The 288,358-nt window shown below is 40.1% G+C and overlaps 3 protein-coding genes and 1 long non-coding RNA gene across 13 annotated transcripts; 2 read left to right on the top strand and 2 right to left on the bottom strand.

Moving 5' to 3' along the window:
• The first annotated feature begins 26,126 nt into the window (after positions 1-26,126).
• tns1a (tensin 1a) lies at positions 26,127-209,694 on the top strand. Of its 10 annotated transcripts, none has more exons than XM_055008583.1 (36): positions 26,127-26,953; positions 56,138-56,252; positions 60,833-60,870; positions 112,992-113,033; positions 113,183-113,224; positions 116,546-116,587; positions 127,933-127,982; positions 129,504-129,675; positions 129,939-129,989; positions 130,109-130,231; positions 131,734-131,798; positions 132,352-132,435; positions 144,083-144,195; positions 144,292-144,352; positions 144,471-144,546; positions 144,872-145,001; positions 145,699-145,764; positions 146,036-146,161; positions 186,935-188,596; positions 189,650-189,730; positions 190,280-190,443; positions 190,719-190,863; positions 199,853-199,927; positions 200,419-200,445; positions 200,720-200,801; positions 202,068-202,624; positions 202,714-202,800; positions 203,032-203,160; positions 203,253-203,348; positions 203,450-203,527; positions 204,043-204,114; positions 204,911-204,937; positions 205,307-205,475; positions 206,116-206,184; positions 206,273-206,302; positions 206,509-209,694. In XM_055008583.1, the coding sequence occupies exons 1-36, from the start codon at positions 26,858-26,860 to the stop codon at positions 206,636-206,638; spliced, it is 5,172 nt and encodes a 1,723-aa protein (XP_054864558.1). In that variant the 5' UTR covers positions 26,127-26,857; the 3' UTR covers positions 206,639-209,694. The 10 variants fall into 10 exon arrangements, with proteins under 10 accessions (XP_054864558.1, XP_054864561.1, XP_054864559.1 ...); XM_055008586.1 differs by having other exon boundaries at positions 190,719-190,800; XM_055008584.1 differs by lacking the exon at positions 200,419-200,445.
• On the bottom strand, positions 46,104-79,301 carry LOC129348325 (uncharacterized). Its single transcript, XR_008600849.1, has 3 exons — positions 79,178-79,301; positions 78,254-79,102; positions 46,104-47,028 (listed from the first exon to the last, which is right to left on the bottom strand). It is a non-coding gene; the product is annotated as an uncharacterized LOC129348325 (long non-coding RNA).
• A 44,856-nt stretch (positions 209,695-254,550) lies between the features above and the next one.
• Positions 254,551-262,437, top strand: LOC111574289 (insulin-like growth factor-binding protein 5). Its single transcript, XM_023278805.3, has 4 exons — positions 254,551-255,350; positions 259,307-259,509; positions 259,870-259,989; positions 260,135-262,437. Exons 1-4 carry the CDS (start codon positions 255,017-255,019, stop codon positions 260,270-260,272), a joined length of 795 nt encoding a protein of 264 aa, XP_023134573.1. The 5' UTR covers positions 254,551-255,016; the 3' UTR covers positions 260,273-262,437.
• A 5,607-nt stretch (positions 262,438-268,044) lies between these two features.
• On the bottom strand, positions 268,045-286,248 carry igfbp2a (insulin-like growth factor binding protein 2a). Its single transcript, XM_023278791.3, has 4 exons — positions 285,754-286,248; positions 270,899-271,080; positions 269,148-269,288; positions 268,045-268,753 (listed from the first exon to the last, which is right to left on the bottom strand). The coding sequence occupies exons 1-4, from the start codon at positions 286,151-286,153 to the stop codon at positions 268,595-268,597; spliced, it is 882 nt and encodes a 293-aa protein (XP_023134559.1). The 5' UTR covers positions 286,154-286,248; the 3' UTR covers positions 268,045-268,594.
• Positions 286,249-288,358: the final 2,110 nt, after the last annotated feature.

The raw sequence follows: 288,358 nt of genomic DNA on the forward strand, positions 1-288,358 counted from the left end.
GTTCTCTGCAGTACTACCTCCTGCTTGACCTTGCCTGGCTTCAGATCCAGCCTAGGGTTATGAGCCAGATTCTGTTGCACTAAACAACTGATGAACTTTGCTGTCAGCCTAACCCTGTAAGTTTCCAACTGGTTTCAGGTAAACTGTATCCCTGTATATTAATATCTGGCTCCTGAATTTAGCCTCACTTGCTCTCAGCTAATGCCAACTCATGAACTCACTTTTTGATTACCAATTCTGGCCCTGTTGATTAATCAGAACGCTAAACTTCTTAACTCTGTTATCATTTTCTGAATTTGGAAAAGTTTGTCTGTGCCTTGTTAACTCTGAGCTCTTCTAGAGTTTGGTGTTGTCCTTGTATCCTCAAGCTACTGGCTCCAACCTTCTCCATGCAACCAGTTTTACCTTTGCTTCGTGTTTGCACTCAGGGTTTCAAAGTAGCAGTGACACTTTTCACTTCTATAGTGACACTCATAACTAATAAAACCTTCATGCATCAGTGCAGCTTTTTTTGCCATCAGGAACCCACGGACTATAAGCGACTACTCTTGACATCTGCACAACTTTAGCACAACCAAACACATGTCCAACAATTTGCAATTACTAGTCACCCTTTGTAGTACAATACTTAACTGGCACAGTTAGTATGGTTAAATCAACAACTATGGTGTAAATGAGCATGTGTGGAATGGTCCACACATGGTCTTGCATTTGTGGTAAATACATTTTGTGGTTAATGTGACTGCAAAAGTGTTATTTTTGACCATATGGTTATCAAGTGCCCTATTCTAGTAGGTTTTCACACTTGTAATTATGTTAAGTGGTCTTTAACAAAACTCATTCAGACATACGCACATACATGTAAACACAATGGTAAAATGATCCAGTCAGTTGGTATGTTTAATAAAGTGATAAGTGCTCAAACAGACTGTAAAAAATTGTGTAGATATTATTATTGGTAAATTTTTTGTACATTCGGTGTGCACCCGAGTTTGAGACCAACTTTATTCTGTTGCCATTTTGGCACATCTTGAAGTTAGATATGACCTAATTGAATAGTTCCCGATAAACCCTTTTATGCTTTTGTTTCTTTGTTTTTTGTAAACACTCTTTGTATTGGTTAATTGAATAAAGTACATTTCAGCTCTGTTAATGAAGCCATAGGCATGTTGTAACTGTAATGTTTAAAATATACAAAATACAAAAGGTGCATCTCTTACATCTCTATTTTATCTGGTGAATGTGACATATATGTTAGAATGATACGGTCTTCATCTTTCTTTAGAGAGGATAAAATGTAAATGTATTGAAATGATGGAATTTTTTTTAACTTGCAAGTTTTTCTTTCTGAAAGTTCCCAAATCTCCACAAACATAAGATGGAACTGAACCTATTAGATCTGATTCTAGAAAACTGTAGACTTAAATATAATTCAGTAGATACTCATTCCTGTCAGTTTTGTCAGATGTATGGGGTTCTGTTCTACAGTGGCACCTGTCAGAGGGTTACGTCCCCCTAAACATTCCATGACCTGCACATACTTACATTTTATTTGATTTTTGGCTACTTTAATCATCAAAAACACTATACTGGAAGACACCTGAGAATAATCGTAGGCAGCAAGTATACAGTCAGTTCTTGAATTGAATGTGTTGAAAACAGGGGAAAAAAGGCAGCGTAAGAGTCTTAGCACCTTTGATGAGGGCCACATTGTGATGGCTGGATGACTGTCAGAGCATCTCCAAAACTACAGGTTTCATGGGGTGTTCCCAGTATACAGTGGTTTGTATAACCAAAAGTTGTCCAAAGAAGGACAACCGGTGAGAGAAGTGACAAGAACTCTGAGAACTGGCAATACGGTCACGGGGGTCCCAGGGCTCACTGATGTGTGAGGGATGTGAAATTTGGTCCATTTGGTCTGATCCCACTGAATAACTATTGAAGAACTGCAACTGTTGAAAACTTTAATGCTGGCTATTATAGAAAGGCATCATGCACCAAAGAAGGAGATTATAGCAAGATGAACTATGAGAAGAAGACAAGCCAGTGGAGGCAGGGTGATGACCTGAGCAAAGTTCTGGTGGGAAACCTTGGTCATGTAGATGCTACTTTAATATATATTTGAATGTTGAAAACCACGCATGCCCCTTCATGGCTACATGATTCCCTGATGGCAGTTATCTGTCTCAGTATGATCACACTCCCTGCTGCACTGCAAACATTGTTCAGGAATGGTTTGAAAAACTGATCGAACATCTGTAGAATATGCTGGGGAAGGAAGGTCTTATTCATGGAGGCCCAACCTTGAAATTTACAAAACTTAAAAGATCTGTTGATAACATCTTGGTGCCCGATACCATAGTGACCTACGGGGACCTATAAAGTAAGAGAGGTAAGTGGTTTTAATCTTGTAGCTGATTGGCATTTATCACACAAGATTTTTTGTTGATTTTAATAGAACTAGACTAGAATAGTTTTTTGAAATTTGAATAAAAGCACACCAAAGCAAATGGGCACTCCCCAAGTTGTATTGCACTTAAATTATTACAATACCACTTCATATAAACCCCACTGTTCACTGTAGGTGATGTTAAACACGCATATGATGCTGCTCAACAAGTGCTCTTCTTGCAGTCACTGGCCAAATATTCTGTCTTCGTGCCCTTTATCGTAATAGCTGAGAGTTAGTTGGTTGCAAAATTGTAGTGCCCAGCTGTGACCACAAAGGGGCAGTGTTGCAGTGTGTAAAACAGCTGACCTGACTGCAGGTGTGAGATTAGTCCATGTGTTAATGCGACATTCTCCTGACTCTCTCTGAGCTTTGGTGCAGCTTGCTTATGTCATTGCCAGAGTCAGGAATAGAGAAAGACACAACCAGGCCTTTTTCAATTGAAAGATGAGGACCTGAAGATGAGCATTTGCTAAGTGTTATCGATGATGTCATTCTGAAATCCTATTAATGACCAATCGACAGCATGCCATTGAAAAGCCATGTTAGATATTTGTAAAACAAATATCCTACTTGAAGGTAAAATTTGGAAAAACTATGGAACTGTCTGATGAAATTAATTAGATAAGTCTATTGAAATCTGTTAATGGCCCTTATTTTGCACAACATCCTCAGAGGTGGCTTGTTTATAAGAACATTTAGTGTCTTAATGCATCCTCAATGCAATAAATATTCACATCCTGTTAAGTTCACATTAGTGTGGGTACATAAAAACTGTCATAATCTGAAATGAATAGTGTGTGTGCATGTGTGCCTGTGACTGTGTGTGTCCTGTAGGGATCACAGTGCCAGTGCAGCTTCATTAATCTCTCAGCATCATGGGACTTGTCTGAACTCTAAAAGAAGGCTAGAGAGAACAAGCTGCGCCCCCTCCGGGAGTCACTCCGTTTACCCTCCACATGTTCAGGTCACTCCTCATATCATACACGATTCAACTGTACAATGTCAAACTTCTGCTGCTGAGCTGCACTGAGTGTTTCCATATTTGTGTTCGTCCATGTATTAGGAGAGATGGCAGTCGAGTTTTCGGCCATATGTGGGTCATACTGAATATATTGCATTAATTCTTCAAATAGTAAAATTCAAAACTGACTGAATCATAAATATTCATTTCCACTAAAGCATAGGAAACATATATACTGATTAGATTACAAAACACACAACTTTAAATATCTTAACATTCACAAATTGACTACAGCTGTGATGGAGTGAAAGATAAGGCTAGACCAAAGGAATATCAGGAAAAAGTGTATGTTTTCCAATGTAATCCTGCTCAGCAACAAGGAAGGACAATGCGATTTTCTTCAACAGCTTTGAAAATGGCATCAGTAGTGGTACTAATCAATCAAATATAATAAAATTACCTGTTATACTTAATTTTTAAAGTATTGCACTCTGCACAAATTGTCCGTAGGTGTGAATGTAAGGGTGCTTGATTGTTTGTCTCTATGTGTAGTCCTGTGATAGACTGGTGACCTGTCCACGGTGTCCCCTGCCTTCATCCTAAATAAGCTGGGATGGGCTCCAGCCCCCCGCGACCCCATGGAGGATAGAGTGGTGTATGGATAATGGATGGATAATGGATGGAAGCATGATTGGCTATTACTATACACATGTAGCAGAAGGTGTAGAAATGGTAGAAACTACAGTTTATGATTAAACTTGCACTCGTTTATTTAGGGGCACCATCCTCAGCTTGCCTGAGGAAATTATCAATTTAAGCTAAGTCTCAAAGAGACTTTGATGAAAATGAAGTTGATCAGTCCATCCATCCATCCATCCATTATCTATACACCGCTTAATCCTGACTAGGGTCGCGGGAGGGGCTGGAGTCTATCCCAGCTGACTCGAGCGAAGGCAGGGGACACCCTAGACAGGTCGCCAGTCTGTCGCAGGGCTACATAAAAAGACAAACAAGCACTCTCACATTCACACCTACAGGAAATTTAGAATAATCAATTAACCTCAGCATATTTTTGGACTGTGGGAGGAAGCCGGAGTACCCGGAGAAAACCCACGCATGCACAGGGAGAACATGCAAACTCAATGCAGAAAGATCCCGGGAAAGCCGGGACGCAAACCAGGGATCTTCTCGCTGCAAGGCGAAAGTGCTAACCACTACGCCACTGTGCAGCCCAAGTTGATCAGTCTCATTATGAAAGTCGTAAACTCAGATTTCATTGACCTCCAGTTCCTAAAACAAAGAAATATACAGTAGAACCACTTATAATTATACACAACTAATACTACAAACAAACAATAAACAACAATGACATGACAATAACAGACAGTGAATAAATGGATGACTAAATGCAGATAAACTAATGAACTGTGATCGTCACTGGAAGCAGTTGGTAGAAAAGGTGATGAATTTAGAATTTGGAATTGGAAAACAAATTATAATTTGTAAATTCACCCGTTTAGCAGATGGAAAGTGATACTTGCGTAGCCTTTGTAGTAGTGAGAGGGAGGCTGCTGCAGGATGTGAAGCTGTGATGATCTGCAGGATGAGTTGATTCAGGAACGCAGAGACAAGATGGAACTTTGGCAGGTTTGCATTGCAAAAGTGTGCCGAAGTAAAAACACTAAGAGTCAAAGCTCATAGTTACCAAGAAAATATTTGCGCTGTTGTAGTTCTTTAGTAATTCTAAAGTCCAATTGCATTCTTCTAAGAGTTGCATTTTCCTAAGATCCTTGTTCTAGAAGCCCATTCTTACAAGCCCAGTTACAAACCTGAGTTGAATTTTTCTAAAAGCCAGTTACATTCTGAAGGCCAAAAACAAAAACTCAAGAAAATCCAAAAGAAAAGCTAAAACAAAGCTAAACTCAAAAACTTAACTTAAAAACTTAACTCAAAAACTAAAAACTAAGTAGCAGTCCAGTTACTTTCCTCTATAAAGAAAGCTTTGGAGCCAAATGCAAATCAGCATCTAACCAATCATGGATGTGTTGAGCTTCACTGTCCAGGAGAGGTCAGAGGCCAAATACCTTTAAAACTTACTCTTAGTCCATTTCTTACATGTAGAATTCCAATTGTTCAATATTTATGGTGATCACAGATCTGAAATAACACCGAATAAATGATTAAAATGACACAAAACACAATATGTTTATCTCATATAGTTCCTGAGATAATAATAAAAGGTGTAAATATAAGAATAAACTAAATTGTAAATTGTAGACTTTAGGCTACATGAAGATAAACTAATAACATGGTTAAACACAAAAGCATATACATTCACTAATAATAAGAAAAAGAAGATATAGGGAGAATATATGCTTAGAGTGAAAAGTTTTCTGTGTCTTTTATGGCTGTGGTCTGTGACAGAAAGAGAGAGGAGGGGGTGTTTGTGTCTCGTGTGTGTGCATCTTCCACAAACACTTCAAATTCCATGTGTTCTTCTTCCATACTAGTCCTGATCAACCTGGTATGAGAGACTGAGTCCAGATCGTCATTCTGATGATGGTGCATTTCCTTAATGTTCTGATTTGTTCTATTCATTCCTGTGTAGAAAGATCTGTGTGTTAGGTTGGGAGATCAGAAGGTCAGAATGCCAATCCTCTAGAGGTGTGGTTTTGCTCACAGTTGACACTTTATGACCCTTATCAGATTCTAGTGGAGGTAGGAGGCATCCTGTTGTCTCCAAAAGTGCTGTGAGTGGTCCTTCAGTAGTAAACATCACATCAGCAGATGTTCCATTTGGAGGTGAATTTTGGGTTAGCTGTCTCTTGAAATGGTGTCTTACCAAATTTACAGCTTTGGGAGAGGGCTTTCGGATCTTTGTGTGTTGCTCTGGAATATTCTGCTCCTTAGTACGCTACATGTAGAATTGTCTTAGTAAGATGGATATTTTTGCAAACAAGTACTTCAGCAAAAATGATTCAAAATATTTTTTTTGTCAAGAAAGGAGAAACAATGAGAAGAGACAAGGCAGAAGCCATCAAAAGCTGAGCAAGACCTAACCTCCTCTCATTTCCTACTGTGGAGTTCAGTGCTGTCACTAAAATTATTTTTTTTCTGGACAATCCTAACCATTATGGACCACAAACCCCCACCTGATCTTTTACTTTCACTGCCGTAATAAAAATAAAACCTTTAAATATATATATATTTTAGATGATTATCCTTCAATAATAGGAGCATTATTTTGTACACACACACAGCATCCCACCATCTTCTGTCAGAAAGGAATGGCAAGGGAGAAGTTTAAGCCAAATCATCCTGAAAAAAAAGCAGTGTGTATAAACGAGTCATACAAAAGAGGATTAGACAGACATGAAAGAGAAGAGAGTGGGAGAGGAATAGAACAAAATAGAAATGGAGGAGCACATGCAAAGGCAGACATGAACAATGAGACGTCATATATGTGTAGCCTATATGCCTCGCTGAACAGAATGGACTGGAAACATATGCATCGCTGTCTCCTGGTCTCCTCCTCCTATTCTCTCGACTCTCTTTTGCTCCATTAGCTTTATTGCAGTCTCTTGGCTGAGGAATCAAGCTAGTGTACAGTTACTTGATCATGAAGGTCAACAAATAATCTATTTTGGCTTTGATACTGTTCAGCAGGGAGTGTTAGCGTTTTCCCAAGGCCATCGGTGCCCCTACGATGAATTAACACGACTTTTTATATAGTGCAATAAATGCATTATACATTATTAGTCAGTTATTCTACCACTGTAGGCTAGAATGGAAATAACTCTGCAAATATTTGAAAGTGTCTTACAGATACCCTGGTATGAAGAAAATGAAGCTTGCTGACTTTTCATGCACTTATGCACGCACAAAATAAAGCACATGTATGAAAACTCATACTCCATGATATCATTTAAAACAACTACCCATATGTAGTGTCCACATCTGTCCATTGGGAGTACAATCACAGATTTAGCCATCTTAAAATATGTTTTTTAATAATGGAAAAAGATCAAGTAGGATAAGAGAAATTCACCTGTTTCTAATGCAAATAAAGTCAAGATTTTCCCTGACACTCACGAGTGACTCTACCTCTTTCAAGAAGTATAAAACTAGACCCCATCATAGCTACACAAATTTGTGATTAAAGTAAAAGAAATTTTTAAAAAAACTAAACTAAATGAATACTATTTTTTTTTTTGCTCGCTGGGAATTCATGAAATTGTAGTTTTATTTTTCTCAAAAATGTAATGTTGTAAGGTTTTGACCTCAATATGTTAAGTGCCCTGAGATTACTTATGTTGTGAATTGATTGCGCATAAATGAAATAAAATTTGTATTAGCAGATATAGACATTTTCTCTTTCTGATTTCTCTCTAAAGTATCTGCACCTCCCCTCTGTTCTGAGCCAGCAATGCGCAGCAGCAGAGCCTCCAGCCCATTAAACAGTTTTGTTCTACTGAGCGAGTCATCATCACTGTAATGCATCTGCTGATCACAGCATGCAGCGTCTCCCCTGTGCACAGCCCAAACCTTTGAATCCTCCTCCCTTTTTATCTCCCTGTTCACACCTCCTGTCCAGCTGGACTTCATCTGATGCTGGAACATGAATAAAGCAAGAATTCCTGAAGGCGTTCAGATGTCAGTTATCAGTCCTAAGATCATAGATAAACATGACCATTGCTTGGCATCATACTCCATATTCCAAGAAGCAAACTTTTGCTAAAGGCTAGGTCACAATCTGTATTCAACTTTGCTTTTAATTGTAAAAGAACATATGTGAATATCAGCAGAAATTTACCTTTAGTATGGCCAGGCTTAATGTTACATAATTGACTATAATGGCCATTTAAAAATAAATAAATAAATAAATTCTTTGTCTGAACTTTTGTTTCGTATTGTCCATTGAAGTAATGTTAAAACATGCAAAGACTAAAATCTGAGTATGACCTTGGCAACAGTCAATTTACAGATATTCCTGTTCTGTTCTGCACTGCTGCTATTCAAAAAAATATTTGTTCTTTGAATTAGAAATAGTCCTTTGACTGATGGATTGGCAGTAAAAAGCATTTTGTATATAATGTAATGCTCAAACAGATGAGCGGGGCTAGAGAATGCTGCATGAATACATTTTGTGTGCTTTGCACCATAAAAAGCAAAACTGGGCACAAATTACAACTGGGCACCCTTCATTTTGCAAGGAAAAGAAATACCCCTGGTCCAGCACAGGCAGCATTTTCTCATTTGCCGTGTAAATGGAAACATGTATATAGATAAGTGGTTTTGTGTGGATGAGAGCTATTGTAGAAAGAACTGTTGAGTATTACCAGCTAGCACAGCACAGCAGCTCAAACATGTAAAACATTCTTAGTCATTTAAGTCCATCTAACCCTAACCAAATATACATACAAAGATTCACTCTCTGTCCTTCTCCCACTATGTAAATGTTGAAGCCTGCAGAGTAGTTTAGGAGGTTAAAAGAGAAATTATTATGCAAAAGTGCATTTTACCCTTTTTTGGACCTGGCTGTTGGCATCTGTCGAATGTCTGGTTTAAGAGTGACAGACTAGCTGTCCTGGTACTTTTTTTTACCTGATGCCAGGAACCAGGGGTGCAGGACAAGATTTAAATTGTACACCTAGCTCATTAGAGTAGAGACAAACCAGCAGCAGCCGACCACCATTTTTGTGCCAGCTCAGTGGCAGCAACAGTGGGGTGGTGAAGTTGAGATGGAAGCTGTGCCATGAGACAGTAGGAGTCTGGATCAGAGACCGAGGCATGGACATGCAGAAAACAAAAAAAAATGAGGATGGATGACACCAACACCAGCAGCAGCATGATGTGCATCTAATTGAAAAGTTATTATTTAAAAGGGTGGAAATATGTTTACAGCATTGTACAAAAAAATAGTTTCCTCTCTATTGCTAATTTCCCAGTTCATGAAAACTAATGGGGATTAAATTTTCATATGAAACTCACTCATTTAAATTATACTAAAGCATAAAGTTATGCAGGATTAAGGTCCTGGTCACTTTGAGAGACAGCTCTGAATTAGGAGGAGTCAGGCACTGCCCAGATGGTAATGGCAAGAACATTTGCTGCATATAAACCCATAGGTTTATTTTTACCTTATATTTATTCTTAACTTTTTATAGTACTACCTTTATTTCTGCACTGTGAATGGACGTGAGAACCGTCATTTCATTTAACTGTGTACTACGTACATTGCTGAATGACAATAAAGCTGAAGTTGAAGTTTCCTGAACAAACCTGAAGCTCAGTGTGGCGGCTTTAGCTGTTGCCATCTTTGCAGTGCCTAGGTCCTCCTAAGTCTGAGCTAATAAAAATGAAAAGGAAAAATGAGCAATGAATTGGAGCATGTGTGTGTAGCGTACAAAGGAGCAGAACACCCCCTCCTCTCTCTTTCTGTCACAGACCACAGCCATAAAAGACACAGAAGACGTTTCACTCCAAGCATATATTCTCCCTATATCTTCTTTTTTAATTATTAGTGAATGTATATGCTTTTGTGTTTAATCATGTTAAAAAGTTTACCTTCATGTAGCCTAAAGTCTATAATTTATAAGTTTATTCTTATATTTACACCTTTTATTATTATCTCAGAAACTATATGAGATAAACATATTGTGTTTTGTGTCATTTTAATCATTTATTCGGTGTTATTTCAGATCTGTGATCACCATAAATATTGAACAATTGGAATTCTACATGTAAGAAATGGACTAAGAGTAAGTTTTAAAGGTATTTGGCCTCTGACCTCTCCTGGACAGTGAAGCTCAACACATCCATGATTGGGATACTATACTATACTAGATGCTGATTTGCATTTGGCTCCAAAGCTTTCTTTATAGAGGAAAGTAACTGGAATGCTACTTAGTTTTTAGTTTTTGAGTTAAGTTCTTAAGTTAAGTTTTTGAGTTTAGCTTTGTTTTAGCTTTTCTTTTGGACTTTCTTGAGTTTTTGTTTTTGGCCTTCAGAATGTAACTTGGGCTTTTAGAAAATTCAACTCAGGTTTGTAACTGGGCTTGTAAGAATGGGCTTCTAGAACAAGGATCTTAGGAAAATGCAACTCTTAGAAGAATGCAGTTGGACTTTAGAATTACTAAAGAACTACAACAGTGCAAATATTTTCTTGGTAACTATGAGCTTTGACTCTTAGTGTTTTTACTTCGGCACACTTTTGCAATGCAAACCTGCCAAAGTTCCATCTTGTCTCTGTGTTCCTGAATCAACTCATCCTGCAGATCATCACAGCTTCACATCCTGCAGCAGCCTCCCTCTCACTACTACAAAGGCTACGCAAGTATCACTTTCCATCTGCTAAACGGGTGAATTTACAAATTATAATTTGTTTTCCAATTCCAAATTCTAAATTCATCACCTTTTCTACCAACTGCTTCCAGTGACGATCACAGTTCATTAGTTTATCTGCATTTATTCATCTATTTATTCACTGTCTGTTATTGTCATGTCATTGTTGTTTATTGTTTGTTTGTAGTATTAGTTGTGTATAATTATAAGTGGTTCTACTGTGTATTTCTTTGTTTTAGGAATTGGAGGTCAATGAAATCAGAGTTTACAACTTTCATAATGAGACTGATCAACTTCATTTTCATCAAAGTCTCTTTGAGACTTAGCTTAAATTGATATTTTCCTCAGGCAAGCTGAGGATGGTGCCCCTAAATAAACAAGTGCAATTTTAATCATAAAGTGTAGTTTCTACCATTTCTACACCTTCTGCTACATACAAGAGCTGGTCACAGTGTAATATATACTTATTAATTTTTTTCACATAAGACACAAACAAGCTGCTTAAAGATATAGTTTACAATGCTTCAAATTAAACTAGACCTAAATTTGATTTTGACCAACATTTGCCTATACACTTTGTTTGAAATTATATACCTAGAGGTGTATGCACTCACTGTCTCTCCCATTTCTTTGCTTTTGGTGTTCCAGTTTCCCGAAAATGATCTCGTCCTATTTTCCCTTTTCACTTGTTTCAAGAAAAAAAATGAAAGGACTTCAGATAGACATTTTTTGCAGTGCAGCATTGCTGAACAGTTCTGCTGCTCAGCAGCCGCAGTAACAGTTAACAGGATTAGGTATGGCTTACATAAACATCTCCCATGGCAACAGTACACCAGCACCAAGCAAAGGCAGGGAGAAGGGCTATCACCGGAAAACATCATCGTCAGTCTGGTCAGCTGTGTGTCAGCTGACTTTGAGGCATAGTGTTTACAGCCATGTGTTAATTTTACCTCATCCTTTAATCAGTGGATTAATGACAGCGTCTTGTTAATATTCTACAAACTGAGTCATTCATATTTGATATTATTTGTGCAATTTTGCAGAATTTGTATGTTTTATCAAAGAAAAAAAGGCTTGTGCTGAAACACTCTTTATGTGTTTTTATTGCTTCTGTGAAATCTATTTGTGTTTGTGTACATCAATGTTGTGTGGCCTACCAGTGTTGTGACAGTCTGACAGTGATGCCTGAAGTTGTGTCCCACTGGATATACTAGACCTTTAGAATGGTTCATTTCCCATAATTCCCTCAGGAGAGACACATTGCTCACTGTCTCTCATGGCTTCTACTCTGAAGGAGAGTAAAGGTCTCTTGCTGTTTTCCTAGGAATGTCGCTGGTAATATCTGGTCAAGTTTCTGTCCGAAAAAAGGGATCAGGTTTGCCAGAGTTTTTGAACAGTTGATGAAAATTTAGCATTTCGATTTTTGTCTCATCATTATAATTATGTGCAAAATGTAGACCCAGTGTAATGCTATGATCGACTGTTCAGAAATTGGATAGGAACTCATAACAGATATTATAATTAGTTTATGACTACAAATTGCAACCTTTTCTCATATAATTATAATGTAGTTTCTAAATGCACCTTCAGTATGTGATTAATATAACTAACTAATAATTAAGAAAGAACTAATGCTTAAACACACAATCATGCATTCATTCACACACATTTACCCTTGTAGCCACACAAATGCACACAAACTTAAGGGAAAGTTGATTTGCTATCCCAAGCCAGGTCAGAACCCTAGTGAATAATTAACACATTGTCACCCAAGAATGATACAGTTCCTGTCACCTTGTTTTGTAGTGAATTGCAACCCTCTTGGTCCTGCAGTCTAATTTTGAAAATGTCTACTTAAAAAGGATTTCAAATTATACCACTGCAAAGTCATCTATCAGGGAGAAGGTGGAAGTGGATAGATGTGACTTTGAACCAACAGATTTCCATTAGCATTCCATGGTTTTGTATAAGCGTGATCACAATTTTTTTTATTATTCTTATCCAAGCAATTTTGTACTTGAAATAGTGCTAATAGATACTGGATTTTTGGAATTGATGCCCATTCACATATCAATACAGGAACTGATCAAAAAGTTTCAAGACTGTGCACATTGCAAGTCTACTTTACAAAACTGGATAAGGTAAGTCAGGTCTGAAATGCACCAGGACCATGCTCATTGTTTTCTTCAACAATCATATGGTTGTGCTGCAGGAATTAGCCTTACGGGGTTGGACTGTCAAGGCAAAGTAACATAGTAAAAAAACGCTTGGCCCAAGCAACCTAAACTGGTGCAATGATATGTGAGTGCCCCAATGTGCTGTGCACCTGGTCACAGCACAGTCACTATGCTTGGGTATTTTGGGCCACAACAAAACATATATTATTACTTCCCATCTGTGCTGTGCATCACATTTGGCTCCCTGTGTTTTGTCCCTCCTCCCTAAAATGAAGTTAAGGTTAAAGGTTTGTCATTTTGACATAGTTTAAGAGATTCAGTGCTCATTACATATGGTGCTTGACATGTGATGTTGCAAATGTGTGTTGCACAAGTCCTGCTGTTAATAGAGCAATGTTACATGACATGCTGACTTATCACAACATGAGTCAGCACGTTACTGCTTGCACATGTTGTATGGGCACACCATGCAAAAGAATTCAAAATAATGATATTGCATATCACACATCATGATATCTTTAGAATAATATGGATTCCGAGGGCAATTTTTAAATAATTCCTTTAACTGATAGTCACTAGTGTTGGCATTTGATAGTTGATTTATTGCTCATGTGAATGAGCAATGAATCATTCCCATATAGTACAGTCGACATTCCACATCCTGTTAGAGCTTTTATAAAACTACAAACATTACAACAAAATTGAATTGAATTGAATTACAACGACATTTAGAAGACATTTTTATCCAAAGCGACGTACATCTGAGAGGAGATATACAAGGTAGCTAGGCAGGGCAGCATGAAGAACCTTGCCTAAGGGTCTTCACTGAACAACTGCGCCCTGGGATTTGAACCATTGATCTCCTGTGCCAAATTCAGTGCTGTTAGTCACTGAGCTGTGATTTTTACTATGAAAATGGGTTTGGTTACAACAACCATCTTTGCATATTCTGGCTTGTTTTGAGATCATAAGCTCTGACTGAAAGCTACTGATCGCCATCAAAGTCTGTGTCATGATGATCTGTTGCTAGCAAAATCCCCACAATGCTCTCTGCTTGTCAACACTGAACTGCCTGTAGTCCGAGGCAGGGGCCTCCTCAGTACACTACAGTGTTAAACATAACAAATGAATGTCAGTTAATCACTTAACATCCATATTATGGATATATCAAAATTATACACACAAAGAACTGCTATTTGCCTCACATTTACTACCAGCAGTCAGTGTTGCGTTCTTTTAAGTGTCCCCCATTTTTAGCCTAATTAATTTTAATTGCCTAATCCAGATCAAACATGCAGTCATGAATTATAATCTGTAGTGTAACAGTAGGGACAAAACAAGGCAACTATCTGAAAAAAGATCTTTTTCAGTTTCACGGGACATTTTACATCTTAACTTCTTCACTGTGACTACTTTAACAATCCTCTTTCCATGAAATGGCCTCACTTCATCCACCGTCAGTGTCTGCTGCACCTCTTGTTTCCTCTCTCTATATGTTTCTGTTGTTGTTTTGTGTGCTTTGCCCTGTCCTTTCCTGATAGTCCATTTTCTTTTCTTCTCTCTACCTCTCAGCTGAGATAGGGAGACATAGAAGGAAAGGAATTGCTCCAGTGCATGATAAGTTGGAATTGTTTTGTCTCTTTTTTTTCATCCTTTTTCCCGCATGTTCACTTTTGATGAAAAAGCAGGTCCGTCAGGTTTAATGTCCGTCATTGTGACAGGTTAGTCTAGGCCATATCTTGTCTATTATGCACCTATTGTGCTCTTTCTCAATCATGTATACATGATGCTGAAACAAATTCTAAATCAAATAAATGCTTCACTTGAGGTCTGTCCAAGCTGTATCATGTATGGGGGAGAAAAAAGAAAATCATGCAAAAAGCTATTTTCATTTATCACAAAGCATCTATTTTCCTGTCATTAGTCCAAATTTTTCATTCACATTTCTTTATGCCACAAGTGTTCCAAATTAAACAATAAAATACATAATTTCTTCAAGTACATTATGACATATATAAGGGTTTTTATTCTGTCAGCACAGTTTTAAGCATAAAAAGCTAGTATAATCAAGGCTTTTACATTGTAGGTACAAAAATGTACTTGGCTAGCTTTAGGAACAGCTGATAAGGGCTAAAATGCTGTTACAATCTTGATCTGTATGAGAGCATCTTTATTTTTTCCAGTTCATTTTCACTTTCGGGACATTACAAGGTAAGAGCATGTATGCACAAATTTGTCAGTATCCATAACTTGCATAATCGGACTTGCTTTGTGTTCATGACATCATTTGGGGCTCTTAGACAAGAATCTGTTCTTGTTATGGTTTAGTTCAAAGTGACAAGGTATTTCGTATGAACATGAACAGACCTGTCCAGGGTGTCCCTTGCCTTTGCCCGAAGTCAGCTGGGATATGCTCAAGCCCACTTTCATACATTACACTCTATCTCTTTTACTCATTTCCATAAAACACATATTATGTATATATGAGATAAGCCTCCAAGGATGAAAAGTACTAATGCATTAGTGACTTAAACCTGCATTCTTTCTAATGGCCAGCAGAGGGCAAAAAAAATAAAATAAAAATCAGATTGCATAGAATGAGAAAATGACCCTACTTCTCAATTTGTTACCACTGTAAACACTTTCCTGATGAGTTAATGGTCTCTATTACAAGTTTTAGATCTACTTCAATACAGTATGATGTCCATTTAGTAAATTATGGTCCCATGTAGCGTTAAATAGATGATAAAGCAGGGTATGTCAGATTCACCTTTCATTTGTCATGTCTGGTTTCAAAAGATGAAAATTGCAATGGCCAATTTCAAAACGAGAGGCTAAAACCTTTGATTCACAAATCAATAGGTGATGTCATGGTGGCGACATCCATATTTAATATGTAGTGCACGCCTTCCTAGTACTACTAAAACTCAATATCTACTCATGACTGCAATGTGATGTGCTTCTATGTTGTCCTGGTTGGCTTTATTTATGTAAATATTAATGAACTATTGTCTCGATCTGTACAGCAAAGACATTAAGGGCATGTCAAAGCAACATATTACAGATTGGATTTGTGAAATCTGCTTACTATACAGGTGTGACTTTGGAATTGAGGTCTTTCTTAATCCTTTGGGAATGGAGCATATATGGGTAAATTAATCAAACTATCCTACATTGCACAAATCTCTGCAGGCAACATTCCAATATAATAAGGTTAATTTCTTTTTAACAATGTTTATTTTCTGTAGTAAATTAGGAACTAATTTTAAAAGCCAGTCACTGAATTTTTGTGACTGCGTAATTCCCATACTATTAATGAATTTTAACCACAGTTTTCAGTTTGGTAAAATCCAGTCTCGATTTAAGAAAAATATAAGTAGTTTTAATTTTTTTTGCATTTATAAATAAACTAAATAAACAAAGAGTAAAAATGAAAGTTTTTACTTTTTGTAAAAGTAATATACATGTAAATAAAGCAATGTGAACAGCAGCATTAAAGGCCTTTATACAATCTAAAATACATGTTTTATGTTTATCCAGAAGACTGTCGTTCTCTACTCAATGTTCTCTCTCTAGTTTTATGGTTATTTTGTCTCATTTTTATCCTTAGCACTCAAATTGCCACTATCCTGATATCTCTTTGTTGAGTGTTTCTTTATAGATTAACTGGATTGCGCTGAACTGTCACTTTGCCTTGCTACAGTACCACAGAGACTCTGCAGTCAGTATTCAAATCCAAGGCTGTGATCGGTGATAAATGTGTATAATTAGACTGAGTAAAGGCCCATAGTCTTCCTATCGATTTCTTTGCTCATTTAAGGAATTAATGGGACTGCAAATTCCTAAGCACAGCAGACAGGAAAAGGGGATTGAATGCAGAAGGTCCTGCCTTTCAGAGAGCAAAACTTGCCTTCTTAGATGTGTTTACAGTTACTTCTAGAAATTCTTGTGGGTAAGGTGTGATCAAAGGGTGCAGGATCAAATGTATTTCAGGTATTTTATCATAGATAAAAAAAATGATATCTAAAGGGCAAAACCCAACATACCATATGTCATACCTAAATGTTTTCTTTGACGTGTGCTGCCCAGAATAAATCAGTCACAAAATTTGTTTGTTTGACAATGTTTTTTCTGTTCTATTTATTGTTACCACCACCTTGGAAGGGAGAGTGTGCACTCTGAACACTGTGTGCACCTTGAGATGTCTCTCCTGTCACTAGTGTATTTGTCAACCACAAGGGTGTATTTAACCTACATAGGTAGCTACATTAGTAGTGCTAAAAGCATGCCTCAAACCCTACTGGAAAACAGCCAAGTCAGCAGCAGGGCATGAGCTATGAGTTGGATGTTTGTACATAAGGGGGAAGGGGGGGATGTATAGCTTTCTTGATGCTTTTTGTGAGCTTGTTCAAAGTGAAAATAGCCACAATACAGTGTCCTGCAGTCCTTTTGCAGGAAAACATCATGTGATGGCCAGAAAATGGTCATCACATGGTGGTTAATTTATCAACACAAATTTACATACATTTTCACATTGCGCATTTACATTCATTTTATTGCTGCTTTCTAGCTTTGCTTGGGGGTAGTGCCATAACCATGGTTAGCTTTGTTGTTCAGGTCATGGTAATTTCCTTCATATACTGCATTGCTTCACATGCTGATTTTTCAACTCTATGTCAATGTAAAATGTGACAGAAATCCTGATAACAATGTTCCCTTTCCTTCATTAACAATTTAACACCATTGTGCTGACAGTATTTGAGTTTTTGTCTGTTCCAAAAAACACCCAACAAGAATCAATCTTCTCCTACTTGCTTAAGGCCTCTGAAGGTGAAAGCTGAATCGTGTGGATGATTTAAAGGAATGGAGTGGAGAGTTGGGAGTCGATTTTAATTTGGCCTCAGACTGCAGCTGATTGCAATGATAAAGGTGGTGTTGAGCTGCATTACACTACTGTCGTCTGACTGATACCAGATTGCAACTTATCTGGGACATTTACATCACTGATTAGTTTTTAGCTGCAATGGCTTGAAATGAAATTAGTTGTCATTGTCCAGACTGCTGGAGAGTGAAACTGACAGAAGTCCCTATAAAATACAGTCCCTATATATGGTTTTGTCCCAGATCACTCAAGGTAACTCCCAAAACTACTAAAATACCCTTGACGTTGTAATTCATTGGGATTGCCCTTTAATGACTCTACACCTGCAATCTGCTTTGCAAATGAAACTAATGTATAGTGCCATCATTACCTCTTCTGTCCAATCTTTCCGTCTCCCTTGGGTCAGAAGAGAGGTTGGAAGTCATCGTGTGTGTATTGGGGGAGGGGAGAAAACGTTTCTAGATAACTAAGTTTCACTTGGCAGCAGGCCGTGGATGTGTCACTGCTCATAGACCTCCAGTCTAAGCATATCCAAGTGCTTCCCTGTCCCTGCACATGATTTGCTCCCACTAAAGACAACCCTGTCACCTGGAGGTTTTTCCAAGCAGAAGTGGACTCCATATTCCACGTGAATGTAGAATCTTCACATTTTCTCTGAGCAGTTTTCCTGAGTGCCACATTTTTCCGAAATAATGATTAAAACATAATGTTAAATAAGATCAAATTTAAATAACTGAAATACAATGATCCAGTGTCACTGAGAATTACTGATCAAAGCACGTTCACTTAATAGACTGAATCATTGATCACAGGATATAAGGGTCACCTCTGTCTCTGTGTTGCTTTCTCTTGGATTAGATGTGATGAACATTTACAAAACAATGGGGTGTCATCATTATTATACATTATTATGTATTATGTATGGCAACCTGCACCCAGAAGTCGGGGCTGGCATACCTACAGTGCAAAGGCAAGGGAGGCTTTATTCTGTGGGCCCATATTCCATACATGTGTTCGAAGTTTGAGATTTGTTTATTCACAAAAGCACCATTTAAAAGTAACAATTAAACTCAATTTGGATCCATTTTGAACTGGTTTTGCAAAAATTAGGCAAGAAAGGGGCACAAAAATTGCACCTTTTTAATAAAGCTCAGAACAAAAGAAATTTAGAAAATTGGGAGAGAACACAAATGGAGAAGAGGTAAAAGTGAAAATAGAGAATCTAGGGTCAAGTAGGAAAGAAATGAAAGAAAGATGAGATTCTATGTTTGTGAATGATGAGGTGTGTGATGGGACCTAATCTACTGTCTGCTCAATACAGTTAACACTGTCTGCACTGAATGTGAATGGGATGCTGGTGCAGAAAACTAAACTATGCATCTCCCACTATCTCTTGTTTATCTTGCCACTTCCCAGCCATCACTCATAACCATGTCCAGCCAGTCACTTTTGCAGGACTGTTTTATATCACTGCAAGCCTGTTTAATGTGGAGGTGATGTGCTTTTATTAATTATTTTTGAAATGTATTTTCATAAGACAAACTTTCACAACATTTTACATTCAATCCCTGTATTGTGAAAGTCTTCTTGAGAGTGCCTCATTCTGTGATCTGTTTGTATATCATCCCTAATAATCAGGTTTCATGTATGAAAATGAAAGAACGCCTGTCTATAGTTTTGCTGAAACTGTGTTTTAATTATTTAGCAACATTTTGCATCATCTCTCACAATGCTGCCTTGCTCAATGAGGTCTTAACAGAAAAGTTTGACCAACTTTTTGCACATTCATTTTGGGTTGAGAATACATTTTTGCTGGGTGTTGGGCTCTGCCAGGGTTATCAGGGCTGGCATACCTACAGTCCTGTTTGTGATGTTCATGGACAAGATCTCAGGGTTGAGGAGGCTGTCCGGGTTGGGAGCATGAGATTTGTGTCTCTGTTTTTGCAGATGATGTGGTTCTATTTGCTTGAACAACACGTGACCTTAAACACCCAGTGGGATGGTTTGCAACATGTGTGAAGAGTGAAGGGGCAAGGACAAGAGTCAATACCTTTAAGTTTGATTCCTAAAGTCGGAGAAGCTGACTCTCTGCCTGAAGCTAGTGGATTGTTCCCTCTGGGTTGGTGGTGAGTTCCTGCCCTGAGTTTAAATATCTTTTGATTATGTTCATGAGTGACAGGAAAATGGATGAGATGGATAAATGAACTGGTTCTGCATCAGCCTCAATGTGGGCATTTTCCCAGGAATTGTGGTGAACAGAGAGCTGAGTTGCACCAGTCACTCTATATGCCAAATCTCACCTGCGACCCTGAGAGCTCAAAAGAGACTGAAAGAATGAGGTCAAGGATACAAGTGGCCGACATAAGTTTCCTCTGTACAGTGGCTGGGTTCAACCTTAGATATAGGATGAGAAGTCATCCAGCGGGATCTCAGAATAGAGTTGCTGCATTTTTGCATTAAAAGGAACCAGCTGAGATGGTTCGGGCTGAGTAGAATACCTCCTGGGTGCCTTCCTTTAGAGATTTTCTAGGCAAGTCCAACAGGGAGAAGAGCCCAGGATTTCCAGCGCATCTACCGCTCATGATTTAATACATTTTTTCTAATTTGTTTCATCAGGAGAAGGTGAGGTGTAAAAACATCAATTTGTTGTTTTAGATAGGGTTACCTCCCAAACCTCTTTCTGGCTGTAACCAGTAACTTTATGGAGACCCTGGCAACTAACTGTGATCAGGAAATATTTACTCTGGGGTACATGACCTGAGGGGCTGCACAGTGGCGTAGTGGTTAGCACTTTTGCCTTGCAGCAAGAAGGTCCCTGGTTCGCGTCCCGGCTTTCCCGGGATCTTTCTGCATGGAGTTTGCATGTTCTCCCTGTGCATGCGTGGGTTCTCTCCGGGTACTCCGGCTTCCTCCCACAGTCCAAAAATATGCTGAGGTTAATTGATTATTCTAAATTGCCCGTAGGTGTGAATGTGAGAGTGCTTGTTCGTCTTTGTATGTAGCCCTGCGACAGACTGGCGACCTGTCTAGGGTGTCCCCTGCCTTCGCCCGAGTCAGCTGGGATAGGCTCCAGCCCCCCCCCCCGCGACCCTAGTGAGGATTAAGCGGTGTATAGATAATGGATGGATGGGTACATGACCTGAATGAAATCTATAATAACACAAAAACCATACGAACTCACATCTCTGTGTTCTGTGAAAAACAGATGACAGACAAACATGTGGTATAGCTGGAGACTATATCAGATAGTCAGACCAAACAGAATTTCCCATCTCTAATCTCATCAAACTGGTAACAAATTTTTGATCCCTACTTAGAAACAACAAGGGATACAATCACCTGTAGTTATAAAACATTCATGTTTTGGACAGAATTAGCTCAAATTCAATTTACTCAGGTTTTAGTTGCATGTAATGAAAAATGTACTTTGTTTGGTGTAAATGACAACACAGAAGATACGGGTGAGCAGACGAAGCTATAAAACATATGACAGGTTTATATCATGTTCTGCTAAAACAAAATTAACAACATTAAGCAACATGAAGGCAAAGAACTAAATTTATGAATATGGTAACTAACATTTGAATGACTGCATAAGCATATTTGGATTGAAATCAAACAGTCAGAATTTAAATAGTGATGACAGAACATATTACTGAAAAATCTGTCAGAGCCCTGATGAGAGGATGCGGAGCAGCTGCAGGACCTGCACAGCTGCAGCTCGTCACTCATCCTCCCGCTTTAAAAATCTGCGCCATGTGCAGTGCAGCGCCGCATCATTCCTCTACCTGTCGCTGTGGTCTCCACTGCGGAGACACGGTTGGAGACTTAGCAGACTGCGTTTCCCCCAGCCGCCAGCCGTCCACCAGATAGCGCACTGCTGAGAAGGACCCAATGTCGTTCCTGGCAGCCGCGCTCCCCCAGGTGCAGAGTGCCGGTGCCCCACTGCCCCTCCACTGCCGCTCCCCGGGGGCCCACCTTTCCCCCCTCCCTCTCCGTTTGTGAGTTTCTGGTCATAGTTAATAGTAATAGTTAATTTTTTGTGAATAAAGGCTGTTTAATTGTCGCTCTGCCTGCCATATGCTCTGTGCAACTCTCATTTGGGTTCACATTTTCCCTAAACCATTTTGTGCACTTGGTGAAAAATGATAGATTCTGATCTCACTGCAGATGACAGGACAAAGTCACAGAGGGAGAAGTTGATTTTTGGCTGCCCTCACTTTTTCACAGGGTTTCCATTCAAATGGATAGGTAGTGTCACAGGCCAGTCAATAGAAGTCAGCAGTGATTATGCAAGTGGCTTATGCCTAATGAGAATGGTCAGCACATTGCCAAGAGAGTGGGACCCATTCCCAGTCTCACACTGAGATATACAGTACACAGTGCTATAGAATACTGCGGTACACAAAATACATTTATTTCTCCTGTGGAAAGTAAAATCTGCTCTTTAAATAGGAAATGAATATGACTGAATACGTTCTCCCCAAAGCACCAATATAAACACACACACACATATAGATAGACATATATATACATATATATATATATATATATATATATATATATATATATATATATATATATATATATATATATATATATATATATATATATATATATATATATCAGGGCTGGCAAAATTAGCGCATTAATGTGGATTAATCCAGCACCATAATTAATGAGATTAAAACTTTTAACACAATTAACGCATCTGCAGCGCAGAATGACTCAAAATCCCTGAAACGTCTCTGGCAACGCATTTCGGGTATTTTAGATTTGATGAGTCGCTTCTATTTCACCGGCGTGTTTACGGCGTGAGTTTATCAGCTCGGGAAACACACAGACCAATTAGGTTTGAGTTCAGCCATCTCATGTGACGCTACTCAGCCAATGAATGGGTCTCTGCATTCTAGCTGCTGAACATCACAGCTGAGTTCAGAAAACAGGTGAGGGACAGACAAGAGGAGGACGGACAAAAAGATGAACAAGAAAAGCACTCAGAGTGCAGAGTGCTCTGCCAAGACTGTTCATGCCTCAATTTGTGTATTCAGAAATCACGGCAACATAGAATTTGGCCATTTAATATAGATGGACCCACAAACTAACTAAACAAATACAAAATTGCCTTGTGTGAGCACAGGTACATGTTGTGCATGCATACGTTATGTAGTACAGATACCGAATTGCCTGACCGAAATATGTAGCGGGTCGAGTGAATTGTTGCAGATGTTACTGACCCCAAAACGTGGTTGGGCAGCCTCGGGTAGCGCTAGCCCGCTTAGCTCAGCGCAGCTCGTTAATGGTAACAGCCAATATAAGTCCAGACAAACTTTGCAGGGGGAGAATGAGGCACTTTATTGAACCGGCAGCAACTGTCCACACTTACAGTTAATCCAGGGTACACTGGCTTCTCACACTTGCCCTCTATGACTGGCTATATCATCAAGGTGCATCTCACTATGCCTCCGCTTAACTGCGTAACTGACACAGCGTTCACTTGTTGTCATGGTTACGGTGACGCAGTCCAAGCCGCTATATCTCGCAATGGAAAATCCTTAACAAATCTGTGGATCCAGACTATGAGCTGCATCACTGCCAAAATCTAATGAGGTGGTCCTTTTGTCATTTCTGACCTTCCCTGAAAATTTCATACAAATCCGTTTGTCTGTTTTAGAGTAATGTTGCAGGCGGACAGATTCACAGACAAACGTACGCCGATCGTCACATAACTCCTCTGTTCCTTGGTGGAGTAATAAACAAATCGACACCAAGAGGAGAGTCATCCTGCACATGTTGACTATATTTGGCTCAACACTTTATTTCACTTTATTTTCAGATGTACAGTTATATTAAAAGTTATTTATTATTAAATGTTGTCAAAATGTTTCTGAACCATACTGAATTTATTTGATTTGATGATCAGTTATTGATTACATGTAGACACTAATAAAACTACTAGGTTACATCAACATATATCACACTAATTCAAGTTAGACATTATGATTTTCTGGACCTTTGCTTTAATACATTTTCTCTGACTGGACCTCTTTGAATTTTAGTTGAATACCCCAGAATGTTGGCCCTCCTTTTGAATACAAAAAAACCCCAAAGATGGAACAGTCCATCAGCTTACAGTAATAGGCACACTCTGCAGGAAAGAGTTTTTTTCATCAAAGCACAGGTGTTTAATAAACATGTTAAATGCATATATATTCCCTTCTTTCTTGAATCTGTTTCCTCATGCAAAATGAAACGTGATTAATATAGATTAAAAATGAAAGATATTTAATCGTCGTGAATCGAAATTAATTCACAGCAACCCTGTGATTAATCTGATTAAACATTTTAATCGTTTGACAGCACTTTTTTATATATATATATATATATATATATATATATATATATATATATATATATATATATATATATGAGACAATCCAGTGAATTGTGTGTCCTGGGTTATGCTTCCTGGTCAAAAAACCTCATAAAGAAGGCACCCAGTAGGCATTCTAATTTAATGTTCAAAACACCACAGCTGCCTCATTTCTTTGGAACTCTACCCGGAGCTCTCATATCGATGACCAAGCTTCTCACGTTGCATCTAAGGCTAAGCCCAGCAAAAACTACAGAGGAAACATATTTTGGCCACTTTTGTGCACAATCTCATTCTTTTGGCCATTAACCAGAGTTCCTGACCATAGTTGATGGTCAGAACATAATGCAATGGGTAAACTGAAAGCTTTACCTTCCAGCTCAGCTTTACCAGTTTCAGTCTTCAACAGATGGGTTTTGGCACAGACTCACATTACTGGATGTCCATCTCATGCCCCAACTTTCATGAACAAGATCTTGAGATGCTTAAACTTTGCTTGGGCTGGAACTCATCCCTGACCTGGAGGGAGCAATCCACTGTCCTTTTATTTATTCATTCCAGCTGAGCAATAAACAATGCATAGCATAGGCTACAAGGGCACTTGGAGAATGTAGACTTCTGTCAAGGCCAACAGTTCCCCCTTCTATGACACCAAAACCAAAAGGAGTTCTTCTTTTCGCAGTGTTTGCAGATCTCAACCACGTTTCATAAAAATTGTCATGGTAGCCTTTGCGTTTTCCTGATGGCAGAAAGAGAGACAGGCAAATGATGATGAAAACATATCATGTACCCTGTGTATATATTGTGGATAGCTAAAAAAGCATTATTTGCTTCATGTTTTGAAAGCAGTTGCAGAGATTTGTTTTTTTGTTTTTTTGCCAGCGCATTTCCATATAGCCAAACAATTTGCCGAAACACCCCCACCCTAACACTAGCCGCCACCCCTCAGGCAAAGCTGGCTTTGGTTGACAGAACAGCATCCTCTCTACACTTTATCTCCCTCTCTCATTGCTTTGATGTGTTGTGATCGCGTTGGTGTGGTGGTGGTGTGCCGGTTGGGAGGGGTTGGGGATTGAATCAGGGTGGGGGGGCAGCAGAGAAAAGCGTTCTGCAGTGAGAATGTGCTTCCACTGAAGCGTAGAGAGACTGCAGCAGAGTGAACAAGCCCGTGCACCACCTGCAGTCGAGTGTGCGTGTGTGTGTGTGTGTGTGTGTGTGTGTGTGTGTGTGTGTGTGTGTGTGTGTGTGAGAGAGAGAGAGAGAGAGAGAGAGAGCGAGAGAGAGAGTGCGTGAGAGAGATAAAGAGAAATAATCACACAAGACACAATGATTCAACACCCTGCTCCTCTCCTCTTCTGTCATCCTCCATCCTTTTCTTTCATCCCTCCTTCGCTCCCTTAGACCCAATTCTGCACACACACTACAATCATCACCCTGTGCCTGCCTTGTATCAGCCTTGCACTGTGACGGCTGCTACACGTCTGTTTCTGTGTATGTGTGTAATGCGCATGCTGGCATGTGTTCACCACTAGTCTCTGCTCAAAATTCTAAAACACATTCTCCTGCCTCTCTCTCTCTCTTTTTTTGTTGCTGTTTTCCATTTTGTCTCTTGATGTCTTTAGTCCATCCATTTTGACTCCTCCATTCACTCTTGCAGTCCATTCTGTCATTCCTCCACCTCTTACCTATCACCTTATTGTCCTCAGTGACTCCAACTCTGAAATACAAGGACTGAATGAATACACTCTTAACTATAGAAACCCCTTCTGTTATCCATCCCTTTATTTCTGTCGCTTCCAACCATTCTGCTCCCAGTCTTTTCTCCCTTTCTCCCCCCTCCTCACTCATTTGCTCCCCTCCTCCCGCTCTGACTGAGTAAGTGCTGCAGCATCAGTGCATGTGTGTATGTGTGAGAGCAGCATAGAGCGAAAGAGAGAGAGATGGACAAGTGTGTGTAAGCAGAGTGTGTGAGTGCGATGCACCGGGGATCCTGAGTCTGGAGGAGAGCCGTGCGATGAGAGGGGGCTCTTCTGCCTGTGGATGTATGTGCCTGGACAGCGTTATTTGCAGGCGAGTGTATGTGCGTGTGTGTGAGACACAGTGAGTGCGGGCATGCCAGCGTGCATGTGTGCATGTGTAACAGTGTCGTCGATCAGCAACGGGCTCTTCGCATTATACAGCCAACGGTGCTCATCACACTTTGAGGACTGACTCATCTAGACCAGACTGTGGAGACAGAGGAACGAAAGAAGGGGGGGAAAGACAAATGGATAGAAAGACAGGAGGACAGTTTTAGACTCTTGATTCATTGGGTCCCTCTTGACCATCCAAGGGTCTAGTCCATTTGTGGAATGCCAGTAGCCCCCCTTTGTCTCCCTACAATTTGGAATTGCAGACACAGCCAGACAGGTATCTAAGATTACCAAAAAAAAAAAAAAAAAACCTGAAAGGAAAATAAATCCCCAACCGTCGTGTGACTTGAAGGAAGATTTTCACTTCACATCAGCTCCACGGACTAGGACAAAAGGGTCTCCTGTCTGCGTGTTCTTATTTGCTTGACATCGTTCTTTTTGGGGGGGAGGTGGGGTTGTTGCAGGATCCTATCCCAAAGCCAGGGGGGTGGGGTGAGACATAAGAGGCTGGCAGTCAAGACGGGACAGACGCAGGCATGGCTCGCCTCAACTGGTGCCTGGCTGCCGTCATCAGCTGGGGCAAGTTCCTCTTCGCCTGCTTCTTTCCTCTGAAGGGGGCCAAACGAGACAAGGTAAGACTTTGTGGAGGGGGGATAAGGGATGGTGTGGATGGATGGGAAACTGAGATGGGATTCACTGGACTTAGAGGACGAGTTCTGCACATGTTGTCTCTCTTGTCTCACATCAACGTATGTAGGTGTCTTTCTTCTGCAATGATTGCCTGAGAATATATCATTCTGCATGCGATATACATCAGGATAGGCCTCGGTCTAAAGTACACCACTCAACCGTGACATGCATACAGCTGGCTTTACCTCAAGCACCAAATGACGTCGATGTGAAAAAGAGCTTGGCCACTGGTCATGGACCAGTGGCCAAGCTGGTCTGGAGGACTGGTTGGTGTTCCTCTAAGTACTGATTCAAGGTCAGTGTTACATCTCCAAGCAGTCTCCAGGCAGCTGCTCCAGATAGAGATGGAGGGGAACCATGGAGATCAGAATTCATTCATGCCACTACGACCTGGTACTTGCATCATCTACCTGGAGCAAATCAGAGTTCCTAATGATACATAGGGTCACCTTGCTTTCACAACTGCAGAATTGTAATGCACCATTATGGGGGGGGGGGGGGGGGGGGGGGGCAATCCAAAGAAAGAGCCCTTGCTTTTCCTTAATCAGTTCCTGTCATTGCATGCCATTCTATATTTGCTTGTTATCTCTATGACATATTCCGATGGTCTTTTGGCAAATGTGTAAGGCCAAGCAGAGTTCACTGAATGGTATCAGCCAAATGCAAACTCTGTGTCTTTGCCTGTCTTCTTAGAGTCAGTCATATTAACTGGAACTGCACTGCACTGACAGCTTTTGTGCTTTCCTTTAGCAGATAATCAATCATGTGTAACAACTCTTGTATGCCTAAATGGCACAGTTTCCTCTTATGCACTATAACATGCTCACTTGCACACATACAAGGACATCAGAAGGAATGCCTGAGGTGATCTTTGAATGAATAGCGATGAGTGGGATCTTTTTTGGAGGTAATTTTTTCCCCCTGCCTTTTTTCTTTTTTAGTAGGCTGTAAACAGTGACCAAAATCAGTGCAATGCACTGCAGCAGTTTTTAAAAATAATCTGTCCCCTACTGAAAATTTTATCGTAAGTTTTATGTGCCCTCTTATCCTTCATTTTAATCCCTATGTATGGCAAAATTTTGTACCATGAAAACCTTCGATCCTGGACGTAAATATCAGTTGTAAGATCTTGAGTGTTGGAGTACTGTAGCTCTCCCTCGACTGTGAGCGAACCATTTGGTCAGCAGTGGTTATAAAGTCTGGTGATGACGGGATATTTTTTTTTGCTACTGGTGACGCCGTAGCATGCAGTGCTGCAACCACCCGTCTCTTCAAGCCCCAACACTCTCCCACCAGCGCTAACACCAGCAGCTAATCCCCCCACCCCATTGCCGCAGCTCCTTATCTCTACACCCGCGCTCAATCCCACTACGCTCCCACTGTCGCACTCCTTTTCTATGTGTGTGCAAATGTGCATGGAGCTCGTTAGTGTCTTTGCAGACACACACTCATTATATGCAATATACAATGAATTCCTAACCCATTATGTTTATTCAGTCACAGCTTTTGTTCAGTCTGTCCTATCAGCATTGGCCTTTTTTTCCAAAGAATTTTCTTTTGTTTGAATTTTTCTTTCTCCCAGAAATACTTGGATATATAAATTATCGATAATTCAATTGTGAATGACATTTTTTGGACCATTTTTTTAACTGACCCCTGCTTGGTCATTACAGTGAGACACAGTTCAGCCACATCTCCAATTCTTTTACCTTGTATATTGTAAAATGGGCCAAATGATTGTCACCAGGGATGTACCCTGTGCCCAGGAATGGTTAAGGCATGGATATTCTACCCCCAGGAAAGGTCCACATTTGTACTATTGTTACCTCTGCAAGAACATTTGTGTAGGCAGCATGATAAAATCTTTATTTGATCACTGCAAAAATTAAATTTTTAGCTAAAATTGTGTCTTTAAATTCTTATTTCTGTAGATATGTCAACATCTCCTAGTGTAACTCACCTTGTTTCAAGTATTTTTTGAATTTAATGTAATCCTTTATTAATTCTGGGCCAGCCACCTGTGTAATTGTTGTATGGTGTAGATTCACATTTCTTGAAAATATCCTCATTTATTGGGATAGTTGTGGCAGATTGCTTTCATTTATTCGAAGAAAGTAGGGTTGTAGCATTCATTTGAACAAGAAGTATAGTTTTGACACAAATTATGGGTTACCCTGACTAACATTATGACAATACTGGCTATTTATTTGGAAATGCAATTTATAATTTTAAGGAGAATAAACTGCATGATATGTACCTTGTCAGTGCTATGTGGTTGTCAAAACTTGAGTAAGAGGCCATCATCTTTGACATTTTTGCTTTTTTTTTTTAACACTAACAAAAGCAAAATAGGTCGATCTATTAAAGTTCTTGGCTCATCAGTAGTATATATAAGTGACCAGCAAAGCTGCCCCAGAACCACTGTGAGAGCTCTTCAGTGCCCCCATGTTGTTTGATCGGACACATAAATCTATTTTCCCTTCAAACAGCATTTTTGTTCCATCTTTTGCAGTGTACAAGACAAACATTCAGTCTGTTGTTGCTCTGTTGCTCCAGCTGCAGCACTCAAGCCGGTCACATGACCAATTGGGAGGTGAAAGTGGAGAGGTAAGGCTCTGTGTCTTCCCTCCAAGGACCGCTGTGAGGTGTTCAGTTTCCATGGCAACGTGGCTCACACAGTCCCCACATGATAGGGCTCGGTTACTACAGGAGATGGGGATGGGAATAGCTGCTGTTGGTCTGTATGTTTTATTGCGAATGTATGGTAGTTTTGTGATGAAGAGATAGGAACGCATAGAGGAAGGTGGATTGATGCTGTGGAAAGGTTTTCTTCATATGTGTTACTACGGTGACTCTATTGTGGTACTATGGAACGGTAACCTTCTTCTCGCTTCAGTCTCTTTTTATTTGACTGGAGGATCTTTTCCTTCCCTCCTCTTTTTTATGCTCTTCTTTTACTTCACTGACTTTCTTTTTTGTTCTCTTTCCTTGTTCTTGTCCCCTTTGTTCTTCTGTTATCTTCTTATGTCTCCTGCTTTTCTCTTGTCTCTTACTTTCTTCCCCTCTTCCTCCTGTATCTCTTTTCTCTCTTCTCCCTTCTTTCTATTTTCCCACTGTGTTTTTCTTCATTTTCATCTCTTCTCACCTTTCACCTTGTGATCATTTCTTTCTATTTCATCTAGTTTTCTTGTCCCCTCTCCTCACCTTGTCTTTCCTCTCCTGTCTCATTCCTGTTGCTTGTATTTTCTTATATGATTTCCTCTCATCTCCTTTTATCTTTTGCCTCTCCTCCCTTCAGATGTTCTCTTTGCCTCTGTTTAAATTATATTTCCATGTCCTCGTCTCCCCTTCTCACTATTCATTTCATCCCTTCTCTTTGTCTCCTATGCATTTTGTGTTTACTTGCCTTCATTTTCATTTAACTAATCCCCCCCCCGGCAGTAAATTAACTCTAGACAGTCCTTCAGTCAGCCAAAAGAGATGAGGGTGAAAAGAAACCTGTCTACTGAATGGCTCCTTATATTCTTTGCCTGCAAGACTGCCACTCCAGCATATGAATGAAAACCATTGCTTGTTGTATTTATCATATACTCCCAACTTATCTTCCATGCTGAGAAATGGCAGCCAGCGATGTGCAGGTACTGCACCCAGAAGATTCTGCCCTGAATGGCTCACTGTATTCTAGGCCGGCGTTCAGCATGATGGATGCTTTGTTATTCTAGCATTAAAGCTTTAATGTGATGGATTCTCTAATGAGAGGAGGGGACTCCAGAGTCGATGTGGAATACATATCTTCAACTTTTGTCTCTTCTTCTATCTCTTTTTTGTTTAAGCGACATATCTACTGAAAAATTGTTATCCAGGGTGCTAAAGATCAAATATCACTTTCTCTGTGCATTTGTTAGTGTATACACATGTAAATCAGAGTTCCTCCCACCTTTAAATGGGTACAGCAAACTGCTAATATCATTAATCTGGGATTTAATGATAAGTTTTACTCTGCAGTGGTCCTAAATTCACTTTTTCATGGGTGCAATTTTGTGGGAAACAAAGCTAATGTGTAAGTGTGTGTGCATGTGTCTGTCTGTGTGCCTGTTTTCAGTGTGCTCCAGTATGTTGCACAGGGAATAAGGGAATAAGAACCTGGCCTCACTGTGCAAAAATGTTGTAGTGGGAAACTACAGTGCTCTGAACTGCAGACCTGAAATCAGTGTGTTTTGCAGGTAGTCAAGTATCGCTGAAATGGCTTTTCTGGCTGCATCCAGAGAGGAAAAATAACATGCATGAGCTATATATGTAGACATAATCAAGTTTTCTGGTACCCAGACTGTCTGAGGGTTATTCGGAGGCCACTAGAGGCTGCTAGCAACCCAGTTTAGATCAGGTGGCTGTAGAGAAATAGTTGCTGTCACGTCCTAAACACAGGCACAACAATCCAGTTCAGAATCTCCCACAGCACATCCAGCAGCATTTCTCCAGTGTGTCTTTATTTGCTGACATTATGTTAATAAAATACGCAAACACACACATAAAAACACACACAGATTATGTGTCAGGTTAGCCTATGGATTGAGGTAACTGTTACAGTGGAAGTGATGGAGAGCAGCGGGGATCAATAGAGGGTGTTTTCTCAAAATGAATTGGCTCTTAGCCCTTTATAGATCTGACTGTGGAGTGATGTAATGTGCCTGCACCGCTGATATAATGTTGATTCAGTGCTGTACTTTATATACATGTACACATGCATAGAGCAATCCCTCACCTTGTGCTCAGAAATACTTGCAGGTTAAAAAAAATGCAGTATGTGCACATGTTGTTAACCCAAGAAGATGAAAACCACACATACAGAGATATATGCAGGGAGGTTAAACCCCACATCATCAGACAGCAGTTTTATTTCCGTATGCTGAATTCACCTAGTAACCTCCATCCATCCATCCATTATCTATACACCGCTTAATCCTCACTGGGGGGGGGGGCTGGAGCCTATCCCAGCGAAGGCAGGGGACACCCTAGACAGGTCGCCAGTCTGTCGCGGGGCTACATATAGAGACAAACAATCACTCTCACATTCACACCTACGGGCAATTTAGAATGATCAATTAACCTCAGCATATTTTTGGACTGTGGGAGGAAGCCGGAGTACCCGGAGAAAACCCACGCATGCACAGGGAAAGCCGGGATGCGAACCAGAGATCTTCTCGCTGCAAGGCGAAAGTGCTAACCACTACACCACTGTGCAGCCCACCTAGTAACCTATTTCTTAAAATATATATTTATATATTTTAAAATACATAATTTGTGCTGTTACAAAGGGAAAATTCAGGTGATATCAAGCAAGAAAATGTACACATCTTATGTCAAAAACTTGTTTGTTTTTTGGTGTTGACAACTGATCTGTAGGCAGTCTCAAAAGCTGCATTGTGGTGGTGGATTACTTTACCAGCAGCATTTTGCTCTGTAAAGGGAGTTTAAACCATTCGGGTTCTGTCACAGCCAGCCTGCTCTTGCTTTAATACACACATAATACAAGTAGAAAGACATTTTTACATGATTTAATGCAATGACTGGAAAAAAGCCTTAATTGGACGACTTAGATCATAACACAATTACACTGAAATTAAAGTAGATCTTTCAAAAAATCCTCACATGAAACAACCTTATGGTGAAGTAACCTTTAAAATGCAGCACAGTACACTTAGGGGCAGTACTGTGTCTTGAGGATGTTGTTTTCAATAGGAAAACTTTCTTGAAAATAAGAAGACATGGTGATTTACCAGACATGGAGGTTAGCTTGTATGAGTTAAGGGAAGTGTAAAGTCTTGATTTCATACCTGTTGCATACTTTCCATCACAAACATTTGCTTGGGTGAAACTGGCTAGCCTACACCTCAGCAGTGAAAAGTTATCCATGTTTAATATCTTTTAGTTTACACATAATCTAGTTCAAAGATCAAATGTGTAGCTTTTTCAGAAATCAGATTGCGGAGTGCATTTGTACGATTCAAGTTCGTTGGAGGTTGAAATGATAAGCTGCTATTCGATTTTTGTTGTGGTTAATGGAACCATGTTTGGTGACATCAGTGACTGTGTCAATCAACAGTTTCCTTTCCTCCCTTTGATACTTTCCTCAATTGAGTCACCTCAAAGTTGAGATGAACTTAACTCAGCACTCACCCACGTACAGTTATTTTTCCCATCATGGCTACATGTTCCCAAATTTAATTGACACTTTGTGTCCTCTGGTTACTATATTGGTGCTGGTCTCATTCAGATCTTGTTACAGGCTGGGCTTAGCCCCGCCCCCCTTTTTGGCCGCCCGTTCCCCTGCCGGTGTGTCGCCAGTCTGTGGGGCTCTCTGCAGCTGCTGATCAGTGCCGCGCTAGCCAAGTAAGGGCGTGGACCTTTCCCCCCTACCCAGACTGCCCCGACCAGCCGACGAGGGCCTCCTGGACTGCCAGTCCCTGGAACTTGACCCTGTTCCCTCCATTCTGCGAGTGAGTGCTGGCGATTGTAAAAAGATTCTGTTCAACAAATTCTGTTGATCTGCTTTCCGAGTCATTCTGTGTGATCTCTCTGGAGTTCCCAAATTCAATTACACCATGACAGAACAATCCACCCAGTTGAACCCCGAGATTGCCCAGAGCGGGCCAGAACCTGTGCCAGCCCCCCGACAACTCCACCAGGCTGTAGCCAGCCAGGGGTGCTTCTTGGTCACCATGTCAATCTCCTTAAACAATTAAACGAATTGAACCACAACATGCTGGTACAGGGGGGCAGACTTTCAGATAGAGTGTTCGAGCGGTCGGTGTTGTTTACACGACAGTCTCCGTGGCCGAGTATGAGCAACACCTCTCCGGTTGTTTGTGATTTTGGTTCCGCAGGGGCTGGTCGGGGCCCCCCGGTAGCGTGTGAACCATTCGTGCCCGTTCCAGAACATTATGCTGGTGACATGGGGGCCTGCAACGCATTCCTGATGCAGGTCTCATTAGTTTTTGAATTACAGCCCCTCACTTACCAATCAGACCGCTCCCGAATCGTCTACCTCCTCAGCCTGTTGACGGGGTCGGCCCGCGATTGAGGATCGGCAGTGTGGGAGTCCCAGTCGGCGGCGTGCTATTCCTACGCTGACTTTGTCCAGGAGATGCACAAGGTCTTCGACCATCCCGTCTGAGGCAGGGTTGCAGGACGCCGTCTCCTTTCGCTTTGCCAGGGTTCCCAGAGTGCGGCGGAGTTTGCCGTGGAGTTTCGCACACTGGCGGCAGAGAACGGTTGGGATGAGGAGGCCCTACAAGGAGTCTTCCTGAGAGGTCTAAGCAAGACTGTCAAGGACGAGTTGGCTTCCCGGGAGGAGGCCGCCACTCTCGACCAGCATATCGCACTATCCATCCGAGTGTTTTGGACTTGTGAACCTGGCCTGCCTGAAGGCGAGACTGAGTTTTCTTGGTTTTGTTGAACTAGTGAGGGTGCATGAAGCCGCCCCCCCTGCCCCTGTGAGGGACACATTTAGTTAGTTTTCGGCTTGGACCCACCTGCAGACCCCCGCCCTGATGGATCCCTTGGTGCGCCAGGAGGCACACTTTGGAGAGGGGGTACTGTTACAGGCTGGGCTTAGCCCCGCCCCCCCTTTCGGCCACCCGTTCCCCTACCGCTGTGTCACCAGTTTGTGGGGCTCTCTGTGGCTGCTGATCAGTGGATTGGTCTCAGCTGAGAGAGCCTCACACCTGTAGTGTATTTCCATCTGCTGCTATAAAGACCGGCTTCACACGGCAGGGGACGGTGGATCGCACTGCCTCAGTTTGTGGATAGACATGAGACGGACGAGTACTGGGAAGCCCAACAGCCACCAGAGCAGCCTGCGTTCCTCCCCTGCCATCCTCGAGTGAAGGACGTGGACCCCTGCTGCCCTAGCCAAATAAGGGGCGTGGACCTTTCCCCCCTCCCTGGACTGCCCCAACCGACCGACGAGGGCTGCTGCTTCCTGGAGCCTGACCCCATCCCCTCCATTCTGCGAGTGAGTGCTGGCGATTGTAAAAAGATTCTGTTCAATAAATATTGGTGATCTGCTTTCCGAGTCATTCTGTGTGATCTCTCTGGGGTTCCCAAACTCAATTACACCGTGACAGATCTGGTGTTTTTCTGGAGGTTGACTCATTTTATCAAAGTGTGGACATCTCTGCCTGAGCTGCATCAAGTATGGCCATTTCTGATTTTGTTTCTTTCACAAGTCTCACAGCTTTCTGGGAGTGCAACACTAAATTTCCTGAGTAGTACTTTTGAAATGAAAGCAGGTAGAATGAAAAAAAAAGAATAAATGCAATTGTAGCAGGAATTTGCTTTTGTACGATTTTAACAACATCAATGGTGTCCTTTCTTTCACTGCAAGAAGAACAATGCACATTTTCCCCGGTGTTCATTTTTGTGTTCATACGTGCACATGACCTTGCAATTGCAGATACAGTGCCTGAATATTGTAAGGATGTGTTATGTGTTTTGTAATGATCACACCACCTTCTGCAGCAAGGACCTGTTCATTCTGAGCAGATTGTCTCACTCATCTCCTGTCTTCACAGCCACTGGAAAATCCTGCCGATATTTTTTGAGGGAAGAGAGGAGGGGATTGCCAATGAAAATTTGAAGTGACATTAGCACAGACATGAGCAGCATATTTGCAGAAGAGATTTAGTGGGAGAGAGAGGTGAGATATGTAAGGAGGCTAAGGTGGAGGAGGGTAGTAATGAGAGACAGAGAAAGAGAGAGAAAGAAAGAGAAAGAGAGAGAAGGGGCAAACAAGGATCATTTGAGGAGACAGGACTTTTGGAAGGGGGAAAAAAAGATCCAAGACTTACATCCCCTATTTTGCTCCATGGAATAAAGTTACCACACTTCAAGGGGGACAGAGAGGAAGGCCTTCTGCCTGAGTGAGAAAACGAGAGACAGCTAGATGGAGTGGAGGAGGTAGAGCAAGAGGGTAGAGCAAGGGGGGGAGCTCACATGAAGGGAGACTGACTAAGGCCATCATTGAGAAAACGAGAGCAGCATTCTCTTCCCCACCCTCTGTGCAACTCGCACATTTGGCATGGATTTATGTCGCTGGGGCCTGTGTGGAACTACCAAGAATTTCTGGGAATACCGTGCATTTTTGCCGTGAGCCTGGAGACTCCTTGAGTGGCACTATTTTCAGGATGCCCTCCGTGTCTCTGTCGCTGCCCTCTGCTCTGGCAGGGAGGGCCAGGACATGGATTTGCCTCTCGTGCATGTTTTGGGTAAGAAATTGCAGACTAGGGTGTGTGCAGGTCTCAGTGCCCATCATCGATAAAGATCGAGATCTTGAGAGAGGCAAAAAAAGGGCAACATTTTTGATGCAGTCTATATAAGCAGAATATTTTTCAATTCAAAAGAAGCTTGAGATTATAAAAGTGTATCATAGCCTACATTAGTCCCATTTATGAATGATCTGATGGCTCTTTTTGCTCACAGGTTTTCTCACAGGTGCTGGAAATGTCTTTCCAGGATGTTGTCAAGTGTTATGTTTAAGTGTAAAGCATAAAGAGGTGAATAGTTCATGCTTTAGAAATTGCAGTACAGCAGCATTACTGTTTCCTCTGACTCTTGCATGTGTTCAGTGTGAAAGATTTAGCTGAAAGTTGGAGAATGATTTTTTAAGAACATCCAGTTGAAAATTTATAAAGGGCACTCAAGGCATATGAGATCCCTCCACTAACATCCTAAATCTTTGGTCACTACAGGTCAAATGTGCATGATTCCTTTCTCATCCATCCCACCTTGCGTAGATTTGCTGCATGGCAGGCAAATCTACAGTAGTCGGCTCAATTCTGTCATCCAGGCAGGACTAATCTAGTTGACTGCTCTGTGGCGACTTGCATCGGCGTGTTCTTGCGTCGAGTCCATGCGGCCTTGGCACTGGAGCTATTTCTGGGTTCTCCTGTATAATTTAATCTGCTGCTGCTCACTTCTCCTTCTATCTGGGACTGACTGAGTGTGTCAGGAACCGGGGGCTTTCCATGCAGCATCTTGTTTAAAAGGAAAAAAAAGTAGAAAGATAAAGTGAGGCACCCTGGACACCCATAATTTGTTTGGGCTTGAAAACAGTATTGATTGAAAAAGTTCTTGTCTTGTGTCATTGCACGAAGTCAGATCTTCTTATACATCAGCATTTTTATGCACCTAGGTCTGGCATTACACCATTGTTATTAGAAAAGAAGGTGGATTTATTGCTTTTTTGTTGTATAACATATACAGTGTGTAATGATTGCACCCCAATGTTAAATGAGGCATCTGCCCTACTTTTCTGTAGCTTGCAATGGAGGAGAGAACCATTTGGATGCAAGGGGAAAAAGCAGAGTGGAGGAAAAGCTCTCACACACTCTAAATGCAAAATAAAGCATTGAGTTGTCCAGATGCAAGGTTTCCAAGCCAACATTTTCACCCCTCTTATTGCCAGCAAAAAGAGATGAACACTGAGGAGGGAAGAGAGGGAAATGCAGATGAATGCTTGGAGCTGTGACATCAGCAGAGGGAGGAAGAGGAGTAACAAGCTGAGGCTGAGTGACGTGCGAGAAGCAGGTTCTAAGAAAGCTCCTCAAATACATGCTATTAATAATTAATCTGCCCCACGCACAGAGAGAGAATTTTAGATTTGACATGCTGACAGAAACAGCCACAGATGCAGGCTAGTTCCTACAGCAATGGCCAAGTACTTCAGTGAGCTCAGTACTGCTCTACAGTATGCTAAGGAGCTCTGCTGTGAATAAAACAACTGTTATTTGACACAGCACTGGCGATATGATTTTTTACATATTCGCTGAGGAATTTCTTTCCTGTGTCCATTCAGTCCATTGATTATGTTCATGTGTCATACTTTTGACTTCAGACTTCAAATGTTGTCTGACGGCAACCACTTTGCACTCCACTGCATCTTTCCTGTCTTTCCTTAGTGTAAAATATTTAGGCAGGTGTGAAATATTGCAGATATTTGTACAAATTTTATATCTTTAACAAATTGTACATTTGTGCATTGCTTTTACCTAGTTTTTTATAACTCTAGAGTATTAGCATGTTAAAGGTCCCACTTGTCACTTTTGCCATTTAAATGACAAAAACATTTTTTCATAATAGAGAGAAAATGAAACATATTTATTGGCCTTCTTCACATGCTATTGATGCATACAAACCTTTAACAGAAGCAAAACAGAAATGTCTGCTATTGAAATAAATCAACTAAATTTCATTTCAGTGATTTTGTTCTGTGATGTAGTCCAGTACAAGACAGCTGAAACACTGTAAGGCAAAGATGTATGGTAGATCCATCATGTCCTCAGTTGTCTAACAGAGTCCCTTATTGACTGACCAGAATCCCACGAGAGCTCTGAAAATCAATCAGGCTTTGATTGGGCTGTTACTGTCTGCCACGCCTCTGCGCGTGTCACCTCTCTCTGTGATTGTGCCATGTATGTGTGTGTGTGTAGCCTGGCATGTATGAGAAATGCCATTTCCCTCTGGTAATAAGAATGTATCTGCTAGCCCTGCTCAGTGATTAGCTTGTGTTGAATGAGGAAATTCTTGAGTAATGAATCTGTCTTGACTTCTCTATGTACAGCCTCAGGCATCCAATTCCCTGCAGCATCATAGTAGCAGCATCATCTTTATCCTTTTGCACTGGAAGGGCAATTGTTTGGTCTTCATGGTGAAATTATTGTTTAACGCAAGGTCATTTGAATTTGACTCCAGAGATTGGAAGCAAATTGATTTATTCTGGAAAGTTGTTGTTTTGTTGGACAAAGTTCTGTTTAAATTAGCTTTTATTTGCTGCCATTTATGTACATAACTCAAAAAGAAGCAGCAAGGCAAATTTCTATCACAGTAAGTCCTATTCAATGGACTGTTTTAAATATAAAGGGTCATATAGTCTCATGTGGCCTCATCAGCTCCTGCTGTTTTTGAGTTTGTGACCTGCACCAACCTTTGTCCAAACTCTGTCTTATGTTGTCCAGTTAACAGTTGATGTGGTTTGGGAATGAAGATAAGAAAAAAGTTCATTTTTTCTAGCATGTAATAATAATGGCTGATGATATTTGTGGTTTTGATGCCGATGTCCACCTCCAAATGACATGAAACTGCACTCAGACCTAGTTTTGGTTAACAGTCTCCAAAGGGACCTCATGTCCTGTTCATCTGCCACACAGGCAGACTGTCCACAGCCAGAGATCTGTCCAACCCTTACTGGAGTTTTCTCCATGCTCTCTTTTTCAGCCAGTGCATTTGTGTGTATGTAGGAATGCATGGCGTGTGGTACTGTTTCTTGAAGACTCGGGCCTGTCCTCAGAGAGTGTAGCTATCCCTTTGGCTAAACAAGGCTCTGTGTAGCTGTGACCAGGTGATTTATATCCGATGTGACCGGACGCCTCCCACCAAGCCCCTGGGCCACCACTAGCTGGCCCTTGAACCAGCTTCAGCACTCTTCCCTTGAGCGCTGTGCACTACTCTGCCCCATCTCTCAGACCTGAGTCTGGATCTCTGCCGACAGTTTAGTAGATGCTGTCTGGGACGTTGTCTATCTGCCTGTAGATCATCAATCATCAAAAAGGGTTCTCCTAAGTTCGAGAAATACAGATACGGAAGCAGCAGACAAAATCCTTGAAGCAAACCGGATAAATCTTTAGGGCTGAAACTAATTAATATCTTCAATCTTGACTTGTGTAATGTAACTGCAAAAAAAAAATCACAATTTTGCTGACATTTACATACTGTTTGTTTTGCTGGAGGGTAAAAATTGGTCTCAGTTATATACACAGAGCAAAAAAAGCTAATCCACACATTTGAGAAAGTGGAACCTGGATTTATTTATTTTTATTTGTTTCCTATTTGTGTTTGAGATAAAATGTTGATGATTTTCCTGCTTCATCTGTTAATCAGATAATCTAGTGGCTCTAATCTGTAGGCTGAAATACCAAAATAATCACGGGACAACATTTATCACAAATGTTTTTCTTGGTTGTCTTCCAATTGTCATTTTTTGGTGCTGATATTCTTTAATCTTTTACTGTTTCATTGTCAAAGACAAAATACTTTACCTGCTCAGGTAGCCAATGTGCAGTTTATGAGATCATTACAAGAAAGAAAATCACTACACACCACTTATTCTGTATGTTCACTGTCTAAAATGCTCCTCTACTAAATACATTTCTTTAGTGTGGTCAAGAGCAAGAAAGGTTGGGAACTGCTACAATGACCCCAGATAAGGTGGTATAGATGTGGGTTGCAACTATATTTATATGATTGTTACAGATAATGTGCTTGTTTGACAACTGATCAATTCGTCTAAAAAATATCAGCAAATATCAAACAAAGATACTAATTTTACTATCATAAATCCTATTGACATGGGATTGACTCCCGGTCATTTTAAGATGATCCTGCTTTGTCTGTTTTTTGTGGGGAGCATTCACACACAATAAGAGTTGTCTGCGTTTTAGTAATAATAATTGTAGAGTCTGTTGAAAAGGAGCAAAATGTTCCTCATTTCATGCTGTAATACATTTTGTCCATCTTATCATTGTTTGAAATCTCAAATAAATTTGAGCTTGATCTTTCTGTGAATGGGACACGGGTCACCAAAACTCAAAACATCTATCATTCATCTATGATTATCAAGCAGCATCCATAATTCTTGAGCATGAAAAAGGTTATTAGCCTCACCAACCTCGAAAGAGTTTTTTCTCTTAGGCATTGTTTGTCTGATTTCTATCTATACCCTCATCCCAATTGGTCAAGGAAATGACTGCCTTTCTTGGTTCTGCTGGATATTTTTTCCTGATAAAGGGATGGTTTCTCTTCCCATTGCTTCTTGTCCAAGAGCAGCTCAGAGGGAATGTTTGGATTTGTTGGATGTCTCTCTCTATTATAATATTGCAGTCCCTCACCCTACTACATGAAGTGCTTTGGGATAACTTATGTTGTAAATTAACCTGAAAGATGCAAAAGAAGAAAAACACTAATTAGAAGACTAGGCGAGGAGAGAGCAATAAACTTGCAAAAAGTCTATCCAAATCACAGAGATTTGAATTTCGATGGGACTACTATTGTCCTCTACTCCTACTATTGTACTATAGTCCTCTTCCAGACCTGGACTCAATATACGCAGGCCAGGTCCAGAGGAAGGCCCGACGTATTGCTGCCGACCCCACCCACCCGGGAAATGGACTGTTTGTTCCGCTTCCCTCGGGCAAACGGTACAGGAGAGTAACAGCTCTGACTTCCAGATTGAAAAACAATTTTTATCCAAGAGCTGTCCAGTCCATTTTGGACCTACACACACAACAGACTCAGTATGTGCAATATAGAACTGAGTCTTGCACTGGACTGCACTTTATACTCATCCTACTGTTCATGTGCACTAACTCTGTTTACATATTTATATCTTTTCAGTATTTTTTTTTTGTATATAGTGCCTTTTTCTATTTTTTATCTATAGCTGGGAGTCACCAATCATAATATCACTGTGTGGAAACACAATGACAAAGATTCTTGATTGATTCTTGATTCTATTGCCACCAGACTTCTGTGTTTGGCATCAAATGCTTCATATGAAAACACATTGCAGATAATCTCTGGAATTGTTAGAAATTACGACAAGTCTACAGGTAATACTAGTATTGTGCAGACAAAGAAAAATAAGGAATATTCACATTCAGTAAGTTGAAACTAGATATAACACAGCAATGCTGAATTCACATTAAAGTAAATAAGCAATTGAAAAGTCATAGGCAGTTTAAATCTCTGTACTAAAGTATCTTCTGATGTTCAAATAAAAGTGCAGCTTGGTATGTAAATGAATCAAGTATGGCATATGAACATATTGCACAGTAGAGAGTTCCCTCTCACTGTACAAGTTGTCAGGCTACGTTCAACACTTTAGAAAAGAAGCTGTTTTTCAGTCTTGCGGTATATACATGCATTACCATGTACTGTCTGCCAAAAGGGAACAGTTTGAGCTGTTTGTGAAGGGTGTTTTGGGATAATAGTGGAGGCTCAAATTTGCCATTGGCCTGGTTGGTGCCCTGGTGTGTGTGCTGCGTGTGTGCATGCGTGTGTGTGTGTGTGTGTGTGTGTGTGTGTGTGTGTGTGTGTGTGTGTGTGTGTGTGTGTGTGTGTGTGTGTGTGTGCGTGTGTGTGTGTGTGAGAGAGAGAGAGAGAGAGAGAGAGGAGAGCTCATTAGCAAACATAACATTCTAACTTCATTAGCAGCTGACTAATGATCATAAGCGGCCTAGACTTCATGATCACAGCTCATTGATCTCTGTGTGTCTGTCTCCACCTGGTATTGATTATATTGCACACTCGCGTAAACAGTATAACAGCTGCACCCTTGTGTTCTCACACACAAATGTTTATGGGTTGATTTGAAGTGTCCATATAACATCACACACACACACACATAAGCACGTTGGGTATAGATACACACCCAGTGTTTTTTGCTGGTGCTCAGAGGAGGAATCTACTACAATCTGGCAACTGGCCCACATTGTCAGTCCACTGGGATCTTCTGTATTCAGCAGCATAAATAAAACATCCTGAATTCATCTCTTTATTCTGCACATTGATCCATGCTCTCATGATGAAGGGATAAAGATATGTTGTTAAAATGGTTAAAATTCCAACTGATGTGCCAAATAACCATATGTGTCAATTTCCACCAAGAAACACTTTGGATTGGAGTCAGTTAAATGTATTGCCCGGTATGGTTTTGCACCACTTTTGTTCTTATATTTTTCATCATTTTAAAGTTAAGCAAACTTTTCCTGTGTATCGTAACAGCCTGCTTGACTATATTATGATCATGGGTACTTCTGAGATGGCAATCACTGATGTAGCCATAATCACCGTGAAGAAGGCCCCCTTGGGGTTTATGACCAGAATAATGACTATCCTGATAAGAGACTTCATACTCCTCTCTGTTATTTTCCTGTCTACTGTTAAAAAATAGAACAAAAGAAAGAACAAAATAATGATCATAAATGGAGGGGCATGTAGCAACACCTCAATCAAATTAGGATTCCTAATTTTTAATTTAATGACCCTGATGTGAAGAATTTTCGGACACCCTGGTTATTATGCTGAGTAAAGTAAATTTGTCTATGCAGTTTCATCTAAAATTGACCTTGCGCTAATTTCTGCTGTTTGATATGCCCTCTGTGTCTCTTAAATCACAGATACAACCATTGGCAGCAGAGGCTGCCAACGAGAGCAGGGTTTACAGAAAGGTCTGAGATATGGACGAAGTCTGATGGCACAAAGATATTCTTAACCTAGATTCATCCACAATGCAAAGAATTAATCATAACAGTTGCAGTATTTTCTGAGAAAATGACCCCGGTTTGATTTGGATTTCCACAGTTTTCCACCGTTTTATAACAAACTGGAGGAACCAATCCTGCCAAATTGCATGGTGGGGCATCTGTATTCTTCTTCTTTTTCTTCTTCCTCTTCTCCTTCTTCTTCTTCTTCTTCAGAATCACTTTCTGGTACAAGTGTGGATTACTCCAATATTGCAACTTGCCATTGTGTAGCCTTACAGTGTTGAAGTCCAGTCATAGGTGAGCTGGTGTGATAATTGTGGGAATTCTGGCTCCCTGTTCATTTCAGGATTGGTTTTAATATTTTACTGATCACCTTTGAAGTGTATTCAGGTCTGGCCCCAAGCTACATAACATAAATGTTGACCCCATATGATCCTGCTCCCACCCTCAGATCCTTGGCCCTTGTTTATTGTCTGTTCTGTGTAAGCACAGCCTGCATTTCATCCAAATAATTGTTGAATGTTTGTCACATGACTGTCAATCACAATTGAGTGACTAATGTCTTCACAATTGCACTGAGGAGCATAAAATATATAGATTTTTACAGAATCTGGCTAGCAGAAAGAATTTTCTTTTGTCAAAATTTTAAAAATAAATATCTAGAATCAAGTAATTTTATTGAAAAACGATGATTTTAAGTTTTGATTTGGTAAATTTTCCAACTAGAATGACATGTCATAGATGATTAGTTCAAACACTGTCAGAAAGAAAAGTGGAGATTTTCTTTTAAGACAACCTGCCTTTTAAACCTGCTGACAAGTTTTGCGGTTGAAAGGGTGAAATCACTTCTAAAATCCCATTTGTATATCTTACTTTTATGTGTTGTCATATTTTTATTGGTTTTATAATTTTATTTGTATTGTAAGTTATTAATATAAAGGTATTGATATAAACTGCTGGAGGGCTTCTTGTCTTTGTTTATTTACATGTTATTTTGTATTTTCTTTATAGAGCTATATACATGAAAACCTATACAGCAAAAAAGCATTAGGCAAACAAGCAAAATGAATAACTGAGTTGAGATTTGAAGGAAATGATTCATTTATTTATGGGAGCATTACTAGGGGTAGTACTGGATAGTGTCTGGAGTGTATTGCAAATAATTCTTTGCTACAGTTTTTCATTTGCGATCATGTGTTGCTAAAAAGTTCATGATGTTGCCATAGTTTTCATCTGTGCATTAAAAATGCTTTGTATAATAGAAGAGCGTATAAAACATGTAACTGTTGGAACCAAATTTCTAATAACATTAACACAGTGGTTCTCATGTCTTTTTAAGTTTCTTGTTTTTCTCCCGCTCTCTATCTCACAAAGGTGCCCATTGTTCCTGACGGAATGTCACTTTGGTGGAAACTGAGAGCAGGTGTAGCTCTGGTTTTTCATCTTGGGGGCGGGGTGGGTGGGGGTGCAGGACTTTTCTCTTTCTGTGGATTTATTCTTCATGCATGGTTCATGGAGTCATGTCATCTAGCATTGTGGCTGGTTTTAGCACTATTTGCATTTCTTTTTTGAGGGGTGACTCATATGCTCTGTCTGTCACTCATTCAGAAAATCATTCACTTCTGTTTCTGACTCACTTTCGCACATAATACCTTCTTAAAAGCAGATTTCTTTGTGTGTTTTAAAGGAAAAAGCATAGATGACTGTTCCCAAGAGAAGAACATGTAACTCCTCAACTGGATTTTATGCAGGGAAGCCCCAAAATGTCTTCAGCTTCAAACTCTAATCTTCAAACAGCTGTACTTATTCCACCATTGTTCCTTGGAGACAGTTATTGCACATTAAGGGACACTCACTGACCTATTAATGGGCTACATGGTTTCTGTCAAATTACATCATTATGCAAAATTATACTATACATCTTTTTTCCAACATGCCCCATTCTGTGTTTTTAAACCATTCCTATAATTGATGTGGGATGCTATAGCTGGAACCATATGTGCATCAGAGGAGGCTTGTCATGTAAGAATGAAGCTGGACATAGTGAAGGTTGTGTTTGTGTATGTGAGAGAAAGAGAGTGTGACTGTGGTTTTGAGCATCAGGGGTGTAGCAGTTCCAGCTGTAGCAGCTCAAAAGCTACCTGCTATAAACATGGGGCCTGACTACAAACATTATATTGAGACTTTCCCCTCTTCACAGAAGTGCACATTTTCTGTACATGTGCCTTTAAATGAGTCCTTGAGTTTGGTCTGATATTTAGAGTATTTGAGGGAGCCATGATCTGCATAAAAGGTTGCTTTGAGGCATGAAGTAAATAATTGTGCTATAAAACAACAACTCCCATGATGTTATTTACATTTGCAATGATGAAATACAGTCAATAAGAGCCTCACATAAACAACAATTTCATAATTTTTTAATTAGCTATTGGTTAAATTAGCAAAGTTACTGACTAGATAGCTCCTATCTAGATACTTATATTAAATTACAAAAAAATGCTAAACTGTTGACTTTAACAGATTTTTTTAGAGATATCTTGACAACAAAAACAAGATGTAAACCCAGGCGTATTATCAACCTGACCTGGTAAACTGGTTTGTAAATCTCTCTCTCTCTCTCTCTCTCTATATATATATATATATATATATATATATATATATATATATATATATATATATATACACATACATATATATATACATACATATATATATATGTACATATATACATACATATATATACACACACACACACACATATATATATATATATATATACATATACACACACACACACACACACACACACACACACACACGTGCGTGCGCACAGACACACACACACACCAAAGCAGTGCTGTTTTTTAATGTCTTACTTTGAAGAGTATAAAATGATACAAGTGTTACATGCACTTTTTACACCACCAAAGGCGTAGAAAGTTTTTTTTTGTTCCAGGGCCAATACCAAATATTGGTTATCAAGGACACCCTTAATCAACATATGGAACTGATGTACATTTGCAGAAAACATGAAAACCGTGGTGGTAAAATTTGCAACAAACTGTATCATGGAGCAGATCAGAGACTCAAGTGCAGGACAATGGAGACATGGCAGACCAGTGTACAGAAAGATGAAATGCATTTGCAATAAATATTTATACAATCTACACAGGAAGCAATAGAGCTACAGGGAACTGATGTGATCAGGAAAACAGAGTTAGCTTTCCCAAGGGAGACATCTACTGGACTGGTGGCTAAATTACACAAGCAAAGACAAGGACCAAATTTCAAACCCTGGCAGATTTCATCTTACGAAAGCAGATATTATTGAAGGCAGGAACTTACCAGGTCTTGGTAACCCCAAGCTAGGTAAGTGAACAAGACTAGATTAGACACACAACCTCTGATAGGAACAATATGAACTGTAAACGCAACACAGCAAACAAACAGCACGAAAAAATATACAAACTCAAAGTATGACCCAGAGAGAGAGAGCGGAGCAAATTAACTGACAGCCTGACCAGGGAGAGAGGGTGAAGGAATGCGGGCAGAGGAGGCATGTCGCATGGTTGGAATGGCATCTTGGCAGGTGCAGGGGCCAGGTGGGGGTTGTTCAGAATGGAATCCAGAGAAGACCAGGTTGGCTGTGGATGATGAACTGAAGGTTCAGACAGAATTCAGGCAAAGCTGGTCGAGAACTGAGGCACAAGAGACAACAGGACAACATATAGGAATAAACACATGAAGCAAGAGCAGAACAAAGGCCTGAGTTAAATTAACTGGAGTTGTTCAACGGTGCAGCACCTAACAGTGGTCTGAATCAGGCTTTTATGGGAGAGGTAGATGAGTTGCTGGTGGACCGCGCCCCGCCGCAGGTGTGCTCATGATGATTATCTAATAGTCTGTACCTACCCGCTTTCAATGCTCATACCACTGTGGAAAAAGGAAAAGAGTGAAGGGAGGGAGAAGGGAGAGGCTGCCACTCAGCAGAGTTGAAGGGCGTGACGAACTACAACATACAATTTTGTTGAATTAATGCTATTAATGATATTAATGCTTTATATATGTTCTATCAAAAGAGAAGTTTCTAACATTCCTTCTTTGTTGATTGGCCATTACCTGTGGCATTAAATCAATCAGATCATGGTGTGGATGGGACATTGCTCTAGATCAGTGGTTCCCAACCTGTTTGGCCCCCCTATAAGCTGCATCCCAGCACCCCCCCCCACCCCCCCCCCCACCCCCATTGTATTACTAATAGAAAATTCCCTAAAATTATAAAAAAGTAATATTTTATATCAAACCAAGAGTTGTACTATGAGGAGGAGGAGAGAGTTTTGGCTGCAATAAATTTGGTGACACTACAGTGCATAAGAGTTAAGTTATTGTTTTTTTTAATGAAAAAAAATCCTAAAAATTATGAAAAAAAAATTAATATCAAACCAAGAGTTGTAGTATGACCAGCAGGAGTCAGTTACTGGCTGCAGTAAATTTGTTGAATATTTGTGTCTCTTCGCTGTTTGCAGCGGTTTTGCATTTTGCAGACGGTCCCTGTTCACTCGTCGCACAGCCAGCTGCTCATAGACACCAATGTTATTTCTGCGGCTTGAAAGACAGATACTTTTGATAAAACTGGGCTTGTAGCACATTGTCTACCTTACAACGATGGAAAAGAGGCATTGTTTATGTTTAGACAACATATATTTAATGAGTTATTGATGCCGGAAGTCCGAATTTGTGAATATCTTACCGACTTTACCGAACTGTGTTTTATTTCCTGACGTCGCTGTAATTCGCTGGCTTCATGCTGTCATTTGCGAGCATTTCACCACAATTAACATAATTCTGTCTTGTCCTTTAATAAAACCAAATTTAAGGTAACTCTGGAGGTATAGCTGGAGTTTTTAGGTACTGATGAATCTTCACCCGTTTTGCGTTTTTCAGACACCGTTTCTGTCAGTAATTTTCTAACTGCACACAAACTAATGAATTGAGATGAACTAGCGAGCCGACCTGAAGAAAGCGTGGACAGAAGTTGAAAGGTCAAGGAGGTGTGGCCATCGAAGTAGCAAAGGATTTTTGAAGAAAGACCAAATAAATGTGTTTTAAAAATGTTTTATAGGTAGACTTGTGATGACACAGTGAATCTGTTACTCTGATTTTATCCAGAATGTAAAAATCTATTTTTTATAACATCACAGCCTCGGAGCAGACAAAGCTTCGCACCCCCCCTCAGATCTCTGGCGCCCCCCCTGGGGGAGCGCGGACCCCAAGTTGGGAACCACTGCTCTAGATCACTGAATGGCAACAGCAAATAGAGCATAGCAACTACATTACTGCCAAAGTATTACATTTTTTAATGAGTTTTGGGAGTCAGTTAAAAATAATACCAAAAAAGCTGAATTTCTTATCCAATAATTGTCCACCCCCTCTAGTTTGAACTCCCCTCAACAACTGACCAGAATTCCCATTCTTCTGTTGAGGTCAGACTACCTGAATAATTAAAGATAGGTTGAAATCTTTACTTCAATTCAATGGCAATTGTACTCTTTTTGTCTGTTTACAATCAACATGAGTACAGAATTTGTTTAGCTGTATGCATTCATCATGCATGCTCTGTGTTTGACTTGATGTATCTTTTATGATTGATTGCATGTGCCAGGAAAAATTTGTGTTCATGCTTCATCTTTGAGCAGAAGGACAGAAAGGGTGCCTGAGCGAGTCATCCCCACTCCCTCCTCCTTCCCCGCTTCTCTTCCTTTCACTTTCCCTCCTCCTCCCACATCTTGGCTCTAAGTGGGGTCACAATCGAGGTAGTGTAGTGATGCTTTTCATTAGCTAAGTGCAACTGGGAGAGAAGAGCAGAAAGCTTTGATTTACTTGGTCTCCTGTCTATATGCCAGGACACACATATACACTCACAGAAACACCTACTCTCCTCTTCCTCTATCCCCAGCTCTTGGACTGTTTACTCTATCACTTTATCCCCTGCTTTTTTCCTCTATCCACATTCCATTTTCTCTCTCTGGCCTCTCCTGGGAGTCTCTCTCTAATACAACAGACACACAGAGGGCAGGCCTTGTAATTTTTCATTTGTCTCTCATGGCCTTGTGTTTTGGAGTGCTTTCAGCTGCGCACAGTGCATCATTTGCACAAGAGTCATGAATGCATCACCAAAAGTAAGTCCAAGACCCCATAACTGCAAAAAAAAAAAAAAAAGCCGTTACTTTGGCGTAGTATCTGTACGTTTGAACTGATTGCATCTTTTTGTATTTCCTCTATATCAGAAGAAGCTGGATTGACTCATAAGTCTTAGCATAAAGATGCTGGTCACTCATCCATTTTTTAATGGGTGTAAATGCTTTCAGGAACCTTGTTATTTTGTTACTACTTGTGTGGAAATAGGTTACAACATGAGAAAAAAGTAGTAAAAAAAAAACATTTTGTCCTGATGTTCTTTTCTTTGCCAAACTTTAGTTCACCAGGGGGCAAGCCATTACAGACCACATGATAAAGGCTGTCATACATGATTGAGTAACTGATAGCATTCATTAGTGAATTAGCTTTCTGATTACATGCCTAATTCTCAGCTCAAGTAATACATTTACTTGCTGAAAACAGTAAAAAAGCCAAGAAAAGCACTCAGAGAGCATAGTACTCCACCAAGGCTGCCCAGTCGTATCATTTCCGATGGATAAGTCCCGATAAGTTTGCAGCGGTTGATTTGCAGTAGGTTTACAATTGTGATTGTTAGCATGCAGTTGATGTAGTGTTCACATTTGGACATAGTTACAGTGATGCCGTGCCACTATCTTGCAATGGTACAGAAATGTTTAACAAATCCGTGGATCCAGACTATAAGCCGTATTACTGCCAAAGTCTAATCAGTTGGTCGTTGTGTCATTTCTGACCTTCCCTGAAAATTTCCTCAAAATCCATTCGTCTGTTTTTGAGTAATGTTGCGAACAGACAGACAAACAGATAGTCAAACATACCTCGATTGTCACATAATAAATCATGAAAATGTTTTTCTCTTTTTTGATTATCTGCCATTTAAGCTGCTGAGGCCCTTTCTCTCTTTCTTTGAAAAAAAAAGGTTGAATCCCAGATGCTGCGCGTGCACGTTTGTGTGTGTGTGTGTGTGTGTGTGTGTGTGTGTGTGTGTGTGTGTGTGTGTGTGTGTGTGTGTGTGTGTGTGTGTGTGTGTGTTTTTTTGTGTGTTATGTGTTTTTTATCCTACCTCATTCATCATTGTTTGACGGAACACATTGACCCCAGTTGCTGTGGCAGCCAGGCAACCATGGCACCTGACTGTGACACAGCTGGCTTCATCTGATTGGTTTAGCTACCAGCTTTCTGCCAGGTCATCTTTAACACCAGGACTGTAGAATGGCACCCAGATGCTTTAAATGCTTATAAATACTGTCAATGCACTTTCAGTTTGTTTTGATGGAAACTGCAACAACTCTAATTTTTCTCCAAAAAGACAAAAAAAATAAAAAATTCAAGTAATTTAACATATATCACTCACCTAAACATTGTTACAGACCAAGCACACCATACCTTAATAAAAATGCATTCACTGGTAAACATTACGCACCCGAACAGGACAATGTGCCTGGCTGTAGTGCAAAAATTGCTCAGAAACTGAAGGTGTTGAACCACCTCCACACTTCGCAGGTTTTAACTCAACTAAGCATCTGTGAGATATGACAGGAAAAGCCTGATCCATGGACATGCCTTTACACCATCCTGCAACCCATAGGACCCAGAGCATCCACTGCCTACATCGCAGGATATCGCCAAAGGTTCTGTGTCCATGGCTCAATGTGTCACAGCAATTTGGCAGCACAAGAGGAACCTACATAATATTCGGCAAATGGCTTAATGTTGTGGTATACTCTCCTTGGAAACAAGTGACACATTGTTCCAACTTGTTTAAAGGACTTTTATTAATCTCCAAAGGGATTAATAAATGTTAATTAATAATTAATTAATAATATTTGGGTATTTTCTACGGATTTTCTGACTTTGTTTTCCATCTGCACTTTTCTTTTTTAATTTGTAAATCTAAGCAACCCTCCAGTAATCACAATGAATCAGTGGGCTCAGATTACATTTCTTCACTTTAATGAAAGCGGAAGAAATATCTATGGCCTGTCTGTGTTTAGAATGTAATCCGCTGTTCAGTGCATCAAAAAACTCATGAAAGAAAAAGGTCATTCATGCATAGCAGAGCAGTTGGATGGCAGAGCAATTGCTAATTGAGTTTTTATATGATCTATCAGCATGCCATATTGTTTGTTTGAAGTTTCCTGTTCTAATATGCTGCATCTGGTTCTGTGCAGCCAAGGTCAGTGATGATGCCTCTCCGGAGCTTATGGCGAGCACAACACAGTATGACAAAAACCATTAAGATGTAGGAAGATAGACTGAAAATGCTGAGAAATACACTTTAATAAAAGCTTTGAGCCAAATTGACTGCAGCACATGGAGGGAAAAAAAAGGCTGCAGAAAGCCGCCAGAAAGTGAGCTCAAAGATGATGAAATAAAGGATTATATGACTTAGTCGAGCTTTCATCAGTCCGCCTCTTCACACCTAGAGTCCTTTGAAGTTGTAGTTGTTCTAGTTGTAGTAGTAGTGATTAATATTTGTTGCGGTAGTACAGAAGTGGTTGTAACTATAGTAACAGATACAATGACGTTTTATTAGTTATGAAAGTTAGAGAAGCACTTTCAAGCAGTATTAGTAATAGGCTGTGGCTCAGCAGGTAGCAGAGTGTGCTGCCTAGTAAATTCATTGCCTTTGCTGCAATCCTTAATGGACTTTTTGTGATTGTTTCAGCCAAAAACGACAGAATTTCTTTAAAAGTTTGAGTGCAGGTTCATGTTTGTGGAAACAAGATCGTTGCTTGTAATTGGTCTTGCAGCATTGCAGAAAGGGTGGTGTGCATATAATCCAAAGCATTATATGATAGTATGTTGATTAGTCTGATTAGTTCATTTGAATTTGTTCAGATATATGTAGACCAATTGTAACCTACTATGTTACAGTTAGCTGGAATGAAAAATAGGTGGGCAGGTTGGACAGTATGTAAGCCAAAGGTTAGATTTGTAGATCAATGACCAGGAGATTGCTAGTTTGAGGTCAGATACTGACATCTCTTCCTTTGAGATTACTGTTTATATTATTCCTGAGCTTAACAAGTGTGACAAAAAAAAACTTAAATTTAAGAAAGAATAATAAAATAGAAATAAAACTGAATAAAATGCATTATACAAAGTATGGTGAAAATCAAAAAAACAATATAAAATTAAATAAAGCTTGCTCATTGTGAATCCTGGGATTTCTTGGGATTTCTTGGGTTTTCATATATTTATTTGCCGAGTCACAACTTTTCCACATATCTCAGGTTAATCTCCATAACTGTTAAGACTGTGGGGTCTTTGCCTAAATATTTATATAGTTTGGTTAAGCACCATAATTTGCAGTACTAAAGGTTCTTTACCTTAAATATGTAAAGGTAAAGTAGTATATTATATAGTTTTTGTAGGATTCTAATCTCTGATGTGTAAATTACTGTTACATTCATGCAAGAAATACCATGATGAAGTCTTAGCCCCTAAATTTAAACTTGATAGGTTAAATTTCCTTGTATATATTTTTCTTTTTGTAAATGATGACAAAAGACAACATTTACAATATTCTTTTTTTCAAAAACATACAAAAGTTACAGCAGGTTTTGCATTCAATTGTGTGCAAAAGAACAAAAGAATCGTATTTGTTCCATTCTATTTTTGTTTTTTTTGCAAGCATACAGACCGACTTTTCTATGCTATTTTCCCATCAGCTAAATGAAAAACTTTTTTTTGTAAATTTTGGCTGTGTGGTTTTGAGTGGTTTGACCCCTGATGTTTGCTATCGCCGGCTATCCAGTCTATCTGGACATATCCAGATAGACTGGAACAACTTTAACAGGCATTCTTCTGATTTGTTGAAAAAAAATGTTGCAGGAATGTAGCAAAGTTGTGTTAATTAACCCTTGAGGGACTTATTCACTCTTCCTTTCAAGGTGATTGCTGGAATAAGGCATCTATAAAATAGTGTTTTCAATAAAGAGCACTCAGATTTACAGACCAGCCCAGCTGCACAAATACACAAAGGAAATGACATCATTATTGTGAGTCACAGGAGGTTGTTCAGGCAGAGGGATGTTGGGAAAAGTGAGCTTGGGACAGTGGAGAGGTGTAGAAGGCAATCCAGAGCCCACTGCTCTTTACCCTGCTGACCCACAATTATGTACCAACCTATAACACCAACCAAATCATCAAGTTTCCGGATGACACAATTGTGGTGGTCTTCATCATCAACACCCACCAAGCTATCAGAATCACCAGTGACACCTCCCACCTCTCACACTCCCTTTTCAGCCTCCTGCCTTCAGGAAAAAGGTACCCCAGCCTCATCCACCAGGCTGTCAGGATACTGAACTCTGCCCACTACCTCCCCCACTGCCCACTACCTCCCCCCCTGCCCACTACCGTTTTTTTATATATTCTATTTTATTTTATTTATACTGTATTTTGATCCTTTGTTATGTATGGTACTAATACGAAGAGGAGAAATGTCTTTTTGGTTCTTCTGAAAGTCCTGGATATATTGAGAAATTGACAATAAAAATCTTCTCTTCTATTCTAAGAAGTTTGTTTGCACTCCTTTTTATGACTGAGTTATGTGAAACAGAAAAAATAAAGCACGTGCAATTTGCTGCCTGTCCTTGTTGCTAGTAACAAGCTAACACAGATAGAGTTGTACAATAGAATAAAACTTAAAATTATAGACTAAGTTCTGTTTTTTGTTGTTTTTGTCCTTTGCATGAAAGAGCAAAGATTTTTTGTTGTTTTTTTTTTTTTTTTTACAAAATGTGGTTAGTACAAAAGCTTTATTTTGGGGATTTTTTTTTTTTAAATATAAATTTAGGTATGTAGAGTTGTTTTATTGAAATATCCTGATTTTAAATTCAGAATTGGTTAATTTGATTCCAACGGAGCTGCACATCACACAATATTAGTTCATGTTCTGAAATTTGAACATGAACATTTAAAAAAACATTTGATCTTGGGCATTTTTAAACATGCATTTCACACTCGGGTCTTGGTGTTCAGAGGGTTAAATCACATTTTATAAGGGTAAGAATAATAAGAAAAATACAGACAAAATATTCAGAAAATTAAATTAAATCTTTAAACCTGAAACTGCGACATACTTAGTCATTTTTTCAACAATGTTGTGACACTGTCAATCATTTATTGTCAGATTTAGCTTCTTTAGAGTTTGCTTGAAAGGAAAATTAGTGATCCAGTTCCAGTATATTTGGCTGCATTTAACACTCTCCTGGTCAAACAAATCAAAATCTGCACTGGCTGATGTGCAGCTGTTTGGATAGAAAATCTTACTGCAGCACAGTGATTCTGTGAATATGTTGGAAATGTCACTGCATGTCAGGAATAAATTAGACAAGCCATGGAATTAATTTTGCAAAGGTCTTTGTGGATCCTGTCTGTTGTTACCCTGTCAATAAGCAACATGCACAAAACAACTGCAGCCTACCTTCTTCATCATCATCATTATCGTCGTCATCATCATCTGTATTTCAATATCTTTAGTTTAGGGAGACAAAATTCTGCATGCTGTGTTTCTTCGCTATTGCTCTGCTCAGGATTTGGTGCAGTTTTTCTAGAGCTGTTGTGTCCTCAGGCTGCTCCAAAGTGAAGTGTCCCGAACACACACATGCATACAGTACAGCATGTACACACACAGACGCTCGTACACAAATGGATGCAGACACAAGCACACATTATTCCTTCAGTTTTTTAGGTTTTTGGCTTCTGTGAGGCACATTTTCCCCTGCTCTTCATCAGTAATTAATCATTTAACTAGAAAATTTCAAAGTGAAAGCATCTTCTGCTGGTGGGCGGAATATGGTAGTGTGTGTCATTGTGTGTGCTTGTGTTTGCAAGCTGCTTTCTGACACAAAATAATGTAAATAATGTTATGAAAGTGTGTTATCATGTTGTTAGAAGCATTTTTTTTGATCGAATAAACAAAACCATATTTTATGGTAGAAAAATCTAATGCTTTGGTATTGTCAGACTTTTATTTTGTTGCCATGTTGAGACTTGGGGGGGGGGGGGGGGGGGGGGGGGGGCAGAGTTCACCGCCTAGCCTCCTGGAGGTGTTGTAGGACTAAATAGGCAAAACACTGTTGAAGGGAGGTTTCCATCTGATGACCCCCAGAGATGTGTTAGGAATCACTGCTCACTGGTGTGTATAGTGATGGGTCAGGGATCCTAGGTCCTTCATTGAGTGCACATCTTCTTTGTTTGGAGCACAAGTGTCTTGTGTTTAAACTAACTTTGTTTTAAGCTTGAATGCAGCAGATAATTATCCCATCATTGAAAGTCACTTTTTATGTAACTCTGAAACTACTTCATAACCTAAAGTACTAAATGAATTTGCCCTGTATTTTTAGCTTTTTAAAGAACAAATGTACTCGTTTACTGGTTCTTGAAGACATAAATCATCTCTGCCAAAGGGAAAAAAAGGAGAAAAACATTCAGTCTAACAAAGACACAAGTGAACCAAATGCCATCAAAGGCTGAGATCAAACTCTAATGTGCAACCTCAGACAAATTTATCATTGCTGAATACCAAATGTGTTTTCTTTGGCTGTGTACCTGCTGACATCTTTTCAACTGATGCTCTCTTGATCTTCCTTCCTTCCTCCCTCTTGTCTTCCCCCACAGCCTGATGAGCTGGAGGGCGTCCACACACACACCTTCAAGTTGAAGCCATTCAAGAAGGCCAAGAGTTGTGATATATGCAAGCAAGCCATCACCAAGGAGGGCCTCATCTGCAAAGGTGAGTGTTTGGGATGTTCAATGTGAGTAGACCGGACATTAGAAGGAGTGATTTGTGAGCAGACAGTGGCCAGGTTAAATTCCTGGCATGGGTGACAAAATGTTTCTCTGATTCCTGTTCAGGAGTGACTGGCAGGTCGAGGTTTATCCCAGCATGCTGTGGAGTAAAAGTCAATGAAAGACAGTCAAAGTAACATTCTTAGCCATACTGATCCATCCAGCAAGCATTAGATATACCTTCTTTATCCTGCAGAGGGTCGAGGGGAGCTGGAACTGCTCCTGAAGTGAGTAAGTGGCTGGAGACTCAAAGACAACCATGCACTCTCACACTTACACACCTACAGCCCATTCAGAATATCCTACTACAAGTGCAAATTCGAGCACCAGCAGAAACCCCTGCAAGCACACTGACAACATATAAACTCCACACAGAAAAGTATAAAACCTTTCAGAGTCCTGCATCAACATTCTGCACCCATGCAGACCCACTACGGTTAATCAATTCCGTTTCCATTCCAAAAACAAAACAAACAAACAAACAAACAAACAAAAAACAGATCTGGAAAGACTCTTACAAACTATTTAAAAAGCATTAGATTGTGAATTCAAGACCTGAATTGCTTTTCAATGTGAGATCAACATAATTTCATTTGTATTTTACATTTTTATATAAAATTCTAAAGCGTTTGTACCTCTTTATGTAAAAACTTAATTTTAAGGGGCAATATTTTGGTTATATAACATTACGCTGCACACAGACTGAAAATAAGATCATTTATTGCTCTGGTATGTGTGCAATATTTCCAGACGAGGTCTGGAAATGAAAAGATTGTTTGATTTTTAGTGTAGTGTATAGTATAAAATGTTATAGGAAATAGAAATCACATTTCTCATAACATAAAGCTAGGTCTTCAATTGCAAATAGTGCAGTAAAGTAAAAGACAATCAGTTTACAATCATATAAAATATCTGAAATATAACAAGACATGTAGGCTAAAACATTGTAGTAATCTACAATCTAGTAATCTATTCTCAATCTATCGAGAATAGATTATCGCATCTGTCTGAAGCACGACCTGAATTTACGTTTTTCAATTTCAGATTTTATATGTATTTTCCATCTTTATTTTTGTCTAAGTCTGTTTAACAGGCTGTGCACCCATCTCCCGTGTGTCTGTGGTTGAAGCTTCAGTTTCTTTCCCTCTTGCCTTTCAGCCCCTGCCTTCTCTCCACTATTCAGTCACATGATTCTCATTCTAATTTTAGAAGAACGAAATGTTTTATTGTCACTCCAAGAAAAGTCCAGGGGAAATTTATGTTAGAGGAGTCCCGGGCAGTCTCACATTTTGTTTTCTTTCTTTCATTTCTTCCAGTCTCTCTCCATCTCTCTTTGCACACTCTCCCTTTCTCACTTTTTTTGAACTGCAGTACAAACACAGCGTCTTTAGCAGAGGCTGAGATGACAAACACAGAGAAGCCCAGCAGTAGGAGAACTGGTTTGTAAAGGGCTTTGGCTGAGGATTTGGTGTTAAAATTAGCATCCCTGCTGCTGCTGCATTAGCCTAGATAAGAGGGAAAAGAGGGAAAGAGGGATGAGGCGTGGAGTGGGAGTAGAGCCAAGCAGAAGACAGAAAAATTGGGGTATGGAGGGGACTGGGAGACATGGAAAAACAAAGGGAAGAAGGAGGAATGGAGAGCACAGGAGAATAGCTTTCCCTTTCATCCTCCTTTTGTTTATTAAACTTCTATGTTAAAATACAGTAGAGAACAACTTCAAATCGATCCAAAGTTATTACATAGACTCAGCAGAAATGTCCTTATTTTCTTGCCTTTGGTTTTCATATGTTCATGAGCAAAACACCTAGATGCATATCTAAGCATCCTTGCTTAGTGACTAGGAAGTGTTGCTAAGGACCTCATGAAAAGGCTACATTGTTAGAGGGCCCTGTGGCCAAGAGATAAGATGTGACAGTAAGGCTGTGTGCTCCTAAAGATGTCAAACTTTATTTGTGTCACACCTCTTCATGCAGGTTAGCAAAGCTGTAATTGCAAAGTGCTTATATATATATATATATATATATATATATATATATATATATATATATATATATATATATATATATATATATATATATATATTTATATTTATATATATATTTATATATATATATACGTATATATGTATATATATGTATATGTATATATGTGTATATATGTATATATGTATATATATATATATATATATATATATATATATATATATATATATATATATATATATTTTTTTTTTTTTTTTTTTTTTGAACAAAGGTTCTAAAAATCAATAATGTACATTTAACTCTTTTGAATTCTTTTTTTTTTAACTAGACTTACAGTATGTACATTAATTCATTAACACATTGCATGTCCTTCAACTCCTGTTTTAAATTATATTGAATGCTTTGCAATTAAGATGAGGTCAATCAACCTGATGCTGACATTTTCGGCTTGGAATAAGAAAAAAAAACATCTCATAGATTTAAGGGTCAACCAGATGTATTACTGTTGTTCTCACCCTGAATCATGGCTTATGCTCCTCATACAACATGATTTGTAATGTAACACAGATAGAGTAACTGCTGTAGCCATGGGGTGAAGGAAACACTCATGTAGTGGGACAGAAGAAACACCAAATTGATGTGATTCGCTTTCATACTGAACACTCTGACATGGCAAACTTCAGAATGTGTTAAAGCATTAAATTATGATCATGACTGTGACATATGAAACAATAAACACAACTTGTCATTCCAATTTGTAATTTTTCAAATTACAACTTGTGTGAATTTATTTACCGTGTTTTTTAAAAAGTGCTTTTCAGGCAAAATTCAGCAAAATTATGACATATCCATGCAGTTTTTCTCATTTGTGCAAAGTGTTCAGTGCTATATTGTTGACACAGTTACATATAGCAGATTTTTATGGGCTTACTGTATATGTCCCTCTCCAGTGATTGATTTATCTATCCACAATTCTGTGTATCAAATATGATTTAAATGAAAAAAGCTTCTGAATATTTACATATTTAGAAGCTTTTTTCATTTAAATAATATTCTTCCTACCTTAAAAATGGTTCAGATGCAGCTATACCATTGCTTCCTCTAGAATTTAGGATCTTGTCCCTGCTCAAACATTGTAAAACTACTCTATGCTACACAGTGGAGAGTTGAGCTGTTAGAGGAATACAGCCATACATTTTCAAACCAGAAATCATTTCTGATGAAAAATAATGATACAAAAAACACCACCCTGCAAGTTGGGAGGATTGGATCCTTTGGTTTTGTTTTGGAAGCCTGAATCCACATTTCTGAGATGGTCATCAGTACAGCAGTTTTAAGGTGGAAAGAACACCACAAAGTGGGGGTTTTTTGCAAGGTAAAAAAACAAACAACCAAAATCTTGAACTTTAACAAAATAATCTTAAATCAGAGTTTAGTTTTTGTTCACTTTTCATTCCCTGACCTAACTATGGAACCTCAGTCATGCGATAAAACTTTGCAACTCCTGTCTCTGCAAAGATCATCTTACAGGATGTGGTGACCAGTCAAGAAAGTCCATCCACTGATGTAAAGTGTTTGAAAGCTAGCAATTGGACCTTGAGTGAAGATTACAACTACTTACAAAGTCAAGAAAGAACTTTGAAGCTCAAATAACATGTGTCTCTGAGGCCTAACCTGTGGGAGTTACAAATACTTAACATTATTTCAGCCCTCAAATAGGCTTTACCAATCATTAGTTGTCATTAATGGAAGGGGATGAGATTTTTTTTTTAAATTTCCAGGTCTGCACAGCTATGACGAAATCTATCCATACCAGTTATTTGAACACTTTTACAATAGTTTCACAGCTACCACATTCATTGGTCAAATAAATATTCACTTTAACACTTACCATCTCCAAATAATTACCAGTCAGCACTTTACACACACAATTACCTAGTAATCCTCTTGTCACTATTGCACAGGCTTACCTTACTAAAAGAATGCTTTTTCAATTAGTCTGCTTCTCCTGAAGCCAACTCTGCCTCTTTATAGCTGCTTCTTTCCTCACTGCTTTATTGTTCACTTGTTCTGCTCACACATCCAAAGCACATCTGCACACCACCTGGGGACACCAGCGATACAGCAGGTGTGGAGAATCAAAGGCCATATCTGCTCAGACATCAAAACAGCAGTTTCATAGCTGCAGGTTAACATAGTCTCCCTCTTTGTGTCTTTCTCATAAAGGCAGAAATATATAACTCATCAAGTTCATACTTAAACCGCTTTTAGAAAGCATCTGGTCAAAGTTTTGGCTTGTTTTGCTAGCTCATTATTGTTATTATGTAAAGGTTTTTCAGTTTTAACAACTCTATGGGAAGGTTTTAAATAGGTTTAAGTGTGTGCTGAAATACATTACATACAAATTATGAATGAATATTTTCTTTATGTGGCCACTTGGGGGAACCACCACAGCACTGCAGCTGACCTTATTGCAGTTTCCTTTTCAGTGCATTCAGCAAATGAACCAATACAACTGGTAATGTTTCTTCTTTTATTTCAGTGTGTCGGTTGTCCTGCCATAAGAAATGTGAAGTAAAGGTAAGGAACATCTTCTAATGCATGCAAAACCTATTTAAAGTTACAACCATATTCATGCATGCAGAAACATACTATACAGTGCAGATTTATCCATACTCATTTTTGCTTATTCTACATTTATACACAGCACAGGATTTTTATTTTATTTTTTATTGTTATCAGAATGAAATGAGGCAGCAATACCAATGGCAAGAGTTAGTTTATTGCAATTAATTTTTTTTCTCAAGAAAAATTAATATATGATGTACACACATGGACAAAATTGTTGGTACCCCTCAGTTGATGAAAGAAAAACCCACAATGGTCACACAAATAATTTGAATCTGACAAAAGTAATAATAAATAAAAATTCTATGAAAATTAACCAATGAAAATCAGACATTGCTTTTGAACTGTGGTTTAACAGAATTATTTTAAAAAATAAACTCATGAAACAGACCTGGACAAAAATGATGGTACCCTTACCTTAATATTTTGTTGCACAACCTTTTGAGGCAATCACTGCAATCAGACGACTTCTGCAAATCTCAGCAGGTATTTTGGTCCACTCCTCATGAGCAGACTGCTCCAGTTGTCTCAGGTTTGAAGGGTGTCTTCTCCAGACGGCATGTTTCAGCTCCTTCCACAGATGTTCAATGGGATTTAGACCAAGCCTCATAGAAGACCACTTCAGAATAGTCCAATGTTTTCCTCTTAGCCATTCTTAGCTGTTTTTAGCTGTGGTGTTTTGGGTCATTATCCTGTTGCAAGATCCACGACCTGCGACTGAGACCAAGCTTTCTGACACTGGGCAGCACATTTCTCTCTAGAATACCTTGATGGTCATGAGATGTCATTGTACCCTGCATAGATTCAAGACACCCTGTGCCAGATGCAGCCCCAGAACATAACACAGCCTCCTCCATGTGTCACAGTAGGGACAGTGTTCTTTTCTTGATATGCTTCATTTTTGCATCTGTGAACATAGAGCTGATGTGCCTTACCAAAAAGTTCTAGTTTTGTCTCATTTGTCCATAGGACATTCTTCCAGAAGCTTTGTGGCTTGTCAACATGCAATTTGGCAAATTCCAGTCTGGCTTTTTTATGATTTGTTTTCAACAATGGTGTCCTCCTTGGTCGTCTCCCATCAAGTCCACTTTGGCTCAAACAATGACGGATGGTGTGATCTGACACTGATGTACCTTGACCTTGGAGTTCACCTTTAATTTTTTTAGAGGTTGTTCTGGGCTCTTTTGTTACCATTCCTATTACTCGTCTCTTCCATTTTTCATCAGTTTTCCTCCTGCAGCCATGTCCAGGGAGGTTGGCTACAGTCCCATGGATCTTAAATTTCTGAATAATATGTGCAACTGTAGTCACAGGAACATCAAACTGCTTGGAGATGGTCTTATAGCCTTTACCTTTAACATGCTTGTCTATAATTTTCTTTCTAATCTCCTGAGACAACTCTCTCCTTCGCTTCCTCTGGTCCATGTTTAGTGTGGTACACACCATGCCGCCAAATAGCACAGTGACTACTGTAACCCTATAAATAGACCGACTGACTGATTACAAGTTTGTAGACACCTGTGATGCTAATTAGAGGACACTCCTTGATTGAACATGTCCCTATGGTCACAATATTTTCAGTCTTTTCTAGGGGTACCATCATTTTTGTCCAGGCCTGTTTAATGAGTTTTTTTTTTTTTTTTTAAATAATTCTGTTGAACCATGGTTCAAAAGCAATGTCTGATTATCAGTGGTCAATTTGCATAGAATTTTTATTTATTACTTTTGTCAGATTCAAATTATTTGTGTGACCATTGTGGGTTTTTCTTTCATTAACTGAGGGGTATCAACAATTTTGTAAACATGTGTACAAATGATGAGGAGTGGCCTTACATGTGGACAATGACTTGAAATATAAAGTAGAAAAAAATATGACAGCTGTTATTGACAACTTATTGTAATGTATAACAATTGAAATCTGTTGAGAAAAAAAATGTACTAATAAGCTTGATATATAGAGCACCAGACTCAAGTATTAAAGCATTTAAGGACTGGGCGGAAGAAAGCAAATCAAAAGGTTATTTTCCTATGTGGCGATTATAACATTGATATGCTGAATCCAAACAAGCATAAAATAACTGACAAATTTGTTAATGCAATGTACAGTATGAGCTTATATCTAAAAATTTCCAGACCTAGCAGAATCACATCTCACAGTGCCACATTCATTGACAACATAGTCACCAATGACATTGAAAACAATACAGTGAGCGGACTATTACGGTTTTTCTCAGTTGCTTTAGTGCATTTCTCGAATCATTCTTGACATTTGCAAAATAGTAAGTGCATTACTCAAAATAATTTGTACAAATAGCAAAACACCATGGATTACTTGCAAAAGCCAGTCTCTTGCTCAAAATCCTTAGTTCATCTCTCAAAAGTAAAGATCTGTGTCAATGTCAGTGCCATCACAATGACAAGTCCTTGTGTCATTGTGTACGGATAAGACAGTCAAATTGCTTTGTCATATTGTCATTATAGGTGCATACTCTGGAGGGATGTTCTGATGTATACTGTGGCTAAAGTTTTGAGGACAATTATTGTTTGATTTATGTCATTGTAAATTGACATTGGACAGATTTCATAGATTGGACATCTGATGATTGGACAAAAATAAAATTCTGACATGTCATGCCTAATAAATACTGAGAAAAAAAAACACTGATCATTACAATTTTTCTCAGTTGCTTTGGTGCATTTCTTAGGTCAGAATTGAAATTCTCAAAACTTCAATCTTCACATCATTGTGTCACGTGCACATCAAAAAAAGCAGTTTCTCATTTCTTTGAACAAGTTGCAAATGTTTTGGTACATCCATGCAAATGATTATGTACAATTCTCTGTTTCCTACATTATCAATTGCATATGTGATGTTGATTAAAATGTATTGTAATGGGTCTCTGTTGAATAGTCTCACCCCCCACAACATTTAGGCATTAGTTCATCGCATAAGTCTTTACATGCAAAATGATTAAACAAGTTGTCACGTCGAGGATGTTTCTATACATTTCCATTAGACTTTCTTTTTTTAAAAAAAAGTGTCCTGAATTGGTAAATTGCTCCCAGGGGAATCTTGACTTTCTCTAACAAAAGGGAAATGTATGAAGGGTTAGAGTTTTCTGAAATCAGCCAAAGACGCAGGAGAAGATATTTGTGATGTGGACGAGAATTTGTGGCCCAACAGACAGGAACGTCAGGAGGTGTAGGAAGACTGCACTGCAATTCCTACAGCACTGCATGTACAGTTTTCCCTAAGGAGATTGTCCTATGTTCACATTTCTACTTTTGTTTTTTTCTTTGTGCTATGCAGCGCTGCTTTCCGTTCTGTATCGCAAGAACGTGGTCTGTCAACAAATTACAGTACAAACACTGAAAGCATAAATGTGAATCTTGTCCAGTCGCTTGCAATCAATCTCTCAGATACACTAAGGTGTAACTTACAATTTACAATAGCTGTTATGACAACATGACTAAGCAATTTGACTGTCTTATCCATACACAATGACACAAGGACTTGTCATTGTGATGGCACTGACATGTTCATTGACACAGATATTAACTTTTGAGAGTTGACTAATGATTTTCAGCAAGAGATTGGCGTAATCCATGGTGTTTTGCTATTTGCACAAATTGTTTTGAGAATGTTACGGGGGGATCGGAAAACCCAGGTGCACACACAGATGGAGACAAACGGATGGTTTTAGGAAATTTATTCTATCGCAAAAAAAACGACTAAACTCAAGGAGGAAACAGGAAACAAAGCTGGAGGGGAGAAACTAAACCAGACCTAATACAAAATATGCAAGACAACAAAACTCAAATAAAACTAACTACACTCAACACAGGAACACTAGGAAAACGCAAGCAGAAAAACTAAACTAAGTTAACAGACAGTGTACTCACAAACCCAGAGAGGAAACAGAACTAAGGGGCAAGGTAGGCTGAAACGGGGAATCCGGAAGCTGACGGGGGGACAAGACTAGCAGACAGAAGGCTGGAGACAGAGGGAAACGGCGGTTATCCAGGGATGGGTGAAGATCAGAGTCCATTGGGGCTGAAGCTCTCAAGAGAGATGCAGAGCTCAGTGGGGAAAACAGAGTCCATGTGGGTACTGAGACTGGAGGAAAGCAGGGAGGTGACAATCTATGGTCTGACAGGGAGTGACTGAATGAACAGGGTTTAAACAGCTGGAGGTGAGGTAGTGGCAAGTGTCCTGAGTGAGCTGATTACTGCAGGTGACACTCATTGCAGTAATCAGCAGGGAGCAGAGGGCAGACAGGTGAAGCAGGGAGAGCCAGAGGGCGAGTGAACAGGGAAAGAGAGACAGGAGGGAGAGATGACAGACAGAGGGAGCCAAAGAGACAGACAGGTCAAAACAGATAAACAGATGAGGAACAATATGAGAAAGAAGTAAAAAGAAGGAAGAGGAAGGGAAGGAGCTGGAGCAGGGATCATAACAGATAAATGCACTTAATGTTTCGCAAATGTCGAGGATGATTCGAGAAAAATACCAACGCGACTGAGAAAAACTGTAAACAGTCTTATCAAAAATGATTCTCAATGACAAAGTTACCCTCAATACTTCATTGATAATAATATCAAAAAGGACAGTATGGAAGAAGTTGTTAATAGTTTTAACAACTTTCTTGTGAATGTTGGATCAAAAGTGGCAGAGGAAATCCCTGATCCAAGGTCATCTGAGGATTGGAGTGATAATATCATAGATAGGAATCCCAGCTCAATGTTCCTTACAGCAGTGGAGTAAAAAGAAACAATAGATATTGTAAAGAAATTTAAACACAACTGTCTGCTGACTGTAATGAAATACACATGAAAATTGTTAAAATGGTCATTGAGGGGACTTCAGAGCCACTAACATACATCTGTAATTTATCATTCCAAACCAATAAATTTCCAAATAAAATGATAATAGCCAAAGTTGTACCACTATAAAACTGGGGATAGACACCACTTCACAAATTACAGGCCTGTTTCTGTGCTTCCACAATTTTCCAAAATTATAGAAAAACTATTCATTAACAGATTACACAAATTCATAGATAAACATAAACTTCTCTCTGACAGTCAATATGGATACAGGTCAAACAGCTCAACATCACTGGCATTAATACAATCAGTTGAGGAAATTACAAATGCAACAGATCACAAACAGTATGCAGTAGGAGTATTTACCGATCTCAAAAAAGTTTTTGACACCACAAACCATGACATATTAATCACTAAGTTAGAACGGTATGGGATCAGGGGGATGGTATTGCACTGGGTGAAGAGTTACTTAATGGACAGGTAACAATTTGTGAAGTTGGGACAGTATTTGTCATCATGCTTGGACATTGCTTGTGGTGTCCCCCAGGGGTCAGTATTGGGGCCAAAACTGTTTTTGTTATATATAAATGACATTTACAAAATATCAAGTAACAAAATTAGTTGTCTTCGCAGATGACACAAATATTTCTTGTTCAGGGGGTGATTTACAGAAGTTACTGGGAACTATCTGTGGTGAAATGTGCAAACTGAAGAAATGGTTTAACCTAAATAAATTATCATGAAACTTAAGTAAAACTGAAATCATGTCATTTGGCTTTGGTAAATAACATGGTAAAAGGAATACATATGCACAGATACAGGTAGACGGTGTGGAAACTGATAGAGTTTATGAAACTAAGTTTCTTGGAGTTGTAATTGATGATAAAATAAACTGGAAATCTCACATAAAACATGTTCAAACTAAATATCAAGAAACATTTCAGTACTCAATAAATTAAAGCACATCCTGGACCACAAATCACTCCACATTCTATACTGTTCACTGGTTTTGCCATATCTAAATTACTGTGCAGAGGTTTGGGCAATACATATAAATACACATAAATGTTCACTTCAGTCATTATCAATATGGCAAAAAAGAACAATAAGGATAAAACTGGTTATAGACAGCATACAAATTCACTCTTCTTTAAATCAAAAATACTAAAATTCACTGACCTGGTTCATTGTCAAACAGCACAGATAATGTACAAAGCAAAAGACAACCAAATTCCTGTAAATATTCAGAACTTGTTTTTTAACAGAGCTGGGGGTTATTACAGGAGGGGGGATTTAAAATTCAAACATGGAAGATTTCGTACAACACTAAAGTCCTTTTGTCTCTCAGTATGTGGAGTGAGGTTGTGGAACGGATTGGAGGTGGAGCTCAAGCAATGTCCAAGCATGACCCAGTTTAAAAAGCAGTAGGAACATATGGTTTTCGTGAGGTACAGGGAGGAGGAGGGGCTTTAACATGGGTATATAACTGGTTATTTAATATAAGTTTATTTATGTTATTTATTTTCTATTTTGTTTGTAAATATGTACACAAATAACTATGGGAGTGGGGCACTGAGTGGCTGATGGTCAAGATGGAGAAGGGGGAGGAGTGCATAAGCTTATGCTTTGTCCTACTCCTTTTCGGGTATGTTGAGTTATTTTTTGTTTACTTTGTTTTGTTTGTTTGTTTTCTTGATGTTTTGTTGATTTGTTTTTGTGGCTTTTTATTTTTCTCACATCTGAAATAAAAACATTCATTCATTCATTCATTCATTCATTCATTCATTCATTCATTCGATGTTTAACTGTGCTTAGATTTTAGCGTTGTGAGAAAAAAATGCAGCATGTCACAAAGAACCACAGATTTTTTCAGCAAAAATGTCGAATACTGACTCAACTTTTGCAGCACTGCAGTGCAATGTCACCCAGAGCACTTCACTGGCCAATAAAATTCATGCAAGCACACATAATGCTAAACTTTTGAGAGTTGTAAAATCCTTTCAAAAATATTTGTGACCCTCTGAGTAGCAGTATCTTTTGAAATACATCATAGCCTCACCAGTACCTGAAACAACGTTTTGATTTGCTGTTTTGCTTTTTGTAAGTCTGTTTTCAATGTAGATACCTACCAAGTCCATTTCATGGGTTCATTTAAAGTAGAACTGGTTTGACCTCTTCATTAAAAGTGCAATATGCAAGATTTTGAACATAAATATATCATTACTATAGCAGCAAACAACTATCTGCTATATAAAAACGTAGTGGAGCAACTGCATCCTCAGCAGAGTGTGAAGTCGCTCTCTGTGTTGTAATCCGAGCATCTTTGTTCTATATTTTGGCAGCCAATCCAGCTGCCCATGCATGTTAGTGCACGTTAATGCATGCAAGTTCTTCCTTGTGAAACTGTTGACCCTCTACCTGTTTATAAGCAGACTGAGAGTAACGCCCCACATCACATTGGAAGAGCAAAGGTGCAGTCTAGTCATCAACTAATGCCCTATAAAGCCAAAGTGTAGCTTTTGCACTGGATATGTTTCTTTGTAGAGATTTTTATCTCTGTTGTTACACAGCAAATTTTTTGAAATGTATGTGAATTCTCTGGAGTGGTCAAAAAGTGTATTGCGCTTAGGGAACAGCATGCGGTGTTCACATGATCAATTAGGGGAAATTGTATACTGCCAGGAGCTACTGATGATTGCCAGACACAGTAAAAGGATGCTTGTCAGTGAAAATATTAAGAGGACATTGGAGGACAGTAACAACTCTTAACTTCCTGGTCAGGAGGGGCACACGGTATGTGGGTAATTTTTTATTTTGTTTAGGTTCATGTTTTTATTTTGTGCTGACAAAATGTTTGTGTGGATCACATTTACTTTTTATTAGTTTACAGACAAAATGCTTGTGTCTGTATCATTTGCTTTATAATAGTTTTTCATGGTATTTGCTGGTGAAAAGATGATTTTGCTGTGGCAAAGGAGAACTAGAAAAGCACTCAGAGCACAGTACTCCGCCAAGGCTGCTCAGCTGACATATCATTTCTGACGGATGAAATCTTTAACAAAAAATTACCTTGCGCTGAGCACAGGCATGTGTTATGCATGTGCATGTTATCTATTTATACCGAATTGCATGTAAATTACTCTTATAAAGGTCTGTTGATCAGTTCATCACTTTTGGCAAGTCTTTGTTTTGCTAGTGTTAAAATAACCGTCCCCTCCATGCTTTTATTTTGAAGACGTATTTTTAATGTTACGGGCTTTTATTTTGTCACCATTCCAGCGGCACAGGAAGTGTTTATCTAAGAAGCAGTTTCTTGACATGATGAAGACCCTGCCGAAAAATCCGAAAAATTCACTTACAGATGAAAAAAAAACGGTTCCATGCTGTTGCTGTCTAGCAAAGGATGTGTATAAACTTAGAAGCACCTAGCTGGACTGGGGACAAGCTCTTGCGGTGTTTCCTGAAGAAAGGAGTGAAGGACAGAAAGTTGAATTTGAGTTCAAAATAAAGCTGATGGCTGAACGTAAATAAAGGCTTTGTGAAACATCAGGAGCTTCACCTTTTTCTGGCTGGGATTTGCTATATTGCGTGACCTAAATATGTAGCGGGCAGCAGGAATTGATGGGACTCAGAAACACCCCACAGTTTAATCATTTGTTCCTTGTATGATTTCCAACTGATAAATCATGGTCATCTTGTAGTAGGATCGCAATCGTGATCGTCAGCAGGTAACTGACAAAATGTTCACATCATGGTTACAATGGGAAATCCTTAACAAATTCGTGGATCCAGATTATAAGCTGCATCAATGCCAAAATTTAGTCAGTTGGTCCTTGAGTCATTTCTGACTTTCCCTGAAAATTTCATTCAAATCTGTTGTTCCGTTTTTGAGTAATGTTGCACATGGACAGACAGATTCACAGACAAACGTACGATCGTCACATAACTCCGCCGTTCCTTGGCAAATAAATACTGGTCAAACATCAGTTGGAGTGTGGCTTATCTGTATCAGAAGAAAACCTTGAGAGCAGTTATACAAAGAATTAAGTATTTTTTTGTCATCTAAATGTGCTTGTCTCATTTTAGTTTAATGGGGGTTTCTACTGCTGTTTAGAGATTCTTCTCTGCTATTCCTTCTCCGCTTGTGTCTGTTCTCCTTGAGTCTTTATGTGTTCATTTCCAAATGTAAGACTGCTCTTGTCATCTACGACAGGTCCTGGTGCCTTCACTGGTCTGCTATAGTATAACAAACTGCGGAAACAGATACACATGGAGCGGAACAGAGTGACGATAACGTCACACGATTTGACAATGAAATGAAAGAGAATAAAGTGGGAATTTTGGCTGCCATGCCTGTTTGTATTGGTCTGGATTTCAGGTGCTTCACCGACATCCAGCGTTTCTGAAAGGTTGCACACAGAAGTAAGGATGTCTGATACTGGCTTTTTTGCCAATAGGGGCTGCACAGTGGCGTAGTGGTTAGCACTTTCGCCTTGCAGCAAGAAGGTCCCTGGTTCGCGTCCCGGCTTTCCCGGGATCTTTCTGCATGGAGTTTGCATGTTCTCCCTGTGCATGCGTGGGTTCTCTCCGGGTACTCCGGCTTCCTCCCACAGTCCAAAAATATGCTGAGGTTAATTGATTATTCTAAATTGCCCGTAGGTGTGAATGTGAGAGTGCTTGTTTGTCTTTGTATGTGGCCCTGCGACAGACTGGCGACCTGTCTAGGGTGTCCCCTGCCTTCGCCCGAGTCAGCTGGGATAGGCTCCAGCACCCCCCGCGACCCTAGTGAGGATTAAGCGGTGTATAGATAATGGATGGATGGATATGCCAATATTGTCCAACTCTCAATTTCCGATTCCGATGTTAACCAGTACCAATACGATATATGTGGGATTGGAAATATTTCCAAACCACAGACATATTGTTTGTCAGGAACAGCAGCTTGTTGCTGCAGCCACACTTGCAGGGCTTAAAGTGAAAAATAATCCTAAGACTGAACTTTTTTGCTTTTGGGTGGGGGCTCCATATCTCCTCTGTAGTATCATACATCAGTTTTTGCATGGATAATGTAACATCAAGAAAACAGGTGAGAACATTTCCCAACCAAAAACCCTGGTTTCTCACCAATATCCTTCGATGTCGGCTCTTCCTATCATTGTGAAGCAGAATTCACCAAGTGTTGGATTGTTCACCCACTAATAGGGAATGTGAGCTTGGTTTAGACCATTGTGAGACAGGTTAGTTTTACCGTACTGGTGATGTGTTGTTGCAATAGTAATTGCTACAACACATCTTGACCGTAATGCTGAATCCAAGCCAGAGATTCGGACAGGGAAGCCTACAGGAAGGCTAGAGCAGATCTGAACAGAGACATCAAGGCTAGTGGAACAAAGTACAGAGAGCAGATAGAGGCCAACTTCAGGGAGAACAACCCCCACTCCATGTGAAAAGGCATATAGAATGTTACTGACTACAAAAAAATGCCACCAACACCCCCCCTCCCACCGACACTTCTCTCCCAGACCAATTTAACACCTTTTTCTCCCACTTTGAAGAAGACAACAGTCAGGCAGAGGACACACAGCTGACATCATCAGAGCATGACCAGCCCCCCACCATCCAACAACATTAGGTACTGCGAGTCCTGCATGGCATCGACACCAAGAAAGCACTAGGACCGGATGGAGTACCAGGGAAGATACTGAAATCATGCGCTCATCAGCTTGCTGCAGTATTCACTAACAATCTTTAACCAATCACTGCAGCAAGCCACAATGCCCACCTGCCTGAAAACTGCCACCATAATCCCTGTGCTCAAATCCTCTGCAGGGTTGAACGATTACCGGCCTATGGCCCTGACACGGGTGATCATAAAATGTATGGAGAGACTGGCATTACAGCATGTCAAGGCCCACATCTCACTTGGCTTTGATCAACATCAGTTTGCCTAGAGGTCCAACAGATCCACAAATGATGCCATCTTCATCGCCCTCCACACCACTCTCAGCCACACTGAAAACCCCAGCACGTATATCAGGATGCTGTTTGTTGACTTCAGCTCGGCATTTAACTCTATCGGCCCCAGCAGACTCCTCAACAAACTGCAGACACTATAACCTGGGACCTCCCTCTGTCTGCGCAACAAGAACTTCCTGACAAACAGACTCCAGCATGTCAGAATGGTCACCTCCACATCCTCCACCATTGTCCTCAACACTGGTGTTCCTCAGGGCTGTGTGCTGAGTCCAGTCTTGTACACACTGTACACGTATAACTGTGTCGCTAGTCATGGCTCCAACACCCTAATCAAATTTACGGATGATACAACCGTTGTGGGGCTCATCAACAACGGTTATGAGACACCATACAGGGAGGAGAGCCAAGCACTGGTGACCTGGTGCTGTGACAACCAACTCAACCTCAACACCAAGAAGACAAAAGAAGTAGTGGTGGGACGCGATTTTAAAAAAAATTAATCTAATTAATTACAGGCATTGTAAATCATTAATTGCAATTAATTGCAGTTTTGTCAAATAGCAATATTTGACGCAATAAGTGAAATTTTTCAATTTGAATAAAATTGTGGTTGACAGTTGAATAAATGAATAGATATATACATGTTTAGAATTTAAAATTTATTTTAAAAAAGGAAATGGGACATATAGAAAAAAGTGATTTTGATGACAAAGCCTGAATTTAGTTGTTTTTTCCACTGTTTGGCACATAAAATCAGCATAAGTAGTTCAAGGAGCTTCAGAAAGTTGAAAATCCAGAGATTCATTCTGTTTTCATCTTTTCTGGGTCTGATAAATGGTGGAATTTTGATGGTTCTTTTTATAGGAATATCAATTTTTATTTATGTAATTTTTTTATAAACCAAAATTTTATAATTAAGTTATTAAAAGAGATATTTTTGTTGTTTAGGTTATTCCTCCTCCAAGGAGGCAGAGCCTCGACTGAGTAAAAACTTAAACCACAAAAATGTTTCATTTCTATTTATCTGCATTTTTCATCTGTCTGCTACATTCACAGATTAGTGCAAATCTAAGGGGGATTATAGCGATTTTATTCAACATTTTAAGACTTTCTGTAAACTCAAGTGGTCTATTATGGGATAGCTACACCATTAGCCGTTAGCATGACTCGTCGCTAATGTTAGCGCTGGTGCTAACAGCAACATGTTTTACATTGAGGTGATACGGCTTGAAGTGACGCAGTGATCAGAAAACTTTTTGTTGTACAATTTGCACACAACCAGGCTTCTATCCAAGCTACCATCGGGAAGATTTTTTAAAAGAAAATTTTCTGCCCAACAAGCTCAATATCGTTTTCCTTCACTGTTCACCAGAGCCTGACTTCACTCAGTGCTTCCTGTGCTTCTTCTTCATGGCTAGAAACAGACTTTAGGTTCATTACCGCCACCTACTGGGCTGGAGTGTTCATCAGAGTTTCCGGTGTGCCAGAAATGAGGGAACTGAGGAGGGTGCAATTAATTGCGTTATTATTTTGAACGTGTTATTTTGGCTATAATTAATTAATCGAAATTAATGCATTGAAGTCCCAGCCCTAAAAAGAAGTCATTATTGACTTCCGGAAGTCGAGGACTACACCGCACTCAGACCTGAGCATCAATGGGGAGGAAGTGGAACGAGTCACCAGCTTTAAGTTTCTTGGCTTGCACATCTCAGAGGACCTTGGCTGGACTGTGAACACCACCCACATCATCAAAAAGGCCTAGCAGCGTCTCTTCTTTCTCAGAACACTGAGAAGGAACAAACTCCCTCCACCTCTGCTGAAAAACTTCTACCAGTGCACAATAGAATGTCCTCACCAATGGCTGTACGGTGTGGTACACCAGCTGCACTGCATCTGAAAAGAAACAACTGCAGCAGGTAATCAAGACAGGCAAGTGGGTCATCGGCTCCCCACTTCCATGCCTATTGGAGAGCTATTCCAGCCGTCTCCTCCGACAGGCCACAAAGATCTGGAATGACCCTGAACACCCAGGACACTGTCTATTTCTCTATTCACCGGATTTCCCTCTGGCAGATGAGAGCCTGCACCAACAGACTGAGACACAGCTTCTTCCCCATAGCTGTGAAGAGACTGCTTCAAGAACCAGGATTTCCTTTCATTAGCTGAGATTGAGTGAGATTGTAACATAGTTATTCCTAAAATGTAAATTTGCACCGCAACGATGTTCTCTCGTTTACTCAGTTCCACAGGTTATCGCTGTTACTTTGACTGAGATATTGTTCTGCTTACATGGAAATTAAAGTGTATAAATAAGTAAGTTTGCACATGACAGCAACAATGTTCACTTATAAATTACATGGAGATTATTTTCACCGACGTATTCTGCTGTCATCATATAGTAAATTGTTATATGTAAAATCATATCATGGTTGCCAGGCTGTTCTGTTCCCTCTTGCTGTTGTTTATCCCATATTTATATATGCCTATTAGTACGTGCGTCGTGTGGGCACGTTTTGTTAGGTTTCAGTCACTTTCGAGGATAGTGTGGGTCGGCAGGTTCAGGAACCATTATTTTGGGGGTCGCGGGTTGAAAAGTTTGGGAACCCCTGCTTTAAGCCATGCACTTGTTTACACGCTTCACAACGCAGTTTGATGATGTGATCATTTGCGCGCCGGTAAATGCCGATGAAATCCAGGCATTATTTTATCGGTTTTCTTGATAGGCAAAAAAAAAAAATTATATCGACCGATTTTTTTAAATTTTATTTTTATTTTTATGTCAATATCGGGCCGATAATATCGGTGGGCCGATATTATTGGATATCCCTACACAGAACCTTTAAGGAATTGCACAAGCTTACAACATTTGATCTGACTCAGCAATGAGTTGAATGGTTTTATCTTCTGAACCAAGTTTGTGCTGGAAAATGTTATTCATTACATACCATCTGAAATATGCATTCACATAATTCATTCACAGAAAATAGAATATTGTAGACCTACATGAGAAGAAATAAAGTCGCGTGGTGTATCGATTGTGCCTCCCCTTTTCTTTAAACAAATTCCTAATTTTTACCTCTTCACAGTGACCACATTTGATCCCTATCTGCAGTGGAAAGGAGAGGAATGCATGGAGAGAGCAAATGAAAGGAAGGAGGAATGAATGACAGAGAGCAGAAAGAGAAATGGGTGGAGAGGAAGAACATGATAAGGCTATTCTTAGTGGTTTTAGTTTTGACTGGTGAGGAAACATGTTGAAACCTCTCTCTCCTTTCTTGTCCTCTTCAGTTGGCCCTGATTCCTACTTCCTCTCCCTTCCCCCAAAAAACATCCCCAAAACCATCAATCTACCCAAATATTACTATAGGAACAAGAGCTGTGTGTTTCCAAAACATCCAAGGAGAAATCTGCCAAATACCTCCAAAGCCAGACAAAGTCATTTGTGGTGGCAATTTGGAGAATAATCAGAATAGCATCGTGAGTCATCCATTCTAATGGTGGCAGACATTGGACAGGAAATATTTTAAAAGAGGAGTAGTAAGAGCTGTATATCTGTAAATCACTGGAGATAGTAATTTTGAAAGTGACAGGGGGAAACTATAATTCCGGTTGAAAATTTGGAGCTTTGGCATGACATTCCTAATTTTTATTCTCTAATGTGTTATTCCCAAGACTGGTTTTCCTTGGAAGCAAACATTTTACTGGCTTTACTAAGTGAAATGGCCCTTGAATAAAAATAAATGACACAGTATGACAGTGTCGTACTCATTGTTTTAGGCCTGTGAAAATGTGAAAAAATAATGTCAGATACTGTTGTGGCTTTAAGCGATGGCATAGCTTTCTTCTGCAGCCGCTGCGCTGACCTTGAACAGGAAATTTGTCATGAAGCACAATGAGGTTGTTGCCGGCAGTTTTGCAGTTCACCAGACATGAAGATAACTGCTGTGCTACAGTGATTTCATTTTATATGTTTATTATTTTAAGTTGCTGCAAGTTCCTTTGTTTTATGCCATACAGTAAGCGGGACATTAAAGACGATTGAATGTTTTACGGTTACTCTGTTAAGCAGCATCTCCATTTTAATGGCATTTTAATGTCACTGATTTTAATGATGCTGTGATAAAGATAAATGTTTTAAACATATGCTGTGAGACCGTTTATTTAAATGTCTGCACCATACCCACCATAACTTCATAAATTTACTGTACATATAATTTATTTGATGGGAGTCCATGATGGAGTAAAGTAATGGAAAGCGGTTATTGGTGTTATAAGTGTGATGTGATGATTAGATAATAATTTGGATCATTCATAGCTGGAAAAATATTGCAATAATCATACATAATTTTAGGTGACCATTGTCAATCAGGGCCATAGCCTTGACTGAACACACTGAACTCATGCCTCTAACAGGAGAGATTAAACAACCTCAGTACATGTTTATGCCTTGAGGCTTTAAAATGAGTCCACACACCATTTTATGATGTTATAGTGGATACATCCATCTTTTATGTACAGTCCAAAATATAATACAGCTAGTTTTTCATTTTCTGTATTACTTTGCAGAAAAAGAAATGTTTTGTGACAGATTTCTTTAATTGCAGCAGGTGGAAAGTGTGCATCTGAAATTTACAATATGATGTCTTCACTTGGGCAGTAAAACAATTTGACTTATTGCACTTTTAATATTCAAAAAATATTCCTGCAATCTTCTTGTCAGTGGAACAAATCTGCTCAACTTTAAATATCTGTAACCTGATGCGGTTCAATCATTAACCTTCAAAGTTTCTGAAAATGTCAGCGCAAACATCAAAAAGACAGATGTCCAGTAATGATGAAGAGCAATTAATAGTTCCTGGCTCCCCTTCATTTAGTATTTTTCTTTCTGTTCAGTCACAATCATTTCTATGTGGAATCCTGTATTGAGCATTGAGAACACTCTATATGGGCAATGGATGCATTCTTGTCCCACAGCATATAGAAGGTGACCTTTGTTAACATCAGTCTGCTTGTTGTGTGTGTCTGTATTGAAGTGGAGGCTTGTCGGGACAGTGGCTGGATTACTGGCCAAAGTCTAGCTGGACACCGAAGTAGGGTGTTGGAGACAGAGACTCTGTTAGACAGGAGTCTCTTGTGTTTGGTTTCTTATACCTGACTCTCAAGCTGCGGTTTCTCTGTGGCGTTTTCATTTAGATTGGGAAATTTTAAAAGCAGTAATAAATTAGAAGAACTACATTTTATAATTTAAATTAGGGTGTGTTTCTGGCTACCTAATAAATGTGTGGTCAGAATGTGTGCTCCTTTTTAGTCTGCATAAGAAAACTTACTGTACACAACCAGTATATTTTCCAACATGTTGGTCACATAGACTTTCCATAACATCTTTTGCTTTGCCATGATCTGATGAGGAAATTTTAAAAATGCATAAAGTTGATGTGCAAATGCTTTCACTTTGATTCATACTTTTTTTTTTTTTTTTTGTATTTTGCACTTTCTAACTATCTGCTGAGAAAGACATATGGCTGGGTAGTCACAAACTTTGGTGTATCATGCACTGGGTTTATTGAGGCTTTCTTGTTGACAATAGCTGATCATTGAGGTTGAAAATATTATTAGAGAATAGGATGTAAAAATTCTAAACAATGTCCTGAAAAAGGTTTTTAAAAAATTAATTAATTTTAAAAAAAAAAAAAAAAAAAAAAAAAAAAGCTCCGTGAAGCTGCGGGTAACTACAGAGTAAGATACTTAAATAAGTCCTTTTTTGGCTTTCTGCAAAAATAAATTAAAAATTAAGCTACTTATGACTGGATGATCTGACATTTTTTTGTCACTTCTTTTGTAGGAGTTTTTCAGAAACAAAGAAGACATAAGATTTAGACACTCAAAGAGTCTTATGTCTTTTCATGTCTATTTTAGGAAAATCACATTACATTTGTTTATGACATATTAAAAATATGTATTTAATCAACATCTATGCCTTTTATTGTATTGCTTTCTCATTGGTGCTCCTGTTTAGTCAACTACTCATATGCAGAGGTGGGTAGTAACGAGATACATTTACTCCGTTACATTTACTAAAGTAACTTTTCGAAAAAAAATATACCTCTAAGAGTAGTTTTACTCTGACATACTTTTTACTTGAGTAGATCTGAAGAAGAAACGCTACTCTTACTCCGTTACACTGGGCTACACTCGACTCGTTACTTTTTTATTTACCTCGTTAGATATGCTTTATTTTGCTGGAGAGACGTCCCAGTGGATCTACCACATGACTGTGTTTCACCAGTCTGACAATTCAACGATAATCACATGACTCTGTTTCACCAGATGTCGCCTTGCGGTCACATTACAACGTACAAACTGTGGCGGCAGAGCGGCACAAATTCTACACACGTAGCAGACAAGGAATGAAAGAAACATTTTCGAGAAGTTTGATCTTGCTTCGGAGTCTGACAACATTAGCATAGGATTAGCATGGATATCTCCGTCTTCGGCTTTTGTTAGAACACAAAAGTCGAAGACCGCTACTCACATGGGCGAAGTGAAGCATGACATCAGGCTTGGTAGGTCCGCGTGATACAGCAGGGGGCAGGGGCACAACCCCCGAATATTCGGTTCCAGCTGTTAGGCTTTTCTCTGAGGCTCAGATGCAGGAAAGAGAGGAAGTCAGGCAGTTGCGGCAATAAATCATTTCCAACAAGAAAAGCTTATAGAACTACAAATCCCGATTGAACTCAAAACCGGACATAACCAGAATGACAAGACAACAACTACAACTAAAACTCTGCAATGCCTCTAGTGGCTGGCAGATTAAACAAGACTAGAATTAAGCTATAGCTGACCCACAGCAGGTAATACCTGGGCAGGAGAACAAAACTGAGAAACAAGAATAACTCAAGACTCAGAGGAGCTACACTAAGATCGAAGAAGTACAAAAAACAACTATGAAGCAAAAGAGCTTTAAAGCTCACACAACAAACCTGATTCTCAAATACGACAATAGATATTTTAAACAAGCTAGAAACTCCGTAAACAACGGCTACAATGACTACAACTACAAGCAAGAACTCCACAACAAAAGACTACAATAATTATTACTCTATCAGAACTATAAACAAGAAAACTCAAACCGAGCCTGCTCGGACTGGTTCCCAGCTGGCCGCTAGGAAACGGGGTGACAGAGACTCGAAGGTGGCATGGACGTGTGTCTGCAGAGACGGCAGGTGAGGGCTGAAGCTGGAGCAGGTCGGAGGATGGCGGAGGAAAAGGTAGGAGATGAACCAGGTGACTGTGTCCAGAAGGGGAGAGGGGCCGGTTGGTTGGTGAGTCTGGTGAGGCCGAATCCGGGAGAGAGATGAACACAAACGGAAGGCAGTCCAGGCTGAGAGGAGAACAGAAACACATTACTGGAGTTCTCAAAAATCACAAAGGTAAGAATTACTGAATCAGCACTAACTAGATGCTTTTACGATCCAGTGTCGACAGAAGAGTAGAGTCTGGTTATATTGTGAAGGAGAAGTGAACTGATAGGCTCTGCAACATCTGCTCCCACTTCTGCTGATTACCCTGATGGAGATCGCTCACACCTGCCGCCGCCGTCTGCACGTCACACGTTCGTAAAAAGGAAACAAACACAAAGGGAAGGAGGGGCCCTAGCCAGAGCCTGCAGAGGCAGGCCTGACACCAACCCTAGCTGTATTGTTATTTTCTACCTGCTGAGCCTGTGCTATTTGGAGGGAAGTGAAATACAGTATACAGTATATTTTGTCACTGGAAGTAGTTTGCACTGTTCAAACATAAAAACATACTTCAGGTATTTGTTTCAAAAGCTTTATGTTGTGAAAAAAAGAGATTTGGAAATTAGTGTTTCTTGTGCATTAACTTGTCATTTTGTAAAGATGTTATTTATTTTTGCTATTTTTTATTTTATTATTTGGAAATACCAGAATTTGCACATTATTTTACATTTTTGTCTGTCTGATCACGATTTCTAAAAAATAAATCGGACATTACAATCAAACAGCTACTCAGTACTTGAGTAGTCTCTCTTTTTTACTCTTACTTGAGTAATTTTTTGGATGACTACTTTTTACTTCTACTTGAGTGATATTATTTTGAAGTAACGTTACTCTTACTTGAGTACAATTTTTGGATACTCTACCCACCTCTGCTCATATGCTAGATGGGGCATTACTCGTCACCCTAATAACCCAGAAAAGAGAAGCTTCAAACATTTGTTGAAAAAGGATCATTTTTTAACCCATGGCTTGATATTTTCCAAATCCTATAGGAGCCTTGATGCCTAACTCTAACCAAACAGCACCTGAAAACAAAGCAAAAGTGAAAACATATCAGACATCTGCTTTCACCCTTCTAACCACCCAACCTGGAGACTGGAAAAAACTACTTGATAATGATATTTTACCAAAAGAAAACACATTTCTTATAAAATATAACTGACAGTTTAGTTGTGTAGGAAAATAATTTTAGGAGATTTAGGAGATGCATTGGGCAGTTTGTGTCCAGCAATGTGCCTGAGACAGTTTTTTGCAGACTTATGTATACATGTGTGTACCAGACCATGGCACCTTACCAATTTTCTTGGATGTTTCTCGCAGTTTCATCCCAATTGGGTTAATCTTTTAGGGTCACATGTACATCAACATACTCCCACTGCCTGAGTTCAGGGTTCAGTTTGGCACTGATGCAACAGAATCATGCAAACAGATCCAGCCAAGAGCATCTCATTAGTCTACATGTTGTGCATGTGTTTTTGTCTTCTCTGGTTAACTGGATAGCATAAAGTCTGTAAACGCTCTGTTCTCTCTCACTCTGCATGGAAACAAGCCCTCATTATTCCTGATGATTTATCCCTCCCATGTCTTGGAGGAGCCTCCTGGAATGCCGTTGCAGTGGTTTGTACTGTTCAATGGGCTGGTGGGTTGGAAGACAAAGGCGAGGTTTGGCAGGGAAAAGTAGGGGCAGAGAGTAAGATGGTAAGGGACTGGACAAGACAAGCAAGCATACAAGAAGTTTGAATATTTCTCTTGTAAACAACATTCCTGGAGAGGACTGTTGTCTTGACCTGGCTTCCTTTTATGTAATGCAGTGTACATGTTTGTGCTTTTTACTGAATGCATGTTGCTGTTGCAATACTTCCTAAACCACAAGACAAATTTGTTTGCACAACCTTGATTGTACTAATACTGGATAGATGCAAGTTAGGTTGAGGATTCTCTAATGCAGGTATTTCTATTTTACCCTTGAGAATTTAGGTTTCACTTTGAGATTAAGGCATCTAAAATATGTTCAAAAAAGGAATTAATCCTAGTTAGGTTTGCAAAGCAGTCAACATGTCACATGCTGCTTCCCCAAAAGTCACAAGATGCTTAAAAAATTAATTATGTAGGTTGTAAACAATTTCTAGAAGAGCCTAATTCTCACCTCAAATTTATTCCCTGTAATAATTCAGGAGAAAATTTGGTTCTCCAGTTTGAACATTTGTCAGTGTAGGAAAAAATTCACTTATTTTTGTGTGCAGCCTACTTGAAATTGACTTTGTTTCAAGCTTCGATTGGCAGGACTAAAAGCAAGAATATTGTGGTTTGGGGGGGAAGATAACAGTATAGACCAGAGGTAAATGCCTGAATCATCTTTGGAAATGCTGATGTTTACGCCAAGTTCCCTTCTCAAAGTGCTACCATTCAGCCACAATGAACATTAGCAGGTTTTTTTGTTCAAAAGTACATCGTACAATCACGCAACTTGTTTGCTTATCGCTGCTATCAGCTAGAGCCGGACAAAGTGCTCTCATAATCAGGCTGTCCTGCTTCCTGGAGTTGTAATTGTTCACAGATTTCAGAGCAGCAGCAGGGGAGAAACAGGATGAATGGGAAGTGAGCCATGATGGCAGTCCAGGAATAATATAAAAGTGGGTATGAGACAATTTGGAAACCCAAGGGGCATATTCCTTCCAGTTAATATATTTATACCTAACAGTCAGTTAAGAAAGCACTTCCTCAGCCTCTCATGTGCAGCTTAGAGTAATGTTTGCATTCTGTTGTGTATCATGCAGTGTGAAAGGCATCACACTTGTTTATTAGACCTATTTTTTATCAACTCACTAGAAAAAGAAATCAAGAAATCTGCAGCCTCAAGTTTTGAGAGGGCATTCTTGTCTTAAAGCTGTTGACGTTTGGAAGCAGATGTGGCAATCCAGTCACATGCTGCATTTCTATTTCCAGAAGATCTAATAGTTCATTGTCATGCAAAAGAAAATCCAAGGAATTTCATTATTATGATGAGACTCAAACACTCCCCATTTCATTTCTAGCGAGCCCAAAATCGCAGTCAGTCAGCCACAGCACTGATGTGGAAGCGACGAAGCATTTTAGAGAGAGAAAGAGTGCCGTGTCAGACTTCATATCAGAAAACTCTGAGGATGTATTATCTGACGCAGAATACTACTTTTTTAAACTCAAACTCTCTCAAAAGCAGCTTGTTAAGTATGCGTATTCATGCACATTCTTAACTCAGCTGAGCCTGACCTGAGCTATGCCGAGGCTAGTACTAGTGCAGAATTTCAAGGGCAGGGGTTTTGAGGTCAAGGTACGTTGTACTGGCATCCCAGTCCACATCCTAGCATGTGTGGGGATGTGTTACAACTGGGAGAGGCCTTGAATCAGACCTCTGAAAAATGACATGCTCCATAAAATACAACTCGAAGTATTTATGTAGCTTAGCATGTGTGTCTCTAGAGTTAGACTAGAATGTTTTCTTTTGAGAAAAATAACCAACTTTGACTTTCTTGGCATAGAGCCACAAAATCACTTCAACTAAGTAAAATGTGCCAGCCATACTTATGTTGGTGCACAATACAAAAATTTTGTTTGAGGCTTTGTTTTGGTGGAAAAAGTTTTCATACCTGCTCAATCAGTTATGAAAGTTCAAGAATAATAGATTTTTTTTTCCATTTTTGTGACCAAGTGTTCTATGTATTCTGTGTTTTGCTTTGTATTATTGTTACATGCAACCGCCACATGGTTCAGAAAATATCACTGGCATTATAATTTTTTGTTAATGTGTGCTCAGAGATTGGATTTTTAATGACAGTTTCATTTTTTTCATATTTCAAGTCATCCAAATCAGAGATTAGATGATTAGATTAGATGATTTTTAAATTTTTATTTATTTTTTTTAAGTTAAGGCACATCAGAGGGTGAGCATAAGATCTGTGATCATTTGAAATGGAGTAACCATGAAGAACTGTGAGATGCTTACATTTTTTGGGATCTCTAAAAAATCCTAAAATTTAGGATTGCAGTTGGCATAGGTGTATTTTGACCCACACCATGATGCTTTCCTAAACCTAACCAAGAAGTTTTGTTGGCTGAGCTTAATTTTGTAGTGACTGAAAATAACTATAAACAGTGACTGAAAAAGCTACACAGTACAGAGGTTATGCAAAAAAAAAAAAAAAAAAAAAAAAAAAAAAAAAAAAAAAAGAGAGAATTGTCCCACATGGGAATCAAACTCCAGTCTTTTTGGTGAAAGTCCAGTATTATGTTAATGTTACCACCAACCATCTAACATCCTAATATGGACATTGTAGGTATTTTTATGTGCAAAGTAACTTGCGAGTCTCCATGGACATTTGAAATCTGAAACTGGCCAATTGAAAAGGAATCTCACAATTTTCACAGCAAGTTAGAACTAAGTTGCCTGATCAGATTCAAACTTGGCAAGTTGCTGTTTATGACTGGCATCTCACCCCTGAACCACAGTGGTGTCCCAGGTTGACAGCACAAGATTGTTTACATTGAATCTTGTTCCTTTGCTGGCTCAGATGTCATTCACATACATGTTATACTTGCCATATTTCCTCAAACGACCTTTTTATTACTTATAATTACAAAAAATGAGCATTGTATTTAATAATCGAGTGATCTCAAATTCACTTCTTAAAATTTAGTGTTGAACAGGCTTCTAGGACTCCTCTTCAGTGCTGTTGTACCAGCATTTTTCCTTCTAAGGTTCTCCTTTTTATTTGTTTTATCTTTCATAAGGGAGAAAGTGGAGCAAAATAGCAAAAAACACAGTAAGGTGTACATCGAAGAAGGGATGAGGAGCGTTCAAGAATGTTGGCAAGGAAAAGAGAGTAACCATCCAAGCATGAAAGTGAAAAAGGTAGAATGAGAGAGAGGGGGAGAGATTGGAAGTGAGAAAAAAAATCACGAGGCACACACTAATTCACCTGAGCCAAGCCTCCTCATTCCTTTGCACTCCCTCAAAGAAGGTAGTCTGTTTCCCTGGCACAAAGCTCCATCTCCAATCTCCATAGCAACACCCTTACAGGTATAGCACGGTAGTTGGGAGATAGCGTTATCACACAAATGGTACGGAAGGTCTAATAACCGAACCCAGAGTGCAGGCACACAGGAGGCAGACAGGCATTCTCAAACAAGGACTTATTCAAAAGAAACAAGACACTGGCAGAGTGAACTAAAACAAACCAAACTCCATACAAAAATCAACGAATTTAACAAAACCCAAACAGAACTCAAAACTAACTAAGAATAAACAACATAACTGGCCACGACATGGGCTAAGAACTAAAACAAAACACCACGGCCTGACTTTCAACCAAAGTCCAAACGGGGGGGGCCAGACCGGTTCAGAAACCGACAGTCAGAGGCGGCACGCGCTGGGGTTGCCGACGTGCAGCGGAGAGTGCAGGGCTGCAAATGTGCAGCGGAGAAAAGGCGGCGGGGAGCCGAGACGGGGACAGAGGGGGGAAGCTCTGGAATCATACCGGGCTCACGCTGGAGAGTTCCAGGGCTCCAGCCAGCAGCCGGACAGGACAGAGCAGGCGCAGGAAGTCCGGAGCTGAAGCGGACCTGGGCGGAGTGGCTGGCGGGGAGCCAGCAGTGGCAATGAACCAGAGGCGACTGGTGGGGCGAGCCAGGCTTTAACTGCCACTGATGAGATTGGACACAGTTGTGCTCCTTCTGCAGCTGTGTCCAATTGCTAGGCTCGTCAGCTGGTCCGGGGTGAAGCACAGAGAAGGGAGAGGCCATGACAGCTTCTCCCCCACGGGATTGCACCTAAATGAAATAACTTACAGGTTTTTCTCAATTGATAATACACTGTTCCTGAAAATAGCACACATTTCCCAACACACTGCACACTATTTTTTTTATTTGAACACAATTCACAAAGCACTGCACACTTGTGTCAAAAGCGCACGTTATTGTCAAAATTTGAACTTTGTTTTCAAAATTAAGACCCATGAAGCAAAACTAGGCACTGCATTACTAAATACAAAACACTCTTCTCTTACTGTGTTTTCACATGAAGTGTAAAAAAATGATACAGTCCTCAAAAATGACAACTTAAACACAAATGCATCCTATAAATGAATCAGACGGGGCCATTGCAGTGCCTGACTGTACATTATAAAATAAAAATAATGTTGGACAAAAAATACAGCACTGTATTGTACACAGTACAGTATGCAAATATTGACACTATATATATATGTGTGTGTGTGTGTGTGTGTGTATGTGTGTATGTAAGAGTTTAAGAGATGATATCTAGCCATTTTACATGGTTTTCTTGATAATAAACAAAACCATTTAAGTTCTTACATCAATAGCTATGGCATTGTACTGCCAAACACAGTGCTTTTAGGAATTCCATGTTTTCTTTTCTGTCTGTTTTAGTCACATGATACACACAGCAGTTAGTACTTGATTGCATAACCACTGTTTTTGATGGCTGTATCCATGCATCTTGGCATGCTCTCCACCAACTTCTGACATTGTTCTGCTGGTACAGCAGCCCATTCCTGTTGCACAAATTCAAACAAATTTGCCTTGTTCTTGGACTTGTGCTTCTCCATTTTGGCAAAGGCCAAGCCATGGTTCCAATGTTCTGGTTCTCCATCCAGGCTTTAACTGGCCTTGCCGTGTGGCAAAGGTCTTGTTGGAAAATCCAGTCATAGGAGGCAAGAAAGAGTTTTCCAGCTGATGGAAGAAGACTGTTTTCAAGAGTAGTCCTGTACATGACCTGATTCCTTGGCCCTTCACACAATTGCATCTGCCCTGTTCCACGTGATCATGTGACTTTCATGTTCACATGATGTGCTTCTGTGGGTCAATTAATGACACTGCCACCTTTCCTGGACTCTTTTCCTCCATACCTGCGATGTTGACCTGGCGTTTTGCCCAGCTGCAGCCGCTGCAGGCGCCGTGGTAAGAGAAGTGGCATTCAAGTTAGACTCAGGGCTTACCTGGCTTCGTGCTACACCTCTGATCCTCACCATTCATCTGTCCGGAACCCCTTGGAGTCTGACAGTTTCGACGCGCGGCTCTCCCCAGGGTATTGCTACCGATGGCTCAAGCCGGTCATCCCTGAAGCCGGGTACCCTCTTCCATGCCGCTGACCAGTGAGGATCCTCAGTTGGGGCTGCATACAAGATCCTCTTTGTCCGGTCAGTTGTCTCACTCAGCAGTCAGACCACTACTTAATCCGCTTGGCCCTGATTAATGTCAGATCGCTTCGTAGCGATTTCTTCACTTCCCACTTCCAGGATTTTCTGTTGTTGATGGAAACGTGAAGTAAACCAGGTGACAACAGTGCGTTTTCAGAGCTCCTCCCTGTTGGCTGCTCTCCTCGAGCATCTGGTAGAGGAGGAGGTCTTGCCTCTGCTCAAAGATAAGTTTAGATTCCGACTTCTCTCCACAAATAACTACACATCTTTTGAACTAGTTATTTGTGATTGATCTTACATGTGAGATTTTATGTGCTGTCGTGTACCGCCCAGCTGCATATAATAAGGATTTTATCCAAGAATTTTCATTTGAATGCACTCCTACATATGATGAGCTTTTGATTTGTTGAGATTTTAATATTCACATTTGCTGTCCGCCTAATCGGTTTGCTACTGACTTTGAAAAAATTGTGGATTGCTTTGATTTAATCCAATCAGTTAACGGACCTACACACCACCTTGGTCATACTCTGGACTTTACTATCTCCTGCAGACTGTCTTTATCTATCAGGGAATTATCTGAAACTATCATATCTTCACCTCCTCACAGCTGGAGCATTTGCCACTGCTTTTATGAACACACATCAAACTTTAGACCTGTTTCTCATTTCCTATTTTGTCCAAGGTTTTAGAAAAAGTTGTTTTTATACAGTTACAGTCTTTCCTTGAGAACAACGGGATTTTTGAAAAATTTCAGTCTGAGTTCAGATCTCGTCACAGTACTGAGACTGCTCTGTTAAAGGTCTACAATGAAATTGCATTGTCCGTTGATGCCAAGCGTCCTATGTCTCTAGTGCTCCTGGACCTCACAGCGGCTTACAACACGGTAGACCATACAGTCCTCCTGTCTCATCTGAGGCAGTATGTTGGCATCAGTGGTACCAATCTTAGGTGGTTCACTTCTGCTCTTACTGATCAGAGTTTTTCAGTTGTGATTGGTGACCTGTCCTCCTCTCGTGTGTCTCTCTCTTGTTGGATGCCACATGGTTAAATTCTTAGGCCTACTCTGTTCCCCCTTTATATGCTGCCATTTGGGTCATTTATAGCTAAACATAATCTGTCTTTACACTGTTATGCAGACAACATTCAGATGTATATACCAGTGCAACCAACAGCCGATCAGCCTGCGTGAGCCCCGGACGGTCGCTCTCCTGGAGCCTGACCCAGGAGCGTTATGGTTTGAATGTAAGCAGGAAGCCTTTCTAGGCCTTTGCATGTGCAGTGCTGCTTATGACATGAAATGGCCTCTTATATACCTTGGGAATACAATTAAATTCAGATTCAGGAAATTTTATTTGTCCCCAGGGGGCAATTAAAAAGGCACGTAGAGCAGGCAGTGCAACAAGGACGTAATTAAGCTTAAGGTTGTCATATAGGACATCAAATATTATGTAATCAGTATAGTACAGATTTTTTTTTTATAAATATCATGTAGAAGATTATATACAAGAGGATGAGGTATCAGTTATTGCACATAAGTAGGAGGATACGTTTCTAAAATGGGGGAAGAAAAAAGTGCAGCAGTAAACAGTACACGGTGGAGTTTATAGTGCGGCATTGTACAATCTAAGAGATGCTGGAATAAACGACCTGCGGAAACGTTCCTTCTTACACCTAGGGTGTACCAGTCTGTTGCTGAATCCGCTTCTTAAGGAGTTCACACTCTGATGCAGAGAGTGAGAGGTGTTTCTGATGATAGAAGACAGTTTGGCCAGAACCCTCCTCTCTCCCACCACCTCCATGGAGTCCAGGGGGCAGCCACAGACTGAGCTGGCTCTTTTTATCAGTCTATTTAGTCTGTTCTTATCATGCTCAGAGCATCCCCCTCCCCAGCACACCACTGTATAGAAGACCACCGATGCCACCACAGTGTCATAAAAGGTCCTCAGCAGTGGCTTGCTCACACCAAATGATGCGAGTCTTCTCAGCAGGTATAGACGACACTGACCCTTCTTATACAGAGAGTCAGTGTTATCTGTCCAGTCCAGTTTGTTATTTAGGTGAACACCCAGGTACTTGTAGGTCATCACTCTCTCAATGTCAAGTCCCTGGATGTTCAGCGGTGGAGTGTTTGAGGGTTTCCTGTGGAAATCGATCACCATCTCCTTTGTCTTGCTGGCATTCATTTGGAGGTGGTTCTGCTCACACCAGTAGACAAAGACCATGATGACCTTCCTGTACTCACAGTCATTCCCCTCTGACACGCATCCTATGATGGCAGTGTCATCAGAGAACTTCTGGAGATGATAACTGTCTGTGGAGTAGCAGAAGTCCAATGTATAGAGGGTGAAAAGGAAAGGTGAGAGAACTGTACCCTGGGGGGCTCCTGTGCTGCAGACCACCACATCAGACACACAGTCCTGTAGCCTCACATACTGTGGTCTGTCTGTGAGGTAGTCCATGGGTCCATGCAGCCAGCTGGTCACTGACCCCCACTCTCTCCATCTTCACCCTCAGCAGTGAGGGTTGGATTCTATTGAAGGCACTGGAGAAGTCGAAGAACGTGATCCTCATGGTGTTTCTAGTGTCCTCCAGGTGAGACAGGGATCTCTGCAGCAGGTAGAGGATGGCGTCATCCGTCCCAATCCCAGGCTGGTACACAAACTGCAAGAGATCCATGTTTGGACTCACCAGGGGACGAAGATGGTTCAGGACGATCCTCTCCAGTGCCTTCATCAGGTGAGAGGTTAAGGCCACAGGTCTGTATTGGTTGGGCTCCTTGGGGCACAAGGTCTTTGGGACCAGAACCACACAAGAAGTCTTCCACATGGCAGGAACTCTTTCCAGTCTCAGGCTTAGGTCGAAGATGTAGCAGACCACAGGACAGAGCTGGTCTGCACAGTCCCTGAGGAGTCTGGAGCTGATGCCATCAGGACCCATGGCTTTCCTGGCTCTGGTCTTCCTGAGCTGCATTCTCACCTGATCCACTGTTGGTGTGAAGAGAGGAGGAGGTGGAGATGGGGGGAGAGAGGAGAGTCCAGGAGATTGTGGTGGTGAAGGAGGTGAGGGAGAGGGGGCGAGCAGGCAGGAGGAGCTGGAGGCCGGCTGGACAATGCTCAGGCTGGAGGGGGAGGGGATGAGACCAGTATCAAACCTGTTGAAAAACAGGTTTAACTTGTTGGCCCAGTCTCTGTCCCCAGCTTCAGGCTTCCCCTTTTTGCTCTTGGCCTGCCCTGATATGGTCTGGAGTCCTCTCCCAGACCTCTCTTGTGTTGTTGTTCTGCAGCTGATCCTCAATTTTCTTCCTGTAGCTGGCCTTGCACTCCCTGATCTTCCTTTTAAGATCCCTCTGTACCCTCCTCAGGTCTTCTCTGTCAACAGACTTAAAGGCCCTCCTTTTCTCCAGCAGCAAGGCTCTCAGCTCAGGAGTCACCCATGGCTTGTTGTTTGAGAAACACCGTACCCTCCTAGTGGGTACGGTGGTTTCGAAGTAGAAGTTTATGTATTCCGTGATGCAGTCCTGTCCATGCGGCCCACAGAGCACCTCCCAGTCTGTGGTGTTAAAACAGTCTTGGAGTGCCTCACTGGCCTCCTCAGACCACTGCTTCACACACTTTTTGGTTGGGGATCGTTTTTTCACCAGAGGTGTGTAACCAGGGAGCAGATGGACAAGGTTGTGGTCTGAGCAGCCAAGCGGGGGAAGGGGAGAGCAACTATGTTATATATGTTCTGCTGTGTTTGTATAGAGCAGATCCAGAGTTTTGTTGTCCCTGGTGGGGCACTCCACGAACCAATGGAAGGTGGGAAGAGTGGTAGCCAGGGAAGCATGGTTAAAATCCCCTGTGATGAGGAAGAAGGCTTGAGAATGCGCTGTCTGTAACCGTGAAACCACACTGTGGAGGAGCTCGCAGGCTGAGTTGGCGTTGGCCGAGGGAGGGATATACACCGTTACTGCAATAACATGTGAAAGCTCCCTCGGCAGGTAGTACGGCCGGATGCTAACAGCTAGCAGCTCAATGTCCCTGGTACACCGCTGCTCCTTCATATAAATGTTCCCAGGGTTACACCACTTGTTGTTTACAAACATCGCTACTCCTCCGCCTTTCTTCTTACCACTCTCCCTCGTGTCTCTGTCTGCTCTGATCAGATGAAACCCATTGAGCTGCACCAGTGAGTCCGGGGTTAGCTCGTTCAGCCAGGTCTCCGTGAAGTGAAGTAGACTGCACTCCTGGTTAGGGCTGCCACAAACGACGCGTCGACGAATCGCCTGAGGACGATACGTCATCAAAAGCGGAAGTGAGCGCGCAATGCAACAGAAATCACCGTCCGAGTGGAGCGCGGAACACGCATGGACATCCGCGCTGTATCGTGCATATATAGTATATGCATATATTATATATGCACAATACAGCGTGGACATCCGCGTTTACGATACAGCACGGACATCCGCGCCGCATCGTGCATATACTATATATGCACGATACAGCGCGGATGTCCATGAGTGTTCCGCGCTCCACTCGGACGGTGATTTCTGTTGCATTGCGCGCTCACTTCCGCTTTTGATGACGTATCGTGCTCAGGCGATTCGTCGACGCGTCGTTTGTGGCAGCCCTACTCCCGGTACTCCCGCTGTAGCCGCGTTAGCGCCGCTAGCTCACCCGTCTTTATTAGGAGAGACCTCACGTTTCCAATGATAACTGATGGAAGGCATGTTTTGTACCGTCGTCTCCTTTTGCGGCGTTTTGCTCCGGCTCTGCATCCCCTCCTTCTCCTCCGTAGTTAGGCGGGGATCTCCGATCGTGCTTCGGGATGTAGCCTAGCTTGGCTAAGCGCCAACAGCTGCTCCCGTGTGTAAACAACAGCTGGGCTACGACCGAGAGTGTTTGCCTATGCGGTATTTAAGTCCAGAAATCAGTAAAAAAAAAAATAAAAAATAAAAAAAAACACAGCAGCAGTCTCACCAGCTTAACACCAAGGAATTGACGTTTGCCGGAGCGATGACTGTAGAAAACAGTAGAGGAAACATAAAAGTGCGAAAAAGTCACTATAAACAAAGAGAAGGGTCAGAGCTGCTGCAACCGACTGCCGCTCAATCAGCACCATCTTACTATGATGCTGTAATGCGCATGTGAAGCACGGAATTAGATCGATTACGAAACTAATAGATAGCTGCAGTCCTAACACACACACACACACACACATACATTATATTGCCAAAAGTATTCACTCACTTGCCTTGACTCGCATATGAACGTAAGTGACATCCCATTCCTAATCCATAGGGTTCCATATGACGTCGGTCCACCCTTTGCAGCTATAACAGCTTCAACTCTTCTGGGAAGGCTGTCCACAAGGTTTAGGAGTGCGTTTATGGGAATTTTTGACCATTCTTCCAGAAGCGCATTTGTGAGGTCATACACTGATGTTGGACCAGAAGGCCTGGCTCTCAGTCTCCGCTCTAATTCATCCCAAAGGTGTTCTGTCGGGTTGAGGTCAGGACTCTGTGCAGGCCAGTCAAGTTCATCCACACCAGACTCTGTCATCCATGTCTTTATAGACCTTGCTTTGTGCACTGGTGCACAGTCATGTTGGAAGAGGAAGGGGCCAGCTTCAAACTGTTCCCACAAAGTTGGGAGCATGGAATTGTCCAAAATGTCTTGGTATGCTGAAGCATTCAGAGTTCCTTTCACTGGAACTAAGGGGCCAAGCCGAGCTCCTGAAAAACAACCCCACACCATAATCCCCCCTCCACCAAACTTTACACTTGGCACAATGCAGTCCAACAAGTATCATTCTCCTGGCAACCGCCAAACCCAGACTCATCCATCAGATTGCCAGATGGAGAAGCGCCATTCGTCACTCCAGAGAATGCGTCTCCACTGCTCTAGAGTCCAGTGGCGGCGTGCTTTATACCACTGCATCCGGCGCTTTGTATTGCACTTGGTGTATGGCTTGGATGCAGCTGCTCGGCCAAGGAAACCCATTCCATGAAGCTCTCTGCACACTGTTCTTGAGCTAATCTGAAGGTCACATGAAGTTTGAAGGTCTGTAGTGATTGACTGCAGAAAGTTGGCGACCTCTTGGCACTATGCGCCTCAGCATCCGCTGACCCCGCTCCATCAGTTTACGTGGCCTACCACTTCGTGGCTGAGTTGCTGTCATTCCCACTTCCACACACTTCCACTTTCTTATAATACAGCTGACAGTTGACTGTGGAATATTTAGGAGCGAGGAAATGTCATGACTGGATTTGTTGCACAGGTGGCATCCTATCACAGTTCCACGCTGGAATTCACTGAGCTCCTGAGAACGACCCATTCTTTCACAAATGTTTGTAAAAGCAGTCTGCATGCCTAGGGGCTCTATTTTATACAACTGTGGCCATGAAAGTGATTGGAACACCTGATTCTGATTATTTGGATGGGTGAGCGAATACTTTTGGCAATATAGTGTGTGTATATATATATATATATATATATATATATATATATATATATATATATATATATATATATATATATATATATATATATTAGTTCACATGATCCCTGTGGTCAGAGATTACATTAAATACTTGTTTTGCAACTTGTGTAACAGATCCTTGCTGTGGCTTTTGTCAAGAAAAACAACATCCGAGTAGGATGAAGTTCACAGATTTGTTTGCAAATGTAACATAATATCACATATGGCATGTTTTAAATCAAGCTGAAGTAGTTTTTTGCCTTTGAAAAGCATTATATTTTCTGTCTGCATCTACCAGTGGGCCATCATGATATGATTAGGAATAATAATATTTATATCATTCCATGAGGGAGGGACGTGATATTATAGGCAAAAAGGGTGTAAAAACTCAAAATGAGTTGGGAAACACTGGATGTTGCCAAAAATTCAATGTCATGCATCCATAGTTTGTTCAAAAGAGGTTCAATGAGAGAGCAGACCCAAAACGTAATGTCATAACATACTCCAACTATATTTCTGTGTTTTTAGTGACAAGCACAGGGACTTTATTTTTGTTCATGCATGCACATGAATAGTCGATGAAACATGCTACCTCAGTATGTTAGCAAAGGTGATGAAGTAAAACCAAAGTCATGACATCAAAGTAAACTGCTAATTTTTTTATTATGTTTTTTGCAGTGCAGAAACAAGAACAGGAATGTTATTCTTTGTCTCATTCTCCCTCTCAGTCTCTCTGTCAAGCATGTGTAAACAGCTACAGAGAGAACTGTGAGGAAAGGAGGGAGGAGAAAAGAGAGAGGAACAGACAGAGCGGGTTAGCAAAGGGAGGGATACAGAGGGATACTGTGTGCCCCTAGACAGCTTTTTGCTCTCTCGTTTTGGGTATCGGAATTGTAAGGAGCCTCAAGCCACTTTCTTGGCCTTATATAGCCTGTTTCAAATAATTCTTGGCAGTTGACAGGAGGAACGAAAGCCAGCAGTATCAAGAGTGTATCCTGATCCAGTCCTGAGGCTGTACAGACATCCACATGTGCGCACACATATACACAGAATCGAGTTCAGTAGCAACCTGGCACGCGTTTGGGATTACTTCTCTTGTTTTGAGCGCAAGAGGGGTGGAGGAGGAGGAGGAAAGTGTCTTATTTGGTACTCCCCTCTCTTGCCCTCTTTCTCTCCTTGAGGGGGGTCTGAAGGCAGGGAAAATGGAGAGGTAGAAACAAGGCAGAGTGGGAGAGAAGAAAGCGTGAGAAAAAGTGGCACCAGTGTGCAGGTAAGAACAGATTTTCAGATGCAGAGGCATTTTTCTTGCAATATATTCCATTTGTAGTTTTGGTTATTAGTATGTTGAATGACCTCTCTAAATTTACAACTTTTTGCCTTGAAATTTCTTTCTGTTGTGGCTTAAAATGGGTCTCCAAAAGGAGGTTGAATTTTGAGGGTTTCTTTTTTTTAAAAAAACAACTCGTTAACAGGCTGCTGGAAACATGAGTTCTGTAGCTGCAACAGAGGGATTTTTTGGATGCCATGCCAACTGCTTTTTTCTGTATGTTTTGGATGGAGGATAGGTGTGGGAAAGTGGCCCCCATGGGAATGGGAAAGGCAGAGTTCATTTAAGTTGCTGTTTGAGGCTCAGGAGCCTTTCATGACACGGCGAGTAATGACTTGTGGCAGAGAAAGAGACTGGAAGCAAATGGTCAACACAGCAGTCAAATATATTTTTTCCTTCACAGGATAACCTGCATCTACTTTGACATTGCAAGAGATAAAGTAGAGCGGTTAGTCAAGGAGAATAGTTGTTGGAAATGTCTTTTTTAAATTATTTTTCTGAACACTTCCTGCTTTCACGACAGTTTTTCTCACACTTTCTCTTTAAGAGAGGATGCAGGCAATTGATGACAATCATTCACCTCTGACCTTGTGCCAACATAGCGATGGCAGTTAAACATGAGTGGTCAAGAGGTTGAAAGGCTTGTATGTCCTGTCTCCCACTAAATAGCCAAAACAACAGAGAGGAATGCAGTTTTATAACATCACAACACTTTTTTTTGTCCATTTAAAGGCATTACCTAACAGTGAACCTGATGCTCTTGGAGTGGCATGGCAGTTTTTAAACTGCTCAGGAGTGAAAGGAAAAAGCTTCTGTCATGGTCCCTCCCTCCTCGGTTTTACGCCCCCGGCCAGCGGACAATCCCAGCCGATTGGACACAGCTGCGGATAGAGCGCAGCTGTGTCCAGTCACTCATCAGCGGCAGTTAAAGCCTGACTCGACCCACCAGCCACCGCTGGTTCATTGCCTCTGCTGGCTCTCTGCCAGCCGCTTCGCCCAGGTTCGCTTTGGCTCTGGACTCCCCCCCGCCTGCTCAGTCCTGCCTGGCTCATTCCAGGAGCTTCCCCCGTCTGTCCTTGCCTCGGCTCCCCGTCGCTGCACCCCTGCAGCCACTTTGTCTCTGCTGCACTCCTGCAGCCACCTGTCCCCGCTGCTCTCCTGCAGCTGCCTGTCTCCGCTGCACGTCGGCAGGCCCGGCATGCGCCGCCATTAGACTACTGGCTTTAGGACCTGTCTGCGTCCCCCCCCGGTTGGACTTGATGGACTGAGTCTAGCCGTTTTGGTTCTAGCCCACATAGTTGCCAGTTTTGTTCTTTAGTGTTGATTAGTTTAGAGTTCTGTTTAGTTTTAGTTAAATTCGTTGTTTTCTGTATAGAGTTTGGTTTACGTTGGTTTGCTCAACCAGTTTCTTGTGTTTCCTTAAATAAAGTCCCTAGTTTCGAATCTGTTTTGCCTTCTGATTGCCTGCACTCTGGGCTCAAACCCCCTGCGTCCTGACAGCTTCTCCACTTTGACTCTCGTCTCCCCCAACATGAAGATGTTTTCTGAAAATTATGCTTATGGTGTAGCTGCTTTCCACCGTAGATCTATTCCTCTTGAACTGTTTGTCTCTTCCTTCACATGACTTGATCTTCTCTCACGACATATTTTGACAGTTTAGGTAAACCTAAAAAGAAATGTGACAAAATACCATAAATTGCCAAAATAAAGTCATTTTGAAAGGTGGATGATATCCAAGAAGGAATTCCTTTCACACGCTTGTGCAGATGAGAGGTTTGTTTTCCTATGTCACCCATCCCAGCTGTTTTCAGATTGGATATTTTCCACTGTAGGCTTTACAAACAGAAAGTGTGGCTGGTAAAATGTGAAAACTACAAGACCTTCTCGCCCTGTCAACTCTAAAATATGTGCTGGGAAGTGTTATAAAAGCAGTAGTGACCAGGGAGGATGTCATTTAACATGCAACCACACAAGAGAGGAAGTCTGCATTAAGTAGAGACTTGCCCTCCCCACTTACTTATTTCTGTCAATAGGTAACAGGCTGACAAGGAAAAACAAAAGGCAAGTTAAGATTAAAATGAAACTTCACTACAAGCTAACACAATCTACTTTGAGATTTGCACTTAAACTGAGGTTTTCTGGGACCCAATTGCTGTAAACTAGTGTAAAAACTCTTATTGTCTCATAAGTCTATATTTTTATTGCAATTTTCAGTGTGTGTGTACCATTGATTTTGGCTTGGCAGCATCTCTTCATTCTTGCCTCACTGTGCTGTGGTCAAATGAGGAAAAGCATCCTGTAGCCACCACTAATTCAACAACAACAGATCGGTGAACACTGTCCAGAGCAGACCTATTAGCACCATCCAACACTGCCTCAGTCCAGTAATGATGAAAACATGTTTGTTTTCAGCTACACACAAGACAAGGCTTTGAAGTGCTGCAAATTGTACATTTTTTGGGGGGAAATTTTTCCCAAGAGTGAAATTCCAAGCTCTTGCAAATCAGGTGAGTTTTGGTTTTAGGTCTTTGCAAAATGCTAGACTTCTCTCATGACTAAAACCTATATTAAATGACTTAACATTGATGATATGTGGCCATGCTCCCTCTTGATTAAAACTCAATGGCAGGCTTTTATATTTGGAGGTTTTCAACCTGTGTCCAAAGTGAGCCACAATTGCAAATCTGATATTCATCATTTCCTTGTTTAATAGGGTATTTTGTTGTCTGTAGCTTGCAGTGATTTGGTTGTAACCAGACAAGGGGTGAAGCAGCCAAAGCCAGAGCCCACTCACCACTCACTGTGGCTTGACCATGATCAAATAGCTGCTTCCTCAGTGATCCATGGTATTTGGCCTCTTGCCATCCACTTTATGGAATTCTTTTGAGCCTCAAAACCCAACATGCTGATTTCGAGGTGGAATAATAAAAATAATAATTTTGTGTCCTTTGTTGGACACAAAACTGGGTGTGATGGCAATCAAAATAGTTGAAATAAAAAGTCAATCCACTGTTATAAATTTCACTGTAAATAATCTCCTGTATGTTGTTCATACTTTGTCTGAACCATTTAGAGAAGAAGCAAGCACTTATGCCTGTCAGCTGATTGTTATGCTTACTTATGGTGTGTTAACCATGTGGTTGTGATTTTATTTGCATGTGAAAATACATCCCCACCTTTGTGCTATCCACAAGATTGACAGTGGATTGTTCATGAAAAGATCAGGTACAGCTGGCACACAGTACGTTCTGCTTTACAAAAATATTTATTTAGATTTTTTTCTGAACACCATCTTTTTTCATCCTGTTTGGGTGCTTGTCTGAAATAGCAACTCATGATTCAAACTTTCAGGGTTGCAAATTTAGATAAGTAGCTTAGACAAACTAACATGTTTGCAGAGTGAATGATCTGTTTTAAAGTATATTGAATTACGAGTTTAATGAATATGACTCAGTCACTCATGATTTCAGTGGATAAATGTTACCACTCGGTATTCTTTTTTGGCAGTATTTAGAATGAGTCATTTGTTTTACTTTTCTTTGATTTACTACAGCTTGATTTTACTCACCTTTAAACTCTGTATCAGAACCATTTTACACTGCCAGCAACACACTCCCACCCAGTCGAACGTGGCACTTTACACACTTGACATTATGTCAAAATGTCAGAGCAGGAAGGCAACACACTCTCCACCATCACAGTACTCAGCGGATTTATTAGTCCTCCAAGTAAAACAGGAACCCAGCTGATGTATAAATCTCTCCAAAGGGGCTGTTTGAGCTTCGGGCCTTATTTGGCCCCCATTTGGAAACTGAAGAATTTACTTTCTCAGGCAAACTGCCATAAATGCGGAGTGCGTTAGGAATTTCAAGTATGGTTGGACCAGTGGTAGACTTATTTATTTGAGCCAATTAGATGATTTATGCACAGCAGCAAATACATGCTTTCTTCCATCAGTTTGGATGAAGTAGATGAACTAAGTTCAGATTGATAATTCCTGTTTGAGAGGTAAAGGGGCAGGAATCTGTCAAAATGTAGCTTTCCCACATTGAGAGAATCAAAATTTTATAGAAAAGCATAACAGAGAGCAGAAGTCAGAAAATCAAAAACTTATATAATAGGTGCACTGAACCCTCTTTTCGACCGGGGTGGAGCCCGTTCGGAGTTGGAGCCGGCGCCCGACTTGGCGCCGGTTTTTTGTGTTTCGACCACCGGAGCTGCGGCTCCGGGCTCCAAAAACTGGGGCCGTTTCGGGCACCAACTCGTTGCTGGGCCAGAGGTGGCCAGAGTTGAGAGCCGAGCACGTCACGGGAAGAGGGCGGGGTGACATCTAAAAACATCTAAAAAGATAAACATAGATATGGTCATCAACTTATTGCGCGTGTTTAACCGCTAAGTAGTCAATGCAAGCGTAGTCGAAGCTAAGTAGCTAAGCTAACGCTAGCACGTTTACTGTTAAGTGTTCAAATGTCTTTGATAATTAGCTTTCTTCTCAAACGTGACCGCCGGGCATTGGAACGGCGACGCCGATGGGTAACCCCTAACAGAAGGTTTTGCTGTTCAGCGATGGTGAGACACACTAGCAAAGCCATGAACACCACTCCAATGAAGTCCTCCATTGTTGTTGTGTGGGTTTCCGTACGGCGTGAACGCTGTTGAACGGCTACGTACGCAGTACGTACACACGTTTTGTGGTGGCGCAATGACGCAGCTCCAACTTTGCTCCTTCTGAATGGAAACACAAACCCGTTCTGGGGCGGCACGAGATTTGAACCAAAAAAGCACTGGCTCTCAACTTTGAACCAACCTAGCACCTGGTGCTCTTTGGTCGAAATCCCCTATGAGAGTACAAGTTTAACCTGTTCTTGACAAGATGCAAACCGCAGACGTTGCTGAGTAAGCCAGTCTTATTCTTCCTCTCGTCTTATATTCTTGTTCCTGATGGAAGTTTGTAAACATGAATAAAAATAAATTCATCATAATCCTGCTTGAACTGCAGCACATTAGCTCATTCTACAATGATTTAACTCAGTGGACTGGGATTAAGAGTCATGCTTTGATATTTGCACTCTCCTTTTCCATATTAACCCACCTGACTACCTGAGTAACACTTTTGCTGAAATCATTAAAGCTCTTACAGATCCATGCTCTCAATATGAGGAGGAAGGAAATCAAGAAAGAGCAGGGTAATTCTGCAAAACTGCTGAGTCTGACCTGAGACATTTGCCCTTTGTAATTCAACAACAACCCATCTTAACTCACCTCTGTTTGCCCCCTATTGAGGCCTCTCAGCTGGGTTGACATTGCAGCGGGGTCCCCCGGTGGTTCAGTTGACTATTGTTCTAGTTCAGTGGCTTCCCAGACATCCCTCATGACTCCATGAGATTGTAAGCTCCCTGTTTTAAAAGTCAAAACCCATTTTGACTCTTTCTCTCACTGCTGGAGAGTGTTATTTGTGGTCTGCTGTTCCACAGTCGCTGCAAAGTGATTGGGGAATTTCATGCAGAGGTCAAAGAATAGGTCAACATTCTTTGCTTCATTTTATGTGGAATCAGGACAAAATCACAAGGGGCATAACATGAGGCCTGACTTGAATGAAATGAAAACATATATGCATGTTGATGCTATTTTGGGTTACAGGGCAAAAAAAGTTTAATTCAAGAGAGCACGAATCATTATTTCGAATCTTTACTTACAAGGAATATAACCAATGTTGAAGAAGAGATGCAAAGACAGGTAATATTAGAAGTTTTTTTCAGATTATATTGCTACTGAGAAATCCCCCAAAATGTCTGAGCTGGATGATTGTACAGATGTTTAGGCAGTACAAATGGAGTTGCCCAACCAGTTTATTGATGGATGAAGTTCAGGTGTTTGTCTGGCTTGATGCTTAAGGTCTGGCAGGGCCTCTCTGAAATTCTTGCATTTTTATCTGTCTGAGCTGGTAAAAAGAAGCTTGTGTTAGTCTGGCTTCCAGCTGCACCAACCATATATGAATATCATGGTAGCTGTTTTTCTTCCGCTTTGTTGGTGATGTGATGAGGATTTTAAGTTAGACTGAGGTATATGAAGGACTGTATTTTTCTCTTTCAGCACTACCAGTAAGTAACCAGTCAGAAAGCCAGAACATTTCAGATCAATCCTGAAGGGAGTCATTTACAGACCACTTGCACGTGTTTGCTACAGTATAGCATACAGAACAGCACCTTCTATTAGCTGTAAATAAAGGCAGATTCTCTTGCTACAAGGTCCTGGGGTCAGTAGAACCAATAACACTGATACATGAAGGTCAGCAGTGGCCCAAGTGTTGTATGGGCATTAAAGAGCAAGCATGAGCTAATTTGCTTGTAGCTTTTTGAGAATGCTGGGAACTTAATCTTCTAGCAGACTCTGAAAACCTTAAGCATGGCTGTTTTCTATTAGCTGCTTTGCTAAAGTGCAATTCAAAAAGCAGCTTTTTAGAAAATGAAAATATTTTATTTCATCAATAGAAATAAGACTCTTCTGTGGAGTGTTTTTTTATGATCTTTACAGAAAAGGCTGGCTTACAACATGATCCAAACCTTCAGCAAACTTGAAATTTTCAATATAGTAGAAAATGGTAGTATGCAGATGGCAAATGGGGTACTGAAAGCCACACAAAATTCGTGCTTGATGGCAGTCTTCAGATTCAGATTCAGAAAACTTTATTTGTCACCAGGGGGCAATTAAAAAGGCACGTAGAGCAGGCAGTGCAACAATGATGTAATAAAGAAATAGGGATAAACATATATACAAATCTAGAGCAAGTAATATAGTAATAAAAATAAAAAAGAGAGAAATAAGACAAAAAACACAGCTTAGTAACATACGAGTGCAAATATGTCATACATAGTGCAAATATGAATGAAAAGTAGGTGCTATATGGCAATGAGGTAGATCCAAGAATATATCACGGTATCTATAAATTGCAGAGTGCAAAATGGCATAGTTCACAGAGGTCCATGTTAAAGTACATGTGTGGTGGGAGGGTGGGTGGGTGGAGGGCGGCCGGGGGGGGGGGGGGGGGGGGTGCGCTATGGTTTACGAGTTGAGGAGTTGGACTGCCCTGGGTACAAAGGTAGCCCTTCTCCTCTGTGTCCTGCATGCAGGGCAGCGAAGCCGTCGACCAGAAGGAAGCCACTCAAATGCTGAGAAGAGAGCATGTGAGGGGTCACGGATGATCCAGTTTTCCGGTCTACATGTTAAGTGTTCATACACTACAGACAGAGTCCTGAGAGGCAGTCCTATAATTTTTTAGCATACAGTGACAGTCCTCTGCAGGCGGTTTCTGTTCTGGAGGCTGATGGAGTAGAACCAGCAGGTGCTGGAGAAGGTGATGGTGCTCTCTATGAAGGAGTAATAGAATGTCTGGAGAATGTTCTTATTTACTCCAAAAGAGTTGAGCTTCCTTAGGAGATACTGCCTCTGGTGACATTTCCTGATAATCTCTGTGTTGGAGGAGAATTTCAGCTGGCTGTTAAAGATGGTACCCAGATATTTGTACTCCTCCACAAGCTCAATAGGCATTCCATGGATGTGGTGGTGACAGCTGTAGCCAGTGCCATCTGCTTATTGGAAAAGGTCACCACCATCTCCTTGTTTTTTTAACATTCAGCACCAGACAAGAGTTGTCACACCAGTCCACAAACTCCTGGAGGACTGAGCTGTGGGACTGAGAAGGTCCTGACAGCAGAGACAGGAGGACTGTGTCGTCTGCATATTTGACCAGTTGGGAATTGGGCTGTGTGGATCTGCAGTAAATCCGTGTATAGGATGAAGAGTAGCGGAGAGAGGACACAGCCCTGAGGAGAACCAGTGGAGGTGTGTTGTAAATCAGAGAAGGTGTTGTTGACCCGTACCCTCTGTGATCTGTGGGTTTAAAAGTCCAATAACCATGGGATGAGCTGATGATCCAAGTGGAGGCGTGAGGAGAGTTTGTGAGCCAGGATGTGAGACTGGAGGGTGTTAAATGCCGAGGAAAAGTCGGCAAACAGGAGTCTTGCTGAAGTGTTCGGGTGTTACAGGTGACTGTGTTAAGTGTCCAGAATGAATATTTTGGCATCATCAACACCTCTGCTCGAACGATATGCAAATTGGAGAGGGTCAGTCTGTGAGTTAGTTACTCCGATGACGTGTTGTTTCACAATTCTCTCCATTGCCTTCATCACGAGGGAGGTGAGAGCCAGAGGTCTGATCATTGAGTACTTTGGTTGTACTTTTCTTGTGGATGGGGATGACTGTGGAATGTTTCCACAACTGAGTAACTGTACAGCTGTCAAGGGAGTTTTGGAAGAGGGTCTGAAAAACACTTCCCAGCTGTTCCGCACAATGCCTGAGCACACAACCACTGATGTTGTCCGGGCGAGCTGGTCTCTCTAGTCCTCCTCTGGTCTCTTGTCACATCCTCTATGTTGAAGGTGAGTGTGCAGTCAGTGGGTTGAAGTGTGGTCTTAATCTCTTCCAGCTGTGCGGTGTTCTCTCTTTCAAATCTGGTATAAAAGGAGTTGAGGTCATTGGGAAGAGATGCAGGGCTGCTACCGTCCACATGGTTGGTGTTTTGGTAGTTGGTAGCAGTGTTCATAGCAGCTTTGCCAAGCTGAGCGGAGGTTCCTCTGTGTGAATTTATCCTCAACTTTGCTTTTGTACATCAGCTTGGCTTCTTTTATGGCATGCTTAACTTCCCTGTTGACCTCTTTTTTCCTCTAGTTCAGAACCAGAGAAAAAGACCCTTTTCTTCTTGTTAAGGATTTGTTTGAGCTCCTTGGTAATCCAGGGTTTATTGTTGGGAAAGATTGTGACAGTTTTGGAGGGGATAATGCTGTCCACACAGAAAGAGATGTAGGAAGAGATGGTGTCGACCTGCTCATTGATGTTGTTGGAGGGAGTCAAAAGGTTATTTCAGTCTGTGGACTCAAAGCATTCTTGTAGGGCTAGAATGTTGCCTTTGGTCCACTGCTTGATGTTACGGGTGACTTTATTGGCTTTCCGTATACTAGGAATGTATTCTGGAATGAGTAGAACAGTACTGTAGTCAGCAGAGCCTAGAGGGAGGACAGCAACAGACCTGTATGCATCTGGAACTGACCCGTAGCATTTGTTCAGCGTCTTCCCCAAGCATGTGGTACATGTAATATATTGTTGAAAACCTTTTAGGGCTTTCCCGGGGAAACAGTGGTTGAAATCAACTTGGATAAACTTTGGTGAATTGGGGGAGATACGTTCCAGATTGTCCAGTGAGTTCATATGTTCAGTGGCAGTGTGTAGCATTAGCTTTGGGATGGATGTAAACCAGAATGTCAAAAAGCTACGAAAACTCCCTGGGTAGCAGGGCTGTGCAGAGACCTTTGGAGGGGCAGGTGCTCAAAGTTAAAAGGGGGCACATGGAGCACAAATTTGAAACACCATACAGAAACAAGGACCATAAAACACACAATTTGATACATGCATGATAAGAGAGATGATACATGCAAAGTACAACTAACATGGAAATTGATTATAGTTTACTGCTATGGTGTACGGCTCTGGCATTAAATATACTACATATATAGCTGGTGGTAAATTCAAAAATATGTAGATGAGCAAATCAAGTATAGTAAGGGCAGTGCAGAGTAGATTGGTGGAAATCGGCAGCTGGAAGCAGTGGGCTGGAGGAAGGTCAGCAGCAGCATCCCACAGATGGAGACTAGGCCAGTTGGTGGGAGAACAACCACAGATCTGAAGCATCCAGCTCTGGGACCAGGGACAGTCGGAGAAAGGACGCAGGGAGAAACAGAGTGAGTGTAATGCGATAATGGTATATATAGTAAATACATAGGTAGCTAAAGAAGGGCTCAGTGCATCAAGAGAGGTCCCTCAGCAGCCTAGGCCTATAGCAGCATAACTAGGGGCAAACTAAAGGACGTCGAAAGGGGAAGTCAGTTGTGCAAAAGAAGACACCAGCTGACCCCCTCAGGGTCCCCCAGTCAGCCCTAACTATAAGATTAATTTGTCAAAAAGGAAGGTTTTAAGCCTGGTCTTAAAAATAGAGAGGTGAACTTCGATTACCATTAGACACTGGACTGTTTAACTGTGGCTAATCTTCCTGGAGTCCTTGCTTTTAAATTTCATACCTTTTCAAGACATATACTGTATAGCCACGGATTTGCTCCATGGTGCTGATTCATAATCTTCCCTTTATTATTCGTAGTGCTAATAATAAAGTAAAAAAAAAAAAAATTAAATGATACAGAAATCATGTATTTAAATGTATTTGTGCTTTTATTCAATTTGACTATCCACTTTTCGCAAGACAGAAAAGTTATAAAAGTTATTTATTTTATATTTATGCATATTATATTTAATTTGTCTATATATACAAATGTTATAAACAAGTACTGATATCTTTAAATGAGAGGTTGAGAAAATCACAATTCAAATTCTTCTAATTATTATTGTTATTGTACTTATACTGCAATAGTCCAAAATTACGTGAATATGCATGTAGATAGTTTTAGTGAAATAATATAACCTATGCCTCATTTCCTCTAGAAACACAGGAAACACTCTGCAACTCACTGACAGTAAAATAATACATTTCTCTAATGCACTTTGCCCATGACAAAAGAAACATACAGAAACAAAAAGAAGCCTGGCGTACTTTATCCTCTCAGCACGCTGTGTGTGGTTCACTAGCAGCTATAACTGATGAGGTGTGTGTAGAGTCAGAAACACACACGGGATGCTCACTTCACTTCGTCAGTCATCTTGCAAAAATACACCGTGCACAAACGAATACAACTGCAAAACCTCCTCACCAGACCATCAGTTGTTGAAGTCCTCCCTCGGGTCTCTGGTTTCTAGACTAGCAGCGCTAGCGCTGAGCTCCAGGGCACATCTGGGCACGTCACAGGGCAGTGAGGGATGTCTAACGTGGATCATGTGACCGACCGAGGATAGATCTGAATTATTACTATTTTTATTTTTGTTTTATTTATTATTTTGGGCCTCAAATACTTTTACACACACACACACACACACTTACAAATTAAAAAACAAGCCGAGCCCTCGTACGCTAATGGTGAAACTCACATTTCAACAACCCCTATTGTCACTCCCTGGCTCCCAACGACCATCGTTGAGGAGCCAGATGGGCCTTGGCAATGGTCGTCGGAATATGAATAGCACTGACCACATCTCACAGAGGTTATAAGCTGAGGCAACATCAACCACCACCAGAACTGAAGAAGCTTCTTGGATGAGAGGTGAAACGTCTTCAAGGAACCTTCTTAAAGTCCAGTTAGATTGATTTAAACAACTTTGGATAACCATGACCTGGATGAATGAGAAACTACACAGACATCCAAACTATCTTAAAGGTGCATGATTTTGACTGGATAGGAAGGCTGGAAACATTACAATCTGAAAGTAGCTAAAGATGCCAGACAAATGTAGTGAGGTGAAAAGAGCAATATTTGCTTGTGAGATTTAGTGGCGTAGAATTGTACAGTTGTAAAAACCTGAAAAACTTATGTTAGTAAGCTAAGTAATGTAGAAATCAGTATCAAGACTGAGGACTTTATATACACCAGCATTCTCTTGCTTCTTGTACAGCTGCTTTGCATCATGGTTTTATCGGTGCACATAACCACATCACCACAGACTGGTGGACTGATGCCTTCACATTGCATATCAACATGTCCTGGGTGGGATCTGTTCAATTTCGATATTATGCAACTATTGTATTCTGATAGGCTTGATGATAGCATTACAAAGTCAATGAGTCTTTTGTTTTCCCAGAGCAAGCTAATTACAAAAGCTTCCTTCCTACCCGTGTCTGTAGTCTGCCGATAGTGCACTCTCATCCCACTGCTCGTAAACATCCGTCACCTTGCAGCATGTTGGGATGCTGGGCACTGCACGCACTCATTTAGCTATGCACATGTATTTATCCATGAACTTCCCACATGTGTGTTTGTCTGTACGCACTAAAGTAAATACAATCAGATGGAAGTCAGACAGGGCCTGTTTATGCATCGTGATCGATGATTTGTGTCACAGAGGGGAACAGACTATTAAGAACCACACTTGCCTGCCATATATGCTATGAGGAAACTGTTTTGAGATCCAAATTGGCCTGTGAAGCCTGAACAGCTATTTAAAGATGCTACGTGTAGCATTGCAACATCAGGAAATCAATACCCCTCTAATTCTGAGGTGAAATTATAATTAGCGTACAAGTGATACTGTTGCTTGGGAGGTCTGGCAACAGGTACTGGCTCTTCACTCTACATTTTATATATATTACTGGTAGAGTGTGTCATCTAGCAACATGCATTGAGAAACCTACTGTTGTTTACTGGGGAAAAAACATGCTGCATAGTGCATAGAGGGGAAAGAATGCTGTTTTGTGAGACATGAAGAACTGATATGTAGTTTGTCTTGTAGTTGCAGTAGAAGGCTGCATTGCAAAGAGGGAGGTGGGTGGCGAAGTAACTTTTGAAAGAGAGGGAAAAGTAACACAAGTCAATATCTGGTTTTCTACAGTCATGTGCCAGCTGCTGATGTATTCACAGTAATGCCAACATATCACAAAGTATCCAATACTACAGCACCTTTAGTAATAAAAGGATGCATACAGCATGATAACAAATAACTAAAAAGTCACTATATGGCTTTTCATCATTATGCAATAATTAGGCAGCAGTAACTCTGAGTCATTATCACTTCTTGAAGTATTTGTAAAGTTATTACATCTGCATGTTTGCTGCAATTAAAAACCACTCGTGCCAGAATCCTGGTTCAGTGGTGTTGAATGAAAAATCTAATATTTGTCCACTGTTCATACAGAATCCAAAGTGCTAACTTGACATGTTAGAATACAATCACAACATCCCTAGTTCCATGGATTGTTAAAGACAGCAATATCTAGAATCTTGATTTGCAAAAATACTGTGCAGTCTGAACCAGTACTTGCTTTTTGTTCTGGTATGCTTTAGGTGTGAATGTAGTGTCACAGACCAGGTCAGAGCAAGTCAGGACAACACCAAGTCTTAATGCCCTCCTCTGTAAAACTATGTTGCATGAATTAGAGTTTAAACTAGATTACTTGCATGATGTTTGACTTTAGTTGTTACTGAACACACGTAAATGTGTTTTAGACTTATCTAATGAGGAACTTGCCTGGATTCTTACATGCAGACTGATCAGCAAAAGCATCATGCAAGATAAATTGTAATCACAGTATAATGTAATGCAGCAACCCATATGTGAGTTGACAGAAATGCAATGTTGAATTGTCTCTCAGTGTAAATCCAATGCCACATGGGATTTTGCCTGGATTGGATGTGTTCCACACACGGAAAAAGTCAAAAGGGCATTTTTGAGGGGCAGTGGTTATTTCTGTACTGTTAAAGATGATTTGGGGAAATGCTAGGACATTCAGGAGCGAACACGCAGAGATGTCACCCTCCCTCTTTCTGCAAAGATCCTTCCTACAGTAGTGTTTTTAAGACAAAGTCAAAATGGAACTGTTGTGACTTGTTTTAGTTAAATACTAAAATTCACACATTTATACTGTTAAAAGATTTATTCATTCATGTGTTAAAACTATGAAAAAAGAGATCATTTTATTTTGGTAATGTTCATGTGAATGCGATAACCGGAAGTGCAAATATTTCATGTGCTTTTATTTTGAAATGTACAGGATGTAATCAGTCCCACGAAAGGTACAAGTTCCTGAAAATCATATTCGAGAGGTTCCTCTGTAACTGCAGCATTTAATGTTCAGTAAAGTGAGCAGAGTTATAAACGGAGTCTCTCTGGATTCATTTAAGAAGCTTCCACTTCGCAGTATTTTGGTGCCGAAACCCAGGAAAGTAAGACTTTGAACTAATGAAGTTAGAAGCTATCGGCGCTAAAGCTAATGCTAGCTAAGGCGGCGAGAGATGGCTGAACGTTATGATCGGATGAGACGAAAGCGGGGGACAATCAGCAACTTGACCACCGAGCTACTGAGACAAATTGAAGAGGAAGTGAGCAAGGATGAACCTCATATTGATAAAATCCGTGAAATGCTGTCAGTATTAACAAGCAAAGAAGAATGCTTAATGGATTTGGATAAAGGAATTGAGAATGAAACTCCCATAGAGGACCTAGAAGAAGAGATTGCTAACGCTCAGGAATACCATCTCAGTATTTTGACATGGAAAGCGCACGTCATAAGGGTCATAGAGATGGCTCGGGACTCAGTGAGACCATGGGTGAGCGATACAGGTTCTATAAGATCCCTGAATAGCCTAACTGTTAAACTGCCAAAGCTAGTGATTGAGAAATAGAGTGGAGAAATAAGTCAGTGGCAAGAATTCTGGCCACAATATGAAACGGCTATTCACAACAATGATGCTCTGAGTAAGAGAAAGAAGTTTTCACATTTGAAGTCATATTTAACTGGTGCAATCAAGATCTGTAGCAGGACTGACGGTGACTGATGATAACTATGATACAGCAGTGGACCTACTTCAAAGCCGTTTTGAAAGAAAGGACATTGTTATCAGTGTACATATATCCAAATTACGGAACCTGAACCCTGTTAGAAAATCATCAGATGTGGCTCTAAGAAATCTGTACGACGAATGTGAAATACAAGTTCGCAGTCTTGAATCATTAGGGGTTCATAGTGACACATATGGAGGCCTGTTGTGCCCAGTACTTCTTCAGCTCATACCAGAGGACATAGTTTTGGCATACACAAGAAAGTCAGACCCCAGTGGTGAATGGAAGGTGCTTGAGCTCATCCAGTTCCTGCAGAATGAGGTCCAAAGTGGAGAGAGAGCACTGCAACTTACAAGACCAGGTGAGACACAAAGGGGCCTTCCACCAAATAACAGATTCAATAAACCAGTACCTCTTTGTGAAAACAAAACCTAAAAAATTGAATGTGCCCTCAGCAACTGCATTACACACAGCAAGTATCAACCCTAAGACCTGTGCACATTGCAAAAGTGAGAATCATCAACCAGAATCCTGTCCTAATAATTCTGTAGCTGACTGCAAAGACATATTGAGAAAGCAGGAAAGATGTGCCTTGGCCTAAAACACATAGCAAAATTCTGCAGAGTGCATTGTGTGGGTGTAGACATCACCAGTCAGTGTGTGACAAAAATGAAGCTAAGACAGAAATTGACAGTGGCAATACAGAGGCTGCTGTGTCTTCAGCGTCCAGCACAGTGAAATTGAAAGATACTGCCCAAAATACAGTTCTGCTTCAGGCAGTTAAAGCATGGACAGAGGGCCCAGCATGCAGAAGAAAATAGTACGCTGTCTGTTGAATGGAGGCAGTCAAAGAAGTTTCATTCATCAGACTGTTTGAAAACATTGAGACTACCAGTGATAAGACAAGAGATGTTGCATCTACACACCTTTGGACCCACTGCTCCTGAAATGACGCAGTGAAACATTGTGAAGGCATTACTGCAGGATGTGTGGAACATGCATTTTGGGAAGTAGAGTCCCTGGGCATCATGCAGGAGAAAACTCAGAGCCCAGAGGAGACAGAGGCTTGTCAGATCTTTGAACAGACTGTAAAATTCAAAGATGAGCGCTACTAAGTTGCTTTACCGTGGCGACTAGACAGACAAGACCTCCCCGACAACTTCAGAGTTGCAAAGAAAAGACTTGAAGGCCTCAAGAGGAGACCTTTGATGGATGCAACACTGTACACAAGGTACAGTGATGTCATAGAAGATGACCTGCAGCAAGACATCTGTGAAGATGTGCCTGAGAATGCTTCCGCAATAGAACAGCAAGAGACTGTAAAGTAACTACCAAACTAAGCGTTGTATTTGATGCATCATCACATGAAGAATGTTGACCCTCACTAAATGGCTGTTTACTGACAGGGCCTAACCTGAATCCAAATTTGCTGGATGTGCTAGTCAAATTTAGACTCAACCAGATAGCCTTCACAGCTGACATTTCCAAGGCATTTCTGCAAATAGCCTTGGCAGACAAAGATAAAGATGCAGTGACGTTCCAGTGGCTGCATGGACCTCCAACCAAAGACCAAGGTGAAAATGAGCTGCACATAATGAGAATGAATAGAGTGGTGTTTGGAGTGTCACTGAGACATACATAGATAGATAGGTCCTTTCGTAGTCCATTGCAGGAAATTATAGTACAGCAGTTTCATGACAGACATAACACCACACAATTTCTTAAATAATATGGAAGTATGTAGGCTATTTCTACCATGCAGAAAGAGCCCATTATTGTTAGCTGCCATCATAAGAAATCACACATTAAGCATTATGTATCCGAGCAGCAAAGGGAAGTGAAGGCACTAAAAGAGTCTATGTTGACGATTGTATCTGTAGCTCCCATGATGCTGTGGTAGTCAGTCACTACCACAGCAAAAGGCATTTTTTCCCCATGCTGGCATGTGTAAATGGGTGACAAATTCACCAGAGCTGAGAGAAAAGTGGGCACACATTGGAGCGGAACACACAACAGAAACAGACACCTGTGGAAATGTGCTTAAGGTGTTAGGAATAGTGTGGAAATCTGAGAAAGACAACTTTGTGTTTGATCTGAAGGGCCTTTTGGATATCCTAAAGGGCAAAGAAAACACAAAATGAAGCGTACTCAAGACCTCAGCACGCATAGTTGACTCCATCGGCTTCCTTGCTCCATTTACTGCAAGAGTTAAATGCTTATTCCAAGAACTGTGGGAAAGAGAAATAGATTGGGATTAACAGTTTCCTGCAGACCTGGCTGAAAAGTGGTGTCAATGGTGAAAAGAACTTCACAGCTCCATTTACTAGCCATTCCAAGATGGTATCACATTGAAACTCAAAGACAAACAAACTGCACGTGTATTGTGATGTAAGTGAAAAGGCATACGGTGCTGTTGCCTATCTATGAAGGCAGAACAAAGACGGAGAAGTTGTTTTATTAAGATCCCCTATTAGCTTTTGCAAGGCAGCAGCTATGACAAGTTTTGTTGCATCCAAATCAACAGTAGCTCCATTAAAAAAGATGACTTAACCACACTTAGAGCTTATGAGTGCACTGATTGGAGCACAGCTGGGAAATAACTGTCTTCAGCCACTGAGTATGGAGAACAATCCACTGCAAATGTGGACAGACTCAACTTGTTCTGCATTGGCTTAGCAGCAGCACACAAAGAAGCAAGTCATTTATAGATAAAGATAGACATAGATAAAGTAAATGTTGAGCTCAGGTGTAATTCCCAGGTAGCACTACAGCTTTCCTGCACAAATCAAAATTAACTGCTGTTCGATTTAGAGAAATATCGTCAGCTAAAAACAGTACTTAGAGTAACTTCATGGGTACAGAGATTTATAACCAACACCCGCTCAAGTCAAAAGATTCAGGGAGAGTTAAGTTCTGTAATTCCTACAGCACTGCATGTACAGTTTTCCCTAAGGAGAGTGTCCTATGTTCACATTTCTACTTTTGTTTTTTTTTTGTTTTTTCTTTGTGCTATGCAGCTCTGTTTTCCTTTCTATATCACAATAATGTGGTCTGTCAATAAATTACAACAGTAAAAGTGTAAATGTGAATCTTGTCCAGTTTCTTGCAATCAATCTCCCACATACACTAAGGCGTAACTTACAATTTACAATAACTGTCATCAGAACTTTAGCCATAGTTTACATCAGAACATCCCTCCAGAGTACACTGTTATAATGACAACATGACTAACCATTTTGACTGTCTTATCCATACACAATGATGCAAGCACTTGTCATTCTGATGGCACTGACATGTTCACTGACACCGATATTTACTTTTGAGAGATGAACTAAGGATTTTGAACAAGAGATTGGCTTTTGCAGATAATCCACGGTGTTTTGCTATTTGTACAAATTGTTTTGAGAAATACACTTACTGTTTTGGAAATGTCGAGGATGATTCGAGAAATGTACCAAAGTGACTGAGAAAAACCTTTAAAATGTGATGAACAGCTGTTCATCTGGCGGGAGGATGTTGTGAATTATTTTAGTTTAAATGATAAAATTCATACATTTATACAGAAAAGATTTATTTATTCATATGTTAAACAGTGAAAGAGAGATGATTTTATTTTGGTAAAGTTTATGTGAATGCAATAACAGGAAATTCATATATTTCATGTACTTTTATTTTGAAGTGTACAGGAAGTAATCTGTCCTGCAAAAGGTATAAGTTCCTGAAAGTCATGTTTGAGAGGTTCCTCTGTAACTGCAGTATTTAATGTTCAGTAAAATGAGCAGATTTCTGAACGGAGTCTCTGGATTCATTTAAGAAGCTTCCACTTCGCAACAGGAACAGTAAAATTACCTGTATAAATGAATTTCATGTTACTATATATGTCATTTCCATTCAAACTTTTATAACTTTTTTTGTAGAATTTTAGATTTTGTGAATTGCACCTTCAAGAATACAACATAAACCTCTTGGCTTGTTTTTTACTTTTGATCATCACCCTCGTCTTCTACCCTCATTCACTGAATCTATCTCTGCTGCCTGAAAATGATTTTGTCATCTTCATCATTAGACTGTCTAACAGGAGTCTCCTTTATCACTCTCATCTTCTCTCTCAGTCTTCCACTCAGCAGTCTTTTGCCATAAAATTAGTTGAAAGAGATGCCCTGCAGGAGAATATATGGCTATACTGTCATGATGTACATATCTATGCATGGTAATATTAGTTTTTGCAGTAAATACTAATATGTTTTTCAGCTTGAAAATATTGAACACATTGAACAATTTTCTACCCCAAATCTGGAAATGTTTCTTGGGAGATGCATACATTATAATACAACAGAAGTTGCTGGAAAACACCATTGACACCAATTACAATTTATAACAGTAGTCACAATTAATTTTGGCTCATACTCATTGCAATACAAAGTCCTGCACCTCAGCACTCTGCACCCAGAAATAGAGGAAGCGAACCAGTTGCACCAAGAACTTTTTGTTTTTTTACAGTGTCTGGTTACTACAAATGGCTTTTTCAAGGGGGATTTTGAGGTGAGAAATCAAATTTAAAGTGATTTCAATGACGTGTTGAGAAGCCAACAATTCTTTTTGTTTTTACAGTTTCTGGGGGTTTTGAGCAAAGAACTTTTCTTCCGATTTTTCTATTCTTACTCATTATTTCTATGTTTCTCTGCTTACAGGTGATCACAGCATGTCAAACTACTACTACCAACTATGAGCTGGTAAGTATACTATGTGCAATATGTCTCTCACTTTGTACACATATAGAAAATCAAAAACCCACTGAAATTACTTTCATAATGTAATCATTTTTGTGGCAGAACCACACACATAGCACTCTGTGTAAATGTCACCGAAGGGCAAAAGTCAGAGGCTATTACTAAAAACTTCCATCCTTTCCTCAAATGAGAATTCTGTCCATACAACTCAACCACAAACCATCTCTTGTTTTCAGCTGTACAGGTCACAAAATTTGATGGTGGCCAGCAGTGACGATATTGGTTATGTTTTTTTTTTTTTTTTTGACGTCCTAAAAGGTTCAAAAAAAGAAAAAGAAAATCAAACTGGCAGATCACATCTCTCAATTGAGAAAATGATCTAAACCTTCCTTCTTAAACTATTAAGGTACCCTTGAGCACAGCACTTATATCAGTCAGAATAAAACTTTTAATTTGGAACAGAATGAGACAACAGTTTCATGGAGAGCTCAACACATTGCAACTTGAGAAAACGACAGAGAGAAAAATAGCAAATTTAAACAAAACTTCTTGATCAATTTGACAATGAAATACAAATACAAATTGCAAATATGGAAAACACAAACATGACAAATGATGGCAAATGTGCTGAATGCATTTTATTTCTCATTGGGAGTCACTCTAAAATGTGGCATCATGGAATTTTTAAATATGTAACATTTCTGTTTTCGGTACTTTTGCTGTGTTGTCTCAGCATCCACATATATTTTGTGTTCTGTTGCAGTGTGGTCAGTTTTGCGTCAGTGTTCTATTTAGAAATGTAAAATTGTTGACTAAGAACTGCAACACTAGAGGTTCATGGCTGGATTTGAACTGGGCATGCTGCAGCTAAAAGTGGAGAATGCGACTCTAATCTAATACACTTCATCATCCATCCATTATCTGTACACCACTTAATCCTCATTAGGGTCGTGGTGGCAGGAGTCTATCCCAGCTGACTTAGGGCGAAGGCAGACGACACCCTGGACAGGTCACCAGTCTGTTGCAGGGCTACACAGACAGACGAACAGTCACACTCACATTCACACCTATGGACAATTCAGAATCACCAATTAACCTCAGCATGTTTTTGGGAGGAAGCTGGGGAACCCGGTGAAAACACAGGCATGCTCAGGGAGAACATGTAAACTCCATGCAGCAAGAGCCCAGGTCAGGACACAAACCGGGGATTTTCTAGCTGCAAGGCAACAGTGCTAACCAATGATACACTGTTCAGCCCCTTAATACACTTCAGATTCATTCAGTTATTTTCAGATTCAAATAATGTTTTATTTTGTGTGAAAAACAAGATTGAAAGATACCAAAAACCTGGCAGATGTAAACTATATAAATAAACTAACTAACCAAATAACAGTGTCTTTCTCCAGAATTCCGTACTGCACCTTTTAGTAGTGTGGGTTTTACATGCATAGGCCAGGAGGTCAAACACATCCACATGCTCAAAGATCCTAAGCAAATACTGCTATATAAACATCCTGTACCCAAAGCAGTTTTTTAAAAAATATTTTTGCTCATGTCACATTTTTGCACACTGTGGCCTTATTTATTTTCACTGCAGTATAAAGTCCTACACTTCTATGGAAATAGAGCAACAATGGCTAGAAGTACTGAGACCTCCAACATGCTTGATATGCAGTATAAGCAACAAATAAATGAAATATAATATGGATTTATTTCACAAAACTTGGAGTTAACACTTACAACATTTTCCGAAAAGCACACAGGTGTTACTGTGTGAAAATAGTGTATCTACATAATGAAACAGGTTACTCTTTACTCATTATATTGTTTCCATAGTTGTCTCCTATCTGCTCTGAGTAAACACAGCTCAAGTGAACAGTCTGTGAATTTTTGTCACGTGACAGTCACTTGTGGATTTCCGTTTGCACCAAGGATGGCAGAATTTTTTATTACAGAATCTGTTGAATGTACACAATTTATCATTGTCAAATTCTCAAAGGAAAAGATAGTAATTTAGATGAAGGAGGCTGTTTAAAAGCTCAGTAAAAGAGGAGCAATACTGAGCTGCAGTTAAGTGAAGTGATTATTCTCCTTTCCACTAGGGGCTGCTGCTTTATAAGACAAAATGTGATTCATGCACTGCGACACCAAAACTTGAGTGATTTTCATTTTTAATGAGCTTGAAATTGGAGTTTTTATTCACTTTTATGAAGAATGTGAGCTCAGCTAGTATTGGGCCATGATTAGAAAACCAGCAGAAATAGCAGTTTGATCCTTCTCCTGACTTCTAGTCAGTATTCTTTAAAGTAAAATATAAAGTTGCACAGTCAGCCCCGTTTTAAATTCTTAAGATCAACTGCCAATGATATGTCCATATTAGGAACATTCAGATCTACAGTAACTACTTTTCACTTTCACTTTTCAATTTAGACTGTGGGCTTTTTAAATCTGTGGTGCAGCTTGTTAAACAGTCCCCCAGATTTGTTTACAGAGCTCACATCATCCTAAGTTGCTGCGTTTAACCCGGTTAAGAGATTTTCCCTAACGCGTGGATCATTGTCAAGCTCTGTGTGTCTCTGCCTCTGAATGCTGTATACTTTTCTTTTGCTTTCATTCTCCATCCCTGCCTCTTTAAGCAACATACATATATTACATCAAATTTTGACCAAACGCAATTGAATTAGAAGAGGCTTCAATTTGTAAACAGGATTTAAATGAAAATTGCAGTAAGAAAGTTAGAGACTGCCCAGTTATAATTTGGCCTCCAGCAGTCGGTGCATTGAAATTTATTTTTTTTTTTTTTAGAGCCAGCACAAAAATTGGAAGTAATTTAAATCCACTTTCCTCTGAAAATGGTGAAACAACTTTCCAGCTGATCAATCAAAAAAAAACAAAAAAAACCCGGTATTTTTATGAAATAAAAATTCTTATTTCAAGGGACTTCTACTTTTCCCTGGCAGCTTTCATCCACATATAGGTTAAATTTACAAACAACATGTACTTGCTCCCAAAGTTGCAAATCTTGAGTAAATAATTTTTGGTTTTGACAAATGAAGTGAGGTGATGTTTAATTTTTCATACTGCTATTTCCAAGATCAAGAATTCGTATTCAACATAACCAATTCACGCTTTTAATGTGTATATTTTAGAAGGTTTAGAGAGCAACAATTACCCAGACAAGAAGATGAAAAATGTATTTCCATCAAGATTTATAAAACACCAAACACCATCTCACTTTCTCATACTTTTCTCACAATGTAGTTTCTTCCTCATTGTGGAAAGAAACAATGACTAACCTACTGACTGTCTCATTTTTCTCTCCAGCCTCCTACTCCTCAGCTGCCATTAAAGCATGTAGATACACCGGTAAGTAACACCTCTTCTGTAAAAGTGTTCATGCCAAGAAGGCGTGCTTTAAATGCTGATCATTCACCAATGTTGTTATTATTAAAAAAAGAGTAACAATCCTTTTGAACACTATAGTGGTGAAAAGAATAGGGACACCTCTGCTTATGTGTAAATTTTTTGCTGTTTCTAAAGGCCCCTGAGTTACCTTTAATGTAAACCTTAATGCAGCAGCATACAAAGATAGTGCATTTCCATCTGTGTGGCAACAGCTTTGTGCTCTTCGTTTTAACCTCACAATGCCCTGGCATACAAATTTAGGCCTATAAAGAAATGTTTTCTTGCGATTTGGTGCAGAAGAACATGACTGTCCTGTGATGAAGAAAATAGCACACCTTTTACTACTAGTGTCACGTGTCACCCCTGCATTCCATTTCTCACGGTTATCCACAATTATTTTATCTTTGTTATTTGTTACTGTCTGTCAGACCCCCCCCCCCACCTTTTGTTGTCACACCTTTGCCATTTGCAACTGTTTGCCAGATGCTCTGATTGAATTGGTCTTTGTTCTTTTTGTCTTACCCTCTGTTACTGATAACGATCCACACGCAAATTAACCACTATTCACCCTTGTGTTTACAGACGGCCCCCTCCCTACTCTCTGTTCCACCCTCTGACATCCCTATAATAGGGGCTTTCGACCGGGGTGGAGCCCGTTTGGAGTCGGAGCCAGTGCCCGACTTGGCGCCGGTTGTTTATCTTTCCACCACCGGAGCTGCGGCTCCGGGCTCCAAAAACTGGGGCTTTTTCGGGCACCAACTCGTTGCTGGGCCAGACTTGGCCAGAGTTGAGAGCCGAGCATGTCACGGGCAGGGGGCGGGGTGACATCTAAAAACATCTAAAAAGATAAACATAGATATGATCATCAACTTATTGCGCGCGTTTAACCGCTAAGTAATCAATGCAAGTGTAGTCGAAGCTAAGTAGCTAAGCTAACGCTAGCACGTTTACTGTTAAGTATCCAAACGTCTTTGATAATTACCTTTCTTCTCAAACGTGATCGCTGGGCAATGGAACGGCGACGCCGATGGGTAACCCCTAACAGAAGGTTTTGCTGTTCAGCGATGGCGAGACACACTAGCAAAGCCATGTACACCACTCCAATGAAGTCCTCCATTGTTGTTGTGTGGGTTTCCGTACGGCGCGAACGCTGTTGAATGGCTACGTACGCAGTGACGTACACACGTTTTGTGGCGGTGCAATGACGCAGCTCCAACTTTGCTCCTTCCGAATGGAAACACAAACCCGTTCTGGGGCGGCACGAGATTTGAACCAACAAAGCACTGGCTCTCAACTTTGAACCAACCTAGCACCTGGTGCTCTTTGGTCGAAAGCCCCTATAAAAGGGGTACTCTCACAATGTTCTGGGTCGTCTCCCTTCACAGACTCATGCTCTGTGTTGGTAGGCCCACCGTATGCTGGAATACCAATAAACACCCCACTACAGCAAACTTCGTAAGACTAAGAGTGAAATTTCTTCAACACCTGCCAAGCATAGCACGTCACCCGTCATCAGTGGCCAAACTCACTAATACTCTTGTGGCTGAATTGGAGCATGACTGCCAGATTTCACAAAAAAGTGCACACTCTTAAAGCTGGCAATTAATTGTTTTGGAATGAGGTGTTCAACAGTAACTTATGAGTGTGATATTGATTGTCCACATAGTTTTGGTCATAAATGACTGAGATCATGGCAAACATCTGTTGCCTTCACTCTTGCAACACATCTGGTTATTTAATGCTTTGAAGACATATCTGCTTTGTTTCTCTTATTGGTAAGTCAGCTGTCAGCATAGAAACTGCTGTGCTGTGTTGCATTGTCTTGTTTGCTGAAAAAAACCCACAAGAAGTGATATTGATACATTTTGTTTGGAGGAGGCAAACTGTGACAGGATTACCTCTAAACACATGGATGTGAACAACAAAAATGTTTTTAATACAAACCTTACTTTGCTTGTAAAATAACCTCTGACAGGTACACGGTGAATTACATTAAAACATAGCAATCTACTCTAACTGTAGACCAACTTTGCTGCCTATTCCATTATACAATTTTTTGTTTTTAATATAGAATAAATTATTTTCAATGAATAAGTAATTTTATTTATTTTTAAATCTTTTGACTGCAAAAATAACGTTGGCCTATTGTTTCAAACTGCAGAAGGCATGGTATGCAGCATATAACAGCTAATCAAATAATGTATGCATCCTTAAAGGTGACACGATGCAGTTTGCATGTTCTCCTGGTGCCTGTGTGGGTTCTCACTGGGTGTTTCAACTAAATGGTGATTCTGAATTGTCTTTAAGTGTAAATGTGAGAGTGCTTGGTTGTCTGTCTCTGTATGACCCTGCGATAGACCAGCAATCTATCCAGGGTGTCCCCTGCCTTCGCCGTAAGTCAGCAGGGATAGGCTCCACCCCTCCTGCAACCCTACAGAGGATGTAGTGGTGTATAGATAATGGATGGAAAATTTATACTATTTGTAATATGTGTGTGGAAGTATAGAAGCTCAAGAAGCTACCTGAAGTATAAAATTAGTATATATTTTTTTTCACAGTAGATATTTTGGCATGTAATCCCAACAAAAGCACAGGTACTTTAGTGGTGGCTGCCTTCCATTTATCAGAGGTCCTGGTATTGTGGGTGCTGGTATAAGATCATGCCCTCTAAATGGAATCGAGTCTTTATTATTGTTATTCTTTACACCTATGTTTCTTCCTGCTATGACAAGCCAAAATGTCTAACATATGACACTGACAAGTATAATTGGTGGATTTAATTGTTTTTGTTTTTTTTTTTACATTTTCTAAGTGGATTTATCAATTTATAGCTCTTGTAATAACCAAAAAAACAATGACAAGGTCTGTCTAATTATTCTAGTGGCAAATGCAGATTAAATAAATATTCACAAAAGGAGAAAACCTGTAGTGACCTTTGTAGCTGCCAGCCCACTGCAAATTGTGTCTCCTCTGCCAGAGATCGATGCCAAGGCCTGGCCCGAGATGAGGCATGCATGTTTTGCTTGACATTGCTAAACCTTACAGGATGTGGGCATGGGCGGAGGGTTTCCAAGAAGATTCCACAAAAAAATAAGAAGGGAGAGAACCGCTACTACTGTAAAACAAAAACAGTTTATTCAACTAGCAAGCACCAAAAAATGCTAAATTTGTTGGTCTGTTTAGATAATTTCATATTGAAAGGGACAACGCTGTCGATAGATAGATAGATAGATAGATAGATAGATAGATAGATAGATAGATAGATAGATAGATAGATAGATAGATAGATAGATAGATAGATAGATAGATAGATAGATAGATAGATAGATAGATAGATAGATAGATTAAACCTTTATTGATCCCACAGCGGGGAAATTTACAATATAACAGCAGCAGCAAATAGAACAGAATAAAAAGGAGAGCAGCACACAATGCACGCGGTGCATAGATATACATATTTTCTCCTTCTAGAAGAAAAAAATTTTTCTACTCATCAAACCAGGAGCAATGTTTATTCTAAAGGTTAAAGCAACATGTCCTTGTCCTCTCCTCTCTTTTTTGTGAGTCAGAATAGTGAGTCAGTGTTTGTGTCAGATGTTGCCCCAAATGTTTAGATCAGCAGCAAGAGTAAGGTGGTGGCTCAGAGTTGGATTATGAACACAGATCAGTCTGTGTATACAGCAGCTTGTATGGAGATTAATTCACATTCTGTCCACTCACACAGAAAAAGGTTGACAGAGAAAATGTGAGTCTGACAAGCAGAGACTGAGGGATGTCTTCAACCTTATGCAATGTTTCCACTTTAAAGGACTATCCCCTCCCAAAAAATCAAACTGCCAGTGGTAACAAAAAGTTGCCCCAAAATTTGAATTTGTTGTTAGCAACCAACATAAGCAAACATATCTGTATGTAACAAAGGTTCAGCTGACTCTGCAAGAATTTAGTCCCATGCACTCAATTGAAAATGTTGACAGAAATACAAGTGTTAGAAGTATACTAAGCATGAGAATAAACAAAGAAGAAATGGATTGTACTTTAAGATGTTTTATGCATGGTTTGATCTCATTTTTATTGTGAAATTGGGTTTCTGTTAGATGTCATTCCAGGAGTTATGAGTATCAGCTAACTGCAGTTTTTCAAGCATGGTAAAACAAGCCTCAGACCTCTCAAAACTGCATTTCAAGTGTATGACGACACCTGTTTTAGACATTATCGGCCTTTTAAATGGCTGTTAGCAGAGCATTCCCATGCACAACCTCCTTCAGTTTATGGGAGGGCCTGTGAGCACATGTAATGGTTTTCCATTATCACCTCATTGGTGGAAGATCAGGTAGAGGACCAGATGAAGGAACCAAAAGAAGATATTGAATAGGGTGGTTGAGACATGAGGCTGAATCCCATCTCAGACCATTATTGTATTTTTTTCACATAAGTCTCACTTTTGTTTTTTACTCAGCTTTTTTTTTTTTTTTTTGTGGTGTCAGTCAATGTTTGGGTAGGTTCTAGCATCAAAACATTTTGGTTGGGTTTCAGAAAGAATCATGACTTGGGTTAAGAATACATCCTGATGCTATATTCACCACATACAAAAACTTCAGTTCACACGACTGCAATTCACGACCAAATTCAGGAGATAAATACCATAGGCCCTTTAACCAGACATTTCACATAGAAATTAGCTGCGATCATGATCTATCATTCATGTCTTTTGTTTAATCAAAAAAATCTCTGTCGTGGTGGTTGCTTCTTATCATAGCATTCCTTGTGTAATCCCATCATATCAGGCTGTGTTTTTTTTTACGTTTCATGGAATAGTCAGGCGTTCGGTGGTTAAAATCTATACATTCTGACTTGATTTCAAGGCACATCTTTTTTTTTTCTTATTGAATTATCCTGGCATCCTCTGCCTTCTGCCTTCATACTTAAATCCTGGAATCATCGACATATGGGGTTTTGAATGCTTGTACACACATATATATGTGTGCGTGTGTGTGTGGTGTGTGGACAGCAGACAGAAATGCAGTTGGAATGTTTATTTGCTTAGTCCATAAAGGATCAGTGGTGGCTTTGAGTCAAAATGCCCCATCCTGACCATAATTGAATCAGTGTAGGGCCTATTAAGGGTCATCCAAATGCACTATGGGCATTTTTTTAAAATCAGTTTTTGGCTGAAGAAAGAATAAATTTAGAGTGGTTGCATGCGAGTAAGCTCTACACATTGTAAATCAAAAATACCATTGACAGATGCAGGGAAAAGGTTATTTTTCTATCTACATAATTTTTATTGCCTTTTTTTATACATTTGTAACCAATTGCCTCACACTGCTGACAAGATATTCAAGGGTAATTAAGGCAGACAAGCACATATTTTCTTCACATTCATACAGGAAACATTGAGTACACTAGCACATGCATTTGGGGGGAATAAAAAGGAGCCAAGATAAGAGAAGCAAGAGGGAAGAGTCATCCATAATGAGAGATAATTAGAGACTGAGGGAGGAGTAGTTCCAGAGAACATAAAGTGGACGGGAGGGAGAGCACAAGAGAAAGCCAAAGAAAGTGGGGACAAAACAGTTGAGAAAGAGAGATGGAAAAGGAAGACGCATCATGATATATTACATAATCGCAGATCAAGTTTGTCACAAGCTCCATGGACTGTAGCATCTTTTTTATCATGACGAGGAAACTGGAACTCCTAAAATATTAAGGTTTGAAGACCTGGATGACGAGCAAACTTTTAGAAAGAATGAAATTGAAACGTAATTTTTCAATCTTTAAATTGGAGTTTTCCGTATTGTCTTCGTACAAAAAAATCCTAAAACGTAGAGAAGTGATTCCCAGATCTAGCCATGCCTTTGGGCAGCTCCATTCTAAGGCATTTCGCTCACCTGCGTTCATCCTGGAAGTGGAGCACTGGGTACCTGCTTGGCCAGGTAGGCCACTCCCACACAAGAAAACTGTCATTTATTCATATTTTTTGATTGTTCTCAAATGATCAATAGTAGTAATATAATATTATCAATATCAAATGCAATAACACATCTCTTTGTCAGTATTTTATACCTTATACCTTTATACCATTGTCTATGGTGCAGTTCTGAAATTATAGAGATTTTTATCGAAGATGTATATTGAAAATATAAGGTTTAATTTTTAAGAGACGTAAATTTATCCTAAAATTGCTGGGCTCTGTAGGTTTCATAATTATTCAAATGGGAGTAAATATGAGTGCAGTTGTTAGAGACTATTTACAGATGCAGATGAATACATCATCTTTGGTCTGGTCATGTGTAGCTTACAGCGTGAGAAAAGTGCATTTGATATCAAGTCAAAATATGTTACAGTGCCCACGTTCATGAAGTGGCATGTCACCCACTGCAACATTGTGGCTCACTGATGTGTTTTTAGTAGCGAAGGTCTATGATGCAGAGAGTATAGAGCAGGGATAGGCAACTTTAATGACAGAGAGGGCCACATTTTTTCCCCCAACCCTACCAGGGCCCACACTATATCTGCGAATTTTCATCATACTCTGCTTCATATAAACATATTTTTAAATTTATGAAAAAACAAAGTCAAACATATATTGTGGCAATTAATAATGTCTATTGTACTTGTTTTACAATTTTGAACGTTCAGATGAACCCTTATAATGCTTCTGTAAAAAAACATGTATTTATATTATATGAAAAAAGTGGAATAACAATTAAGATTAAAGTGCAGAACTCCAACACAAAATGGAACAACTAACATTTATGTTTGTAATGACTTAATTTGAACTATTTATACTAGTGCTGTCGTACGATTAAAATGTTTAATCAGATTAATCACAGGGTTGAGGAATTGCGATTAATCACGATTAAATATAATTCCTTTTTAATCTATATTAATTGCATTCATTTTGATTCAACAAAGAAAGGAATATATATGCACTTAACATGTTTATTAAACACCTGTGCTTCGGTGAAAAAACTCTTTCCTGCAGAGTGTGCCTATTACTGTAAGTTGGTGGACTGTTCCATCTTTGGGGATTTTTTGTATTCAAAAAGAGGGCCAACATTCTGGGGTATTCAACTAAAATTCAAAGAGGTCCAGTCAGAGAAAACGTATTAAAGCAAAGGTCCAGAAAATCTTAATGTCTAACTTGAATTAGTGTGATATATGTTGATGTAACCTAGTAGTTTTATTAGTGTCTGCATGTAATCAATAACTGACCGTCAAATAAAATAAATTCAGTACGGTTCAGAAACATTTTGACAACATTTATTAATAAATAACTTTTGATATAACTGTACATCTGAAAATAAAGTGAAAAATAATGACTGAACAACCTGAAGCAACTTATATACATCTTTAACAATACCTAAATCTCAAAAAATTTAAACACTTTTACATTTTTTTCTGTCTTATATCACTTCCCTTATACCCCTGCTGCTTAATGGGAGAACTGAGCTGCCAGTATTTTGAATTGTGGTCTGAATGGTGTCAGGGTCGTTCTCAAACACATCTGGAGCTCATTGGTGAGTCTGGAACCATATTTAGCTTGGATTGTATTCATAGTTGAGAAGCTGACTTACAGCTGTATGTTGAACCAAACATAGTCAACATGTGCAGGGTGACCTTCCTCTCGGTGTCGATTTGTTTAATACTCCGCCAAGGAACAGAGGAGTTATGTGACGATCGGCGTACGTTTGTCTGTGAATCTGTCCGTCTGCAACATTACTCTAAAACAGACAAACAGATTTGGATGAAATTTTCAGGGAAGGTCAGAAATGACAAAAGGACCACCTTATTAGATTTTGGCAGTGATGTAGCTTATAGTCTGCATCCACGGACATGTTAAGGATTTTCCATTGTGAGATATAGCGGCCGGCACGACGTCACCGTAACCATGACAACAAGTGAACGCTGTGTCAGTTACCTGTGTTGCAGGCTAAGCCTGCTCTCCTTTATCCTAGGCAGGCTGCGGTGTGTGTGTGTGTGTGTGTGTGTGTCTGTGTGTGTCTGTGTGTCTGTGTGTCTGTGTGTGTGTGTCCTCCCGTCTGTCCCTCACCTGTTTTCTGAACTCAGCTGGATGTTTAGCTGCTGGAATGCACAGACCAATTCATTGGCTGAGTGGGATGGCTGAACTCGTACCTAATTGGTCTATGTGTTTCCTGAGCCGATGGACTAATGCCGTAAACACTGGAAAAGCTGCGCTGGTGAAATAGAAGCGACCCATCAAATTTAAAATACCCGAAATGTGTTGCCAGAGTCAGGGATTTTGAGTCATTCTGCACTGAAGATGCGTTAATTGCGTTAAAATTTTTAATCTGATTAATTACGGCAATGGATTAATCCACATTAACGCGCTAATTTTGACAGTCCTAATTTATACACAACCCTCCTATTCCACTTAACATTTCAAGTATGATCCTGAAAAGCGCGTACAGGTCTGACACAGCTCCTCTGCAGCTGTGTGTTGAGATGATTTAAATGTGAGGTGATATCAGTAAGAAAGGCCATGTCGCACAGAAAAGCTGTATCCCGGAGTTTGCGGCAGTACGCACTCGTATGACAGCAAAGACAGTCCTCCAAAAACACAGGGGAGTTCAGTGCACAGCGCAAAAAACCTCTCCAAACACTTTCCATGGCTCATCCATCTGATGTCAGTGTGCATCTGTAAATCCCCATAGGCGGCACTCACCTCTTCCAAAAAGGCAACAAAGTTTCTGTGATTGAGAGTCCTGTTACCCCTCCAATAAGATTACTGACTGGTCACTAAATCCATGAAGTGGCTGAAGTTCATTGTCTTTGCGCAGAGGGCCTCCTAGAAATTAAAAAATAAATAATGCTAAGACTATGGAAACGGTATGCACACACATTATTATAAATTCCTTTAACAAAATCAAATCAATAGTCTCTCACCTGATGTATGATGCAGTGCAGTACGAGGCAGTCAACGCCATTCTGATGGAGGACACCAGCGAATCCAGTGTGTCTTTCCTGCATGGACGGCGCGCCGTCGGTCACAGCGGCTGAAAGTTTGCCAAAGCCCACGTGCTCATTTACTACCATTTTTACGGCACTGAATATATCCATGCCCTTTGTGGTCTCATGCAAAGACACCAGTTTCAGTAGTTCCTTATGCACTTCAAATGAACTGTCAATGGTTCTGGTGAAAATGAAGAGCTGGCTCAAAGCTGTCACATCTGTGCTCTCATCCAGCACCAGGGAGAAATATTTGCAGTCATTCATTACTTCTTTTAGCTTTTCCTCAACATGATTTTGAATATCGAAAATTCTCCCCGTGACTGTGCGGCAAGACAGAGATACAGTTTCAAAGTTTTTATCCATGTTGTCATCTCTGAAAGATTTAGCCATCTCTATTGCACACCGCTTCACCATTTCACCGTTGGACAGGGGCTTCTTGGCTTTAGCGAGCTCAAGGGTAACAATATAAGAGGCCTTGAGAGCTGACTCCTGTGTAGTGGTGGTTTTGGTGAAAACGCTCTGTTGTCGGTGAATTTTCCCTTTGAGATCAGCGACGATAGCAGCTCTAGTGGCTCCGGTGTATTTTTCAAATTTTCCTTGTGCGTGGTGTTCTAGTGGCGACTTAAAATATTTCATGGCTGATTTTGTTTCAAGACACACTAAACACATTGGTTTACCTTTAAATTCTGTGAAGAGGTAATCAGTTTCCCATCTTGCCTGAAAGATGCGGTTTTCTTGGTCAAGTTTCCGTTTTGGCGCGGACATCTTTGCTGCTCGTAGATTAGCTGCCTCCGGTGTTCAGTGAAGAAGAGAGCTGCTACTTGCTTAGCTAAAGGTCTCTTGTGCCTCTAGCGGTTGGAGGCAAAATTACACGTGGTTGAGATAGTCTGCTGCTTCAAAAGCAGGGAAGCCAACAATTAAAAATCTGATATTAATTAGAAATTAATTCGCGGGCTGCATCAAATGATGCTGCGAGCCGCATGCGTCCTGCGGGCTGCCAGTTGCCCATCCCTGGTATAGAGTATCACTAGCCTTCTCTATCTCATATGTGAAAGCTGGTATTATATTGTTTTTTAAAAAGCACATGTAGACCACTGTACATGCTGATTGACTTTCATTCTCCCACAGATTGTTCCTGTGATGTTAAATGTTCCAGCGTAACACAGCTGAAGCCCGATGAGAACAGGCTGTTTCATTTTGCAAACACCATCGTCCTTAGTCCACCTAGCAGCTGGTTCCTGTCAGATCATTGAGAATTATGCTTCACATTTTGGCTCTTGAGGGGCTGGAATTAGGTTTGCCTACGAGAAGCCGTTTGGCAGCAATATGGAGAGCTGAGGGCTATGTATTTAACCTTGTGCCGTGATTAGAAAGTCTTCTTGCCAACATCACTGTTTAACCATTTGACCAGTAAAGCTGGATGTTTGCTCTTTATGGGAGGGAGGTGAGGGGAGAGGAGAGGAATGTTGCAGAGGATGTCTGCAGAAATAAATTCATCTGTCACTTTGTCTTTTTGGATGGTTTCCTCTTTTCGACAACAGTTGACTCATAGACACACTCTTCCCTAGGCCAAAAAACAGCAAGAGGAATAGCCAACTCTAGCATCTATTATGTAGCAATTCCTTGACAGTACCGCACATTTAGTAACATTTGTTTTCCCGTCATGGTGAAACAACTTGATTTTCACTCTTGTCTCTGAAAAAATATTGTGTAAGATGGCGGCGCGCACAGACGCAAATTTTGTTGTACTTCGGAACAATGACAATAAAGTCTCTAAGTAAATAAGAAAGATAAAGGACAGGATAATTAAAGTATGTGTTGAAATCCTGACAAGGTCTGTGTCCGAATTGTTTTCTCCTGGAACACACCCTGTGTTTTTTTCATCTTTTCTTTATTTCTCGTCTCTCCTTTCATGCTTCCCTTCTTTTTTTTAACCTTATCTTGTTTTCCATCTTTTGTTCTTCCTAAACTTCGGTACTTTGCTTTATTTTTTTGCTTCTTATTCTTGCCATTTTCATTCTTCTTCTTCCTGTCTTAAAGATTTTTAACCAGTTATTTTAACAAATTTTATTATATATTTAACTTTGCTTTTCTCTTGCTTTTATGCATCCTCCTTTTGATCTACTGCTTCTCATCTCCTTTTATCCTCCGTTTACTGTTGATTTCTCTCCATGTTATCTTTTTCCTAAACAGTTTCAAGCTTTACTTCTGTCATCTCATTTTGTCTCTAATATATTTTGCCAGATTGTAATTTAATAGCATCATCATGATTACGAGATGGAGTTTGCTTCATTTTGTCACTCTGCCTGTGTGTGTGTGTGTGTGTTCACCAGGGATCTACAAGATCCTGCAAGAGCGTGGAGATAAGGCGAAAGCAGTCACGGTAAGACAACAGTGTCATTCAGTTGTATGTAGATGCTTGTGCACATTTCATTAGAAAAAAATAATGGGAGATTATTTGATGAGTTTTTTCTCCCACAGCACATTAGGTTTTCTTCAGATACCGCAAAAAATCTTTGCTTCGGTAAGATCCTTAGATCACTGTAATGTTTATGTTATGATCAAAATAAATTAAAAAAGAATATTGTTTGTACTGGATTCATGGCCTTTTTTGAGTAATGTAAATTATCATTCTCTTTGTCTGTTATTTTTGAAGCCTCGCTATTTCTCATGCAGGACCTTTCTTTATGCCCACCAGTGCAATAAACCTGATTGCTGTTTAGCCAGTGAAACAGGTTGCATCGTATCAGCAGAGGTCGTGTCAACAGTAGGGAAAGGATTGTAAATCTTTTCCTTTCCAAAACATATAGGAGTGAGCTGCAAGAGTTTACATTTGATTCAAGTGGAGGTTTACAAATAACTTAGTCCCTGAGAAAAGTCAGAGAATTCTAGAAATGCTTTCATAGCAGTTGTAAAAAAGCATTCTAAACAGTCCTTGTAAAGATGATAATCAGTGAAAATTTGAATGCAGTTTGGAGTGAACAAAGCTGATGATTATGGCTGTTGTGTTGATGGTTAGTTGTGTGTAGAAGGTTAAAAGGAAAAGACATACTTTGTGTGCTACTAAAATGTTCTTTACTCCAAATCTGAACTTCCAACACCACTTCAAAAGTGGTTTGAGGGATAGGTTTGAAAGTTGTTTTTTTTTTTTTAAATATAAATGCATACATACAATTATAGTGTTGGTAAGAAAATTTAAATAAAACAAACAAACAAAAATATATTTCAGTGTTTATTTTTCACATGACATTCTCCTTTTTGAAAAATGATCTATCTGTAGATCCCATGGACTAGGAGTTTTGCAATATAAACATTTTGACTTTAACCATGATAATTAAAGCATGACATTGATATCATGTTAATACACTTATGATAATATTGCAAATAATCTAGCACCAGTAACACAGTTAAAAAGTTAAAAATGATCTTGATTGATTGCAAATTTTGTTTATTTTTCTATAGATATCACCGTAATATTGTTCTTGTGAATCCCTTTGGCCATGATAATTGTGAAGTGAAAATCTGATGTTGTGACAGATTCAAACTGGAGTAAAACAATCTTTCAAATTGCATGTGGAAGCTTACATTAGATGTCCCAATCTCTGCTTTGACTTGCAATACTAGAATAGAAAACCACTTCTACTTTACCGAAATACTGTTGGCGATATGTACATCTTGCAAGTGAACTGTAAAAGAAAACGATGTTCAAAATTAAGAAAATATATTGCTTATGGACGTGTAACATCACTTAGATACTTCACTTTCTCTTCATTTTTATACTTTGTTCCAGTAAGCGTGCCACAAATCAGGGCTTCTGTTTCTTACAGTACAATCTGTCCATGATGCTATGATGTTGCTGGGAAAAGCATTACATAAACAACTTCTGCTCTCTGTGCCCCTTCAGGAGTCAGAGTGTGGTTCAGGCCATGGAGGACAACTATGAGGTGGACTTGGTCTACATCACAGAGAGGATCATCTCTGTCTCCTTCCCCGCTGGTGCCGAGGAGCACAGTTACACCACCAACCTCAAGGAGGTGGCAACAATGCTGCGATCCAAACACAGTGAAAATTATCTGGTGAGAAAGAGACAAAATACACAATAAACAAATTTAAAGATTGTTATCGTGAATTCTTTTGGCCATGACAGTCGTGTAGTGAAAATCTGATATTGTGAAAGCCAGAGCTGAAATGATGTCTTTTGACTTTCTTTTCCCCCCAGTACAGACATTTCAATTTTACTTTTTAACTTCCTGCACAGATCTGTTGTAGTCTTTGAAGGACAACAAACATTAATTCTCAAATGAATCCACTTCCACTTATATTTTCTCTCTGATTTCAGATGCTCAACCTGAGCGAGTGGAGAAATGACTTATCAAAGTTAAACCACAAGGTACCAACACCTCAGCAGTTTATCATTTTTGTTTTTTGAAACCAAAAAACATGAGCATATTTGAGAGGAATAAAATCACAAATATGAAAAATTTAAACTCCTTTGGTCTCAATAATCAGGTTCTTGAGTTCGGCTGGCCAGACCATCATGCACCAGCACTGGACAAGATCTGCAGCATGTGCAAGGCCATCGATACATGGCTCAATGGAGACCCACGCAATGTGGTGGTACTACACAACAAGGTAGGCTGTGGTTTAACTGGGGTTATGTGCTGGAACATTTCTTTCTTCTCTGACTGACTTTCTGATAGCAAACGCAACCATGTATCTCTTTCTCAGTATTTTTTCCTTCCCTAACACTTTATCAAGGTCACTGATTTCTATCGGAGATGTAACTTGCAAATCCGAAGTTTCTTTTTTAGAAAGGTTATATTTCTGTTCTAAAAGAGATGGGCACTGTAGTTTTTTATCAAATAACAGTCAAATGGGAGTAAATAGTGTAATTGTAAGGACTATTTGCAGAGGATGAATAAACATTCTATATGCTAGTCTAATTGCAACAACAGAATAGTGCACGTGGGGACTTCCTTGTCATCACTGCAAAGTTTTCAGGAAACCAGATACAAGAAGTCTCAACTGAGAAAACGTGGTTGTTGTTTCATCTTTACATCCAACCCTTTTTGGCTGCAGACTATACCAAATCAACATAATTTCTGGTTATTCAATTCTCATAGTTACACAACTCTCTCTTGTTTAGACATACATAGCTTTAGAGTATTTGCTGTTCAGATAAAGCAGAAAAAGCAAAATGGCAAAGATTTTCCTCTGCTTTACTCTGGAAAAGATTGCTACGTTTCAAATAAATTCTGACTCACTTTAAACAAGAAAAGTGATCATTTTTGTGTTATTTATAGTTCCAGCTAGATGGATTATGTTCATTTTGTTGTTTCTTACTTTAGAATTGCGCTACTTTTTTAACCGACAACTAAGTAAGGAAAAGATGTTTTTTACCTTACTGACATGTTTCAATTGCATCTGTGGTCTTCCTCAGAGTGTCATCTGATGTGTCGTTTTTATCAGGTGACCAGCCTGACAGATCTTTCAGAATCTGTCAGGCCAGCCACACCCCTTGGTCTTGGTTTTTGGAGGATGGAATCCCAGGTGTGCGAGATGGTGTAGGCCCCCTCGTCCCGGTTCATGGAATTACGCAACTGTTTCCTGATCTCTATGACTTCCTTAATCCACCGTTTGTATTTGCAAGGCTTGCTTTTCACCACATCCCGCTTGTCTCTCAGCAGTTCTACTCTCTTGTAACACTCAGTCTGGTCATTGATCTCGTCAATCTGACATTCAAGGCGCCCTTCTTCGTCTTCCTCTGCCACGATGGTCTCTGATTTTGTGTTCACCTGCCGTATCTCCTTTTGAAAGTCTTCCCACTCCTTGTCCATTTGATCCTTGGGGGCATCAACGTTGCGCACTTTGGCATCTCTAACCAGATTCATATAGTCCTCCTTAGGCCAACAAATCGGTTAAAGAAGTAATGCTATTCTAATATAGTTCCAGCTTATGGTTGTCAAGGATAAGTCAGCCAGTTTGTTAACCACTCCATCACATTTAAAGGGGATTTGTTTGACCTCTTTTTCTTCATGAATCACACAAAGATTGTTGAAATGATTCCTGTTTTAAATAAACAGTTTGATTACGCATCCTTTAACTGAGTCTTTTTGTCTCTGTTTCTCTGGCAGGGGAACCGCGGTCGAACAGGAGTGGTGGTGGCTGCATATATGCACTACAGTAACATATCCGCAAGGTATCAAGCATGTCATTATCAGTATACACATCCAACAATATGCTGGAATTCAGTGGTACATTGCAATTGGCTGTGTGGAATTTAAACAAAGCCTGATCAGCGAAAGTGAAGCTTTTAGGTTATCAATATTGAGCAGAAAGTGTGATTTAAGTACTTTCATCTTCCAAATCTCCCCCTCACAAGGTTTTATAAAGACAGGAGCAACAATCCACCAAACTTAGGCCTTGAAGTCTGGAACTTGAACAGCCTTGAAAATTAAACAGCGATGTGATTATTTTAGCTAAACACTCCATCCTGACCAGCTTGTTTTTCTGGCTTTGTGAGGAGAAGAAGTCTTAAAATGTCATCATTCTTCAATGCAACCAGATGTTAATAGGTGAAAATGAGCTAGGAGAACTTCAGGCTTCTTCATAAATGATGAAGGCCAGGGGATATTTCTCAACCTCAAATGTGGGAAACATCGACAGGTTTTCCAAAATAAAGGGAGTTGTTGGTGATAGTTTGTAATCTGTAAAATGCACTCTAGCTACCTATGTTGTTCTGTGTCACGCAGTGCTGACCAAGCATTGGACAGGTTTGCCATGAGGCGCTTTTACGAGGACAAAGCACTTCCAGTGGGTCAGCCATCACAGAAAAGGTAAGTTAATATGTCACTACCTTTTATACCTGATATCTGCTTGAAGCTTTATAAGGTCTGTTCACAGCTGGCATTAAAACCTGAGGTTATCTAGGCTACATGTGGCCACATTTGCTGTGCAGTATGTACATAAATGTGTCCTGGGTCACATTGAAGGACCACCTGCTCAACAAATGACCTCTGTATTAAAGAAAGTACATACTCCTTTACATGCGAACAACATCATTTTAAAGACTGACATCAGGTAACCACACAACAAGCAAAATCTGGATTTCTGGGTGACTAGGAGTGGGAAATGCATTTTTGCTAATCACCAGTTCCCAAAAGCAACACATTTGGTCTTTGCAAACAGAAATGTTGTATGTCTTTATTTTCATATACATTAATGAAGTAAAATTTATTCACAAGTGGTCACTCCTATCGAGACGCATTCTAATGCCAAGTGTGAACTGATGTACTTAGAGTTTTTCACTTGTGACTATATCATTATTAAGTCAGTCATTGACTTAGTCCTTTATTTGCTGTTTCTGAATGTTATTTTTGAACACAGGCTGAAAACTGTATTCCTTGTAGGCTCCCAAGATCGATCGGAAACATAGTATAAAAGTGTACAAAGTAGGACCAATTCATATAGCCCTCCTTAACTACAATTCTTTGATTGCAATTACTATTACAGTTCTCGAGGATAAAGTGAAAGATTTACCTCTTGAAATTCTAAATAATTCTTTCAACAGTAGATGTTTAATTTTAGACAGAGAAAGCTTTAGATTTTTGTCTAATATGAAAACCATCACAAGGGGATTGTATTAGCTCTAGCTCTCTTCCTAAATAAACTAACATGTTGGTTACATGCTGCTTTTTTTCAGTATTTGAAGCTGACTCCTTTTAATACAAGAGCAACCTGATCAGGTTTTAAATATGTGCGTCATGACTGCATGACTGCACTGTTTCTTCAGTACAATACAGTGTTCGTTTATGGCCCTATTTAGATTAAAATAAACATTAAAGTGTGGACTGTTTAAGGGTGGTGCTACCTTGTGAATGACAAATCAGTAATGTATAGATGTGCACAGTGTCCTCCAGTTCTCAGTCAGGATCAGGAAGGATTTTTTTTACTAATTTATCTACAGAGTTTGTCTTGATTTACTTGAAGTGAAGATTTCTCCAATTCCAACAAAAACAAAATTGTATTTGTATGAGCATGTAATATTATAATAAGAGACACTTCTTATACAAATGCATCGGTTGTTTACTTTTTTTTTGCTTTTGTACCCCAACTCAATCTCTCCTATTTTGTATTTAAGTCATCTACAGAGGAAATTCTTTCTTTTTTGACTTTATCTCCAATTCAGTTTTAATTATGATGATTGTGAGTAAATGTCACAGCACACAGAGAAGCAATCTATCTTGTCTGTCTGAAGGATTCCACTGGTGTCTCTTGGGAGGCTGCAGGGATGATTGGTAGTTCACTTCATTCCTGTCTTTTAAGCAATTTAGACCATAATCCCTTGCAATTCTTTTCTACATCCAGCAGTGACTAAAATAATGTCCTTTCATGAATAGAGAGCAAAACCGTGGAGTAAATTCCAAGCCAGAGCTGATAAAACCAATCAAGAATGATTTAAAGGTATTTAAGCAAATTATTATTTTGAAAGCAATTCAGTCTGGGGAAACTCACCTCAGTCACCCTCCTTTAAATCATAAATCTGCTACTGCTATATTATTAGCTCCTTCTACATTATTAGACAGTGAACTGCTGAAAAGTTTGACCCCAGTCAGTCTCCTTTCTTCACCTCAGGAGTCTTAATCTGAGCTTCTTGGAAATTATGAGGTTATTGGCAATAAACGAAGCAACATAGGAAAAAACACGGGATCTTAACACCACTTCATTTCAGCCAGTGAATTAGGCAGCCAGCCATTCTTTAACAGGTCAGTAGGCTTGCCCTCTGCCACATTGCTATTTCCTGCTTTGGATGTAGTCATCGCTGCCTCTGGAGTATGCTAGTATTACAGTCCGGAATGTGCGACATTAACATCAAGAGTAGGACATGAGCTCAGTCCACTGCTGCCTGGATTAAAGGCGTTGTGTAGCTTTTAGCGTAAATAAATGATTATATTGTTGTAAAATGTGCGTACTACAGTAAACACAATGCACACTTGGTGACCAGATTGACTCCCTCATTTTTGACACTGGGTCACATTCGATTGGAAATATGTTGATTTCATTTAAGGAACAAAGTATGAGAAGAGGCTCTTGGCTTAGATGAGACTCCATTACCCTGTTTAATGTGCTTTGTAGTTTCTCTGAGAAAAAAAACAACAAAAAAAGAAATGAGTGAGGACATGCCCTCCCTAGACTTATGTTTTGTGGCATCCTTAATGATTTCCTGGTGTGTTTTTCTCAATCTTAAAACTTTAAATAACATCAAGTTTTGATGACTTGACATGATTTGACATAATCAAAGTATTTTTTATTTTTTTTTTAGAATGAATGATACTGCTGCTTTCATAACATATGGTGGTATTGCTTGACAGTATATATTACTGCTGGTGGGAGAGTAACAACTGCAAGAGGATGTCAGAAATGTACATAACATTTGGGTAGAAATATATCATAATGCACAAATTAACAAAGTAGTATTTTTTAAGAAGGTTTCAAATTTTTTTAGTCTTCCGCCCTTGCAGCATGACTTATAAACAGAAAACCAAGACACTCACTGATGAAGATGATGTTTTTCATCCTGTAATGCTGCAAGACCTGTAATGAGTGAAATATGGAGCCATTGCCACGGCCAAGCCTTTCTGTCCTGAAACTGCAGTGTACCAATTCTGACAACTTGCTGTGTAAGGCTTTCTATGTTTGTTTGCATAGATACTCTTTTTGCTACTGAAGATGTTTCACCAATCATCCAAGAGGCTTCTTCAGTTCTGACTGACAGAAGAAGAAGTAGATGTATACTGTCACCTCCAAATCACATGGCTAATGAGTCAAAGATGAGTCAAGGGGTCATCTTGATAGCTGGATAGCTCAGATGACTACCACCCCTGACTTTGGCTCGGGAAATTGGTGGTTCAAATCTCAGTCAGGGCGCAGTTTTCCAGTGAAGACCCTCAGGCAAGGTTGTTAGTGCTGCCTAGCCTACCTACCTTGTGTTGTCTCAGATGCTTTGGATAAAAGTGTCTGCTAAATGTAACTATAAAAATATTTAATGGTGGTTAAACCTTCTCTGGAGAGATCTCAAGTCTGTGTTATAAGTACATGATAACTGGTATGGTTCTCTGTATAGAGATAGCTTTTAGGATTGACATAAACATTATTTATTTATTTGTTTATTTGGTAGGGACAGTGCAAATTAATGAATGCCTATTTATACAGCAGTGGGCGGAAATATGCCGGATTATAGCAACAATAATAATTTAGTCCCTAGGTAAAAAGAAAAAAAGACTAGTGCTGTTAAACGATTAATCATAGGGTTGTTGTGGATTAATTTCGATTAATCACGATTAAATATTATTTATTTTTAATCTCAATTAATGTAATTTCATTTTGCATGCACAAACAGACTTAAGAAAGAAGAGAATATACTCAACATTAACACTTAAGGTGTTTATTTAACACCTTTAAAGGTTCATTTTAGAATCTCCAACTAACACATGCTTCTCGTTAATGTGGTACTTTAAGCTGGAAGTGCTTCGGTGAAGAGAAAACTCCTTCCTGCAGAGTGTGCATATTACTGTAGGTCGGTCGACTGTTCTGTCATGGGTTTTTTTTGTATTCAAATTTCCCACCGAGAGGGCCAACATGCTGTTAGTAGGGCCCAACCGATATGGATTTTTTGAGGCCGATGCCGATTCCAGTATTTGGGAGAAAAAATTCTGATAACTGATTAATCGGCCAATTAATTAAAGAAATATATAATGAATAAAATAACTTCTTTTTTGGTCCCTTAACGCATATAACAAAGATATGAATTACAGGCAGAGCATTTTACTGTTTTACAATACTTTGTCCTTTAGTATTTGTTTAACTTTACAACAGAGAGGAATTGTCAAGTACAAAAACATGCAACAAAGCATTAAACTTCTGAGAAATTATATAACCTTAAAAAAGCGCCAGTCTGTAAAAGAGTTATGAAGTACATCTTGTCTTGTACTTGTTGTTGCTGCAAATTAGAGGTAGGTTTTATATATATATATATATAAAAGTAGGTAGGTCATATATATAGTATAATAAGCAACATAATGACTGAAGTTACTGGCAAAACATTATTTCTGCAGCCCTATGATGCCCTTTAACATTATATCACATTTTCTCTACTCCATTATTACTCTGCTAAGGAACGCAATAGAGTTATGTGACAATCGCCGTATGTTTGTCTGTGAATCTGTGAATCTGTCTGTCTGTCCGTGTGCAACATTACTCAAAAACAGACCAACGGATGTGGATGAAATTTTCAGGGAAGGTGAGAAATGACACAAGGATCACCTCATTAGATTTTGGCAGTGATACGGCTTATAATCTGGATTCATGGATTTGTTAAGGATTCCCCATTGCGAGATAGCGGCTGGCACGGCCTCACAATAAGCAAAAGCTTTGTCAGTTGCCTGCTGACAATCACATGATTGCAGTCCTACTACAAATCGACCACTGCCTACTTATCGGAAATGATACAAGGAACAATTGATTAAATTGTAGTGGTGTTTCCAAGTCCCATCAATTAATGGCGGCTGCTACATATTTCGGTCTCGCGATTCGATATCCGTACATAACATACACATGCATAACACACACCTGTGCTCAGTACAAGGTCAGGGAATGAACAGTCTTGGCAGAGTACTGTGCTCTCTGAGTGCTTTTCTTGTTTTCTTTGTCATAAAGTCATGACTCAAACGAACCAAAATAAAAACCAGAGATTCCTTTCAAAGATGACAAAACATGTCATCTTTGACAGAGTTGCATTTTAAATATATAATGGTCACAAATAGTCCGACACTAATGGTACGCCATAGCAACACACGGTGAGTTGCTGTTACAGCCTGGGTCATGTTATAGTATTTTCTGACAAAGCAAACCTAAGACTGACATCATGACGATTGCTGAAGACAGACAGTAATGTTAACCATTTGAGCTTTAACTTTTTCTGTAAACTGGAATAGGAGACACGTTGAGTCATTGTTAATTTCATAAGGTCATTTTAAACTTACCTGTAGGCTCAGCCCACTCCTGTAATGTTGCATAGCTGTAGGTTAAACTGCGCAAGGACATCATTCTGTGCGACTCCGACACTTAACAGCATTTACTGTTTTATGAGAAATTAAGAATTTATCGGCGTTTAATTGGCAAAACTCCTGCCGATGATGATTATTTTGAAAATAGCTATAATCGGCCTATTTATTCAGCCGGCCAATAAATTAGCCGGGCCCTGCTGTTTACTGTCTTCCATGTGGAGTTATTTGGCTCTGCCACTACCGGATCAACTGCCCATTTGCAACAAACTGCACTAAATGCGTTGCCAGAGACATTTCAGAGATTTTGAGTCATTCTGCACTACAGATGCATTAATTGCATTAAAATTTTAAATCAGATTAATCATGATGATGGATTAATCCACATTCACGCGTTAATTTTGACAGCCCTAAAAAAGACATAACAGTGATGCATAAAACAATAAGTCACAATGAAAGCACATTACAAAAAGTACACAAAGAAAACATAACAATAAAACATACAATAAAACATAGGACAATAGGCCCTAATAAAGAGACAATAGGTCACAATAAAAGGTCAATAGGTCACAGTAAAAGGACATTACAAAGTGTACAAAGAAGTTATAGGTCAATGGTCACAAGACTGGTTCACTTTCAGCCACTGCGGCCTTTACTTCCCTCTCAGATTATCTGTCTTCTCTGCATTGCTGTCCTTATAAGCATTCCTTATCCTTCAGATGCAGGACAACTGCTGAGTCTCCTGTTTACTTGTAGCTTTCTGTATCATTTTTCTTTTTCCAACTTGGATTCCAATTCCAAAATATGTATGGCTAAATTATCCCAGTATTACACTTTGCCATTGTATAGCATGAAGTAGTTTAGCAGTGTTTGAGACGAGTCATAGGTGAGGTGGTGTGCACAACTTGCAGCAGATCTGTTGGTAGAGGGAAAGGTGGGGACTTCATAGAAAGGCGTATTCTAAAGCTGGGATGTGTAATTACGTCTTAACCATTTTAAAACATGAAGGCATTATTCATGTCTTAAAAAGAGGTCATGTTTCACAAACCTCTAACTATGTAGTTTTGATACTCAGAGATGAGTTTTTAAGGGTTTAATAAATGACCAGAAATAACCAAAACTCTCAATTATATACAATCTTATCCAAACCATGAATATGGCTCATGCCATATACACATGTGCTACAAACCCTCCTTCCTCTCAGCTGCTAATATGGCATCCCAGCTCAGTCTAATTGAATTTCACAGAGACGAAACCATCTGGCCACTGACAGAAAAGCAGGGGGTTGTCTGAATGTGGCGACCCAGTGGTCAAGGTCAACGTTTGGTACCATCATCATTATCATCATTAACAACCAGACCACACTAACTCAACAGACCCCCAACTGGTTTCCAGACACACCAATTCACTCTGAATTATTATTGAATGGCAGCTTTTTTATAGTCACAGAGGAATTTGGTTCTGGCTGTGCCATTGGAGCTTTGACAGGCTGTAAAGGTGAACTACACAGATTCAGTTATTCAGGGGGGATTTGGTGTGGAATCTAGTAAGGGGGACATCTTATTTTAGTGCCACACTCAAGTCAAAAATTCTTCTTGACTAACTTTTTAAAATTATTATTATTTGCAAATAACCTCTGAAAAAATTGAGTCAACTTGGGGATGATGATCCGACACAAATATATTATCAGTGCACAAATAAGCACTCTGTTATGGATCACAAATAAGATTTAATGGACCTAAACTGGTGCTACTTGATGCTTTATCAGCAACATATTGATCTATAATTAACTATTCTATGCATTAATTGCACCTTTTTAATTGTCATGTTTATAGACAATTAATTATTAACATTACCAAAGTGTTATAAATCTCTGGTTCATCTTGTTTAAAGATGTTTTACACGTAATTTTTTAAAGGTTTACAAATCATTTGGTCACTATTAACAAATACTCGGTACAGTATATCAAATTTTATCATCTGTGCAACCATAAGAAGTTATTGAATAGTTTAGTAGTGTTATTAGAATGTAATTATTATCATCTCTTATCAACTCCAATAAATACACAATTTATAAACAAATTATTTTACATTTAAGAAGTTAATTACAAAACATCATAGATTGTTATGTATTGCTAGTTTGGTTGACATTAATATAATTTTATTGTGTGTTAACAATATATAAAACATCAATGTAATATGAACTAACAAAAGTTATTGTGAAGTGTCACACAAAAATGCTTGCTTTTACAGAGCTAAAAAGAACTGTAACAGCTAGATTGGTCTGGAATTTACTGGGCACACACTGCATCTAACTGCACAACAGTTGTGCCATAAATATCAATTTTGCATTCAAGATATCTCAGAATTTATGTGGCAGAGTCTTCTTGTACAAAAAATTCTGCTAAGGAGATAAAGTCCTGATTATAATCATCCCTATGGGCTTGGCATGTACATCACCAGTGAGATTCTTCCTTGTTCCCATTATTTGTAAGAGCCTAAAAAGAACAAAATCATGCTCCAACAGTTTAGGAAATGTTTGATCTAAGAAACATCAACATTGCAGGTCATCAGAAAGGCTTTTTAGACACTTTTTAAAATTAGTTTGGGTTTTTTATGGCTTTTTTTTACTTAGTTAAAAAAGAGGGATTACACAAAATGCAGGGGGAATGAAAAAAAGAATGACAAAGGTTCCTGATTGCAGGCATGACAGAGATGTTGAGGTTCACAGTGTTTAAATGCAAAGCAACAAAAGACAAAAAAAAGAATGTGCATAAATGATTAAATCCTTAAAGAAACTGTTAGCTGATGATGTCTTGCATATTTTTTGTTTGCACAAAGCAATGAAGTACATGTATTATTTTATTTACTAACTTATATAACTGAATTGGCTTATTAGTGACAGTATACTGTATCGTTTATAGTCAAAATTCAATTCAATTCAATTTTATTTATATAGCGCCAATTACAGTCAAATTGTCTCGAGACGCTTTACAGAACCCATATGCCTGACCCCCAGAGCAAGCCAAAAGGCGACATTGGCAAGGAAAACACCCTTTTAACAGGGAAAAAAACCTTGAGCAGAACCCGGCTCTAATGTGGGGGGACCCATCTTCCTGCTGGCCGGGCGGGTTGAGAGGGACAGAAGAGGTAGAGAGGTAGAGATAGAGGGATAGAGGTAGAGGGTTACAGGTAGAGGGTTACAGTTGGTGGGAGAACAACCACACATCTGAAGCATCCAGCTCTGGGACCAGGGACACTCGGAGAAAGGACACAGGTAGAAACAGGGAGAGTGAGTGTAATGCAATAATGGTATATATAGTAAATACACAGGTAGTTAGAGAAGGGCTCAGTGCATCAAGAGAGGTCCCCCAGCAGCCTAGGCCTATAGCAGCATAACTAGGGGCAAACTAAAGGGACATCAAGAGGGGAAGTCAGTTGTGCAAATGAAAACACCAGCTCACCCCGTCAGGGTCCCCCAGTCAGCCCTAACTATAAGCTTTGTCAAAAAGGAAGGTTTTAAGCCTGGTCTTAAAAATAGAGAGGGTGTCCGCCTCCCGAACCCAAACTGGGAGCTTGTTCCACAGGAGAGGCGCCTGATAACTGAAGGCTCTGCCTCCCATTCTACTTTTAGAGATTCTAGGAACAACAAGTAAGCCTGCAGTCTGAGAGAGAAGAGTTCTGCTAGGATAAGGTACTATCAGGTCTTTAAGATATGATGGAGATTGGTTGTTAAGAGCTTTATATGTCAGAAGAAGGATTTTGAATTCTATTCTAGATTTAACAGGAAGCCAATGAAGAGAAACCAGTATAGGAGAAATATGATCTCTCTTGCTAACTCCCGTCAGTACTCTGGCTGCAGCATTTTGGATCAGCTGTAGATGTTTCAGAGAGCTTTTGGGACAACCTGATAATAAGGAATTACAGTAGTCAAGCCTAGAAGTAACAAATGCATGGACTAGTTTTTCTGCATCACTCTGAGACAGGATGTTCCTGATTTTCACAATATTTCTCAGGTGGAAAAAGGAAGTCATACAGATTTGTTTTATGTGTGAGTTAAAGGACATGTCCTGGTCAGAGATAACACCGAGGTTCCTCACAGTACTATTGGAGGCCAATGTAATGCCATCCAGAGTAACTATATGCTTTGAAAGCAATTCTCTAAGATGTTTGGGGCCAAATACAATGACTTCAGTCTTGTCTGAATTTAGTAGTAAGAAATTATAGGTCATCCAGGTCTTTATGTCCTTAAGACAATCTTGCAGTCTAGCTAGCTGATTAGTTTCATCTGGCTTCATAGATAAATACAATTGAGTGTCATCAGCGTAACAATGGAAATTAATACAGTGCTTCCTAATAATATTGCCTAAGGGAAGCATGTATAATGTGAACAGTATTGGTCCTAAGACAGAACCCTGAAGAACTCCACGATTAACCCTAGTATGCTCAGAAGAGTCATTGTTGACATGCACAAACTGGAACCTATCTGATAAGTAGGATTTAAACCAGTCCAGTGCTGTCCCTTTAATGCCAATACAATGTTCTAGTTGCTGTAATAAAAGTTTGTGGTCGATTGTATCGAAGGCTGCACTAAGGTCCAACAAAATAAGTATAGAGACCAGTCCATTATCTGACGCTATGAGAAGGTCATTAGTAACTTTCACCAGAGGTGTTTCTGTGCTATGATGCACTCTGAAGCCTGACTGAAACTCTTCAAACAAGCTATTCCTTTGCAAATGTTCACATAATTGATTTGCAACTGGTCTTTCCAGAATTTTAGAGAGAAATGGGAGGTTGGAAATTGGTCTATAGTTGGCTAAAACATCTGGATCTAGAGTGGGCTTTTTAAGTAAAGGTTTGATTACAGCAACCTTAAAAGCCTGTGGTACATAGCCTGTTACTAGAGAGAGACTAATCAGGTCTAACATTGAGGAATTAATTAAAGGTAAAGCCTCCTTGAACAGTCTAGTTGGGATAGGATCTAAAAGACATGTTGATGGTTTGGATGTAGAAACTATTGAAATTAGTTCAGAGCGATGTATAGGAGTGAAAAATTCTAAATATCCATCAGGTCTTACAGCCAATTCTAAATCATCTGTACTCGATGATACATCTGTGACATTTGTAGGAAGGACCAGATTAATTTTTTCTCTCATCGTAATGATTTTATTTGTAAAGAAGCTCATGAAGTCGTTACTGCTCAAAGCTAAAGGAATACAAGGTTCAACAGAGCTCTGACTCTTTGTCAGCCTGGCTACAGTGCTGAAAAGAAACCTGGGGTTGTTCTTGTTTTCCTCTATTAAAGATGAATAATATGTTGTCCTGGCATTACGAAGAGCTTTTTTATAAATTGCTAGACCATTTTTCCAAGCTACATAAACTTCCTCTAAATTAGTGGAATACAACTTCCTTTTCAGCTTTCGGGATGCCTGCTTTAAAGTCTGCAGCTGGGAATTATACCAAGGAGCAGGTCCTCTCTGAGATAGAACTTTCTTTTTTGCAGGTGCAACACTATCAAGTGTTGTACGCAGTGAGGCTGCAGCATTATTAACAATATAATCCACTTCTGTTTCGGTAAAATTATAATATTTCCCTTGCATTATATCAGTAAGTGGTACTGAACTAAATAGAGAGGGTATTATTTCCTTAAATTTAGTCACCGAATTGTCTGACAGACATCTACTGTAATGATATTTTTTCTTAACTCCTGTACAATCTATTGTTGTAAATTGAAATGTTATCATAAAATGGTCAGAAAGAAGAGAGTTCCGGGGAAATACTGTTAACTGTTCAATTTCTATGCCATAAGTCAGAACGAGGTCAAGGTTGTGATTAAAACTATGAGTTGGTTTATTTACATGTTGAGAAAACCCGATTGAGTCTAATACTGAATTAAAAGCAGTCGTAAGGCTGTCACTGTCCACGTCAGCATGAATGTTAAAGTCACCCACAATAATGACTTTGTCTGAGCTGTGCACTAAATCACATAAAAAGTCTGAGAATTGAGATAAAAACTCAGAGTAAGGAGCAGGAGGACGATATACAACAACAAATAAAACTGGTTTCTGAGCTTCTAAATCTGGATGAGAGAGACTGAGAGTGAGATTTTCAAATGAACTGTAACTAGGTTTAGGTCTCTGCTTCATTTTTAAGCTAGAGAGGTAAATTGCTGCCACTCCTCCTCCTCGGCCTGTGATTCGAGGAACGTGACAGTGAGTATGACTAGGAGGAGTTGATTCATTTAGACTAACATATACTTCTTGCTGCAACCAGGTTTCAGTCAAACCAAACAAATCAATCTGGTGATCAGTTATCAAATCATTTACTAACAGAGATTTAGACAAGAGAGATCTAATATTTAACAGACCACATTTAAAAAGCTTTAGTATTTGGACTCTGTGCTCATTTTCCTTTGTCTGTAGATATGTACACTACTTCAATGGCCTTCTATCCGGACACATAAAAATCAACAACAAGCCTCTGTTCCTGCATCATGTCATCATGCATGGCATACCCAACTTTGAATCCAAAGGAGGTGAGTCTCTGCCTCTGTCAAAAAATACATAAATAACTCAAGCTCTGCCAGTTTTGTCAAATATGTTTGATGTTCTTTCTTTGTATCACTTCAAAGGCTGCCGTCCTTTCCTGAAGATCTACCAGGCAATGCAACCAGTCTATACGTCAGGAATATAGTATGGAAACTTTTATTTCAGTTCAGTGTGGTTTGTGTTTGAATCCAGGGCAAAACTGACCCTATGAGGTAATCACCATTTGGATTTTAAAAACTATTATGGTCTCTTCTTCCCACAGCAATGTGCAAGGAGATAGCAACACCAGTATCTGTATCACCATTGAACCTGGACTGCTTCTAAAGGGAGACATTTTGGTAAGACTTCAACAAGAACATTGAACTCTCCCTTCTAATCTAGATGTGTTTGACTTTATTTTTCACTGTACTTCACTTGTCCCGATTACTTCTTTCTTTAAGCAACAAATTCCCTCCATCATTGTCTAAGAAATACTACAAAGACTCTCACTTTTAAAGTTTTGAGTCATATTGCTTGCAACTAGAATAAATATGGAAATAAAAATGTATACTATTCAAGTAGTTTTTTCCAGAATGCGGAGCTGTTATCTGATTGATACACCATACATACAATAATGTATTGATATTTCTCACTTTGTACTCTCCCTTTCTTGTTTCATCATAGCTAAAGTGTTATCACAAGAGGTACAGAAATCCGACCAGAGATGTGGTGTTCAGAGTGCAATTCCACACTTGTGCCATTCACGACCTTGGCGTGGTTTTTGGGAAGAATGAGTTAGATGAGACATTCAAAGGTAACTTTACTCCAGAGTTGTGTTTCTTTTTGTGTGGTTTTTGCTTTTTTGTGTTTGCACCATTATGTAATCATAACGAAAATACAACACATCATAGTGACTGATGTGAATGAAGGCTAGGTCGACATATAGAAGCAAATTCCCATACAATGATTTTTCAACTTATTTTGCAGTGCAACCTCATGACTTAACACTGCACTTAAGAACTGATACATTTGTAGCTGTTGCTTGGATTTCCAGTTTCCAGTATGGAAAAGTGTGCTTGCCCTGCTGCAAAACAACAGAATTTCCCATAGTTTCATAGCAGACAGGGTCATCTGGTGGTGAAGCACCTCAACGTTTCACTATAGTAATATTAAAGGAATCTAAACATTGCTGAAAATGCAAAAGATCAAGTAATTCTGATCAAGATTAACCTCAACATTCATTACCCATTTGTTACATACATTTTTGTAGATTCAACTGGTTTATTTTCCAAAATAAATACAGGCACATTTTCAGATTTGTGTTTTTTGAAGTTAAAGTGAATAGAGTAGATTGGAGATAAAAGCAGAAAGTAGTAAGGTCTAAATTTGATCAAGTGAAATTGGAATGTTCCAAGCAGGTTCAAACACCTTGTATTATTTTGTATGCAAACCACATATGTATTCCACCATTTAACAAAAAAGACATATTTGTACTGTTTGTCTCTGTACAGATGAGAGGTTCCCAGAGTATGGGAAGGTGGAGTTTGTTTTCTCATATGGACCAGAAAAAATCAAAGGTAATCATTTTTTTCTAACTGAAAAATAAACAGTTTTTACAATTTTAAAAATCACTTATTCACCAGTTTATAACATTTTATATAATAATATAAAATTTATAATAACATGTTCTGTACTGTACATTATGATACCTACCAAAAACATTGTTCTCAATATGTGTAATGGGATTTTATAAATAAATGTCAATTATGTCAATTTGCTGCTTTTTGAATGGGAATGTCACTTCTCCATGTGTGGATCCTAATATCCACCATGCCTTGTGACTGTCAGGCCTGGGCCACCTGGAGAATGGGCCAAGTGTTTCTGTGGACTACAACACCCAGGACCCTCTGATCCGCTGGGACTCATACGACAACTTTAGCCATCGCTGTGAAGACATTGCAGACAGTGAGCACGGTATGTCTGCTTACATGCACAGAGTTTGATGGGTTGTCTCCACTCGGTCATAGTTACTAACAAGGACTTCCAGTTGTGTTGTGTTGTCTGGAATTATCACCTTTGTGGTTTGCTTTTCTCCTTAAGATTTTCAATGGTTAAAAGACAACAAAGAGAGAATACTCCTTACCCTGTTTTGACTAGAGCTTGTAATGTCAAAAACAATAAGGAGGCGTGATGGCTGAAATCTTGTCACACTTGCTTAATTTGAGGTACAGGGATATACAGAAGTTGAAAGGATGTGATTGGCATGAAAGTGCTGAAGAATCAATAAGTTAATATTAATAATAGAATATGCCACCCAATGCAGTGGCACTGCTTCTGTATCTGTGTGTTTTTACTACTTTTTGATTCAGTAGCAACAGGATAGGGGCTACACAGGCAGTTAAAAGCATCACCTGGATAAGAAATGCATGTGTTTTTCACACTGATTCATAGACTATGATAAAGTAAAGGCAGCTTTTTCCTTTAACCCTCTGAACTTCAAACAGTTTCTGTGTATTTTTTGCTCCTGTCACGTTTGTACTCATTGCAGGCTCATTTTTGTCTGTAATGTAAAGTCCTCCACATCTATAGACACAGCACAACCATGGCTAGAAGTAGAAAGAACTTAAAATGTTTTTTGTGGAGTACAACAAAGTCATGATGACATAAATCTCAAACAGAAGAAAAAAACAAAAGCAGATTTTCTTTTATTTATTTTATAAAAATAGAAAAGCTGAAAAGTGCCTGTATGTTTGTTTTTTACAGAATCTGGTCAGACCAAGTAATGTTTGGCTAATATTTAAATTATACATGTAAAATAAAGTGATTTTGATGACATATTACGATTTTAGGCTTAGATTGGGCTTAAATTTTCCAACAGAACAGGATGTTATAAACGAGTATTTCGGGAGTTATAGGAAAGTTAAACATCTGTCAAGTCTTTCTGTTTTTACACTTTCTGGCTTTGATAAATTTATTACATTTTTAGTGATAACCAGTGCTGTGAAATGATAAAAAATTTTAATCACATCAGTCACAGGGTTGTTTCAGATTCTGATTAATCACGATTAAATATAGTGAATTTTTCATCTATATAAATTGTGTTTCTCATTCATATATAGGGCTGCACAGTGGTTTGGTGGTTAGCACTTTGGCCTTGCAGCTAGAAGATCCCTGGTTCGCGTCCCGGCCTTCCCGGGATCTTGGAGTTTACATGTTCCCCCTGTGCATGTGTGGATTTTCTTCGGGTACTCCCACAGTCCAAAAACATACTGAGGTTAACGGGTGACTCTAAATTGTCCATACGTATGAATGCGAGTGTGATTGTTTTTATCCCTGTGATAGACTGGTGACCTGTTCAGGTTGTCCCCTGCCTTCGCCCCAAGTCAGCTAGGATAGACTCCAGTCCCTTCCGTGAGCTTAGCGTCTTCCATTTTGAGTTGCTTGGTTCTGCCACTACCGGATCAGCTACCCATTTGTGCATGTGTGGTGGCATCCGTGACAGTAAATCTGCTTGGACAAACTGCCCGAAATGCGTTGCCAGAGATGTTTTGGGGATTTTGAATAATTTTCCCTGCAGATGGGTTAATTGCGTTAAAATGTGGGGTTTTTTGTTTTTTTTTTTTTTTTAGTTATTTTTTGGCCATTTTTGCCTTTATTATATGGGACAGTGAGAGAGAGACAGGAAACATGGGTAGGAGAGTGGGGAAATGACATGCAGTAATGCAGTAATGAGCTGGATTCTTAACCCATGACCGCTGCGTCGGGGACTATAGCCCCCTGTTCATGGGTCGCCCACCCAGCCACCTGAGCTATCCGGCGCTTGCGTTAAAATTTTCAATCGAATTAATCATGATGATGGATTAATCCGCATTAACGCGTTCATTTTGATAGCCATAATGATAACATGTTTCAAGCTTGTTAGGTTGGGGTTCAGAGGGTTAAAACCAAATTTTGCTTTTCACATGAGTAAAAACAATCAATTTACTTTTCCCAATTCAGATGCAAAGCCCTGGACTAAATTTCACTAATGCCCATGTAAAATTCAAACCTGTGATTTATTTATTTATAGATTTATTTACCAGGGACACTGCAAATTATTAAATGTTCCTGCTATTTTTAATGTGTAGTCACCCTAAAATCAGAAATTAAGATTGAAATTATAAAATTATCGAGATTATGTATATGCATGCAGAACAACAAAACAAATATAATATTTTTTGTATTCAGGACAGCATTATAGTGCATTGTCTGGTACAATTTAAGATACAAAATAACGCCTCATAATACAAAACATGCAAAACTATAAAATGAGAAATAGTCATTTTAATACAATTAAATGTGACCACACTGCTACTTTTTTAGACTTTGACTAAAACATGCAAAGCAGAAGCATATATATAAAAAGCACGCACAATAAATAAAACACAATTAAAACAAAGCCAACAATATAACATGCATACCTACATGAGGGCAGATTGGTATTTGAAAGATAAACAGATGGCAGTAGACAAGAAGAGAAATTCAGGAAAAGACAAAAAGGTGTGACTGAGTTTTGAAGATTAACATGTAAATCAAATTCTTCAGTCACAACAGATCAACATCTTGTAGTGGCAAGATGGCAGCGACAGACACAGCGACTCAGTGCTCCCTTGAACGGCCCTGTGTTTGGCTAATTTTGTTGTAATATTGATAAAAGAGCTCAGTGTAAGTGCTTCGAAGCACCTTTACATGAGAGAACAACTCCTACACATCAGAACAACTTACCAGGTTCCCATTACGAGTGCATACCAGCAATCTCGTGGAATGCAGTCCCGTGGAATGACCCCGGAGGAGGCAGCGAGAGCGCAAGCAGAGGAGGGGATACCGGTTCGACTACCGGACAAGGCTAAAGATAGCTCCAAGCAGAACACTTCTGCCCAGTCTTTTCATTGCAAATGCCAGGTCCTTTGCAAATAAAATGCATGAACTGATAGTGGATTTACCATCCCGGACAGTCGCGAAGGACAGCTGTGTGCCAAGCATCACTGAGACCTGGCTCAACGCTGGAGTCCCTGATGCAACCAATGAGCAGGATGCTCAAACCACCGAAGTGACTGGGATGAAACTCCAGTCAGATGATGACTGGTGCATAAACAGTGCAGTCACTGATAGACACTGCTCACCCGACTTGGAGCTCCTTTTGTGGTTAAGTGCAAACAACTCTACCTGCCACGGGAGCTCTCTGTTGTTGTTACAGCCATCTACATCCCACCTCATGGTAATGCTAAGCTAGCACTTGGCTATGTGCTAAGGATTATAAACAAAGAGGATAATGCTTAACCTGATCGCGTCTTCATTGTTGCTTGAGACTTCAATCAGCTAATTCAAAGACTGTGCTTCCAAAGTTCAACCAGCATGCTAAATATGCAACAAGAGGGGGCAATGCACTGGACTGTGTTTAACATCACTAAGGGACACAGAGCCTCTCCCCTCTCACATCTGGGCCAGTCAGATCACCTTTCACTGCTTCTGACCTTAGCTTACAGCTCCACAATTTAAAAAAAACATACACACCACCAGAAGTGTTACAACCTGGCTTGCAGAGACATCTCTACAACTGCAGTATTATTTTGAACATACCAACTGGGATCTGTTTATTGATCAAGATGTGGAAACCTACATTACCACTGTTCTCTGTTACATCAGGACCTGTGTTGAGAATATCACTATCAACAACGCATTTGTGTCTTCCCAAACAGGAAACCATGGATGACAAGAGAGGTCCAGACACTCCTGAAGAAGTACAACACAGCCTTTAGCTCAGGCAACAGAGAGTGATACAGTGCAGCCAGACACAACTTGACAAAAGGCATCAAGCAGAGTAAAGCTGCATACAAAGAGAAAGTTGAGGATCATTACTCCAACAGGGATCCAGCACATATGTGGTAAAGAATTCAACAGATTAACAGCTACAGGAGTAATCAAGAACCACCCACCAAAAACAATGCATCCTTGTTAGAGGAGCAATTTTAAACTTAACATCAAAATGAAAGAAATCATTATGGACTTGCAGAAGCACAAGGTTGACCTCTGTCCACTAACTAGTCATCAGAACATTACAGAAAATATTAAATATTAATAATATATATTATATGACTTCCCATGCCCACACTAGATGACATCTTCAAATCACACTGCCTCTGGAGAGCCAGCTACATCCTGAAAGATCCCTCTGACCAGCTCTTCTTCCTGCTACCATCTGGAAAGCGTGACAGAAACATTAAAGCCCACACCTCAAGGCTGAACAACTGTTTCTTCCCGAGTGCCATCACTGAGCTGAACTCAATAATCAACAACCCCCCGCCTCCACCCCATTTCCTAATGCCACCACTTGTGCATCATGAGGACTGTCAATCACTTAACTCTGACGACTACTACGATATTTACAAATGTAATCCTAGTGTGTGCGTGTGTGTGTATTTGAAAATGCTGCATCTGTGTTGTAGAAATATCCTATAACAAGTGGCTGATCAAAAAATGACAAATACCACTAAAGATAGTGTCTTGCCACAGCAGAATGACTGTGTGTGGGGGGCGTGGCTATGGCGCTGAACTGAGCACACGGTTTTTGGTGGGCTCCTGGCGACACTGGAGTTTATTCCTGTAAATAATCCTATAACCTCATGAACAGCGATACCAGAAGTTGCGGGTGGTTTGTTAATACACTACAGTGATATGCCGTTGAGAAAGAACAAGAATAAATCAAACTTTTCTTCAATTGAAGAAGACGGCGACGGCTCAGATGCTAACAGCCTAGCTAGTTCAACAGACGATGCTAACCCCATGCTTCGAACAGAGGACTTGGATGCGGGAATGACTTCAAACATGGATGTTATTCAGAAACTTGAGGTGATGAGAAATGACTTCGCCACGAAGATTGATATGGTGCTGAAAGCTATTCATGATGTTAAGAAGGATGTGCAAGACTTCTCGGAGGGCATGGATGAAGCAGAGATGCGCATTAGCAACGTAGAGGACACAGTTAACTCAGAGAAAGAGAAGTCTGATGCGCTAGCTAAACAAGTGACTCTCCTCTCGAACAAACTAGAAGACCTTGAAAATCGCTCTTGACAGTCCAACCTACGACTAGTTAATGTGCCGGAGAAGACGGACGGAACAAATGCAGTTGCTTTTTTGGAGAGGTGGCTACCCGAAGCATTGGGTCCTGCAACATTCCCGACACCGCTTCTCATCGAAAGAGCACACAGATTACCCGGTCAGTCTCAGCCCAATCGACCCGTAAGACCGAGAGTCCTCATTGTGAAGTTTTTAAACTTCCAAGATAAACTCCGTGTGATGAGAGCTGCTCGAGCTAAAGGCAAGGTTATGTGTGGCGATCAAGAAGTAATGTTCTTCCCGGATCTATCGACCGAGCTCCACCGACGAAGGAGGCGTTTTGACGGGGTGAAACAGCAGCTGAGAGCGTTGAATGTTCGCTATGGGATGGTTTACCCTGCCAGGCTCCGAGTGTCGTCTGATGGACAAACACGGGAGTGACAGTCCTGCGGAGGCCGAGAAATTTATTCACGGCTTACAGAACAAATGGGACACACAGAACAACTGAAGAACTGCTGAATCCTGTTTATTCACCCGCAGCAGGTAGAGTTTGTTATCCATATATAGATGGACAAATGATTCCATCGTTTGAAACTTGTCTTTGACCTAAACTGGATTATTATTGCTTTGTTTTCTCCAGAAGTGTCTGACTTATATTCAGTTTAGCAACGACCTTTACGTTTCATAAATGCCTGTTCTTGTGGAATGTTCTCTATTTTGCTCCTCGCCAGGAGACACTATCAAACGAACGTTTTATTCTCTTTTTCTTCTGAAAGTTATAATACAATGAATGCTTGGTTTGGTTTAACTGCTCCCTTGTTTACATTGGATCAGTACTTGCAATGGTCTGCACCCAGAGTTCAGGGGGAGGGGAGGGGGGGACGAAGTTTTGTCGTGTTCAGGTTGACAGCTAAGGGGATTTTTCAATGGCAGATTTTAAGTTTTATGTTTGTTACTCTATACTCCTCACAAAATGTTGCTCTGTGCTGGTACATTCCCAAAACATTACAAAATCCGGTATATTATTAAAGTGGGATGACGTCAAATAACAGTTTTAAATTCACTTCCTGGAATGTCAGAGGCATGGTAAAACTTGTGAAGCTTAAGCAGGTTATCACCAGGCTTAAGCAACTCAATTCAATGATAGCTTTTATACAAGAGACACATTTAATCAGAGACGACGTGATAAAGGTACGAAGAAGATGGCCAGGCAAAGTGCTGGCGTCCTGTTTTCCCTCCCGCTCGAGAGGGGTTATGGTGTTGATACACAATTCGGTGCCTTTCCAAGTCAATAATACAATTTATGATAAAGCTGGTAGATTCTTAGTGGTGCAAGGAACTCTATTTAGTGAAAAAATTAACTTAGTTAATGTTTATGGTCCCAACGATGATAATCCATCATTCTTTGAGAACTTGTTCTTGATGATGGCAAATATCCCCGGTAAAATAATATTAGCGGGCGACTTAAATTGTACTCTGGACCCGAAGCTTGATCGCTCATCAGGAATAGACACTTCACATTCTCAAACAAGAAAGAAAATTCAACAATATATATTAGACCTGAATCTCTGTGACCCATGGAGGACTCAAAACCCCAACAAAAGAGAGTACTCTTGCTACTCAGCATCATTTAAAACTCACTCCCGAATAGATTATTTCTTAATTTCATCCTCTTTACTATCTAATATAAATAATTGTAAATATGATAGTGTTGTTGTGTCGGATCATGCTCCAGTCTCCCTATTTTATAAAGATAATCAATCAAACAAATTCTCTACTAATTGGCGCTTACATCCCAAATGGTTACAAAATTCCGATTTCATAAAATTTATAGGTGAGCACATTGATGTCTATTTCTCTGTTAATACTGATCAAACATCTGCATCCATCAGATGGGAAGCTTTTAAAGCTTACATTAGAGGACAAATGATTAGATTCACTAGCTCTAAATCTAATAAGTTCAAACAGAAAATGAAGGAATTAGACTCCAAGATTAGAGAATTAGAGAGGGTGGCCATCATAGATGTTTCAGCACAAACAAAACAAGAACTACTTACAGCAGAGTATGAGGAGCTCTCCTTACTTAAAGCTGAGGATAGCCTAATAAGATTGAAACAGTCTTTTTATGACCAGGGTGAAAAATCAGGTAAATTGCTAGCCTGGCAAATAAAAAAGCTTGAATCTGATAGAGCCATTAACGCAATTAGGAACGAACAAGGAGAATTATCCACAGATCCCACAGAAATTAATAATACGTTTGTTTCATATTATAAAACTCTTTATAATTCTGACTGCCCCCTAGACTTGTCAAATCAAAACAGTTTTCTTGATAAAATAGATATTCCCCATATTTCTGAAGAATGCAAAACTGAATTAGAGAAGGAATTAAGTTTGGAGGATATCTCCCAAGCCATAACAAACATGAAAGGCAGTAAGGCCTCGGGTCCAGATGGGCTTCCGATAGATATTTATAAACTATTCAAAGAGAAATTGGTATCCCCTTTATTTGAGGTTTATTTGGAATCCTTTAAAATGAACTGCCTCCCTGCTTCATTACGTAATGCCATGATCACTCTAATTCTAAAACCAGGTAAAGTACCAACTGAACGTGGTTCTTACAGACCTATATCACTTATGAACACAGATGCAAAGATTATAGCTGAAGTACTAGCTATGAGACTTGAGAAGGTTCTACCAGCCATTATACATGGTGACCAAAATGGATTTGTGCCAAATCGTCAGGGGTTCCACAACATAAGAAGAGTTCTCAATTTAATCCATGCTTGCAAAGATTCTCCTGATACTGCAATTTTATCCCTCGACGCAGAGAAGGCGTTCGATGGAGTCGAATGGGCCTATCTTCTCTAGGTGCTCAAACGTTTTGGATTTGGAGATTATTTCAGGAGGTGGATTAAAATTTTACTTGCTGATTCTACAGCTATCGTATCTACTAATAAACTTGTCTCTCAGCCTTTTGAGCTATCGCGAGGCACAAGACAAGGATCACCAATTTCTCCTCTACTTTTTGTAATAGCAATGGAACCTTTGGGCAATAGGAATTAGAACACACCCTTTAATACATGGTATTAAAACTGGGGACATTGAACACAATACAGCGTTGTATGCTGACGATACTATTGTGTTTTTATCTCATCTTGCAGAATCAATACCATACCTCTTGGAGTTAATTAATCAATTTGGTAACTTCTCGGGTTTCAAAGTGAATAAAGAAAAATCCTCCATCATGTTTCTAAATGGAAACGAGAGGAAGAATCCATTAGTGTCTCATCCATTTGTAAATGCCACAGAGGGATTTAAGTACTTGGGCATCAGAATTACCCCAAAGTTACATAATCTCAGCTCAGCCAACTATGAGCCCATGCTTGTAGAACTCTCTGAAGAGATCACCAGTTGGACCACATTGCCTCTGTCTCTACTAGGAAGAATAAACACTATAAAGATGACTATATTACCAAAATTTCTATATGTTTTTCAGTCCATTCCACTAGCCCCTCCACCTCCATTTTTCTCTAAGATCAGGAAGCTTCTCTCTAATTTCATCTGGAACAATAGGAAACCACAGCTCAGACTCTCTCTCTTGTATTTACCATACGACAGGGGAGGGCTACAACTACCGAACCTAGAATGGTATTACTGGGCTGCCCAGTTGAGAGCCACAATGTTTTGGTTTTCCAAAGATGTTCTTTTGCCCTGGCTAGAAATTGAAAAATTGTCCTCAAAGGGTTTGGCACTGGACAGCTTTTTATATTCAGCTCCCTTAAAGAAATTAAAAGAAAAAACCACTAATCCTTTTGTAAAGAATACCATTGTTGTCTGGCATGTAGTACAAAAACTTTTGGGCGACTTCTCTGGGTTGTCCAGTTTTTCCCCAATCTGGGGAAATGATTTTTTTACCCCGGCAAAAAATGACATGGGCTTTAAAATATGGTTGAACAAGGGTATAGTAAAGCTTCAAGATGTATACAAGGACAACACTCTAATGTCATTTAATGAGTTAAAGACAAAGTTTGATGTTCCGCAGAAACACTTCTTTAAATTTTTACAACTAAGAAGCTTTATTCTATCACAGTTAAAGAACTCAGTGCAGCAACCTCCATTATCCACATTAGAGTTACATGTTACAAAAGATTGTTTTGGGAAAAAACTGGTTTCACAGTTTTATAACTTGTTGGTTTACAACCAAAAGGATAACTCTGACAGTAAGAGACATGAGTGGACACAAGATTTAGGAGTAGACATCTCAACTAATGAGTGGAGTAAGATATGTTTAAAAACACATACTCAAACCATCAACACCAGGTTAAGATTAGTACAATTTAACTGGGTAATGCGATCCTATATCTCCCCTTTACAATTAAATAAATTTGATCCCAATATACCTGACTTGTGTTATAAATGTAACAACCATCAAGGGTCATTATATCACTGTATGTGGAAATGTGATAAGATTCAAAAATTCTGGAGCTCTGTGTTAAAATATATTTCTCAGATCACATCTTGTCCAATACCCTCATGTCCTAAGTTATGTATATTAGGCATTTATCCTGACAACTGCTCATTGTCTGCTAAGGAGAGACTAATGGTTGACCTTTGCTTACTACAGGCCAAACGGTCTATAGCTTTATGTTGGAAGAATGTTGCTTGCCCGTCTTTTGACTTCTGGTTAACTAACTTAACCTCAAGTTTGGCTCTTGAGAAACTGACATATATGGTTAAAAAGAGAGCTTCGGAATTCTATATCATTTGGAGGATGTTTCTAGAATTAATAAAGATTGGTGACATTGGAGGGGTGGTGAATGACTGAGCTAACTAGCCAGTTGATTTCATTGACTATGGAGAAGTACTTGCACAAGTTTATTTTTATTTTACTTTATATCTATGTTTTATATTATTATGTAATGTATTAGACGTCTCTATCTGCTACACTTAGCAAAATAAGTTGGTGATCCATTACTGAGGTTCATTTATTTATTTTCATCTTATTCCATTTATTTAAATATCCCCTTTTTTTTGTTTTTTTTTTCTTGGGTTTTTTTTGTACCATTATATTATTATTACTTTATCTCTGCCATGTTCAGTGTTGATGTTTTTGTATAAAAGAAAAACAATAAATATACGTTTAAAAAAAAAAAGAATGACTGTGTGTGTGTGTGTGTGTGTGTGTGTGTGTGTGCGTGTGCACGTACGTGCATGCGTGCATGCGTGTGTGTGTGTGTGTGTGCGTGTGTGTGTGTGTGTGTTGGGTTTTTATGCACAGCAAATCTCGTTGTACTGTTTGGTACAATGACAATACAGCTTTCTGATTTATATTCTAAACTTAGGTTTTGATAGACTCCACTGCAGAGGAGAGACCTCTGCGTTTTTCTGTTCTTCTGCTTTGAAGCTGCATATGCTCCTCTCTAATCCCTACAGCTCTCCTCCTCCTCCTCCACCGGCCTGTCAATTTGGCCTTTAAATAGCTGCTGCAGAAATAGGGGGGCGTCAGTCGCCGTGCTGTTGGCTGCCCCCTCTCCAGAGGGGTTGTAACCTGAAACACTACCAGCTCCGACTCCCACAAGTGTCCAAACCTACCTCCATCCACTCGTAGCTACCGTTTCTGCACCAGGAGTTCAGGAATTTGACATTTCTGCACCCTATGTGATGCTGAATATCCAGAATAAAGACGTTTTTTGTATTTAGTCTTTATTAACTTTCAAGCTGAACGAAGCTGTTTGGTAGCATATATTCAGAAAAAGTGCTTTACCAAAGAAAATGTGCGATCAAACACTGTAAAACCACATGAATAAAATCAGATACATTTCAAATAAAATTAATGTAAATGATGCAAGTCATAGCTGTTTTAAAAGATGCTTTTTAGAAATATATGGTCCATTGAATTGCAGACACCAACAACAAACAGTTTGAAGTGCATCTTTCTACCTTTTGTAATTTGACAGTAATGACCCATTGCAGCATTTTTCCTGTCTTCGCTCTGACTTTATATTCTGCTGTTATCAGCATATTATCCCTCTATGCATAGCTGGTTCCTTTTGCAATTGAGTTTCACGCAGTACACGAATGAGTAAGTGAAAGTCTCTTACTTTAGAAATTAGAATCATTAAACAATAGAAGATAACACATCTTTACAAGATAAATTCAAGAATACAATGAATGAAATGAATTGATAACATTGTAGAGTTTTAAAAATATACTATGACCATTTAGGATACTCCCTTGGATTCTCTCAGTGATAATGAGCTTCATGACCACTGCTGTTAAAGAAACTTGCTCAAACAGGAGGATGTATTCACCCTCACTTAAGTCAGGATGGCAGTCATTGTGGTGCTGCATCCACTTTTATAAGTGGGATTTTTTTTTCACAATCTTGCAAAAACCCATTTTATTTTTTATGAACATCCCCATAGAACCATCACAGTAATTGCTATGTTGCAAGAAGACTGGTGGGAATCACCAGGATTGCAAGTTTGATCCTAATTGAATGGGCGGCAGGGTTCCCGACACTCAGCACAAAAAACTCTTGACAAGTTTATTTATTATCTCCAATTGCAGCTTTTGCTCTTAGGCTTGGATGCAGGAATCTGGGTAGTCAGAGCAGGCTGGAGCAGAAACACAGTGTCTATTTTTACAAGGTTTTGAAAGGACCGAGGATGCAACTGGTCTTGCTTGTTTTGGAAGATACAACAGTATGAAGTCGCCATAAAGTTACTGAACCTAATTGCAGGAGAGCTGTATGTTCAACAAAACCTGCAAACACATTTGAAAGCCATCTTTAACAAATCTCCAAAATTACCCCATTTATTAGGGACTGTAATAACAGAAAAAAACATCAAATTTTCAATCAAATTCCCTGCAACCTATTTATCTGTGACATATAATTTTCTCAGAAAAATGGTATGTGGGAGCCAAAATTCTGGCCTGTAGGAAGGGAATTTAAAACTAACTGCTGAAATGCAACTATTCGGTAAAATGCTATATTGTAAGTGGTGTAAATGATGGCAAACCTCTTCTACTCTAGTTTAGTACTCGAGTAGACTAGGTAGATGTGTGTTTGCGATAAACTGCCCCTGCAGTTTGGGAGCAGACGCCATACGGATTATAAAGCCACACACATTCTCTCGCGCGGATTTCCACGTGGCTCATTCGTGCGGAAAGCATAACCCAGCCTTCACGCACCTCCAAATTTTTCTATACAGACGAAGACACGCAGAAAGCTGGCGAAAGAACAGGAGCTCCTAGCAGCAGAAGTTCAGAAATACAGACTTTTATCCAATTCTTCGCACAGAGATCACCGTGACAACCGGATTATGAACAATTCATAGTGTGAAGTTAAAACTAACTGCTGAAATGCAACTATTCGGTAAAATGCAATGCTGTAAGTGGTGTAAACAATGGCAAAATTCTTCTACTCTAGTTTAGTACTAGAGTAGACTAGGCAGATGTGTGTTTGCAATACACTGCCCCTGCAGTTTGGAAGCAGACGCCGCATGAAGTATAAAGTCACACACGGTCTCTCAAGTGGATTTCCAAGCATCTTATTTCTGTATGGCTCGTTCATGCGGAAAGCATAATCCAGCCTTAAGTCCTCTTTTAATTCTTGTTCATAAGCAGAGACAAATTCAAGATTTTTGGGGTTTGAACTGATTAAGTTGAGTGAACACTCACGTGACTTGCTGCCTCTGCTTACCGGTAACTTTCAACTACCAACGTCCTTCAGGTCAAACGTCCGAACCAACTACAGTCTATACTGATGTGGCATTGTTGATAACCTGACCTGGTCACATTCAGACTGTTCGTAGTGAGTGTTTGACTCCTCTACCTGTGGTCTGTCAGGTCTTGACAAGTTTATTTATTATCTCCAACTGCAGCTTTTGCTCTTAGGCTTGGATGCAGGAATCTGGGTAGTCAGAGCAGGCTGGAGCAGAAACACAGTATCTATTTTTACAAGGTTTTGAAAGGACCGAGGATGCAACTGGTCTTGCTTGTTTTGGAAGATACAACAGTATGAAGTCGCCATAAAGTTACTGAACCTAATTGCAGGAGAGCTGTATGTTCAACAAAACCTGCAAACACATTTGAAAGCCATCTTTAACAAATCTCCAAAATTACCCCATTTATTAGGGACTGTAATAACAGAAAAAAACATCAAATTTTCAATCAAATTCCCTGCAACCTATTTATCTGTGACATATAATTTTCTCAGAAAAATGGTATGTGGGAGCCAAAATTCTGGCCTGTAGGAAGGGAATTTAGTTGATTTTCTGTCTCTTACAGTTAAAAAAAAGTATCTACTATTGAAATTATAGGCTGTTTTTTGTATCTGGCAAAAATCATGAAATATGCAGGGGATCAAATAGTTTTTTCCCGCACTGTGCATTGATGCTAATTGAATAACAATGATAAGCTCCATGATAGAACGGTCTATTTTTACACTCTACAACTCATGATGAATTAATCATTCATCAGGTATCATTTAAATATTCCGGACTTGTTTATTTGTCTGGGTATTAAATGAATGTTTCATCCTCAGGCGTTGATGTCTGAATGCATCAGGGGCCTTGGATAACTCTTCGTGACGCCATTTTTAACGGACTTTGCTGACCTTGGAAATCCAGTTGAGGGGACTCAATGAAAGATGGGTTTCTTTAAAGGGCCAGTGGGATTAGTTAGCTTAGAGTTGTATTTCATACTCATGGGGAATGTGAGGAGAGGCATCCTTAGGTGCAGGTATTTGTGACGAGGTGTCATCCTTTTCCGGAGACGAGTTTCATCCATTTTTCCAGCTCTTTGTGTTGTGTTTACACACTTTAATAGGCATGCAGATTGGTCTGTCTATGCATGTAGGTTTTTGTATGTTTGTGTAGGTCTAATTAGGTCTAATTTTTTATGTGGTTTGTAAAAGTGTCTGTGTGTGCGTGCGTGCGTGCGTGCGTGCAGTGCAGCTTGTGTTTGTTGGCTTGCCTTTGCTCCACTAATAACCCTGTGGTCTGGAGACAGCTGTCAACCCCGAGGTCAGCAGCAGTCAGATGGCCACTACTGCACCATTCGGGCCACTGAGTTCCTTAATGCTACGAGCAAGTCTGGTTTGTCCAAAATGACAAGGAAATTTATCGGCTACGCGATTAAAAAAAAGGACACGTCGTCACACATCAGATGACGCTCTGAAGAAGACTGCAGATGCAGTCAAAACATGTCAGCAAGGTAAAAGACCATACTTTCCTGATTGAGTTGTCAGTTGAAAAGTAACACTATTCTATAAAAAAATTTATAATTTCTGGTATTAATCTGATTTTGTAGGATGTCTGAGCCTGTGTGGCTAAAGGTTGCTTTGCGGCATTTTGTTTGCACAGTTTCTTACACTGGAAGATGAAGTGCAAGTGTAAATATATTGAAAACCCAAATAATATTTGCCCCTTTCCAGAGATACTACATGCAGGTTCTTTGAGCAGATGATTTAAAGGTTTTGTAATTCACAAAATTTTACAATGCAGTTGTAAATATGAAGCAGTTAATTGGGTAAAATTTGAAAATGCTGCCTCTGTGTTGTAGAAATATCCTACAACAAGAAAGGAGAAATACCGATTAAAAGTGGTGTCTTGTTGCAGCAGAATATGTGTGTGTGTGTGCGCGTGAGTGCGTGAGTGCATGCGCGTGTGTGTGCGTGCGCGTGTGTGGGGGGTGAGGGGGTGCGCGTGTGCGTGTTGTACAGTAGGGCAGCGGGCCCAGTGACAGCTCAGCCTGTCTTCGTTGTTTACCGCCCTCCTCCTCCCTTATTTGGCTGGGGTTGAGCCCTGAAACATGTCTGGAATAGCTGGATAGAGACAGAGATAGAGGCATGGGCACAGAGGGGCTGAGAGACATTGGGAGGACCAGACTTTTACAAAGTTTTCTTTAAAGTGTAAAGCAAGTGGAGATAAATTTTTTTAAAGATTCCTGACTGCATTAGAAAGCAAGAAATCAAAAGAGATTGAGGACTGAGGTGAAATTAAGAAAATAAGAAGAGCAGTAGAAAGGCACTGACTGGTGAGTTTGATTTGCCATTACAATTTTGTTTACCAGTTTCAAACTTCTTGAGTTTAAATGGTCATGTCTGGTTGCTTGTAACATGCAGCAAATTCAAATGCAACCAAATCATGCTTAGAAATCTGCAAACTTTGTGATATTTTTGCTGCGGATAAATGGTTTCTTTTAAATTCACAGACAGGGTTTTCCTTTTGAAATGTCACCTCTTCACATTTTTTCCCAGACAAAATGACAAAAGTGTAACTTCTCATCCACTGGGTCTACAGACACAATAGTTTGTCTGTTTACTGCGTTTCCATGTCAACTTTGTTGCATCCTGTGAGTTTGGCACCTATATGTTATAAGATGAGTCATGGCACAAGCAATTTGTGTGTGGGCAAATTGTGTACACCAACCTCAGTTGGTAACTTCCTGTGAGCTCCAGAAAGCTTGTACTGGGATACAGCGCATGTAGGATTTGTTTTATAAACTGTTCTGGATATAGTATTTGAAAAGTGAGAGCTTTTTGTTGCGAGGACTTAAAATTTTGGGATATCCTTGAAAAGTGTGGTATCTTTTTATATAAACAGCTAGACAGAAGGTAGTTAAAGCCTGTCTGACAAAATATTTACGCGACAGATAGATTTGCAAAGCCTTCAAATGAGATCCACTCAAATGAAATGTTAAATATCTATGTAACTTATTCTAATTTCAGTATTGTAGCTTTTCTTTCCATCATTCTGTTTACACTTGGTATTAAAAGCTAGTGCATCAATGTTTGAGTAAAGCTAAAATATGGTTGACTACATGGTAATTTTCAGAAGCATGGCCTAAGAAATAGAGCACAGTCGGATATTTTAAAAGTGGTCTGTGTGTGTCTTCCATGAGCTTCTAGTTAGACCTCTTGCTGACAGCACGGTGAGCTGTAGCAGCAGGTTCAAATCCCAGTCCTGGAAACCCCACTGAGTCTCTCCTCATCTGTTAATACCTCCTTTCTCCTGCAATCTGTCTAGATGTCTCCATATGGCTTTTCTTACTGTCTCTCTGTCTGTGTTTGTCTGTCATCATGCCTTTTTCTACTTGCATATTACTGCTTCAACTAACCCAGCTTCTTGTTCAAATTTTGGAATTGTATTTCTTAGTCTCTTCTGAAAAAAATATGACATTCTGCTTTTTTACTTTTCAAAGTTGTCTTTTTTTAATCAGTGCATTTATGTAAACATATTTGCACATCATTATTTTACAAATACAAAGGTTACGATTGTTGCTATACCTCTTCTGTGCTTGCATTGATATAAAGCAACTACAGAGGGTGATGTGTTTCTGTGTCTAAGAAGTAAATATGGTGCTCCAAAGCTCCTAAGAGCCATGGATGGCAGGCAGACATCCAGCCTTATGTGATCCTCTTAAGCTTGTTTTATGCTTGCCGCATCCGCCTAGGTCCGTGCAGCTCCATGCGGACAAATTACGTCATTTTAGCAGACACGCCCCCTCACATGGCCCTTCTCAAGCGGAAAATTTCCACATCAAGCTTGCTCTATGCTTGCCGCATCCGCGAGGTCCGTGCAGCTATGTGTGGACAAATGAGGTCATTTTAACAGCCACGCCCCCTCACACGGTGCTTCTCAAGCAAAAAATTTCTGCCTCGCGAACCTGCAAGTTTTTCTAACTATGCAGATGGAGACGCGGAAAGCTGGAGCTCCTAGCAGCAGGAGTTCAGAAATACAGGAACTTATACAATTCATCACACAGAGACCACCGTAACAGCCGGGTTATGAACAATTCATGGTGTGAAATTAAAACTAACTGCTGAAATGCAACTATTCGGTAAAATGCTATATTGTAAGTGGTGTAAATGATGGCAAACCTCTTCTACTCTAGTTTAGTACTCGAGTAGACTAGGTAGATGTGTGTTTGCGATAAACTGCCCCTGCAGTTTGGGAGCAGACGCCATACGGATTATAAAGCCACACACATTCTCTCGCGCGGATTTCCACGTGGCTCATTCGTGCGGAAAGCATAACCCAGCCTTCACGCACCTCCAAATTTTTCTATACAGACGAAGACACGCAGAAAGCTGGCGAAAGAACAGGAGCTCCTAGCAGCAGAAGTTCAGAAATACAGACTTTTATCCAATTCTTCGCACAGAGATCACCGTGACAACCGGATTATGAACAATTCATAGTGTGAAGTTAAAACTAACTGCTGAAATGCAACTATTCGGTAAAATGCAATGCTGTAAGTGGTGTAAACAATGGCAAAATTCTTCTACTCTAGTTTAGTACTAGAGTAGACTAGGCAGATGTGTGTTTGCAATACACTGCCCCTGCAGTTTGGAAGCAGACGCCGCATGAAGTATAAAGTCACACACGGTCTCTCAAGTGGATTTCCAAGCATCTTATTTCTGTATGGCTCGTTCATGCGGAAAGCATAATCCAGCCTTAAGTCCTCTTTTAATTCTTGTTCATAAGCAGAGACAAATTCAAGATTTTTGGGGTTTGAACTGATTAAGTTGAGTGAACACTCACGTGACTTGCTGCCTCTGCTTACCGGTAACTTTCAACTACCAACGTCCTTCAGGTCAAACGTCCGAACCAACTACAGTCTATACTGATGTGGCATTGTTGATAACCTGACCTGGTCACATTCAGACTGTTCGTAGTGAGTGTTTGACTCCTCTACCTGTGGTCTGTCAGTGGACTCCCACTCCTCACTTGGCTGCTGCTACCTGCTGGCCTCCACGTCCACACGTCCGTCTCTCTCTATCCCAACATACACTTCATTTGAATCAGTGGTTCTACATAGTGGTGTGCGATACTGCAGGATTTGGTATCAATCTGATACCAAGGTAATACAGAGCCAGTATCGCCGATACTGATACTCCAGACGAGGGATGGGGCCGATCCAATCCAGTATCGGTATCGGGTTCCAATACCAACGTAATTCACGGATCAGGAATTTCCGATCCAACCTGCGGAGATTTCCGATCCATGAGCCACGTCCGTGCTTTAATGTTGTCTGCTGAAATGACTCCACAAGTGAATCCTTGCCGGCTGCTCTGCTAGCTGGCTGCAAAATGTGGAATGGATTTCCTGAACGGAGGCGTGTCTCAAAGAGACGCAGAGTAATGAGACACGAAGAGAGGGAGATTTTCAGATGCTGTGCGTTTACATGCGGGAAAAATGCATCTAGTGGACATACCTTAAGGGTTTCAAATTGACTATAAATATTTATTAAATCCAAAACAGACACACAAAGGGCAAAATTCTCTCAGACTAAACCTCTCCAAATAAAATACAAAGGACTGCTTCATCTGATCAGCACAAATTAAATATACTGGCTCTTGTAACATCAACAAATCAATATCATACTTGCCTGTAGAGAGGAATTTATCACAGCCTCATATAAAATCAACAGTAATGATGATAATAATAATAATAATAATAATTTACCGATGTTCCCTAAATGCCTCACAATGGAGACTGTTGTAGATGCTGCTAAGTGGCTAAAATTACTTTGAAAAGAGTTTGATGAAGTGTTCTCATTTCAAATGTTTCCAATATGAATACGATTGATTTTATCCACATGTTGTTTTCTATGAGCGGAGAAAACAGCGCATGTAAGTGCGCCTCTTTTTAGAGTGAAGCACATTTTTATATTTTAAAGACTGCAGTCAGTCGTTTTCTTATAATGGGTAGAAGCTAAACTCATGAATGTGATTAATGATTATTTAATTTTGTAGCCCTGCTACGGCGCTAGTCTTCTTGCCTGCAGTTTGATCATCAGGTGTGTTTCAGCTAGACTTCTCGCTCTCTGCCTCCTCTTTCCTCAGTTTTGGTTAAGGAATGCACAACAGTTAAACAGCTCGTTTTATGTGTCAGGCAGGTTGGGAATAAACTGAAACAGATTGGCAGAGCCACAGAAGAAATTAAAGTTACACTTTCCACCATTATGATATATGATGTAGCTGTCTGAGCCCGCATGCTTGTTTGTCTGGTGCACTGAGTCACGTGATGGTACAACATCCAGACACAAGAGCGTGGAGGAGCCAAGTGTGCTGCTCTGCTCTGTGACAGGAAGAGCGCTTACACAGACAGCCAGGTCACCTTTTGGATGAAACCACAGCGGTGCAGGCATACAGGAGAGAAACTGAAATTAAAATATCGAACTCATTACACCGGCATCATTCAATATCAGTACTAACGTTGGTATCGATGTTATCGATATTTGGATTGATCCGCCCACCACTTTCTACAAGTGTCTGGACCAACACCGATTATATTAGCTATTGTTTATCGTCCAGCTAAACATAATAAGTATTTAAATTCAATTCAGTTCAATTCAATTCAGCTTTACATATAGCACCAATTACAGTTCAAATTGTCTCAAGATGCTTTACAGAACCCATATGCCTGAACCTCCAGAACAAGTCCTAAAGCAGCAGTGGCAAGAAAAAACTCCCGTTTAATGGGAAGAAACCTTGAGCAGAACCCGGCTCATATGGGGGGTCCCATCTGCCGCTGACCGACTGGGTTGAGAGGGACAGAAGAGGTAGAGGGGGTGGGGGAGGGGGAGGGAGAGGAATGGGAGAAAAGGTGGGTGGGAGACAAGGAAACATATAACATACATTGCAATACATGCATGATAAGAGTAACATAGATGATACATGCAAATTAAAACCTACAATGAAACTGATTCATAACTTTACTGTTATGGTGTAAGGCTCTGGCATTAAATATACTGCATATATGCAAACAGTGTGTAGATGAGCATATCATGTATAGTAAAAGCAATGCAGAGTAGATTGATGGAGGAAAGTCAGCAGTAGCGTCCCACAGTGGACATGATGGAGACTAAGCCATTTGGTGGGACAGCAACCACAGAAGCAACCAGGGACAGTTGGCGAAAGGACACAGGGGGAAACAGAGTGAATGCAATGCAATAATGGTATATATAGTACATACATAGGTAGTTAGAGAAGGGCTCAGTGCATCGAGAAAGGGCCCCAGCAACCTAGGCCTATGGCAGCATAACTAGGGGCATAACTAAGGGACATGAAAGCAATCAGTTGTGCTCTGCACATGCGGAGTCCAACTGACTCCCTCACGGTCACCCGAGTCAGCCTCAACTATAAGCTTTGTCAGAAAGGAAGGTTTTAAGCCTGGTCTTAAAAATAGAGAGGTTATCCGCCTCCCGATCCCAAACTGGGAGCTGGTTCCATAGAAGAGGCGCCTGATTACTGAACACTCTGCCTCCCATTCTACTTTTAGAAATTCTAGGAACTACAAGTAAGCATGCAGTCTGAGAACGAAGAGTTCTCCTAGGATAACATGGTACTTTAAGGTCTTTAGGATACAATGAGATTGGTCATTTTAAATTCTATTCTAGATTTCACAGGAAGCCAATGAAGAGAAGCGAATATAGGAGAAATATGATCTCTCTTGATAACTCCGGTCAGTACTCTCACTGCAGCATTTTGAATCAACTGTAGGTTTTTCAGAGAACTATTGGAACATCCTGATAATAAAGAATTGCAATAGTCAAGCCTGAAAGCAACAGATCCATGGACTAGTTTTTCTGCATCACTCTGAGACAGGATATTCCTGATTTTTACAGTTAAGTATTTCTCAGATGAAAAGAAGGAAGTCCTACAGACTTGTTTTATGTGCGAGTTAAAGGACATGTCCTGGTCAAAAATAACTCAGAGGTTCCTCACAGTTGTACTGGAGGCCAAAGTAATGCTATCCATAGTAACTATATGCTTTGAAATCGAGTTTCTGAGATGTTTGGGGCCAAATACAATGACTTCAGTCTTGTCTGAATTCAGCAGTAGGAAATTACAGGGTCATCCAGGTCTTTATTTCCTTAAGACAATCTTGCAGTCTGGCTAGATGATTAGTTTGATCTGGCAAATACAACTGAGTGTCATCAGCCTAACAATGGAAATTAATACAGTGCTTCCTAATAGCATTGCCTAAGGGAAGCATGTATAATATGAACAGTATGGATCCTAAGACAGAACCCTGAGGAAATCCATGATCAACCGTAGTATGCTTAGAAGAGTCATTGTTGACATGCACAAACTGGAACCCGTGTGATAAATAAGATTTGGACTAGTCCAGCACTGTCCCTTTCATGCCAATAGAATGTTCTTGCCTCTGTAATAACTGTTTGTGGTCAATGGTGTCAAATGCTGCACGAAGGTCCAACAAAACAAGTGTAGAGACCAGTCCATTATCTGACGCTATGAGAAGGTCATTAGTGACTTTCACCAGAGCTGTTTCTGTGCTGTGATGCACTCTAAATCCTGACAAACTCTTCAAACAAGCTATTCCTTTGTAAATGTTCACATAATTTCTTTGCAACAGTTCTCTCAAGAATTTTAGAGAGAAATGGCAGGTAGGATATAGGTTGATAAAACTGATAAGACTGTTGATAAGTTGATAAGACTAAAACATCTGGATCTAGAGTGGGCTTTTTAAGTAAAGGTTTGATTACAGCAACATTAAAAGCCTGTGGTACATAGCCTGTTACTACAGAGAGATTGATCAAATCTAACACTGAAGAATTAATTAAAGGTAAAGCATTCGTAAACAATCTAGTTGGGATAGGGTCTAAAAGACATTTTGATGATTTAGATGAAGAAACTGAAATTAACTGAAATTAGTTCAGAGAGATGGATAGGAGTGAAGAAGTCTAAATATCTATCAGGTCTTACGGCCAATTCTAAAGCAACTGTACTCAATACATCTGTGACACTTGTAGGAAGGGCGAGATACATTTTTTTTCTGATTGTAACAGTTTTGTCTGCAAAGAAGCTCATGAAGTCATTACTGCTCAAAGCTAAAGGAATACAAGGCTCAACAGAGCTCTGACTTTTTGTCAGCCTGCCTACAGTGCTGAAGAGAAACCTGGGGTTGTTCTTGTTCTCATATATTAACGATGAATAATATGCTGTCCTGGCATTGCGAAGAGCTTTTTTATAAATCACTAGAGTATTTTTCCAAGCTATGCAATCTTTCTCTACACTAGTGGAATACCACTTCCTTTCCAGCTTTCACAATGCCTGCTTTAAAATCTGCAGCTGGGAATTGTACCAAGGAGCAGGTCCTCTCTGAGACATAGCTTTCTTTTTCAAAGGTGCAATGCTATCAAGTGTCATATGCAGCGAGGCTGCAGAATTATTAACAAGATAATGCACTTCTGTGGGGGTAAAGTTATAATAACTGCACTCCATTTTATCAGTAAATTGTGCTGAGGTAAATAGTGATGGTATCACTTCCTTTGGTTACAGACAAGCATCGACTGTAATGATATTTATTCTCAACTGCTGTACAATCCATTGTTGTAAGTTGAAATGTTGTCAAAAATGGTCAGACAGAAGAGGGTTCTGGGGAAATACTGTTAGCTGCTCAGTTTCTATGCCACATGTCAGAAAAAGGTCAAAGGTGTGATTAAAACTGAGTCAGTTTATTTACACATTGAGAAAAGCCAATTGAGTCCAATAAGAAATTACGTGTAGTCGTAAGGCTGTCACTGTCAACGTCAACATGTGAATGTTAAAGTCACCCACAATAATGACTTTATCTGAACTGAGCACTAAATCAGATAAAAAGTCTGGGATTTCTGATTAAGACTCAGAGTGATCTGCAGGCGGAAAATACACAACAACAAATAGCACTGGTCTCTGAGCTTTCCAATCTGGATGTGAAAGACTAAGAGTAGCAATTTCAAATGAGCTGTTACCAGGTTTAGGTGTCTGGTTCATTATTAAGCTAGAGTGGAAGATTGCTGCCACACTCCTCCTTGGCCTGTGAGTCAAGGAATATGACAGTTAGTATGACTGGGAGGAGTTGATTCATTTAGACTAACATATTCTTCCTGCTGCAACCAGGTTTCAGTCAAACAAAACAAATCAATCTATGTCGCCCGCTTTAGTCATTGGGAGGTATTTGACTATGGTCGCTGGTGCCAAAAACTTCACATTTCTGACTAGAGCAGCCAATGATCAGTGTTGGTTTCTCAGTGCGTGCGTTGCTGAGTGGGGAAAAACGATTAGAAGCGTGAAGTGGTTGGTGGTGATCTGTGACAGAGGGCTTGAGCTTAGAACTACGTTTCCGATGAACTGTCACTCAGCCACCCCAGCTTCCTGGCTGCTTGGGAGCAGCAAGGTGACAGCTAGTAGAAGCTACACTAGCAGCTATGCTATTGTGGTCCACACCAGCTATGGGGGCCTGACTAGCTGCTAGCAGGTTGTTTTTCATGGTGCGGAGCTGCACTTCCAATTCAGAGAGCCTCACCTCTCTGAATTGGAAGCTGCATAAAGATTACATTTATTACATGTACCATTGTCGTTAAAGGAGGCAGAGGAATAACTGAACATGTGACACACCAAGCAGGAGAGAGAGGGAGAGGAAGAGGGAGAGAGAGAAGCCATGCTAACTGCTAAGCTAGCGGACCAGAAATAACAGATTAAATACAAGACTTTGAGTAACAGGTGTTTGAAGAGAACAAGTGTATGTTACAATTGAAAATATTAGCGTTGCACAGGGAGATTTGATGAAAATCAAATTAGATATGGTGAATAAGCTAGGATAGTCAGAGAATATAACACATACAGCGCTAGAACAGGAAGTGACGCAATATGCTCACCGTCACGTCAGATGTCCAAGGAGTAATCACTGGTTTTTAGAGTTCATTCCTCACCCTCCAGAGCAGCAGGCTTCATTGATGAATTCTCCTCCCTTCTCAGACACCTTTGCACACCCTTTCCCAGTGTTATTGTTTTCATGATTTCAATATACGCATGGACAATATGAATCATTTACTCACTATGGATTTCACATCATACCTCGACAGTTTTAGTTTTCAACAACATATTAATTTCCCTACCCATTCTAAGGGTCATATCCTTGATCTGTGTGCTGCTCTGGCGTCTCTTAACTGCTCTTCGACTCATCTCCCCATTTCTGACCATATATTTGTCATTCAATTTGAATTTGTCCATTTCCAAAACCAAACCATCACGTATAATCAAATTTTGTAACATCAAGGTCATTAATCTGACAACTCTCGCCACAAGCATTGAAACACTCCCTAGCAACAATATCCCCTTTACTACTGATGAACTGGTTTCCCACTACATAAACAGTCTCCCTGGTCTGTTGAACTCACTTGCTCCCTTAAAAACCTGGACTGTATCATTCATCCACTCTGCTCCCTGGTTTACACCCCAACTCAAAGCTAAAGGGCAACAACTGGAGCGACTCTACAATGAAACCAGTCTAACTGTACATAAAGAAATGTGTCATCACCACATTCTTCACTATAAGGACTCAATCAATACAGCCAAATCACAATATTATGCAGGTCTCATCAGTGCTGGCGATGGGAACACTTGGACTCTGTTTAATTAATAATTCCCTGTGCCTGCCAGACTCCTTTCCTTCACACTTTTACACCACTGACCACTGTAATTCACTCATGAACTTTTTCGTTACAAAAATTGATAATATCCACCAGCAACTGACCTCTCACACCTCCTGCAGTTCCCTCCTTCCTGCTCCCCCAGGTCCTTCCTCTCAGCCACTCTCAAGTTTCCACCTTTCCTCTTCTGCTGACATATCTGAACTCATCAGGAAATCTAAATCATCCACCTGTCAACTACACCCGCTCCCGACACCTGTGATCAAAGCCTGTCTCCCATCCCTGTCATCTCTGATTACCACCATCATCCACTCCTCCCTCACCTCTGGTTCTGTCCCATCATCTCTCAAATCTGCTGCACTAACTACAATTCTCAAGAGACCTGGCTCAGACCCCAACAACTTCAGTAACCTTCGTCCCATTTCCAACTTTCCATTCCTCTCAAAAATCCTAGAGAAAACCGTTGTATCTCAAGTCCACTCTCACCTGTCCAATAATAACCTCTATGAACAGTTCCAGTCTGGTTTCCGTCCCCACCACAGTACAGAAACAGCCCTGCTCCAAAATAACCAACTACCTCCTGATTGCAGGACACTCCGGACAATTATCCTTTCTCATTCTCCTCGACCTGAGTGCAGCTTTCGACACCATCTCCCTTTCCATCCTCCCCAAAGTCTGGCATCCATTGGTTTATCATGCACACCCCTGGACTGGTTCTCATCGTATCTTTCTGGCCACACTCGGTTCATTTAGTTAAAAACATTTACATCCCAGCTATCTCCCCTCTTCTCTGGTGTTCCCCAAGGCTCTGTTCTCAATCCCATCCTCTTCGTCATTTATCTTCTCCCGCTTGGCCATATTCAATAAATACAACATTCAGTTTCACTGCTATGTGGACAACACCCAGCTCTACCTTTCCACCAAACCCAGCTCCACCCTCCCTCCTACCTCCCTCTGTGACTGCCTTCAGAAAATCAAATCCTGGTTCTCCTCACACTTTATCAAACTCAACAGCGACAAAACTGAGGTTCTCCTCATTGGCTCTAAATCCACTCTCACAAAAGTTAACAGTTTCATCATCACCATTGACAACTACTCTGTTTCCAGCTCTCCTCAGGTCAAGAGTCTGGGTGTCGTCCTCAATGGCACTGTGTCATTCCAAACCCATCAATAATGCCTCGGTTTGCATACTTCTATTCCTCCCTCACCTCTGTCAGCACCGCCATCCTGGTCCACTCTCTGGTCACCTCCCGCCTGCCTGCATTATTGCAACTCCCTTCTCTCTGGTCCCCCCCTCAAGTCCCTCCATAAACTCGAACTAGCTCAGAATGCTGCAGCCCTGATCATCACCAGGACACCTTCTCTCCACCACATCACCCCTGTTCTCCAACAACTTCACTGACTCCCAGTCACACACCGCATTATCTATAAAACCATGTTCCTAACCTTCAAGGCCCTCCATAACCTTGCCCCTCCGTACCTCACTGAACTCTTCCACATAAACACCCCCAGCCGGACTCTCAAATCATCTTCCTCCATCAGCCTCATCTCCCTCCTGCAGTTCGACCACCATGGAGTCCAGAGCCTTCAGCCGCTCTGCCACCCGCCTCTGGAACTCCTTCCCGCCTGATATTTGAAACATTGACTCACTGTACATTTTCAGATCCTGTCACAAAATCCACCTTTTCAAACAAGCCACTCTGACTTTTATCTCACTGCTAAATGTTTCTTTTTTAAAAAATTGTTAAATTTGCTTCTTTTAAACTTTTTACACCTTAAATTTTATAGTGTTGATGTGTTTTAACTTTGCTTCCTTTGTAAATTAAATGTATTGTCATTATTATTATTGTTATTACATGTCCAGAAGGTCTGCATTTGTATACTGTATACACGCACAGTACTCCCTTTTAGGATAATGGCCATGCTGGCATAAATTTTGAATTGGATGTGGACATTGGCAGAGGGCTCTGTGCAGATTCTCACAGGTTTTGGCAGAAAGTTTCATCACTTGGACACAGGGGAACCTTACAAATATACCAAGTAAAAGTATAACATTGACCTTATGCTTCCCCACATCTTCTCTCCTCCAATGACCCAGAAATCATTCTTGTCATGGAAGATTTCCAATTTTTTTCAAATACACCTTAAGGAGGGAGGAGAGTGGAGGAGTAGAGGAGCATATAGTGAAAAAACACAGGTGTATCCTGAGTTGAAGTCTCTTACTGTGACACTTTGGAGCAAAAGATTTCTCACTGAGGGATTTGGCTCCTCTGTCTTTACATTGCTTTGTCAAGAAAAGGGGAAGGAGACATGAGGAGTGAGGAGACATGTTAGCTTAATGAAAAGCACCCAATAACATGCAGCCGACATCCTCGTGTGCATAAATGATCCCAAAGCAAAAGTAGACCTTATGGCGCTCTTTATAGTCACTCATAGTCAAAAACTTCACAGCTACGTTTAACTTTTAGAAAGCAGCTGCACATTTGAAACTCTAATGACATGATTTTAGCGTCTTTTTGTTACCCATAAAAAGTTAACAGTAATTCAGACTTCACTTAATCAGTAAATGTGGCCCATTTGGGTTCAAACAAACCCAAAAACCCTAAAAACTAATCAAAGAACTCCCAATATGCAGCTTGATCTGCCAAGTCTTCCCTCGTGAAGAAAGAAAAATAACGGAGCTGACATGAATCAGACGTGATTGGCAGTCAGACAGATAGCTTTTTATGACAGTCACTCGGGTGACAGACAGGCGGATGGATGACATCACCCTGAAAGCAATCTTGGAGACAGACACTGATACAGACAAATCACGTCACCTAAAACTGTGACAGCTGGACAGTGATAGACAGACTGAGAGGCAGACATGGCAAATATAAAAGCGTGACAGTTTTCCTTGTGCCAGTAACCAATACACCAACCGTGCACCTTTTTTACTGATGTTTCTTCACCTTTGATGACGGTGTCACTCTTCTCACACTCTACTGGGTGGGTGGGTATTGATGTTTTTGCATGTGTAGGCTTGCCTCTGCATGCTGTGTGTGTAATTACAGTGGATGAAAATGTGTGACGTGATGAAAGACACAGCTGAGATGAAAACGTAAAGCTTCTTTGGCAGATGTGGTCAGACTAAGAAGCAATGCATATGAGGCAGCTTAATATTTCTAAAACCTTTGAAATGTTCATCCTTCAAATGTTCATCTCCGAAGCTGTTTAGGGGTGTTTTTTTGCTGCTGTCACATTTTTGCTCACTGTGGGCTCATTTTTCACTCATTTTTCACTCATTTTTCCTGCACCTCTGCGGAAACAGCACAACTATAGCTAGATGTGGGGATAACTCAAATTTTTAATAATGCCTAATAATAATATAAAAAAGAAACAAAAGTTTAATTGATTATTAATTTTACACAAATTTAAACCAACACTGAAAAAATGGCAAGTCTACATCCTATAGATAATTTTTACTGCTTACATTTTTAAATTCAGATGATTATTCATGCTTTTACAGTTCCTACCTCTGATAAATAGCATCACTTTGGCGATTTTTTTCGCCAGAAGTCATACCTGTCAAACCCGCCACTGAGTTTAGGTTCATAAGGTTGAAATGACTGTGAAATACTCCAGCTGAGGGAGTTGATTTCACAGTTTTTTTTACAGTAATATCACGTGTTTGATCCATTTTCTGAGGCACTGTATTAGCCTTCATCTAGTATTAAGATATCAACAAAGCAACCCTAACCCTAACTTAACATGCGTATTTGTTGACTTATTTTAAGAAATATACTACCAGTCAAATGTTTGGACACACCTTCTCGTTCAGTGCTTTTTATTGATTTGTGTTATTTTCTACATTGTAGATTAATACCGAAGATTCACACTTTTTGCTTTACAACATAATTCTGTATTCATTCTTTTATAGTCTTGTCTTCAATATTAATCTACAATGTAGAAAATGATTAAATAAAAAACCATTGAATAAGAAAGTGTATCCAAACTTTTGACTGGTAGTGTAGATGGTTCCAAAATTCAACACCAGACTGAAGGACATGTTACAGTTTTTCTCTATTGACAAGACACTGTTCCTGAAAAATAGCACACATTTCCCAAAACACTGCACACTATTTTCTTTATTAGGACACAATTCACAAAGCACTGCACACTTTTGTCCAAAGCGCACTTTATTGTCAAAATTTAAACTTTCTTTTCAAAATTAAGATACACGAAGCAAAAGTAGGACACTGCACTGCTAAATACAAAACACTCTTCTTTCACTGTGTTTTCACATGAAGTGTAAAAAAATGATACAGTCCTCAACAATGACAACTTAAACACAAATGCATCCTATAAATGAATCAGAGGGGCCATTGCAGTGCCTGATTGTACATTATAAAATAAAAATAATGTTAGACAAAAAAAAAAATACAGCACTGTATTGTACACAGTACAGTATGCAAATAATTACACCAGGTCTGCATCAATTCTTTCAGCCTGGTCAGGCCACAGGACCTCATCAACATCACAAGCTATGTTTTCTCTGGCCAGGCAACGTGGAAAGAAGAACGTAGTGTGTTTGATCCAGCCCTGACATGCATCAACAGAAACATCACCACATGCCAAGACCATTGATTGCAAGAGATTTTCCCAAAGTATGGCTGTCGCTCATATACCTTCCACCTCTATATAGACAAGAATTCTACTATTTGATTCAGAAAGGGACAACATGGCGGCAGAAAAACCACAATAACTTGAGGGTTCATATTAACCGTTATGGAATCAATAGTCCTCTATGAAAACTAACATTGTCCCAGACAACAACAAAAACCATGTCTTCTTGCCAAATGCCCTGCTGCACCCATGTCAGTACACCTAAGTCCATCTAGGAAAGTCAACAAATGCTGGGTGTTGTATGGGCCCAGAACTGCATGACAGTGAATTACTCCAAGATTGCTTATTGCAGCACAGAGGGTTACTTTGCCCCCATGCTGACATGGGATGTTGACTATAGCCCATTGTCCAATGATGTTTCTCCCTCTTCTCCTCCTCTTGGCCAGGTTGAAACCAGTCTCATCCACATACAGTAGATGTATTCATGTGTATCATCAGAATTCAACTGAAAAACTCGCGCACGAAACACAGAAAAAGTCAGTCATGTACACTTTCTGTAATTTTACTAGCACTTGTGAACCAGAGTTATGCATTAGATTTTTTACAGTATTCTCAGAACATTTCTGACTGCTTGTATTGTTACAGTATAGACATGTCACTGAAGTGACAAACAGCATTTACATACCATGTGAAGTGGTCCAGGACCAGGTGCATGGGCAGGTCCAGGTTCTGGTTCTGGCTGTGGTCTGGGTCGTCCCTGTCCTCTTCTTCCAACATGACCTCTTACTCCTCTGACATTCATTCTGAACAGCTCATGCTATTTCCACGCCGTTTTTATAGTGTGCAGTTCATTGGCAAAAGTGTTTTCAACTTCGACCTGTTGTGTCTTAATAGTGACAGTAGTGTTGGAACAGTGTCCCAATTCTACTTCCTAGTGTTCACTTTTTGAAAAATGTGTGCTATGAGTGAAAAGTGTTTTCAAATGGGCAAAAAGCGTGTTCAGTCTTCTGCAAAAAGAGTGCAAGAGTTTGGAAACTGTGTGCAAACCTTGAATAATGTTCAAGGTTTTGACAGCAGAGTCCTGCTTTTGAGAAATGTGTGCAGTCAGTTGGTGGCTGTGTGCAGTGAATGGAATTCAGTGTCTTATCAATTGAGAAAAACTGTAAGATGAAAATGTTTTGTTGAGCAGAAGACAGAATCAGTGGGTGACCTGATGGCCAAGTAGCTAGGATGCATTCCTTATACGGTCACATATTTCCTGAGTAGTGGATGCCTGCTGCATGTCAAATTCAGGCAAAAAACACAACAAAATAAATCTTTCTTTTTTTTCTTTTTTTAATGCATAAAGACAGAATTGGGCATTCATCATTCATTGCTGCCTATATGTCAATTACACTATATATATATATATATATATATATATATATATATATATATATATATATATATATATATATATATATATATATATATATATATATATCTCAAAGCCAAAGTCAAAGTCAGCTTTATTGTCAATTCTTCAATATGTACATGACATACCAAGGATCAAAATTTCGTTACTCTCTCTTCGTGCAACAGTAGACATTAAATAAAGACTTAAAAAATAAGATATTAAAGGGCCAAAAGAACAAAGGAAGCAAAATTAGAGCCGAGCAACAACTAAGAACTAAGAAAAGTAGAACTGAGTGAAATGTAAACATGACCATGAGATAAAGTGACGGATTTAGTGCAGAATACTCAGAACAGTGCAAATAACTAACAGTCCAAGATGTGCAAATATTCTTGACGGTTGAATGTGCTATTTCAGCGCAGATCAGAGGTTACTGACCAGAGTTTGTGTATGCGGGGGAAGGGGGTGGTAGAGAGGGCAGAGAGGGGAGAGAGTTCAGCTTCCTGACAGCCTGGTGGATGAAGCTGTTGCTCAATCGGCTGGTTCTGGCCCTCAGACTCTTCAGTCTCCTCCCTGATGGCAGCAGGCTGAAGAGGTTGTGGGACGGGTGTGTGGGGTCACCTGCAATGCTTAGTGCTTTGCGAGTGAGGCGGGTGCTGTAGATGTCCTGGAGTGAGGGGAGAGAGACACCGACAATCCTTTCTGCTGCTTTCACGACGCGCTGGAGGGTCCTGCTGGGGGATGATGGTGTTAAATGCTGAACTAAAGTCTATGAACAGCATTCTAACATAAGAGTCCTTGTTTTCCAGATGTGTGAGGGCTGAGTGGAGTGCAGTGGAGATTGCATCATCGGTTGAGCGGTTGGTCCGATATGCAAACTGGTAGGGGTCCAGGGTGACTGGGAGGAGGGATTTGATGTGGTGCATGACTAGCTGTTCAAAGCACTTCATCAGGATGGGGGTGAGTGTAACCGGGCGGTAGTCGTTGAAGGAGGAGGGGGATGACTTCTTCGGTACCGGGATGATGGTGGCTGTTTTGAGGCACGTGGGGACAACAGCCTGCCTCAGAGAGATGTTAAAAATGTCTGTGAAGACATCCGTGAGTTCCCCAGCACAGTCTCTCAATACACGACCAGGAATGTTGTCAGGACCCGGAGCTTTGCGTGCGTTGATCCTGCGGAGGGCCCTCCGCACACTCTCCGGGGACAGTGACAGCACCTGGTCACTGGGTGGAGGTGTGGTCTTCTGTGCAGGGGTGCTGTTGTTTGCTTCAAAACGGCTGAAGAAGTCATTCATCTCATTCAGCAAAGAGATGGTGCAGTCAGGGGTCTGCTGTGGAGGTTTGTAGTAGAAACTCACGGCAGTATGTTCGCTTTGCTGTTGAAGGACGTGATGGAGACATACAAGAGCACTGAGGCTCACAAAAAGACACGAAAACACTGTTTATATATATATATATACATACATATATATATATATATATATATATATATATATATATGTGTGTGTATATATATTAGGACTGGGCACGTTAACGTGTTATCGCGTTAATGTAGCAATTCATTAACACCGATAATCATTTTATCACGCGTTAACGCAGTTTTAAAAAATATTATTGTAATAGACTGATATTGTTGATGTTTCAATGTTTATTGTTCAGTTCCAGATTTACCTAATGTCAGTGAACGGCCATGGTTAGTTAGCTCACCTCTGATTGGCTGAGGGTCAACAGTAGTGTGTGCGTGTTACTCCGTGCTGGGCCCAGCGTGTGTGTCTAGAGAGAGAGCTGAGAACGGCGGCAAATACTGGAGCTAAGTTATGGGGTTTTTCTAGTTATTTAGGCGTTGGCTACGGCCAACAGTAGCCTGTGTGAAGGTTCAATAAACCAGCAGAGATCCAGATAAAGTCTCACTCATTCATCAAACAGGGATGTCATCATGTCTCACCCAAACTAACAGTGGAGGGAGGCTTCGGCAGACTGGCTGCATCCAGCGTGTGGGAGAAATAGAGATAAACTAAAACAAGACAAGCTAACAGCCGCAGAGAAGTACCGGTAGTTGGCTATAGACTGCATTCTGATTAGTATTGTCGAAGATGTCGGTTTGAGGACCAACGAATGGCGGCACGTATGAGCCTCAACCTGCGTCACTGGAAGGTTTTTGTGTTTGATGACATAAATCAGGACGAGAGTCCTCGATGCAGGGTTCGAGTCCGACCCAGGGCCATTTCCTCTTTTCCCCGTGATTCCTGTCACTCTCCACTGTCCTATATAATAAAGCCTTAAAAGGCCATAAAAAGAAATACAAGCATGGACTTCACAGACTAAAAAGTCTTCTTCAGTCAGTCCCAGCTGTGGACTTTTTCACCTCACTAACAGGGACAGCTGCTACTGAACATAGACTGTTTATGCTGCTCCCTGATGAAAGAAAGATGTTTCTGCTGGTAAGAGAAAAAATAAGAATACAGATGTATAGATGTTAAGTTGCTGTTGCTGGGAAGGTTCCTGTTATAATGTTATGATCGTGGCTCTGGACTCTGAGAGTAACTTGTTTTTGTATTATATATATATATATATATATATATATATAAACCCAAGCATTGATGATATTGAGATATTTTTTTTCCTTTTTAAACTGTTTTAGCACACCTCTAATCAAGAAAACAATGAGACTTTTTCATTTTTGGGATTTTTCTGAATTTTGTGAAAACATTGCTAAATTGCAACAGTCTTAGTGTAGGCAAATATTCTCACTTTATTTTTTAACAAAGTACACTGATGATTAGGCATTGATCAATAGTATCAAAATATATATCTTAAAATGAATTGTATTGATATGAAATTGTTGAATATTGCACAATAAAATGCAAATTAATTTAACAAGTCAAAACTGTAATAGCCACCCATGCTAGAATGCACTTCCGCACAATAAAAAACTATAAGAAAATGATGTTATTACAACTTTCTTTTCATTTTTTGAACTTGCAAAAGTGGGATTGTACTACATCAGTCCTCTACAATTTGTTCATATTTACATTCTGGACTTTGCTTGAACATCATAATGATTTCTGGTGTCTGAGGACTCGTAATTGGTGGATGACATTCTCCTTAGTGTCTCCTTATATGTGAAACTGAAGGCAGCAGTTTTTTGATCTGTGAAGCACAAACGAACATCACACTTGTTGCACGCAGTTGATGTACAGTACCTGTTAATATACTGTTAATCCTATACTAAATTAATCAGGTAAACATTAAACATAAACCCCATAACCTGTATATATACAGTATGGACACTGTATATATATAATTCCAGTCAAGGCTTTGTGCAGACCAGTCAGTAACGTTCACTTTGGTCTTCTGGAGGTAGATCTTCACCAAGAGCGACATATGTTTTACGTCGTCATGTTGGAAGACAAAGCAACGACCCAGACCCAGTTTAGCGCTGGAGGTTTTCTTTCAAAATCTTCATATATCATTTTTTCATGATTCCTTCAGCCTTGACCAGATTCCCAGTTCCAGACACACTGAAGCATCCCCACAGCCTGATACTGCCACCACCATGCTTAACCGTGAGGGCGGAGTTCTTTGGGTTCTCCCTTCTTTCTCCAAACATAAGCAACGTCTCTACGGCCAAAGAGCTCTAGTTTGACCAAAGGACATGTTTCCAGTCTTCATAATCTTTCTCCAGGTTGTCCTCAGCAGACTTCAGTCTGGCTTGAAGGTGTCTCTTCTGTAGAAGTGGAGGGTTTAGGGTTCAGCCCATTTCTGTGTCTTCTATGGCGCTACAACTCTTGACTTGGCCCAGTCATTAACTAGTGTTTTGGTTGTTCTGGCATCTTTAGACACATCTCTCACAAGTTTTCTTTCCAGAGTCTTTGAAATCTTTCGCTTCCTCCCTCTGCCAGACTTGTTCTGTACCGTGTGGCTCTCTTTGAAGTTCTTGATGATACTCCTCACTCCACTTCTTGACACTTGGAAATGCTGTGATAACTTTGTAGACCCTTCTCCTGCTTTGTACGCATCAACAATTCTTTTTCCTCAAGTCTAACTGATTTCTTTCATTTTGGCATGATGCTTTCTCCAGTGACAGCTCAAGTCCTTCATGAAGTTTTCATACTGTGTGTAAAGTGAAGGACAACCTCCAGTTTTAACTTGATTGAATGATTGATTGATTACAAGCTGTGAGCATTACAAAGTTAAAGCACATGATTGCACAGCAGTGGTTTGTGGTTTGGCTCAATAAAAAGGTCACTTCTAAAGGGGGATAATAATTTTGACCCTGGTAGTTTTTGGTTTTTGTTCAATAATTTAGATTCTTTGAGCAAAGTAAAATAATGGAAAGCATCCAAAAATAAAACTAGGATGTTGGGAAAAGCTGTGTTAAAAATTTCTTGATCCATTTAACAGCATTTGAGAATTTTTTTGAAAAAAAACCCAAAATTTCATAGGGTAGCTAATAATTTTGTCTTCAACTGAATTATACTTTAAAAAATAATTTGAGTTAACCACTAAACATCTTAAGGATGAAGAAAAAAATACCACAAGTCAAATACTTAGTTGGAAAATTGTTGAAATTGTTCCTAAAGAGAGAGCTGGCGGGGTCACTGGAAGACATGTTGTTTGAACTTGGAATGTGGTACATCTTTTAGTATTAATATTTTCCTGCCAAAAATTCTGCAGTTTTGCAGTTCAGAGTGTGGGATGCTGGGAAATGTAGTGTTTGTCTACATTCAGTCAGAAATAGGTACAGCTAGACAGGCTTAAAAAAATGTTGCAATTTTGCAACTGTGGCCTCATAGGGTTAAATGGATTTTGCAATACCATGGTTATGGTGAATGTGACGTTTCACAAATAAGTGATAAAGCTGCCAGTGTTGAAAGGCTATAACAACTTAATGTACTTATATTAACCCAATGTACATTTTAGTACCACTTTCGTTTGGTCACCTGAGGTGGTACCAATATCTGGTCTGGCCCATGGACTATATGGGTATGTTGACAAATGTTCCTCCTCAATTACCCTGTCTGTTAATCTCAAATGTACTAACTATGTATATAATCCACATCCCAGCTGCTCAATTTAGTACTGCAGTAACAATGGCTTCTGGCACATTGTCTATTTGTAATACACCATTGGCCACAGGTGTTTCAATGACTTTTTAATTGCCTCTGAGGCTGTGATGTAGCAATGAGACACTCAAGTGAACACTTAAGAGAATAATGGCAAGTACTCCTGTGTGTGTGTGTGTGTGTGTGTGTGTGTGTGTGTGTGTGTGTGTGTGTGTGTGCTGTGCGCATGTGTTTGTTTGTTTGTGTGTGTGCGTCGTGTCGTGCGTGCGTTGTGTCATGCCATGTGTGCGTGTGCACAGCACAGTACAACAGTACGAACAATGCCTCTGGCACTTTCACAAGACAGGAAAGCGACTGTCACATGAGAGAACACAGAGCATGCACAGGTGTGTGGGTGTGCATGTGTGTTTGTGTGTATCTATGAAAGACTGAGACTTTTACAAACTCCTGATACTTCCTGATTCTGATTTGGATTTTATTAGACGTTAAAATGAATCATGCCAAATGGGATTCTATCCCTTAAAGCAGAAAGAATGGCATGCGACAGTCATTCACTGGAGCAGGAAACAAGAGGTTAGCTATTTGTGTTCATCAAGCATCAGTTACTCAATCGATCTAATTTGAGGTTTGCTGCAGCTATTTATGACACCACAAGAAAGCTATTGGTTCTATTCAGATGAAGAGTTGCTTGTTTTGTGTCATTCATAATCATGGTCCCTGGACTGTTGCTGCCAAACAGGAACTTTTAAAATACATGAAACAACCAAAGACACTACTTGTTTTTCAGTACATTCATATTGTCACAGTATTTCTGTCAGGGTGTTTTTTTTTTTTTACCAGTTTAGTGGTGTGGGTGCTTTTTGCCAGTCAACCTTCCCTTTTCACTTTTTTATGAAGACACTGTAAAACAAGGGCTACACAGTGGCGTAGTAGTTAGCAGTGTCACCTTGCAGCTAGAAGATCCCCGGTTAGTGTCCCGGCTTTCCCGGGATCTTTCTGCATGGAGTTTGCATGTTCTCCCGGTGCATGCATGGGTTTTCTCCGGGTACTCTGGCTTCCTCCCAAAGTCCAAAAATATACTGAGAATAAAATAATGATATCATTCTAAATTGCCCATAGGTGTCAATGCGAGTGTGATTGTCTGTCTGTATATATAGGCCTGCGACAGACTGGCGACCTGTCCAGGGTGTCTCCTGCCTTCGCCCCAAGTCAGCTGGGATAGGCTCCAGCGCCCTCCCTCCCGCAGCCCCAGTGAGGATAAAGCAGTGTATAGATGATGGATGGATGGACTGTAAAACAAATCTGTACATTTTTTGGTGCATTTTTGAAATTTTTGCAATTTTGAGATACAAGGAAATATCTATCAGATCAAATATAGACAGCAAATTTACATGTCTAATGTAAAATAAAATTTAAAAACGTCTCACTTTGACTAACCATAACTTTTTTTTAAATGAAATGTTATTTTATTGATGTAAAAAAAAATAGATGCAATATTAAAAATTAACTCTGCTGATTTGGTAACTGGGCTGCACAGTGCCGTAGTGGTTAGCACTTTCGCCTTGCAGCGATAAGGTCCCTGGTTTGCGTCCCGGCTTTCCCGGGATCTTTCTGCATGGAGTTTGCGTGTTCTCCCAGTGCATGCGTGGGTTTTCTCTGGGTACTCCGGCTTCCTCCCACAGTCCAAAAATATGCTCAGGTTAACTGATTATTCTAAATTGCCCGTAGGTGTGAATGTGAGTGTGATTGTTTGTCTGTATATGTAGCCCTGCGACAGACTGGCGACCTGTCCAGGGTGTCCCCTGCCTTCGCCCCAAATCAGCTGGGATAGGCTCCAGTCCCATGGCGACCCTAATGAGGATTAAGCGGTGTATAGATGATGGATGGATGGATGGATGGATGGATGATCTGGTAACTGCATAAATTTGTTTAGTAGAGCAATATCTTATACAATTTTTACAACAAAAATATTTAATAAATTTGCTTTCATGAATATATATTAATCTGTCAAAAAAACAGTTTTTTATCATTACATTTTTAGCAATTTATATCTGTATTTCAATAATCCTTTATATATACAGTATATATAAGTACAGGGGGTCATTGTATTTATTCATGAAAATTGTATTTTAACTGAAAAATTACTGTATTTTTACTAGATGGTTATATTATTTTACAGTATGCTTTTGGGCGCACTAAATGCCAGAATGTTACTGTTTTACAGCCTGTTTTTTTTCTTTTTTTTTTATATAGTCATACTGGAGAGACATTGAATGTGGGGAAGAGAGAGAAGGGGAATGACAGAGTAAAAGTTTGCACCAGCCAGGAACTGAACCAAGCATTCACTGCTGGAAAGCATTCGTGCCACATGTGGTATTCACCCTTACTGCTCAACTATCAGGTCTCCCCTGGTTATCCATAATTACTCAAACAGAGCATGCAAACTGTCTGGACCACGTCAGGTAAAATGAACCCCCTAGACTTTGCATGTACAGTGCCACATGCATTGCACTATAGTCAGAAATAGGATCCTCCGAAGTTTAAAAAATATTCAGTGTCTTGCTCAAAGGCACTCCAGCTGGAGTGGGCTATTTGCAGACAGCTTGCTCATCCCTTGGTTTCCAGTTAAAGGGCCAATTCCAACATTGCTCAACACCTCCATGTTGCATGTACAGAATATGTGTGGTAATAGTATGATAGTATGCATGTTTATCTCCTAGTTTATGCACATAAGTGTAGAGCAAATCAAAAGATCACATGCCTGATATCGTTTGTTGTCTTCTTCTATGAGTCAAGAAAATGATGCCAAACTCTCAGGCCAGTTCATCCTCACAGGTAAATTAAAAAAAAAAAAAAAAGTTGATAAGCTGATGTTTTGTGCATTTTAAGTTTTTCTCTTTTTTTAACTTGTTTCCTCTCTGAGCCATGATGTGTCCTCTAATTTAACCTCAGAATGGGGTTAACCAGCAGCTGGAAAAAGTGTCGCCCTGGCAAAGCTTAGTCGTTTTTGCCACGGAGCACTAACAGCTCATCTTTTATGACCAAGAACAAGGACATTCCCATTCTGCTAAAGGTCAGAAAGAGCAACAGACCGTAAAACAAAAGAGCAGCTGGTGGAAAATGTAGACCACCGTTCTGTGAAAAGCTGTGAAATACTGTAGATTGACCTTAATTTCATACCTTAAATTGTATTTAAACAACACCTATTATGGATTTGTGCTGTGCATTGACAGCTTATTTCTGGAAAAAAAAAAAAGCAGATGCTCTGTAAGACTTGCAAGATCCAGGTAGGGAGGGTGACACTTAGTGAAGGGACCCCATAATGATGTCACTAGGCTGCAGACAGCTGGTGTGGGAGTTGTAGTTTACTTGAAATGACGTCTCTCCCAAGCAGCTATGTGATGGTGGTGACGGTGGTCCCTCCCGGTTGCCAGGATCAGTTGCCGGGCTCAGTCATGCCAGAGTGCCAGCTCACCCCTTTCAGCAGCTTCAGTGGTACAGCCCACCTCACTTCAGGAGAGCACATGTTGGGTAATGGGAGGACATGAATCAGAAAGGACAGGGAGAGTGAGAGAAGAAGCCCAGAGGGAGAAAATTCAGTCACTAAAATACTCCTGATCTATACAATTTTTGATTTCTGAGGAAATATTTATTTTTTTCTTTATTTTTTCTTTTTGGTACCAGTCAAGTAAAAATTCAAAAGAGTAGCCTACTGGTAAGGATCATGTTTACAACGAGTTTGATATTTTTGATGTAGAGAATGAATTATTTGTCAGTATATTTGTAGGACAGGTTGCCTGTTTTGGTTATATTATTGCTTGCATAGAATAAAGCTTTTTGTTTATTTTTTTTAATTTTTTAATTTTTTGACTTTACTAGATTGTGTTAAAGGCTCTGTTTGCTTTTAGCTCAAGATTGTGCATGAGACATTGTAGTCATAACAAAATATAATTCCAAGCCTGCAAATATACTCTCATAATGTGTCAACACTAAAAACAACCACAAGAACAAACTCTGTTTACAGCTTCCTCACATGTCCTCCCATTCGTGTTGCTACCGTGCCTGTGAGTTGTTGTTGACATGGGGTTTGAAATAGCTGTGCCCGAGTGATCTACCATCTGTCCTCGTGGGGTCGCTCAGTTTGGAACATCCCACAAATGAGCCAGCCGCGGTCACGTATATCTTGTGTATTACTTTGTGAATGCATACTAGGACACCAGTGCTGGTGCTTCTTCTTAAGTTACCACAGAATGAGCGGGTGCACATGTGAGTGTTGTGTTTCATCGATGCAAGTATAGTGTTTTGCAGTTTAAAATGTTGTTCACCTATTTGTGTTTCAAAGAAAAATAAAATTTTAGTGCCCAAGTCAATTGATGTTGCCTCTCAAAATGCAGGCAATGTAAGATTTGAATAGATGTGTCTGTTACTGGAAATTCTGTTTCACTAGGGCTATGTGTGTGTCCAAGGAATGTCTAATTAGTTTCTACACACGAATGATAACATAAGTAGGTAAGGATTTTTTTTCTTTGCCCAAGTTTAATGTTTTTTTTTTCATCTGAAGCATAGCCAAACCAAAGGAGTTTAATTTTGTTTTGTTTTTTTCCTGTACAATGCATATTTTCTATGCATGTATGCTACTTGTTCCTCCTGCTGGCATGATTCAGCAGCCAGAAATCAGCGTGAAGAGGACATCCCGTCCTCTCCCAGTCCAGCTCTGAGCTTTCAAACTGGCACTGCTGCTCTTCTCTTTGGTTCACACAGGCCAGCTGTTTAGTGTCTTGGACAAGACCTGCCCAGGTTCATGCTAGACCATGTGGGCATGCACTGATACAATGTGACTGGGGCTTTAGACCTGCAAATTGGCTTTTAATAGAGCTGAATGGGTTGTGTTGCTGGTGGCTGGCTGCTTGCTGGACCTCAGGATCAAATAAGTCACTGTGATTGTGGTGTGAGCGATCATGCCCCATGCAAAAATGACTTGATAATTGGAGCTAATTTGTCCATAAAGACAAGATGTTGAAATCACCTCAAGTAGTTTTGCACTTGTCAGTTTGTGTTTCTATATTTAATTCTGTATATACTGCATGAACACATAGAACGCATTTAGTAATCGTATTATATGTTTCTTGATGTCTCCTTTAGATGTTGTTCACACTCAAGGTCCAATCGATGGAAGCCTATATGCACGGGTTCGCAAGAAAGACTCCCTGGAGGGAGTTGTCACCATCAACGGCCTCCCAGTTCGCGAAAACCCCTTGACCAATACAGAGAACCCATTGCAGCATGCCAACCATCCCCTACAAACTGCCGACCACACCCTTCCTGTGACAGGCCACACCTCCCTTCCTGCTGTCGACCATACCCTCTCAGTGAGCAGTGACTCAGGAAACTCTACCGCGTCCATCAAGACTGATCGTACTGATGAGCACAGCCAGTCTGTGCAGAGTGCTGTGAGCCACAACCCAACAGCTCCTCACCCACCGCTCAGCCCACAGGAGAAAAGAGAGCTTGACCAGCTTCTGAGTGGCCTAGAGGCACCAACTCAGCGACAAGCCTACCTTTCCACATCCACCAGTCCAGGAGGTGGAGTCCGACACCTGGTCCCAGCGCAGGTGCATGTCAACGGGGGCCACGCCAGGCTAATTGGCACCCCTTCAACAGGCGAGCAAGAGACAGATATACTCGACGACGAACTACGTAATAGCCAAGAGGGCAACAGTGTAGACAGCTTAGGCACACTCTCATCCCTAGAGGGTCAGGCAACGCCAGCTGACCTTTACTACCAATCACAGACACCTGTCAGTGGGCAGACTGACGGGCCATACCTTGAAAGAAGCGTACTTGGGGAGAAACTGAACGATATGCCTGTGCATGGAGTACAAACTCCTACAGGGATGCAAGAGAGGCCTGTGGATTCAGCATCGCCACAAGGGGGATACAACAACTTTCAAAATGGAGGAGGGATGTACCATTCACAGTCCTTTGGGAACCCACTTGCCAGCAGTAATGAGATGAACCCAAAACTGATGCCCAGGGCCCCTGAGAGGAGCACCAGTAGCCGGGAGGCTGTTCAAAGAGGTCTCAGTGCGTGGCACCAGTATAGCTTACCAGATGATCCTTTTGGCCCCCCTCTTCAGTCAACCCATAGCCTGCCCCACTTCCCCACACCCGCCTCACAGCGAGACATCGAGCAGTCAATTGAGGCTCTAAACATGCTAATGCTCGACCTGGACCCAGTTAACTCTCACATGTCCAAGTCCCACAGTGCACCCCCTGGGGAGAATAACCTCAATTCAACCCAGGTGCCCTTCTCTCAGACCCTGGCCAGGCCCTCATACCAGGCGGACTCTGCCATCCATGGCTACAACAATGCCTTTCACCAGCCCCTACAATCAACTGGGAGAGTGTCAACTTTACCTTCCCAGAGCCCCGTTATGGAGTCCCCAGTGTATTCTCCCCAGAGGCTCAATGCCGGTTACCAACACCAAAACACCACTCCAACCCATACCCCTGAGCCCTGCTTCCACACGCACCAAGCACCCCACCACTATCCCACAGATTCATCTTCTAATTTCAACCAGCAGGCACCAATGAAGCCTATGAACTCGTACCCAGGCAGCGCTGTTTCACACTCCCCAGACCTGCAGGGCTCGTCTCCATACCCAGGCTACAGTGCCTCTTCTTCTCCCCTTCCTACTCTTACCCCTCAACCCAAGGATGCATCATCTTCTTCTTTGCCCAGAGAACAAGATACAGAGGAGGAGACGCTAAATTTGGAAGGTCTGGTGGCTCACCGTATTGCCGGTAAGGCTTCAAGATATTGTCTGGAGCTAGTGAATGAATGAGGTACTGATTGAGTCAGTTTTTCAGTATTTCAGTCATACTGTTTGAGGATTTTTGTGTTAGCAGTAGGGAATTGTAATATTCTTTAAAAAACAATCCCACTTTGTTTTGTTTTTTGCATGTTGAGCCTGTTTACAGTAAATACTTGATACTTAATTGCAGATAGGTTTCAAAGGCAGCAAATGCTTTTTTGACCTCATTTGGTTTCCATACAGTGTAACAATTAGAACTCTAAGGCCTAAAACGTGCTCAAGGTCTGCAATAATGACGATCACATCTGCTTTTACATCTTCCATTTTCAGTATTTAACATTGTTAATGAATGGAGATTCTGACTTCGTGGAGCTGCCATGCACAGTTGCTAGCTGGAGCAATTTAAAGTTTGATGCTTTGAAAAATTAACCTAGTGCAAAACAAATGTTTAGCATGTATCTTAAATACTTGTAAATTGCTTAAAAACATATACATTGCATCCAGAATTCTGTCATCTAAAACACTAAGCAGAATGTAAGCGGTACAGTTTTTTCAGCAGTTATTGTTCTAGATTCATCATTTGGCGCTAACCAGAGGAATGTCCTGTGCTCATGAACGTAGCTCTGCAGCTGAAAAAAAGCAGAGCTGGTGAGAGTGGAGGTGGGATGAGAGTAAGAATAGCCAGGCATTCAGAAGCTCCAGCTACCATGCGTTGTCTGCATTCATATTGTACCTTCATGTTAAATTATATGGAAGCTCCCAGGTGCCTCCCAGTGGAGTAAAGATGTAAATTTCTTTTTTAAAAGGTGGTCAAAGGTCAAGCTGTACAATTTTTTTATCACCTCATTAGAAAAATGATTCCCTTAGATCTATTTCTGTTCTGATTTTTCTTTTCCTTTTCTGTTCAATCCATCTCTCCACTGTATGAAAACCCTTTCCATCCTTGCTTCTTCTTCTGCACCTCTCTCGCCCTCCTCCTCCACACTTCCTCCTTCACCTGCTACTTCCCATCCACCACTTGACATCCTCCCCCTGGGAACAGAGTACAACGCTCGTATTCGGGGCATCAGTGAAAGCATGACACCCCAACAATTTGACCGCCATCGCTCCTATTCCTTCTCTGGTTTGTCCACTTTCCCTTGATTTTAATTTCTGATTTTTTTTTTATTTCCTGCATTTGTAGAATCTTTCTCTGCTTCCCACCTGTTTAAAAATGTTTAAAGGACTCTTATATTTGCTTTCTTCATGACTTCCTACCAATTCCTATTTCTGCTCTTTTTGTCATTTTCCATGCCCTTTTCATATAAGCTGCACCTGCTACTATACACTTTCTTTATCTTTCTCTTTGTTTCTCTCTCTTGATAAGGGCTGTAAGTTTATGTCCACACAATTCGAAGGTGGAGAACCAGCCTGCACGCCAGATAATTAAAACACAAAGCAGCAAAAAGATAAAGGATCATTCTGTAGGGAAAAACAAGTTTCATGAATTCTCAAACTAAAAGGGCTTTATTAATTTTGTCCTGTGTAGATTGCCTTTCTATTTTCACTCTTTTTGAAGCTTAAAAGCTTGCTAAATGTTCCCATGTGGTGCACAACCAACATAAAAAGCTGCTTTTAACATCTATTTACTGAGTTGACGATGGTTCATGGTGAATATTTTGGGGGGTGTCAGGAGTTCGCTCCAGAGGAATGACCCCAGAAATGACGCAGGAGACTGGAAGGCGTCGGACCACGAGTGAAGGCCAGTACCAGAGCAGCCATGACAGCACCTCTGCAGTGCATTCACCAGACTTTGCTAACAGTCTGGCCCTCAACTCTGAAGGCATACCAAGACAGGTATAGTATTTCATTTTATCATCAAGCCTTTAGTACACTATTTTACAAATAGAATTGTGCTTATAAGTAACCTTGTATTTTGTAGTAGCAGCTCATCCAGCTAAAAGACCAATGCACATCGATTCAAAGTAGGCAAGATAATATTATAGAAGCAATTAAAATTTCAAATTTTCAAGTTTCAAATGTTGGTACTTTTTTGTCTCCTTATCATCAATTGTATATTTTTTGCTTTTTTATGGTGCTGTGTGCACGTGTGTCTCTTTCCTGTCTTCCAGGGTACCATGCAAACCTACCAGGAGGCCTTTAAGGATGACGAAGCAGATGGGTTTTCCAACAGTCTCACCTTTGGAGATTGTGGTGAGAATTCCCCAACGACCCCCAGCTTCCCCGTGTCACCACAGACTCCTTACTTCAACATGTGTAGGTTCACTCTGCCTGAAGACCAGGGCACTGCCAAAAATTTACAAAACCTTTTCTTTAATACTATAAGAAGACTATAATATCTTAATAATATATACTCTCCCCCTCTCTCTTTCTCTCTCTGCACATATATATATATATGTGTATGTACACACACACACACACACACACCCACACACACACACACACACACACACACACACACACATATATATACATATATACATATTAGTGGTGGGACGCAATTTTAAAAATTAATCTAATTAATTACAGGCTTTGTAATTAATTTTATTTATTTATTTATTAGTTTATTTAATAGGGACAGTGCATATTAATGAACACATGCAACAATAGCAGTGTAAATATGCCAGATTATAGCAGAAATGCTAATTTCCATCTGTAGTCCCCAGGCAGGTGACAGAAAAAGAGAAACACATCACAATACAAACAGAAGAAGAGTTACACTAAAAATGTTCACAGGCCTGGTTTTCCTTAAGCCACTGTTTTAGGTGAAGCTTAAATGTGGCAAGTGTTGGAGTTTCTCTAATAGATGATGGAAGACTATTCCAGTACTTGGTGCCTTTTACAGAGAGCACAGTCTTTGCAAATTTTGTGCGTCTGTATGGCACGTGACAGTCTCCTCGTGCCGTGGCCCTGGTAGCCATCCCACTCACGGTTTTCCTTTTGATGAACTCCTGTAGTGGAGGAGGTGCGAGGCCATTCAAAACTTTGTATACAAAACAAGCATTTTTAAAATTAACAAAATTGTCAAAACTAAGAAAGTTATACTTGTCTAAGACAGTACAATGATGAACTGAAAATGGTTTCATGTCTAGAATTTTTATGGCTTTTTTAAAAAGAGATTCAATCGATTTAAGTGTTGTGCCATCAGCAAGTGACCATGTGGTCATACAGTACTCTATATGAGAAAAAATCATTGAGTGTAAAAACATCTGTGCAGCATATAGAGTCATGAAGGGTCTTACCTGTCTAAAATTTGCAACATTAAAATTAACAGTTTTAGTGAGGCGCTTAATGTGTTTCTTAAATGTCAATGTCGGGTCCAGAGTCAAACCCAGGTATTTGAACTCTTTGACAAGAGTCAGCTCGACTCCATCCAGGAAGACATAGGACCGCTGTAGATTTTTTGGTGTTATACTGAACACCATACAGACCGTTTTCTTAATATTAGGTTGGAGACATGATTCCGTGACCCACCTTTGAACGTGAGTCAGGGCAGTTGTTAAAACTTCAGAAACTTCAGTATGGGTGTTGCCATGGGTGAAAATCACCGCATCGTCTGCGTACAGCTGGACATTGACATTGGAGCACACACTTGGTAAATCATTAATAAATAAACTAAATAAAATTGGACCTAGAACGCTACCTTGGGGGACTCCTGTTTGACAATGCAGGTATGATGATTTGCAACCCGAAATGGAGACGCACTGCTGTCTATTACTAAGGTAGGATTCAAACCAAAGCATGGCCTCATCAGAGAAATTAAAATCAAGTAATTTCTTTAAAAGAATTTCATGGTTCACTGTGTCAAAAGCCTTCTTGAGGTCTAAAAAAACAGCACCTACATAATTATGATCATTTAGAAGGCCCTTGACTTTTTCGATAAAAAGGCAGTTTGCAGATTCTGTTGAATGGTGATTACGAAACCCAAACTGCATTGGGTGCAGATACGTATTAGAATTTAAATGTTTATTCAATTGTTTTGCCACCCATTTCTCAGCAATTTTTGAGATAACAGGAAGCAAACTAATCGGTCTATAATTTTCCATCTCGGTTTTATTTCCTGATTTAAAAATTGGAGTAACCACAGCGGACTTCCAAGCTGAAGGAACAACACTTTGCCTAAAAGATAAGTTTATCAAATGTTTTAAAGGTACAATCAAAACATCTTTATATAATTTTAAAAAGTGCGTGTCTAACCCGTAACTATCTTGTGCCTTTGAATTATTTAGAGAGTTAATAATGTTAAGCACATCTGCATCAGATATTTCTTCAATTTTAAATGCTGTAGAACACAGATTACTTTGATACTTAATATTTTCATTTGGTGCAAACTGTTGAGTTATTTCATGAACAGAATTTATGAAGTCGGCATTAATCGCAATTAATTGCAGTTTTGTCAAATAGCAATACTTGACATAATAAGTGAAGTTTGTCAATTCAAATAAAATTGTGGTTGACAGTTGAATCAATCAATAGACATATACGTGTTTATAATTTAAAATTTATTTTAAAAGAAGGAAAATGGGACATATAGAAAAAAGTGATTTTGATGACTTAAAGCCTGAATTTAGTTGTTTTTTCCACTGTATGGCACATAAAATCAGCATAAGTCGTTCAAGGCGCTTCAGAAAGTTGAAAATCCAGAGATTCATTCTGTTTTCAGTTTTCAATTTCGACTAATTAATTACTGCGAAAATAACGCGTTAAAATAATAACGCAATTAATTGCACCCTCCTCAGTTTCCTCATTTCTGGCACCCCAGTAACTCTGATGAACACTCCGGCCCAGTAGGTGGCGGTAATGAACCTGAAGTCTGTTTCTAGCCATGAAGAAGAAGCACAGGAAGCACTGAGTGAAGTCAGGCACTGGTGAACAGTGAAGGAAAACGAGATTGAGCTTGTTGGGCAGAAATTTTCCTTTTAAAAATCTTCCTGATGGCAGCTTGGCTAAAAGCCTGGTTGTGTACAAATTGTACAACAAAGAGTTTTCTGATCACTGCGTCACTTCAAGCCGACGGTATCACCTCAATGTAAAACATGTTGCTGTTAGCACCAGAGCTAACGTTGGCTACGAGTCATGCTAACGCTAACGGTGTAGCTGTCCCATAATAGACAACTTTTCTAGACAGTGCTTGAGTTTCCAGAAAGTCTTAAAATGTTGAATAAAATCGCTATAATTGCACTTAGATTTGAGGTAATCTGTGAATGTAGCAGACAGATGAAAAATGCAGATAAATAGAAATGAAACATTTTTGTGGTTTAAGTTTTTACTCCGTTAGGCTCTGCCTCCTTGGAGGAGGAATAACCTAAACAACAAAAATATCTCTTTTAATAACTTCATTATAAACTTTTTGTTTAGAAAAAAATTACATAAATAAAAATTGATATTCCTATAAAAAGAACCATCAAAATTACACCATTTATCAGACCCAGAAAAGATGAAAACAGAATGAATCTCTGGATTTTCAACTTTCTGAAGCTCCTTGAACTACTTAAGCTGATTTTATGTGCCATACAGTGGAAAAAACAACTAAATTCAGGCTTTAAGTCATCAAAATCATTTTTTTCTATATGTCCCATTTTCCATCCGTCCATCCATCCATTATCTATACACCGCTTAATCCTCACTAGGGTCGCGGGGGGGCTGGAGCCTATCCCAGCTAACTCGGGCGAAGGCAGGGGACACCCTAGACAGGTCGCCAGTCCGTCGCAGGGCCACAGACAGAGACAAACAATCACTCTCACATTCACACCTACGGGCAATTTAGAATGATCAATTAACCTCAGCATATTTTTGGACTGTGGGAGGAAGCCGGAGTACCCGGAGAAAACCCACGCATGCACAGGGAGAACATGCAAACTCCATGCAGAAAGATCCCGGGAAAGCCGGAACACGAACCAGGGATCTTCTCGCTGCAAGGCGAAAGTGCTAACCACTACACCACTGTGCAGCCCTGTCCCATTTTCCTTTGTTTTTAAATAAATTTTAAAATATAAACACGTATATGTCTATTCATTGATTCAACTGTCAACCACAATTTTATTTGAATTGAAAAACTTCACTTGTTGTGTGAAACATTGCTATTTGACAAAACTGCAATTAATCCTGTAATTAATTAAATTTTTTTAATTGCGTCCCACCACTAATATATATGCGTATATATATATATATATATATATATATATATATATATATATATATATATATATATATATATATATATATATATATATAGTACATATATATGTACTATATATATATATATATACATATTTATTTATTTTTATATATATATATATATATATATATACACACACGCGCGCACACACACACACAATTATTTATAAAAAAAAAAATATTAGACCACCCTTGTTTTCTTCAATTTCTTGTTCATTTTAATGCCTGGTACCACTAAAGGTATATTACCTGAAGAATGCAATGAATACAACAAAAAATGCAGCTGATTACATAATACTTTGTATCCTATTTGACATGCTTAAGCTAATTGTATTCCCAGGGTGTATAAGAGGCCATTTTATCTCAAAAACAGCACTGCACATGCAAAGGCCTAGAGTGGTTTCCTGCTTACATTCAAGCCATAGCACAACTCAGAAGTTGTCAGCTCTCACATAATGCCTAAAACCAAAGACTTATGTGAAGCCACAAAGACAGCCATCTTGCCAGTGCTGGAAATTGGCATGAGTGAGAGACAGGTAGCGGAAAAACTGAAGATCTCAAACACAGCCGTTCATTGCACCAAGAAAAAACAAGCTGAACATGGTACTACCAAATTTCTAGCTAGTCACAGCAGGAAACATCTTTCTACCTCACGAGATGACCATGCGCTCATCCGTTCCATGTCCGGAATCGTCGTCAGACCTCCAGTGACCTTAAAAATGAGTGGGCACTATCGAGAAATGTGACTTGTTCGGAAAGGACAGTTGGACACTGACTTCCTGAAGCTGGTCTGAAGTCACACAGCGCCTTTCATCAACAAAAGGCAGAAGAAGGCCCAGTTACTCTGTGCTGTGGATCACAAGGATTGGACTGTTGATGATTGGGCTAAGGTTCTCTTCAGTGAGAAATCCAATTTTCAGTTGATGCCCACTCCAGCCAACTTACTAGTTAGGAGGAAGCCTGGAGAAGCCTACAAACCAGAGTGTCTTGCCTCTACAGTAAAACATGGGGGTGGATCAGTGACAATCTGGGGTTGTTTCAATATAGGTGGAACAGCAAATGCAACTGTGTGAAGGGCCAGTGAACGAGGTTATGTACAGGACTACTCTTGAAAACAGTCTTCTTTCATCAGCTGGAAAACTCTTTCCTGCCTTGAATGACGGGATTTTCCAACAAGAAAATGCCCCTTGCCACACAGCAAGGTCAGTTAAAGCCTGGGTGGAGAACCAGAACGTTGGAACCATGCCTTGGCCTGCTCAATCACCGGATCTAAATGCAATTGAAAACCTGTGGAAAATCATCAGACGCAAAGTGGAGAACCACAAACCCAAAATCAAAGCAAATTTGTTTGAATTTGTGCAAGAGGAATGGACTGCTGTGACAGCAGAACAATGTCAGAAGCTAGTGGAGAGCATGCCAAGACGCATGGCTGCAATCATCAAAAACAATGGTTATGCAATCAAGTACTAACTCCTGTGTGTATCATGTGTCTACAACAGACAGAAAAGAAAACATGGAATGCCAAAAGCATGGGTGATTATGTTTCAGCAGATGAAATGATGCACTCCTCATGCTTGGTGTGTACTGTACTAGCCTGTGAGGGCAGTGTTATGATCTGGAGTTGCTGCAAGTTGGTCAGGTCTAGGTTCAGCAATGTTGTTTGTCCAAAGAATGAAGTCAGCTGACTACCTTAATATACTGAGTGACCCTGTCTTTCCATCAATGGAGTTTTTCTTCCCCGATGACAAGGGCATATTCCAAGGTGACAATGCTAGGATTCATGGGGCTCAAATTGTGAAAGAGTGCTTCAGGGAGCATGAGACATCGTTTTCACATATGGATTGGCATTCATAGAGTCCAGACCTCAGCCCAGTTGAGAATCTTTGGGATGTGCTGGAGAAGACTTTGTGCAGTGGCCGGACTCTCCCATCATCAATACAAGATCTTGGTGACAAATTAATGCAGCTCTGGACAGGAATAAATGCCGGACATATATCTGTGATATTGCAGAAGCTTATCAAAACACTATATACATATATATATATATATATATATATATATATATATATATATATATATATATATATATATATATATATATATATATATATATACACTATATTGCCAAAAGTATTTGCTCATCTGCCTTGACTCGCATATGAACGTAAGTGACAGCCCATTCCTAATCCATAGGGTTCAATATGATGTCGCTCCACCCTTTGCAGCTATAACAGCTTCAACTCTTCTGGGAAGGCTGTCCACAAGGTGTAGGAGTGTGTTTATGGGAATTTTTGACCATTCTTCCAGAAGCGCATTTGTGAGGTCACACAATGATGTTGGACGAGAAGGCCTGGCTCTCAGTCTCCACTCTAATTCATCCCAAAGGTGTTCTTTCAGGTTGAGATCAGGACTCTGTGCAGGCCAGTCAAGTTCATCCACACCAGACTCTGTCATCCATGTCTTTATGGACCTTGCTTTGTGCACTGGTGCACAGTCATGTTGGAAGAGGAAGGGGCCAGCTTCAAACTTTTCCCACAAAGTTGGGAGCATGGAATTGTCCAAAATGTCTTGGTATGCTGAAGCATTCAGAGTTCCTTTCACTGGAACTAAGGGGCCAAGCCCAGCTCCTGAAAAACAACCCCACACCATAATCCCCCCTCCACCAAACTTTACACTTGGCACAATGCAGTCCGACAAGTATCGTTCTCCTGGCAACTGCCAAACCCAGACTCGTCCATCAGATTGCCAGATGGAGAAAGTGCGATTCGTCACTCCAGAGAATGTGTTGGTGGCGTGCTTTACACCACTGCATCTGACGCTTTGCATTGCACTTGGTGATGTATGGCTTGGATGCAGCTGCTTAGCCATGGAAACCCATTCCATGAAGCTCTCTGCACACTGTTCTTGAGCTAATCTGAAGGCCACATGAAGTTTGAAGGTCTGTAGCAATTGACTCTGCAGAAAGTTGGCGACCTCTTGGCACTATGCGCCTCAGCATCCGCTGACCCCGCTCCATCAGTTTACATGGCCTACCACTTCGCGGCTGAGTTGCTGTCGTTCCCACACACTCACTTTCTTATAATACAGCTGACAGTTGACTGTGGAATATTTAGGAGCGAGGAAATGTCATGACTGGATTTGTTGCACAGGTGGCATCCTATCACAGTGCCACGCTGGAATTCACTGAGCTCCTGAGAGCGACCCATTCTTTCACAAATGTTTCTAGGTGCTTGATTTTATACACCGGTGGCCATGGAAGTGATTGGAACACCTGATTCTGAGTATTTGGATGGGTGAGCGAATACTTTTGGCAATATATATATATATATATATATATATATATATATATATATATATATATATATATATATATATATATATATATGTAGAAATGTGTTCAGCTAAAAGTCATTTTGACTTACTTGAAAAACAAATTAGACAAGAAGAAAGTGAAATAAAAGAGGGCTGAAGGTATTTTTTTCTATATATTGTTCAATTTTAAACACACTGCTGCATTATGTGTACCTGTAGAGTCTCTAAACACATTCACTTGTCACATGAGTGATATAATTCATTTTGAACATATTTTTTATTCCTTTTACTTTTTAAATTCTCTTCCTGCTTCTTTCATTTGTGTCCCTTATTTATTGTCTTTCCTTCTTCTCTTGTGCTTTTTAAATCATCTTTATCTACTGTAGTTTTTCAATATAGCCATATAATCAAATATACAGAAATGTAGACTAGGGTTTAGAGTTGAAAAACAATGTCATATTGGTACACTAAATAAGATTTTTGTCAGTTATAGCAAAACTAAGGAAAAGCAAAAATGGCATACACAAACACCTCATCTAATTTACCACTGCTTTGACCAACTCCTCAACACCCATCTATTAGATGCAGTTACAACACTATCCACCCTGTTCAGCTTCAGCAGGCTTTGTGTGAGAGATTGTGTTGACTTTTAAAAACCAGCCCTGCCCTCCTCTCCAGCAGTCTTGAACACACAGCTGTTGCCGTAAGAAGCTGTTCTATGGCACAAATCTTCATATTTACCTTCCTTTATGCCTTTCCATGCCACCTTAAGTGAACATTTACTGAATCTATGTCATGCTTTTGATCTGGATTCTTCTGCAAGTGGAGTAAGTGTTCATTTCCAAAATGATAGATGTCCTTTACGTCATCCAGGATCTACAGTAGTCTTTCAAAAGCATTTTCCTTAAGTAATTCCACCTTTTCTATCAATGTACATTGTTGCTTTAGGAATGATTGACAGAAAAATATCAGTGTTTCCATGACAATCTGTAGAGATTGTCATTCCTGGCATCTCATTTTGGAAATAACTTGTCTTTCCCGATGATCCTCATGTGTCTCAATCACCTCAGTAAGCCACATTAGTACAACCCCCAAGGTTCAGACCTTAACTAATGTTGTTGACTCTGAAGCCACAATCTTCTGAGCCAGATTGTTTTCAGTTTATGGAGTCACAGCTGTCCTGTGAAGTAGTTCGAGAATCTTTTCTACAGACACAGAGCAGATATCTAGCAGACCGTGTGGAGATATTTGCTGAATTTCACAAAAAATGCATTGGATTGTCATGGCTTACACCAAATACAATGTATTTACTTTACAAGAACTTTCACATTAGGCTATATTTTTATTCACAATATTTAATTCAGACATTTTGAGACACGTGATGAAACTTTGAATTTAGGGTGTACTTTTCTACTTGTGCATCAAGTGCAAGTATTATACATAAGAAAAAGTCCTACTATAACTTGCATTAAGAATCTGATCAATCCAATCTTGCATACTAAGTGGTTTCATTAACCAAGTATACTTCAAACATGTACACTAACATGTACACAAAATTCACCATTTCATGCATGCCCATTATATTGCTGCTTGAGTGATGAATTGTGTCTTTTCATGCCAAGCATTGGTCATTGGACATTATTGGCATGGCTTGTATGTGTACTTCTCATCTTATTGGCATCATTTTTTAATAGGTTTTGAGGAGGATCCCATATCAACAGGAATCTTTTAAGTCTCTTGCCTCCTTTATTTGTAGCTCGCTCCCCTCCAGGTTTGGCCAGTACTCCTCTTTCAGCGCTGGGATTGAAGCCTCGTCAGCAGGGTGGATCAGGTCAATCTACAAGTATCAAATATAGTATCCTCAGTTTTGTTTTGAATGCATATTTCAGGAGTAAAGATAACAAATTTTGTGAGTGTGTATGAAACGACATGCAGATTGTTTCCATTTGAAGAGCCGTTGCAGCCAGAGAAAACATGAGATTTAGTGAAACTGTACTTCATTTAAAACTTGGAATAATTTCATACAGAATATTCTTAAAATCAAAAGCAGATGTACAGAAGCTATGACTTTGTTCAGATTGCACTAGTGTACATCAACTCTGCATTAAGTCATAGTGTAGGTCTGTAGCAGAAAGCTGTTTCAATATTGTTGGTCTTTGCTTCCCTCTAGTGCTCAACAGTTCTTGCTTCCACTAAATGCTAATAGCTAACACAGACCCTCCAGTTCTTGCTTTGCACGCAAAGTGTGTCTTTCTTGTCTCCTCTTCCATACATCTTCTCTTCCTCTTCTCCCCTTGCTTTCTGTCTTATCTTGCTGATCAGACTCTGATTCTAATGATGGTGAGCAAGGTAAGGGCACTTCTGTGGCAATGCAGTGTAAATGTCTCCTCCTTTTGTGTTTCACTGCAACCAGATGCTTTTCTTTCCTTTTCTGCATCCCAGGTTTCCACATAATGTGCGTTGTATTGAGAATGATTTCTAAATCATTCCCTGTTTCTGACACTGCAGCTTTTTGTTCGGTGTCTGATCAACTGCATACAGTTTTGTTGTGGGCAAAAAATGTTATATGACACATTAAATTGAAACTGTGTTTGTGTGTGTTTTCATGTTTTCTGTTTCTCAGATAGTCGCAGTTTGGGGGACTCCAGGGCACAACCACTGAGCGCTCCTTTCTCCTCAAGCAGTCCCATCCACAGCACTGGCGAGTGAGTAGTAATATTTTATTGCAGAAGTTTGGCCATTTTGTATTTGATCAGAAAAATTGACTTTGGTTTGACTTTTGTAAAAGCTAAGCACACTTTTATTCACTTTACTTTGTTTACCCTCAAGTGCAGGCAATTTTTTATTGGTTTCAATGCAACCAGTTAGACAAAAGCATCTTAAATATTTCAGTAATAAGATGGATCACTGTTTTCAGAATGTAAAAGAAGTAACAATAAAGGGGCTTTGCAACTGGAGTTTGCCAGACCTAAATTCTACTTCCTTGATCTTCCATAGCACATTTTACATCTAGACCACCAATACCACTAGTCTTTGCCAGTTCCAAAAGACAAAAAAAATACGATTATCATTATAAAGTAAATGAATGAGGAAATTCAGGTAATTGTTCCTTAAAAATTGGTTTGAGATAAGTGTACTCATCCAAGGAAAATCTTGGTCTGCTGAAATTATACCCACTCTTTAATGAATTGTTTGATTTTGGGGGGAAAAGTTCTTCATGTCAAGATGAACTATATGAGCCACTGTTCATTCATTGCACTCTGCCTGCTAACCTTCTTAGCTTAAATGAGTTATAAATCTACATAAACAGCAAGTATTTACAGCAGATTCAATCATTTGGACCTCTTCATTTGATAGTGAATGGACTCAGAGCCAAGACACATGGCCCCATATTTATTTGATTTCAGAATACTGAACTATGTCAACTGCAAGCTTCTGTTTGTGACATTTACACTCAACTTATGGCCATCACTTTTAACAAAATGTAGCTGCAGTAACAACTTTTTTGACACTGTGTCCATTACTTTGGAGCTTCCTCCAACTAAGCCTTCAGTTAACAATAAATAAGTTAAACCAAGCAGTCTCCTTTTGGTTGGGCAAGTTTAAAGCTGTGAAAACACACATGTTCAGATAGTATGGCCCTCCTACCTCCAAAAATAATACATTAATTCTGCAGGACTGTTAATGTATTGCTTTTCCTCACTGTATGTAAATGACACTGGCAACTGTGCGAAGAATGACAGTTTGATTTGATAAGAGCATATCAGCCAACTAATCAACCAATTGAGTTTGAGGCTACTGCCCTACTTCTGTGAACTGCTACTTCAACTACAAGAAAAACCTACATCACATGAAGATAATACAGATATTGTCAGTGTTTTGTATAATAAATTTGATGGACGGATACATAATGCAGTATGCAAACAGAATAACAATATTAATTTTGTCTAATTTCGCTTTTGTGTTTGAAGAAGGAGGGTTGGTTCTTCAGATGGTGCCCCACACAGCCCCGCCTCCTCATACACCCACAGACCCACCTCACCTGAGGGATCCCAGGTCAGCATCATGGGCATCCACACTGTCCCTGGCAGCCCCAACACCCTCCATCGCACTGTGGCCACCAACACACCCCCAAGCCCTGCCCTCCAGAGACGCCTGGGTCAAGCCAGCCCCTCACTGGCCAGACACCCACCTCCAGCCAGCGTCCCATCCAATTCTCTGATTGCCCGAAACCCCAAAACGGCAGCCACTGGTGTGCCTCCAAGTCCTCTCATGGGACGACGAACAGCAGTGACTGGCCACAGCACACCTGATGAGCTGGGTGCTGCTTCTCGCCAAGGGAGCACCCAACTGCCTCCCACACCTGCCTTCCCTGTCTCACCACAGCTGCCAGAGAAGAGACACATGTCCAGTGGCGATGCGGAGAGGACAGACAACAAGAACTTGATGTCGACACCAGCCACTTGTGGCAGCACACCAAACCTGTCTGGAGCACACACACTCCCAGACGTCTCCAAGTCCATATATGGTGAGAGGCAGGAAATGGTTTTCTTTTGTTCACAGCAGGTTTATGATCTCAACAGTAGTTATTTATCATCTGTGCTTTCATCCAAACAGATGGTTATCCAGACATTAAGATGAATGTCAAGTTTGTCCAGGACACTTCCAAGTTCTGGTACAAGCCAGACATTTCCAGAGAGCAAGGTAAGTGTTAGAAACATCAAACAATCCATTGCTATGAATTTACTAATCTGTTCCTGAAACAGTGTAGCCATTTGTCACTTGATTGTGAATTTTCCTTTCATCTTCTTTGTTCATCCTTTTTTTTCCCCCTTGTGATTCATTCTGCTCATTTCCTATATCTCCGTTAATTTCTGCCTCATCCTTTCCAATCTCTCTCTCACTCCTGCTTCTCTTTGTTCGCTGTCCTTGCAGCCATCAATTTGTTGAAGGACAGGGAACCTGGGGCATTCATCATTAGGGACAGCCATTCTTTCCGTGGGGCCTATGGTCTGGCCATGAAGGTAGCATGTCCCCCACCAACGGTTCAGCAGAACAAGAAAGGTAAAGGTTTCCCACAGTCCACTCACCATTCAACTTGCTGTTAAACATGCTGCTTTCTCATGATAGCACAAGTATTTTTCTTTCTTTCCTAGTTGGTGACATCACTAACGAACTGGTGAGGCACTTCCTGATTGAGACAAGCCCCAAAGGCGTCCGTCTGAAGGGTTGTCCCAATGAACCGTACTTTGGTGAGCTTGTAGTCTTAATTTTACAGTTTGTGACATTTGACTTGTCCACTAAGACTTACTTTCATATGAAATTGCTCTAACAGTTTATCTTGTGTTCATAGGATGTCTCTCTGCTCTGGTGTACCAACACTCGATGACTCCACTGGCTCTGCCTTGCAAGCTGATGATCCCCACCAAAGGTCAGCTCCACCTCCTTCATATCTCTCTTTTGACAAAGTCTTTGTTATCTCAGGTATTTTCAGTTTTTTTATGGAAAGGGCAGCATATCATGCTGTGGAATCCCAAAAAACTGTAGTACAAATATATACTGCACAAACCAAGAGATCACAACTAAGCAATGCAGTATCATCTCCACACATTTAAATGGTTGAAATCCCTTTAAATGTGGATTTTTTTTTTTTTTGTAGTATATACTAATGCTATCGAAAAACTAAAACTGATAGACTAAAGAAATTACTATGGCAGCAGTTTGTTTGGTCATTTTGTGTTTAATATTAGTTTGTTAGATTTAATTGTCAGGGATCACATCCAAAAGTTTGAATCTCACACAAAGACAAGTGTATATTGTACCAGATTAGGCTAGTAGCAGATTTCCTTTGTCAACTGCAATTCAAGTGCATGATTGTTTCTTGGAGTACGTTGCAAAATTGTTTGACAGAAAAATCTGACATCTTCTCTATTCTGTCACTCAAAGACCCAAATAAAGAGGCGCTAGAACTCGCCACACCTACTGATCCAGTTGTTGAACTTCTTAAGCAGGGCGCAGGTAAGCATTACTAGAATTTAATAGTGGCAAGTGAATTCGTTTCATCATATCATCAGGAAACATCCATTAGTATTTGTTTGATGGGAAAACAGAGACTCTTTCCTAGTTAAAATAGTGACAAAGTATTGAAAAACTGAGAACAAGAGTGAGTTTATTAATGGAAAAAGGCAGAAACTGTATGAAAATATTGATTCGATGAAGTTTCATGTGGATGCCATCCACATGGAACTTCAGGTTCCATGTGGATTGGTTGGCATCCACTGTTAGGTCTCCAAACATTATTCCTTGAAACAAAAAACATGCAGCTAGCAATGAGGTACAATCAAGAAGTTGTGAGAATGCATTTATAAAAAGCAAAAACTGCCTTTCTAAATTTGACTGCTGTCTCCTGTGAAATAGTTTTTGTGTGTAGCAATACTTAGTTTGAAATGCTCCTGCCACATTTGGAACACTTTTTGGACACCCTTTTCTGACCACGTACACACGTGGATTTGTGATTTTACCATGGACCACAAACTTGCACAGACAGCAAACATCAAATTCTCCATCAAACTGATTCAATACTGAGGTTCAACAGTGACGGCAAGTGGAACAACATTTTGTTGGAGATAGTGGCCATATTTAAATTGTGTATGGTTTTTGCTTGTTATAGGTGCAGTCTGAGGCTCATCATGCCTTGTAGCTTTGGAATGCATACTTACATTATCTGAATTATCTATGTATATCTTTCGTGATTTCTAGTCATTGTTCACAGCAGCAGCCCATTTCCTGACACACTGTCATCCTTACCTTACAGTTCAAAAGGTTCCTGAGGAAGCCCATGGTAAATACTGCTTTACACTGCTTTGCTCCATCATGCACTTGGACTGAACACTTATGCAGTGATTGATGCTATGACAGAATAAAAAGCTTTGACAGACTTGCAGTTAATGAAACCTCAAATTCAAGCTTTGAAAAAATTTAAATGCATGCACAACGTAGTGCATGGTGACAGTCAACGGAGTGCAGAAGCATTCCTTAAAGTTAAATTATATGGACTACTTTCTGTGCACTGCATAGCATTCTTCAATGTATGCTTTTTAAATACTCCTCACTACAACTTCCATCCCCCTACACTGAACTGCATGCATACCATTTTCTTCCAATGACTGTTCTTATTTAACAGTGACTCTGTTTTATTGTTTACTTGTAGCATGCAATGTTCTCTACATCAACTCTGTGGACATGGAATCTCTCACAGGCCCGCAGGCCATTGCCAGGGCAATTAGTCAAACGTTGGCAACCAACCCTTTGCCTGACGCCACCACTGTCCACTATAAGGTGTCCACACAGGGCATCACACTTACAGACAGTCAGAGGAAGTAAGTGCCACAGTAGCTCTGCAATATATAGCCACCCACAGAAATTATTTTCCCATTGGGTAGCTTGTTAGTAATTAACAATTGTGTGAAATATTTGATCATATTTTTAACTATATTAAAAATCTGATTTTAGAATGAATGGAAGTAAACAAAAACAGACTGAAAAATATGACTTTGATGATTGATAAAGAGTGTATAAAATTCAAAGTAAATGTTTACATTATATAATGTAATGTTTAAATTCTGTATATTGCATGGAACCCAGTTTAAATTTGGCCCTCATGGTGGTAGTTGTGGCGGGTCAGGGAACCCAAGTGCAGACACAGATAGGTAGAGACCAATGCCAGTGAAAAACTAAAATACAACAAACAGTCTCTGACTTAAACTAGATTAGAACGAAGCGTAGTTTCAGAGGTCTCAGTTTGTAGCATAAGAAAAATATAAGTATTGCAAATTGTGTGTGTGTGTGTGTGTGTGTGTCTGTGTGTGTGTGTGTGTCTGTGTGTGTGTGTGTGTGTGTGTGTGTGTGTGTGTGTGTGTGTGTGCGTGTGTGTGTGCCAGCGTGTGAACACAACCAAAGCTTTCCAAAGCATGCTCACCCATTGAGAATAACATGTACATGCTATTTGTTTTGCTGCAGGATTTTCTTTAGGCGACATTATCCCATTAACACGGTAACCTACTGTGACATTGATCCCCAGGACAGAAAGTAAGAACTGACTATCCTATGCAAAAAATCTAAGCAGACTTTATTATCTCTTGAGTCAAAAAATAATGTGTCTCATTTCTTTCCATAGATGGGGTAAAGAAGGAGGTGGCTCAGTGAAGTAAGTTTACAGATAACAAATTCATTTATTTCAACAAACTATTATGAGAACGCATGGTTGATTTCCCTTTCTTGATTTCCCAAGTCATTGTATTACTTCTGTTCATACCAAGCTTTTTGATTGGAAAAAAAAAAGCTCAACACTGTATGTTTGAAGTCAGAATATTTTCAAAATACGAAATGCAGATATATTTCTCTTACTTCCAGACTTTTTGGATTTGTCGCAAGGAAACAAGGAAGCACAACAGACAATGTCAGCCACCTGTTTGCTGAGCTGGACCCAGATCAGCCAGCCTCTGCCATTGTCAGCTTTGTCTCCAAACTAATGAAGCGATGAAACCCGTAATGTCCAAATGGCAGTGGTCATTTTGCAATCTTACTTCGTCATTGGTGTCTTTTTGGCCAGGACTCGATAATATCCTTTCTGTTTCCTGTTGGTTTCTTTCTGTTTTCCTTCTCTCTTTTTTCCTCTCTGCCTTGCTGGTTTGTCTTGACTTTGGTCTTTTTTGGAGTAGTCTCTATTTGAAGGCTTTGGTGTGGATTCAGAGTGGAGGTAGAGGAAGTGTGGTAAAAATGACAACCATGGAGACCGTTAGAGAGAGAAAATTTATTCACAGGCTCACCTGTGGTGAGAGGAAATTACGAGCTATAGAGTAAAGGAACAATGCTAAGTTTAGTTGGGGAACAAGTAAAGACTTGTATGTTTCAGGGTTTTGTGTTATTTTGTTGATTGATTTACCAAAGGTAGTTGCAATAAAAGTGCAAGAATGATGTAGCTATTAAGACATTATTATTTCCTCCTTTCAAAAGATGAAGTGTTGAACAAAAAAAAAGAAAACAAATCTGGGTTCTTCTTGAACTCGTCTTCGGGAAAAAAAGTCGGCCTTGATGGCTTTTATCAAAACATTGTCTGAAGACATTATGCATGTTAGCTTGATCTTTAAGCTTGGTTCTTCTACCTTCCCCAGTAGTCATTGTGAAATCCTTAGAGTGATCAATTCCGGGTCTGTTGTGTGTTGGAAAGGGCTCTGCAGTGAAACGACGACTTATCTAAACTGTGCATAGCAGACCAGACTTATTTAAAAAATAAAATCTCTACCTACTCCCCTTGCCACGCTAAGGTCATCGCACTTTGTGTCAGTGTAGCCACACTTGCATTACTTCTGGTTCACGCCTCTCTCCAAACATGCTTCTTGGATTTCTCTTGCCTGAAATCAGCAAGCTACTGATCGCATGGCAGACCGAGAGAGAGGAGAGAGAGCGAGAGCAAGGAAGACTGTTTCTCCAAAAGATGGCGCCACTTATTCAGGCTTCGACCTCCAGAGTCACATCCACTTGCCCATCACCAACTGCTTGCAGTAGTGGATCTGTTTATAGACGCTGCCATTGAAACACACTGGAAATCACCAAGGACTGGCCCAATGACGTGGACCTATGCACTGTTCTTTATGCATGTTGTTGTCCAAAACTGCACCCTCCTTCATAGCTACATTCAACATCACTGAAAACATTCTATGCTATGTGCTAAAAACTAAGAACCTTTAGACAAGTACACTGAGATTGTATGACTTGTCAAAGACTGCATGAAATAGACAAACATTTTTTGTACTCTTCTCTGAGTCCTAAAAAGAAGTAGATAACCCATTGTTGAAGTAGTCACATGATGGTGAGATGCTATATTTGTACTTTTTTTTCTTTTATTTTTGGTCCATTTGAGCCAGGGTTACCTTTCACTGTATCAAGACAGTTAATTTCTCTTTTTTTTGTTCCACAGTGTTGTCAAAATTGACATTTAGATATCCTTAGGGAAAATGAAAAGAAAAAGACAAAAACACGAGTTTCCACGCTGTGCACTATGCCTGCTTCTTGAACTCATGCTCAATCATTCACTATAAGCTAAGGAAAATTGATATTGATATAAATGTACATAGATATACTACTTTGAAAGGTGACATAGCGAAAAAGTATTTATTTTTGTTGCTTTGGTCCCTCATGATTACTCATATATACATATATTGTACAGTCTAGATAAAGAAGATTACCTAATGAGTTGAGAAAAATTATATATATAGTTATTTTGGCTAATGATTTCAAAATCTGACGATTTTGAAATGTGTTTGAATATATGGTGTACATTACTTTGTACATGTATATGTTATTTTTCAGTTCGTCATGTTTCTAATTTTTTTTTGTTCTCTCAGAATGAGGCAGGGCATGAATGAGAGAGAAGCCAAGAGTCTGAGTTGCATGGACAGTCGCCATCCGTTTGGAGGGCACTCATCGAAGCATTGTAGCTGGTAGAATTTAAGATTAAAGGTGTGATTTTAGAGACAAAAAAAAGGGAAGCACGTTAAAGTTCAAAAGCCAACCTCAAATGCAATATGACAACAGCTGTATGCACCCATGACAGTTCTGATTATAATTTTGCCAAAGATTCTTACATCTATGCTCACTGGCTGCATGTCACTTTTTATATTCAATTTTCCTTATTTTCGTGTGTGTGTGTTTCATTCAGTCATCTTGCTCAACTTTTGCAGTAATTTCAAGAACCAACCATTACACACAGACATGAGTGTTCTTGGTAACTAAGGGGGCATTTACACAGTAAGACATTCAGGTGCAGATGACGAAAGCGCTTTTTTGGATTTGTTTTTACTGGTGTTACCAAAATGTGTCAAACTTCTGTGCCTGCTGAGAACAGGTCTGCTGTACCCCACTGAAAGTGTGTAAACAAAGCACTTATATTCACAATACCAAAAGAGGAGTGACATAAATTTCAAATGGGTGTCAGCGCTAGAGGTAAATAAAGTCAGACGTGTCTCACCGTGATGCTAAAGCTCTACAGCTGCAGCTTTGTCAGACTGCCAAAGGTGTCTTTTCTGCGCCCCGCCCCCCCTTTCCCCTCAAGAGTCAGTGATTTATTTATTCTTATTTATTCTTTATTTTCCTGACATATTTTTAAATTTATTATCACCATATTGCAGTTTTAACTGTCGATTTTAGGAATGTATGGTGGTGTTTCATTGAAAACAAAGAGGTACAGTGCATTTAAATTGACTACTAACAAGCTTTATGCCATTTATAGTCATTTGGAGATAATAATAGAATAATTAACTATTGTTTAAGTAAAAAAAAAAGAATTAAAAACAATCTAAAATTGCATTGTACCTGTTGGCTTTGAGTGAAGAGCTACCTGCTTCAGTGGGAAAAAATAAATATAGATTCTGTGACCCGTTGTACAGATGGGATTTGTGTGTTGTATGAATCTTCTACTGTGGATGTACAAAAGGGTCTCAGATTCTGTTTGCGCTTATCATTTACATGGTATTGTCATGGCTTACCTGTTCCTAAGGAGAAAAAAACATTAAAGCAATACAGATCAGTTACATTAAAGCTATTTGGGTGTTTATTCAATTTTAATTTTTCTTAATTTATTTTTGATAATCTCCTTGGTTTCAGGCATTAATTATCATTCATTCAGCTTCTTTGTCAGGTTTGGAATGAAGTCACTGTGTTACATTTGATATACAACACCTTGTGCTAGTTTACTTAAAGAGCTGCTGACTTTCAAAAACTGCAGCATGTGTCCCCCCTGTTAAGACAGAAAGCATTCCACCTAAGTAAAATAAGATAAAATCAAGGTTTTGGTCACTGTTAGATTAGAAAAACCTGTCTGAAAATCAGAGCGCACTCCTCATATGAAACTTCTTTGCATAACAGTTGAAATGCACATGTTACCAAAGGTTCACCCCACTGCCCTGCTCAAGTTTACGTCCTGCCATGTTGTCTGTTATCTGTTTTTTGTTCCCCCAACTCAAGCTTTTATGACAGGGAAGCTGGTTTATCTCTAATTATTTGCATTGCTCTGTGGTTAGCACTGTCACTTCGCAGCTCGAAGATCCCCAGTTCACATCCCAGGCTGGGCATAGGATCTTTCTGTGTGGAGTTTGCATGCTCTCCATGCGCATGCGTGGGTCTTCAATGGGTTCTCAGGCTTCACCCCACAGACCAAAAACATGCTGAGGTTAATTGGTGATCCCAAATTGTCTGTGGGTGTGAATCTGCCTTCGCGTTATGCCAGCTGGGATAGGCTCCAGATAATGGATGGAATGGATGGTTGTTGTGAGCTATATTGAGTTTCAACTATTGCACTGTCATACAAGGGCTAACAAATTGATAACAGGTGTCTGTTTGTGGCCAATCCAATGAGCCACTTGGGAAATACAGTACTACAGAGTGAGCAATGTGGGTGTAAGCAGTGGTCCAGTCTGTTTGTCCTAAGTTCAAGGCCCAACTCAGCTAACGACTACTTGGGACAGGTAATGAAACATGATCAAAATTCTGTTACATTCTCGTGGCTGCAGACAGAGTCCAAACTCACAAATGTACATGACACATTCCCCCCTGACAAATTACGTACACGCTGCCACTCTTGCTTCACCACAGCGCATTATGAGCTGGAAGGGGAGGCCCCGGCTCCTACCAAGTGCATCCTGGGTCTCTTGGCTGGGTCCACATTTAGTTCATGGACACTACATATTCATGCACCATCAAAATGAACGGATGTAAAGGCAACAGGATGTGCATGGAAGGCATGTTCCTGGTCGTGTTTGCAGCTAATGTGAACTGATTTGGTTTGACACCCTTATTTGAAGGAAATCTTATTAACAGTGTTTCCTTTTTCCAGAGAGTGCACAAACAATAAAAATGGAAAACTGCCTTTCAGTACTGTTAAACAGACAGAAAACCAAGCAAACCGAAAACATGAAATATGCCAAGGCAATAAAAATGCAACTTAAGTTAAAATAGCACAGCAGTTAGTATCCGCCTCGATGCTAGGGTGAATCTGGGTTCAATCGACTTCCAAGTCACTGAATTAAAAATCAGGACCATGTGACTTACTGCTTTGAAATTGACTTTAAAAGAATAGTGCAGGGAGGTGATGACATCCAGTCTAAAGGCTGATGCACTGTACGTGTTTTAACGCACAGTTGAAGCGGTAAGAGGAAGAAGTTTGTGGTCAGTGGTATGCCAAGGTTCAAACAAGCATTTGTGCAGCTTGTCCAACAAATCAGAGCAATAAATCCTTCCATTTCAAGGATTTAAACATTTAATTCAAGAGTTATTTTAGGTAAATGTTTAGTTTGACAGTTCCCCTATAAGTTTAATGATGTGATCAAATGAGATTCACCGATCTTGAAGTGTGGATGCTGAATGGATAACTGACTGCATTCAACATTAAAAACTGGCTTCAGATGATTTGTGTGATTCCAATCTAATTCAAGTCGATGATAATCAATACTTCTTTGTCCAGATAGTGAAGCTACAAAAGAAAAGCAGGGGATCTAGTCATAATAATGACTAGATCAATGACTAGATCAAGAGATACACGAAATAAGATCTGTAATATATACTGTCTGGGAACTAGGAATGTCTGTATAACATTTTGTGAAAATCTATAAGAAATTTTGTTGTACTTCATAGGTGAAAATGTTCACTCCTGGTGTCTTCATGAATTAGAGAATCACCAGGATCCATAGGATTCATTAAGTAATTGAAATTCCTCCAACAATTGGGTAATGTTCATTCTCTAAAGCCTGTCCAACTGGGATTGAATTTTTAAAATTCGTGATTTTTTCAAAACCAACCCTGTAAAGTGGTTGAACTTTTGTACTATAAAAGGGGCCCTCGGAAAAAAAAAATTCAGGAACAGTTTCAGGATCACAGGGACACCAGGAGACTGTGGCAGGGATGACAACACTGACTTCCTGAATGAACTCAACAACTACTTTGGACGTTTTGAAGGACGAAATAAAACTCCAAAAGCAAAGGCCACCCCACTCCAGGAGAAGGTGGCACTGTCTCTTGATCAGGCTGATGTCTGTTAGACCCTGAAAAAAAGAAACAGATGGAAGGCTGCAGGTCTGGACCACATACCTGGCTGCGAGCTCAAGGGGTGTGCTGTGTGTGTGCTGACTGGCACAGGTCCTGACAGACATATTCAACACCTCAGTTGGTCAAGCAGTTGTGCCTTCCTGAGTCAGAAGGGCACAACCTCCCACCCCCCTACTCCCCACCCACTCACACACACACACATTTATATCAAGGACGCCGCTGTGGAGATTGTGCAGAAAATCAAAATTCCTGAGGGTTCATGTTACTGACAACCTGACCTGGACTCTGCACACATCCTCTCTGGCTAAAAAAGCCAATCAGCGCCTACACTTTCTCCACAGGTTAAAGAGAGTACATCTGAGCCCAGCCGTCCACACCAGCTTCTACAAAAAAACAATAGAGAGAGTGCTAATCAGTAGCATCTCTCTGTGGCATGAGAGCAGAAGCCTGTCTGAACAGGAAGGCACTGGAGAGGGTTGTGAGGGCAGCAGAGAAGATCACTGGGGCCACGCGGCCAACCACTGGTAAACTGGCAGAACAGCACCACCTGTTCAGCGCAAGAAGGATAATCCCCTGATTATCCTTCTTGCGCTGAACAGGTGGTGCTGTTCTGCCAGTTTACCAGTGGTACCTCATATCCCTCATATCCCTTCAACAAACTATTTTCCCTCCTGCCCTCAGGTATACAGTACCGCAGCCGGAAGTGCAAAACAGGCAGATTCAAGGACAGCTTTTACCCAACTGCCATAAGACAGCAAAATACAAGACGTTACAACAGAACTGTGCAATTATACTGCAGAATCTGATAGCATCTTCATACGTGCAATATCCTTTACTTACTGTGTATGCACACACACACACACATATATATAGTGCAATTTCCTTTATTTATCATGTATATATATATTGGGCAATATCCTTAGTTATTGTGTAAATATTATTCATAACATCCGCTTCTAGTTGTTAATAGCCTTCATTCCATGCATCCTTTAGTCTGTGTCTTTATTCTGTTTTTATCAGTGTAGTGCATCTTAGTTTCGTCCTGTGATTGCATCTGTGATGTTAATTACTGAATGACAATAAAGGAGCCTGAATCTGAATCTGAATCTACAGGTATTTAAAAAGCCCATATTTTTCACTTTTTATAGGATCATAATTTTAATTTTGGGGTTTACTGGAATATGTTTTAGTTTGCTTTATTTGTTAAAAAATAACTTTAAAAAAAAATTGGTTGCTGCATTGCTTCAGCATTGCTAATTTCTAACATTGTCTAAAATTTTCCTTTTTAGGGTCCGAGCACCGACTGGTGCGAAGACCCTATTGGAATGCAAGGAATTATTAGGGTCCGAGCACCGACTGGTGCGAAGACCCTATTGGAATGCAAGGAATTATTTATTATTCTTTCTTTTACCGTCTTTTGAATTGCCTTTTTGGCGGCTTTATCATACCCCAAAACGCGTGAAACTTGGCATGCTCATCAGGACTGGCGAAAAATTTGATATTTTATGGGAGTTGCACATGTGTGTGGCAAAAAGGGTCCATAGCGCCCCCTACAAAGTTGCAAAAAGTGGTCATTAGGCCAACTGGCAGAGTGTTTCATCTACAGCTACAAAACTTTGGATGCATATTCAGGACATCAGGACACACGAAAAAGTCAATCATGGCCATGCCCTAAACCCAACAGGAAGTCGGCCATCTTCAATTAGCTGTAAATTTTTTGAAATTAATAACTCAGCGGGGGTAAGTCCGAGAGACGTCAAATTTGGGCAGTACATGCAACACTGCCTCATGATGAAAAGTTATCAAAATGCTCCGCAAAAGTCAAAGGGCGTGGCCATAGCGACCCCCAAAAATATTGATCCTTCGCCATGAAACAGGAAGTGGTGTCTAACTCAGCTGTACATGCTCCAATCTGCCTGAAATTTTACATGTGTGATCAGGGTCCAGCTCTGACGACATCCATGTGGTTATCTACATTGACAGTCATAGCGCCACCTTGTGGTAGCAGGAAATAGACATTTTTTTACACTTTGATGTACTATTCTTAGCAGGTTGATCATATTCACTTCAAATGTGGTGACAAAAGCCTGAACACATTGATGATGATTCCCAGAGAAAATGGTGACTCGTCGTCAAGTGGCGTGTCTGTGGCGGCGCGGCGAATTTCGATTTCTCGCCATGAAAATTGAATTATTAATATCTCAGCTGGAAATGATGCAATCCAGACCAAACTTGATGTGATGGACACCAGTCCGGTTCTGAACACATCCACATTCGTAAATTTAGAAATACTCATAGCGCCACCTATTGGCAACAGGAAGAAATTGTCATTACATTTGCACCTACCATTGCCTGAAACTTTGTCATATCATTCTGAAAATTGGTCAGGTGAGTGGTCAGACCTTGACGATGGCACAGTGTGAAGATTTTGACGATTCATAAAACGCTGTTGCCGTGGCAACGCATCGTTGCCGTAATAAACAAAGTACTTTTTGACAGGTTAAAAATGCTCAAATGCTCACCAAAATTACCACACATATCTGGACCGGCAACCCATTTCATATTTTAGGGAAACTGCACATGTGTGTGGCAAAATGGCTCCATAGCGCCACCTGGAAAATTTCAAACAGTTACTATGGCCAGTACGTGTCACCTAGAATTATGAAACCTGGTAGGCATATGTAACTCGTCAAGACGTACAAAAATGTAATTGACAGCCATGCCCAAAACCCAACAGGAAGTCGGCCATATTGAATTATATGTCATATATTTTGACAATTTTGGGTCATTTTTAGACATTTTCAAAAGCAATAAACTCAAACAGGCTAACCCCGAGAAAGCTGAAATTCGGCCAGGATGTACAGCAGGCATGGGTGATCAAAAGTTATCAAAATGCTCCACAAAAGTCTGAGGGCGTGGCCATGGCAGCCTCCTGAACTTTGATGCTTCGCCATGAAACATCAACTGCTGTGTAACTGCCCTAAACATGCTCCAATCTGCCTCAAACTTTACCTGTGTGATCAGAGTCCTACCCTGATGACATTCACATGCTGAAATACAGCCACAGTCATAGCGCCATCTGGTGGATAGAAGGAAAAGCTCTATAACTAGCCTGTACATGGTCCGATCTGCCTGAAATTTTATATGTGGGATCAGAGTCTGACCCTGATCACATCCATTGGCCAATATACACTCTCAGTCGCAGCGCCACCTGGTGGATGGACAGTAAAAGCTCTATAAGTTGCCTGAACATGCTCCAACCTGCCTGAAATTTTATGTGTGTGATCAGAGTCCAGCCCTCATCACATCCATAGGCCGACATGCACTCTCGGTCGTAGCGCCACCTGGCGGACGTGCGTGGATTCGCCGACCGGCATGGATGCGAGGACCCGTCCAACGCTGCTTGCAGCTTTAATTTATTATTCTTTCTTTTACCGTCTTTTGAATTGCCTTTTTGGCGGCTTTATCATACCCCAAAACGCGTGAAACTTGGCATGCTCATCAAGACTGGCGAAAAATTTGATATTTTATGGGACTTGCACATATGTGTGGCAAAATGGCTCCATAGCGCCCCCTACAAACTTGCAAAAAGTGGTCATTAGGCCAACTGGCAGAGTATTTCATCTACAGCTACAAAACTTTGGATGCATATTCAGGACATCAGGACACACGAAAAAGTCAATCATGGCCATGCCCTAAACCCAACAGGAAGTCGGTCATCTTCAATTAGCTGTAAATTTTTTGAAATTAATAACTCAGCGGGGGTAAGTCCGAGAGATGTCAAATTTGGCCAGTACATGCAACACTGCCTCATGATGAAAAGTTATCAAAATGCTCCGCAAAAGTCAAAGGGCGTGGCCATAGCGACCCCCAAAAATATTGATCCTTCGCCATGAAACAGGAAGTGGTGTCTAACTCAGCTGTACATGCTCCAATCTGCCTGAAATTTTACATGTGTGATCAGGGTCCAGCTCTGACGACATCCATGTGGTTATGTACATTGACAGTCATAGCGCCACCTTGTGGTAGCAGGAAATAGACATTTTTTTACACTTTGATGTACTATTCTTAGCAGGTTGATCATATTCACTTCAAATGTGGTGACATAAGCCTGAACACATTGATGATGATTCCCAGAGAAAATGGTGACGCATCATGAAAGGGCGTGTCTGTGGCGGCGCGGCGAAATTCGATTTCTCGCCATGAAAATTGAATAATTTATATCTCAGCTGGAAATGGTCCAATCTGGACCAAACTTGATGTGATGGACGCCAGTCAGGGTCTGAACACATCCACACTTGTACATTTAGAAATACTCATAGCGCCACCTATTGGCAACTGGAAGAAATTGTCATTACATTTACACCTACCATTGCCAGAAACTTTGTCATATCATTCAGAAAATTGGTCAGGTGAGTGGTTACACGTTGACAATGCCACGGTGTGAAGATTTTGATGATTCATAAAACGCTGTTACCATGGCAACGCATAGTTGCCGTAATAAACAAAGTACTTTTTGACAGGTTAGGAACACTCATATGCTCGCCAAAATTGCCACACACATCACGACTGCTGAAATAATTGATATTTTAGACGAATTACACATGATTGTTGCAAAATGGCTCCATAGCGCCACCTGGAACATTTCAAACATTTACTACGGACCGTGTATGTGACCTACAGTTCTGAAACTTGGTAGGCATATGTAACTCATCAAGACAAACAAAAATGTCATTGACACCCATGCCCAAAACCCAACAGGAAGTCGGCCATTTTGAATTATATATCATATGTTTTGACGATTTTGGGTCATTTTTAGACCTTTTCAAAAGCTATAAACTCAAACAGGGTACCACCGAGAGAGCTGAAATTTGGCCAGGATATACTCCAGGCATGGGTGATCAAAAGTTATCAAAATGCTCCACAAAAGTCTGAGGGCGTGGCCATGGCGGCCTCCTGAATTTTGATGCTTCGCCATGAAACATCAACTGCTGTGTAACTGCCCTAAACATGCTCCAATCTGCCTCAAACTTTACATGTATGATCAGAGTCCAGTCCTGATCACATCCATAGGCCGACATACACTCTCGGTCGCAGCGCCACCTGGTGGATGGAAGGAAATTCTTTATAACTAGCCTGTACATGGTCCGATCTGCCTGAAATTTTATATGTGTGATCAGAGTCCGACCCTGATCACATCCATGGGCCAATATACACTCTCGGTCGCAACGCCACCTGGTGGATGGACAGGACAAGCTCTATAAGTAGCCTGAACACGCTCCAATCTGCCTGAAATTTTACACGTGTGATCAGAGTCCGGCCCTCATCGCATCCACAGGCCGACATGCACTCTCGGTCGCAGCGCCACCTGGTGGACGTGCGTGGATTCGCCGACCAGCAAGGATGCGAGGACCCGTCCAATGCTGCTTGCAGCTTTAATTAGATTTTGTCTCTTTAAGACTTCCCTTGTGACAGTCTATTCAGCTGTAATTTGTCAACCAGCCAACAAGGGGCAGTACTGGTTATAAAATGTAACCTTACTCTTTACAAGTATATAAAGGCTGTGTCACTACCCAGAGCTGCCAGCTGCTAACATTTGGAGACATACAGACATTTTTGTGTTAGCAGAAGCATCTGTAGTGAGGAAATAATGGTTGACTCTGAGGTAGCGTCTTATTCTTTGTTTGAAGGCATGCCAAATTAGCTGCTAGGCAGGCATTATGCAAATATGTTATTTGGTGATGTAGATTTTGAACAAGGGAACGCAGTTATTTCTGTGGGAGAAAACAAAGCTCCAACTCTATGCTCTTTGACACAGAGATGGAGCTGTGTAAGTTTACAGTCCTACATGCACAGAAAAGCTAAATAATTCACTATAAAAAGGAAAAAAAAACAAAAGCAGAAAAAATGTGCTCTTTAACTGACTGCTCCGCAACACCATACAAAAGTAAAAGTTAATTAATGATTTAACACAATGTTTTAAACACAAGTAAATTGTCAGTGCTGAAACTTTGCCTCTTTTTCTTTCTTTTTTTTTATCACTTTCAGGCAATGCTGGGTCAAACCATGAACATGAACCTCTCACCTGAGCCAAAATGTGCAGTGAAAATGTGTACAATGTGTGAGAGGCATCTCACCCAGATATGACCTTCCCGCACAGAGACTCAGTCGTTTTGGAAAAACCTGACCCCTGCACATGCAGATGCCACTGGACTGTAAATATTCAAACAAGGGAAAATTTCCACTCAACTCATATCAGACACAAAAATCAACCTGCTTGTTTTGGTTTGCACTCCACGTCCTCCATGGTTAACTTACTTCCCAAGGAGTTCTATTATTTATTAGAGAGAAGACAAATTAAATGAGAGTGATAGGTTTAATCGTCTGGAGCCGCACACAGATATAACAGTGGGTGCTGATTACACGTGATGTTTTATTTTATTGGGCTTTTTTGGCCACCTCCAAGCATCCTTGACATGGTGATTTTGTCAGTGCGCTGACAGATGATGAAGAGAAATAGAAAAATTTAAATTTGAAAATAATTAAAAGTTCATCAGTGATTTTGATGAGATGTTTCTGCCAGTGATAATCTTTTCAGGAGAAGCTTTCATTTTACCCATTTTCTCAGAAAAACACAACTAACACCTGATGTATCTGCAGTTTGACCATTTCCCAGCTCCTGAGTTTTCCTTAAGATAACAGTGCTGAGATCAGGCTTATTAGGGCTGGAAAATCGGTCTTAGCTATGCTAGGCTTCACACATCCACATGTCAGTCAGGTAGAGGCCGTTGAGTGCTTGGCTTTGAAACAGGCCAGCTGTTTCCCCGCCAAAGCAACAAAACAGGCCCAGTAAGGCTATAGTTGTGTCCTCGCAACAGCTCGCTGACTGCCTTTTAACTAAAAGGCAGTCATGCCTGTGAGAAACCTCTCTGGAGCAACAATGTGTATCAGTCTTCATATCTGCCGCATCCATGTACATTTTCAGTTTGTCATATGAGGATTTAAATCCAATTCAGCTTTGAAGGGTCAAGATTCATGAGACTGATGCATTTCGGTCAAGCACAGACTTAGATTTGAAGGGAAACATGCAGGTTTTTCCCCTGCCAGGATCAGGATAAGGGTGAATGTTTCCTAATAGAACAAAATAGTAAAGTAACTTCATAAAGCAGGCTCAGTCAAAAAAAAAGAGAAACTAGAACACATTAAGTAATTCATGTAATCAGTGCAACTGAATGATTCCCATTAATAACTTTTTTTTGTCATTTTCAGAGTTAATGGCAAAGATGGAGAAACATCATGCCGCAACAGACCAGCCACCATCTGACGAGGAAGATTAGCAACATGTGAACCTCTCCATCCATCCCCTTATGTGTTTCTCTGTGTAAATTTTGAATAAAATAAGTTTTTAGAAGGTTTACAGCCTCTTTGTTTGATGTCATCAAGTTTCAACATTAAACCGAACCAAGTTTATTTTTAAAAGTCAAGTGTGATATTTGCAACACTTTGCTCTGCCCTCTTTTTATCAAATGTACATGCAGACAAAACAAGCACCAGTAAAACATTCACTTTTGACATGAGAAACACCCAGAGTAAGTTCAAGGAAAGGGTCCGGTCTTCTCGGAGTCGGGTTGTTTGGGAATGCAGCCCAAAGCGGGTGGTAAACTCCATCTAAGGCTAAATCTGTACTATATGCATTATTTGTGCATATTTTGTGGTGTTAAAGACATGTTGGAGTTTTAACAAAGCATGCTGTATTTGCTGAGTGACTAAGTAATTTGAACTTTGAGTTAAATGTTTTGCATTTTGGGAAATGCTCCTGGTTCAAAAATCGTATTTATTGTACAGATGCTAGAGTGGTATTAATCAACTTATTTTTTGCATCTTTTTGAAGTTGCTATCTAACATCTCTATGAATCCATAGATCGTGGGTATTGATTTTCTATTTGATCAAATAATAGAAGAATTCTAGCTTGCAAAGCTAAGAGCTCATGCTTCATTTACTCTTACAGAATTCATCCATCCCATAGATTATTTATCAAAAGATTAGTCTAAATCACCAGATGTAGACTGCCTGTCTAAGCTTTCCATTGGCTGCACATTTTGTCTGCTTCCTTTTTCACTATCTACATGTTCCCGTTTCAAAATCGCATTCACTGCAGGAGACAACAGCAACAACTTTCAAGCATCAAACTACACACTTAAAGTGTCAAGCTTTGTCAAAAGTTGGAATTGTGGAATAAAGAGTCGTCTTATATCTGGAATGATGTTAATCATGTGACATGTAGATAAGGCACCTTTTAGTCTTCACATCACTTTCTGGGATCTTATTTCTAAAAATCTTCCAAAGCACTACGAAGAAAAAGAAACCTTTAGCTTAAAGATTCATCTGGCTGGAAACTGCCTTTTGAGGTCAACATGTGTGCCCAGCGCAGGATCTGATTTCTCCTTAGTGGTTGCCCAGCATCAAAATGTTGAGTGTTCCAGACAGACCCACTCGAGCGGTTTTAAATTCTGGATCGATTGATGCAGCACAGTCAGTGTCTTTCCAAAGTTAATAATTTCTTTACTTTGAGAGGGTTTTGCCATTTTTCCTGAAAAGGCAGGGATAATTACCAACATGAATGAACATGACCACCACCATTTATTTCCTGTGTTTAAGGGAGCACCGGTTCCATTATACAACCATTATGTAGTCTATGGATTCTGCCAATGGCAATAAAAAAAAAATCTGATAATTTCCTGCATGGTGGAACTTACACCCCTCGACACATTCATTCAGAGACAAAATTGCCAGAAAACTGCAAAAAGGTGTGCATCTTGACACACCACTTAATCTCCTTTTTAGTCTGAGAGACATGTATGCATGTCAAACACCCTGAATACCGTCTGAATTTCATAATCTGTAAAATGAGCACATCCACCACCTTATAAATCTGTTGGAGTTTAACATGGCAAGAATTCTTTCAGAGCTGTAGGAGTCCTGCATTTACAGGTTTACATTATACTGTGTATCTTCAACATGGTATGTGCCGTTTATAATATTTTCTTTTTAAAATCATTTATTTTTCACTGCATTCTGTTCTGTCTACTTTTCCTTTTGAAGAATTTCCATTCAGATGCTTGCAAGCTACATGATGAGATGAAGTGTCTCGTTTGGGGGGACATTTATCTGCAGTGCACTTTGTCATGATTACATCTCGACATGAGGGAAAGGTGCCGTATCCAATGCTGTGAACTGTGATCCCTGTTTAGAGAAATATTGTTCAGGGCTGGTTCTTTTTTCAACTGAAACAAGAATGTAACACAGACCTACAGTGGCTGGCAAAAGTGATGGGTATTGGTTATAGCAGAGATCTGTTAATTGACTACACATTATTATGGCATTCCCGCAGTGCCAGCAATAATTGCCTTTTGCACTCCCTTCTCACCTTTGCCTTGAACTACAAAAACCTGTAATTGATACCATCAAATTTTTTGTTGTTGTTCGTCCTTCGCAGGCGAAGATGACCTTGACTTCTTCATGATACATGAGGGCTGGTGTGTAAGCAGACATGGCTGATTAGGCCAGTCCTTGCATGGAAAAGTCTGTTGCAGTGGTGGCAAGGAATAAGCGGGGCTGAACTGTGCTGAGAGTTCAAACCGTCATGTCTACGCTGCCGTCTCTGCTCTATGTTACTGATGCATCTCTGCTCAGCATTGGACACACCAGTATTTACAGTGGATCGCCAGACAGAGTGGTCCTCAGCTTTCTCTTCCCAGGTAGCATGGGGAATGTTGCATTGCTTGAGAGATGCCTTCAGTGTGTCCTTAAAGCGCGGTTTTGGTCGGCCGAGTGAGAGCTTGCCTGTTGACAACTCCCCGAAGAGGAGTTTCTTGGGGAGGCGACTGTCGTCCATGCGGTGCACGTGACCAGCCCAGTGGAGCTGGGAGCGCATCAAGGTAGTGTGGATGCTCTCTATCTTGGCTTGCTGGAGCACCACGGTGTCTGGAATTTTGTCCTGCCATTTGACATGCAGCAGGGCCCTGAGACATCTCATGTGAAAGGCATTGAGTTGTTTGGCATGACGACTATTCACTGTCCATGTCTCACAGGCGTACAGCAGGGATGGTAGAACCACTGCTCTGTACACCTTGAGTTTGGTGACGAGACTCAACCCTCTGCGGTTCCAGACCTTGTCTGCCAAAGGCTGCACTGGCTCTGGCAATCCTGTATGCAACTTCCTCGTCAATGGTCACAGAGTGCGACAGAGTACTGCCAAAGTAGACAAATTTGTCTGCAACTGCTAACCTCTGACCATTGACAGTGATGTGGGGCTCTACGTAGGGAGCTTCTGGGGCAGGCTGGTGCAGGATTACGGTCTTCTTGGTGAAGATCATGAGACCAAAGTCATTGCAGGCTTGGGAGAAGAGATCCATACTTTCCTGCATGTCAGACTGTGTGGTGGCGTTTAACGCGCAGTCATCAGCAAAGAGGAAGTCTCAGGCCGTGTCACCGTGCACCTTTGTCTTTGCTTGCAGTCTCCGCGGGTTTAATAGTTTGCCATCGGTACAATACTGGAAGCCGACACCAATGTCACCGTCATGGGAGGCATCTGTCAGCATAGCAGAAAACATCATTCTGAACTGGGTTGGGGCCAGCACGCAGCCCTGCTTAACTCCATTTGTTACAGGGAACAGGTGGGAGAACTCTCCGTTGTCCTTCAGTCTGGCGCACATGCCGTCGTGAAACTGCTGGACCATCGCGATGAACTTGCTGGGGCATCCAAACTTGGCCATGATCCTCCACAGCCCCTCACGGCAGACAGTGTCAAAGGCTTTCGTCAGGTCCATGAAGGTGGTGTACAGTTTCATGTTCTGCTCCTGACACTTCTCTTGTAGTTGGTGGGCTGCGAAGATCATGTCCACAGTACTGCGTCCCGCATGAAATCCACACTGGCTCTCAGGGAGCAGGTCGTGTTTCAGGTGTGTTGAGGCAGTTAAGCAGGATGCGGGCCAGGATCTTCCCGGCGATGGAGAGGAGAGAGATGCCGCAGTGGTTGTCGCACATGTACCTGTTCTCTTTGCGTTTGTAGAGATGAATGATTAAAGCATCTTTAAGCTCCTGTGGTAGCTTCTCTTGGGACCACATGGAGTTGAACAGGCTTGTGAGGCTCTTAGTCAGTTTTGGGCCACCAGAAGCATATATTTCAGCTGGGATGGAGTCAGCACCGGGTGCTTTGCCACTGTGCAAGCGCTTGATGGCTTTGACAACTTCATCTTCAGTGGAGGGCTCCACTAGCGTGTTGTTGACTTTGACTTGCGGCAGTCTTGCTATGGCTCCATCGTTGATGGTGGACGGTCGGTTGAGGACTGTGTTGAAACGCTCCGCCCAACGCTCGAATATCTTCTCCCTGTCCAAAGTCAGTGTGTTCCCGTCATCACTGTAGAGAGGAGACGATCCGGATGAGGTGGGACCGTAAACGGTCTTGATGGCACTGTAGAAATTCTTCATGTCCTTGTTGTTTGCGTAAGCCTGGATGGCATCCACCTTTTCGCTGAGCCATTCATCTTGCATGTGACATAACACGGACTACACTGATTTCTTGGCTGCACTGAACGCTTCCTTCTTGGAGGTGGCGGAAGGATCGTTGAGTAGGGCTCTATGGAGTGGATGCTTCTCCTCCAGTAGAGTCTGGATGCGATTGTTGTTGTCGTTGAACCAGTCCTGATGCTTCCTGGAAGTGTGTCCCACGACATCGAAAGCGGCGGCGTAAACATCGTCTCGGACATGGGCCCACTCTGTTTCCACATCTGCGTCAGGGTCTGTCTTGGGAGGTTGTAGCTTTCTATCAAGCTTCTCTGCAAACTTCTGCTTGATGAGGTCATTTTTGAGCTGGGAGACGTTCAGACACTTGGGAACTTTGATGCCTTGGGGCCTTCTGGGTGGTGTAATACGGAGGTTCATCTTGGATATCAACAGATGGTGGTCCGTCCAGCATTCCGCTCCACACATGGTCTTTGTGACTCTCACGTCCTGTCTGTCCCTTTGCCTGACAATAACGTAGTCCAGTAGATGCCAATGCTTGAAGCGTGGGTGCATCCACAACGTTTTGTTGCAGTTGGGAAGACGGAAGACAGTGTTGGTGATGAGAAGATCATGGGTGACGCAGGTCCCCAGTAGGAGTAGACTGTTGCTGTTGCACTTTGCCATGCCCTGCATCCCCAGCACTCCCTCCCATGTGATCTCTGCCAACCCGGGCATTGAAATCACCAAGGATGATGAGCTTATCTGACCTAGGTGTGGTGCAGATAGCGTTGTTCAGATTCTCATAGAATTTGTCCTTCACCTCGTCGGGATTTGTCATGGTAGGGGCATAGGAGCTGATCAATGTGAAATCAAATCAAATTTGTACAATTAGGAAAAAACACAAGCTGTGTTAAGTGAAGAAGTGACTACATATCCTCATACATAACATTGTGATGATCTATTATCGTTTGCTGTTTCATATACAAAATGCTTGCAATTCCAGCTATGACCCAGATGACAGGTTACCATATTAAGTTGCTGTCTTGATGTCATGATCTGCATGAGGGGCCAGAGATAGACTTCTGGGATCTGGAATTTCAACAACCATGGCTGGTAGCGTCAAGGAGCAGAAACTGTTAATTGGGGAAATCTGCTCTCTTTCACCATACATGAAACATATTTGCCAATTACTGCTGATGCATCACTTTAATCCAAACTGAAGTATATTATCTCCTTGGTAGATTGCCACAAACTTTGTGCAAATGTTTTTTGTTGCCAGCTGATGATGCATAATGATTTTGCTGAACTCCTGACACACATATTGGCATGAGATTTGTAATTTACAGTGAATTATCACCACAACTATTGCATTGATTTGATATAAAATTTTATGCAAACATTTATGTTCACACTCAAGATGAATCATGATAAGTTTGGTGATTCCTTAAAGCTGGGCTAAGCAATTTTTTGTTGTTGGTGGTGGGAGTTTTGTTGGGGGTTTTTTCTTTGCTTGTTTTGTTTTGTTTCTGCTTGTAGGCTTTAGAGAATCTAAACCTTTGAAGGGAGACTTTAGCCTGCCACAGGACTTTTTGCCCAGATCAGGTGAAAGAGTATAAAAACCTACAGTCTAGAGTGCAAGGTGGGCTTAGGATAAACAGAGGACCTTCAATTAGAAAGTTGGGTTGAATCCAGTGGGAAGCCAAAAGTTAATTGTAACACAAAAACACACAACAGCCTAACAGCAATAGTATAATTTAAAATAATTTGATCTAGGCTAGTAGCACAATTCAGTCAGTGTTTTCTATAAAATATAGTAGTGAGTAAACATACTAGATGAGCAACAGGCAAACCATCTTTAAAAATACATTTTAAACATTTATAGCTAAAATATGCTATTTCAGATAGAATTGTATTTGTTTTCTGGAAATAATCTAATGACGACTCCTCATTGTGACTCATCATATGTTCCCAAGCCCCACTTTCGGAACCACTGCTGTAACACGCTAAGTCTTGTTTGACTGATGTCTTGTAACTCATCTGCCATGGCTGAAAATGTCTTCTTTTTTTTTTTTTTTTTTTTTTTTTTTTACAGTCTTCAGAGAAGAATCCTGATACAGATCAGGAATCCCAAATTTCACAATCCATCCATGTATATGAAATTTATACTCCTGCACAATGGATTCATTGTACAGTTTTGTAATATTCTACTATATTTCCCACTTTTCTTCCCTGCTGTAAAAATATTTTTGAAGTTTCACCATCTAAAATGTGTTCAATAGAAATGCACCATGAAGACTTAACATTTCGTGATGCTCATTCATTTCCTTGAGAGGAAACCAGTCATATTAAAGAAGACCGCTAGCACAGATTTTGCAAGCCAGAAATCTCTCAACTTGCCAAAGTAATGGATGAATCACTGGCATTGGCGATTCAAACTCCTTTTGTTGCATGGAAACACACACACACACACACATACACGCACACAGGCTTGCGTCTAGTCAGTCTGACCACTTCAAATCCCAAGTCTGCCTGGAAAATTCTGCATAAAGGAAGTGAAAATACATAATTCACCCTCTCAACAATGACTGTCAGAGATACCCTTGAGCAACCTACTTAACCTACAACTGCACCAGTGGAGCAGATGGTCAAAGTAGAAGACTGCTGCGGTTTATGAGGTGGACAATTGAATGTGGATTATTAAATACTGGATGTCTGTCATCCAAATCCCTTTTAGTTAATGATCTGATAACTGAACTGATCATTATATTGACTTAATGTGTCTCATTGAAACCTGGCTGCAGCATGAAGAATGTTAGCCTAAATGAATCATCCCATGCCTCTTCTCGCATCCATTTCCCCTCCTCTCCCTCATGCCCTCTACCTCTTCTGACTTTGTACTTCTCAACTCGGTGAGCAGCAGGTAGGTCCCGTCAAAATAACTGAGTTCTGCTCAAGGTTTCTTCCTGTTAAAATGGAGTTTTTTCTTGCCAGTTTTGCCTTAGGGCTTGCTCTGGGGTTTCAGGCCATTTGGGTTCTCTAAAGCGTTTTGAAATCTGATTTGTAATTGGCGCTATATAAATAAAATTGAATTGAATTGAATTGAATTGACCTGATGGCGAGAAGCTGTATGAGCAGAGGGATCAAGAGGGGAGTGCATCAGAACCAAAAACAAAAAAGAAAAACATTTATGAATCACTGGGAACTATCTCCTGAGGTGCAACAAGAAGATTCAAACATGCAGAGGCTTTGGTTTAACACGTCACTCATCCCGAGCAGAACTTGCCAAACCGAGCGGTTTGCCTCAGTTCAGCATTTATAGGATGTTGCTGGTGAAATTCTTTTTAATCGCCTTACCTGACAATAAGAAGAAAATAATCAAGTGTTATCAGTATTTAGGAATCTGTATTTTTGGACCCCATCCATCACCAGAAAGTCACCAATTAAATTTTTGCATCATGCAACATGTCCATTAAGAGTGGGTTGAAATGCATTTTGCTGTCCCAGGACAAAATTCTGGAATTCACTTTGGACAGTGTCACGTGGAGGGGGGGGTTGAACCCAGAGTGCAGGCACACAGAAGGCAGACAGGCAGAAGTTCTTTTAACCCAGAAATTTATTTAAAACAAAGGAAACATAAGACATTGACTGAGCAGACCAACATAAACCAAACTCCACACAGAAATCAATGAATTTAACGAGAACTAAACAGGGCTCAAACTAAACAAGGCTAATTAACAAACTGGTCACCATATGGGCTGAAACCTAAACTAAAATGCAACGGCTTCACTCACAGTGAAAACGTTCACTGGGAGGGCAACAGACCGGAACTAAGGCCGACCTGGGCAGAGCGACTGGCGGGGAGCCAACAGACAGGGAGCCGAGGTGAGGACAAAAGGGGGGAAGCTCCGGGAAAGAGCCAAGCAGGACAGAGCAGGCAGGAGGGAGTCTGGAGCTGAAGCAGACCTGGGCAGAGCAGCTAGCAGAGAGCCAGCAGGGACAATGATCCAGCATGGACTGGTGGGGCGAGTCTGGCTTTAAACAGCTGATCCCTGATTGACTTCAGCTGCGGTGAGAGCGCAGCTGGGTTCAATCGGCCAGGACTGTCTGATCCAGGGTGTAGCGCAGAGCAGGGAGGGACCATGACAGACAGAGGCATCCACATAACGCCTAAAGTACTCACTCTACTATCATTTTCTGATGTCAACAAAGGAACTGTGAAAAAACAAGACAAGGTCAAGAAACCTTGCTTTTACTACAAAATGCTGTCTGAATACAGGGAAAATGACAAGTCAGTTAATGGTGCAAAGAACAAATACAGTAACCAAGCAAAAGAGAAAGAGCCCTATTGTCGAAGATGAAGAGGGAAAGTGGTACTGACGTAAAACGCGTGACCCTTGATGGAGACAGCTTGAAAGGCTTCAAATCTGACTACTGCTCATTTGCACTAATTCTGTTTACATATTTAGATCTTTTAAAGATTTTTATTTTGTTTGTATATAGTGGGCCTTTTTCAGTCTTTTATCTATAGCTGGGAAATTGAAGCAATTGAAATTTCGCTGTGTGAAAATATAATGACAATAAAGATTTTTGATACTTGTACTACATCAGTAAGTAACAAACCCTGTCCTCTTACTAATAAAACTGGCTGTTTTACTCAAGCATTTGTCATAGCACAGAGATCCGTATCTGTTCTTCAAATTTTAATTCTTTTGTCATTTTGTTGGGTGTCAGAACACCACTGAAAAATTTGCCTCTCTTCTTCCATCTTATCTTGAAACTCAATAGACTGCTGATTTTGTTTCAAAACAACACAAGCTTGAATTATTAGTTCTTCCTTGCTTTTATCCATTGCAAATGTTGGTTTAGCTGTCAAGGTCTGCCCAGACTGTGCTCCCTGCTTGGTTATAGAGTTGTTTACAACAACATCCGCAAAATCACTTATGCATGCAGACTGTTTGAAATGTAAACAGAAGTGTTCCAGTGTAAATACAGGAATCAGATATGACTCAAATGAAGAAGATGGTATAAACAAGAGGTCTGCAAAATCAGAGTTTAACGTCATACAGTCCCAGTGTTGGATAAGGGATAAATTAATTGTGTGTAATTGCTACCAGTAGGCCAGATTCTGTGGTATAAACCATTTTTAAGTATGCTGTTAATTTCAGCCCATCGTTAGTATTTTAAAAGTTGAAGAGAAATGGAAGAAATTACCTTAATGTCCAGTGAGCATCATATGAGATGAAAGGAGGCAGAAAATCGCAGGCCTCCACACAATCACCCACTGATGATACGAGTGTGCTACGGCTGTTTTTGTCTTCCCCTGAGCCTCTTGTACAAAGTTGTTGTTGATTGAGTCCTCATTGACAGTCCACACGCACATTGTGAGAGGCCCTTTTTAGTCAGAATGGCTGACATACAAAGTTAAAATTGTTCAGGCTTAGACTGGATTGCAATTTGTTTATTTAAATTTATCATCATTATAGAAAAAGCCAATTTGTATTTCTGCTAAATCTGTGCAAAACCAACCCTGACCTCTGATGCAATTGATAAATAAGGACATCCAATGATATTTTGCTGATATATTGAATACTATTTGTTTCCTCTGCATCATGGTTTTGATGATGCTTGGCTTCAGGTGATGAAAAAGGTTAATACAGGAGAAGGTCAGAGGTTTTATGTTTTATGCACAGCAGCTGGTGTGTCTTGTTCTTTGAAGACTGCACTTGCACACACATTCTTCAAGGCTTAACTGCAAAATTAAACCCAATAAACATGTCATACTCCCATCTTCACTCTGCTGAATGTAATGCATTGAAGAAATGGAACACTAATTTCTGAACATTAACCAAAGAAAATTGTGTTAATGTAATTTGTCACTGCATGAAGTTGGAGCCATCTGATAAGCCTGTCAGGTCTGCTCCTGCAGGCTCCAGATGGGGATTTTTTTCCCCTTCCACATTCTCTCCTGTTGCCCAGGTGTGCTCGGCACACAGAGGCTGCAGCGGCAGGTGTTGCCAATACCAATCAGCATCAGCAGAGTGGGAGCAGGTGGAGCTGAGCCAACCAGGATTCACCTTTGCTACAATAAAGCTGGACTCCACTCAACATTCTGTGCCGGATCGTGAAGAATCTTCAGTCAGTCTCAGCACTGTACACTTCTGCGCCCAGAACTCCTGGTAATCTGTCTCTCTGTTCTGTTTCCCTAGTCTGGATTCCATCCATCTTGTCCACCTGCTCCCGACTCATCTGGACCAAGGAACTCCTAGCAGCACGTTCCCTCCACAAACCCAGGAATTCATCGCTTGCCCTCCTCCGTCTCCTGGACCCCCCCAACCACTGAACCCGCCGCTGCAGTCTCCGGAATCAACAGCCCAACCTGAGCATCCCTAACCTTCTACTTCCCTCATCTGGATGCACCCCTGGTTTATCCATTCTCCCTCCATCTTTGTCCGGTCAGCTAACTGTCTGCATGAGCATCCCTGACTTTCAAATTCTAAGTGCAGCTCGTTTGTTGAGAGTAGTCAGTTTGTGTTATTTTCTGGCTTGTCTGCTTTGTATATTTCCCGTGTAGTTTCGCTTCAAGTTGAGTTATTCAGTGAGAGGTATCCGTTTCCTAGTTAAATTCTCTTGTGTATTTTCTTGCTGTATCAGCTTTGTATGTTTCTCGTGTTCTGGTTTCTCTCGTAGTTTTGCTTCGTGTAGAATAATTCAGTGAGTGGTCTCTGCCTCCTAGCTTAGTTATCCTGTGTATTTACTCGCTGAATTCATTTCAGTTTTTTCCTAGGACTTATTTTTGTATTGTTATTGTCTTGATTCTTTTTCCACTTTCCTACCTGGGTTATACCTAAAGTAGGTTAGTTGTTTTTTTGTAGCTTTTGTGTTTATGCCAGTCCTCTAGGGGAACTCCTGAGTCAGTGGGATTATTAGTCGCAAGTATAAAACGGCATTTCCGGTTGTATTTTTCCAGCCTGGTTTTGTAGTCCTTGTATCCTAAAGTTTCTGTAAAATAAAAACTCTTTTTGAACCTGATTGGTCTCTTTCTCATTCCTGCATCTGAGCCTCATGGAACCTGTAACAATGCCATCATTTTTCCACTTAATAATAGAGCAACCAAACAAACTATCTGTATTTTGTTATGTGACTTGCTCCAAACCAGCTGACAGTATCATCAGCTGCTTGTTCTTAGGGTTTGGGGATTAGCTTTACATCAGACACATCATACAATGTCTCTGATTAAATTCATTTGATCATGCTTGTCCTGTAATTTCTTCCTTTAAAGATTCTCAGTAATCCAAGTCATGCAAAAATGAAGGCAGCTCAACTTGTTGTTTTTGGATGTTTTAGCTGTTGTCTAAAAGGCTTTTTCCATTCTAGGTATTTGAGGTCACATGTGAGTTATGAGGGTCCCCTTAGTCATGGTGTGACTGGGTGTTAAGTTGCTGGGAAGGGATCTCGAAATTGCATTGCAAGTAGGTGATCAGTGGCATCATATACCACCTCCTCAGCAAATTTCTGGTACCCTTCTCGAAAATGGTCTGCATGGAGTTTGAATGTTCTCCCTGTGCATGCATGGGTTTTCTTCGGTACTCCGGCTCCTCCCACAGTCCAAAAATATGCTGACAAAAATATGCTGAGGTTGACTGATTATTCTAAATTAGGTGTGAATGTGATTGTGTGTCTGCGTATGCAGCCCTGTGACAGACTGGCGACCTGTCCAGGATGTCCCCTGCCTTCGCCCCAAGTCAGCTGGAGTAAGCCCCCCCACCCCCAGAATCACCTTAAATGAATTGCTTTAATTGGTCATACACAATTGAATTAACATTAATGCCTCTACTTTGGGTTAGATGTACTTAAATAATTGGATTGCTCTCAAATGAAAAGTTTGCATTGCTGCAACTTTATTTTTAAAAAAGTCAACTAATTTTCCAATTTTTCCAATTAACATGTTTGCCTTATAAAGCATTGGAAGGAGTGCTTTATAATGTGGAAAAATGAATTTTGTTAGTAGGCTTATTGCTAAAATTTGAAAAACGTGGACACCCTACATTAGCCACACAATTGTAAAGACAATCATTTTAATTGCTCAAAAACATGTTTTACAGTGTAAGTACTCAATAGTTACTGTAATCTTCTATTTGACAGAAGTACCCTTTGTAAAAAAAAAAAAAAAATCACGCACACACACACAAACACTCATTCAGCTCTGGCAAACCAATTACTGATTGCAGACAAAATCCACCACTAATTGTGTGTCAGCATTGGAATGTCGTCACAGAACCTAGATTTACAACTCTGGTATACAGCAAAACACAGACAGTTTTAACCAGCAATGATTAATCTGCATTTTGTGAACTCTAAGTAAAAGTCCCACACTTCAGCTTTAATTGGACATGTACAGATTAAACAGCAAAATCTTAACATAGTACAGTTGCACATCAATTTTTTACATGTCCGTTTGACAGGATGAAATGTACTCTGCAATAGTAAAGTTTGTTGAATGTTATGTAGTCAGCTATGTGACTACACAAACGACGCCTCTGACCTGAACTGTCATCATACCCAATAAGTTCAGTGGTGCTGTTTAACTAACAGCAAACCACAAGGGTTTCTGACCCCTTATGAGATGTATAAAATCACTGCTCAAACAAAAACAGCAGCAGTATGTAATGTTTCTGCTGTCACTCAAATAGCCTGCTGGACATCATCTCTAACACACACCTCTACTGACAGATTTGCCTCCACATCTTTCTATCAAAACAACATGGTCTAGCCTAATCCATCATTCTGACACTGTGTTCTCCCTTTGACTGCACAGGATGTCCTCTCCTCACAGTTTGCAGGTAATGTCAAGGGAATAAGGGCTATTTACAATGTGCACTGCAGGATGTTAGTGAGGGCCCCCCTGCTTTAGAGGTTCATCTGCAAACTGACAGCTTTTTTAAGCTTCAGGAACTAAATACCTGACCAGCTGATTAATGTAAGGTGCTTCACTTCTTTTGTAGAGTACAGAAATATATTTCAACTACCATGCATTGTGTTTTTATGAGTATTAGAAGACCTGTATTTTTATCATTACATCTCAATGGTTTTTGACCTTGGAAAGGCTTCCTACACAAAATGTAACATCTTGAGTGTAATGAATGTAACTTCCCTCTCCCTCCCACGCTGTTTTGCTGGGTTGATATAGTGTTATGCATGTTTAAAAACTCACAACTCTCCCACACAACCATCTGCTATAACATCATGTGATGGAAAGTATTCATCACGCACTCTTGCAATCAAATTCCCCTGATCCAGCAGAAATTTTTTCAGACGTTTCTTGATGTAGATCGTGGAAGTTACAAGCTGCAGCAGGGACTGCAACAAAATCACTTTTACATGTTGCTTTCATATCAGTTTAGTAGCCGAGAAGTGAAGATGAAATTGGAATTATGATGCTGCAGCATGCATGATAACAAAATCTCCCCTCCTCCCTCTCTCTGATCTGCTGTAAGAGGATCTGTGGGCCTGGATTTGGCATGGCAGCTGTACAAGGCACCAAGCTTCCAAGCACACTGTATCTGTTTGCTTTGGATACTGGTGTTGTTGTGACCCTCCTGCAAAAGGATAATATTTCTTTGTAATTAATAGCAGCCTCGTCTGCCTTTTGGCCAAGGAAGAAAGCTGGTTTGCAAACAGAGAGAGACGGAAACTTTCCTTCTTTGCTGGCCATGGTTGAGTTGGATCAGCTGGATGAAAGAAGCAGGAAGAGCCTCCATCGACTCCAAACTCAGGTTCAGGCCCTTGTTGAAATACCCTTGGGCAAAAGACTGAATCCCTGCCATGTCACTTCCCTGCAGAAAAGGAAAAGTTAAATGAAGAATAAATTTTAGCCATCCCTTGGAAACCACCCCTGTTCTTTACTAGATTGATACACAGAGTTTCCAAGCTCCTGTAGCTACAACGGGTCTTTTAGACTGGAGATGCAAAAAATCAAAGTCTCAAACTAAAGTCATGGATTAGATGTATGTGATGCATCTATAAAAGTATCTGCAAAAAGACAAGAACCCTAAAAGGTTCAATTGCCTTGAGCATTCATGTCTGCAGTTTCATCTTATGTCAGCGGATTCATCAACTTGGCTTGGTAAATACATGAATTGGCATCAAGAGTACCAGCCATACACACAGCATAATCCCCAAGAAATGCCACTGTCTAAAGCTGTAATCCTGGAAGGCTTTAAGACTCTCTCCTTACAAGTACTCTAAAACAAAAAGATTTAAGTTTAACTCTAAATCCAAAAGTCTTATAAACATTTGCAGGATCCAGGTAAAAATGATATGAGTATAAGAAATTTTTACTGTGACTTTACTGTATTGAGCAATAACTTATTTAAATGTAACATATTTAAACCCAAGAAAGACGAGGCAAAACGGCAACATGTAGATGACACACATCCGACCCTGTCTAAAAGCAAAAGTGGCTCTGTATGTGTTCAATATGTATCAAAGAAAAAGACACATCCCTTTGACACATTTCCATCAACTCCTGAGTGTGATTGTAGAAGCTTCATCTCTGCCAAGAAGAGTGACTCAGGCCCAACATATGACGTGTCATTAAATCTGTAGTGGGTATTACAGTTTTTCTCAATTGATAAGACACTGTTCCTGAAAAATAGCACACATTTCCCAACACACTGCACACTATTTTTTTTAGTTAAACACAATTCACAAAGCACTGCACACTTGTGTCAAAAGCGCACTTTATTGTCAAACTCTGAACTTTGTTTTCAAAATTAAGACACACGAAGCAAAACTAGGACACTGCACTGCTAAATACAAAACATTCTTCTCTCACTGTGTTTTCACATGATGTGTAAAAAAAATATACAGTCCTCAAAAATGACAACTTAAACACAAACGCGTCCTATAAATGAATCAGAGGGGGCCATTGTACCTGACTGTACATTATAAAATAAAAATAATGCTAGACAAAAAATACAGCACCGCTTTTTACACCGTACAGTACGCAAATATTTACACCATGTCTACATCAACATCTACATCAATTCTTTCAGCCTGGTCAGGCCACAAGACCTCATCAACATCACAAGCTATATTTTCTCTGGCCAGGCAACATGGAAAGAAGGACCTAGTGTGTTTGATCCAGCCCTGACATACAGTTTTTCTCAATTGATAAGACACTAAATTCCATTCACTGCACACAACCACCAACTGACTGCACATTTTTCTCAAAAACAGGACACTGCTGTCCAAATTTTGGACACTATTCATGGTTTGCACAGAGTTTCCAAAACTCTTGCAAAAGACTGAACACGTTTTTTGCTCATTTGAACACACTTTTTCACTCATAGCACACATGTTTCAGAAACTGAACACTAGGAAGCAGAACTGGGACACTGTTCCAACACTGCTGTCACAATTAAGATACAACAGATCAAAACTGAAAACACTTTGCCAGTGAACTGCACACTATGAAACCTGCTGAGAAACAGCATTAGCTGTTCAGAATGCAATCTGTTGTTAAGGTCAGCAGATGGTAAGGATGGTGCATAAAGTAAACTGTTTCAGGTTTATTGTGGTTTACATGTATGTAAAGGGTTTTTGTCACTTCAGGGACATTTCTATAAATGTAACTATAAATGTTATGAGAATACTGTAAAAAATCTAATGTATAATTCTGGTTCACAAGTGCTAGTAAAATTACAGAAAGTGTACATGACTGACATTTTCTGTTTTGTGTGTTTGTTCCAGAGAGTTTTTCAGTTGAATTCTGATGATACACATGAATGCATCTGGGACAATGTTAGTTTTCATAGAGGACTATTGATTTGAGAATGGTTCAATATGAACCCCCAAGTTATTGTGGTTTTTCTGCCGCCATATTCTCCCTTTCTGAATCCTATAGAAGAATTCTTCTCTTCAAGGAGGTGGAAGGTATATGAGCGGCAGCCATACTTTGGGAAAATCTCTATCAATCACTGGTCTTGGCATGTGGTGATGTTTCTGTTGATGCATGTCAGGGCTGGATCAGACACACTAGATCCTTCTTTCCAGAGAAAACATAGCTAGTGATGTTGATGAGGTCCTGTGGCCTGACCAGGCTGAAAGAATTGATGCAGATGTGGTGTACATATTTGCATACTGTACTGTGTACAATACAGTGCTGTATTTTTTTTGTCTAGAACTATTTTTTATTTTATAATGTACAGTCAGGCACTGCAATGGTCCCTCTGAGTCATTTATAGGATGCATTTGTGTTTAAGTTGTCATTTTTGAGGACTGTCATTTTTTTTACACATCATGTGAAAACACAGTGAGAGAGGAGTGTTTCGTATTTAGCAGTGCAGTGTCCTAATTTTGCTTCATGTGTCTTAACTTTGAAAACAAATTTTGACAATAAAGTGTGCTTTTGACACGTGTGCAGTGCTTTGTGAACTGTGTTCAAATAAAAAAAAATAGTGTGCCGTGTGTTGGGAAATGTGTGCTATTTTTCAGGAACAGTGTCTTATCAATTGAGAAAAACTGTAAATCAACAGAAACATCACCACATGCCAAGACCAGTGATTGATAGAGATTTTCCCAAAGTATGGCTGCTGCTCATATACCTTCCACCTCCATGTGGAGAAGAATTCTTCTATAGGATTCAGAAAAGGAGAATATGGTGGCAGAAAAACCACAATAACTTGGGGGTTCATACTGAACCATTCTCAAATCAATAGTCCTCTATGAAAACTAACATTGTCCCAGATGTATTCATGTGTATCATCAGAATCCAACTGAAAAACTCTCTGGAACAAACGCACACAAAACAGTAAAAGTCAGTCATGTACACTTTCTGTAATTTTACTAGCACTTGTGAACCAGAGTTATACATTAGATTTTTTACAGTATTCTCAGAACATTTCTGACTACTTGTATTGTTACAGTATAGACATTTCACTGAAGTGGCAAACAACATTTACATACATGTAAAGTAAACCACAGTAAACCTGAAACAATTTACTTTATGCACCATCTTTACCATCTGCTGACCTTAACAACAGATTGCATTCTAAACAGCTAATGCTATTTCCCAGCAGGTTTTATAGTGTGCAGTTCACTGGCAAAAGTGTTTTCAGTTTTGACCTGTTGTGTCTTAATTGTGACAGCAGTGTTGGAACAGTGTCCCAATTCTGCTTCCTAGTGTTCACTTTTTGGAAAATGTGTGCTATGAGTGAAAAAATGTGTTCAATTGAGCAAAAAACGTGTTCAGTCTTTTGCAAAAAGAGTGCAAGAGTTTTGGAAACTCTGTGCAAACCATGAATAGTGTCCAAAATTTGGACAGCAGTGTCCTGTTTTTGAGAAATGTGTGCAGTCAGTTGGTGGCTGTGTGCAGTGAATGGAATTTAGTGTCTTATCAATCGAGAAAAACTGTAAGACGTGTCAGCTTGTGAGCATGTCAGTTTTGTATTGTTTTTCTTGTCAGATGTGCACAGACTGTTCTAGTTCATCTCTTGATGGTTCAAAGAAGAGAAAGAAAGAGGCTGCTTCAAAGCTGCTAGTTTAGAAGAAGGTAGAAAATGTGGAGGTTTATTATTTGAATCCTAAATCCACAGGAAAAAACAAATAATTTTAAAGCAATAATGTGCCATTTGAGGAACCTGCTTGTTCACATTCTTGCAGACTGTAAAGAAAGATAGATTACACTCATGTCTGTACTGTACCAGCAGCCAGGCAACTTAGTAATAAGACTAAGATTCCACATGTATACAAGCTGAAGCCTCCTGTTTCATTTCATTTGTTTTATCCATACAAAAACACCATTCAGCCACAACATTAAAACCACTTGTCTAAAGTTGTGTAGGTCCCCTTTGTGCCAACAAAACAGGTCTGACCTGGCAAACCATGGTTATGGGACCTTTGAGGGTGTCCTGTGATTTCTGGCACCAGGACATTGGCAGAAAATCTTTTGGGTCCTGAGGGTTGCGTGATGGGGTCGCTGTGGATCAGGTTTGTTCTGGCGAACCTTGCAGATTCTGGATTAGATCTGGATCTGGTAAGTTTGGAAGCTGGGTCAACGTCTCTGGCTTTTTGTCTGTTTCCATGAACCACTCCTTTTTTCTTTTTTCTTTTTTACTGTGTTGGAATCGTTCCGCTGGGGAAGGCTAGTCATGTTGCTGCCATTGAGGGGGCGTGTTTTGTCTGCAACAGTGTTTGGGTGGGTGCATGTCAAAGTAGCATTGACATGAATGCCAAGGCTGGCCAGCGGAAAATTGCATTGTAACCACAGACTGTACAGGTGTATCTCATATAATTAAAATAAGGTGGAAAAAATTTAATGTTTTCATCAGACATTGCTAAAAGTGAAAATTATATGCATTCTAGGCCCATTACACATAAGCTAAAATATTTATTTTATTTTTGATGATGACAGCTTACAGGCAATGAACCCCCACACAGACTCAAGAATGTGGGCTGAGGCCAAAGCCACAACATGCAGACGTGTCCAGGAAATAGATTACAAGTGTCAAATTACTGCTGTCAAACCACTCCTGAACCTTCAACTATGTCACAAATATCTTACCTGGGCTACGCAGAGAAAGAACTGAACCATTGCTAAGAGGTCCAAAGTTGTCTTTTCAGTTGAAAGTATATTTTGTATTTCTTTTGGAAATCATAGTCTGGAAGAAGAGTGCAGAGCAACAGCATTGCTTGAAGTCCAGTGTGAAGTATCCACAGTCAGTGATGATTTGAATGCCATGTCATCTGCTGATGTTGGCCCACTATGTATAATCAAGTCCAAAATTATGTCAGCCATCTTCAAGCAGATTTTGGAGCACTACGTGCTTTCATCTGCTGAAGAGCTTTTCAGAGATGCATATTTTGTCTTCCCTCAGGATTTGGAATCCCCTCCCATACTGCCAAAACCACCCATACACTATATTGCCAAAAGTATTCGCTCACCCATCCAAATAATCAGAATCAGGTGTTCCAATCACTTCCATGGCCACAGGTGTATAAAATCAAGCACCTAGGCATGCAGACTGCTTTTACAAACATTTGTGAAAGAATGGGTCGCTCTCAGGAGCTCAGTGAATTCCAGCGTGGAACTGTGCAACAAATCCAGTCGTGACATTTCCTCGCTCCTAAATATTCCACAGTCAACTGTCCATTTCTTGTATTATAAGAAAGTGGAAGTGTGTGGGAACAACAGCAACTCAGCCACGAAGTGGTAGACCACGTAAACTGACGGAGCGGGGTCAGCGGATGCTGAGGCGCATAGTGCCAAGAGGTTGCCAACTTTCTGCAAAGTCAATCGCTACAGACTTTCAAACTTCATGTGGCCTTCAGATTAGCTCAAGAACAGTGCGCAGAGAGCTTCATGGAATGGGTTTCCATGGCCGAGCAGCTGCATCCAAGCCATACATCACCAAGTGCAATGCAAAGCGTCGGATGCAGTGGTCTAAAGCACGCCACCACTGGACTCTAGAGCAATGGAGACGCGTTCTCTGGAGTGATCACGCTTCTCCATCTGGCAATTGGATGGACAAGTCTGGGTTTAGCGGTTGCCAGGAGAACCATACTTGTCGGACTGCATTGTGCCAAGTGTAAAGTTTGGTGGAGGGGGGATTATGGTGTGGGGTTGTTTTTCAGGAGCTGGGCTTGGCCCCTTAGTTCCAGTGAAAGGAACTCTGAATGCTTCAGCATACCAAGACATTTTGAACAATTCTATGCTCCCAACTTTGTGGGAACAGTTTGGAGCTGGCCCCTTCCTCTTCCAACATGACTGTGCACCAGTGCACAAAGCAAGGTCCATAAAGACATGGATGACAGACTCTGGTGTGGATGAACTTGACTGGCCTGCACAGAGTCCTGATCTCAACCCGATAGAACACCTTTGGGATGAATTAGAGCGGAGACTGAGAGCCAGGCCTTCTCGTCCAACATCAGTGTATGACCTCAGAAATGCGCTTCTGGAAGAATGGTCAAAAATTCCCATAAACACACTCCTAAACCTTGTGGACAGCTTTCCCAGAAGAGTTGAAGCTGTTATAGCTGCAAAGGGTGGACCAACATCATATGGAACCCTATGGATTAGGAATGGGATGTCACTTATGCTCATATGCGGGTCAAGGCAGGTGAGCGAATACTTTTGGCAATATAATGTACATGGTTCACAGACCGTGGCATTGGAAAGCCAACTCACTAGATCTGAACCCCATAGAAAATCTGTGGTGTATTGTCAGAGTAGAATGGAACGAATCAGATCCAACAATGAAGAAGAGCTGAGGGTGGCTATCAAGGCGACCTGGACATCCATTACACATCCACAGTGCCACAGGCTGATGGCCTCCATGCCACGTTGCACCGCTGCAGTAATGTGAGCAACGGGAGCCATACATAAACATACATTTCAGAATTTGCCTATTTCTACACAATAAACCCTTTTAAATTAATTTTTGATGATCCTTTGAAATATCCAAATATTTTAAGATAGATTTTTGCTCACTTTAAACAATGTCTTCTTCTTTTTTCAAAGTATTTTTCCGCCATATTTTAGTTATATTCGATGAACCTGTATATAAAGATTGACAAGCCCTCTGTGTTGTCACTGATTGGTTTCCTGAACAGCAACTCTGAAGCTCATTTGCTGGCTTGAGCAATCGCCATCTTGGTAGTGCCTGACTCTTTGTGGCTCCCAGCTAATCCAAAAATTCCAAAAAGAACTTAGCTATCAAGACCAAAACTATTTTATTTTTTTACATTTTTTTGTACCAGGTTCGAAACGTGTTTATTTCTGCTTTGAAGTTGGTCATTTAACATTGGGTCTATGAGGATTGACTCGCATTTGGAGTCAGCCTCAAGTGGTCATTCGAGAAACTGCAGTTTTTTGTGTTGACTTTATTGGCACAGATGTTGAGGTTGTGTTATCTGTTAATACTAATAGTAGGATCTACACAAGTAGATCCTCATAACACAGCTTGTCTTTCCGCTTTACATATTTTGTTTATGTATTTACCGAATATTTTTAAAAAGTTTACTAATTATCAAACATAGGAATTAATGGTCTTCATACTGTAAGCCTTCAATGCTAAGCCAAGCTACGCTATAATAAGTTTAGGTACAGGTACTCTGACTCTCCAAACTATGAGACCATTGTTTAAAGAGAGATTGTTACCATTTTATGGTCACCTTTCTTGAAACAGTTTCTACCTGTTCAACTCTCAACAGCTGCAGTAAGTTCTGAAAACACTAAATGACCGAGTGTCTCTGGTTCTGTCTAGAAAACATGACACCCTCTAATTCATTCCAGCCTAACAATGCTGTTTTGTTGCAGCATCACTTGTCCTGCAAAGAGACACGGCCCTGACACCACCTCATAGATCATCAAACATGAGAACAAGAGCTTCAGTCCAGCTTTTGGAAGCTGCTGCACTGCACATATCTGATACTTAACAGATTTTGAAGGGGAGGCAGAATGAGAGGGAGCAGGTAGTTTTATTTTTTTGACAGTGTTTATCATGCACATTTTCATGATACTCATCAGTGTACAATTTCACCATCTTGGCGTCCAAAAATGTGACAAGCTCAGCACCTCTGATATGGATCTGCAATGCTCATGGAAATCATATTTTTTGTCTTGTCCTCGTGTCATGCTGGTCTCCTTGGCCTCTCACTTTGCCATGATATACAAGATCCCTGAGGACATTGACAAAACGTAGGAATTCCTGAATTGTTGAGATGATTTACCTGATGCAAATGGTGCCAACATCGTATAATGGATTGTACTCTCACCACAGATTCCCCACACATTCTAATAAACAGGCCAAATTTGTTGAGGATAATTTACCTCTCAGGGTGTAAAACGAGTATACCAGCGTTAATACAAACTACACACTCACAGGAAAGCTGATGTAATATTACAAAGTTTGGAAGACTGCAAAAGAAACAATCAGATTTCTGGATGCATATTCTTAAAATTAACTAAAAATGAACAAATATTATCCTAATAATTTTGCAGATATTAATCTTTTTTATCACAAGACACAGTTATAGACAAAACTGCTTGTTAAGAAGTAATTTTCTAAGATTTTATAGTTAGATTTTTTTCATTTTGTGCATATCACTTTATCACTACACATTCCATACCTATCACTGTGTTCTGTACGATCTCATTTCCTGGCCTTCATTAAGCATAAGGAGACAGCAGCACTGGTACAATTTTATTTATAAAGCAATACTGGGCAAACTTCCATCGTATTTTGCCACATTTCTTTCACTCATCAAGAACTTCTATGACTCTCGCTCTGCTAGATGGCTGCGCTTACAGGTACCCGGGATTCACTGTGAGCTTGGCAGAGCAGCTTTCTCCCATAATGCACCTTGGTCATGGAACAACCTCCAAAACACTTTAAAGCTCAGTGATTTTGTCTCCCTGAATCAATTCAAAAACTTGATAGAGGAAAATTTAATCCATGTGTATAACTGTTTTTCCTGATCTGTTTTTTTCTTTTTCCTTCTTTTGTTTTTGTTTGAACCTGTTTCAGTATTTCTTATTTATATAAGTGCATCTGAATTGTCTTAATTGTTTTTATATACTGTGAACATTTTACATTTTCTGAAATGGTGTGCTGTCTTGGCCAGGTCTCCCTAGGAAAAGAGATTTTTAATCCCAAGGGACTTCTCGGTAAAATAAAGGTTAAATAAAAAATATTCATGCACGTGTGAAGTAAAATGGTGTAAGTGGAAAGCATGTATCAGGGTTTGTCGGGGCAAAGTCAAGACTTAATTTTGCATCTGCCCCAAAGCATGCTTTTCACCTTGAGGCAACTCTATATAATACCAAGCTATAGTCAAACAAGGTTAAATTAAAGGTGTTGCTTTATGAGCATTCAGTTCTGACATATTTACTGCGTGATTGAAGGTTGCGATGAGGTGTGTAAGCATTCCCTCGTCAGCAAATTTCAATGAATGATTCAACTATTTTCAAGCAAATTACTCTGGCTTAATCAAGACAGGAACCAACCTGATTAACCTGATTATATGGTTGCTTTATTGCATGAGATGGAAGACACAACGTCCTACATTGTGAAGACACAGCCTATGGTTATTTATGACTGGGACTGGTGCAAAGATGGAGACTCTAAGGAGGTAGGGCATATGATATGAAACATGCAGAGAAGAAGACTATCTAAACTTATTGTTTTCACACATTTACAAATTTTTACAAGAAAATTACACACACACACACACACACACACACACATACACAAATGAGCAGGTCAGTTAAAACTGTTTTCACTTGGGATTTACACCTCTACGAATGAAGATGCTTTTCAAACACCTTTGTTTAGAAAATGCTTCTGGTAAAAGATAGTAAAGATGGACAAAAAGATTGCTCCAAATATGTGTGACCATAAAGTTAGAGGTGGTGCAGGTAATACAGAATAAATTAAACTTTAAATTGAAAATACACGACCCCATCACTTCATTACTTTGCAAGAAAAATAACCCTGTTGTCTCCCGAAAAGGTAACAATATGACATATTACAAAACACTGATGATTATACAATGATGATCATGATAATATGACTGCATGACATAGTCGGACACATTTCCACTTTCAAAGATCCACTAAGTCTGTGCTAGGAGGTCAGCTGTATATAAAAGATGGATGTAGCCACTGTGATGTCAACCACTGGTTTGTGGACTAGTGTTTTGAAGAGTTTGGAGTTTGACCGTTGCCATCTTGCCCTTGGACAAACAAGAGGTGGATCTGCATTTATCGCATAAGGTAGCCTCGCAGTAAAGCATACCCCTCTTATTGTCTATTTTACTGCAAATTGGACCATAATTTACAAATGAACATCATGCTGTATTCATGGAGACTTGAAATGATTAATGGAGACTATGATGTTGGAAAAATGGTTTCTGAGGTGACAAACCAAATGAGAAATAGCATCAATTTTTCATTGATTCCTGTACAACTACACTCTTTTTTTCAAACCAAAATCGGCTGAACTTTTCAGATCCAGAGGCTACATCACCTTTTTATATACAATCTATGGTGACAACTTAGGTCTTTTGTTAGACTGAAGATTTGTTTTCACGGCACAAAAACTGCTTGATTAAGTTAAAAAATATATATTGCTGTGTGTTTAAATAACATATTTAAAGCTTACATTTTTCGGGGGTTATCAGGGTGACCAGTCTAGCTCAATCTGTTACATGATTAGTTCATTGAAAAGTTGCAACACGTGGAAAGCAATATAATAAAAGGCAAAATAATGCTTTTTTTAGAAAATGGGATATATCAGACATAAATTGTTGAGAAAATACATTTACCTCAAAACATTATTGAGAATGTAGTTTAGTTATACTGGAACTTGGTACACAGGGCAAAGGTATCAGCATATGGTAGTCTGCCTACTAATTTGACCCACAGAGTAATGTTTCAGACTGTCAAATCGAAAACAGTGCAGAAAGTGGGATTAAATGTTAATTGGATTGAGACAGACAAGCACACTTACATTCACACCTACGGACAATTTAGGGTCACCAGTTCACCCGAACATGTCTTTGGACTGTGGGAGGAAGGAGTACCTGGTGAAAACCCACGTATGTGCTGGGAAACATGTAAATTCTATGCAGAAAGATCTCAAGTCCAGGCCAAAAATCAGGGATCTTCTAGCTACAAGGCGACAGTGCTAACCACTGAGCCAGTGGTTCACACAAATGATGAAAAAGTGTGAGAAAGGCCAGAAAAAGTTAGTTTAGCCTGTCCAAGTCCCAGTGACCCTGAAAATCACAGCTGCACTTATTCCTAGAAAGATTATTTACAAAAATTTAACCATCACTCATGGTGCAACGGCACCAGTGAGAAAACAACAAAGCAGAGAACAGCCTGACCACAGTTTCAGGCCACTCAGGCCCACAACAAGGCCTAAGACCTCAGAGCAGTAAATCAAGACAATTCCTTGGAGAGCATCCTCTAGCCAAATTCATCCATATTTTCTTGGGAGATCTTCTGCATACCATTCTGCACACGATTACAGACCACAAATTCTGAGAAAGCGTTTTCACATGAGTGATGATGGTAACAAGGATGTCAGAAATATGTTTTCCAAGAAATGTTTTGCTGTTTTCCGACTTTGGGATTTGCAATTGTAATGCCAGGGTCACAGAGCAGCATGATCCAACTCTAAATTTATTTGTAATTTATTCATAGTCAGTGTGCACTTTGATAGCGTTAGTCAAAATGTTCAAATTTTTGAATGTGGGAATGTTGAATATGCAGGACTTCCTAAAGGCTGATAAAAATTTCTTCACTGCATGTCAACACAGTTGCTCGAAATCCAGGCTGAGAAAACACCACCTGAGTCAATTTGTCTTTACTGCGCACCCTTTAATACAGTTTGCTTTTCAAAAGACAAATGATTTGTCAACAGATTTGAATGTTCAGGTTCCATGAATTCATAGGAAAAAAAGCACTTATTCTGTAAATAGAATTGCCATGGCACAGGAGCACCAAAGCTTTTCCAACATCTGGATCCAATGATCTGCCTTCATCCAATCCACAGTTGCCAGGGCCACACAGATGTGCTGACAGGGTTTTAGCCAATCTGCCATCTCACATACTGCTTCCTATAATCCTCCACCTACACCAAACCCTGCAGCCTGCAGAGCTCTTCAAATGTGTCACTTGTGCTTGCTTTTCCTCCTCTTACCTTTCACTATAGTTTTGCATGTAGATCAAAGCACCCTGCTGATTTGTGGTTTGCATTTCCCAACAGGCACTTACCAATGTGCAATTTGGTGTTGGTAACTGCTGTGTCATGGAAATAAAAATGCACTTTCATCTTAACAAGTTTGTGAATCAGAGCGACCACAGCCAGTTTACAGTAAAATGTGATTTTGAGTAGAGAGAATATTGATTTGCATAAAATAATTTTTTTGTCTCAAGTGTAGCCAATGAAAAACAATTTATGTTGGGGGGGGGGGGGTGTTGTTTGTTTGTTTCTGATGCTATAAATTAATTGATGTGGTACCTCACTTCCCACATGTACTACAAAACAGATATCTGGTGGTGTGACCACAACCTGGACATCTTTTTCTTGGGAATTTCCCTGATGTTGTGCTTCTGTAGGAAGTTCTCAGCTTCACTTGATGGATTTATCCAGTTTTTTAGCTGTTAATTTAATACAAACACAGCTGCTGCCAGAAACATGACAGACACCACATGATGGTCAGCAGAGAACCATGTTTTCAAAAAGAGTTGAATGAAGATTGTTCTCTAGTCAACTTGTTGTAGTATTTCTTTGTACAAATACTACATTGAAAATGTCAGTTTGTTATATTCAATACTCAATACTTGAGATTTAGTTTGTTTATCAGTTTTTCTCAGTAATTCTCTCCATAAATTTGCATTGTGGTAAATATACACAAGTCCATAAGCTCCACCTGTATATTTCACCTTCAGCCCACAGAAAGACAATCACTTTGTTTGGAAATTCAGCTCAAGTTTATCCATCATGGACTCCTCTAATTCGCTGTGAAAATTAAGTGCTGACTGTATTCTGGGAATTGGCTGTATCTCTGTGTGAGTGTATGTGGGGGAGGGCAATGCATGCTGCCTCAGCACATTTTGAGTGGTTTACATGACTTTGTCACTTACAGTAAGCTCTGACTCTACCATACGGAGCACATCAGTCACACAAACTAGTCATCTTCAAATCCAGAGTCAGCATCATATGGACGGATTAATAACAAGCAGGAACTTTAGCCAAAGCCACTGTATGTAAATATAAATGTATTCACTGAAAGGAAATTTTGGTTAGTCTAACTAGCCTATCAAAAACATTATGGACCATGCCACTACTGCAGCATGGGGGTACATCATGGTCACATTTTGGTTACATCAGATTTTAAACTGCATTAACTAGCTTGTTTCAACAGAGTGAATCAATTATTCTTCAGCTTTATTTTCCTGATACCGAACATTTGGCACTATGGATATGAGACACATGGAAGAGTTTAAAACATGACAAGTCTCCTTATCCTTATCCTAAGGTCTCAAGACTCAAGCAAAAATTGTCGTTTCTACACTGGGCAACCACTGAAAATGTATGTATGCCACATACCGTAACATTCAGAAGAACTGAAATGTTGAATATCCCTTTATAGCTGTTGTCATGATCCCTGAACATCCCAAGCTGTCTCCAGCCTGCTGTCCCAGAGCCGCTGTTTCCTGGCGACACACTGGCAGGCACACTCCTGCCTTGACTGCCACCGGTCCCACCATGGCTTCTTTCTGGCCCTGCATCAGCTATACTCTCACCTGTCCCCGAGCCTGAAATGCCCCTCTTCAGTTCAGTTTTTGCCTTTTCTGAGTACCCAGTTTTGTTAGCCAAGTTCACTTTATTTCTGTTATTATTTTTGTATTTTACCCTTTGAGCTTAGTTGACAGTTTTTGTAGATTGGCTTACTACTCCGCCAAGGAACGGCGTATGTTTGTCTATGAATCTGTCACAGTGCGAGTTGATTTCTTGGGAACCCCAGTGAGATCATACAGAATGAGTCGGAAAGCAGATCAAACAGAATTTATTGTACAGAATCAATTTACAATGGCCAGCACTCGCTCGCTGAATGGAGGAAACAGTCAGGCTCCAGGCTCTCGTCAGCCGGTCGGGGCAGTCGGGGGGAAAGGTCCACGCCCTCACTCGATTAGGGCGGCAGGGGTCCACGTCCTTCACCTAAGGACGGTGGGGGAAGAACACAGGCTGCTTCGGTGGCTATAGGCCTTTGCAGGACTCATCCGACTCGTGCTTGTCCACCAACTGAGGCAGTACGATCCTCCATCCCCTGCTGTGTGAAGCTGGTCTATATAGCAGCAGATTGAATGAGCTGCAGGTGTGAGGCTCTCGCAGCCTCAACCACTAATCAGCAGCTGCAGAGAGCCTCACAGTCCGGCAACACACCGGCAGGGGAACATATGGGCGGAAGGGGGCGGGGCGAGGTTAGGCTCATGACAGAATCTGTGAATCTGTCTGTCATTGTGAAACATTACTCAAAAACAGACTAACGGATTTGGATGTAATTTTCAGGGGAAGTCAGAAATGACACAAGGACCTCATTAAATTTTCACAGTGATGCGGCTTATAGTCTGGATCCACGGTTTTGTTGAGGATTTCCAATGGGAAATTGGATATAGCTGTTGGCACGGCGTTGCTGTAACCATGATGTGAACACTGTGTCAGTTACCTGCCGATGATCACATGATTGCGATCCTACTACAAACTGACTGATCGCACAAACCATACAAGGACCAAATGATTAAACTGTGGGGTGTTTCTGAGTCCCATCAATTCCTGCTGCCCACTACATATTTAGGTTTGGGTAGCAAACCCCAGCCAGACAATGCTGAATCCTTTATTTACTTTCAGCCGTCAGCCTTATTTTGAACACAAATTCACCTTTCTGTCCTTCACTCCTTTCTTCAGGAATACCGTAAGAGCTTGTCCCCATTGCAGTGTGGTGCTTATAAGTTTATACACATCCTTTGCTAGACAGGAACAGCGTGTAACCATTTTCTTTCATCTTTACGTGAATTTTCATACTTTTCGGCAGCGTCTTTGCCATGTCAAGAAACCGCTTCTTAGATAAACACTTCCTGTGTCGCTGGAATGGTGACAAAATAAAAGCCCGTAACATTAGAATTATGTCTTCAAATTAAAAGCATGGAGGGGATGGTTATTTTAACACTAACAAAACAAAGTCTTGCCAAAAGTGATGAATTGATCAACAGACCTTTATAAGAGTAATTTACATGCAATTCGGTATCCATACATAACATATGCCTAATTTTACCATGTCAATGTCAACTTAAGTTGGGGTGAACCTTTTTATAACTTAGCCATTTAAACTGTATTTGGGCTTAAAGTTAAGCATAATCAAGGGCCAGGCAAGTTTAAGTGACCGGTAGGTGAAGTGACAGAACAGTCAATGGACCAGAGACATTCCATGGTCTGCCTTAGCTCCACTCAAGTTCCACCGCTTTGCTCATCTTTGCATTAGTCACAAGTTAGTACAAGTCAGGAACTACCATGATAGTGACAGTCACCACATTATATCTGGCACTTGACAAATAAGCACTTTTTTTCAGTTTTCTGTGTCCTGATTCCACTACTAGCTAAGCTGCATAACCTGGTAAGGTTCTTGCATGTTTTTGTTTGATATTAAAAGGATTTGGGATGAAAAATGATGATCAGATAAAAGATCAATCATCCATCCCACCCACACAGGCACAGGGAGAACATGCAAACTCCCCACAGAAAGACCCTAGGCCAAATTTGAACCACAGAAGATCTGGTTGTGAGGGGACAGTGCTTGCCACTGCTCTGCCATGCCACCTCAAGATCAGTCATGTCCAGAAATATTAAGTGTAAATGGTGAAATGTTCATGCATAACAAAATAGGTTTTGTGTGACTTGATGTATGATTTGCCACCAGATTTATATCCTGAAGGCACAAAAAATTACTTGTTGCCCCTCGTACAGTGCAGGCTTCCAGGGTATCCCTTTCATGAAGATTACTTCATTGTCTGGCATGCTTTTTCCCCTGACTCTCTCCTGCAATGCGGAATGTTTGCCCAAAGGCCACAGGATGCACAGAAATATGACACTTGACGCTTTCCCATAGGTTGTATCACATCTCCAAACCATTTTGTGCTAAAGTTGCTTCTTTTCTTTGCTTTTTTTAAAAATATATATTTTATTGTTTTGCGGCTATATTTGATATTCATAGTGAGAGGAAGACAGGAAAGTGGGGAGAAGAATGGGGAAATGACCTGCAGCAAAGTGTCATGGGTGGGAATCAAATCCATGACCACTATATGGGGACTATAGCCCCAGTTTATGTGTCACCCACTCAACCTGTTGAGCTACCCAGACCCCCTTTTCTCTGCTTTTGATCATTTTCTCTGTTCAGACATCGCTCAAGTTGACTCAAGCTCCATTATTTTGTGCAAAGCAAGTACAAGAGCAGCTTTTTTGACAGATAATAAAGTAGGTTGCATTTGAAAGCCAAGCTGCAGACAGTAGAATATAAACAATGGTGGCGCAAGAAGAAGGAATCACAGAGGAGAGGGGCAAAAGAATGTTGATTTGAATGCTACTGTGTGTGAATTCTGAGTGGAAAAACACCTCTCAAAGTTTTGAGAATCTACAGACAAGGCTGTTGTTATGATATAGACATATCTATCATAATGTTCTTACTTGTGTGCCAGCCTCCATATTATTAAAGTATGTTACACATATTTCAAATGCTGCATTCCCAGGAGTTGAGCTGGTACAGGTATTTGAAATACTACAAAATAAAAGCACTATTTTGCACCTGGAAATGGCAAGATGGGCAAGCAACTGACGGGGAATCACATAATGTCTGTAAAAAATTTAACATGTAGGATGTTTCCCGACCAAAAGATCATAACATGTGAAAGAATTACATGAAAACCATGAAAAAATAAGACCCAACACATTCATTCAGAATTCAAATAATACAATGAGGGAAAGAGAGAGAAAAACAGGAGGAAGTGAATGTTAAGATTTATCTGTCTATACTCTTCTACTTACACTGAGACCCAAAATGTGGTGGGTGGTGATTATGTCATGACACTCTTGAGGCAAGCAGGTAAAACATGATATATACATACATCTCTTTCTCTATCACACACATACTTTTTTTTCTTTTTTCTTGCTGCATGCAAACTTGCGCTGCAGGGCGGGGAGTGTTCAAGCATGAGCAGTATGACATCATTTGGCTGGGGGATGTCTGTTTTAATTCACACAACAGTACCTTTCTGTTTCTGGCTGCAATTCAACCGCCCATCTCCTCAGTTTATGACATGTTCCTTCAATTATATGTTTTGAGGCCAAAAGTTAAAATCAAACAAAGTGTTAGAATTAGTTTCCTACAAGTATTGGTTTAATTTGCCAGGGATGTCAAAGGTCAAAGTCTCTGATGCTGGAAAGGAGTTTGGAACAAAATAGAAGCAGAAGCATGACCTGTACTACCTCAATGAATGACACAATTGGGCCTTACACAGGCCATAACCTAAGCTACATTTGAGTTTAATTCCCAAGGTATTCAACCAGAATTTGTCCTAAAATTGCAAAGAAAATCTAAATACCAGTAAAAAGGGGTTTACAGAGCAATTGTCTTGCTTGTCCATCGCACTTTCATTTTTCTATAATGGCCTTTGGACATATCACTGATAAAACGAACCATGGACTTCACCCTAATCCTATTAGTTCATTTTTGACCTTCGAAAAGGCAGTTCAGTAAACACTCACACTACAAGTTACATTTATGAGCTGCTCTGAAGTTACTAATCACATATATGATCTCAATCAGCAAACTGAGTTTTCTCAGCTGTGTTGGAGTTGCACCTGTTTAAAATTAATTTTTATGAGCACTTTAAGGACTTATTGTCCGTGTTGCCTTCAAACCTGATCCTCAAAATTCATTCAGGACCCTTTTAGTGGCCCTTTTCAAGCTTTCAGTCATATCATGATCTTTGATGCTTGGTGAGATTTACCGCTGTCATTTTTAGTCCCCCATTTTGAGTGATACATTTATAACTGTGATGTATTGCAACCTGAACACAAATGTATAGTAAATATGACAAAGGAAGTGTCCAACTTTACTTTGACAAGAATTACCTGCACATGATGGACTTCAAGATATAGGACACACCAATTTTGTAATTGTTTAAGATTTTTCTGTCACATTTTGACCACTAATTTAAGTTTGACCTTGCTGTTGGATTAAGACCTGGAAATGGAACATATTTAAGGGTCTGAATCAATCAATTCAGACTTTCATTTTGATATGTGACTCGCTTTGATTAAGTATATTCGAAATGCAGGCAAAAGTGACCCATATCATTTTATTTAAGCAAAGTATCCATTTTCACAGGTTAAGGACACATCCATTCAAATGTGAAATAGGTGACTGGACTCCATGTACCAATAGGAATAATAAAGGTGCGTTTTGACTCATCCCCAACAGGTGCATCAAGGCTGACAGGTCCGATTTTGTTTGGTAGAATTTTGCAGTTTGCAAGCTAGCATCCTTTATTGGTCATTCTGACCCACAAATCCTCTGCGCAGTTACATCACAAGCATCATGCTGTCTTAGATGAGGATGAACAAGCTAGAGATACATAGAACACACAGAACAGCTCGTTTTCCTTTACAGACCCTAACAGTTAAAGTTAAAGGTGCATTTTTATGACAAAACAGTGTTTCCCATTTGTGTCAATACTACTTGAAACAGTATGCACTTTGTAGGGGCGGCTGTAGTACATGATGTATAAAAAAAAAAGTTCACAATTTGAAACTTCACCCAGAAAGCTTTGGCAGTCTGTTAGGTAAATCATACTGCTCAGGTTAGCCTCTAAATGCATTGCTCATGTAGTGAGTGTTGTAGTGTGGTACAAACACAAAATGAAAAACTAAAACTAGAAGAGGCATTTGAGAATAGCTTTTCAGTAAGCTACTGGACTCAAATTTTGGACAAAGACTGGTGGACTGGATGAAAACATTACTTAACCAAAGCTGAACATCCCAAACTGTGAGCTGAAGAACGGGGTTTGTGTGCTGTTGGGTTAGCCACTGTGAAGCTCAAGCAACTTATACCCTCACTGACTAAGCATTAAAACCTTAGCACATATTTAGTCCGAGCATAACTGCAAGAGAAATCCAGGCCTTGAGCCTCTATCCGGAGCAGCCACCATCTGTGCATCATATGGCCCATATACATATGAAGCAGATGAACAGATGAAGAAGCAGGGTTTACAAAGCCTAGCCGCACTTTGAGACCACAAACCCTTCTTGTTTCACATCTGGAGAAAACAAAACAAGTGTAGACACGTTAGCATTGCCAATATGCCTATGGGTTGTAAATCATCAGTTTATGAATCAGAAACATGGAGGAGAGTTTCAGGCTGATCTTTGAGAGGGAGATTTTTTTTTTTTGTTTGTTTTTTTGGGAGCCAATGAAACATAGATTTGTCTCCCAAGTTTCAATCTGAAAGGCGCTCTTTCTTCCACTCAGGACAGGTAGGCAAGGGAAATGGAAGGGTTGTCACGAGTGATGTCATTTGACACCCGATACAGCGCAACGGTCAAGGGCGAAAGCAAACAGGGGTTGAGAGCTGAGCAGGACAAAGTTTCACAAAGTGGGTGAAGGGAGGCAGAGGAAGTGAAAATTGACAGAGCAAAGAAATACACCTTTTATCAGTGTGGGCTGAAAAGGTCAGCTTGAGTGCATCTGAAATTGGATTTGTGCACATATGAGACACTAAAACTTCATTTAAAGCGAATGATTAAGATGGGGAGTAACAGGATGTAAACAAGGAGGTAAATAAAACTAAATAATCAAGAAATTCTGTTCAGAAATAACAACAGCAAGAGACAGGATGAAGACGACCAGGGTTGAAAGCTTTAAATTATTTAATCTCAGTCTCTGCAGAAACTCTGTTTACTAACAACACAAACATGCTCATCATGTAAAATCATCAGATATATATTGCTACTTGCCAGAATATCAAGTGAATTATAAGCGTTCTTCAGCTGCCACTTACTTTGCTGAGTCATAAAAGAAGGTCACTATGAGTGCCGTTCACGTTGATCTGGACCTTTCACAGCAAGGCTTTGTGCACATCTTTGAAAAATGAATTTGTTATGGTTAAGACAGCATCCTGCATTTGCAGAAAGCTAAAGCTACATTTTTTTGGCAAAAGAGACTGAATGATATCTGAAGAGAGTTATAAAGCTTTTTTGTTTAACGTACATTGATTTTATTTCTGAGCTTTAGTAATCAAAGTAGGAGTTTAAGTGTTGTACTTGCCCTGGCGCCATTACAAGTCAGATTTGACCAAATACTTACTGACAGCATATATTTGAGTCTCTGGGTCTATCTGGGCTGCTGCACTGCATCCAAATGGTGGTTGCTTGGGGGAATCCATGTTTGCGGTCAGTATAACATAAGTAACTGAATCCTCTAATTGCATTTTCTGAGGATATGTTAATCAAGTAATTAGATTTTGGTGAAGATCAAGATCTGGGAGTTTGTGCTTTTTCCAGTGGCAATAGCAGAGGTCAAAACCAGCTCCAAATGTGAAATTTTTATTTCTGAGGTTTAGTAATCAAAGTAGGAATTTAAGTATTGCGTTTGCTTATATGTTTTGGCAAACAACAAACTGATGCACTGTCCAAGCACAAAATCCTCATCAGTATGTTCATCAACTCTGTAAAGAAATGGAAGACTTCTGTGACATCCAAAAATCACCACATATTTGTATTTAAGACATATTTGATAGGGGTGGAAAATTACATAAAGATATCAGCAACATGCTAACCAAAAATATTTTTGACATTTGTAGTTGTTCCCTTGAAATTTGATCCCCTAAAGTTTAATAAATATATTAGCATTTTACAGTAAATCCATATCCTAACAACTCAGCCAACCTTATTAACTTGTTTTTCCTTTGCTTTTATGTGACTCTTCACTAAAACATCTGTGAACTCTAAACTATTTTCTTTTTCTTGATTTATAAGTGTCAACATATAGGTGACAGCATTTTAAGTCTAGTGCCTTGTTTTTCAGCATAAAAAGCAAAGATATTAATTCATTCTTTTCCATAATCCTGATATTGTTAAATGGCCACTCCGCAGCGAGAGAGATAAGGTCTTCCTCAGTCGCTTTCAGGAGCATCGTTTCTATCTGGCAGATCTGGATGCGTGCCAGCACCCGCCCAGTGAAATCAGCATCGCAGTGCACGGAGCTGACAAGTGCGCCTCCCCCTCCAAACGCTGTTTGACATACCCATCGTTATAGGCTTCGCCTCTGGCAGTTTCTTTTTTAAAAGGAAAGCTCAAAGCCACAGATTATACATTCTGTTCACTATCCGTGCGGGTAAAATAAAATAACAGAGTGAGTGGAGGAATCAGCGCGCTCTGTGTTTTCTCAATTGGAGAAGAACGGCTTTACGCGTAAACGGTACGAGCTATCTGGATAATTTCATTCCTTTTTCTGAATTATTAGTGACTCCGAGCGGGTAAAGACAGCTCAAAGGGGAAGCAGAGTGACTGCCTTTGTGGATTGCTAGTATCGGACGACATTTGGACTTGAGCGCGCAAAGCACCTGTGGATGCAACAAACATCCCCCTGATGATTGGACTCCAACCTTCGACAAAGAAAGGATTCGTCGCAAGATTGAGTTGATAATCGTTTAATTCAAAAAGGCAGTGCATTTTAGAGGAGAAGCGTGCCATGCTGCTGAGAGTTTCCTTCCTGGTGGTTCCGCTGCTGAGCATAACCGGCTGCGGCTCGTCATACGTGCCGTGCGAGCCGTGCGACCAGAAGGCCCTGTCCATGTGTCCGCCAGTGCCAGTCGGCTGTCAGCTGGTGAAGGAGCCCGGCTGCGGCTGCTGCCTAACGTGCGCGCTCGAGGAGGGCCAGCCGTGCGGCGTGTACACCGGTCCGTGCACGCGCGGGCTCCGCTGCCTGCCCAAGAACGGCGAGGAGAAGCCACTGCACGCGCTCCTGCACGGCCGGGGGGTGTGCAAAAACGAGAAGTTGTACAAATTGCTGCATCCATCAAAAGGTAGGCCTGTGACGAGATGACTGATTCTAAGCACTATAATTAAACAGATCGCCAGCTTTAAGTGGAGCATTAATTAATTCCGTTAATCAAGTCATTTTTTTTATTATAGAGGAGCCTTCTTCCCCCTTATGATATTCCACAATCTGCAGCACCAATTTATAGTGCTGTATCGTTTCAGCAGTCATATCAGTGCTTATGTAATACTTGTGTCCACTCTGAAAGTGTTGCAGTTGCATTGCAGAAATTATGCTTCAACATCCAAAACAGCCCAGGTGCAAAAAGTGTTCTTCCTTCTTTGTCAATGCAGGAGTTTTAACGAAACCCACAAGTGACACACACACACACACACACACACAAACAGAGAGAGAGAGAGAGAGAGAGAGGGAGACAGACAGACAGTCAACTAGAGATGCAGAGAAAAAATGTGAGAAATCAAAATTCAGTCAGAAAACTTTACTCTCATATGCCTGCAAATGCACTTTTTAAAGCGGCAGGATTTAAGGAAAGAAATTAGTTTCAGCCATCCTCCCTGTGTCACTGGGAGCCAGCAAAACTGATGTAGGTCAACACACAGCAGTTCCTCTTTAATACGAGCTGACACCTGTCATTATCAAGGCACACGACTCAAAGACCTCTGTGTGCCTTGACCCCATGAACTCTTGTCAACAATTGGTGGGGATTGCTGATAAACCTGTCATCTTGGTTTTGAAAGGCCCCCTCATGGGTCTGCAAGTATAAATCAGTGTGTTTTCTTGTGAGGGGCCCATTGCCTCCAGGGCCTCCTCAGCCAACATAAAACAAGGGAGAAGATTACAGGTGGTGCTCGGCGAGGCTCCTTGTTGACTCCTTTGAATGGCAGTTGAGGGACAGAGCCACGGTGTCTGCTGGGGAGCACTGTGGGAAATGTTGGCTTGCATCCACTCATTGTCACTGTCTTCAAGGAGCAAAGTTGTACTTTGCTTCGTTCCCTTTCCTCTACAATTTCTTGTCTTTTTTGCTTTTTGTCTTTTGTTCTTTTGTAAATTCCCTTGCACGTCTTTACTTTTCTTTATCCACCACCTGTGCCATTTGTTTCCCACAACTGACCAACCTTTTTGTCTCTCTATTCTCTCCTACCACATAGCCTCTTTTCTTCTTTCCCCACCTGGCTACTGTTCCTTGTCATCTTTTCCACCCTGTTCTTCTCCTTCCCCATCTACCCATCCTGGATTCAACCTTTCCACTCTGCCTGGTGATACATTTTCCTGCAGATTGGAGTTTTAGTGTTAGTGCTTAGTCAGATTTCAAATATTCAAATTAAGTTTATTCCCTTTAGCTTGAAGCTTGGCATTTATAGTCAATTTCTGATCTTTTTTTTTTTTTAAATATAAAGAGTCCCTTTTTACATTTCAATTTTACATCCAGTGTGTTGTCCTCATCCATTCAGCCAAACTAAGTAACCTTCAGCAGCTGTACATCTGAGAAATTGAGACTACAAAAAAGATGTCCTGTTCATATCCCCCCTCCTCTTTTACTGCCTTTCCCACACTATTCCCTGCTCCCTCTCACCACTCTTTGTTAGTCCCACCCTAGTCTCTTCATCTGTCTCCCTTGTTCTTCTCCCTTTCCTCCCCTTGCTTCCCCCTCCATCTCAGTGGGAGGCCCAGGCAAATGATTCAGCAGAATGCAGGCTGAGTGTGGGTTGTCTGCCCCATCATCCAGCCTCTCCATTAACTCCCCGTCTCCTGCTGGGCGTTCTGTCAATGCATAAATTTAACAAAACCCATATGCATGCCTCTAAATACACGCCTCACGCAGAAATACATTTTATAAACACTTGAGAAGATCCACAAATTGAGCCAGAGAGTTGTGCGCATTCAAAATATAAATGAGGAGTTGTGTTCTTTTAAGACATCCCTATGTGTAAGGGAAGTATGATGTAGCATGTGTGCACTTTGAACAGTTTATCACATGTCAAAGGTCAGAAAACAGTGACTCAAACCTTAATAATAGGACAAAATAGGAATATTCAGTTGTCAGATTTGCAAGCACATGTTTTCTCATTGAATGAAGAAAAGACTCCTTGTCAGGAGCGTAAAAAGGGAAGAAGGAGGGGAATGAGTTTTTGTTTGCCAATTCCTGCAGGGAGTTTTCTGCCCAGGATCACTAACAGGAAAGGAGAGAGGAAGAAAGGGAAAAAAATGAAAGATGTGATCAGTCAGCACAGGTCAGATTAGACAAGCTTGAGGATTAGCAAGTGAAGACTTGATTGGACTTACACTGGCTGCTGATCTGCCTCAGCTTTCTGCAGAGGAAAGAAAAAAATGTGTCAGCAGGAAACTGGAGGGAATCTCTTGTTGCTGTTTTTTTCCACGAACCTGGCATTAAGGGTGACATCATCACTATCTTCATCATCATCATCATCACTGGGGTGGATGGGCTTGGTAGGGCTTTAAGCATCATTTGCAACAAGGCAATGACCTTGTTTCACCATGCAGTTAGCTTAGTAGCTTAGTGATAATGTCAGTGCAGAAGTGGAGGGGGTTTATACGCAGAGTTTGCAGTCTGCCAAAATGAAACAAACAAATGTGTGATACAGCAGTGGATATGGGCCAACTATGGCTTAGGACACATACAAGGCCAATACATATTTTAAGCTATAAATTTAATGAGATATCAGTTTAAAGTGCTTTTGGGAAAGAAACCTGCAGCCACTCACTGTGGCCTCAACGTAGTCACTGTGCTTGCATGAATAGCGGGTGGGGAAAAGGGAGAGGGGCGAGCACGGAGATTAGTGCAACTGTGTGTGACTCCTCAAAACTTAGCATAGAGCTGTATTTTTGCACAGATTAAAGATAAATGTACATTAGGGTTTCTGTGGGGGTTGGGACCCAAACTGGCTTGTGGCTGTTTCTAGTGGTTTGCCACATGACAAGGGTAATAGCATGTTTTCATGGGCTTGGGTGCCAGGGTGAGACTAAATATCTAATTTAGGTCACTTGCTATAAAGGTTTTAAAACCCCTGGTCTACATATACCCCAATTTACATTACCCCAGTTTGGAGCAGCCTAACTTGCCATAAATTTAGGCTATGTTGTCTCGCATGTCAATACATCCAATCTGAAACTGGCAAGTAGCCATTAAATAAGCTAAATAAGCATTTAGCTGGTGCAGTGAAATCGTCACATTGTGTTGTGACATTTCCAAATTCGACACTCCTGCCCCGTGCCCTTATGACACAAGCTTTACTTTTCAATTTTAGCCCCTCAAATACATGCAGTTCTAGGTGGAAGCCATCATAGTGCTCCTAATTTTGACCCTTCTTCAAACAGTCTCATGAAAGCAGCAGAAAAATACTGTTCGCACAGGACTAATGGACGTTAAGTTGTTTGTAGTAATTGACATCAGTGGTTATCTTAATCCTGCTGTCTGTAATTTGTAAAGTTCTGGTAAAAATGACCAACCATACTGCACATAAGACAGAAATATTAACCCTGTAAGAATCTAGCTTCAACTAATTGGAGTCAGACATTTTGAATACATTTATGTGCTTGCCTTTTATAGTTGTGCTTGAATTTTGTCATTCTCACGCTTGGAATAATTCATGCTTTAGTGAAATTAATTCTCATTCAGAAAGTGTCAAGGAGCTTTACACGAATGTGAAAGTTCATTTTAATTTGATTTTTGCAACAGTTAAAAAGAATTTGAGAGGAAAAATGAAGTCTTGTACCATTCATGTACAAGCATGGCACAGTACACTTTCCTCAGCAGTGCAAATGTGTTAAATGGCATTCTTCTATGCCATGCTCTTGGCAGTAGCAAAGCTCCAGGTCTGACGAAGAAGGCTTTCAAAATATTCCAAAAGTAGCATTGCAAATGTTTTATGAAGACCAAACCAGTTAGGCTTCAAACACACAATGCAAAAGACAATTGATGAGTGATCCCCTCTCTCGTTTGTGTCTTTGCCTCCCAAACAGAAGGACGATCCCGAGATGACACCCTGCTACTTGCTGCAGAGCCGGCACAAACCAAGGTGCCCTTGAATGGAGAACACATCAGCAGTTGGAAGGCCTATGCCATGAAGCAGGCCAAGGATCGCAAAAAGCAGTTGGCTAGAACGGGACCCACCAGCAACCTGGATTTCTCACCGCTTAGCCTCGATAAACTGGAGCCTGAATTTGTAAGTGATGCAGAAACAGACTCAGCTATAGTGGTAATTTTTTGCTTGTTCCATCAATTTTGTATTTGGTCTGAATGACCAGACATTTACTGAACTTTAATTGCATGCTTCAGGTTTTATTAGTGTTGCACACTTGAAAGAAAAAAGTTCAAACAAATCAACCAAGATGTCCGACAAGACCTCACGTGACAATATGGTGGGAACAGGGTGACATGCTAAATTTATATTATAATAAATGTTATATTATAATGCAATATTATAAATTATAACAGATATTCCTTTGACATCTTATGTACTTTTTGGGAACAATGATTCTATGGTGCACAAATACCCTTTATTGTATATGTCTCGTGTGTGCAGGGGCCCTGCAGGAGAAGACTAGATAATCTTATTCAGAGCATAAAGGACACTTCTCGGGTCTTGGCTCTCTCCCTGTACATCCCCAACTGTGACAAGAAGGGGTTCTTCAAGCGCAAACAGGTACATCCCTTTGTGACATTTACTCAACTAAAAAACGTGCTTTGTAACTTCTTTGCATTATGAAACTTTTCAATAAAGCAACAATTCTGCAAGAAGTCAATAAAAACAAGCCTCTCATCCCATTCTAACCACTCTTTACTCATAGTGTAAGCCATCTCGTGGTCGGAAAAGGGGGATCTGCTGGTGTGTTGACCGGTTTGGCGTCAAAATCCCCGGCATCAACTATGCTGGAGGAGACCTGCAGTGCAAAGACCTCGACCGCAGCAGCAACAGCAATGAATAAGAGTGAATTGCACTGAGCTTCTTAAAAATCTGCCAATGAAGCTAGCAGGCTTTATGACTGACAATCATGAAATCTTGAAACAAACACTTTTATATATGGTCAGGTGTGATGGACTATGTATTTTTTGTGTTTTTTAAAGGGAGCTGAAATGAAAAGTTTGCTTAAGTGACAATCTGCACATGTAGGTCTTAAGTCTGGGTCCCCAATTACTATATACTATGTTTTAGGTTAGCTAACACCTCTTTTTATCCCAGGTAATATTGTAACACATGTGTTGAGTCTATTACTAAATTTACTCCAGGAATTCTGAGACAAGACATACTGTAAATGTGGCTAAAAATCATATTTTTTCACACATTTGTGCTTTTGAGGGGTTTTATTCCTCCTTTACTGGTTCTTGTGTGACATTAGTAATTTTACATGGTAGCAAGATAAGACAATTGATTAAGTGGGCAAAAGAGAGAGGTCAAATCAACTGTAATTTCATTCATTAACTAGAGCCCATACATATAGGAAATTTGCATTTATTTATTTATTTATCAATCTCACTCTAATACTGCTTAAACATGAAGCTAGAGCCAGCTGGTTAGCTTCACTTAGACTGGAAACAAGAGCAAACAGCTAGCTTTGGTCTGTCCAAATGTAACAAAATCTGCCCATCAGTAACTGCAGATCTTGCTCAATAGCAAGTTACATGTTGTTCCTTTGATCTGTATAAAACAGATGTGCCACATTGTCATTTTCTGTAGTGTCTGCTGGCTGCCCAGAGGTAATAAAGACAAATTGAAATTCTGATCTCAAGAAAATTCAGTGAAATTCATTTCAGTCAGCTGTAAATCTTTATCCTCACAATGCTCTTAGCTGTAACTGTAGCTCATTATTTGCCCACTCCTAGCAGAGGTTTCTATACTTCTGTTTCTCAAATGTGATGTTCACTGGTGAAGCAGGTTGCATTTTTTGGCAATCAAGCCCTTTTAAAGTGATATTTGGCTTTGGCACCTTAACCTGTGAGTTGTCTCATGGTTGGATTCATGTACTAATCGTACAGATTTTTAGAATTTCTGTCCAATTCAGATGACACCTTAGCTCTGAAACAAGCTTGTTGTACTGTAATAGGTTTGACTGCTTTTGAAAATGTCTTTTTCAAGTCCAGACAACTACATCCACTGTTTGTAAATGTGTGTACAGAGTCTGTGTGCATGCTCCTGAGTGTGTTTGTGTGTGTGTGTGTGTGTGTGTGTGTGTGTGTGTGTGTGTGTGTGTGTGTGTGCATGCGTTTGTGTTTGTGTTTGTGTGTGCGTGTTCGCCACGCCTTTGTAGTTCTCAACTTTGAAAATAACAATCAAAAAAACTCTAGTTTAAATTTTCACTAGTCCAGTATACTCAAGCTACTGTCTGACAAAACGTGAGTTTTTTCCCCGTCGCAGCTCGCACACAAATCGTATGCAAAAGCCCCCCTACGCTGGTATTTTTCCATGTAAAGGGTCTCCACTGCTAAGCACACAGGCAAATCCATTGGCTGACAGCAACTTTCTCTCAGGGTTCATCAGCTCCTTCATCCTGTAAGAGCAAGGTTGCTGAGTTTTTATGTAAATTCAAGTGCCTTCTGCCCCTCACTGGTTTGAATTTTGATTTGCATGTGGCTCCATTGCTGTTGAATGAGGGAGCACATAAGAGGGAAAACAATTTTAGGTGTGGATGTGGTTTTCAGTTTTGGGCCAGCTGCTTACAAGGACTGTCATGATCTTCCAGTCAAGTGCTGCTAAACATGTGAGGATAGAAGATAGCATTTTTTTCTGTAATTCAAAGCTTGCTTAAAATCATGTTTGGTTTATTTTTATTGATGTTGCTTTTGTTTGCTGTTATAATCTTGATGTTCAGTTAATGACGGATATAATCTTTGACACTCCTAATGTTTCCTCATGTTATCACGATAATCGGAGAATGCTGACGCTGGCATATCAGCACGTTATTCCGAAGTACACACCCCTCTCATGCAGTTGTTTCAAGCACACAATATAGTGCCACTTGGAACACCAAATCTCAACTTTTAAAACAAGATTAATGTGAACATCATAGTGAAATACTTTTGAGGCATGTAATTGACGTACTCGTCATTTAAAAAGGAAAAACAATATTTAAATAAAGTTCTTGTACTCACAAAAGTTGCCTGCCTGTACTTTTTTCTGAACTGTTTGTTCTGAGTGACAACATGTTGAATCAGTTACTGTGTTTTGCTGCTATCTCTGTGATCCTGACTCATGATTCTTTATGCAGGTGATTTTCATCGGTTGTGCCACCTATAGTGGACAGAATGGACTCGTGATAAATTATGGATGTCACAACCATTGTCTTCTTCATTCTTTATACCTGCATTAATTAATTTTTGTCTCTTTTTTGCCCATGTTGCCTCAGGCTTCTACTCCTCACCATCCCATCAACATGCAGTACTTAAAGCCAGGTTCTCCTGTCTATTGTTACCAGATTGTTGCACCACTAAGGTCTCATAGTTTGTTGCTCAATTCTATGTCTCTGCTAGGGTTGTCAAGGTTAACCGGTTTTACAATAACCACGATTATAAATAGATATTCGTCACATTTTTCACAACCACGATTATCCGTAGAAAAGCCTCGCGAGAGGTGCAATGCCAGAAGCGTGAGCTGCGCTGAGTGGAGAGAGAGTGGCTCCTTGGCCTGTGCGCACGCTCCTGTCTAATCGGCATCACTGAATTCACTCACCGCTAAATTGAGAATGGCTGACGGGGATGCTCCTCCGGACTTGCATCCTCCCAAAAAGCGACTCAAATCAGCAGTATGGGATCACTTTGGGTATCCAAAAGATGCTAAAGGTGAGGTTTTCGTGGATGGGCACCCCACGTGCAAAGCCTGTCGTCGCAAAGTTGCAGCAAAAGGCGCGAATACAACCAACATGATACAGCATCTTCGTGACAATCATCCATCGCTGTATGTCCAAGTCAAGGTAAAATCATCATTTCCCAATAAAAAAGTAACGCAAACACCCCGTTAGTGCCAACCAGTGCAGCGCTTGTAACAACTTTTTCCACAAGTTTCAAAAATAAGGGGGGGGGGGCAATGACGTAGGCCTAATGCACGTGTGTAGGCAACACTACAGCAGTGATCCCCAACCACCGGTCTGCGTCCCGTACCGGGTCGCACAGAAAGAAAAAATCATTTCTGGGTTTCCGGCCCGCCGCGCGCGCGCGCGCGCGCACACACACACACACAGAGAATTATATCATCAGTTATGACAGATTCTTTACTCGAAGTGTCCCTAATATTGTGGCCGCTGTGCGCAATGAGGTTGCCAAGATGGGACTGTCCGCCGCACGCGCGGTAACTGTCGGTTCCGAAGTCAGCGGTCCGGCGTCCGGGCCGCCCCGAGGACCCCCCGCGCCCCGAGTTTCCTCCCGGAGCCAAAACAACCGGCGGGTCGGGAGCTCCGGTTACCTCCTGCGCTCCCGTTCCCCGCCCGTCGCAGCCGGGCGGCTTTCTTGCGTCCGCAGGCGAGGGGAAGGCGGCGGGCCGCGGCGGGTGGGGAATGGGAGCGCAGGAGGGAACCGGAGCTCCCGAACCGCCGGTTGTTTTGGCTCCGGAAGCCCGTGCCCTCCTCCGAAGATGCTGTCGGCCCGGTCCCCTCAGCAGGGAGTGTGGTCCGGGAAGCCCCGCTGCCCGCTGACAGTGGTAGTGGAGGAGACAGTAACCTCCAGGACTGTCTGTCTGCCTGGACCTCCTGTCAGACTCTAGAGTTTTCCCTGGGAAATGATCCGGGTGTTTTGATTAATTGTTGTAAAATTTGTGGTGAATTGTTTATATAAACGTTTTAGTAAAAATAAATAAGACTCCCATTTATCCTTTTTTCTGTAGTTATATTGTCTAAAATTGTGGAGGATATTTAAAGCTTAAAATGAAGTGTTTTTAGAATCTTTAAATGTATTCTTTTTATGTCTTTTTGTTTTGTTTGATTTACAAAGTAAACACTACGTTATCAACCATACATTAAATTGCAACATTCCATAATACATAAAAGTCTCAAAGAGGCACTTCACTAGAACTTACTAGAATTTACTCACTTTTGTTTTAATGATGGCAGCTAAAGAAGCCTTTAAGTTCCTCAAGTTAATGACTGTTTTGTAATGCAATTTGCACTTTTATTTACTACAAAGACGTGTTGGAACAATTTATTTTATTTTATAAGAACAGTAAATGTTTAAAAGTTTAAGTATTATTAAAGAGTTTATTTAAATACAAACACTGAGTTTTTTTCTTTCATAATGTCGATAATCGTGAATAATCGTAAAATTGCAATATTTCCTTCCACAATAATCGTGGCTCAAAAAATTGAAATCGTGACAACCCTAGTCTCTGCCATCAAGAAACGAAGGTGTGGGTATCAGTTTGTGTTTTGCCCTGTTGTACATATGCAAAAGCACCTTTAAGTCACTGTAATTGTGCCTTTTGGAAAACAAAGTTGAAGGTGAACTAGATTCAGGAAGTCCTTTTGCAGTGCTGATGTGGAGAAACACTGAGATTTTGATTAGTGTTGTTAAAGTCTGTAGCATGTAGCATTATTACATGTAACATCAAGTAATTTTACTGCCCAAAATACTGCCAGCGCTAACCTTACAACCAGGACTGTTGACATGTTTATCCATCTGACAATTTCAAACCCTGCACACTGTTTAACAAAAATACATAAACATATTTATGATGTTTCTGTGCTCAACCGTTCTGCCTGATGCTCTACAACCAAAAAGATTGTTTCTGCAAGTTAGACAGTGTGAGGGAGTCTTTGTACTCATGTCTCTTTTGTCTTCCATGCTGACGCATTAATATACAGTTATTCTTCCGTTATGCTGTGGTTGTGCCACCTATAGCCGACAGATACAGGAGAAACAATCTACACATACAGTCATGGAAAAAAATTATTAGACTACCCTTGCTTTCTTCACTGTTCATTTTAATGCCTGGTACAACTGAATGTACATTTGTTGGGACAAATATAATGATAACAACAAAAATAGCTCGTAAGAGTTTTATTTAAGAGCTCGTATGTAGCCATTTTCCATGGTTTTCTTGATGACCAAAATCACTAAAGTTCTTACATCAATAGCTATGGCATTGTACTTCCAAAAATAGTGCTTTTAGGCATTCCATGTTTTATTTTCTGATTGTTTTAGTCACGTAATACAAACAGGAGTTAGTACTTGATTGCATAACCATTGTTTTTGATGATTGCAGCCATGTGTCTTGGCATGCTCCCCACCAGTTTCTGACATTATTCTGTTGTCACAGCAGCCCATTCCTGTTGCAAAAAAAAAAAAAAAAAAAAAAAAAAAATTTGCTTTGTTTTTGGGCTTGTGGTTCTCCATTTTGCATTCGATAATTTTCCAAAGGTTTTCAATTGGATTTAGATCCGATGATTGAGCAGGCCAAGGCATGGTTCCAGTGTTCTGGTTCTCCATCCAGGGTTTCACTAACCTTGCCGTGTGGCAGCAGGCATTGTCTTGTTGGAAAATCCAGTCACTGGAGGCAGGAAAGAGTTTTCCAGCTGATGGAAGAAGACTGTTTTCAAGATTGGCCTTGTACATGACCTGGTTCACTCGCCCTTCGCACAATTGCATTTGCCCTGTTCCACCCATACTGAAACAACCCCAGATCATCAGTGGTCCACCCCCATGTTTTACTGTAGAGGGAAGACAGTCTGGTTTGTAGGCTTCTCCAGGCTTCCTCCTAACCAGTAAGTTGGCTGGAGTGGGCATCAACTGAAAATTGGATTCCTCACTGAAGAGAACCACAGCCCAATCATCAACAGTCCAGTCCTTGTGATCCACAGCACAGAGTAACTGGGCCTTCTTCTGCCTTTTGTTGGTGAAAGGCTTCTTCTGTGCCCTGTGGACTTCAGACCAGCTTCAGGAAGTCAGTTTCCAAGTCACATTTGTCAACAGTGCCCTCATTTTTAAGGTCCTGATGGTCTGATGACAACTTCTGACACAAGAACGGATGAGTGCACGGTCATCTTGTGGTGTAGAAAGACGTTTCCTACTACCACCAGCTAGCAATTTGATAGTGCTATGTTTGGCTTGATTTTTCTTGGTGTAATGAATGGCTGTCTTAGAGGTCTCCGGTTTTTTCGCTGCCTGTCTCTCACTCATGCCAATTTCCAGTAGTGCCAAGATGGCTGCCTTTGTGGCTTCACATAATTCTTTGGTTTTAGGCATTATGTCAGAGCTGACAACTTCTGAGTTGTGCTACGGCTTGAATGTAAGCAGGAAACCACTCTAGGCCGTTGCATGTGCAGTGCTGCTTATAACATGAAATGGCCTCTTAAATACCCTAGGAATACAATTAAGCTTAAGCATGTCAAATAGGACATTAAGTATTATGTAATCAGCTGCATTTTTTGTCATGGTCATTCTATTGTTCAGGTAATATACCTTTAGTGGTACCAGCCATTAAAATGAACAAGAAATTGAAGAAAACAAGGGTGGTCTAATATTTTTTCCATAACTGTATGACTCCCTTCTCTGATATGCTATTGTTGATTTGTATCACACTTGAACTGGGAATCATGATTTATTTTTTTGTTTTTGGTCAGGCCTCAAATTGGCTTTAGGTTTTGGGTTATATCACTGCTTGCTGGTATGGCATACTCTTTACAGAGGTTCATTGTAATTTTTGATTTTCCATGTAGACAAAGATTTTATTTCATTTTACTGAGACCATAGGAGGAAGAACCACATAAAAAACACCCAAGCACATGTGGACTAAACTTGAATGTGCTTGCAAATATTCTGAGACTAGCGGGGGAGGAGCAAGATCAGCTGACTGTCAAAGGTCAGAAACTTGCATGGAGAAAGCAGAATAATTTGATACGATGCAAAATTGTTCAGCAAAAAATGCAGGACAATGCATGCCAGATAGATTTCTGTCTGACTTGATCCAAACATTTTGTGACATCATGATGACGAAGGCAGTGATAATATCGTGCAGATCCAGGCTGCTGCAATTTTCAGCGCAACAATTGACTTTTAACAGAAATTTTTGATTTTAGTTGAGTTGCAGAGATTTTACTAGATTATTATTAGACCTTACTGTGAACAGAACACACATTACATAGTTGATGGTGATATTTATCAATGAGACATTCATGCATAATACAGTACAGTTTAATTGCATACTAACAATGGATTGATTTAATTCTTTAATTATTTATAGCAACACCAGAACTTCAGTTACGGGATTTGAGTAATCTTAAAATGTGTACAGATGTTTCAGCCATGACAAGTATTTGACATATCAATAATGAAAGCTATTTTCTTGTATTTCTTTCCTTTATATTTGATTCTTCGATGTCTTCACTCTATTTATGTACTTTGAGAGGCACGCATCTGAGGCTCACTTATATGACAGTAAACTGATAAAATTCTGATTTATATTGCATGAGTATACTTGTACACGTGTGGATTCACATCTCTAGCCTCCCTGCCTGCCTGCTCAGCATGTCAACTCTTCCTGCATTCCAGTGCACATTTCATCTAGTCGACACTGGGTACAGATTCTCTCTTTGTGCAACAAATATGGGATACATTTTTTTAAAACTGATAAAGCATGTTCAGAAAACTCTGTCACTGTCCACAATAAGGAAAAAAACTAAAACATGAATTTCTGTATTTCAGTTCCACCCATTCATTTACAAAGATTTTAAGATCCTGCAGCGTTCAGTTGTTTTCAAATTGAAAGCTCATGCACAAATTGAACATATTAGCATTTTAATGGCATTATCTGTATATCAGTTAATTAAGGTCACGTCCTCCTGCTGAACATTTAATGCACGCTACTGTCAACATGTATTACATTTCATCTTCAATGCTGTGTATTAAAAGTCAGCAGTACTCAAAGCCTAACAATAGTCTGGAAGCAAGAGCATGAAAACACATGGAAAAACATCCAACACATTTAAGGCTTTTCATTTTTTTCAACAGAGATCGTACAAAACACTGACAACAAAGCAATCTGAGCAAAGTCACAATTACTAAAGCATAGTTACTGACACTGCAGCTGGCAACTACTGAATATCTATGCAGAAAACGAGTCTTATCTTTGCTGCTCTGTCTACGAGAAAGCTGCAGTTGCAGCTTATGCAGCAAGTTGGATTCATTTAATCATTTGAATCATTAAATCATATATTTTTTGGTGGTTAAGATTTCAAATGTCAGTGTCATCTAGAACTAGAACTAGAGACACATACACCAAGAAAGATAATATATAGCTTACTCAGATGTTCTTTGTTCACAAGTACACACTAGATTTGTGCCATATCGGGAAGCTCCAACTCCAGCTCTCTGAGGTACTGGCTGCAGTTGGGGTCGCCCCTCACAGTCGGGGCTGATGGGATAGGTCGGCCAGAGTGGGGATCGACGCACCAGCACTCTCCCCTCTGACCGTGGAGAGACATCTTGCACTGCAACATAGAATTTCTGTTGTAGCTTTTTGTACATATATGATGTTATTAGAAATACTAAGACATCAAATATGAGTATGTATTTAGTGTATGTAGGCTAATATACATGCAGGGCTAGATGTGAGGTCCAATATCTTTTTTATAAAGTGCAAGTATTTCAAAAATATAGAACTGAGGTGTTTTGAAAGTTTTTAGGACAAATTATTAATACACAAATGATTTTTGTTATATTATCAAGAACATTATAGTCTTTTAAGGGGTAATGACACAAACCAATCTGTTCTACTATGGAAATACAACTGATTTTCCTCCCTAAGCTCTTCATACCTGCTTATTATGAGGTGGCTACACCCTCTGCATTTCCTACACTCTTCCCCAGAATGCTTGGAGTCACCTGTTTGAGATTATACTGCCCCCTCTTGTCGCAGTTGGGGATATGCAGGGCATACAGATCTTCCAGCGGACCTCTGTTATCTCTGAAGGGCATCTTGGATATCCGCTCCAGGACCTGGTCGAGCTCCTGCTGACACTGAGTCTTAAAAAAAAGCAAAAACAACAACACCAGTATGTTCACAGGCCTCTATATACATATATATACATTTGGGTGTGTTGGAAGCACCAGGTTTCGATGTCAGATAGATAAAATGTTACTGGTCTCCAGCAACAAATGTGTTGTACAAATTGTTCTGTGAACTTAAAGTTTTTCGGAGTAGTTTTTTTTTTTTTTTAAATCAGACATCAGATCTTGAATGCAGCTTTCATATTTTGTCAGCAAAAAACAAAAGTCTGAAATCCTATTTTAAAAATGTCACAGAGTTCACAATCCATCCACACAACAGACAGAAAACTATTCCAGGACACATCAAGACCAAGTTTCATTTGCATTGCAATCAACACATTTTTGACTTACTATAAAATCCCATATAAAATACAGACACACAGATCCACACATTACAAAGCTAAAGGGCTTTCTGTTAAGAGCAAATGAATTATGATTATTTCCAGTAGTGTATAATAATTCACCAGTGACTTCAGTTTTACCTCATAATCCAACAGAGCCAAATATCTTGTTGAGACAGATATAAAGCTTCTGGTACAGCAATAACCTTTAAATGATTTTAATGGCTGATGGAAAATAACACAATGGTTAGAAATGGTTGGTGTTCACCCGTACCTCCCAGCTCTGGGATACAGAGCAGGTCAGGTGGATTTTCAGTCAGTAAATATCTGTCTTTAAATTCAAGCACAGTGGTTGGTGGGAGAGTTGAATGGTAGAAAAACTAAGTAGAAAAAATCCTTTTCTTTGTGCTACAACTGCTTTAATCCCTTTAGAAAATACAGTCTTTGCTGTATTTCACTCTCAAAATGGCAGTAACATTACTTATGAGCAGGTTCACATGTTAACTGTACTACCTTCAAAAAGAGCAACAACACACTTTTTGATACAGAACTTGCAAAAATCTGCAGCTGCTGCACCAAATCTGCAGCTGCTGCACTTGTTTTTCCATTCCTCCATAGTCTTACAGTCTCCACACTGACTGCTTCATTTACACATTCTTGTCACCAATATTACCCTGTATCAATCCTCTTATTTGCCTAATAAATGAAACACATGTCCGGTCATCACAAAAGTATACAAACTGAAGTTTAAAAAAAGTGTGCTGGTGGTAGACTGACAATTGGTATGAGCCAACAGATGTACTTTAGGTAAAATATTCATCGGAAATTAGAATTATTGTTTAAGTTGTGGTAACTAGTTGCAATTTTATCAGAAATACACATGATTTAAACACTAACAAATTAGTTACAATTTACAAAAATGCACTCAGGCATTGCTGCAGAGCCACATGTTCTTTTACACCACTCATCAATCTACTGTGTATATATATTAAAATTTAAAAAAAATAGAAACCAGTATGACAAGAAAAGTAAGCACTTGGTGTTAAATTTAAATATATATTTGTGATTATAGTACTCCAGGCCATCTTAAAAATGATGCACTTCAAATAAAAAAACACTAAACTCGAGCATTAGTGACAAATTCCTCTTTACTGCCTTGAATTTACTGAATTCATTTGAATTTCTTTTCCTGACATTACAAGAGCAACTTTCAGAGTTTTCCTATAGAATTCTGCTTTGCCATACCTGTTTAGGCCGAGTAGGTTTCACCTCCTCCACTTTGTTGGTCTTCATCTTGGTCTTCATCTCTTGTCTGTGCTGGCGTACGGCACTCTCTTTGGGTCCCAGCCAGGTTGTCTCTTTACTGGGCTTCCGAATAGCTGTGACCTCACTCACACCCTGCTCAGGCTGGAGCTCCACAGCCTCACCTATATACAGAGATGTATGACATGACAGCATTACATTAATATATCTGAGATCTTTGCATTTATTTTTTTTTCAGTTCATTTTTTTAAAAAATGACATTTATTTTCAGATTTCAGATTTAACACTAAAAGAAGATAAATGATAAACTAAACAGTCAAAAATAGGTTACCACCAGGAATATTGATTTTTCAGTGACAAAGTTATTTTTTTTATCTTATTTATTATCCCTTATTAATCCCATGAGGGGAAATTCTGATTTTCGCATCTCTATAAAATAAGATCTTTGCACTTCGAGTGTTCTAAATTATTGTAATATACTGCAACAAGAATGAATCAGGAATGCAGCAATTTACTTCAAGAACATTTACGCATTTTCTCTGTGCCTTTTCATAGGTACTTTGGGACCTTAAAAAAATAAAAAGTTTACTGTAAACAAAAAAAAATGCAGAGTCTCAGAATTCAGGGGCAGGTTCTCAAATGGTGAAGGTGATCTCAGTATGTTTTAAAATGTGAATCAATTGGGTGAATAACCTGGTGGAAGTATTTTATATCCTTTTTTTTTCATTTATATACTCAAAAACCAACAACACATGTATACTCTAACATTCACACCCTGTCGTCTGCATTTAGCCACGTTTCCATCCACGTCACATCTTATGTCTTCCCTGGCGATGTACTGTGGGTAGAACCTTTTTGAGTGTCTGATCCACCCCTGACAGGCTATATATATTTCCACACCCAGCATTCATTGCATCCAGCAAGGAGAGCTGCTTGTGTGATCATAAACTTTCCACCTCCATGCTGAAAAAAATTCTTCAATGGGGTTCAAGAAGGGCGAGTATGGAGGTAGAAACAGCACAGACATCCTAAGATGTGCAGTGAACCACGCAGTCACTGCAGCAGAGTGGTGGAATGCCACATTGTTCCACACAACAACAAATGTAGTATTTCTTGCCCTTTGTCCAATCTCCCCTGCTGGCACAAGTTGAATATGGAGGTCATCTAAAAAACAAATGAGTATCTCTGTGTTGTATGGGCCAATGAGAGGTTTATGTAAAAGCAAACCATCATTGGAAAGAGCTGCACACATCGTAATATTAGTGCCTCTCTGGCCTGGTACATCAACTGTTGCCTGCTGCCCAATGACATGTCTTCCTCTGCGTCTTTTTTTTAACCAGGTCGAATCCTGCTTCATCCACATATACAAATTCAAGTGGAGGTTGGTCACATTATGCATAGTTATGTATGTCTGCTTGGTTAGTAATTCAACAAACATTCATCATTTCTTTCGAAAGGTACTTTGTACAGTTGCTTCATCTTTACTTTATGCTTCTCAAGGACTCTGGCAATTGTGGTAGTGCTGACGCTGTTCACATTGGTAAAGTTTACATTGTCTTTCAGCTCTCTGTTCTGAATTTCCCACAGCTTTATGGCATTGTTTGCAATGACCATATCAATGACAAGTGTTTCCTGGACATCTGTGAAAATTTGACCTCCTTCTCCTGTAGGTGGCAACCTATACATCTTACATTGCAGTACAGTAATATGAAACACAAAATACTGTACTCAATAGATTTCCCAAAATGCCAGCTGATGTAAAACAAGATAACTTTTTTTTGTAAAATCTGGTACAACACAGTAATTGTGGGATGCATGTCTTACCTGTTATTTTACTGGAAAACGCTCATAATTGATGCAACTGTCGAATGCTGCAAGTTTGGCTGCACCCTTGAACCAGCCTCTCTAAAAGAGAGTCCATGATTTACCATATGGTCAATCACCGTGGCCCTAATTTCATCAGAGACCACAGCTCTTGGTCTTCCTCTCCTTCCTCCTCTCCCTCTCCTGGCCATTCTTCTCTCTCTGCCAACCTGAACCAGTGCTCTTTGATCCATATTTCCAAAGGAAAACAATCAGAAGACACCCCTTTTATATGGTTTCGGATGAGGCCAAACACAGACCACCTGAATCGATTTTCAGCTGACAACTACACTCAGCTGAGCTTGGAATTACATAATCTTTTTATTTATGTTTATTTTCAACATTTTGATATGATTTTCAATCGTGGCTGCATTTCCCCCATCATTCCGTTTTGATTGTGTTTTTAACTGTTTTGAACAAAGTGTGTTAGCATTTGAAAAATGTGCTGTAAAAGTATAGTGTTTTGCAGATGGTGAATGAGTAACTGAGAAAAGAGTTCATTAATTTTGGTGACTGTGATCACTGAATGCATTTTGTGTGAAAGCAATAGAAAGTGATTCATAGTTCGGTCCACATGGACTTCTGTTTTGCAGACTGTGTTAAGAGTTTTGAACATGTGACTTCAGTTTCGACCAATGCCTGTTAGCAATCGAAAAAAACTGTAGTGCTCCTTCTGATGGGAAGGAAAGATGCTTCATGCGTTCAGAAACAGACTTATTTTCCCTTCTGTCATTGCTAACTGTGAAACCTATAGGAATCAAATTACACTCATGAATGTATACTGTTACAGCGTCTTTGAGAATGTAATCATCCGACCATTTCAGTCATTAGTTGCTACTATTCAGCTGTCCAAGAACTAAATTCTCTGCCCCCTGATACCACTGCCACCCCCTCCACCATCCAAATAGACTTATGACCTGATATTTATTGCTTTTTTTAACCTGTGTTTGTGTGTGTGTGTGTGTGTGTGTGTGTGTGTGTGTGTGTGTGTGTGTGTGTGTGTGTGTGTGCGCGCGCGACAGATGAATGTTGCAAGAGCTGTTGTAAATTTTGTTGTATTGGCCTCAATGCAATGACAACAAGAAAAGCACTCAGAGAGTGCAGTACTCTGCCAAGGCAACTCAGTAGTTGTATAATTTCCAGTGGCTAAAATCTGGAAAAAAATTTGTGGCAGAAATCACGGCTCTATAGAATATGGCCATTCAATATAGATCTACCCACAAACAAACAAACAAAACGACTTTTTGGACGGATAAGTCCGCAATGGTCGATTTTTAGTAGGATGCAATCATGCGATCATCAGCAGGCAGCTGACATAGTGTTCACTTGCAGTCATAGTGACGCCGTGCCGCTATCTCGCAATGATACAGAAATCCGGAACAAATATATCCAGACTATAAGTCGTATCACTGCCCAAATCTAATCAGTTGATCCTTGTATCATTTCTGACCTTTCCTCAAAATTTCATCCAAATCCATTTTTGAGTAATGTTGCTAACAAACAGACACACAAACAGACTAGCCAATGCCAATCGTCACATAACTCCATTGAGACAAAGTAATGAAGACAATTCAGTTCAATAAAATAAAAAAGTCTTATTGAATCCGTTTTTCTGCTTTGTTTTGTGCATGCAATTTCTAATTATTTTTTTGCTCGGGATAGGGGTTGAGAGAATAGCGAAAAGGGAGAAGAATAAACTGCTAAACTTTTTGTCTTTTGCTGGTGAACCTCCCACTGTGTTTGGTGATTGATTCTAATTAAAATGAAGAAAGTAGGCAGCTCACTGAGCCCACCTGTTGCCTCTTGGTTATAAAACTGAGGCAGAATCTCAACTCTTCCCTCATCTGGCAGACAGTCTGCATTTTGGCACAACTCAAAGCATATTTCACACATCTGTGAATATTACTGGCTTTGCTAATTTTAACTCTGTCTTGGTTATATTATTATGTCCTTGTCGCATTTGACATTTTCACTAAAGATAATGCTGTGGGGGGAAAAATAGCTACAAACTGTTGAAACCACAGCAAAAATGCTCTAAAATGTATCAGCACAATCAGTGAGTCACCAGAATCCTTTCCTTTCTCATAGAGTGAAAGAACCACATGCAGCTCTGTTAACAAGCTTGTGGGCTGAGAAATGTTGGCCACTGCTGAACTTGAGTCACAGTCAGGATTCCATGGTTGCTTTCACCCTGACAACGTGATTCGATTTTAGGAGATGTTAAAAGTGTTGATTAATGAACACAAAAGTTAACCAGACATTTAAAGTTTTCCACTTTACTGCAATTTTTACTTGATGATTATGACCACAGTTAGAAGCTGTCCCAGTTTGATGTAATTGATAATAATCATCAACCAGTCATCTGTGTCTCACTGTTTCACAAAAATACATCTAATACCAAAGCAACTGTTATCAAGTTGTCAATCATTTCTACTACAAATGTCAACATTATGATATCAATAATGAAGTAAATAAGTTCACCAAAGTCATGGGGATTCATTGTCTGAGAACCACAAATGTTTGTACAAGCCGTTCAGAAGACATTAAGATACCTCACTGCATGAATTAGATTTTTGACACTAGAGAAAAAGTTTGGACCACCAAATTCAGTAGAGCTCATCCTTGGGGAATCATTAAATGTTTGTTCTGTTTATTCAATATTTGCTTGAGGAACATTAGTCTGCAGCAAATAATTGATGGTAGACACAAGTCATGCTCAAGACTTTCCACAACAGAACATATCAAAAACAAAAGCCTGATTTAAGTTTGGCTGCCATCCTCTACAAAGTAGTGCCATAACACACTGCTCCCAGTGCTCCTGCCATATCTGGAATGCTCTCTAAAAGAACATTTTGAACCATGTACACATGCGCATTTGCGATTTCATTATGGACCACAAACTTGCAAAGAGAGCAAACACCAAATTCTGTGTCAAACTGACCCATTCTTCATTACCCATCACAAATAATTAGAGAGACCAAACAACAGTCTTCAGTGGAAGAACCTGCAGTCACTAAGACTAAAAAAAGGTAAACTAGGTTAAAAATGTGGCAAAGAGCATGGCCATTGTTTTCTTTAATATTGTTTTGCACTGCAAAGTTGTCCACTTGAGATGAGCTGTCAATACCAAGTTCTATTTTAATGTGCCTGACGGAGAACATTCACCATAAATAACTTGATCTGTGGCACACGCCATTGTGCAACTGAGCTCAGCACACTGAAAAAATGTTTTTTGGTCATACCAACACAATCGCCACTTTCCCTACTTGCCAGGCCCCCTGTGACTTCTTCCTCTATCCCAAAATTAAATTCAAGTTGAAGAGTTGCCCTTTTCACACAGGTGTGAGGATCCAGCACGTCACAGATCACCATCTTTGATACGCTGACAAACAGGATGTCCAGGAAGCCTTCCAATTATGGCAGAAGTGCTTGGAGCAGTGTATTGCTGCACAAAAAGTACTTTAAAGGGGACAGTGGCAAAATCTACATTGGGTCCAGTTTATATTTTTTATAGTTGGAGTCTCCCATCTTCTTGATCACATTTCTTACACCAATATCCATGGAGCCACCCATAAAATATGGCTAGGAATCTCTTCACTGATTCTGTTCAAGGCATCTTACAACAGAAGTACACAATAACTGAGCAGTTCACACTTTGCTGAATGTCACTTGTACTGACTATCCTCATATATCATTCAACAAGAATCTGTATGTATTTCAAATCTATAGACAACTAGCTTTCCATTTCCAAGTCTTTTTGACCATCCAGTGATTTATCCAAGTGATTTTGATTTACTTTAACCATCGCATCTCCTTCAAATCTTCTTAAATGTCAACCTAAAAAATAAACCCTTCAGATGTTTCACCATGTTTGAAGCAAACATGGTGAGAGGCCATCAGGTTCAGCCCAACTTCTTGTTGTTGTTTTGTTTTTTTACATCAGAGCACACTTTGGGGTTGAGGGTTGATGACAATCAAAAATGTTGGTTGATGCAAACTCTTACAGAGTGTATCCTAGTTCAATTTAGCTGCTGTAAACAGTTCAAAACGCAAATATACAAGGGGTATATAATATACGAGGTTTTTTCAAGCTGACTCTTTTCAAGAAATCATGTATTTCACTTTCACTTGACACCTGAACAAAAAAAAGGGAAATAAGCAAAGAGAAAAGAGAAGGCCAAATAGTCAGCAATAAGGTGAATATTTCACAGTTATGCAGGCTAAGCATGCAGACTTGAGGAAAGAAATTTGTAGGGCTGGGAATGTGTGTTTTAGTGATGGGGGACTGAAGAGTCATTCTCTGCACCCTGCAAGAGGTAAATTTGACATCTGGTAGTAAAATATGATTACAAAAGGCCTAAGAGAGACCAGGAGAAAGGAAATTCCAAACAAAGCGATAACAGGGTGCTGGCACCTTTTTCCATCAGATAGATTTGGTGTTATTGGACTTCAGTTCCCCCGCTGACGCTTCACTGTGGTCTCTCAGACTTTTCTTTGAAGACCAAGTTTCTTTGCAAAATGAGGCAAAAGTCAACTGGAATCAGGTGTGTGCTTGGATGTGTGTGCATGCACAAGTTGCGCTGATAAACACACAAGACTCTCAGAAATATTGGCGGCTGGGGTACCTTTTGTTTTGTTGTCTTACATAATCCGCATAGTACCCAAGTGCAATACCATCATTCCCTCTCTTCTGAGGAAACCTGAGGTGTTTGCTCAAATACACAGTCTGGGTGCCCATAGACACACATGAATGCACAGTGTACAATAGTGATCTCTCTCTTGAATGTACATGTACACACCCAGACACAGAGGGTCAGGACCCCACTTTTAGGGGACACTAGGCCTCTGCAGTACAAGCTGCTCCATAGCAGTGGGCTGGGGATCAGCAGTATCAACAGAGCAGCAGGCCTACTGTCCAGTCTACTGCTTCAATTAATCCTCACACAATAGCCAGAATTCCCAGATGGCACTGAGGCCAGAAGTGTCATGTCTGATTGTCCAGATTCTGGTCAACTGAGCAAATGGCAAACCTGGCCATGTCATGAAGAATGGAAAGGTTGAAAAAGGGAAGATCCAAGCATATTCTCTCTCCATCATATTTCAGATACAAATTTAGATATAAATGGAGCTTTTGAAACAGTTCTAATGATGCAAAATCTGTCTACAGACAGACCATATACACTTACCAGTTTTAAAAAAGCCAGAGTATTTACAAAAGTTTTAAAGGGGCATTTTTTTCAACCAAAATCCTACTGAAAAACTGTTTATAAACTAAATATAACTAATTAAATTCTTTCTGAGCTTAATCTCTACCTTTGCATATCCTTCTAAAACTTTTGCACACCTATCTGAGGTGAGATACTATTTGATTCCTGAGACATCCACCAAGGTAAGCTAAGATAACCAATTATATCCTTCAAAAGGAAGAAAAAAGGAAGCACCCACGTGCCTCTGGGTAAGTGGGAACAATATTCACCCATAAAAATGAGTTATGTCTTTAAATTTCAGTGTGAAGATCTTTTTAAAAAGTAAGTCGTCTCTCAAATCACCTCCCAAGGTAGCTCTGAGGTGAGAAATACTGTAGGTCATGTGCCAGTTAAGAAGCTGATGAAAGGCACTGTGTCGATTTACTGCAGTCCATAATCCATTGCAAAGCTGAGCGGGACGGTGTTCTAGAAACACAAACTCAGTAGAGTGCAGATATGTTTACCTTCCAGGCTTTTTGGCCCGAAACAGCCATCTAAACGCAGGCTTTACACAGGCTCTGGCATGTATGTACACAGCATGGCATCTGACAACAGGCGTCTCACTCACTACCAACACCGCTGGTTGAACTCTGGGGTGATTGGACAGGACCTACAGGAACTGAGGCATGCTGGAGCACGTTGAACCTGTAGAGCATCACATGCAGCCACTAACAATCATTCTCTGTAACTGAGGGAAAGATATGAGGGATGTGAGGGCACAAACTCCATTGGCTCTAGGTAACCTCAGTCTTTTACATTATACAAAACTTTGTACCACAAATGCCAACTTTTTAGGAATAAATGTTGTTTTTTAAATCATGATTACTCAATTCAGGATGACTTGGAGGTGCTAACTCTCATGACTGCTACTTCACATTAAGATGCAAACTGCCTCAGTACAAGCTAATGAAAAAGAACCACATCCTCTGCAAAAAAAAAAAAAAAAAAAAAAAAAAAACATCATGCAACTGTGAGATCTCCTAACCTCAACACCATCCTCACTCTGGCTGCACCTTGAGATTCTGTCCATGAATATCAAAGAGATGATCGGAGACCAGAGGTAACCCTGGTCCAACACCCAACTGAAATGTGTTTGACCTTGTGTTCAGAGGACGGGATGGTTTGTAGCAACAACCCGAGTACTCTATACTTCTGCAGTACTCCATATAGGGTTTCCTGGGGAACACAGTTTTAAGTATTTTCCAAGGCCAAAAAAGACATGTGGACTGGATGGTCAAACTCCCATGATCTCCTCAGCAACTCCACAACGCTTAGAACTAATTTGTGAAATACTTTGCCGGAACTTCTTCTTCCCTGAAATTCCCTGGGATTATCTTTGAGCTATTTCAGTCCTGCGGGTTCTGTCTGGATGCCCCTGCAGGGAAACCGGAATGCCCCTTGTTAGCTAACAATATTATTTCAGTGACCACATGGCACGGAACAGAATATCAAGTGATATTGTGCATAAACAGAAAGGGTAGTGGGAAACTTGTAGGTTTTAGTTTGAAATAGGGAAACATTTTAGCCAAAAATCAAAGAAATACAGAATGTTGTTTGTTATATTGTTAGTTCTGAAACTGAATAAAGCATTCTTGCTGAGGTGCTATCTATTTTATATCATTAATGTTACATATTTAATCTGATCTGGTGTCATATCTGACATTGTAGCATCTATTGGACGCTACAATAAATATTCTTATATTAATTGTATCTCCTTTCACCCTCGCATTTTCACCACATCATACAATTCCTTATGATTTTGTTTCAAGATTTAAGGCCTTTTATTAATTTTCATGGTCCGTGTCAGATGCTAACTATTGTCTCTGGATCATCCTTGACAAATCCATCCCAAGATATTTGAGACTCCATGAAAACCTCTAGATATGAATTTGCTTAATATCTAATATCAATATTAGATATTTGAGACTCCATGAAAACCTCTAGATATTAAGTTGCTTAATATCTAATATCAATTGTTGATTGAAGGTAAGAATGGAGTGAGCTCAGTGATAGAGATGTTACAACATGCTACTCCATTCTATTTAACCTTAAAATATCTGGATGGTTTTGGCATAAAGTGTAATTATTGTCTTTATCAACTTAATACATAATGTGCAATGCTTTTGAAATGTTAATATTTTAAACATTCAAACACATGGACAAAACTGAAAAAAATAATAAAGTCTTCAACATTCACGTAAATCATGCCATATATAGTTTTATGTGACATTTTCAAATAAAACTGTAAACTTTTAGCCTTCCAGGAGTCTTTGGTCTAAGACATGTTTTTCATTTTAACTCCTTGCAGTTTTTATGCGATTTTAGTACCTGTCACATTTTTACTCACTGTGTTCTCATTTCTTCACTGCAATATAAAGTCCTGCACCTCTATGGAAACACCAGCTAAAAGTAAACTAAAAAAAAAAAAAAAACTTCTTGAACTATTACACTGTTATAATGCCATAAATCATTAAAAGAACAATGAAAGTTGAATTGCTTCAATTATACATTACCAGTCAAAAGTTGATACACACCTTCTCATTCAATGATTTTTATTTAATTATTTTGTACATTGTAGATTAATACTGAAGACACCAAAACTATAAAAGCATACATATGGAATTATGTTGTAAATATGTTGTATGTTGGAGCACTGAAAGGGACAGAAAGAGACTAAACAGACTGGTCAGGAGGGCCGGTTCTGTCCTGGACTGTTCCCTGGACTCCATAGAGGAGGTGGGTGAGAGGAGGATGTTGGCAAAGCTCACATCCATCATGGACAATCCCTCTCACCCGCTGCATGAAACTGTGGTGTCTTTAAGCAGCTCCTTCAGCAGCAGACTGAGACATCCACCCTGCAAGAAAGAGCGCTATCGCAGGTCCTTCATTCCATCTGCTGTAAGACTTTACAACATCAGCATCACTGGCTGATGTTAACATAAACTGGACTATATCATTACCACCCCAAACCATAAAATTTGCACTGACATTCTTGCACTGCACATCTCTGCACTTTTAAACTTTATTTTTATTTTTACTTTTATTTTTTCTGTTAAGCCACTTTACCCTCATCTGTCACCCTTGTATATATTGTAAATATTATTACTATTGTTCTATTATTATTTTATTCTTATCACTATGTCTACTGTTACATAAGCTGCTGTAACAATGTAAATTTCCCCTGGAGTGGGGAGAAATAAAGAACTTTATCTTTATCTTATCTTATCTTAAACAAAAAAGTGTCAATCTTCAGTATCAATTTACAATGTAGAAAATAATATAAATAAATAAAAAGCATTGAATAAGAAGGTGTGTCCTAATTTTTTACCTGTAGTGTATATTCAACCGTCAAAGCTCAAAAGGTTGAAAATCTAACTCTTCTTAAATTGTGCCATGTTGGTGTTGTTTTTATAAAGATATCTTTCAAACCCACAGGCAAATTTTCAGGATTCAGAGGGTTAAAGCCGCAATCAGCCAATGCCTATGATGACGCTGACATCATTGTGCATCTCTTTGTATGATAATTGTTTTAATCATCTTTTAAGCAAAAAAAAAAGTTTCTTGATGCTTTTCTCTATCATACAAGAATATAAACTCAATATCTTTCACTTTTAGCTTGTTTGAGCAACATAAGATAACTGTAGGCGTCAATGTGATGTGGGAAACTATTGCAGGCATGCCAATAATACACTACTTACTAAAACTGAATTTTAAACATCTTATTTTTGAGAAAAAAAAGTTGAATATGAGTCTGTTTTAAGGAAAAATTCTGCGTGGCCACTCCACAGTATTTCTTGGAGATTTTCTTCATATCTGCAGGTCTATATCTGCCAAAAAACCTGCTGTCTTTATTCCCAGGACTTCTTGCCGCTATCTGTTCTAAGAGCCAGTACTAAACTGGGAAAAGGGGAATTTACTTGGAATAGTTGCAAAGTTGCCTGAAAGAACTGATCTTACCCAGTAAATTCAAAGTAACTTCATAACATTGGTGGCCTGTGACATATTTTTATAACACACTTAGTCTTCATGTAATTCTTACTACTGTCGATTGGTGTTGGTCTGTCTGTCTGTTTGTTTGTTAGCAACATTACTCAAAAACAGACAAACTGATCTAGATGAAATTTTCAGGGAAGGTCAGAAATGACACAAGGACGAAGTGATTAGATTTTGGCAGTGATGTGGCTAATAGTCTGCATCCACGGATTTGTTAAAGATTTCTGTATTGCGAGATAGCTGACAGATACGTCAGCTGCCTGCTGACGATCACATGATTGCTATCCTACTACAAATCGACCACTGTGGATTTATCGGGACTTATCCGTCGGAAATGATACAAGGAACAATTGATTAAATTGTGGGGGTGTGTCCGAGTCCCATCAATTCCCGCCACCTGCTACATATTTAGGCAACGTGTTTCGGTATCCGTGCATAATGTGCACATGTATGACACACACGTGCTCACTGCAAGGTCATTTTGTTTGTTGGTACATCTATATTAAATGGCCACATTCTATAGTGCCGTGATTTCTGCCACGATTTTTGTCAAGATTTTAGCTGTTGGAAATGATACCGAGCGACTGAGCAACCTTGGTGCAGTACTGCGCTCTCTGAGTGCTTTTCTTGTTCAAATTGTGATATGTATGTACGCCTGCAATCCTGTTAACAACCTGGCAATGGAGCTCATCAGAGAGCCTTAATCTAAATGAAATTTTTCCTCATGAAATAAAGATTAATTGTTGTTAAAGATTTGTTGTTGTTGTTTTACTATAAATTCTTAATCCTGTGCTTTTATCTAGCATGCATTTTATTTATTTTGTTGTGTGAGTTGGTGTTGTCTGTTTTTAATTGCTGCAATTTTAATGTTTCTCAGGCTGATGTCTTGGCCAGGCTTCCCTTGAGAAAGAGGTGACTGTATCTCAACAGGACTGACCTAGTTAAAAAAAGGCTAAATAAAAAAAAAATATATACAAATTGAATATCAAAAACATATATGAAGCAACATCTGTTACTTGATAAATTAATTTTTGCTTGATATAATAATAAAACAGGTAAAGAAAGATCATCTGTGGCAGAAAAAAATATAAGCCAGTGCAGTTCTACCACATATAATCCTTTTAAAGTTTCACTAAAAACAGACAAACCATTAAATTAATCAATTGCTGCACTATTTCTATTCTATTGTGCTGGCTTTCCTTCATATTTGTGTATTCGCAGGCACGAAAGACACAAAAGCAGCTTTTTTCATGTACAGTTTTACATCATAAGTTTCATCAGTAACAATAATTCAATAGATGTTTTTGTTCTCTGAAATGCAGTCACCTATACTTCCTATATTTCCCTTCGTTGTCTGACTTGCTTCTACCTCTTTAATTTCAATTTCTTTTTCTATGTCTTTTCTCTTCTGTGGTCAGAGAAATATTGGCTCTGACCTTTGGCCTCTTTGCTGTTAATTGCTTATACTGCTGATTCAGGGATTTACGGGGATTCTGCTGCTGCTGTCAATGCAACTTTGGATAAACCCCGATCAGATCAATTCTTCTCGCGTATATGCGCTTCGAACAAGACACAACACAGTTTGCCTGTTCCTTTTTAGAGGCTGTCAAACAAATAAGAAGCTGGAATGAAATAAGCCAGAAGAAGAGGACATCAGGATGTTGGCTGTTTATAAACCTTCAAGTGAAGCAGCTGCAATATTTTATTCTGTGACCTGTTGCCCAGGTGTCAAATCAGCTCCAGAGTCACTGCTCAACTAAATATAACCACTTAATTATTCTGTTATTGTTTGCTTTTGTATCTAACTTACAGAATAATTCCTGGAATAAAGGAGATGCAATGGATAAAAGCCAGAACATTTTAAGTTTGCTCTTAGACATTGAGAGGGTCCTCTGAGCTGAAATTTTATTGCTTCCTCCTTTTGCTGCTAAATTCATTTAAGGAAATTAAATTTGTGTAGTCTCAATCTGCGCCAAATAGAGCAAGAGACTGACCTTCACCATATAGAACATCCAGTTATGAACATATCCTGTAAAAACAGAATGACATAAATAAGGCACCAGTGGATAGATCGCCTGTGAACCTGTTATGAAGCTGATACCACAGCAATATGTGAGAGAATTTCAAAATTAATCTCCAAGGAGCTTTGAAGCATTTACAGCCTAAATGAGATTTTTTTTTAAACTCTTTTTCTATCTTTTGATCTTCCAAAAGCTCTGTACTTCATTTCGACAACTCAATGCAATGCTCTCTCTTCCATCTGCAGCAGCAGCAGGCTTTTATCCAAAAGAACTCCGCATTCATCTTTTAGAGCCAAATTCTAAGCTTTTATTGTTTTTTGGACATGTCTAATTAAATCTCATCCCTTTCAATCTGCAAGACGAAGCCCAGCCTGACCCAAACCTGAGGGGGAAAAACAGTGACATCAAACAAATTGTCTTCTTGCAAGCAAGCCTACACATGATGCATCCATGTATTATGTTCTCTTGTTTTGTTCTTATGTAACTCTGCAGTTCATGCCTGCTTTATTTCTTTGGCTGTTAGGTTACATAAAGGTATAATTAAGGAATTATCATGGTTGATTATTAGATCTGAAGTATTTGTGACCTATTGTCAGCGTGTGAGAGACTCCTTACAGAGAACAGGGTTACACTGAATGCTGTCTCCAGTAGTTTCTCTATGTTCCAGGACTTTGGTGCCAAAATAAACACGTGTCAGTCTGGAGGTAAACTCTGACAAAGCACGGATTTGGAAATGAGTAGAAATCACACACTGGACACTCATTTACTGTGTGTATGTGTGTGTATTTGTAGCCTCAAAATCAGCCAGTTAATGAGGCTGTTTACTTTTCTTCTTCACTGTGACCTGTCTCTGTTTAAACACAAACCACATGAGCCTCGCTGGCTCCAGGCCACATGAAGTTTCATTGTAATTCCCCCCACCCCCTGCCCATTGCACATACATCCAGCTCACTTTTCCAGGTAGACAACCAGGTTAATGCAGTCACTGTCAACACTAGTTTATAGTAATTTCTGGTCAAAGCCTAAAGTCCATGTTTCCAATCAATGCAGCATTCCTCTGGCTGTCTCTCCCTCTTTCTGTGTCTTTCTCTGCACTCCCCTGTGGAAATGTCAACATCAAAACTACAATGTTTTCTGTGTCTATTCCACCGAGTGCAACTTCTGAGAATTTTAACTAGTTCTCTGTTGCAGTGTTTAAAGGCAGGGGGGTATTGGGAAAGAGTAGATGGCCAGCTGTTTGCTGCACAGCTGAGTTTAACTGGGCTGTTCCTTTTGTTTCTCTGCGTGCACAGCAGGATGACTCACAGCACTTTAAACAGGTCTGTGAAACACAGAATAACCCCTACAACATGCTTAAAATTTGTCATTACTGCAGTTAAGAAATTACACACTTCAAATGCGTTGCACAGGGCAGGAGGAATGCACGGTCACAAACTGCTGGCAAATACAAACTTCTGTTAAACGGAGTGCTTCCTAAAATGGCTTAGATTTTAAATAACAAGCATTAAATGGTGTAGTACAGATATTTATACAATAAAATATCTTGGAAGATGGTCACTAGAGCCTCATTATTGAGTAGAAGTCCCCATTTGCACAGATGTTGGCTTTGCCTTCATGACAATGCAGTATTTCAACAATATTCCTGAGACTGCAGTCTAGACAGTGTCATTAAAAATTGATAGAAGAAAACCAGGTTTCCAGTAAACTTACTGACCGCTGGTGTGCTCCCGGTGCTCCTGACTATAAATCGTCGTCTCGGTGTCCACTTTGCGCCGACACTGGCCCTGGCCCTGCACCAGTTGCTCCAGGGGAAGCTCCGAGTCGGGCGTCGGGTAGCACCGCAGACCGGTGGAGCATCTTGGTGTGTATACACCGCACATCTCACCCTCTTGCCGGGCGCACACGGGGCAGCACCCGCAGCCCGGTTCGCGCACTATCTCCAGGCACGTCTCGGTGAGCTTTGGGCACAGTGCCTGGCGCTCCGCGGTGCAGCCCGGGCAGCGGAACACCATCTCGGCCAGGGATGCACCGGCGAGGGACGCGGAGAGGATCAGCAAGCTGTAGCCAGCGTACGACAGCATTGTTAGAAGCATGAGGTTTTTGGTCATTACCATGGGACGATGGAAGGCAATCTCAAGTGAAAAAAGGAGAAGAAATGAGCATGCGAACAGGTGAGGCCGGGGGCTTTGAGATCTGCTGGGTCCTACAAATTCCCAGTTTTGCTCTCGGGCCATAAATAGGTGATAATTGGGGAAAAAAACATAAAAATATAGGATTAAGTTGAGAGAATTTGTGAGGATTTTCTCCATATATTTCTTTCAACTCTATGGTAAATCTCAGAATAATGTCTTAACAGCTTAATTGAATTAGCTAAAGTGAAAGCAGTTGCAGCCTGAGACAGCATTCTACTGACTGCAGATGAAGTGTAAATGCCTTTCCACTTTGCAAAACTGCTTTAGTGAGAATGATTGCAGTTTTAACGATATAACAAAAACAAACAGTTTCCACCTATAATTAAAACAACGCGGTGTCACTGTTAAAGTCTTCCTTTTGATCTAATACATTATCACTGAATAAAATATTAGCATGGCACAAATTACAAATTACACATATTAGATTTATAGTAAATAATAGTGCAGATTTGCAGGGTCATTCTTTCCTCTACTAAGAACAGTCATGCAATTTATCAGATTTATCAAATAATAAGATAAAACATAAGCTGAACCTAAACAGAGAAATTATCTCGAGATTTCCTTACACTAACCTGTACTGCTACTCTCAAGCTGACCTTCAGCCTTTTTATGGTCAGAGGAAAGGGAGCTTCCTCGAGGAGATTACTAGTTTTAAAAAACGTAACCTAAATGCAAAACAGATTTTTTTTCAGCAACAGATTTTTACACTTTGGTGTATTATAGCTCCCTCGCTGAAAGACTCTGCATTACTATAGGCTACATACTGTGGAAGTGGAACTGTTTGTTGTAATCAGCACCGTCTGCCCTAACTCCAAGAATGCATGAAAAAAATAAACAAATTAAGTAAAAGCACTATGTGCAGAGCACTCCTTATTTGGAAAGTCTTCCCCACCGTGGCGAACATGTCCATTGACACTCAATTAAAAGTTGCCAGCTACTACCAACTTATATACCCGAGTACAATAATGCTACTATGCATGTATACAGCAATGTTTCCTATCGATCGGTGAGGCCAAGACTTGAGGTGTCGTGTCTGCCTGCCGAACAAGCTCCTATTAACCCGGTCCAGTGCCCAGACTAATAGGTGTTTATCCAAAGGCCCAGGAATAGAAGTGGCCTTTTGGATAAACACCTATCTTACTCCGCAGATATAAATGCAGATTATTTTGTTTTGTGGGTGCCCCCTGATTTAATACTATTTGGCCCCATTCATGAACGGCTTCCCTAGCTCACCTTGGGGGCATGGAGAAGGAGAAAGGGCACATTTGAAGCTGTCTTGTATCTTAGGGGTGAGTCAGGAGGATGCCCAGAGGGCTGTTTGCACATAGAACCTCATATGGCATTTTATGAAACCATGGATGGAAAAGCAGTGGGAGAGAAAGCCTGGCATTTTATAAATATGAACCTGGGGGCGAGGATTTTTGTCTGGGATGGCCACCAGCTAATAGGCCTAACAGGCCACAGTATCTGCCCATGTATGCCAAGTAATCCCCACCAAGGTCAGTTACTTAAATTCCTCCCCATGGAATTGTTAAGCAAACACAAACTCTGGATAAACTCCACATTGATAGAGAAAGGTATGGGGTCACTGATGGACTCGTACTGTATATGTGCTTTCGTATGTGTAGGGAGAGAGTAGTGTATGCAAGTCTTCACAACTTAATTACAGTACAGCATGTCCACAAAACTCTGCTTAAAGTTTAATTTTATCTGCATATTTATACAGTATATAAACACTTCATTAATCTTTAATTAGGCATGTGTACACACTATACCTCCTTTGAAGAAGTTCTAGCAGTTATATCTGCCTGAAAACATGACTATTACACATTATTAAATTTCACTTTCCTTCAGCACACAATAACCTCTCAGAATGGGCAAAATATTCCAATCCTAATCAAGCCAGTGGTGACATAAACCACTAAGTATGCAATTCATGTCTGTAATGCTGCATTTCATCCAGGCTGATTTGTAGCTGGTAAGCCTCACAGAAGGCCTGCTGGCAGCAGCCCTTTTAAAAATCTCAGAGTGCAGTGTCCTTAAAAGGCACTTTATCTTGTGTTGTCAAACTTAACTGTCTTTAAATCCGAAATGCATATTCCTGAAAGAAGCAAAACAAAATGTTAA

Source organism: Amphiprion ocellaris, chromosome 24, assembly GCF_022539595.1.
Source record: "Amphiprion ocellaris isolate individual 3 ecotype Okinawa chromosome 24, ASM2253959v1, whole genome shotgun sequence".
Taxonomy (NCBI): Eukaryota; Metazoa; Chordata; class Actinopteri; family Pomacentridae; genus Amphiprion; species Amphiprion ocellaris.

Coding starts and splice junctions, on each gene's coding strand:
- LOC111574289 (XM_023278805.3), top strand. CDS start 255,017: ATGCTGCTGAGAGTTTCCTTCCTGGTGGTTCCGCTGCTGAGCATAACC. Junction 255,351..259,306: donor ATTGCTGCATCCATCAAAAG/GTAGGCCTGTGA, acceptor CCTCCCAAACAG/AAGGACGATCCCGAGATGAC. Junction 259,510..259,869: donor ATAAACTGGAGCCTGAATTT/GTAAGTGATGCA, acceptor TCGTGTGTGCAG/GGGCCCTGCAGGAGAAGACT.
- tns1a (XM_055008583.1), top strand. CDS start 26,858: ATGGCTCGCCTCAACTGGTGCCTGGCTGCCGTCATCAGCTGGGGCAAG. Junction 132,436..144,082: donor GGTCAGCCATCACAGAAAAG/GTAAGTTAATAT, acceptor CTTTGTCTGTAG/ATATGTACACTACTTCAATG. Junction 200,802..202,067: donor CCCATCCACAGCACTGGCGA/GTGAGTAGTAAT, acceptor TTGTGTTTGAAG/AAGGAGGGTTGGTTCTTCAG.
- igfbp2a (XM_023278791.3), bottom strand. CDS start 286,153: ATGGTAATGACCAAAAACCTCATGCTTCTAACAATGCTGTCGTACGCT. Junction 271,081..285,753: donor GCACCGGGAGCACACCAGCG/GTCAGTAAGTTT, acceptor CTCTGTATATAG/GTGAGGCTGTGGAGCTCCAG. Junction 268,754..269,147: donor GGCAGTATAATCTCAAACAG/GTGACTCCAAGC, acceptor TCTATGTTGCAG/TGCAAGATGTCTCTCCACGG.